Source organism: Emys orbicularis, chromosome 8 (assembly GCF_028017835.1).
Source record: "Emys orbicularis isolate rEmyOrb1 chromosome 8, rEmyOrb1.hap1, whole genome shotgun sequence".
NCBI lineage: Eukaryota > Metazoa > Chordata > Testudines > Emydidae > Emys > Emys orbicularis.
The window spans coordinates 14,465,969-14,754,326 of record NC_088690.1 but is presented as its reverse complement, the minus strand read 5'-3'; the positions used below and the strand labels follow the sequence as shown (position 1 = coordinate 14,754,326).

At 41.5% G+C, this 288,358-nt stretch overlaps 1 protein-coding gene across 3 annotated transcripts; it reads left to right on the top strand.

Moving 5' to 3' along the window:
* Positions 1-93,243: 93,243 nt before the first annotated feature.
* Positions 93,244-261,402, top strand: DAB1 (DAB adaptor protein 1). 3 transcript variants are annotated; one of them, XM_065409673.1, is made up of 14 exons: positions 93,250-93,316; positions 175,797-175,936; positions 177,997-178,095; positions 214,004-214,135; positions 214,758-214,877; positions 215,565-215,603; positions 216,900-216,965; positions 223,027-223,086; positions 247,120-247,176; positions 250,951-251,013; positions 252,851-252,959; positions 255,699-256,247; positions 260,188-260,315; positions 261,319-261,402. In XM_065409673.1, the coding sequence occupies exons 1-14, from the start codon at positions 93,250-93,252 to the stop codon at positions 261,400-261,402; spliced, it is 1,713 nt and encodes a 570-aa protein (XP_065265745.1). The 3 variants fall into 3 exon arrangements, with proteins under 3 accessions (XP_065265747.1, XP_065265745.1, XP_065265746.1); XM_065409675.1 differs by lacking the exon at positions 247,120-247,176 and having other exon boundaries at positions 93,244-93,316; XM_065409674.1 differs by lacking the exon at positions 247,120-247,176 and having other exon boundaries at positions 223,027-223,080.
* Positions 261,403-288,358: the final 26,956 nt, after the last annotated feature.

The window sequence follows — 288,358 nt, the reverse complement described above, 5'->3', positions numbered from 1 at the left end:
AAAATGCCATGGAATCTTTTTGTATGCCTATCAGAAGTAACAGCAGATGCTTGGTCTCATTCAAAAGCTGGCACCTCCATTATCAGTGGTCCTAACACCATCCTGGGGGCATTTACTCAGTTCTAGTCTGAGGTTAGAGTGCCACCTATTGAAAAACCAGTGCCACTTACTTCAGGACTTGGGTTTTCCTTGGAGGCCTCCTCTCTGATTACTGACCAGATCCAACCATGTTAAGCTTATGAGATGTGACAAGAACAGAGCCCCAGGTAGACTGGCCACTTAAACATTTATTTATGTCACTGACATGTTTAAAACTGTCTATCCAGTCTAAATATTGCAAGGAGAATATAAAGGGGGGAAAATTGAATATGACCTAAGAGGAAACCAAAAATAATACATTATTAGCTTACTAGTTACTGTCTGTGATTGGAATGGTCATGATTTTGGCAGAAATGGTGTGCTGGATGTTACCCTAAATATGATATTTATTTGTGACAATGATTTTTACTGTGGCATGATGGTCTTGTGCTGTCAAGATTGCAGAACATCACACCAAGAGAGGTCTTTTAGAATCTCCAGGATTTAAATAGTCGATTGAAAAGCAAAAAGCAAGATATATATATATTGCAGAAACTAGAAAATGTTTAGTGGATCTGAAATGCAAAGATCCACTAAACAAAAAATGTTTAGTGGATCTGAAATGCAAAGAATATATTTACTGGCTGCCAAAGCAGATGATTACTTAATAATAAGCTAGAGGAGTGAAAAGTAAAGTTGTACAATTTTATAGATTGAGCAAGGAATAAAAAGAAATACTGCACACTTAGTTAAACAGGTTTGCTAACTGTCAGATGAGCAAGACCTAACTAATATGTTACATAGCAGCTTCAACATGAAAATTGTGCAAAGTAATGCTTAGTTATTATTCAATGCTGCTTCAGTCTTTCAAAAGCTTTTTAACAATTACACAAATATCTGCATGAATGCAAACACATAATGTAAGTAAATGGATTTGCCTGAAAATTTTGTAGATGCCGTTTTAGAGGTCTGCTGAAACTGTGTCCACCTGTGTTCATTTCTTAAGTGGCCAGGATGTTCATATTGAAACTCTAGTGTACATTTTCTTCTTTAAAACGTTGTCTGTTGTCTCCCTGGAGAAATGATTGTATTTTGTCAAGGCTAGTAAATAGTGTACTATAGGCCAGACTTTGTCCATCAAATCTTCCATGGTTGTCAAAAGAAGCCTTTTTTTCTCATTGCAGTGTTGGATACAAGGTTAGTCTGAGGAACATTGGCACTTGGGCATAGATGGGACTCTCTGCGGATGGAAGTAAAGATTCTTCTACCTCCATAGAACTCTCCTCAACCCTCTCCTTTCGATGCTGTGGAGGGTGTGGTGTGATTTTGGGTTTGTGATGAGGGTGGATTTAGAGACCAGGTGGGTCAGCAGAAGGAATGGGCAGGCTGTGAGGGTAGTGTGTGGGTCGGGGTAGGAAAAAATACACACACGTGCGCTCTGCAGAGCTTAATCAGAAAAGAGAACACAGCTCTCCTCTGCATTGACTTTAGTGTGGATCACCCAGCAGGAGTTCTGGGGAGCTCATGGCCCCAGAATCATGGCTGCAATGGCCCTTGTGCTCCGGGGGCCACAGCCAGTACAGAGGCATGGCACCAGGGCAGAAGCACTGAGCCTCCACATGGATGGCCATGGCCTCCTGTGGGTCCTCCAGCATTGAGGGTTTAGGTCATGAAATAGCCCCACTGGGGAGGGCAGAACTGACCCAATGGAACGATAGGGTAGATACTCTGCTTGGGGATCCTCAGGGAGATTTCCTCCCTCCTGTGTGCTCTCCTGAGGATTTCACTGTGGGAAGGGATGATCTGGACCCTCTGAGTAGGGCCTGGAAGAAGAGCGCAGCATGACTTGGTGAGTTATAGCAATAGTTATTACCCATCCTTTTTCTGTTTGTTTACCTGTGTTCTGTTTATTGTAAGTACTCCCCCCAAAATAATGCAGAACACGGGAAGTTCTGCAAATAAGAGTGTCAGTTATGTGCTCAGAGTATAAAATCTTGATCCAGTGACGTTTACTAGAAAGAGAGGATATTGAATGTACAGCTTCTTTCCTGTGTGGAACATCACAGCTAGCTGTGGGTTGCCAACTATCAAAGATGAGTTTAAACATGGTAGCAAGAAGTGTTTATTACATACCAGATCATCCTCAGGAACCTGTTCTCTGTTGGAAGCTGATCGTGAAGTTGCCCATCTTAAATCAGTTTGCAGTTAATTGGCAGCGAGTGGAAATGTGCCTTGCCAAAGAGGGTTTCAAATATGAAACCATTTGGATTTCTGAAGAAGCTGGTGTTTTGCATGAAGAATTACAGGCTCTTTGATGGGCATGTGTGAAACAATGTGGTTTGTAATCCCTAGTGCTTTTACAAATTCCAGTGCTTGCAAAAACCCTCCTTGGCAAGGTGCACTTCCCTCCCCTGCCAGCTAGCTGGAAACCGATTTGAGACTGGCAACTTCAGACTGTAAAGTGGAGCTATCCAAGTAGATTTGTTTGCATCTGAGGAAACAGCCCTCACCATGTGTGTGTTTATTAATGTCTTTAAATGGTTAATGGCGGCTAACGGAAATGAGCATAGTCAATTATAAGATCCTGTTTGAAATCCCTGGAGGAAAAACAGAATATCAATAGCAGCACATATTAGTAACACTTAGTGCCTGTGTAGCACCTTCTACCAAAGATTCACAAAGATTGAGTGAGCCTCATAATACCCCTGTGAGAGAGGTATAAAAAAAAATAAAATAAAATAAAAAATACCACCTGTGTGGTACAGGTGGGGAAACAGGGGCTCAGAGTGGCTTACCCAAGGTCACACAGCTGGTTAACTGACAGATCTGGGACTTAAATCAAGCCGGCGACTCCCTACCCCATGGCCTAACCACAAGATATCACTGTCTTCACGGAGGTGAATGAAGGGACCAATGAACAGCTGTGACTGTGCAAATGAAACAAGTCATTCTATACATCATAGAAGAGGTGTGCAGTACCATCCTCTGGATCGTATTGAGGATTCAAAAGCACTTCGGGTTTTGAAAGGAACTTGCAGGTCTCAATTTCATTTTCAGTGGGTTCCAACATGTGCCTGCATGCTTTCTTGATAACCCGTCTGTTTTTCACCAGATAGCACTGTATGCTCAGTGCTTGCCATCCCCTTCTTCTAGTTGTGTCGCTGCCAGAAGGCTACAGAGTCAGACTCATCATTTTAGTAGGAAGAGCACCATGGGTTTTTTTTTTTTTTGTGGGTTTTTTTTTTTCTTCTTCAGAGACCCTCATCATTTGAGATGACAAGGATGCCATGTTAGTCCAGCCATGTACCCTTTTTGTCACTGACAGACCAACATCTGTGAGCTTGTCTCCTAAGGACCTTTCCAAGAATGCTCATATCTGATAACATGAGTTCTCTAGTGAAGTTTTAGTGAAGCGAGAGATGGTAGACAAGATTGAAATGGAAGATATAATTTCTTTCCAGTTGAGAAAAGCACTGGATACAGTACCACATCACTATTAATATTACCAATGAATGGCGAAGGAGCTAATTAGGTGACTGAGGAGAGACTGCAGTGGTAAAAGATAATGGATAAGGGAGGAAATGGCAAGTGAGCTACTATAGCTACTGATAATGGAGAAGATAGGGGAGTTTTTCCCCACTCAGTACCTAACTGACTTAGAGGAGCCTATTAAACGTGAGACATCATCGTGTGTGGGGCTATTCATGTACAGCCTCTCCAGAGTGATCAAGATGATCCTGCTGTGGGCTATAATATCAGCAAATGTGGAGAGTGGTTCTTTGAGGAAGCTGAAGCCTGAGTTGGCTAAGGATATTCTATGCATTGTTCTAGGTTAGTAAGATCTTAACAGCAGAGATAACGGCTGATTCCCTGTTTAAATATTTGAATGCCAGCTCTGAAATCATCCTTGCATCAGGTAAAATGCAATAAATGTGTCTCTCTCGTTTTTAGAATCCTTTTGGGTTCTTTGGAAGTGGCGCACAGAAATCCTTCTCAAACATTTCTCAGATTCTCTCTCTAATATTGCTCAGTATCTCTTTATTACTACCACTGCCCCAGATGTATCAAATAGTTTAATGAAAATGAGAGATTTTCCTCCTTGAGGGGTATCTAATTTCCATTAATATTAATGGACATTCTTTGTGCGCAGTAAGAGTATCCCTGTGTTTTATTGCTTAGTGATTTAAAAGCTTACCATTTACACAGGCTGAAGTTAGACTAGCTCCTAATTATAGTGGTGTGGTAGCACCACTATAGTAAAGATTGCATCACGACTTCTGTTTAAAGATCAACCATTTTAAGTCCTCTAAAATCGAGATGCTTAGTTGGATTCCTTTGAAATTTGGTGTGCCTCAGAAGGGTTCAGGGTAGGGTTAGTGACCCAAATTTGGGGCCATTTGAACTCAAAGTTGTGGAGATATAAGCCCTCCTCCCAGCAATTTTTCAAAAAGTTTCAAGGTAGGATGGGTTTTTTGTTTTTGTTTTGTTTGCTCAGATATCGAACTATTGATGTGATGCAGGTCAAAACGGTCTCAATGTGTCAATTTTTACCTAAGGCACCCACTAAGTCTTTGGAGGACCTAAATTGTGAATGGTATTTAAGAACATGTTCGCTTGCGTCAATGTGCAATCTGGAAGGATTACAGTGCACATGCACCAATAAAGGAGAGGGGAAACTGTGAGAGGGTTTCTATGCAGCAACTGGCTGCTTGCTTGGATCGTTTGAGGGAATGTGCCAATGCCATTGCCCTCGTGAACACCCCGCCACTGGTGTTTCTAGTTTGAGCCCTTGTACACCTGTGCATTAAAGAGTTAATAACTCATGTTACTTAGTACAAGTTGTGTCTGTTACATTATAACATGTTTTTTTATTTTATGGCGAGGTTTACTGTGAACACAGCAGAATAGTCAGCAGTTGGTGTCTGACCAACAGTTTTGTTATACTGGGTGGGGAAAAGACAGAGGACTTTGTGGGTACTGGAGGGACAGGGAGAGGGGTTGTGACTGCCAAGAGGCCGGGCACTGAGGATGGGTGGTAAGAAAGCCTTGGATTGGTTATTTGAGGAATATCTGCATTTGACTAGCCTTTGGACGCTATACTGGCCATTGGCACTATAAGATTCAGGAGATTCCAGATCCTGGCATACACTCTCACACTTAGCCAGCTCCCCAGAAAGAACACCACTGGTGCACAATTTAAGAACCACTTCACAGACTTTTACAAGTCCCTTATCCTTACTTTCACACTTTCACTTAACCATGATTAAAGCATTAGAATCCTGTCATATTCCACCTCACTGCTGACAATATCTTTCATAATAAAAGCCTGTGCCCTGCTACTGACATAACCTATACATTTCTGCATTCAAATGGTGCATTCCGGATCCTTAAGGTACACATGCACCTCTTCCCTTTGCTCACACACATTGGAGGGTGCAAAACATAGATCTCCCCATATCATCATCACAGTTGTCATCCACCTGAAAGCAGTCCTCATATGTCCTCATATCACAAACACACCTTTACCAGGCAGTCCTAACTGACTGCAGCTCGAATGTATGTAAGTAATTCCTATTAGCTACTGCCAGCTCCAGGGGACCAGAGGGAAGGTGGTGTGGGCAATCTTGTTTGGTTTTTTTTCGTTTTTGTTTCTTAATAGTGTTAGATGGAATCCTGTAGATGAGAGTGAATGAGTTGTAAAAGAAGGTGAAGAGTCTGTATATTTCAGCAACTGTGGGGTTGGCAGAGCAAAGATATGTATGTTAACGGAGTGTATTGGGGCACTGCTGAAAGAGGGCAGAGTTAAGGGTACATGAGCAACCTTAGTGTGTGTATATATATATATCTCCTCAATATATGTTTCACTCTATATGCATCCGAAGAAGTGGGTTGTAGCCCACGAAAGCTTATGCTCTAATAAATTTGTTAGTCTCTAAGGTGCCACAAGTACTCCTGTTATTTTTGCGGATACAGACTAACACGGCTGCTACTCTGAAACCTTAGTTATGTATTTCCTGGCTTTCACAAGTTTGAGTTTTGCTCAGCTCAGTATTCTGCAAGAGGATGACATACCAGCAAGCAACCTTACCTCTGCAGCAGGTCTAAGGGTCTGTACAGATGGACAGAAAGTCAGCAGAGGCCTAGGGTTAAGTAAGAGAAAACCCTCTCTGGAGTTTCAGGTTTCTTAATACTTTTTTTTAATATATAACCAAAATATGCCCAGACTAGAAAGGTCTCTAGCTAATCCTTTGATGTAGCTGGGCTCTAAAAGAAACAAGCAGAGTAGTTGTTGGCTTTCCAGAGCTCCCTTTCCTGTCTTTCAGGCAAATGGTCCTCATTTGTTTCACTCTGAAAGGAAACCAGCTCCTTTCTCAGGCTCCATGCCTAAATAAGATCAGCTTCAGATGATTAATTTATGTGTGAGATGGAAGCTGAGTGTTTCTCAGGGAATCAGAAAACTTGATCCAGAACTCTTGCTGTGATTTAACTCCTTAATGCCGACATCTATAATGAGTTCCCTTAAAGAAACTGTAGACCTGTTGTAAGATGCATAACTGAACTTAAACCGGCCAAATCCGTTAGATTATTTAGAGACAAGTGGGTGGGTGTGAGTAGTACAGCTTTTGATTTTAGTGGTGTTATGATCAGATTATTTCATTATGAAACACAGGTTGAGTCTGATTTTTCCTAAAGAAACTGCTAAAGTCTATGTGACCCCCGTTAAAAGTTACTTTTAGAAACAAATAATTTTTCATTTACTATGCATCTAGGCCCTGATCCTGCAAACACTCAGGCATGTTCTTAACTTTACTAGCCTGAGAAGTCCAAATCCTTGTAGCAGTAAAGTCAAGAACATGTGTAAGTGTTTGCAGGATTGGGGCCATACTTTTAAAATCTGTGGGAAGGATACCTGAGAGAGAGAGTGTGTGTGTGTGTATATATATATTAGCTGCTGGTATAATATATATACCGGCAGCTAATAACATGGAGTTGTATGTGAGAGATGTCCATTTTATTAGTCACCACAGAAAAGCTGCATTGATAAATTAACGGAAGTTGAGTGGGAGAAGGATTGTGCAATGAGGAGTAAGAAGCAGTTGCCAGACTGATTAATAAACAATTGGTACCTTCACATTATAAATATCCCAGCCAAGATAATGCTGAGGAGAGGACATGGCTCAGGAGAGCAAAACACACTCTGCATTCTTGAAGATTCCGATAATTGTATGGTTATAGAGAAAATAGGAAATAGAATGACCAATTTAGAGCTGGCTAGGAAACAGCATTTCTGTCCCACAAAAAATGTGTTTAAAAAAAAAAATCCATCCCAAATCAGGATGTATGAAAAGGCAAAAACTGAATTTTTTTTTCCCTGCTGGACTGAAATTCCAAAATATTTTGTTTTTCAAATACTGACGCATTCCCTTACCTCGGGCTCCACTTCTGTCCTCCACTTCTGCTTGCAAAACAGGCAGCCAGGCTCCTCAGCTCTCCATCTGTTCTGCTGGCAAGCTGCCAGGCTCCCTCTGCTCACCTGGTGGGCTGCCCCAACTTCTGGGCTACTAGGAATGCCCAGATCCTCATCTACCCATGTGGTGAGCTTCTGGGCTTCCCTGCTCCCCCAGCTCCCTGGCTGGGGGCTGCCCACATCCCCCTCTGCCCAGCTGGCAGGCTGTCCCACCCCTTGGACTGCCTGCCTCTAGTCCTACGCTACCAGTCTGCACTGCTTCCTGGGCCCCTGGTGTGCCTAATGAGCTGCCAGTCTGTCTAGCTCCTCATGCAGTCTGGGTCCCGTGGGCAGTGGACAAAGGGGGTGCCGGGGTGTCCGGCAGCCCATGAGGCAGACAGCCTGGGGAACTGAGCAGCCCGGAAATCAGGCAGGTTGGCCAGTGGATCAGCCTACCCGCTTTGCATCAAAGGTTTCAATGGAATTGACACGTTCCCATGGCATGGTTTTAGTTTTGTCTAATCAGCATTTTCTGACAAAACTCTTAGATCTTTCACATCTTTTTCTATTAGGAAATGTTTTTAATGAAATAAGTTGTATCTACTCAAATTTACACTAGTTTTGAAAAAGCCACCTTTGACTTTAAAAATCGTACTTGCATCAGAAAACTTTCCCATACCACAGAGTTACATGTTAACACCTAAATTTGTTATAACTTTAATGAGAAAAAGGAATGTCTGTTCTACTTTCTCAGTTTGTGTACTATGTTCCTTTGATAGCTATTTGTGTATAATCAGTTTCAGTGTTTTCCCTTGTTAAATCAGTGTACCCCTTCACCCTCAGAGAGCCCCACTGATGTCTGGTCTATTATAGAAAAATCCACACCCCTGAGCGGTGTAGTTAAGCTGACCTAACCCGCAGTTTAGACAGCAGTAAGCTGACGGAAGAATTCTTCCATCGACCTAGCTACTGCCTCTCAAGGAGGTGGATCACGTATGCCAATGGGAGAACCCCATGTGTGTAGTGGAGTTTCTTGTTTTGGTAAGTTATTTGTTTTTAATATACAAGTTGCTATGTGGTGTTAGAGAAGCAAAGTCAAAGAAATTGCCTCTTGCACGTGGAGCAGAAGATGGTGAGGTTTGAGATGGTCCTTAGTGCATTCCACAGTTTTTGACTGGACACTGCACAAACGAGCTTTACCCTTATTGTTTTGAGTTCCATTGTGCCAGGGGAGGGGAGTTGTGACCACAGTTTTCATCTCAGAGCTTTAGGTGCCCTTTTAATGTGTCTATGCTGGAGCTGGAGGTGTAATTTCTAGCTCGAGTAGACATACCTCTGACTAGTTCTGATTGAGTGTAGCCATGGTGGTACAAATTATGGGATGGGCTAGGTATGTACCATCATTAATGAATGCAAAGCAAATGCACATTGGAAAACATATCCCAACTAAACTATACATATAAAATAAGGTCTAAATTAGCTGTTCCCACTCAAGAAAGAGATCTTGGAGTCATTGTGGATAGTTTTCCGAAAACATCCACTCAATGTGCAGCAGCAGTCAAAAAAGCAAACAGAATGTTGGGAATCATTAGGAAAGGGATAGATAAGAAGACAGAAAATACCATATTCCCTCTATATAAATCCATGGTACACCTACATGCAGATGTGGTTGCCCCATCTCAAAAAAGATCTATTGGAATTGGAAAAGGTACAGAAAAGGGCAACAAAAATGATTACGGGTGTGGAACAGCATCCATATGAGGAGAGATTAATAAGACTGGGACTTTTCAGTTTGGAAGAGAGATGACTAAGGGGGGATATGATAGAGGTCTATAAAATCATGACTGGTGTGAGGAAAGTGAATATAGAAGTGTTGTTTACTCCTTCTCATAACACAAGAACTAGGAGTCACCAAATGAAATTAATAGGCAGCAGGAGCAGATTTAAAACAAACAAAAAAGTATTTCTTCACACAATTCACAGTCAACCCGTGGAACTCTTTGTCCGGGGAACACTGTGAAAGCCAAGACTATAAGAGGGTTCAAAAAAGAACTAGATAAGGTCATGGAGGATAGGTCCATCAGTGGCTGTTAGCCACAATGGGCAGGGGTGCAAAACCATGCTCTGAAATGTCCCTAGCCTCTGTTTGCCAGAAACTGGGAATGGGTGATAGGGGGATCACTTGATGATTATCTGTTTTGTTCATTCCCTCTGAGCACCTGGCATTGGCCACTGTCGGAAGACAGGATACTGGGCTAGATGGACCTTTGTTCGGACCCAGTATGGCCGTTCTTATGTTCATATACTCAGACAGCTAGTCCCTCCTGTGAGTGCTGCTGTAACTACTCTTCATTTTTAGCATACTAGCTCCCCCAGAGCTAGCGTGGGTATGTCTACTCGAGCTAGAAATTACACCTTCCAGCTCCTGTGTAGACGTACCCTTAGATATCCTGGGCCCAGGCCATGGAGCACCTTGAAGACAAGGACTGAGACCTTTAGCTTGATTTGAAATTCTATGGGAAATCAGGTAGAGAGCAGAAGACAGGCTGCTGCTGCGTTCTATGCTAGTTGGACTTCATTGGTGGTCTGCAGGAACACTGGATCATGAGGATCGGGACCATTGTTTATTTCCCATGTTGTTTGTATGAGTATTTTGCGCAGCAGCAGGGAAGAGGAAAGCATTATAAAAAATAACCCATAGCTTACCCATGGAGCCCATAACTTACCCATGAACTCCCTTAAGGCTGCAAGAAGCCTTAAATTAAAAGTGACCTGCAAAATAAAAAATTAGATTTCTCCCCATTTTCCTTTCTTTATGCTATATTAAACAGGGCTGAACTTTTATTCTCCTATCCCCTTTCAAAAAGAAAACTGGAGTGGGGGGCAGGGAAGAATTGTGGTTCTACTTATTTTTTACATTAGAAATTCTGGTGGTGTCTGCCCTGGAAGTAATGCTGGTCAAAAATCAGAATTTCTGTCCCTCAGGGTGAAATACTGGAATTTCCTGTTTTTTTTTCTCATCCTGAATCAGAATGAAAAGTTGAAATATCGAAATTTTTCATAAAACTGAAATTTCTTAAAAAGTTAGGTTTGCCTGTGTCAAAACATTTGCTTTGACATTTTCAGTGCATCGTTTCAGGTTCATCCTGGAAGATGTAGTCCTGCTTTAAAGCCTAGCCTGTAGAAGAGAATGAGGGGAATGAGGCACCTGAACAACACCTCCCATGAATTACATCATCAGCTCAGGTGGACATACATTAATGTTGAACTGACCTGAAATGAAACATTTCAACTTGGTTTGACAAACCAGAATGTTTTGATTTGTCTCACCTTGATAGACTATTGACAGAAAATTGAAAATTTTGTGGAAAAATCAAAATTTTCTCATGGAAAATTGGGATTTTGTGGAAACTTTAGTTTCCCTTGAAAAAACTTTTAGAAGGAGAATCCCAACCAGCTCTACAATGACTGGAGAACTAGTGAAATTATGGCATCATAAGATCAGAGTGCAAAAACCAGGGCCGGCTCCAGGGTTTTTGCTGCCCCAAGCGGCGCCAAAAACAAACAAACAAACAAACAAAAGTCGCGATCTGCGGCGGCAATTCGGCAGGAGGTCCTTCGCTCCAAGCGGGAGTGAGGGACAGGCCGCTGAATTGCCGCCGAATAGCTGGACGTGCCGCCCCTCTCCGGAGTGGCCGCCCCAAGCACCTGCTTGGCAAGCTGGTGCCTGGAGCCGGTCCTGGCAAAAACTAAGCATTTTAGAAGGGAAGAGATTTTTAGTCGGACTGTTTACAACTCTGTATTTTTAACACTTTCATAACTTCAGTGACTTAACATTCTGGATAAAAGATGATTTTGTTAAAGTTTCTACATCCTCAACCCCTTCAGTTGAGTGTTAGGGTCTCATCTTGCACCGTTAAAGTTGGTGAGAGTTTTAGTTATAGTAAACATGCTCTAAAACCTCAAGAAACCCTCTAGCAAAAGCAGGGAATATGAAATTTGACATTCTTGGTACTTCTAATGTTTAAGAAAAATAAGCAGATTTTTTCCCCTCCTTTTTGGAAAGTAAAGGAGAGGGCAGGGAGCCTTTCAGAACTTTCTGTGTATCACAAAGAAACAAAAGAGAGCACATGTCTAATTTAAAAAAAAAAATCATTGCCAAGCACCTGTAAGTGACAAGAACATTCCCTTATCTGCCAAATAAGACTGTGTGTTAAGTGCCTTTGGCTTTACCTTAGATCTATCACTCTCTCTACCAGTGCTTATTAGAGAAAAAATGTGCTATGATGGATCCTTACCTCTTCATTTTAAACCTAATAGAACATTGAAAAGGAAGTCCTGCTTGCCTTTTGGTTACTCTATCGATCATTAAGTGCTATAAGAGAAAGAGTACTACACAGAGGACCTGGCACCTTACCTATGACAACCGTTCAGTACATCAAAAGTCTGTTTACAGTATCACCTCATTAGTTTCATATCTTCATATTATGCAATGATAATAGCATTGTCTAGGTTAGGCATTCCTGGTTAGGGTCTCTCAATTCCTCTTACTGGGCATACTCTGCTATGGAATAACCTCTCCTTTGACCTGTATGTATAGATTGTTGTGGGTTTATCCATTAATCTCCGATTTGATTTTTTTTTTTAAGGGGGAACTCTGTGACGGTATAAAGTGTGATTAGAATATAGGATGGAGGAATGTTGAATTTACTTGAGGTTCCTAGAAAAAGATTAACAAGCCCTTTCAGACTCCCTCAAACTGAATTAATTATGTTTTTGTATCTCATGTCTTTGTCACATTGTTCTCTTGGAAAAAAATCTGTGACCATTAAAATGGTCTCATTCGGGTACCTGTGATGCAAAGTTATAAACTAAAAATATTTTACATTAAAACAGAACAGATTGCTTATGGTAACTCTTGCGTAATGCAGGGGTACAATGAAGAATTGCAGTTCAAATTACTTTTCGGGTCTGTTCTATTTTCTTAGTTTTTAAAGTAGACAATTGCAAAGTATAATTACAGCAAGTTCATTTGCATTCATATTACAATCTGGTGAGCAATTACATTCTTTTATATTTAAAAAAATATTGTAAGAAAGTGTGACTTGCATCAATAAATTTCAGCAATGAGAATAGAATTAACTACTCTTATCCAAAGTGTTCTTACTATTGTTACTAAGGCCTGGTCAATGCTACATGGTTCCTTGCGTTGACCTAGCTGTGAGTGTCTTCAGGTTTTTTTGGTTCTTGCTGATGTAAGTGCCTCTCTGCACTGATTTTAGTAACACCACATTCCCGAATGGCGTAGAGTCATGGTTGATGTAATTAGATCAACATAGACACTGTGTTGTTTACGTTGCCTGTTACTGGCTTTCAAGAGCCCTCCCACAATGACCCAAACTGACAATACAATCAATACAAGATGCACGTCCTCACCAGAAACAAGAAGCCAAGTATGCGCGCACACCAGCAATTTAATAACTGCAGTGGCTGTATGTCGATGTAAATTAGGTTGACATAATTTTGTAATGTAGACATGGCCTCAACATGTAGCATCTTTCCTGTGCATAGAAAGACTTGTGACAGGCTGGCTACATGGCAGATACAACTTCCTGATCAGTGTGTAAGGGCAAGCTTCATGTGGGTCATCTTGTTCACTATTGCATTGACTAATCTGAAGCGTGCATTTTGAGGAATCTAGAATCCACAACTGTTTTCTTATATTTCAATACCTTTTATGAAAAATAATCCTAGTCAAATACAGAGGGTGCAATACATGGTCCCAAGAAGTTACCAGAAATGTGACTTTTAGTTGCTGTCTTTGGACTGTTTATGCATTTCTTCTGAAGGCGAAATCCTCACTGAAGGGAAGACTTATTGCTACTAGATACCATCACAGACAAAGGTCTGCAGGTATATGCTCCCTGAGGCTCCATCGATAGTCCCAGCTGTAATTTCTCCAGTAAATGGAACTGGAAAGTAGCTTTGCGGTAAAAGTAGATTGTAAGAATACAAGTTTTTGGATGGAAACTCTGACAACTGGGATTTGGCTTTTGAAAAGTATTATAATTATCAAATACATTACAAGGGTTATTGGACTATTATAACAGTTATTTTAAAAATATAACAGACTGGATACTGCAGTGATGGGTGCTATAGAAAAAAATATATATATATCAGCCATAATGCAAGAGGTTTGAAATAGTGGGTTTCACATAATTTAATATAGGGGGCCAACATGAGCCTGAGAAGGAGCCAGAATTTACCAATGTACATTGCCAAAGAGCCACAGTAATATATCAGCAGCCCCCATCAGCTCTCCTCCCAGCACCTCCCACCTACCGGCAGCCCTGCCGATCAGTGCCTCTCCCTCCCTCTCCACACCTCCCGATCAGCTGTTTCGTGGCATGCAGGAGGCTCTGGGGTGTAGGGGGGGAGGAGCGAGGGCATGGCAGTTGTCATATTTGCCTCAGAAAAGACTATTTTACTAGTGGGAGAAGTATACATGTTTTCCCTATGTGTATTTTTGATGATGTTTGCTAATTTGGTGGTGTGTTATAGGATCTTTTACGATGAAAGGGGCTATAAAAGTAAGATATTGTTTATAATTTTGAATCTGATTAGTTATTCTGTTAGGGGAATTTCCCCATTGACTTCAATGGAAGAAAGATCCAAACCTTTGTGACTCAGAATTGTTTTTCCTTTTGCAATTTATCTGGTTAGCTGTGGTCGATCTCCTTTTTTTGTATTGATTGGAGATAAATCTGGTAAAGGAACTAACCTCTGGAATGTACTTCTCCTCTGTATGTAAATCTTTTCAGGAAGTGCATGACAGCCTCTGTTTTGTATGGTTCTACGTTTGTACAGAAGCTGTTATCATAGAATAAGTTTAATGGGTCGTGAATTGTGTGTTGAAAGGAGAGTCTCTCTAGGACTCCTGATCTGCTTGCAATAGACCTATGGGCTCGGCAGCAAGTGCATTAGGCTAAATATGCTTACCCCATTGACTCTGAAGGTAACAGCCCTCAATGCCTCATTAAATTTTCATGGGTGACTGAGAGAAGCCAGGAGGAAAAAAACACCCCATTAGCAGTAGCTATTATGGGGTCTTCTGAAAAGCAGGCCCTGTGGCGGCAGCAACACCACACAGCTTTCCAAGAAACCTGTTTCTTGTCGGACGTTTGCAAGGCGAGGCCCTACATTGGCTGTTTGGTTCAGATTTAGCCTCCCCCCAAACCGAGTGGTGAGAAATGGCTGCTGCACTGGGAAGAAGCATGCAAAAAGCTCCCCCTTGTTGGTAGGGTGACTAGACAGCAAGTGTGAAAAATCGGGGCGGGGTGTGTGTGTGGGGGGGTGTAATAGGAGCCTGTATAAGAAAGACCCAAAAATCGGGACTGTCCCTATAAAATCGGGACATCTGGTCCCCCTCCTTGTTGCTGAATGCTTAGGGCCCCTAAGGGGCGTGGGGGGCAGTGGGGGAGTATCCTGCGCTGGCCCAGGGCTGGACTAGCTGCCCTGCTTGGGCTCTTGCATCGCTTAGCCCTGTCCTGGCCGTGCAGTGCCCACTGTATGGACAACAGACAGCTGGTGGCTACCCCCTTGGCCCCTGGCACCGCCCTGCATCCCCGCCCGGATGGGAGCGCTTGGGACGCGGGTGGCAAGACGAGAGGCAGGTGTGGCTGGGAGCCACCTGCGCGTGGGGTAGGGCCCAGTGTGGCTGTGCGAGGGGCTGGAGGGAAATGTCCGCGCTCCTGGAGGGGGCAGGTCCTGCCGCGTGTCCTCTTGGCCCCGGGCTGGTGCCTTACCCGCTATGCACCGGCCCGGGGGACGCGGGAGAGCACAAGGGGCGGGGGGAGGAGGATGAGACAGTCTGTGAGCAGCGATGCTTCCCTCCCCGCCGGGGAGACTGAGAGGGGTGGGGAGGGAGCCGCTCTGCGCACCCCCCCCCCCCGCCTCTGGAGAGGAGGCGGCGACCCGGGATCATCTCCTCTCCAGCCCCCTGCTCCTGCCTCTGGGCTCGGCTGCGCGCGGACCGGGGTCTGGGGGGGCAGGCACCCGGGGAAGCGGCTCTCCCGGGGTGGCCGCGCCACGTGCGCGGTAAGGAGCCACAGAGCCGCTGCCGCGCGCGCCATGGGGAGCAGAGGGACGCCGGGCGCCGAGGTTTGCCGCGGCAGGTTAGTGCTGCGAGAGTCTCTCTCCCCAGGCAAACGGGGGCTGGCGGCGGCGGTTGTTTTGGGGGCGGGATTGGATGAGACGCTTGTGCGCGCAGTCTGTGTGTGTTCCCGGAGAAGTGCACAGCAGCTGGGGCTTCTCCTGGGTGGCAACGAGAAGTGCAGCGTCTTCTCTGCGGGAATAACAACTCCGGGCTCTCCCTGTCTATTGCAGTGGTCTCTCCGTCTGGGGACGGGGGTGGGACGTTGGGAACGGGATGGACGGGGGGGGGGGGGAGAGAGAGAGAAGGGGTTGCCCGGATATTGCCATGCTGGAGTCGGGTGGCAGCTGCCACGTGCAGTTGTGGTGGAGAGAGGGGGGCAAGGAGGGGGGGTGCCTTCTTGTTGCTCCCCTGAAGAGTTGGCTGGTTGCCCCCGTGGAAGGAGGGCGGGCGGCCCCAGGCATTGCCTCCTTGGTGAGTGGGGAGGTCAGGTCGCCGCTGCGTGCAGGAGAAGGGATGTGGGACAGAGGGCACCCTATAGCTGCTGGAGAGGGTGGTGGGGTGGGCAGGAGTGCCTTTCTAGCGCCCCACTTCCCCCCCCCATTACAGAGCAACTAGCAATTCCTCCTTCTCCAGCCTTTGGCAGCAGTTTTTACCCATTCGCAACTGCACATTGCAACCCCCCTTTGCTCCCTCCCCTCCCCGTCCGCATCAGAACAAGCGGAATTTTCTGTCCCGGCTTTTAAGCGATCCGTGGAAACCCCCAAGATTCGGTCTGAAATCTCGTGTCCCCGAGGTGCCCGGCCCCAACCAAACCCACAGCAACGCCAGCCTCACCCCAGAACACACCAGCCCCTGGAGTCCAAGCAGAGAGGAAAGCCAACAACAAACGTGACCTGGTTGAGTGATTATTATTTTTTGCCTTGAGGATCCCCGGGCTCCTGACGAAGCGCTGCGGATGGGGGGAAGCTGAGTGTGTGACCGAGCCATCATTCCCATGGTTCAATTAGATCTCCACGCACAGCCATGTTATTGTGACAGCCCCGCACCAAGACGCCCCTTGTCTTGCGTTTGCTGTTACGCACCGTTATGTTGTTGGCGTTTGGGGGTTCCCGGGGGCTGTTGGTGAGGGAATTGCCAATCCCACGTTTAGAGCTTTGTTTCTGATTTTGAATAGCGCTTTTGCAAACATCCCCACTCTCCCACCCTCCAGAAACCCTAAAAGTACACATTGAAGTGAGCCGCATTGTTAGTGTCTGCTCCAGTTCCACGGGGCTTGCAGCCCGTCTATACACTGATGGCTGGTCGGAGATGATCTTACACCTGCAATCTGTCTTTTTGATGATGCGCCTCCTGAATGTATTGCTGCTGTCTACAGTAGTTTTAAATAAGGAGCGCGTTAGCTGAGGGCGCATTTTAAAAGCACTCATCTGTGTATTTGTTTTCTTTCTCGGAAGATGTATTGTGAGTTGAAAACCAACCGCAAACGGGATTGTCTGATGGAAATTTATTGTGGAAATATTTAGAACCTAAGGGAGGAGAAGTAGAAATGCCGACTTCACTGAATTGCTTAAATATCGATGGTTCTGTGTAATAGGGCTATCCCCCGGAGCCTGGATCCCCTGGCAGTCCATAACATTATGGTTAAAACTAAGCTCCCTGATTTAAAGCTAGCCCTCTCCTAAGGGCCTGATTCTGCAATTGGACTGTACACCTGTGTAAAAGTTACTCGCGAGTAAGGGGTCAAAATGTTCATGTTGAAAGTTTGCACACTTACTGATGGCTCTCTGCTAATGCATAACATTGCAAACCTCCCCTATTCTCATTATTAGTGTCCTTTTTAAAAATTACAGACAAGATGAGGGATTCCAGATTCCTTGCAGTTCCAACAATGCACAGTCGAGGAGCTGGGTTTAAAAAAAAAAAGTGAAAATTGGCTTTAATAGAGATGTTCCTTAAATGGAATTGGATAAAAATTTTCATAGTAAGACCTAATAAGAACTGTGGGAGGAAGGCCATTTGGTCTTCAGAGAGGTTTTAATATATGCCCTTAAGTGAATTCGTGTTCAAAATACTGTGATCGCAAGCTCTTAACTACAGTAGGGTGTTCCTATTGTCTTGATTCAAGTTTGGAATGCATTAGGTTGTGAAAGAAATCACAATGTGAATGTTTGGGGAGCATCTCAGGGAGATTCATTGGAACATTTCTGAGAGTGTTCAGTCTTTGGGGCAGGAGTAATTGTTTTTTGATCTGTTTGTAGACCACCTAGCACAATGGAGTCCTGATCCATGACTGGAGCCCCTAAGCCCCACCACAATATTAATAATAATAATAATAAAATTATGGGAGAGGGTAGTGAACAATCAAGTACAAGAATGTTTTGTTTTATTGTTTTTTATTAATCCTGACACTTGTAGATCACTGTTTAGCTTTAGTTTCACTGTAAAGTTGTGTTCTGTTCATTTCAACACAATAAACTAAACTTTAGATTCTTTACCAAAATAGTTTTAAAAGCCAAATTCTTGATTTTTCTTCCGCTTGCTTAAATTTTGAATACTCAACTAAAACGCTTAATCACCTTTATTGTTTTCAACTACTCACACAGAAAAAACCTTATTGTTGATGAGACTCATCTCTGAAGCTGTTTCACAGTATGTTTCCATTGCAAGACACACAATTATATGAAATGATTGAAGAAAATATTGTATCGCTTATTGTTTTTCTTTTTCTTGCTGCTATACTCACTTAAGCAAAAAGGAAATTATTGCTAAACATTGGATTGATATTCATTCAGATATGTACATTTTTTTTGAAGAGGCCCTTATGAATTTTTTTGTTGTTGAGTGGTCTAAATGCAGTTGATATCTAAAATAGAAATTAAAACCGAGAGCTGAAAGGCACATTTTCAGACTTCTGAAGTCAAACTGCAGGTGAAATTAGACTCTAGTTTACACAGTTGTCATTAATTTCTCTAATTACATGCATTACACATTTGCCTTAAATATACTGGATTTCCCCCCCCCCCCCCCAACTATTCTTTTTTTCTCACAGTGCATTTAATCACCATGGCATATGAGTTCAAAACTTATTGTCCCCAGTGGTATAGAAATAATTTAGTCTGTGGACTATACATTGGCACTGATCTCCCTTTAACAGCCCTTCAAGATATGGATGGAAGACAGCCACCCTCATGTCTCCTGGTAGGATCTGCCTTCTGGACATTAGTGCTTGCACACATCAGTGGTTTCATCTTACGAGGATTGAAATTGATTTTCTTTTTTTAGCTCAGCCTGTGAAAGATCCAGTGTGTGCCCCTTGACCTGTGGCCCCACATGATGAAGTGATACCAACAGTCAAGGATGTTGACTTGAGGCAGCTACAGCGCATCAAAAGTAGTAGCATCAGATTGAGCAGGTTGTGCTGAGGCAGTTAGGGCTAGAGCCACAAAGGGGATTTGGGCTTTGTATTGCAGCACCTAACTGTAGGTGCCCTGCTGCCTAGTGGATTTCCCAGCCCTGAGTTAGAAGCCCAGGCACCCTCTTCAATGCTAGGGGAGAGTTAGGTGTCTGAAAATGGGATTTGCAAAAGCCAGCACGCTGAGCAGGGAGCTGTCTAAACTAGCCAATCGGAAATGCTGAGAAGAGGGCTGTAGCCTAAGCCCCACCCCTCCAAAGAAATTAGCGGCCTAATTCTGGACTGGACGGATGCCTAGCCAGGAACACCCTGCTGGAGTTAAACACCTAAACCCAGTCAACCCTTTCTCAAGAAAACCAGTGGTTGTGCCCCCATTATATCCGAGAGCCATGTGGTTAGACCATTCACCTGGGATGTGGGAGATTCGGGTTCAAATTCCCACCCTGTCTGATTCAGAGCAGGGACTTGGACCCCAGCCTCCCACCTCCCTGCCCTACCTACTGGATGATAGGGTATTCTGCGGGGGTGGGGAGAGGAAGCTGGGTGTTTGTCAATCTCTGGGGTTGAAGCTTTGTATGAAATATTTAAATAGTCATTGGGCCATAGAGTGAGTGAATGACTCTTACCTCATGGTTACAGCAGTCTCTTGGGAGCCCCAGGTCTCAGTCTCTGTGCCAGTGAATACGGGTAGGTAAATGTGTAGTTTGAGGATTCTGCTGGAGGATTTAGGAGGCTTTGTGCATGACCACCAAAAGAAATTAGGTGCTTTAGGAAATGCAGGCCCCTAGGGTATTTAGGTGTCCGCAAGGTTAGGTGGCAGCTGAGCAGGGGTTCTGAGGATCAAAATTTTGGATTTAGGCACTTAAAGTTAAGCATTTAAATCCCATTGTGGATTTCACTATCTGTCTACTTAACACTGTGAGCAAGCCACAATGCAGGTACAGTCAAGAAGGTACAGGAGGCAGATTCTTTAGGGTCAAGGGCCAGCAGTTATGGAATACTCTGGCCTTTCTTGTTCATTAGAACACATCCTTGGCAACTTTTGATTAGATTTCCCTAGGCCTCTCCTGAACTTACTTGGGCAAACTGTTCATTTAAAAGTACATCAGCTTTAGTTGTTCTTTTAAGCTGCCAAGAGGTCATTGGACACGTGTCTAAATAACCATTTATTTATAACATGCTTTTTACTGTCCACCAAGCACTTGCTGATGCTGTTTTTAGACTATCATCAGGTCCAGTCCCATAATCTCACTCATGCAAAACACATGACAACCATATTGCCATCCTTAGGAGATCAAAAATCATGAGCTGGATTCCCTCTCCCACTCTCTCCCTCCCAAAAAATCAAGATTTAAAAAAAAAATCGTATTGCGTTTTTGGTTTCTTTTGTTTTTTGAACTCTGCCCATCCCCTGCATATGACAATTGGTGTTTACCACTCTGCCAGATTTATTAAGTAAGGTGATTCTGGCCCCCATTACAGGAGCTCTCATCCCCACATCTGCCCATCCCCTGCTCAGCAATTAATTTTGTCACCCTGTCTCTCCATGAGTTCTGTCCCTTTCTGGTGGCCCCCTCAGTTCAGCTCACTCACCCCATTCACCCCCATGCCCTTCAGTTCAATTTCCTGCAAACTCCACCATCAGTTCAGCCCCTCCTCAGTTCAGTGACACCCCCCCCCCAGCCTCACCTCTGCTCCTCCTGAGCTTTTCACCCCCCTCTCCCAGACCTGGGGGTGGGGGCTGCAACAGGGTTTCCTCTGCCTCTTCCCAGCCCAGGTGATGGAGGGAGGAGGAGCAGATGTGCTATCCTTCCCCTCCCCTCCCCCTCCAGGAGGGCAGTGGGGAGGAGGTAAAGGAGTTGCACTGAACTGCTGGGCTCTTTGCTCCCTCCTTCCCCTTCCCATCCTGTGATAGCAGTGGGGAGAGATACAGCTGGCTTCTGGCAGGGCTGATGCTCGTGACAGTGCAAGATGAACTCCTTAACCCTCTGAAATCCCATCACTTGTGAAAATATCACTATAGTTGGCAGTACTTTGATGACTTCAGCTAACTTGATAGGTCTGCCAACCCATCTTATCCCATCCCAGCCCCAGAGGCTAAGTGAATCTCTTTCTGTCTATCTGTCTTTCTGACTCTTTGGGTTTCAAGTATTGCAAGGTTTTGGTCTGTCAGAAAAGTCTCTTGGTTTCTGTTTGATGAAATATGCTAACTAACTGCAGCCAACCTGCCCTGCTAATATGGGATTGTCCTGAAGATGAAGATATGCCAACAGCAGTTAAATATTGTTTACTGGAACCTATATAATTTTATGTTTAGGAAAGTGGATGGTTCCAGGGAATAGTAACAACGATTTTTTTTTTAAAAAATGGTTGGCTAAAGTCTTAGTCACATAAGTAAGTGGCCTGATTTTCAAAAGTGCTGCTTACTTGGCCATGCTTACTGACGTTAAGAGGGATTGCTGGATATGCAGAACTTTTGACAATCCAGCCGGTTATTTAGGGATATAGAGCGTGTCACTTCTCAATCACACATTCATGTCCTGTGCAGGTAAGTAGTGACCAAAAATTGTTCTGTCTACCTTAGCTACTTATATGGCTCTATTACTATAGTACTTGAGCGCCTCACACTCTTTAATGTATTTATCCTCACAGCATCCTTGTGAGGTAAGGAAGTTATATCCCCATTTTACACATTGCAAACTCAGGCACAGACAGATTTGCCCAACATCACACAGGAAGTCTGTGTGTGGAGCAGGGAATTGAACTCATTCCTCTTAAATTCCAGGCTTGCATCCTAACCAGTGGACCATCCTTCCTCTTACTTCTGTGTGAAAGGCAGATTGTATAAAAGATTGTCTGGTTGCCTGTGCAATTTGTTCAGTGGCCTATGTGAAATGAGTTGGTGGTCCAAACCTCTTTCCTCCCTGTCAGGTGTCTGTATTGCAAAAATGCTATAATTGACAGTTTGGCTGGCAGTAACATCAAAGAGGACAAGGACTGAATGAGCATGGAGACTGAACTACCATCTCACCTTAGCCCTTTTGGTACAAGGTTGAGGCATGTTAGTACGATAGGGCGGAGTGAATAAGACTTTACTGTTGTTCCTTTTCTGGGGATAAACTTCACTTTTCTGGACTGTCAAGTCTTTTCCACTAGCATTAAGTTAATTCAATGTTGTGTAAAAGGGACCTTAGCCTCTCAGTCTGGCCTTTCTTTATACCTATAAATCAGCTATGTGCATATTTTTTTTGCGCATTACCACTTGAAAATGCATGTATTCTATTAAACACGTATAAAAAGCCAGATATTCAGTAGGATTTCATCAATCTAAACCTCAAGTGCCATTTGGCAAAATACCTTCTTCCTTTGTATGGCAGTTCTCTATTTCAACAATAATACAAGACTTGCTGATGAATATTGATTAACTATATGAACATTTCACTAACCATTTTAAATAAAAACATTTAACCCTCTCACCAATAATTAAATGGATTAAAAAGTATGAAATTGAAACAGTTTTAAAAGGTGGAACACAGACCTAAACTCCATACTTTGCCAATAATACAAGGATTTTGCCCAGGCTAGCTTAAATAAAATTACATTTCATGGCCTTGGCTTAATAATTTCATCCATAAATCAATTCTACTTAAAAGAAGTAGAATTGTTATTGCCCCATCCTTCGTAAACTAAAAAGGCCAGCATAGTGGGATGCAGAAAAGCGGTCATATTATTTCATGCAATGTCATCTGTGTATCTAATCTCACACAGTCAACCATCATAATGTTCAGATGCTAAAGGTGTAAGCAGTGTTCAGACATGTAATGCATAAAATTGCTGTTCTTCTGTTTGAGTATTTTTTTTTTTATTGTGGCGTTAGCAGATGTTATGAGAATCCACTTAAAAGTAGTTTGTATAAATAACGACTGTATATTTTTCATTTGCCATGCATACAGTCATAGGCCCTAGTCCTAGCACAGACCCCTCCGTGGGACTCCACATGGACTTAGGGTACCAACTGCAAAGCTATAACTGCATGTGGATCTGTCGTGAATAAAGCATGTAGCTGTGCTGCCCCAAGTGGAGACCCTTCTGACTCTGTCACTATTGCCTTGTTGCCCCACCCCTTGTTTTTGGGAGGGTCTGAGTTACTTACTTCACCCCTTTCTCTGGAGCGGATTACTCCCATGTGCGTTAGTTAGCATCTCAGTTTGACAGGTGCTGGGGATAGAATCAGGATTCTTCCCAATTTCCACCCCCTTCCCAGAGTCTCAGGGCCAGGGCCGGCTCCAGGGTTTTGGCCGCCCCAAGCAGCCAAAAAAACCCCCCCAAAACCCGCGATCGCGATCTGCGGCGGCAGGTCCTTCGCTCTGAGCCGGAGTGAGGGACCGTCCGCCGAATTGCCGCCGAATAGCTGGACGTGCCGCCCCTCTCCGGAGTGGCCGCCCCAAGCACCTGCTTGACAAGCTGGTGCCTGGAGCCAGCCCTGCTCAGGGCAGCACCTGCCCTTCCCATCATCCCATTGCAGTTAGCTTAGTGGAGAGCAAAAGGAGTCTTACCCTTCTCAGGAGGTCCATCGTATCAGAAGTAGGATAGTCTGATACCCGAGGCTACAAACATACCCACTTATTGGTTCATTTCAACTATTAAATATGTACTGATGTATGAGCTGCTCTCTTTACTGTACAGAGATGTCTGTGAACGGCTGATTTGCTCTCTGTTCTCCAGATAGTGTCAAGCAGCAATGTGTATTTTTTTTCAGCAAATGCTGATTACCCTTGCAGGTAGGGAAACAGCAGTTTCTTGAGAGTCTTGTGATTTCCCCTAACCCAAAGGCAAATGAATAGAAATTTAGTGGACCTAGAGCTCTCCAAAGAGGAGTCTGACCTAATTTTGTAGTGAAGCAAATAATCCTACCACGCAGGTACAGGACCGGATTAACTTTTTGTGGGCCCCAATGCTTGGACCATGGCTCCACCTCTCTGCTCTGCCTGCAGTCCGCCCTGAGGCCCTGCCCCCTGCTCGGCCTCTTACTCCCAAGGCCCCACCCGCCGCTCACACATGGGGAGGGGGGGGAGAGGGTGGAGAGGAGCGAGTGGTGGGCAGGGGGAGAGGGGGATGAAGAGGAGTGAGCAGGAGGGAAAGGGGAGAGAGGGGGCTGCAATTTAAGCCATTGCTTCTTCTCCTATCCTCAGTGGCTAAGAAGAACAATTTTTCTCTATCCTCCTTGTAACAACCTTTTATGTACTTGAAAACTGTTACCATGTCCCCTCTCGATCTTCCCTTTTCCAGACTAAACATACTCAGTTTTTTCAGTCTTCCCTCATAGGTCATGTTTTCTAGACCTTTAATCATTTTTGTTGCTCTTCTCTGGACTCTCTCCAGTTTGTCCACATCCTTCCTGAAAAGTGGCGCCCAGAACTGGACACAATACTCCAGGTGAGGCCTAATCAGCATGCAGTAGAGCGGAAGAATTACTTCTCCTGTTTTGCTTACAACACTCCTGCTAATACATCCCAGAATGATGTTTGCTTTTTTTGCAACATTGTTATATTGACTCATTTAGTTTGTGGTCCACTATGACCCCCAGATCCCTTTCTGCAGTACTCCTTCCTAGGCAGTCATTTCCCATTTTGTATGTGTGCAACTGACTGTTCCTTCCTAAGTGGAGTACTTTGCATTTGTCCTTATTGAATTTCATCCTATTTACTTCAGACCATTTCTCCAGTTTGTCCAGATCATTTTGAATTTTAATCCTATCCTCCAAAGCACTTGCAACCCCTCTTAGCTTGGTATCTTCCGTAAACTTTGTAAGTGTACTCTCTATGCCATTATCTAAATCACTGATGAAGATATTGAACAGAACCAGACCCAGAACTGATTCCTGTGGGACCTGACTCATTATGCCCTTCCAGCATGACTGTGAACCACTGATAACTACTCTCTGGAAATGGTTTTCCAATCAGTTTTGCACCCACAATATAGTAGCTCCATCTAGGTTGCATTTCCCTAGTTTGTTTATGAGAAGGTCATGCAACACCGTATTGAAAGCTTTACTAAAGTCAAGATATACCATGTCTACGACTTTCCCCCCTATCCACAAGGCTTGTTACCCTCTCAAAGAAAGCTTTCAGGTTGGTTTGACATGATTTGTCTTTGACAAATCCATGCTGACTGTTACTTATCACCTTATTATCTTCTAGATGTTTGCAAATTATTTGCTCCATTATCTTTCCAGGTACAGAAGATAAGCTGACTGGTCTGTAATTCCTTGGGTTGTCCCTGTTTTCCTTTTTATAGATTGGCACTATATTTGCCCTTTTCCAGTCTTCTGGAATCTCTCCCATCTTCCATGACTTTTCAAAAATAATCGCTAATGGCTCAGATATCTCCTCAGTCAGCTCCTTGAGTATTCTATGATGCATTTCATCAGGCCCTGGTGACTTGAACACATCTAACTTGTCTAAGTATTTTTAACTTGTTCTTTCTCTATTTTAGCCTCTGATCCTACCTCATTTTCACTGGCATTCACTATGTTAGACGTCTAATCACAGCCAACCTTCTTGGTGAAAACTGAAACAAAGAAGTCATTAAGCACCTCTGCCATTTCCACATTTTCTGTTGTCCTTTCATTGAATAACGGGCCTACCCTGTCCTTGGTCTTCCTCTTGCTTCTAATGTATTTGTAGAATGTTTTCTTGTTACCCTGTATGTCTCTAGCTAGTTAGATCACATTTTTTGCCTTGGTCTTTCTAATTTTGTCCCTACATACTTGGTGTTATTTGTTTATATTCATCCTTTGTAATCTGACCTAGTTTCCACTTTTTGTAGGACTCTTTTATTTTTTATTTTTTAGATCATTGAAGATCTCCTGGTCAAGCCAGGGTGGCCTATTGCCATACTTCCTATCTTTTCTATGCAGTCGGATAGTTTGCTCTTGTGCCCTTAATAATGTCTCTTTGAAAAACTGCCAACTGTCTTCAATTGTTTTTCCCCTTAGACTTGCTTCCCATGTGTGCTTGCTATTATGTTTTTAGCAGGCATGCTACTGATTTTGCAGAACTTTAGATTTAGATATTCTCAGAAAATGACCCTATAGTTGCAAGATGTGCATTACCTTAATGAGCAGTCAGTGGAAATCTGTGTAAAAATAGATTTGGAGGATATTTTTCAGAAAACAGATGATAAAAAAAATAACATCAAGCCCACTGGAGTTGCTTGTAATAGAATTGTATAAATATAGAGCTGGAAGGAATCTCAAGAGGTCATCAAGTCCAGCCCCCATACTGAAACAGGACCAAGTAAACCTAGAACATCTCTGACAGGTGTTTATCTAACCAGTTCTTAAAAACCTACAGTGATGGGGATTTCACAACCAAACTCCATTGGAAGCCTACTACAGAGCTTAGCTACCCTTACGGTTGGAAAGTTTGTACTGTTATCTAACCTAAGTCTCATTTGCGGCAGATTAAGCCAATTACTACTTGTCCTACCTTCAGTGGATATGGAGAACAATTGATCACCATCCTCTTTATAACAGCCTTTAATGTATTTGAAGACTATTATCAGGTCCCCCCCCTCAGTCTTCCTTTCTCAAGACTAACATACCTAGTAATTTTAACCTTTCCTCATAGGTCAGGTCAGCCTCCATCTGAAGCAAGGGGGGAAGATTCATAGGAAGGGTTGCAGACTAAGATGGATGAGCAAGCATCTCAGGTGGTTAAGAGAAGGCAGAAAGCCTACAAGGAAGGGAACATCGGAGGGATCAGCAAGGAAAGCTGCTTCTTGGAGGTCAGAAAGTGTAGGGATAAAATGAGAATTGCCAAAAGCCAAGCAGAGCTGGACCTTGCAAAGGGAATTAAAATCAATAGTAAAAGGTTCTATAGCCATATAAATAAGAAGAAAACAAGGAAAGAAGAAGTGGGATCACTAAGCACTGAGGATGGGATGAAGATTAAAGAAAATTCAGGCATGGCCCAACACCTAAACAGATACTTTGCCTGAGTTTTTAATGAGGCTAGTGAAGAGCTTAGGGGTAGTGGTAGGGTGACTAATGGGAACAAGGATAGGCAGGTAGAAATTAGGAAGTCCAACTCAAACAGTTTAATGGGACTAAATCGAGGAGGCCTGGATAATCTCCATCCAAGAATATTAAAGGAACTGGCACATGAAATTGCAAGCCCAATAGAAAAGATTTTTAATGAATCTCTAAACTCTGGGGTCATACCCTATGACTAGAAAATTGCTAATATAGTTCCTATTTTTAAGAAAGGGGGGAAAAAAAGTGATCCAGGAAACTACAAGCCTGTTAATTTGACCTCAAAAGGTCTTGGAACAAATTTTGAGAGAGAAAATAATTAAGGACATAGAGGTTAATGGTAATTGGGATAAAAAACAACATGGTTTTCCAAAAAGTAGATTGTGCCAGACCAACCTTGGGTTATTAGTAGAGTTGTTCAGGGATTGGTTTTGGGATCGGTCTTGGGACCGATCTTATTTTAACATTACTGACCTTGGCACAAAAAGTGAGAGTGTACTAATAAAATTTGTGGATGACACAAAATTGGGAGGTATAGCCAATTTGGAGGAGGAATTTCATACAAGAAGATCTGGATGACCTTGTAAGCTGGAATAGTAGAAATGGGATGAAATTTAATAGTGCAAAATGCAAGATCATAAATTTAGGGACTAACTACAAGAATTTTTGCTATAAGCTGGGGATGTATCAGTTGGAAGTGACAGAGGAGGAAAAAGAGGTGGGTGTATTGGTTGATCACAATGTGATGTGACCGTGAAAAAGACTAATGCAGTTCTAGGATGCATCAGGCGAGGTATTTCCAGTAGAGACAGGGAAGTGTTACTACCATTGTACAAGGCACTGGTGAGACCTCATCTGGAATACTGTGTGCAATTTTTGTCTTCCATGTTTAAGAAAAATGAATTCAAACTGGAACAGGTGCAGAGAAGGGCTACGAGGATGATCTGAGGAATGGAAAACCTACTTTGAGAGGTGACTCAAAGAGCTTGGCTTGTTTAGCCTAACCAAAAGAAGGCTGAGGGCAGATGTGATTGTTCTCTATAAATACATCAGAGGGATAAATACCAGGGAGGGAGAGGATATAATGGATATAAACTGGCCATCAACAAGTTTAGGCTTGAAATTAGGCGAAGGTTTCTAACCATCAGAGGAGTGAAGTTCTGGAACAGCCTTCCAAGGGGAGCATTGGGAGCAAAAACCTAACTGGCTTCAAGATTGAGCTTGATATGTTTATTGTGGGGATGCTGTGAGACTACAGAGAATTCTTTGCCAGGTGTCTGGCTGGTGGGTCTTGCCCACGTGATCAGGGTCTAATTGAGCACCATATTTGGATTGGGAAGGAATTTCCCCCCAGGTCAGATTGGCAGAGACCCTGGGGCTTTTTCGCCTTCCTCTGCAGCATGGGGTACAGGTTACTTGCAGGTTTAAACTAGTGTAAATTGTGGATTCTCTGTAACTTGAAGTCTTTAAACCATGATTTGAGGACTTCAGTAACTTAGCCAGAGGTTAGGGGGTCTATTACAGGAGTGAGTGGATGAGGCTTTGTGACCTGCAATGTGCAGGAGGTTAGACTAGATTATCATGATGGTCCCTTCTGACCTTAGTGTCTATAAGCCTCTGAGGTTTTCTAAGCTTTTTATCATTTTTGTTGCTCTCCTCTGGACTCACTAGTTTGTCCACATCTTTCCTAAAATGTGGTACTGACAACTGAACACAGTACCCCAGCGGAGGCCTCACAGTTCCAAGTAAAGTGGGACAGTTACTTCCTGTGTCTTACATATGACGCTCCTGTTAATACCACCCACAATTATATTTGTTGTTTTTGGCAACTACATCACATTGTTGGCTCACATTAAGTTTGTGATTCGCTATAACCCTCCATCTTTTTCAGCAGTATTACCACGTAGCCAGTTATTCCCCATTTTGTAGTTGTGCTTTTGATTTTTTTTAAGAGAAGTATTTTTAACTTGTCTCTACTAAATGTCACGTTGTTGATTTCAGACCAAATCTCTAATTTGCCAAGGTCATTTTGAATTCTAATCCTGTCCTCTAAAGTGCTTGCAATCCCTCCCAGTTTGGTGTCGTCTGCAAATTTTATATGCATACTCACCACTCCATTATCCAAGTCATTAATGACAATATTAATGACAATATTGAATTGTATCTGAATGTGGGTAATATCTTTGTTAGGGAATCTGCTTGCTATCAAGACCAAAGTTATTAAGGGCATTGCTTGTTTTTTGTGGTTATGTTGATGATATAAAGAAGGAATACAGCGTCTCATAAAAGTGCTTTTTGTAGCACAAAGCTACTTTATTTCTCAATAGCATACTAGGGACACTATCATAATGGACTTTGGATGATTGCTATAGCATTGGTTGAGTCCCTTCTTGTGAATGTTCACCAGTCTGTAGTGTTGGACCCAGCCTTCGAATCCCACAGACTTCCAAGCTCACTGGGTCTGAGCAGCATCCAGACCCTCTCCCTAGCTCTGGCCTCTTAGGGTGTGTCTACATAGCAACTAGACACCCACCGCTGGCCCGTGCCAGATGACTTTTGCTTATGGGGCTTGGGCTGTAGGGCCGTTTCACTGTGGTGTAGATGTCTGGGCTTGGGCTGGAACCTTGGCTGTAGGTCCTTGTGAGGTGGGCGGCTCCCAGAGCTTGGGCTGTAGCCTCTCAGTCCGAGCCCCTTGAGCCCAGTCAGCTGGCATGGGCCAGTTGTGGCTTTTTCTTTGCTGTTTAAACATACCATCAGGCACACTCCCAGAGTGCAGCCTCTCTAACTGGGACTCTTTCCTGGGATGTGGGGCCCTGAGACCAAGTCTCCCTAGCAGCTTATGCTCACTGTCCCCAGTTCCACCTCACTCCAGTTTACAGTTTTAACGCTTTGGGGACAGGTAAAGCAAGGAACGCAGGCTTTGTAGAGTAACAACGTAAACATCACACATTACTCTGAGGCTATGTACACAGTACAGCATACACTGGTATAAATAATGTTGCTCCGTGGTGTGAATAAGCCATCCCCTGAGCGATGTAAGTTACACCAACCTAAGCACCGGTGTGGACAGCACTGTGTTGGCAGGTGAGTTTGTCTTGCTCGTGGGTGCTGGAGTAATTAAATCGATGGGAGAGCTCTCTCTCCTGTTGGCTTAGAGCATCTGCACTAGCTGCTCTATAGCGGCGCAGCTGCGCTCCTGTAAGCCCTGTAGTGTAGCCGTAGCCGTAGAAAGCAGATGAGAGTTACAGATCTCTGGAAAACCAGCAAACACCCAAACTCAATCCCCTCTCTCCAGTGTTCTTGCCACTCCTAAGTGACTTTTGGGTTCTGGTCAGTATCCTTCAGGGAAGTCAGGGCCATACTGCTCAGACTTCTGGCGATGGTCTGTCCCTTGCTAGAGAGAGTGTCTCTTTTTAAAAGCACGCTTTGTCCTTCTATCTTCCCATTGTGGATTTTCCATTCTCCAGCACCGCTAGCCCTTGTGAGCTGGTGGGCATAGAAGCTTACTAAAGCAGATAAGAGTAATTAGCAAGTCAGTAGTTTTGGCAGCCAGCAGATGACTCTTTTTTTTGTTAGGTCTCCATAAGGCGAGAAACATGCCTTCCTTTTCTGGGCTTACTATGCAGCGCATGAGGCTACAAAAATACTGGTTCAAATAGCTTCTCAACATAAGGGTCGTACAGAAAAGGGAAGTTCTAATCTGCAGGTTTACAATCATAAAAGATGCTCACAGAACTAAATAAGATTCATAAATTGATGCAGATATATTCCCTAAAATGGTCACAATGGTACAATAAACTATTCCTTTTCAGGCTATCAGTAAGATTAATAACACGCTTGATTTGGGGGGGGGGCAGGACTCACAACCTGTAAGAGATCATTTATAGGAAACCCCAAAAATTTTGAAAAGGAAGATGTAGAATACAGAGATAATAGATCTTAAGAAAAATAAAACTTTTTATATTTTTGGAAAATTGTAAATAAGTACAGCATTATTTAAACTTAATAGGTTTCTACATGCATCAGGTATTACCAAGTTGCCATTGATTTGCAGTATCACTATATTCTGGGCATCTAGAGTATTTTTTTTTATTGCTCAAATCTATTTTTCTTTTATCATATCTTATAGGGATGTCTCTACAATTATGCCTGCTGTAATACTTACTGTTGTTGACTGAAGACAGTCTGCAGTCAGCTTGTTTAGTGTGCATTATAAAATTTAACAGCTTTGTAAACCCACAACTGTCTTAATTAAACCTATTATGTAGAGCTACCAAGAACATTTTTTTCCAGTTAATTTAAATATATTGTTTTGGACTAATAAATAAGAATATCGGCCTGTAGCTTCATGTTTAGAATTTGGAGATGCAGAGACTTTAAATATGCACATTTGAAGACCGAATTTGAACGACTGTGGAATTGAATGAATGTCATAAATGTTGTTTGCCTTTTACTGTACAAAGTTGTCATGAAATGTTAAAATATAAACAAGATTGGTTACTGCAGAAATAACAGAAAACATATTGGCTACTTTTCAACCCAAAGAATTATACTTTGCTTTAGTGTTCACTGTAGGGACTGTAGAAAAAATGAGAGAAAGCGTGTAACTACATTAAAAGGAAAAGAGTCACTTCTGATCCACAGTCACCTTAGTGGCAACTCCCACTGAATCGAATGGGAGTTGCATTTGTATATCTGAAGGCACAGTTAGGCCTACTAAAACAATCATGAAATAGGGCAGATTCTAACTTGAACTATAAACTTGAACTTCAGTGGGATTCTTTGGGTGCTTACGTACTTTTCTGGATCGGGTCCAGAATGCTCAGCAACCTACAGGATTGAGCCCCCACTCAGAAGTGGACAATGTGTTTGTAATTTTACCAGTTTCCAGTATTTTTGCCCAAAGGGTGGCCTTGACAGCTGACTCATATGGCATGTGATTTTTGGCAAGTTAACATAGGATATGTTGCTTGGACTCTGCATTATATTTATACCACTCCTTTAATCCTCATAAGCACTGACCAGTATCCAAGTGTGTGTGTGTGTGGGAGAATCAGCACTGCATTTAGAAGGATGCAAATATTTTTAATCAGTTATGGTTTATATCTTCAATTTTATTCTCTTTTGACTTCCTTGTGTAAACCTTAAACTCAGACAGTTTAAAAATACTGTATTTCGCTTGAGGCTTTGGAGATGTTTGCTTTCTCTTAATCTTTGTTCAGTGCCAAAGTTAACTTTGGTGGGCTGCTAGTGTTCCGATAGTTTGCACCTCAGGGCATTGCTCCATTAGGGAATTCAGGAAGTGGGATTTTGGGAGTTATGAATGTGATTAAGCCAAGCATAAAGATAATTATGAAAACGGAAAACTACTTTTAAACTTTAATGCGATCCAGCTGATCTTCATAAAACCATACTGCTATTTAGTTAAGCAACAGTCAATGCAGCAAATATTTTATTAATATTTCAGTTTTACAGTTCACTCCTTTATGTAATAAAATACGCTGTTAAGTGATTTCCTTTCTTATTGCCTTTTATGCCAAATGTTCTTCAGACTCTCGGATATAAAGTATATCAACAAATTAATATTTCTTTATTGCAAGATGAGATTGACCAGATAGATGTAAGTTCATCTTGTGTCCTAACTGTACATTTACCAAACCACAAAAGTAGGGATCTTTCCTTAATCTATATTTCCCCCTCTTCATCATGGCAAAGGTGGTGTGTGGGAATTCCTTCCTGTGATAATGTTGCTCCCTGTATATTAGTTGGTTCTAAGCTAGTCAGTGACTGTTGCACAGTCCCGTTGGCAATTTCACACCAGGATCCTAGTCTTCTATACCTCATTAGAAAGCTTAGATGTTAATTTTTTAAATTAAATCTTAGCAGCAAACAAATCAACGGGCAATGCTCCTCCACACAGTGTGTAGTCAGCCTGCAGGAATATAAATACTGTTGCTGAATTTAAGAGGGATCATTTTATGACCAATAACACTGGTAGTTGTGCCTGCTGGATAAGGTAATCAAATGTCACAAGGATGATTGCAGAAGGGTCGGAAATACTCTCTTCTCCGCCATTGCCATGTACCATTTCACAATTGGTCGATCCATGATTTTGCCTTTTGATGAAGTTTGTGTTGAGTAGTGCTGGAGGGAGGAGATCAAATGTAATGGATCATTTGACTGATCCAGTCTGACAAATCAGGTGGTCCTTAGATTCTCAATCAGAGAGAGAGATCCTCTCAAAAAGGTTGGGTGAGATTTGCAGTTGATGTAATTTGGTGCAGCTTCTTTGAAGTCAATAGAACTCCGCTGATTTACATCAGCTAAGGATCGGGCCCATTATTGCTATGTAACATTTATAGCAAATGGTGATAGGTTTGGGTACATGTTGCTTTTCAGATAAAAGTGAGAATTGCCATCGAGCAAATCCCCCTGTGCCAAGCTTGAGTTGCTGGATTTACTGCAAGATGATTCTGTGGAAGATGTGGAATCCTCCTCAAGACACAACCTGTGGAACAACGCTAATAACTGCTCCACAACCACTAAAACAGTCTCAGGACTCTTATGGGTGGATGGAAATAGCAGGTGGATCTTTGCAATTGGGATCCATTGGCCCAGCCCCTATGTCTCTGGCACTTCTGGCCCTGATCCAGCAAAGTACGTTAGTTTGGGAGTAGTCCTATTGACTTCATTGGGAACTACTTACAAGCGTAAAGTTATGTGTATACCTAAATAATTTGCTATATCGGAGTCTTAGATCCAGTAAGGGTTTTAGGCATTGTAATGCATAACCCAAGGGCACCCTGCCACCTAGTGGAATTCTCAGCCCTGAGTTAGGGGCCCTAGCTCCCCATTCAAAGAATGGGCAATTTAGGTGTCTAAGAAAGGGATTTTGAGACGCCAGCAAGTTGAGCAGCGAGCTGCCTAAATGAAATGCTGAGGAAAGGTATTTAGGCACCTAATTCCCATTAATCTGGGCCTCTAGGTGTCTAATTGATGAGCCAGAGAAAGGCACCTTCCTCCACTTGGGGATCTCCGCTATGAACCCTCTCCTGGAGGCAGGAGAATAAGTCAGGTCAGCTGCTGAGGTAACCCATACCCTAGCATCTGAAATCCAGACCTTTTTTGTAGAAAAACTCCACCCCTTTATAGCCAATAGCCTGGGCACTCACCTAGGACACAGGAGATTTGAATTCATGTCCCTACTTAGCACAGGGACTTGAACTTGGGTCTCCTACATCTCAAGTAAGTGCCCTAACACTAGACTATAGAGTCAATCTCTGTTTTTCTCTGGCTCAGTTATAGAATCATAGAAATGTAGGGCTGGAAGGACTTTGAGATGTCATCTAGGCCAGCCCCTATGCTGAGGCAAGACTAAGTATACCTAGATAACTGACAGGTGGTTGTCCAACCTGTTCTTAAAAAATCCAGTGACGGAGATACCAAAACATCCCTATTCCAGGGGTTACTTGTCCTTTTAATTAGAACGTTTTTTTCCTGATATCTAACCTAAATCTCCCTTGTTGCAGATTAAGCCAATTGCTTCTTGTCTTTTGTTCAGTGGGCATGGAGAATGATTGATCACCATCCTCTCTGTAACAGTCCTTAACATATTTGAAGACTCTTATCACTTCCCCCCCCCCCCGCCTTTTGTCAAGAATATACCCCATTTTTTTAAATCTTTCCTCATAGGTCAGGTTTTCTAAATCTTGTATCATTTTTGTTGCTCTCCTCTGGACTCTCTCCAGCTTATTTACATCTTGCCTAAAGTATGGTGCCCAAAACTGGATACAGTATGCCAGTTGACGCCTCACCAGTGCTGAGCAGAGTGAGGCAATTACCTCCCATATCTTACGTCTGACATTCCTGTTAATATCCCCAGAATATTTGCCTTTTCTGCAACTTCATTGCATGTTGACTCATATTTAATGTCAGCCGCTATAACCCCCGATCCTTTTCAGCAGTATTACCACCTAGCCATTTATTCCCCATTTTGTAATTATGCATTTGATTTTTAATTCCTAAGTGTAGATTTTTGCATCTGGGCTTTATTGAATTTCATCTTGTTCATTTCAGACCAGTTCTTGATTTTGTCAAGGTCATTTTAAATTCTAATCTTGTCCTCCAAAATGCTGGCAATGCTTCCCAGTTTACTGCCACCCAAAATGTTATAAGCATACTGTCTACTCCATTATCCAAGCCGTTAATGAAAATATTGAATAGTACCAAACCCAGGACAGACCCCGGCAGGACCCAACTAGATATATCCCCCCAGGTTGACTGCAAACTATTGATAACTACTCTTTGAATATTTAATTATACGAAGTAGAACTGCTTCAATAGGAGAGGTTAAGGGTATGTTTACACTTGGAGCTGGACGTGTGATTCTCAGCTCATGTAGACGTACTCACACAAGCTCTCTGAGCTAGGGTGCTAAAAGTAGTAGTGTAGCCGGGGTAGCATAGGGAGCAGCAGCATGGGCTAGCTGTGTGGTGTACATGAGGTTGAGGTGGGTTTGTACTCAGTACAGCTAGCCTGTGTCACTGCTTGGTGCTGCTCTGTCTATGCAACTTTTCTTAGTGCAAGTATATCTGTGCAACATGGGAATCACACCCCTAGCTCATAGTGTAGACATAGTCTGAGAGAGATCTACCCTAGACTACCCTGTAGCCTGGTGGTTTGGGTCCTCACCTGGAATGTGAGAGAACTCTGTTCAACTCCCTACTCTAAATCAAGCAGAGCAGGGATTTGAAACTGGTCTCCCACATCTCAGGTGGGTTATTGGCTATTTTGGGGACACGTATATATTCTTTATACAGTTCATATTATTTTGCTCTCCTTTTTCTGGATTGTGCTAGATTCTCTTCTGCTGCTCCACAGTGATTTTTAAAATCTGATATTTCTATGCTGGATGATGCAGGATGTATTTTGCTAGTCAACAGAAACAGACCTGTCAATCTTTTCCTATGATATCTTGGTGTTTCCCAAGGTAACTTGGAAAACTGGTTTGTTTAGCAGGAGAAATGGGTCTAAGGGAATCAGTAAAAATTGTGTTGCCCTCTATGAAATTAATTTTGGGTCACATTTGACATCACTGTCTGAGACTGAATATGTCCCATTTCATTATTACAGAGTACAATACATGAATTGTCGTATGTCTGGATCAGCGCAGACAGTGCTCTGGGAACTGTAGTTTCTAGGCTTTATCTGCATATTAAAGGTGATTGTAGTCTTACGCCATGGTGTTTGCACTGTTTTGAGGTAGCTAAGGTATAGCAAAGCAGGAGAACCTTTAGAGGTAGTTTAGAGACTACCATGTATTTCAGAACTTTGTCTGAAATCCTCATCAGTGATGAATTGCCTCATTAAAAGCTGCCTAGGTGAAAGGTGTTATGTAAATGGAAAATAGTAGTAGTATTTGGTGCTCAAGATTCTGAGATGGACCTGGACCAACCTCCTATATTAAGTCGTCATCTACATAAAAGTAAAGCAAGTCCTTACTTTATCAGAGAACTCATTGGGAATGCAGCTGATATTAGTTTCGGAGTGTGGTTTCCTGCAATAATGGCTTGGAGAGAGAGCACAATCTCAATGAATCCCAAATTTCCTGCTATCCAAACCAAGGTGATGCTCCCCTGATATCTACAGGTTCCCTCTTCCTCCCCCAACATTCAGAAAATTTAATTTGTACTGTAAAATGCAGAGGGTTGACTTGTTGAGTCACCATAAAAATAGCAATACTGGATCAGACCAATGGTACATCTTGCCCAGTATCCTGTCTCTGACCAGTGGCCAGTGCCAGATGCTTCAGAGAGAATGAACAGAACAGGACAATTTTGAGTGAACCATCCCTATCATCCAGTCCCAGCTTTTGGCAATCAGAGGTTTAGGGATACCCAGAGTCATTGATGGACCTATGCTCCAAGAACTTATCTAATTCTTTTTTGAACCCAGTTATACTTTTGCCCTTCACAACGTTCCATGACAACGAGTTCCACATGTTGACTATGCATTGTGTGAAGAAGTACTTCCTTATGTTTTTCTTAAACCGTCTGCCTATTAATTATATTAGGTGACCCCTAGTTCTTGTGTTATGTGAAGGGGTAAATTACACTTCCTTATTCGCTTTCTGCACACCATTCCTACTTTCATTGACCTGTATCATATTCCCCCTTAGTCATCTCTTTTGTAAGCTGAACAATTCCAGTCTTTTAATCTCTCTTTATATGGAAGCTGCTCCATACCCCATTTTTGTTGCCCCTCTCTGCACTTTATTCAGAGTTTTGCAGAAAACCTCACATCATCCCCTTCAGCTCCAATCACGAATGCTCAGTCCATCAAGACAAGAAGGAATGTCAGTCTATTTTACAGTTTCCTAGAAAACAGGGATTTTGGACTAACTCTAGTTTTGATGCTAGTAAACCATTCTGTCAGGGCTGAAAGGTTCACCAGCTAGTTGCAGAGGTCTGTGATACTGCACAAAGCAGACTTGTGTACTTCAGGCTTGAAGGAGGCAAAATCATTTCCATTAGATTGTCTCATTAAGAATTTAAGGCTTGCTGCCTGAGATAACTGTTTATACACAATGCTGCCTTTGTGTCTTTATCTTTGGGTCTCTGCTGGGGTCATAATGATTCCCACGGTCACTCCCCATAAGAAGATAGGCTGTTGTGGATAAAGCAGAACATATGGTTGAATGGGATGCATTGTGCATTAAGATGTACTGTTGGCTTGTAAATATGAAAGAACAGAGAAAGTGGAGAAAGTCTTCTCCACCCACTCTAAGAGGATGACATTAGTATCTGGGGAGCATATTTTCAGTGGTTTACAGTTAATAATAGCATTCTTAGATGCTGCTGTTAGCAAAAGACTAGCACACAGTGGGCAATGTAGAAAAGGCTGTGTAGAAAAATATCTTAGAACCTTCAGTGCAGTTTTTAACGTGGTGTGAACAAATAGTGCTAATGAATTTTTAAAAGTTTAAGAATTATATGGATATGGGAGTAAAATTCTTACCTTCTCTTTCCCTTCCTTACATACTTGTTATTTGTTAATTTTCTTTCTTTCTCTGTGCTTATGATCTTGTTTATCTTTATCTCATGTCTTATAGAATATAAGTAGTAATAAAAGACACATAATATTAATATTATGTGTATGTCCCTTCTCATAATAAAAATATGATAAGGAAGAAGTAAGAGGCAGCTGGAATTCCTTAGAACTTAGACTGACGCCAGTTCAAGAAATATTTCCTTTTCCTTTTTTATATTTTACATACATACATACATAATTTTCTTAGTCAAAATAAAGTGTTGAAATTGCTGGCATCATCTGTTGGTGAAAGTGTAGAACTACAAATTTTTAACACTGTACATCCACGTTTCTCAAAGTGTGGGACTTGCCCCCTTGAAGGACTTCTCATGGGTCGGATGTCTTAATTGTTCTTCAGCATCTCAGTAAGTCTCCAGTGTTTGTGGTTGCAGGGAAAGACTTCAAAATGTGCCTCAGACACAAATGATGTGGCAGTGTCTACCTGAATTTGTAGAGAGCCTGAAACAATAGCTCCAATGTGTGAATTGCCCCATTCATTTTAATGGCCATTAACTCAACTGCCAGTAATAATCCTTTAAATGTAAATATTGTTAACCATTTCATTGTTCCCAAAGCATGTAAGAAAAGAGAGAAAGTATCATATTATGAAGGTCTATACCAGAATTTGCCAAAGTATGGGGTGTGTCCCTCCAGTATGTGAACAATCGCTGGAGCAGGATGTATGGAAAATGTCTGCATTAAGATGGTTAGCCTTTCAACACCACACAATGAGGTTAAAAGGGGAGTGTGATTGGTTTCAATGTCTTGTAGGGAAGTTTGCTAAATGTGGTTGTATGCTATACTAAGCAAATTATTTTTACTTTTCTACTAAAAACTTGTTAAATGTAGGGCTTGTCTACACTGGCACTTTACAGCACTGCAACTTTCTCGCTCAGGGGTATGAAAAAACACCCCCCTGAGCGTTGCAAGTTTCAGCGCTGTAACGTGCCAGTATATGCAGTGCACCAGCTCTGGAAGCTACTACACAAGCCACATTAAAGTGCTGCGTGGCAGCGCTTTAACATTGCCAGTGAAGACATGCCCATAATTACATAGGAATGACCATAGCAGGTGAGACTAATGGTCCATCTAGCCCAGTATTTTGTCTTTCAACAGTGGCTGGTGCCAGATGCTTCAATGGAAATGAACAGAACAGGGTAATTGTTGAGTGATGTTTTCTTGTCATCCAGTCCCAGCTTCTGGCAGTCAGAGGTTTAGGGACATCCACAGCATGGGGTTGAATCCCAGACCATCTTGGCTAATAGCCATTGATGGACCTATCCTCCAGAAACGTATCTAATTCTTTTTTGAACCCAGTTATACTTTTGACCTTCACTATAACCCCTGGCAACGCGTTGCACAGGTTGACTGTGTGTTGTGGGAAGGAGTACCTCCTTATGTTTATTTTAAGCCTGCTGCCTATTAATTTCATTGGGTGACCCCTGGTTCTTGTGGTATGTGAAGGGGTAAACAACACTTACTCATTCACTTTCTCATTCACTTTCTCTGCACACACCCCTCAGTCATCTCTTTTCTTAGCTGAACAGTCCGTCTTTTTAATCTCTCCTCATAAGGAAGGTGTTCCATAGCCCTAATAATTTTTGTTGCCTTTCTCTGCACATTTTCCTATTCTAATATATCTTTTTTTTGAGATGGGGTGACCAGAACAGCACACAGTTTTCAAAGTGTGGGCATACTATGGATTTATATAGTGGCATTATGGTATTTTCAATCTTATTGTCTACCCCTTTACTATAGTTCCTAACATTCTGTTATCTTTTTTTCACGGTCACTGCACGTTGGGCGGACGATTTCAGAGAACGATGCACGATGACTCCAAGATCTCTTTTTTGAGTGGAAACTGCTAATTTAGACCCCACCATTTTGTCTGTATAGTTGAGGTTATGTTTTCCAATGTGCCTTACTTTGCACTGATCAACCTAGAAAATTGTTCTACTGTTGTGGTTATAAATATTTCAAGTGAAGAATATTTATCTAGTCTCATGTCAGATACGGTTATTTAAGAATAGTTTGGAGATAAATGTATTCACTATGGACCAGATGGCGCCATGTGGATTCACATCCGGAGATGAGAATCTTTGTCTGCCCTTGCAGAAGAGGAAGTCAGCTGACTGATGTATCACTCTTTTTTCCTCCAGAGAGATCTGTGAATGTGTGAGAGAGTGAAAGGTCCCGGGAAAGGTACACCCATCACCTTACCCTTATGAAGAATCCACTTGGAAATTAATGCAGCCCCCGCCCCCCTCCCCCCCCCCGAGTTCTGCATGGCCTTTGGAGGGACCCATAGAATATAGTGGCCAAATCTACCCATATGGCAGAACTATAGGAGACTCTCTGAGAGAAACCTCAGTGTTTCTTGATTTGTGTCTGGGTTTTTCCATGTAGGAGAGTTACTTGATCCTGTAAAAATAGTTACCAGAGTGTGTAAATCAATGGATAAAAGGTGATGGCTTTGAATGTGAAAGGAGTCACATTAAGCTTCAGCATAGAGTAAAAGTGCAGATTGGTAATGTGCTTACCTGTGGAACGCTGAGTTAGATATAGGGCTCAGGAACTGTGTACTTTTGACTCTTGAGAGTTTGGTGGTTATTGTAAATAATGGCTGCCTGAAAGTGATTCTTTTTTTTTTTTTTTTAAAGAGCCTCAATGAAAAGTTTTTGCTCATATACTATTTCTGTGTTATACCAGGAAGGACTCATGAGGTCTGATTTATGGGTTCATAACAATATACAACATTTACAAAGAAATATCCTGTTTTGGGCATCCAGAAAAAGGGTTTTCAAAAGAAATAAAATTAACTATTTAAAATAAATGGAGCCTATTTTTTTATTTCTTACCATTTTTATCTCTTAAGACCTCCAATCGTCAGGATGTCACAACCCATTTCAAAAGTATAACGTGGAAGAAAATCTAGAAAAAACAGCCCACGATATAGGAGAGTGAAGAGTAAAAGATGATGTCCACCCTAAGTATGGTGTGCTATTAACATACAGTATTTTGTTAATCAGAACAACTTTCAAACTGGAATTATTGATAATTAAATGTTCCCACCCATCCACTTTCTGTTGGGTGCAAAATGCAGCTTTTATAACTGCTAACTCACATGCACAACAATTTAACAGCGTGCTAATCAATTGAATGGGCTAAATCTTTTAAACATTAGGGTTGGGATTTTCAAACACACTGGATTTTGTGACATTTCAACCCCATACATGATTTGCTGGAGTATTAATATAACCTGTAGACAAACTAATAGTGAATTTTGTACAAACAAATCACAGAGGTTCTGAAAGATAAATACTAGAGGCCATTCGCACCCTTGCTGTCCACCACAAACTTTTTTTTAAAGAATTGGTTGTGAGATTGTGCAGTGCGGCAGGGGAGACTATTCACTGTAATGGAGACTTTAGGCAATATAATTCATTTATATCTGGTGAAAGCTTTTCCATGCTTTTCTTCCTTGCATTTTGTTAGGATGTGATTATCTAACACCTATTCATGCATAGAGGATCACTTGCACATCCAAATTCAAAACTTTGGGTATTAGATGACTCCTGTCAGTGAGATTGGCTTTTCCCTGCCATTAGGTAATCCTAATATATTAATGTTGTTGATTATGACGAATAAATGAATGATATTTTACTCTCAAAGTTACTCGCCCCAGGTGACTGATTAAATAGAATTTGATGAGGCTGCTTTACCATACCAATTTTATGCTTCAGTACAACATAGGCTTTTTATGCCTGAGTGTAATGCTTGAAACTTCAGAAGACCATTGTTGTGCAACTGCAGATCTTTCTTCCCTATAGACAGCTGGGTTTGTGTGACCTGGGAGGTAGCTTTTCAGCACACTCATTTGACCTGTAAAAAGCTCTAGTTCTCCATGGAGTCCTTCAGGGCTGTAAGTCATCCATTTTCTTATGTACGACCTGTGTGATTTCATGTGTCTTGTGTGAGAGCAGCAAGCTTTGGATGAGACCCTTAGGAAAAGTAGCAGGCTACCGGGTGGTTTGCTGTGGACCTTCATAGGTTTTTTGCTTATGCATTTGGGTCCCTCCCATCCTTGATTGTGGGATTAAATCTTAATAAACCATAATATTAAAACTGACTGATCTATAAAACTAATGAAAATGAGGCAGGTAAGAAAAATGCATCTGTCTCTGAGGCTAAGTTCTGACCCCTAGGAAAAAATCTTCCAATCAAATAGCGTGTGGAGAAGATTCAGAACGAAGTCTTCCTTGGGTGGTAGAACATGGCGCTATCTCAGGCTACATCTACACTACGGGGGGGAGGATCGATTTCAGATACGCAAATTCAGCTACGGGAATAGCGTAGCTGAATTCGACGTATCTGATCCGACTTACCCCGCTGTGAGGACGGCGGCAAATCGACCGCCGCGGCTCCTGCGTCGACGGCGCTTACTCCTACCTGGGCTGGTGGAGTACGCGCGTCGATTCGGGGATCGATTATCGTGTCCCGACGAGACGCGATAAATCGATCCCCGAGAGATCGATATCTACCCGCCGATCCGGGCGGGTAGTGAAGACAAGCCCTCAGGATTACCTAACACTTTTTCCTGTGGACTTTTCTCCAGTTGAAGCTTCTCCAGCATCAGGCTCTGAACAGTTGTAACCAGAAAATGTATAATTAATAGAGGGTTGTCCCTTGCAGAAAAAAAATAGTATAATAATCATGTAATTATGTGCATGTATTAAGATACAGTCTCTAAGGGGTCTGGCAATTCTTAACTTTTTTGAGTACTTGACTTTGCAATCTTAATGTATTTCAACATAGTTTTTATGTGCAATTCCCTCAGTTTTTTTTAAAAAAGCAAACTGAAAAACCAGACATTCCATCATGTGGTGTCATATTGACACCTTTATGGGTCAACAACAAGGTTGGAACTTTAAAATCTATTATGCAGACCTCTGCTACTAGAGCTGACAGAGTAACTGACAGCAATAATAATATCTAGCACTAACCTGGCATTTTTATTAGTAGATTTCAAAGCACTTTACAAAGAAAGATGAATAACAATATTCCCATTTTACAAAAGGGGAAACTGAATCACAGGGAGGTGAAGTCATTTGCCCAGGATCACCCAGTAGGCTTGTGGAAGCCCCAGGAATAGAAACCGGATCTCCTGAGTCCCTGTCCAATGGCCTATCCACTACACCATACTGTCTCTTAGAGTAGGTTGTTAGCCTCTATGTGGACCAGAAATACAGGGGGATGAGATGCACATTCCCCCACACTGATTCTTAGTCCCCGTCTCCTTGTCCAGCCAATCCCAGTCTCCTCCGACCTGGCTCCAAGGCTCCTTATCCAAACAATCCCCGCCCTCTCCCAATCTCCTTGACCCATCAATCCCAGTCTCTGCCTCTCCGCTCTCCGTCTCAGTCTTCTTGATGATCCAGTCCCAGTCTCACCATCCTTCTCGGCACTGCCTGCGTGATAGCAAAGAGGTCATTGAAAGCATCCCTGATTTCAGTTGGTGTGCCCAAACCCATCCCAGTCTGGAGCAGGCCTGGAGAAGTACAGCTTCACCCCTGTAGTGCTCAGTTGCTTTGTGGGGGCCAAACACACTAGGAGGGGTGTGTGGGGTGTGTGTGTGTGGGGGGGGGTGGAGCATGCTCTATTACTTGTGGGATTGTGCATATGCAGTCTGGCAGGACTAGGAACTGAGAGAGACTCAAGGGTGCTCAGTGAGCATGGAATCTTCAGAGATTTTAGCTGATAAAACTGTGTGTGTCTGAACTATGACTTTTCAAACTCTTATAACTTGGCCAAATTTGGGTGGATTTTCATTGAGGATGGCAAAGGCACACTCCTGACACAGAGGCCAGCCCCCTGCATCCAAAGCATGGGCATGCAATAGCTGTCCAAAGAAACTGTTGCCAGAATTTTTTTTAACATGGTCAGAACAGTGTGTTTTTTCTCTTTCCTCATTATCAGAAATGGCTGACCTGTTCAAAAACAAACAAAGAGATAAATAAAATAATTTTAGCCCGAGACAGACACCCTGCATGTAAAAATTCATCCCAAACTTTTAGTTTGCAAAGGTGATAAGCAATTTAAAACAGAGTCTTCTAATGGGAAGGGTCAGTCAACCTTAATAGGCAGCAGTACTAGCCTCATTTATATACATAGACATATACACACCATTTAATATGTGATTTATTTAATGTGGATTACCTAGTAATGGTGATGTTCTAAGCAGTGTTCTGTGTTTTCATTAAAAAGGCATTGGTAACTCAACCATGAAAATTGCTCTGAAACTTGTCAACAAAAGATCAAGGATTTGAGGATGTTTTTTCAACAGTTTGAAAAAGTTTTTATTACTTGTTTTTATGTTAAGGGCCAAATTCTGCTTTCTGATAAGTACACCCTACTCCCACTGATTTCCGTTGTAGAGCTGAAGAAAGACCTGCCCCTCACACATGGTTGATGGCCTGCGTGGAGAGTACTGAGAGTGGAGTGTGTGGAGTCCCTCTGTAGGGACCTGAGCACAGGGTGGATTGTATCTCGGGGTGCTGCTCCCCACTTCTGCGTGGTTAGAGGTGAGTTCTGTGTGCACTCAATGAAAACAGATGAAAAAGAGCACCATCTATGGGGGCACAATTCTAAGTCTTTTTAAAATCCTGAACAGGTTTTTAATTTATACTTCCTGGATATAGTTTTCAAAAATGGCCATGTAGCTTAGGAGCCTAAGGCCCAATGACTTTCAATGGGACTTCGGCCCCTACAGTACATCTGCACTGCAAAACAAACCAACAAAAAACCCACTGCGTCAGCAAGTCTCCGAGCCTGGGTCAGCTGACTCGGGCTCGCTGGGCTTCTGCAACAAGGCAAAAATAAATAAATACATAAATAAAAGGAGTAAAGACATTCAGGCTGAGGCTGGAGCCGGGGCTCTGAAACCCAGTGATGGGGGTAGCATGTTAGAGTTCAGGCTGTAGCCCACATGGGAATGTGTGGCTATTTTTAGCCCTGTGCTGCCAGCTTGAGTCAATGGACCTGGGCTCTGAGACTTGCTGCCCTGGAGTGTGTTTTTGTTTTTCTGCAGTGTAGACATGTCTTCTAATGGCTTGTTTGTGTCGTTTTCCTTATAGTTAGGGCCCTGCCAAATTCATGGCCATTAAAAATGCGTCACGGACCGTGAAATCTGGTCTCCCCCTGTGAAATCTGGTCTTTTGTGTGCTTTTACCCTATACTATACAGATTTCACAAGGGAGACCAGCATTTTCACAAATTGGGGGTCCTGACCCAAAAGGGAGTTGTAGGGGGGTTGCAAGGTTACTTTAGGGGGGTTGTGGTATTGCCACCCTTACTTCTGCACTGCCTTCAGAGCTGGGCGGCCGGAGAGTGGCAGCGGCTGACTGAGAGCCCAGCTCTGCAGGCAGCAGCGCAGAAATAAGGGTGGCATGGTATGGTATTGCCATCCTTACTTCTGCGCTGCTGCTGGCAGCTCTGCTTTCAGAGCTGGGCTCCTGGCCGACAGCTGCCACTCTCCAACTGCCCATCTCTGAAGCCAGCGCCGCCGCCAGCAGCAGCGCAGGATTTAGGGTAGCAGTACCGCAACTCCCCCCTACAATAGCATTGCAACCCTCCAGAACTCCTTTTTGGGTCAGGACCCCTACAATTACAACACCATGAAATTTCAGATTTATATAACTGAAATCATGAAATTTGTGATTTTAAAAATCCTATGACCATGACATTGACCAAAGTGGACCCTGAATTTGGTAGGGCCCTAATTATAGTTTTTGTGAGGGTCTATCTTTTCTTTTTTTCCCCCCTTTCTTCTTTTCCTTTCCCCCCCCCCTTTTCCCTTTTCTCCCTTCTCTTCTCACAAAAACAATACCTTCAAGTAATGAGCAATCTGAGGTAATTCAAGACTGATTTTAGATCAGAGGGGTAAGTTTTACTCTTGATATAGATACACACATAGTTTCACTTAGCTTTCATGGGAGCTCTACATACGTGCGAACACATGTACACTGAGAACACAACACAATCCTACAAGCAAGGCCTCAGACCTATGTAATTATGCATCCGCCTATACTGCTGTATAATTTCCCTGTTTTTCAGATACAGCATAATTCCACCATTTTGCTGTCACAGTTTCTCCTTTTGCCATTCCGCGTGCTTTTGTAGGGATCAATAACTCCACAGAGCAGAAAGCCAAGGGAGGATGCGTAGTTCAGGGATTCTGTGCTCCTGAGTGGTACGGTCAGTGGCTTAAGAAACGGAAGAATATGCAAGGAGCATAGAAGATTTTTCATTAGAAGGTGCCTGCTTAGAACTCTGTTGGGTGGGCCTTTTCTCCAGGTTGTAGAAAATCCTGTAGGTGACTTAAACTTGAAAAAGGGGTGCAGTGGATCAGGGAGCCAGTGAGGAGCAGAAGGGGCTGAGGAAGGCATTATATCAGCTTTTCATCAAGGAGCCATTATAATGAAAAATGGGGTGGTCTTCTTCATATAAAACGCAAAGAACCTGATCCAGAGATCACTGAAGTCAATGGATATACTCTCATTGATTTTGTGGGAATCTGAAACACGTGTGAAGCACCCTGAAGACAGTGGGACAGAAATTCACCCATGTAATTTTCTCCAGAGTCAGGACTCAGTGATGAGGAGAGGATTTGAGGTGAGATGGGGGAGACATAAAAACTAATCCAGCCTGACAGGTGGGAGCTCTTGTTAAAACTGGATTGGTTTCCACATCAAGAACTTTAAGTGAATAAAGGCCATGCGCCTTTGCCTGCCATGCATGTGGCTACAATGCTTAGGCAGCAACGGGATGAGATAAAGCTGGAATGTCAGACTTAATTTCCTTGCTTTTGTTGTTTGTGTCAAAATCTTAATGTTACTTAAATACGTATTGTGCAGTAATTTAAACATGATTTACCAAAGGTTTTCATAGCAGGTGGTGCATTATTAATGAGAACATAATGGGAATAGCTTCTGCTATTTACTAGCAATATCAGGTGTTGTCCTCAATTCTAAGAATTAATGGCATATAAAAGGGACTCCCATCCTTTTCTCTCATGATCCTCCAGACTATAAGACCTTTTTAACTCATAGGTTTTGTTTTAGTATGAACCACGTTCCCCAAGAAAGACAGATTGGGGAGGGTGGTTACAAGTAAATAAAACATAGTTCTGTTGTTTATCAGACATTGTTAGAACCTGTGATATGCAACCACAAAGCCAGATGACTAGGGAGTCACCTTTTGCAGTGGGCAAGGGGTCGGGGTGCTAGGGCTGTGACAGAAATCTGTGCTTAGGGGCAGCTAAGTTACCAAGAAGGTTTGTAGTTCCTAGAATTATATGTACGAGCCTTGTGGTATCCTTAGGTTGTTCTTTATGTCCTACAGAATATTCATACCTGGAGAGGTCTGGAGTAAGTCTAGAAAAATCTTAACAGATCTTTATTTATTCCTCACATACATTCAAATTGTATTATCAATGCACTTAAATCTCCCTCCCCTCCCCCCCCGTTCTCCAACTGTTCTTTTGTATCTTTTTAGGGACTTGATGATTATGTTCCGGAAATATCTTGGTCTTGTTACTGGTTTAGACTCACCGGTTTAGACAGATTTATTCTGCTTGTTCCAGGGAGTAAGCCAGAAAAATGCATTTCTCCCTTTCTAGTTAATAGATCCAGGAAGTAATTTGCAAATGTGGAAACAATGGGTCTTATATAATAGAACAAACTGAATAGGTAATTCATGAGGAAGATAAACCTGTATTGTTAAGATTTTCTTATTTGTAAGCTGTATATTGCTCTCCTGTGCTTTCCACCATTAAGTACTAATGGTATTGCATTAGTAAAAAGCACCAGTATCTTGACTGGCTCTGCAAAAATTTACACAGAGGCAAATAACCTATTTTACGGTGTTACGGTATTATTTGTTTATAACTGTTCACTTAGCTTGTCACTCTGGGTGCTATATATCGTTAAAATTTAATCACCGCTCTGCATTACTGGGGTTATGGAGGCTGGACTGAGGGAGAAAAGAGAGAGAGCAAAATGACTGGCAGTTAGGTACTTAAATCAGTCAACATACTGATTTATTTGTTTTAAGGAACACAAGGGGACAGGAACATAAGGGGAAAAGAGGTTAGCTGTTTTTGTAACTATGATGCACAGATCAGTCATTGGCTGTAACGGTCATAGATGCAAATCGAAATAGTTTTTGAGAATGATAGCATACTCGAAAATGACTTACTGTCCACACTGTATATAGTCATTCTGAAACTTATATGATATCAGGGTTCTGTTAAGGTTACACAAAGAATAAGGTGAAAATCAGAGGAAGGGCATTGCGAGTTCTTTATCAGCAGGCTGTGTTGTACATATAGCTTGAAATATTTTAATCCATAAACAGGACCCTTATATGTTGCTTTCTAGTACATGTAAATTGGAATATTGGCTGCCAGACAAATGGGTCACAATCTTACCTACATGCCAGAACAGGAGGCCTGAGTCTCTTCATATTTAGTGTATTTGGAAATGATAGCAGTGTGGTTCTTAGCTAAAGTACAAATCATAGAGAAACCACTGGCACAGTTTTATATGACCACTTCATAAGTATTCATTTGCATGCCTAATATTTATTTGTGATATTTTTTGGGGGGAGGGTCAGGCAGTAAATACTGGTTTTCACTGCCAACATCAGGAGATTTCACAAGGGATAAAACTGCATTTCTCCTAATTTTTTTGAGGGTTAACTCTGTCCATTTAGTAACTATAGCCAATTTTTTTTTGTCTTTATCAGTTTTTTACCTGTGGAAACTGCCTCTCCTCCCCCCACGCACTGAAAACAGTGGACACTGATGATTGTGTGATATTTGTATGAAACTGTAACTTCATATGCAGTTTCTCCAGTGGAGATAATTATTTATTTATTTTCACAATCCTAAATGGCTCCTGAAAGTGGTGTGAAGTCTTCAGGAAGCAAACAGATCCTTCTCAAATTAGATTAGGCCCTCCTGGTGTTTTAAACCTCCAGAGGACACTAAAAATCTTTGCTCAACAATGGTCACCATTGACAGATGCAATCTGTCTCTCAGGATTGGTTTACCTGGGCAAGCCTACTAAGGTCTGGCCTATTTTATGTTCATGTAACTTCAGGATTGAAGTTGTTACAGTAGTTGTATACAATTAAACACGGCTGGAACGCAGCCACCTGTGAAAAACAGAAATACATTAGAGGATCTTTCCATAAAATACATTGATTAGAGTGGGGTCTTTTTCAGTGTCTCACAGATGACTCTTTGGCTGACAGGGTCCAATCTAGAGCTCAGACAAGGAGAATGTTCTTCTCTCGAATTTAGGATAGTAGAGGCACACACAGGTGAATACGAATTCATATTTATTTTGATGAGCACCAGGGTTGCTGAGACCTAACCCTCTCCTACTTTTCAGATGTGCAAGTGTGCTCTCTCCCAGACCAAGAGGCTGTAGGAACAGTGGCAGGCTGGGTGGTCATATACTGGGGATCATGAGGGAAGTGGGGGGGGAAGGAAGAGAGGGAAGAGATGCTGGACAGGTAGCTGGGGATAACAGGGAATACGAAGCTCATTTCAAAGAGCTCTTTTCCTGGTCTCCTTTCTTCTGGACTGCCCCACAACTCCCCAGCGCAGAGAGTTGTTTTAAAACATGTTAGTGTGTTGTGTTACTTGGCCCACTGTAGCAAGCCAGCCTGTCTTCTGTGTAGGTGGAACTGCTGCTGAGTTATTATCAGTGACCTTACTGGGCTTGGCCATAGATATTTTATGTGAATCAGCTCATTGTAGATATTCATGTGCATTTATTAGATGACATTTAACTAGCTAAATAAAATATACATTCGCAGTTATTTATCTAGCTGTTTAAATAGCACATATTAAATGTACATGGATATCTACAACGGCCTACAATGATTTCTTTCTATGGCTCACTCCTGGAGGGATTCTTAGACCTGGGGGGTGGAAAGGACAGGGGGAGGGGAATGTGGGAGTGAGGGGAGGGGGATGGGGAAGAAAAGAGGTTAGGGGAATCGCGGGGTAAGCAGGAGCCCAGCATGCGGCATCCCCTCAGCAGCAGCTGGGGCTTCCCCATTAAGCAGGTCCATCGAACCTTCACCCTGACAAGCCCTACCCTCCCTACACCTGGACCCCTTCGCTGAGCCCCCCAGACCCCCACCCCATCAAGCCCTACTCCCCCAGCACCTGGACCCCCTGCCAAGCCCCATCTCCCCACACCCAGACCCCCTCCCCTGCTGAGCCCCAACCACCTTCACCTGGCTCCCCTGCAGAGTTCCATTGCCCCTGCACCCAGAATCCCCCAGTGAGCTCCTCTGCATCCAGATCTCACATTGAGCCGCCCACACCCAGATTGCCCCACACAGAAACCTCTCACCCCATACCTGGATCCCACACTTGGATCCTGCCTACCCACACCTGGTGCGCCTGGCATTAGAGAGGCAGGGCCCTGGGGTGTTTCTGGGGCAGGCCCAGCCCTTGCACTGTGTCAGGGTCAGGTGCAGCCTCACCACCGAGTCCCTGTCCCGGGGAAGGTGGGGCCTTCAGGGTGATCTCCCATCTCAGTGCAGCCAGTGGCCTGTGCTCCCAATTGCCATGCTGGAGCCACATTTATTTATTGACAAATAAAATTTGCAGAATTTTGCAGTATTGTGTGCATCATTTTTATTTTTTTGGTGCAGAATTGCCACAGGAGTAATGGCTAAAAATGAATCTCTAGGCGTTTTACATGTGATCTATACCGGAACCTATGTTAAAATGTGTTGTAGTCCAAACCCCCTCTTTCACGCCGGTTCACACCCACACATTTTGAATGCTATCTTCCCTGAATAAATAGCTGAATATTCAGCCGCTCACTGGGTGAAATGATCTGCAGCAGTTGGCAAATGCTGAGAGATGTGAATGCCAAGGGAAAAGTAAAAATAGGTCCCTAGAAGATTACGAGTAAGGATTACTGAAAAGAGAGGATTTGTTGTATGTATAGTGTGTTTTCTCGACACGTGTTGTTCTACAATGAATGGAAATAGAGATTCAATTTTTAGGCCATTTTCTATTTTATCATCATTTCTGGAATGGAGATTAGATTTGAGATTTGTAGGATGAAATCAGGTTGAAATGATTCTTAACAATGTCTTGAACATGTCTGCAAGGTTTTAGACGCTGGTGTTAGAAGGCAGATGTGTCACAAACAAATATTTGTTTGTTTGTTTGTATTTTTGTAACACCTAGGAGCCCCAGTCATGGATCAGAACTACATTGTGCTAGGTGCAATACAAAGACTGAACAAAAATCCTTGCACCAGAGAGCTTAAAATCTCGTATAAGATAAGAGACAGCAGATGGATACAGACAGATGGGGGAGAAGAAGGAAACAATGAGACCGCATTGGTCAGTATGCTAGGCAGTAGTCTCAGCACACCAGTGGCTTAACCACTGTCACGTTTTTTGTAGGCATTATGGCAAAGGAAAGGTTTGAGGAGGGATTTGAAGGATGATAATGAGGTAGCTTTGTGGATGCTTATAAGGTGTGAGGGACAGCAAGAGAGAAAGCACAAAGGTGCTTTCTCAAATATGTCACAAGTGAGCTGGCATCAGTGGCCAGTGGGAGGTGAGAATCGACATTTCGATAGTGAATGATAGGTGTAGGGTTGGCATAGGCCATGAAAGGCCTTGAAAGTGAAGACAAGCATCTTATGCTTGACCAGTAGAGAAGGAAGGGCAGTGGAGGGATTCAAAGAGAGGGAGTGAGATGGTCAAAGCAACTGGCTAGGACAGTGTTCTTTGCAGCAGCATTCTGAATGGATATGGGTGTGGCAAGATTGCAGTTGTCAAGGCCAGAGGATGTTGCAATACTCGAGATGTGAGATGAGAGCCTGGATCAGAGTTTTAGCAGTGAGGATGGATTGGAAAAGGTGTATTTTAGAGATAATGTGCAAAAACAATCTGCAAGGTTTAGACAGCCTGCATGTAAGTACCTAGAGAGAAGACCAAGTCAAAGCTATACCCAGGTTACGGGCCCGAGTGTCAGGCAGGATGGTGGGGTTGTCCACAGTGATCAAGAAAGGAAGTGGCAGGGAAAGGCTTAGGGTAAAGACAGGGCCGGCTCTAGTTTTTTTGCTGCCCCAAGCAGCAAAAAAAAGCACCGCCCCCCGAACCCCCCCCGCCGAGCGCCGCCGGAACCCCCCCCAGAGCGCCGCCCCCCTGCCGAGCGCCACGCGCCAGAGCCCGCCCCCCCGAGCGCCGAGCCCCGTGCCGCCCCCCCCGCCGAGCGCCGCGCCGCCGGAGCCCGCCCCCGCCCCCTGCCGAGCGCTGCGGGAACCCCCCCCCCGAGCGCAGAGCCCCGCGCTGCCCCCCCCCCCGCTGAGCGCCGCGCCGCCGGAGCGCCCCCCCCCCCGCGGAATGCTGCGCCGCGCTCCCCCCGCCGCCCCTTACCAGTTGCCGCCCCAAGCATGTGCTTGGGTGCCTGGTGCCTGGTGCCGGCCCTGGGTAAAGATTAGGAGCTCTATTTTAGCTATATTGAGCTTGAGCAGGTGGCCAGACATCCATAGAGAGATGTCAGAGAGACCGGCTGACATTTTAGCTGATGTAAACAGTTCTTCTTTCTAGGTGGCCAGCATATCCTACTATAGCTGTGTTTCCCCCCCTACCTTCCCTTCTAAGACCTCAGTCCTGTAATGAGCTCTGTGGGTCTCCTGTGCCCAACTGGAGCTTCCTGTTTCACTTGCAGTGGGACTCAGTGTGGGCAAAAGAGATTGCCCACATTGAGTCATTGCAGGACCAAGGCCAGATACTGCAAATTATCTGTTGATTTTTTCCTTAATGGAAAAACAATTACGTTTTAACATGATAATCAGTTAAAAAAAAAAAGATTTACAAGTTAGCACATAAAAGGCTTTTTAATAGTTAATAATTCTGAAACATCTACCTATAAAAGTCTATGCTTTCATAAATTACTGTTTTTCGTAAGAAATTAACACAGCCAAGAACCAAACCAAGACACAGACATGCCCAAATAACCATTTAAAGAGTATCTGCTGACCACAAGGTGAAATAAATATTACCAAAAACATTTGTTGGGGTTTGGAGACAAGCGGCAATCATATCCAAGTGGTAAAGTTTCTCCTTAATTTATATATGCTTTTTAATTCATGTGCATCCATTTGCTGTGTGAATATTGTTGCAATATTTTTAAATTAGATGTCTAGTAAAATAATTTTTTGCCTCCATTTTAAGATTAAATTGATTCCAGTTAGTTATTTGAAATAAACGGCTTTATTTTATTAATTGTTTCTAACTTGAAACTTGAAAAAAATGCCTAGTGTCTTTTCATGTTTCCAAAAGAGGGCAAGACCTTAAAGGCATTAATTATATACATGCATAGAGTGTTTTAAATGTATGTTACTTGTGATTTAAGGTGGAAATTTCAGCTTAAATTACTGGTAATAGTTTATTTGCATGCATTAGTAAATGGCTGATCTTTGGTTATCTCCCTACCTATTTTGATTTTTAGACACTGACTCTGTAGTGAGATCCACTCAGACAGATCCCTATACTACACGGCGCCCTGCTGAAGTCAGCAGGACTCCATGGGCACACAAGCATCGGTCAGCCCAGATCTTATCGCAGGATTATGGTCTTCTGTTGATGTCCTTCATCACAGTATTGGAATGCCTCCCAGATTAATGAATTTATTCTTACAACTCTTGTTTGCAGTAGGGAAATATTGTTCCATTTTACAGATGGAGAACTGAGGCACCAAGAGATTAAATGATTTGCCCAAGGTCATAGAGGGAGCTGGAAATTGAATCCAGACCTTTTAAATCACAAAATCATCCTTCTCTTCTCTAAATGGAACATAGTTTGCATTAGTACTCCATGTACTGACTCAAAATTAGACCCTACCAATGGTTACTGTGAATTTACATACACACACTCTAAATCAGCAAGGCAACCCTTTTTTTTTATTTTGAGAAGTATGGCTTTGGTCTCACTACATTGGGTACTGAAAGCAGTTTTGTGTAGTTAGGCTATGAGTGTGCTTTCTTTTTGAAGAACTCTGTCCTTGCATTTCTCAGAGTTGCATAGAGCGTGTAAACAAGTTCTGAATAAGGATTTCTGTTAGATTGTATTCTTCTTGATATCCCCCAACGGCAGCCAGGTCAAACTTTCTGAGGTACTTTCAACATAGCTGTCTAGAAGCATGACTGCAGCAGAAGGATGTGTGTGTGTGGGGGGGGGAGAGGCATGTATTTTGCTTAATTTCAGCTGAAATGCTGTTCTGTGTATAGAGCATCTTATTTCAGTGGTGTATATGCAAACAGGAAATGATCGTTACGCTGCCCTGGAATGTCTTTTACTCTCTTCTCCCTAAAGATTCAAATATACATGCTTTTAACTGTAAGGCAGCAAGATCTGATACATTTTTTTGTGTGTGCCCTAGGACTTGCTATGCTAATAGCAGAAAGGACTGATGAAGGAACATGCCTATAAAAACGTTCTTTCCTTGGTAACATGATGAATTGTGGAAGCCCTGATTGAAAATTCTAATCACAGCCTTGCAGTCCTTCAGATCACAACCGTTGACAGTTGATTCACTTCTTTTCATGCCTGCTGCCTCTCACTGCTTATGGTGCCTCTTATGCATGAGTCTATCATTAGCACACAAAGCATGATGGATTGGTTGGGGTACCTCTATCCTTAGAACCTGGGAAATGCTTCTTTTTCAGAATCACAGTGCCTGGGTGTGACATCGTCATGAATGAGAGAAGAAAGTAATACAGTATTGGATGTGCCTGTTTGCTGCCACTGTTTAGAGAGAAAATGATGCATTATGGGGAATGTAAGTATACGGCCTGTTTTTCCCTCACTAGCAACTGATGCAGAAAATCACTGATCACAATCAATGCATAAACTGAGTCTGGCCAATGCATGAAGGATGTAATGCCCTTTCAAAATAAAAAAAGTAAACAATTTTCCAAAATTGCATCTAAAATTAACCAGTGTAGGAAGTCTTTTGACTTTCAGCTTGAGCTAAGGATCAAAAGGATTAAAGCTAATTGATTTTGATCTCAGATGTGGGTTCTCATCACTCCTAAAACTGTACTTCTCTTTCCTTAGACGAGAAACTACAGACATTAAACTGGTAAATGATTTTATTTGTCTACATGGCTTCTAGTTGGCATTTAATGTTTCAGTGAACAAATCAGTAAAGTTTTGGGTCTGGTGAAGAATTGATGGGACCAATTTTCAAATGTGGAATCAAAACGAAGTGAAAATATGTCATGTTCAGATAAAAGGCAGAGCTCTGCATCATATGGTCTCATAATAAATGAATTCTCACTACAGAATCGACCAGAGATTTGCAGGAACATATTTTTAAATTTATGATGATTCATTTTTAAGATGAACCACAATAAGAAAAATATATTGGAGACAGAGAGAAAGGAAGCAGTTTCTTGGCATAGAAGACAAACAGATAATGTTAAGGCTGCCTTTGCTTTTACATTGTGCTTTCTAAAATCTGTGCAGTGAGTAAATTGATATTCATAAAAAGGTGTTGCTGCAACTGGTAATAACAAACCAGCAAGTAGAACATCTAGTAGGAGTTTGCAGTATTTGCACTGCTGCTTTTTATGGGTTATCTAAGAAGTGCTGATGCTCTCACTGACACTATGAGGAGGAACACAAAGCAGAGTTGAAGATTTTTCTCCCAAGACTGGTAACTTTTTTACAGAGCACTGAAATAAACCAGTGGTGCGGCTAGTGTACATACAGAAGTAGTGCTGTATTTCAGGGAAAGAAAAATAAACTTTTCTGAAGCTCAACATATTCTTCTATCTTTACTGCTTAACATGTTGAGTTTTATTTTGAATTATATTGTTCCAGTATAAAACTGAGAAGAAATATTGCCTAGGATGAAATTCGTAGAACAGCAGCTAGTTTATTCAAACACTAGAACTTCAGATGGTGTTTTGGTAGAAGCATGACTTACTACTATTTTTATTTAGCCAGAGATCAAGCATACACATCAAATGCATAACTTTTTTTTTTAACAGTTGAATTACTTGCTTCATATCTTTCTATTTCACTGTGTTGGTGTGAATGTCCTGGTAATCAAAAGGCGCAGAATAGCTTTATGCACACATTGGAGCTATGTAATTGCTGACAAACATGATTTAACAGAGTGAATGAAGGAATTATACACATGGGACAGATCTTCAGCTGAAGTCAATGGAGCTATGCCAGTTTATGTACTCCAGCTAAAGATCCAGCCCCTTTTCCAGTTGGCATAAAGGGGCTCTTTGAGTTGCACTTGATTCAGTAGGAATTGCAGGCTTCTCTGTCCACTCTCCTCCTCTTCAGGCAGTGAGCTTATTAGTGAGCTTCCCTTATCTTTGCTGAAGATCCACTTTGATGGATCTAATTGTGGGTGTGAGGGTTTGTCTGATATTAACAGTAATCAGTTATTTGTATCTGGTAGTGCCTGTGGACTTCAGTCATGGATCAGGGCCCCTTTCTGGTTGAATCTGCACAAATACATTACAAAGAGATGGTCCCTGCCCCAAAGACCTTACCGACCTAAGATGAGAGACAATAGTTGGATGCAACAAACAGATGAGGAGAAAACGGAAATGATGAGACTACATAAAACAAATATAGCTTATATGGTTTTGTATAATATTTATGGCTATGCACAGTATATAAATGCTTGTTCCTTCTTATCTGCCTTGTACTGGCATTCAAATGCAAAACAGGTCATTTGGTCCTTTCTTTACCTCCAATAGCACCGACCTTCTTATTCACTGTGAATAGCATTCCCCAATGAATAATCCATGTTATGCTGATACTGTACAGTTTCAGTGGCTAATCTGAGAAGTTACATTACTAGTCAGAGAATCTTAGATAAGGATTTGAGATGCATGTCACATTTGCAAAGTAGAGCAATATCATATAAATTAGAATAATTTCCCAGGCTCATTTTTCCAGTAATGTGATTGAAGATAAGTTATTGAGGCTCTGGCGTTTCAACACACCTTTGGTTATTCTTCAGATAATGCTGTCCACCACTAGTAAAATGGTTGGTGCTATTGCAAGTAAATGTTGGTCTTCATAATAACACGAGAAAGGCAACACTCACATTTCATTTGAGAGAGAAATGTTAAAGCATACACTTTAGGTGCACGGTAAGGAAACACACACATTGATAACAGCCCTAACAACTTCCCTAGATAGATTGAGGGCTTGTCTTCACTACCGGGGAGATCGACGCTGCTGCAATTGATGCAGCAGGTGTCAATTTAGCGGGTCTAGTAAGACCCGCTAAATCGACTGCAGAGCACTCTCCGGTCAACTCAGGTATTCCACCTCCCCGAGAAGAGTAAGGTAAATCTCCTATCAAAGCAGCGCAGTGAAGACACTGTGTTAAGTCGACCTGACCTACGTCGACTCCAGCTACGTTATTCACATAGCTGGAGTAGTGTAACTTAGGTCAATTTACCCTGGTAGTGAAGACAAGCCCTTAGAGTAAAAAAAGCTATTTTAATCATCCTATTGAAATGTAATTATTTAGTGTTGGGAATGTTTTAGATTGGGTGAATTAAAGATAAATAAATTACTTTCCACATTTCGGAGCCCTAAGGGCCTTCTTCCAACGAATGTAATATCTACACATTTTAAAAAAATGAATGAATTCATTGCACATATTTGCAGCTGTGGGTGTTATCCCTAATGAGAGAGTGTGATACCCATGTGGGGTGCTTGTTTAGAGTATGTATTTCGTCAAGGACACAGTGAACACTTTTAAGAGAAGTCTCTTTGATCATATTGAAACACCCTTTTATCAATACATGGATAATTTAAGTGTATAGCAGAGATCAGAATTAATTATTACCTCAAAATTCACATGATAATTTAAGAATACAACACTAAAGCATGCGGTACAGCAGATTATGTAATTGTGTTGGAAAATCCCATGCCACATGTATTGTATCAAAACCCCAACCGTACAAGTTGAGAAGTGCAAGCAATGCAAGCAATTTAGCCCTGCATTTTCTACTAGTGAATTTTAATGGAAGATGTGTAACTAACTCCTCTACACTACTTTGAAAGTCTCAAACACAGTACCTAAATAAGTATATGTTGAAGAGTATGTACTGTCTGCTATTGAATAAATGGGTGTGATTTAGGAGTATAGGTACAGCACATATTTAAAATACATCCAGTACTGCATATTGAAATTCAGAACCTCTACCTTATATGATGACTTGCAGGAACCTGTTTGTCTAGGTAAGTGGGTGGGTCAGTTCTTCTTCGAGTGGTGGCCCTATGGATGCTTCACTGTAGGTGCGCTTGCACTGCTGATTGGAGAACTTTGGTAGCAGTGTCCATTTGGCCCACACACGTGCTGTCTGCCCTCGTACCCCACCATGAGGCTAACCAGCGTGCGCAGGCTAACCCTCCCCAGTTCCTTCTAAACTGCCCCTGGCTAGAGATGGAGCCATTAGCAGTCCATTTGTGATCGTTAGTTTTTCTCTATTTTTTTTAGCATTTTTAGTAGCTAGTTAGCCCCTTCAGACTGAGTTGTAGTTTTTTCCTTATTTTCTCTTCAAAAAACAAACAAAAAAAACCCTTTTATTTTCCCCCCTTTTATCGGGGACCCCTTCCCACAATGGGGTATGCCCAGCTCACTGGGCATCAAGAAGTGCCTCTCTTGTAAGGAGTCCATCCCTGTGGCAGATAAACACTCCCACTGCATTCACTGCCTCGGGGGAGGCCATATTCTGCAGAAGTGTGGTCTCTGTCAGCAACTTAAACCCAGGTCTCAAACGACAGGAAATTGAGGCAGAAGATCATCATGATGGAGGCAGCCCTTCAGCTTTCCCTGGATCTGTGCCAAGACTCACCCAGAAAGCACGAATCTTACCCACAGCTGTCAACATCCAGGGACTATGGTTTGAAGAAATAAGCTGCAGGCCCCTCTTGTAAGACATCTGAAAAGAGAGCTGTGAGCCCTGAGCTAGCTGTAAAAGATAGCCAGCACACTTGGTATCATCCATACCACTGATAGCGAGACAGTCCAAGCACAGTAACATAGCTTATGAGGGTCTGGAGCAGCAGGTACTGTTGATGCACCTAAAGACCTGATGGGCACAGGCACCGAGCCAAAGGTATTGGTGAGCAAAGACAGGAGTAGGGAGCACAGTGTTAAGAAGATGCTGCTGGTACACGTTGTACCTTAGGCACCGTCAACTGTGACTCATCCAGCACCAGAGCATTGGGTGCAGGTGAAATCCCCGACTCCCTTCACATCACCAGGGGCACGGGGTTGGTCGGCACCACAGACGTTCCGGTACTTGAGAGAAATCAGAGTATCTGATATACAAGAGTCTCCCCTTTGGTACCACATCTTCTCCAAACATGGGAAACTTCTTCAGTACCCTGCCATGCATCTCCACTTTCTAGTGGTGACGCAGACAGTGAGTGAGAGGAGGTCATCTCTTACCACTCCTCCCATGCTCCCTATGTTGCCCGTTATCAACGGGCTCCTCAGACATATCCTCAACTTGCTGTGCTACCACAATGGTATGGCCAGCCATGGGCACCACCATCAAGCTCTATCCACCATCCCATTGGCCCTATTGGGATCCCTGGGTGGCATATTGAACCTGCACTTGTCAGGCTTCTAGCCTGACTCATCGTGAGCCTGTGAGATGTTCTCCCTCTGCCATGGCATCCAGAGCCTCTGAAACTCAAGAGGAAATCATGGAGGAACAGAGTAGAGGAAGAAGTTGCACCGAGAACTAACATATCTTCCTCCTCTCCAGACGAGGCAGTGATGTCTGGCTCTTCCAGGACTTGGCAAAAAGGGTAGCAAACATACCGCAGATACTCATCGCAAACTCCTCAACATCCTACACTCTTTCTCGTGCTCCAGAATAGTCCTCCCTATCAATGAGGCTCTTCTGGATTCAGCCAAGGCTATATGGCAAACTCCAGGATCTGTGACACCTACGTCTAAATGGGATGATAAAAAATATTATGTCCTAGCTAGGGAGATGGAATTCATTTTTCCCACCCTTCCCCTAATTCTGTCGGCATAGCTGCTGTAAACTCCTGGGGCCACCAGCACCAAATGAGATCCACCCCCTATGATAGGGATTGGAAATGCCTGGACCTCTTCAGGAGAAATTTAGAACTGCAAATTATTAAGTGTTAAAGGTGAAATATGAGTGTCAGTTATTCGAAGTTCAACACTTTTATTGAACAACTCCCAGAGTCACACTGTGCCCAGTTCTGAGCTATTATCCAGAAGGGACAACTAGTAGCCAACACAAGGCTCCAGTCAGCCCTTGATGCAGGCAGCAGAGCAGCCTGGTCCATCTCCACTGAAGTGGTTATGTGGTGAGCGACGGCGTTACACCTGTCTGGCTTCCCTAAGGAAGTGCAGATGACTGTAGAAGACCTTCCCTTTGAAGGCACCAAGTTACTTGCTGAAAAGATTGACATATCCCTCCATACTCTTAATGATTCCACTCATTAGGGATCTATACTCCTGGACAAAAGAGAAAATTTAGTCTGCAGTTTCAGTCTAAATCCCATACTTCACAATTCCCAACTCAACGCTTCTACAAACCTCAAAGAAAGAGAGCCAGATTCTCTACACGCAAACCATCAGGCCCACAGCCTTCCACTTCACAACCATCCACCTCAGAACATCAGTTTTGATGTGTTGGTCGAAATGACCACTCTCCTCAACCGCTGCAGCTGACCAACCTGTCCCACCCATTTGCTTACCGGCTTGCCCTGTTCTGCAGCACCTGGGAACATATAATATCAGACCGACGGGTTCTGCAAATCATTTGCAATGGGTACTCCACCCACTTTACCTCTCTCTCACCTCCACAATGCCCTTCCCTGTCTCTCTTCAGGGACCCTTCTCACGAGAGTTTACGATGACAAAAAATAGATCTCCTTCTCCGGATAGGAGCCATAGAACCAGTACCTCACCATCTACAAGACAAAGGTTTTTACTCTAGCTATTTCCTGATACCCAAGAAGAAGGGAGGTTGCAGACCCGTACTAGACCTCAGATTACTCAATAAATTCATCAAGGTTCAAAAATTCAAGATGATCACTCTAGTGGCCATTATTCCAGCATTGGAACAGGGAGACCGGTTTTCAGTCCTCGACCTTCAGGATGCTTATTTCCATATTTCAATCCTACCGTCCCACAGACGGTTCCTCAGATTTACCCTAGGACAAGACTACTACCAGTACAGAGTACTCCCCTTCGGACTAGCATCAGCTCCTAGAATATTCTCCAAGGTCCTCTCAGAAGTGGCTGCTCACCTACACTCCCAAGGGGTCATGATCTCCCCCTACCTGGATGATTGTCTCCTCAGAGTCCGCTCCTTCAACGAGGCCTGCCAGATTACCAGAACTGCAGTAGACTTGTTCACGGAACTGGATCTACAGATCAATGTCCAAAAATCAACCTTAACCCTTATACAGCGCCTAGAGTTCATAGGGGCCAACCTCAACTTGAGACAGGCCAAAGCGCTCCTGCCTCAACACAGGTTCCTCATCTTGGCCTGGCTCATAGAGACAGTACAAAACAGCCCTCAAATTTCAGCCAGACACTGTCTCCAACTCCTGGGGCATAGGGCGGCAGGCACAGTGATGCTACCTCATGCCAGATTTCTCATGCGGTGTCTCCAGATATGGTTAATCTCAGTCTACAGACCAAACAGAGACAGATTAGACAAACCTCTGTCACTACCCCAAAAACTCCCTGGACTGGTGGAAAAATGGGATCCCTTTTTCCTAAACTTCCCTGTCATTACTTCTCATCATCGATGCATCCCTTATAGGATGGGACGCGCATCTAAACGTCCTTACAACACAAAGCAAATGGTCACCCATGGAGATGTCCCTCCACATCAACCTCCTCGAACTCGGGGTGATCAGGAAAGCCTGCACCCATTTCCTTCCACTGATCAAGGGAATACACACAAGAGCCCTAATAGACAACATAGCCTGTATGTACTACATAAATTGGCAGGGAGGAGCCAGCTTTACCTCCCTTTCTGCAGAAGCATTCCACACTGTCACACTATCATCAGCCTACCTTCCTGGAGTCCAAACTCAATAGTCTTGGTTGCAAGTTCCCTCACAACCACAAATTGGAGATAAACCCAGCAGTGCTTCACAACCACTTCAAGCGGTGGGGGACACCAACTACAGACCTGTTCGCCACTTACCTGAAGAAGAAACGTCCACTCTATTGCTCCAGAACAGGGATAGGACAGCACTCTCTGGGTGACGCCTTCCTTCTTCCGTGGCACAAGGACCTTCTCTGTGCCTTTCCCTTGTTTCCCCTTCTGTCAAAAGTCCTTTTAAAAATAAAAAGAGAAGCAGCACGTCATAGTGATTGCTCCCACCTGGCCAAAACAGACCTGGTTCCCTTACTTGTCACAACTGGTGCCAATATCCCTCCAATCCACTCCATACCTCCTATTGCAGAACAAAGGATGCACTCTACATCCCAACCTGGGGATACTCTGCCTCAAGGCTTGGCTCCTTCATAGTTCCAGCGCATAGCACGCTCCTGCTAGGAGGAGGTACAGGAAGTGTTGCTGCCCAGTAGAAAATCCACTACATGTTGCACTTACCTGCAAAAGTGGCCCAAGTTTTAGATTTGGTGCAATTCCCAACAAATTTCCCCGACATCCGCTATTCTCCCAAGGGTCCTAGACTATGTACTGACTCCCAAAAGATCAGGACTATCAGCTCACTCAGCGTTTACCTAGTGGCTATAGCAGCCTTCCGTTGACAAGTAGAGGGGTACTTAATGCTCTCACACCCAACCACAAAAGGATTGCTCAGTAAACCTTTCCCCCCAGCCACGACATCCCTCCTGTACATGGCACCTAAGCCTAGTGTTGAAAAGCCTGACTAGACTCTCTCTTTGAACCCATGGCTACTTGTTCGCTCACACACCTGTCAGTGAAAACACCCTTCCTGGTGGCAATCACCTCGCCGAGGAGAATAGGGGAAATAGCCCTACTGATGGCACATCCTCTCCATACCATATTCTTTCGGGACAAGGTCACACTCAGCCCGCCCCTGAAGTTCATCCCCAAGGTGACCTCTCCTTTTCATATAAACCAACTGATTCACCTCCTGACCTTTTACCCCAAGCCTCACCGTGATAACAGGGAGACTATACTTAACACACTAGACAAGAGAGTCCTGGCCTTTTACCTGGATAGGACAAAGGCTTTTAGAAAGTCATCTAAGCTTTTCCTTTCTATTGCGGAGAGAACCAGGGGCTCAGCAATGTCAGCCCAGACTCTCTCCAAATGGGTCTCGAACTGTATTAAACAATGTTATCAGGTTTGCAACAGGACACCTCCAGCTGGTAGTTGCACTCACTCCAAGAAGGTGGTCTCCTCTTCTGTTGCCTTCCTCAAGAATGTCCTTATCTCACAATCTGTAGAATGGCGACCTGGGCGTCAGTCCATACCTTCGCAGAACATTATGCGATTACTGGGGATTCCACCTCTGATGCCATCTTTGGCTCCATAGTATTGTCATTTGTAACTGATTTGACTCCAAAGCACCAAAGCACTGCTTCAGAGTCACCTACAGTGGAGCACCCATAGGGACACTACAGTGGAGCACCAATAGGGATATGCATCTCAAAGCACTATCATTACTGCGCGAGGTGAGTAACTTCTTCCCATGCCCATTTAATACATTGTCCTCTCTTCTAAAATTGCCAGTTAATTTTCTGATGTGGACACTAATTCATTAGGAATGGGAGTGAGACCACAAACTCATTTCAGGCTTTAAGCAGCGCTTGGGGGTAACAACTTCCAGTCCCTGCTGAACTTGGGGGAATGAAACTGTTGAGCTATAGGTGAAAGGGTCGGTATCCCATTACCTATCCACTGGCCATTCAGTCCCGTTGAAATCTGCAGTTTTTAAAATGTTCATATCTTTTATTATGCTATTTCTAGGTTGATTTAAAAAATAAAAATAAAAGGACATACATACACTTTCATTATATAGACAGATGAGTTACATTACAGTATTGACAAACAGTGGGATGGAATTCAAAGCTTCCTAACAGCTGAGCACATAAGTATAAATATTCATGTACATATGACACATCTCATGTGAATTTAAGAGTTGTTTGGTGATTCTAAGGGTCTGTTAGCAACAGAGTGACTGTACAGTGACCAAAAAGATATGACCTTTTCTTTGAATATTTATGTAAATTATACATGTTTTGCAGTAATATTTCCAAGCTTAACTGTCAAGTATTCTGTCTGTATCCTAACATCTAAACTGATACATTCTTTCCAGTTTTGCAAGATAATTTTGAGAGGAATCTGCATTTTGAAATGTATTTATCACTAAAGTGACAAGGCAAAAATAGGTGGGCTGAAACATACATATATAATAAGGCACACGGCTTCAAAAATCACATTTGTCTGAAATTTTTATACCTCTTGTAATTAGGAGTTAAACCTATGATAACAATAACTAAAAACATTAAGCAAAACAACAACAAACCACTATTTTCTTAGTTCTGCTTTTAACAGCACTTGGTGTATAGTCAGTTTCACTGTTCCCAGGCAGGACTTAAATTGAGCTGGAGTCCACCGGAGCAGAGCAGCCCATGCCTCCCCCATGGGACTAAAGCTCCAAGTCCTGGCGCCTCTCCCCCATGGGGCTTAAGCCCTGAGACCTGCCGCCCCATAGCCGAAGCCTGGAGCCCCAAATGCAGGGTGTGGGATGGGGGGCTCTGGGAAATATTATCTGAGAATTTAAGCCCTTTCCCCATGTAATAGGCAGGTTCCAAACATGCCATGAACTCTGAGTGGCTGGTTCCCTGTTCCAGCTCATCTAAGTCAATGAGGCTTTATTTGGTTGCACAGTTGTGCCCATTTGAAGCAGCTTGCAGGATAAGTGTCATTGTTAGTTTAAACTTACTGAAAATATCTATGTAAATGTCAGCAAGGGATCAGAGAATAAAATTGTTTTAATAGAATTTAAGAACATTCTATCAGAAACTGGACATTTTAAAACTTTTTGAAAAAAAATCACATTGTTGACATCCCTTAAATATTTAATAAAACGATTATGTTCTAGTTAGCATAGCTTTTGTACGGTATTATAGCTATAATATACATTAAGGCTCTGGTCCTGCAATTTGTCTCTTCATTGGCAGGCCTATACTGCCGTTGAGTACACTGTAGCTTTTCACAATGTAAGGGTCTGCCTGGACAAAGGCAGCTGCAAGATTGAGCTCACTTTAGGAAAATGTGATAAAGTTTAATGCATTATATCCATATATTGCACTGAATATTGCATGTGGATATTTATTTTCTAATATATAAAAAAATGTAAATAGTGAGTACATAAATGCAGTTTCCTAATGAGCAGGGTTCCTAAACAAACGTAAAAGGGATTGTTTTGAAAAATCAGTTCTGAGTGATTATTTATGATCTACATAAAGCAAATGTAATTTTCAGCACAAGGCAGAAGATCTTTGTAAACCTAAGGTAACACTTGAATCTAATCAGAACTGTCTATATTAGAAAAGTGCCTGAGTGATAAACCTAGATAGTAATGTCCCGAGCTCTGAACATAGGTCCATATGCAAAATTCAGATTTTTCTTTTTATAATGTGCTAGTTCTGACACCTCCCAGCCCAAGGTGTGTGAAATCTGAATCTGAATTTTGCTGCTTGAGTCCATCTGTACATGTGAAAAAATTAACAACTTTATAAATTCACATTGAACACTTTACTATAAATACTATTTATACGTCAACAGAAGTTTATTCCCATCTGTGATGCATGTTGTCACTATTGAAAAATAATTCTGATTAAAGGGAGCTTTTGCTTGGGGGCCCAGATTCAAAGCCCACTGAAGTCAATCGAAAGGCTCCCGCTGAAGTCATTTGGCCTTGGATTGGGCCCTCAGTGATTTTTTTTTTTAAGTATGAAGCACACAAAGCTGTGCTCAAACAGGGGCATTATCTTGCTCCTTTTGAAGTAGATGTCAACAATTCCACTGATCTCAGTGACAGAGAATCAGAGCTGTAATAGAAGGCTGAAATTAGACCACAAAAGCAGAGTGCAAGACCACTCTTGCATCTGAAGAAGTGAGGTTCTTACCCACGAAAGCTTATGCTCCCAATACTTCTGTTAGTCTTAAAGGTGCCACAGGACCCTCTGTTGCTAAAAGCAGAGTGGAGGCTGGAAACTCTAAACTTGATCCAGCCCATGGTCCCTACTTATTATAGCATACATGGTACATAAAACTGCGATTGTGAAATCTGCTCCACGTGGACCATATTTCGGGATCAGGGCTTAAGGTTCATTTGGCACTCCAACATTTACCTGGGCAGAATCAGTCAAATTCTCAATGGAGCTTTTATTTAGCCTCAGAAATTGCAAACAATTTTATGCACCCAAAGTTTGGCACATACTGTTTTTTTCACAACAGTGTTTTTGATTGTTTACAAATTGATTTTGTGTGCAAATCAGGTATGGCAGGCTCTTAAGTATCCTATTTGAATGTGTATAAATGGCAGTTTGTGTGCTGGAATTCTGTTGTGAAATTTTGCATACCTAGAAGTTTGGCCATGTATTTAGAGGCAACTTTTGGAAAAGGTCATTCAACCATATAGCTCTAAATTTCAGTGCTTTCTCACTACTGCTTAAGGGAAAATATATATACAGTTAATACAGTGTCTGAGCTTCCTTTTGAATTTATATCTTGTCAAATATCTTATTTGGTCTGTCCAGGGCTGGCCTTAGGGAAAATTAATGCCCTGGGCAAACTTGTGTTTTGGCGCCTCTGGCTCCAGTGGGTGCCCCCCACTGCCCCTGGCACTCGTGGGCTTCCCAGACACCACCCCCCGTTTGCCTCTAACCCCTGTAACCCCCTCCTGCGCCCACGTGGGGAAACTGATCTGGATGCATGGAGCAGGTGGCATTGCTGCTCGTTGCCCTCTTCGAACGCTGCTCCTCATTTGTGCACCCCTAGGAAGCTGTGAGCAGGGGGAGTGAGGAGTGACATCAGGGCACTTTCCCCACCTGGGCTGTGTTAAGGGGAGTGCAGGAGAGCAGCAGCTCCGGATGCTCGCCTCACATAGCACAGCACAGCTGGGGAAAGTGACCTGGATGCCGGGAGCACTTCGCTCTTTGCTTCCCCACATCCCCCTGGAACTTTGGGGTGGGCGAGCAGTATCTGTGCAGCACTGCTCGGGGTCTCCCCCATGTTCCTCTGCCAGGAGGAAGCAGGGAGAAATCTAGATGACCTGTTCCCCCACGCAGCGCTCCACTGCCAGCCAGGAGCAGTTTTTGACACCACACTGGCAGCGTACACTGCTGCACGGCGCCCACTTGACTGCCGGCGCCCTGGGCGATCGCCCGGGTGGCCTACCCCTAAGGTAAGCCCTAGATCTGTCTGTGTGTCTACCTATCAGATTATATGTTGCAATTAAGCCAAGATCTATATGTTATTTAGGAAAAACATAAACATCCTTACTGGGCTCAGAGCATGTGGAGAATTTTACAGCTCAATGCCAGTATTAACAGATTTTATAACCCCCTAAAAATGTGGTTTGTAATAAAAATGCCCACAAGCCTCTAATTATAATGCTGTGAGATACTTTATTAATATAATTACATTCTAAGAAGCATAAATGCTAAACTAGATGACTTGTCTGAAGTGGCCTAGATGTGACTTCCATTTTAACAGCTAGTGACAAAGTACAAAGACTGTTGTACAAACATACAGTGGTTTAATTAATGGGGGTAATATTAGGCTTTGAATCTCCTTTAGAGCTTCTGCCTCCGTTGGAGCATTCCATGTAGTGTGAATCTTCCCTAACAGTTAAAGCAAATGAACTAAAATAGCCTTTGGGCTATTTTGTAGCACTGTGTGGTTGGAAAAATTAATCCTGTGCCATTTTACATTTACTGTCTGTGAATCAAACTGTGAAAGCTAATTTAAAAACTTTCACACTTGGCTTGAATGAGGACTGTCAGTGCTTGGAGAATGTTCAATTGTACACAATTAGCTCAAGGAGTGCTGGCTTGGATAGACCCATCAGCCTCAAAGTGCCAAAGCTTAATGATTGCTCTGACAAACTAACACAAAGGTTACAAGAGAGAGTTTAAGGGTACAAAATTGCTACTAAAAACCTACGCTGTATAAAACTGAATTAGTGTACAACAGAGAAAGAGAGCGCACTGTAGATAGGTAGCAAGGCCTATAGAAAGCAGAGACATGAAGGCAGGGCTGACGGGGGGGGGGGGGGGAAGCCGGTACAAATGACTGGTGCCCGGTGGTCCAGAAGGGGGCCCGGGGTCCGGTTTCCCTGGCTGTTTAGCCGGTCCGCCCTTGCCAGCGGGCCTGAAAAATTTTTTTCACCGGGGCCCAAACCCACTCTCGGCGGCCCTGCATGAAGGGGGCTGAATTATGCGTTTGTGGAGAGGGAAGCTAAATATATGGAGAAACAATTGCTGTTACTGTGTTTTTAGAGACAAATCCGGTAATTACTCTGAAATATGATGATAGTTTAGATCAGGGATGGGGAACCTTTTTTTCTATCATGGACCATTGACCCACATTAAAAAATCAATCACGGGCCACACACAAGTAAAATGCAACTTAATTTAGTTTCTTTTTTTTTTTTTTAAAGAGAGATAAATATAAAACGTTCAACTCACCCACTTTTTTTAGTGTGATGGCTGAGGTTGCAAATTTAAGTCCGATAGCAGTTTTTCACACTACAACCCTTGCAGCCCGAACACCACCGTAGGCGCCCGGGGCTCAGGGACGCTAATGGTTGTTCCACACTAGAGCGCCGGAAGCATGTGTGGCCGATGATGAGGCATGCATTGCCGGGCTCCAGCACCGGCCGTTGTGAGGTCATAACGCGCTAGAGTGTCTGGCGGCTCCGCCTTGCCTCAGCGTTTCTGTTACAGCCGCTGCCTGCAGCTCTCCTCCCTCCTCGTCCCCACCCTGTCTCTGTCCCCAATAGGCTACTGTCATAGGGCTATATTTTTAGAAATACTTGCCGCGGGCCGGATGAAATTAAGCAAGGGACCGGATCTGGTCTGCGGGCCGTAGGTTCCCCACTCCTGATTTAGATGATCAGTTATGTCCTGTGGCGCTGGTGACTAGCATGGCTCTCAAAGAAAGGCAGCTGCCATGTATAGCTGTGGTGCAGTAAGGTGCTGAGCATGTTCTGAGAGGTAGCAAGAGCCAGATTTTCAAAAGCATTCGAGCACCTAAAGCTGCAGATAGGCACCAAGTGGGATTTTTCCAAGTTCTGAAACTGCCTAGGTGTTTAATTTCCATTGAAATCAATTGAAGTTAATGAGATTTAGGCACCTAGAGTGCTTTAGGTGCCTTTACAAACCTCATTAGGCTCCTAGCTGCATCTTTATGTGCAGGGCTGTAATGAAAACCTTTGAACATCTGGCCCCATGTGCCCCCAATGCCTGTTGAAGCAAATGGGGGCTGCCGATGCTCAGCACCTTTGAAAACGAAGGAGCTGATTTTCAGAAAATCTGAGCAATCCCACTAACTTCAGTGGGAGTTGCTATGCACAGAACCCCTGAAAATCGGGCCATTACTTTTTGTTTTTCCATAAAACTAATATATGTACAGTATTGTACAGATTGAGATTGCAGAATAATTATCCAGACTGTAAAATTAATGGCCTTGTGTAGATGGGCATTTTGTTAATATTTTCCTATCAATCATGTGTTAGCAATACCTGCAAACCATAGGAGTGGAAAAAACTGAAAAGTCAGGAAAAGAGGATTATTCACTGTTTGCTTTTTGTCTTTCATCATAAATGGCAGTGGCTCTTAGCATAGAAGTAAATAAGGAGTTTATAATATTTTCCAAAAGAAAATTACTACATACAGAAGTGATTCCAAATCTGTTTTGTTTGGAGTCACCCTTTTGCAACAGACCATTCCTCCCACTTTCCCACCACAATGACCCCCACATGTCACACAGTTGCTGTGTTCCTGTGTTTCTCCAGTCAGCAGCAGAGAGCTGCTTGGGTGAGGAAGCTTGCAGAGCTTAAAAGTGCCAGAGGTACAGAGAGGTGGCAGGTGAGTCCTGCAGAGCTCAGGCATTCCACAGGGGTGTGGCCAGTATAAGCTGAAAATTGTTTTCACTGCAGAAGTAACTGTAGATCAGAGAGGCAAAGTGAGAATACAACACAATGAAAATGAACAGGTTTTGAGTTTGATTTGTATTTCAGTTGCTGTTTCCCGTGCTCTGCCCATATACTGCCTGTATTCATTGGAGCATAGGGAAAGTCACGTACATTGCTTTTCTGTAGGGCTTTAGAGGGAACACATGTATTATAGTTAGAGATGAGAGCTACAGCTATTTGCTCCACTGTGAGACTACAAGCTTTTATTATCATAATTCCATGGGGGAAACTACTTCCCCATATGGGACAGTCTGGCTGCTCAAAAAATGATGAGATGCTCAGAGGAGATATTCTCCTTGATCCATTTAGTTATGCGTGATTAATGTATGGCGATCAATGGCATTTTGAAGAATGGGTTGGCTTCACATGTTCAGGTAGTTCTAAAGACTGGGTTAGAAAAATGCATGCCGGTCCTATCAAACAGAAGTTCTATAGCCTGTCATACTAATAACAAAATCTGGATGACAAGCTGATTGGGAGAAACTTCTGTGTTAAATTAAAATCAGGACTTAGGTGTATTCTTATGTTTGCCACAGTCATGTTTTATTATATGTGGTTTTCAAGGCACAAAATATTACAGAAAATGTTCCAATTAGTATCAGAAGCCTTTTAGGATAAGGGAAATATAATAAATAGATCTTTCTTATAGGCTGTGATGCTTTAATCATTTGCATAGTGCTATCAGCCCCTTCTAGTTATGCAATCAACACACAGCTTTTATTGCACCATAACACACTATCAGTTTCCCCCCTGTTTTCAGTTTGTTGCTTTCATCCACATTTGCTACATTGCAGTGATATATACAAGGGAATTGCTTTGTTTGTAATGTAATGTCATGTTATGTCCTCCCATCTTTCCTTCTCTCCTCTCCTCTCCCACCACCTTATATTCTACGATGAGCATTTTTGAAAAAAAAAAAGTGTGTTTTTACAGTTGTTTAAGTCACTGTGGTCTTGTTTCTCCTCTCCCCCCTACCTTACGTGGGAGTAAAGGAGCCAAACCCACCTGTACCCACGTGGAGGCGGAGTTATAGTTGCAACTCTGCTGTTCTCACAAGAGCCTGCAGTAACTCATCTGCAGGTTCAAACTGGGATCAGGGCTCTGCAAGTTAGAAGGGGAGAAGCGCTAAGAACAGCTGAAGCCTCTGACATCCCTGGGGGACTTAATGGATTTCTTAGTGGAAATAGATTCGCAAAATTAATTCCTGCTTACTGGAGGGATTAGGGTTAAAGTACAGGGGTAGGGCATATAACTAACAATATAGATCCTGAGGAAGGAGCATTGCACCCAGTTTGGAGAGAGCAGACTAAAACTTCATTTATCACACAGATTAAAACATAAATCAGAATAAGGATGTGTCTACCTTAGATCCTGAACCCTGTGTTTCTTTCAAAGTCATCAGTTTGCAGAAAATAGAATGGAAAACAAAACAGTCCAGAGCCTTCCCCAGCTAATCAGGCCAGAGTCCTTATTGCAGGCCCACTGAAGCCCCTTGCTGGGCAGCAGAACTAGCCTTTGTTGGACTCTTTGTGTACCCCAGGAGGGATGGACACAACTTGTGGCCTAGCCAGAGGGCTGAGTCACAGAAGGGGGCAGACTGATGCTGGGCTGGAGCAGCTGGGCTGGAGCAGCTATCACCAGGGGACCAAGACAGAAGCGCTCCTGCCATGCCCACCTGACCACTAAGTGGTGCCTGTGGGGAGCAGATCCCTTCACACCCCTCCATCACCTTGCCCGGGAAAGTGACAGGATTATATGCCTCCTGCTGGGATAATAGGGCTCAGAAGCAAGCCCAGCTTCTTAGCCCCAGCTGGTCCTGGATACATCCCCGTGGTAGAGACAGGGGGAAGTGAGATTTCCAGTGACCAGTTTAGGGACTTTGGCCCAAATGGATTCCCCCGTAGAAGCCCAAAGGGCCAGTGCACCCTATCACACATCTGCCCCCTCAGAGTGATGACCAGACCCTGTTCTCCTGGAGGTGGTTGTAGCACTAGCAAAGCACCATGTGATACAGGGTTTAGTGTCTTTTGTGGTGTGTACAGCAGAGAGTGGTCCAGGATCAAAATACAAAAGCAACTCTAGGAGGCATTACCACTGAACAGCTCACTGTGAGAGACACTACCTCCACCACTGAATATCACCTTTCCCAGGGAAAGAGTTTTTAGAAACGGCAAGAGTGTCTTCCCCCTTAATGTTTGTGATAATACAGACGCCAATTTGATATCCAAGGCCTCAATGCAAGCAACATTTTCCCCAATTTCCTTGACTCAAACTGACCCCACGGTTAGAGCATGTTGGGCCTTGCGTTTTCTCTTTCTCTTATTTTGGCCTTGTTCCTCCAAACCATAGGCTGTTGACATAATGTGTCACTCTGATGGCACATTCCTGCCTAGGTCTCTTAGCAATGCTGATCAGTGAATTCTTCAGTACGTGGCATTGAATGAGTGGCACAGTTCACAGGCCTAACTCCCAAACCCACTATGATATATATAAGATGCACCCACATTGCAGCGCCTTTATTATTAGGGATCTATCAAATTTGTGGCCATAAAAAACGTGTCACGGTCCGTGAAATCTGGTCTCCCCCATGAAATCTGGTCTTTTGTTTACTTTTATGCTATACTATAGGGTAAAAGTATACAAAAGTACAGTGTTTCTCAAACTGGGGGGTCGCAAAGGAGTCAAAAGGGGGTCACAAATGGGGAACCGCGGCCAATGGGAGCTGCGGGGGGCAGTGCCTGCAGGCAAGGGCAGCACATGGAGCCCTCTGCCCCCCTCTCCTCCTTAGGGGCCACAGGGATGTGGTGCCGGCCGCTTCTGGGAGCGGTGCAGGGCCAGGGTAGGCAGGGAGCCTGCCTTAGCCCCGCTGCGTCATGGGGCTGGCAATCCCACGGGCTGGATTGAAAGCCCTGATGGGCCGGATCCGGCCCGCGGGCCATAGTTTGCCATTCCCTGCCCTAGCTCCTCATGCAATCACAAACTTGCTCCCTCTCCTTGCTTACTCCCCTCTCTTACTTCCATTTCCCACACTTGCTCCCAGACTTAGTCTCCTTACATAGCCAGTCACAGCCTCCCTTCTTGCTTCCCTGTGTCCCTGTCCCAATCCCAGTCTCCTTGACCAGCCAGTCACAGCCTAGCCTACCGCGGCTCCCAGCCCTCTCTTTCTTCCACCCACCCAAATCCCAATACTGGTTCCCCACACCCCGGTATCCAGTGCCAATCTTCTTGCCCACTCAGTGCTAGTTTCTCCCTATTCATCCCGTTGCACCCAATCCCTGACACCTCCTCACACACACTTCAGTCCAGCATCACTATGCTTCATGCCCCAGTCTACTTCTTTCCTTCCCCTAGAAAAAGTAGAAGCTGTGAGGGGATGGACTCTTTGGAGACGTTAGCTACTAAACTCTAAGTAGTCTCACTGCGTATGTGCAAATTGAGATTTTTTCAAAGACTTAAAGATGGCAAAAAGCATGTCCCTGAGGTAAAGGCCACCACCATGCCAAATTTCAGGTCCCTGCTACAAAATGGAAATGCTCAAGCTTCCCAAAACAAAAGTTGCCATAATTCTTTTAACATCACAAAACAATGTATTTTTCCCTAGTGTCATCCTCAGAAACAACTAACCTGTTTTGGCTGCAACTTTCTAGTAAAAATCAGCCTAAGGCAGACAACCAGCGTGGAAAATTTCAGCCCAAACGGTTAAAATTTGGCAAAGGTATAAGCCACTTAAAATAGAGTCTTATAATGGTGTCCTTCAACCTTAATAAGTGATGCTACCAGCCTCACGTATAATAATAATAAAAATTCCTCTGTGGTAATGATCAAAAACACTGCAATAAAACTCTTGTAAAATACAGCGTTTTTGACCAAAAATACTGCCGTGTTTGTGGAGCAACTAGCGTAGAATACTTGCTGTCAATTGCTTGAATTACTAAATCTGGTGCTTATTATTTATATGGCCTACTAACCTGTCTGTAAATACTATTGAGTCGGAAGTATAAAATGTTAAATTAACACTTCCCAGCTTACTATTAATGAATTTGGAAATAAAGCCAGAAATGGGCACTTGCTTTAGAGAATTTAAAAGAAACAATATTTCTGCATGGGTTGATGAACATAATCTTTTCTATTTTAACCTAATGTAATGCCATCAATTATTTAGGATTTGTTATTGATTACAGTGCTATACATCATGTTATATTATTAGATTTTCCTCTATCCAGAAGATTTAGTGATGAGCAACCTGCCATGCTCTCAGCATTTCAGCAATAGTGCTCTGAAGATGAAATCTTACACAGATGTGTTTTAAAGAAATATTGGAGATCATCCTAGAATTAATGAATGTGATGCATATTAGCTTTCTTAAATCTAAACATAATGAAGAACTGAACTGTTGATGACACTGGAAAGGTTTTAAAAGAGGAGGATAATCAAGTCCGGGATAATTAGACTTGCTATTTAAATATGCAAAAGGCATATCTGAAAAGGCAGAATGAAGTTATAGTGGCAGAAGACTAAGGTAAAAAAGAATGATAAGCAATAAAATCATATCTCCTTGACTTTATAAGTGTAAAATAATAAGCAGTATGGAATCACGGAGATTCAAACCCTAAGTAACCCATGTTACAAACCAACCGTAGTGCTTTTAGTACAGAGCAGTGTAGCAAAATTTGGATCAGGGTTTCAGTCTGCCCCAAAGTTTGAGGATATTAAATCTGGGGCTTTGGTTCAGCTCATAGTTGAGCAAGATCAGCCATGAAGTTAGGATCCAGATTCAAATACTGAACCCTTTGCTCCAAAGTTTGAAACTGGGAGTTTTGGTGCAGCAGAATGTGTAGCATATAGTGAGTTTTTTGTAACAAACCTAACTGTTTATGTGAGTGTGATTGCTGTTTCGGTGTATCATGGTTTTTAAAATTGGACTCTACTCTACATCTGTAATTTGTGGACGCATACAGTGTCAGCTGAACATGCTTCCAGTAGTCATCCATTTGGACATCCAAGTGATCTTAATTGTGCCTCTAGCTTATTGGGAGTTCAAAAACAAGTTTGTGATTGTGTGTCCACCAAACTGGGGGCACAACAAAGTGGCTGGCTGAAAATATGGGCCAAAATATTTAAACTTGAGTTCCTAAATGTAGACACCTACCTACATGGCCTGCATTTTTTCAGAAAAACGGAGCACCTGTAGCTTAAAATGAAAACCAGACAACTTATTCAGGTGCCTTGCATATTTAATAAATTGTGTATTTAAGAGACATAGTTCATTCAAAAGCATCTGAGTCATTAAGGCATTTTGAAAATCCACCCAGAAATTGCCTAGAAGAAGCCAGAGACACCCTTTTAATGGTATGACTGTATAAACCAAAACAAATAAAGAAATATGGATCTAGATACCTAATTGTGGGTACTCATGTTTGAAAATGTTGGCTTTGGTTCTTATTCTATCTCTCCAATCTGGACTTCCTAGCAATTTCTTTAACAAATATGACACAGATCAGCATAAGCTGTTAGCATTTTATGAGGAATAAACAATTTATATAGACGTAGTTGGAAAATTGAGTATTTTTCCATAGAAAATTTCAACTTTATATTGAAAACCAAAACATTTTCAGCCAAAAACTACAAACGCTTAACATGAAAATTTTCATTTACTTGACTATCCAGTTTTCTGTCAAAATATTTTGATGGAAAAATTTTGGTCAGCCCTAAGTGGTATAAGTTTTTTACAGTTTAGTTTTTGTTAAATATGTGTGCAGGACAGCAAATTAGGTATAAAATGGAAGCAATAAAAACTAATGAAATTTTGGGTTGTGTATGCAGACATCTTATCACAGGCGTTGGGGATGTTGTCCCTGCCTGATACTGGTGATATGGCACTTAGAATACCAAGCAGTTCTGAGTATCTCAGTATCAGAAAGCTGTCCTCAAATTGGGGAGTTAAAACAAGAATTGAAGTGATTTGAGAATGCAGAGAGTGACTAAATGCTTATAGCAGTCATTTGGCTAAGGGTTTGTCTACACTGCTAATAAAAGATGTGTTCAGAACTTGGGTTAACTAACCCATATTAATTAACTCAGATTAAAATAGCAGTGAAGACACAGCAACGTGGCTTTTAACTCAGGATAGCAGCTCAAGTTCACCCCCAGGCTCCCCTATAGGTAGGGCTCTACCAAATTCAGGGTCCATTGTGGTCAATTTCATGGTCCTAGGATTTTAAAAATTGTACATTTCATCATTTCAGCTATTTAAACCTGAAATTTCATGGTGGTGTAATTGTAGGGGTCCTGATCCGAAAAGGAGTTATGGGCGGGTTGCGGTACTGCTACCCGTACTTCTGCGCTGTTGCTGGCAGCGGTGCTGCCTTCAGAGCTGGGCAGCTGGAGAGCGGTGGCTGCTGGTCGGAAGCCCAGCTCTGAAGGCAGAGCCGCTGGCAGCAGCAGCGCAGAAGTAAGGGTGGCATGGTATGGTGTTGCCACCCTTGCTTCTATGCTGCTACTGGCGGGGCGCTGCCTTCAGAGCTGGGCGCCTGGCCAACAGTGGCTGCCCTCTGGCTGCCCAGCTCTGAAGGCAGCGCAGAAATAAGGGTAGCAATACCGTGGCCCTCCTAAAATAACCTTGCGACCCCCTGCAACTCCCTTTTGGGTTAGGACCCCCAATTTGAGACACGCTGGTCTCTCCCCGTGAAATCTGCATAGTATAGGGTAAAAGCACTCAAAAGACTAGATTTCGTGGTCCGTGACATGTTTTTCACAGCCATGAATTTGGTAGGGCCCTACCTATAGGCTTTAATTTGAGCTGCTAACCTGAGTTAAAAGCTGAGTTGTCTTCACTGCTATTTTAACCTGAGTTAGCAAATGTGGATTAGCTAACCCAAGGTAGCAACACCTCTTTTTGCAGTGTAGACATACCTTTTGTGAACGATACAAGCATTTGAAGGGTGTGAACAGTAAAGAGAGAGGGGATTTGTTCGAGATGTTTCCTAGCTGAAATTTGAGGAAGGGTGATTCATGCTATATTAAGGGGGGGGAAAGTCCTACCAGTGATGTCTATTTGAATGTGTAATAGTCCCCAGAGGGAAGAGATGGAAGTCCTATTTCTTGAATCACCTAAAAGTGCACTGGATGAAGAGTATGTCAAGAACAACTCTGCATTGGTAGGAACATGAGTTAAGATGGTCTTCAAGGTCTTTCTCATCTCTGATTTCTATAATTCTGTCAATATTTTTCCTAATTAACTTAAGCGGGTAACATAAACATTGCATATCTTCCATAGCCAACATTAATACTACCTGCTGTTAATTTTATGGGATTAAAATCAGTCCGTCATAGGAGACCATTTTATTGCATGCTTCTTTATCTGACATGGTTTAATTGGAAAACGAATGCAGCCTTACCATACTGTGCTACGGTCCTGTCAGATTTCATGAGCTAAGGAGGGTCAGGCCTGATTAATACTGTACATGGCTAGGTAGCTTCCAAGGAACACCTTCGTGCGTAGGAAATGTGTTGGTAACTCAGGAGTTGGCATTCTTCATTATGAGTTAGCTAGAGGGCACTCTGCTGCCAAAGTGCTGTATTGCAAATGAGAAATAAAATCGAGGTCTTGACCACGAGTAGTCATTAGAGTTCCCATGACAAAAGAGTAGGGGTGTTTAACTCAGTTGTCCTGTCTAAATTCCAAATGGGGTAATTAAATTCTGCATTGCCAAATTCCCTCTGGCTTTAACTGGATTAGGTACTTTTCACCTTCAGACTTGAAACTCTGTTGTTAAACAACTACAGTTTTTCACCCAATGGATGTCTCCATTTCAGAGTGAGTGATGTGATTCCTATATGTAGTCTGCGTCAGTTTAAGCTTGCCAGATGCTGTGGGAGATCCTTCATGGTACATAAATACAAGGTAGTTTATTTACTCATTTGTAATTGATTGTCTGTGTCAGACTGAGTTTGGGGTTACCTTTGGCTGCTCTCTCTGCTTGAAAGCCTATGTTGAAAGTGTCAGCAAGAGCAGCTGTTATCTTTGCCAGATCCAGAAAATCCTCCCAGTTCGGTCAGGTGTTGACCTCCCTATAGTCATACACATCTTTCTCACCTCCAAGCTAGGCTGTGGTAATGCGATCCGAATCAGATTGCCTTTCAGTTTGATCTAGTCTGCTCCGTTTCAGAATGCGACCAGTTACTTGCTCCTTAAGGGCCTGGTCCTGCAAGGTGCTGAGCGCCCTGGCTCTGATCCAGCAAAGCACTCAACCACATAACTTTAAGCAAGTGAGTTATTATCCCATTGGAATCAGGTAGGCTACTCATGAGCTTAAAGTTAAGCAAGTGCTCGGCTAGATTAGGGCCAGAATGCTGAGCACGTTGCAGGATCAAGCCTTTAAGGAGCAAGGAAATCTATTACACCTCCAAATGTATGCTGGCTGCCAGTGTGCCCATAAACTCAATTCAGGGCATTTGTTTATAAAGATCTTCATAATGTGTCCAGCTGTTTGTTTTATTTGTTTTTGGATTTATAACGTGAACCTTGCCCCCCCCCATACACAGTGTACTACTGCAGAGATTTTAATCCATGAATTGAGATTTCCAGAAGGTTTAAATGGTGGCGAGAGCTTAGTGCCCGGTGTGAATCTGACCCTAGTTCATACAGAGAAGTTAATTTCTGGAAAATACAAACGCTTTCATGTGGATGTGTAATTTAGATTAGCTCACTTCATGGTTCACCTAGCCCTAATGATAGCTAAAGTTAGAACACATGAGCATCACTGGCCTGTTAATCTAAAATGTTTTACTCTGCATAAAAATGGAATGTATTAATTGGTTCACGTTAACTAAGTCTCAGTGCTATGTATGCTTGGATTTAGTTGCATTTTTCTGATGACAGAGCTCTATCTGGCTTTTTTTTCTGACCCCGACATGTGTATCTTATTTATTCCTCTTAATCATGTCTGTGTTATCCTCACTGTACTCCTCTAAAAGAAAATCCAAAAATATATAACCCCATATTGGACTTCAGGGATGCCTTTGTTGTACTTAAAAATATTTTAAATATGGGCCTTTGGACTTCTTTTTCTAGACTGAGTTAAAGAACAACATAGTATAATACATGGGCTTTGGGAAACTTGTCTTGCCATAGCCTCAGCAAAGATGTTTGAAAGAAGAACTATTTGGGAAGCGAAGACATCCTTAAGTTAATTTCCTATCATTCTTATTAGAAACTGATACCCCTTCCATCTTATAGAATTTAATGCAGAATTATATTCCTGTTTAAAAATTCCATAGGATTGTTAAAAATATAGAAATAATTCTATTCCCTATTAAATTCTATACATTTTAAAGCAATTTCTGTAGCATCCTATTTTGTCTTCTATAGTAAATTTTCTAGGACATTTCTGTATCTTGACAAAAAACCTATTTACTGTGGGCTTGATTGTCTTGAGGGTGCAAGAGGAGCTCCCCTCTCTCCTCCTCCCATTGCACCCGCACAGGGGTTGGGCACAATCACAACACAAGGATTGTGTGCGTCTAGTGCTGCTGCTGGGACGAGGCTCCCCAGAGAGCAAGGGCCAGAAAGGACCAGTGGTGGGCAACCTGCGGCCTGTCTGGGTAAACCGCTGGCAGGCTGCAAGACAGTGTTTACATTGACTGTCTGCAGGCACGGCCGCCCGCAGCTCCCAGTGGCTGCGGTTCGCCGTTCCCAGCCAAAGGCTCCTCATTGCAGACTATGTGGGTGATTTTTAAATGTTTAGAAAGTAAGAGTGTGTTTCGGTGACACTATCAACCTGGCCAGGTCTATCAGCTTGCTGGACTGTCTTGCTGTTTAACATTTCTCCCCTATAATAATCCAGGGACTCTCTTTTGAGGTTTTAGTGTGGCAATATGTTTGTTTTATGAGTTCTTTCCATATGTCCCTAAGCTTGTCATTTAGGCCCTGATTGTGCAAATACGTGGTCTGAAGTGGACCTTTCAAGCTACATGGCGATTTCAATCGGATTTTTTCATGGACATAGAATCTGCATCTTTTTGCAGATTCAAAGGCCATAATCAATATGTTTTCACTGTGAATGATATAAGTGAGAAAATGATAAATAAAATTATTTCAAAACAAAATAACCCACGCAAAAACTTCCACTGGTTTAAGATTTGATCCATCTTTTTGTACTGCGTAGAATTTGAGACAAGGGCTATCTTTCTCTGTTTGGAAAACACCTGGTTAATTTTCAGCACTACTGTACGTAAATAATAACAGTAATGTGCAACTGCTTAGAATCGGAGGTTTTAATGAAGGGATTTTGCACTTTTACTACAAATTGGATTTCCACTGATGTCAAAAAGTGACATAATGAGTGTTTAATGCACTCAGAAATAATTTGCTTATGAATTTCAACTCTGTTAAAATACTCTCTGTGAGCAGATAACAGTTCTCTTAATTATTTATTATTTGAAATTATTAACCCATTTCTTTAGTAACTCATTTTTGGTCTGAAAGGCATTCTTGAACAGCTGTTTGGGGGAAAATATTTGAAATGTGTGCAGTGTTTGTTAGTTTCATAAATCACTTGGCATTGTTTCTGTTTTTGACTGGCTGATTTATGTAACTAAGCCGCACAGCACAATGTGTGATATTCTTTGGTAACTGGAAAATTGCTTTTGGTGAATGTTTGAGCATAAAGTAAACTTTTCTCAAGTATTTGTGTGAGTAGATTTCAGTTGCTGGAATATTCAAAATACATATATTTATGCTGCAAAGAATGAGCACAAACAGTCAGAATAAATTCCATGAACAAATATACATAGAAAACCTTTTATATCTTACCCCTTGCTCTGTTAATCTGTGAACCAGTGTAAGAAATAAGTGCTTGGGTTTGTGGTAATCAATCATCAATCTGTTTACAGCGAGACAAAGTACTCTGATTAGTTTTCCTGATACTTGGCTGAATGGGAACAATGGTCACATAGAGAAAAGTAGTGGTGCATAAACAGCATCGCATGATTTTTCACTGTTGACATTAAGAAAGTTTGTTTTCTTTGCTGGAAGGAAATGAAATATTCAGCAATGCTAAGGGCACATTTTATAAGCCTAATTTTAGGACCATCTGAGCAAAACTAAAATGCGGCTTGGGAAAATTAGTGTGAAATTCACCTCTCTGCTGAGACATCATGTTAAATCCTATTTCAAAATAGGGCTGAAGTGAGACTTTGCACAGGCATTGTGCTGGCCTTCTTCGTAGGGCTGCATTTCACCCAAAGCGAATGAGAAACAGATCTTTAGTTCAGTCTCACTGGTAACATTGAGAAAATGATCTTGAAATAATATATATGTAGAGGCAGCTGCACTTAGATATTATTCAGAGGGTAGGAAGTTAATACATTCACATTTGCTTCAGCTTACTTGGCCACTTCAAAATGTGGGAAGGCTGTCCAGGTCTTGTGACATGAGACTTTAAATTTTTAAACTCTCTAAGCCAATTAGAAGGCTGATTTTAAGAGTATTTATGTAAGTAAAAAAGGTAGTGTCCCTCTGACATTGCTTTTACCTTCTCCCTGGAGATGCTGCTGACTGGCTACTTAGCACTTCCCTCTAGCATGATGATTACACCATCTCGCTTTAGTAATCATTTAACAGCTCTAATTACAGTATGCCGTGATCCCGGCTGTGTACTTTGTTCTTTGTCCCTTCTTAGTCTTTATCTCCCTTCCTTTTCTTCATGGTGTTGAGAGGTTGCCAAATGAATATTTCTTCTTCAGCGTTGCAAAAAATAAATCCCAAAGACATAACTTTGGTAATGTACAAATTTGCTTTTTGTGTTGCTTTAGAATTACAGTATTGTAAACTAGAGTTACGGGGCTTTTCTTCTGATCTCGCCTACACGAGTGTAACTCCTCTGACAGTCATGGAGTTGCACCAAGTTTATACTGATGTGCCTCCATTAAAATCAATGAAGTCACCCTATTATAGGCTGATGTAACTCCATGTTTTTATATTCGTGACTGTATTAGCCTTTAATGAGTTACACTAGTATAAAACTATTGTAAGTGAGATCCGATTCAGGTCCTATATTTGTGAAATGTATGTCTTGGTGGTATTTGTGTGTGTTTCTTGGTTTGGTTTTCTTATACTGAAAACAGAAATTAGCATTTTTCCAGTGCTGTATAGATATATTAAAGTCTAGATATATTGCGGTCTTGCAGTAATACAAGTGACATGAAAAAGACATTCCGTTAATTGAGTTTCATTCCTAAAATAGTAGAATCCTACCCAAATCTGTGGGATTTCCGGTGCTGTTTGGGCACATACCCTTTTTGTCCTCTCTATTCTAATGAAAAGGGACGATGTTGAGTTTTTAAGTGTATTTCTTTTTGTGCCCTAATCTTCGTTATTTGTAATACCCTTTTAAAAGCTTTGAAAAAAACCCCAAACATGCCTGGATGTGACTGCTGATTTCTAAGCTCTTGGTGACAGAACATTAGATTACAAAAACAATATGTACTTTATTTAGGTCCCTTTTGCAGAACAACCCCCATAGGAGGGGAAAAATTACTGTAAAGACTCACCTCATAGGGTATGTTTACACTGCAAATGAAGGTGTTGATTGTAGCCTGGGTAGGCACACCCATGCTAGCTTTGATCTAGGTAGCATGAATAACAATAATAGTGTAGGTGTTCAGCACAGGCCGGCAACCCAAGTACGTACCAGGCTCCCCAGTGAGCATGTACTTAGGTGGCTAGCCTGTGCTGAACCCTGTGATACAATGATTCAAGCCCATTGGGGAGCCTGGGTATGCACTTGCATTGCTAGCCTGTGCTGCCACAGTTATACTACCGTTGTTACCTGTGCTAGCTAGATTAAAGCAATGGTATGGCTTACCATGCTACAGTCGCATCCACACTCACCGTGTAGACACACCCAGAGTTGGAGCTGCATTTTTCACTTCCAAGGGCAGAGACCTGAGACCACAAGTTGTTACAGCTGCCTATAAAACTCTGCTAGAGGGAGTGCAAAGCACAAGCCCACACTCCTCTCTCTACCTCCCTAGGGTTTCCTACCCCATGAGCGCAAGGTTATTTCCTCAGGGGGGTTGCACGCTCTCATAGAAGTACAGAATGGAGTTAGTACTGCTTTTAGTAGTATTAGCCCCATGCAGATTTCCAAGCTCGAGTATGCCATAGAGAGTGGCTTCTTCCTTATTCCACTCCCTCTTGCCCTGCAATGCCACTCAGCCTTGTGATATGTCAGATATTGGAAGCAGTGGGGCTACTCATGGTAGTTTCCCCCCCCAAACAGCAGGATTCAAAAAGGGATTGGACATTTATAAAGATAACAAGAATATCCAGAGTTGTTATGATTCATAACAACAGTTTTGGAAGGGATGTTAAACCTCATGTTTCAAGATCTAAGCCTATCTCTAGCTATTAGAGAGTAGGATGAGACCTAATGTGGGGGACAGATTGCCTTACATTTGCCTTCTTGTAGGGTCTTACAACTTTATCTGAAGCATCTCGTGTTGGCCATAATTGGAGAGCGAATGCTAGACAAAGAGGACCTGGGGTCTGGTCCAGTCTGGCAATTCCTGTGTTCTGAGTATTGGAATTTTAAAGTATTCTTTATTGAAATTATGTTGGAGGTTTATGTTTTTTAGTGTTTTTCAGTTGTATTGCAAATCCTTCTAGGGAAATGGTTACTCTGTATGTCAGCCTTTGAGTGAATTCCTTAAATCTAGAGCTGATAAAAAATCAGAACTTCTGTCCTGGGGCAAATTCTCAGATTTCAAAATATGGCTTTGTCTTGATTTGGGATGGAAAGCCGAAATCTTAGAATTTTCTTGCAAAATGAAAATATTTTATTTTTACCTTATTGAAATGTTTAATTGTATTGGAAATGATAAATTCAAAATGAAGCACTTCTACCTTATTGAAATGAAACATTTTGATAATTTCCTGTTGAAAATTTTGATGAAATTGATATGTTATGAATCAGCATTTTCTAACAGAAATGTTTTCAGCCAGTTTATTTAAATCTAACCATTTCCACAGAAAAATTAGTGAAGAAATATGTGAAGTTTTATATTGTGAAGAGCGACCTCCAGGAGGAATTTTGGAAATTATTGTGGCAGTCATTGGAATAGTAATAAACATCTTACTATTGGGATGCTTTATAGATCCTGGCTTCATAAAGCAACATTTTGGCCAGATCCTCCATGACTTTACATCTGGATTACATGCCTGCAAATTTGCCTTGGTATTAGGATAATGTGGCAGATTATAATCCACAATAAATTTAATAAAATTTGTTACTAGGCTCAGCTATATGAACCTTCTTGTAGCTGTTCTTTTAAATAAATAAATCTTCATATAGCAGGTGAATCTAGAATACGTAGAATCCCAAAGGAGTACGTGAATTGGATTATTTTTTATGACTCCTGATTGCTAAGAAAGTAATTCCCTGATATTGGAAGACTAAGAATGATCCATCTGTGAAAGATAATTATGTCTTATTACAGACATGGTAACGAAAGCATAATACAAATGCATTTTCTTTAGATCAGAGGATGGGGCAGAAGATTTTTGGGGCGGAGTATAGGAATCATGTAAAAAATTTTATAGGAAAAATAACCACTTAAATAAGAAAAACAAATCAATAAATAATAACACTAAATAAGGGATGTCATAAATTGCCACGGTGTATGAAAATTGAGGGAGGAAATAAGACAAAGAAGTAATCTGCAACTAGTCAGAGGCGTGTTTTCTGTACAAAGTATATATTTTACTTCCTAAGACTCTGGCTTTTGTGTGTTTGTCTTGTGAAGGGAAGAAATTTGTTTATAGGATTTCCAATTGTAACATCACATATCAAGTTTTCCTTTAACTATATGTGCTATATCTTTTAAGCATCAGTAAAGAAATAATGTTTAAATAAAATAATTTAAATACTGAAATGCCACAACAGCATCGTTTGACTATCTCATTGCTGTCTAGAATTAGGCAAATGACAAAACTGGAAAAAAAGAGGCTAAACACATGCTACAGTTCAACCCCGATCATTGTCTTTTGCAGACAAGCCAACGTCTTTGCTTTTTTTATATAACAATTACAACATTTATTTCTTGAACGCAGGCCCCTCCATATTCAGTCCTTTTTTCTTCCTCTGTCATCTTTTTCTTCCATCACCTCATTGTCTCCATTTGCCTTCTGTCTGAGTCTCAAGGTTTCACCTTTCCATGTCTTCCTCCTTTTCTAGCTCTTGGTTAAAGTTAATGGAAAGACTCTCATTGACTTCAGTGGGCTTTGGATCAGGCCCTAAATTTTCACTTCTGGGCTAGTATAGTGCATCTTCTACAAGATTGGTGCTTTTATATGCACCTACTCCAGCAAGCTCCTCACCAAACTGGAGGACCATCTGTGGAAGTGGGCTGGGCGGGGTTCAATAGGGCATCTTCTGGTCAACAGCTGCTAAGGGACTCCACAAGACTCTGTCCCAGAAAAGAGCTCCGGGGCATCTCTCAGGAGTGTGAGGGGATTTTGGAAGAGTGAAGAGCATGTGCCATTTGCGCCACAAACTGTGGCTCCAGTGACCACCAGATGTGCATGAGTTTTTATAGTAGTTCTATGCTTTAATAGCATAAGATTTGTCCCTGTCTAGCAAGGCTTTTTCTCCTATCTTGTGAGTATTTACTGCATAATTGTTCTGTCGTTTTTTCCTCTTTATTTTTTTATCCTTCTCCAATCGCACTTCGTTTAAGACCACTAGAATTGGTTGTATAGCCGTTACCTTGTGGGCACCAACTGATTTCTAACCATGAGGGAGCTGAAGGTAGTAGCTTGAGTATTTGGTCAAAGCAAGGTGGGGAGCTGGGCTTCTCCTCCCTAGAAGACGCTCAGAGGAAGCTACCATACACCAGTTTGGGTATGGGGAGAACCAAAAGACCTGGGTGAAGACAACCTTAGTTACAAATCCTTTCAAGGGCTTTTTTTTTTTTTTTTTGCTTTCATCTTAATAGACATGAAACAGCTTTTGTGCAGGTGGGGAAATTCTTTACATTTTGAATTGTGAATCCCTGAAGAAAATTCATAGATCTTAAACCCAGGAAGGACCATTCTGACCATCTTGTCTGACCTCCTGCATAACACAAGCCAGAGAAATCACCTAATAATTCCCGCACTGAGCCCAATAGCTTGTGGGTGAAAGTAAAAAATGATTTGAAGGAGAGCATTTTAATTTTTGTAAGTGCAGAAAGAAAACCCAGGATGATGCATTTAATCAATTTTACAGTATAGAAAATGTGCAACTTCTACTACTCTTTCAACTGTAAAGTAGAGTTCAAAAAATTCCTTCATTAAAGCTTTAGGTATTATGCTGTTGTAAGAACAATACAGGATACAGGCTCAGTACTTCTCTCAGAATTAGAAGCCAATTAATTCCAAAATTTCTTGATTGTAGTACTGCTGCATGCACTTAATGAGGGAATGGTAATTGTCAGTATTTTGTTAAAGTGAAGACACATGACTCTTCTTTAGCAAAATCTGAAGCATGCATATAACATCTTAATAACTGCAGCAGTGGGAAGGCACAACCAGGAAATTGTTAGTCGGTAAATGTAAGATGGTGGGATTTAAAAAAAACCAAGGATAACAAAATTGTATGTCTTTAACTAGAGAGAGCACTGGAAGAGCTGCGTAGAGGAAATAGCATCTCATTGATGAAACACATGGCGCAGTACTTCCCACAGTTGGAAGACTATGGTATTTATTAACAGTGACCTAGATTGGAGGAGACAATAAAAGCTGCTGCTGCGAAGAACAGATTGACTGACTGCCATTCTGATCTGGATAATAAACAGCTGAAATATGGACAGTGTATGAAAGTTTACTAACACAGCTTTACACAAAGACCTACAGTTTGAGCGAGAAGGAGGCATTACTGCAGGGAACTCATTTTGAACTATACTTTAGTCTGCAATTTACAGATGTTTACATTCAGCCATTTGATTTTACATAGACATCTATTGTTTTATTTGAGCGTGTATCAAATCAGGAAGATATGGCCTGACTATATTTTTAAGTAAATTAATATGTAAACCTGTCCAAAAATAGATGTTTGTTTATTTAAAATGTTGCTCACTGGGATAGCCTCATGAGGTACACATCTTTTTTCCATTAAAGTTCTGGTAGGAAATGGTCCTATACTGTTACTTTTACAGTAGAACCTTAGAGTTACGAACACCTCGGGAATGGAAGTGGTTCGTAACTCTGAAATGTTTGTAACTCTGAACAAAACATTATGGTTGTTCTTTCAAAAGTTTACAACTCAACATTGACTTAATACAGCTCTGCAACTTTACTATGCAGAAGAAAAATGCTGCTTTCCCTTTATTTTTTTTAAATAGTTTACGATTAACACAGTACTGTACAGTATTTGCTTTTTTCTTTTTTTTTTGGTCTCTGCTGCTGCCTGATTGCATATTTCTGGTTCCAAATGAGGTTTGTGGTTGACTGGTCAGTTTGTAACTTTATTGTTTGTAACTCTGAGGTTCTACTGTAGCTTACTTCACTGCAGTCCAAACAGTACCATTTGGGCCACTCCATCTAAAATAGATGACACATCTGTTGTTCATTAGCATGGATTTTTATGGGATTAAAACTTGCTTAATTCCTAACAATGTGGGTTCTCTCTGGTCTTCTGTGAAGTTTTCTTTGTTTTGAGGGCTACTATTATGGGTAGGACCCTACCAAATTCATGGCTATGAAACTTGCGTCACGGACCATGAAATCTGGTCTCCCCCCATAAAATCTGGTCTTTTGTGTGCTTTTACCCGATACTATATAGATTTCTCTGGGAGGAGACCAGCGTTTCTCAAATTGGGGGTCCTAACCCAAAAGGGAGTTGCAGGAGGGTCACAAGATTATTTTAGGGGGTTTGCAGTATTGCCACTCTTACATCTGCGCTGCCTTCAGAGCTGGGCAGCTGGAGAGCGCCGGCTGTTGGCCGGGCACCAAGCTCTGAAGGCAGCGCCCCACCAGCAGCAGTGCAGAAGTAAGGGGGCAATATCATACCATGTCACCCTTACTTCTGTGCTGCTCTCTGCCTTCAGAGCTGGGATCCCAGCCAGCAGCCTCTGTTCTTCAGCAGCTCAGCTCAGAAGGCAGTGCCACCGCCAGCAGCAGCACAGACGTAAGGGTAGCAGTACCGCAACCCCCCCTACAATAACCTTATAACCCCCCACAGCTCCTTTTTGGGTCAGGACCCCGACAATTACAACATCGTGAAATTTCAGATTTAAATAGCTGAAATCATGAAATTTACAATTTTTAAAAACCTATGACTGTGAAATTGACCAAAATGGACCTTGAATTTGGTAGGGCCCTAATTACGGGTTAATCGTTCGTCATTTGTCTAGTAAAGTAGCTCTTAGTGCATCTTGCAGGATGTATTATATTCTTTTAACTTTTAGATAAAATATATAAACCCAAATCCTTGGGGGGGGCGGGGGGTAAAGCCAGGCACTCTGACAATTGGTTTCATTATCCTTATCGCTTTAAGTGCTGTTGAACTGAAAATATTAAGGAAACAATGTGAAAATATTAAATGAAAATATCCCCTCCACTTGTGTTAGTGGAATGGAACTGGTGAAAAATTCTATTCCAAGAATGACCTGTCATCCAATCAGCCATTCGCTTATTTTCATCTCTTCTTTTTGCTTTCCCTTAACTAGGAAAGGTCAATTAAAGTTCCTTTGGGCTTCAAAGTTTTCTGAGGATGTTGTTTTAACAGGCATCATGACTTTGTAGAGATTCTTTTTTGTTTGCATGTTTTACTTACTCATTAGAGTTTCGAGGGGAGGAGCAAGGAACTTTATATTTTTAAATCAGTTTGGCAGACTTTGAACAGCTATCCTTGCATGTTATATAATTCTCATACAGATTTGAAGAGCTCATTAAAGAAAAAAACCCTGACACACTTCAGGAATATTAAATCACTTCAGATAGTGCATAGAATGTAATGTTATTGAAGCATTTCAAAATGTTAAAAGAGCTTAGATTTAAAAGTGCAAGTGGCTTCAGAGCCTTTGCTGTGAAAAGTGATTTAAACTGTCAAATTTATTCCAAGTTTTGAAGAGCTTTAATCTCCTAAATTGCAAAGAACTGAATTTCTTCATAATTACAAGTTTGTTTGCACTGCGTACTCAGAACTCTGGACTAGATGCTTCTTTCTGCTATGCAAAGGGGAGCGAACACACACCATTCATGAAGTATCAGGGGGTAGCCATGTTAGTCTGTATCCACAAAAACAACAAGGAGTCTGGTGGCACCTTAAAGACTAACAGATTTATTTGGGCCTAAGCGTTCGTGGGTAAAACAGTCTTTAAGGTGCCACCAGACTCCTTACCATTCATGAAGAAATGTGTCCGAGGAACTCATAAGAAGGAAAAGGAAAGTATGGAGCCTCTTGCCAGGTAACCACTGGCAGCCTTCTTCTGTGGTGACAACCTGGGAAAGTGACCAGCCAGGAGGGCGAGGTAGTGCTATGGAGTAGTCACTCTTCACAGCATGCTCACATAATAACCAGCCATAACTTAGGCAGCAAATCGCTGGTGTTCATTGCTGCCCCTCTGCAGCTTTACTCCACCAGAAAAGTGCAGGGAGTCAACAGCAGCATAGTGACTGAGAAAGATGGACATCCTGCTAAGGGGACATGTAGAACCTGATTAGGAGAGCAGTGGGGGCAGATATTCCAAGGGGGAGGAGACATTCCACTGGAGATCTGTTTTATGAGGAGCCAGGATTCCAAATGGCTCTTTGCATTCTTCATGGCTCAGTAGCTAAGCTACCCGTTCCTTCTTTGCATTCATTAATGCCCCACCCACACCATCTGGACCACCTTTTGCAGTAACTTCTCCAATAAGATGTATTTTTGCATAAGTAGAGGAGTAAGCATAACATTTTAAAAACTAAAGGTGTATTCTGTTTATGCTTCTAAACTGTTTAAAACTTAAATGATAGGTTGCTCTGTTTTCTTTTTAGCAGGCATTGCATTACAGAAATTCCAAAACTGTGTCCTGTATAAAGTTTTTGGGGGGAGAAGGGGAAGTCGTATTTAGAGAGGAAGGAATGTCTACGCTGCAGTTAGAAAACCTGCGTCTGGCTCTAGGACCCCAGGCTCCAGCCCGAGCTTGAACGTCTACACCACAATTAAACAGCTCCTTAGTCTGAGCCCTTTGAGCTCTAGTCAGCTGGTACAAGCCAGCCACAGGTGTCTATCTGCAGTGCAGACATACCTGAAGGACTGTCTTGTCATTAAGACACTGGACAGAGACTGGTTTCAAATCTTGGCTTTGCAACAGACTTCCTGTGTGGCCTTGGACAAGTTGCTCATCTCTCTGTGCCTCAGTTCCCCATCTGTAACATAGCACAATAATTCTTCCTGTCTGCCAGCCTTTATTTGTCATGTCTATTCAGACTATAAACTCTTCAGAGCAGGGACTGTCTCGTTATGTGTTGGTACAACACAATGGAACACCTAGCAGAAATGAGACCCTGGTCATGGATGGGGCCTACAGATACTGTTGTAATACAAATGCTGAATAATGTTACAAATTGTTTAATGCAACAAATAAACTGACAGTTTATCCAAGGAGTATGTGACTATATGCAATAGTGCTTGTAATGTTACAGAAATACAGATCGTTACGTTTTCTAAAAAACTATCATAATTCTATACATATAGTAATTAAGACCCTGATGTTTATTTTCTGGCCTTTGATTTATGAAAACTTTCTGATATTAAAAGTTAATGGAGGTGGGCACAAACTGCAAGGTTCAGTTACAGAAGTGGAGTCAAATTTTCCCCAAGGTTTGGGTATGATCTGAACCAGGGTTTAGCTTCAGTCTCATCTCTAAAAGTTTAATCTCGAACTATTGAATTGTCAGTCCCATCTCAGGGCCAGGTTATGCCAACTTTATTCCAGTTGAATTGTTCCTTAATCCATCAGTAGCTCTGCTGAAGAAAATTGGGTCATTGACAAAGTGAGGTACTACTCAGTCTGAGGATGGGTGGCACAATATAGCCCATATTTTTCACCTGATTATGTCTACATTAACAGAATCCTTAAGGCTTGTTTGAAAGAAAAGGTATATAGAAAATTCATATGGAATCTTCCATGTATGTTGAGAACATACTTTATTACAAACATTTACTAAGGTACTGTGAATGGGAATGTATTTTGTTTTATGGTAATGTTATTCCCTTTACGTGCATAGCCCCTTTTAGTTTTCTATGACTTTTCCAATCCAAACCAGTCCTCAGTATCCCCTGCCCATTCATTCTGGGGAACCAATAGTTTCTCTCAACTGCTGCTGCTTCTCAGATTGCCACAATTGTTGTTTCTCCTTCTCCAGCTAGGGAAAGCAGTCCAGCAGCTGCTGTAAAATAGCCTGCAGAAAACACTTACTTAGCTAGCTAGCAAATGTTGCTCAACCTTTGGACCCTATTTGTGTCCCTCCATGACCCACTTAAATTCCACCAACTCAGTCAGTCACCTCACAGCTGCTGCCAAGACACTGATCTAGCCTGCTGATCAACCCGGTCACATTGTCGACTGAATACCATAATATGTACACATTTTAGCGAGGCAGCGCGGTCTAATGCAGGGTCCTCAATCAGGGGGTTGTGATGAACAGTTCCAGCAGGGTCACAACCACCCTCCCTTTCTCTATGGCTAAAAGGGCATGGGGTCCTGAAACTCTTTTCTCTTGCAGTGTGGTATCATAGTGTGAAAAAGGTTGAGAATGGCAGAGCTAGTGGGCTAAGAGACCGCTGGTGGGAGGAATCTGAGCTCAGGTCCCCCTTAATCACCAGCCACATTAGCTGGTCAGGTGCAAGTGGTGAATAAGGGACTCCATGAAAAGAGGTGAAGTAATTTACTCCTTCCCCAGGACAAGGGAGGAGCAGAGGAGGAGTTGTGAATCTGAGTCTCATGATTCATTCTCTGGGTTGCTCCTGGAGCAGCTGAATTACACACCACGCCTAACTGAGAGCAGGTTGTATTCCCTCTGCCCCATCTGAGATAATATTATCTCATTTGAATTATTAGGGTTAATAATTAGTTAGTGATTGCAAAGTGCTTTGAAGGGAAAATTGCTATCTGAGTTCTAAGAATTATCATGATTTTCTTTTAAATAAAACTTCGAAAAACAGATTCTGCTACACTGGGTAGCACCTTATTTGAAAAGTCTCAGCGGGACTATCAGTGGAATAAGATACTACTCAACATGAGTAAGTGTATAAGAATCTGGCCCATCAGGTTTATTTTTCTGTATATGCTCAAGAAAATAAGGGCATAGGTAGGGACCTCACAAAAAGATAAAACTCAAAACTTAGTATTTATACACTCAATCAAGTAATACATTTTATTTTGGAAACATGAAATTTTAAAACTAACATTCATGTGGGTTAGTTAGCTGTGACTTCTCCCCATATCTCCCGGATCCTACTGTCCTCCTATAGACCCAGAAAGCATTTTAGATTCCTTTGACAACTTTTTTCTCTTTTTTAACTCAGAAAATGACGGTTAGTGTTTGTTTGTTTGTTTGCAGCACTCAAAAGGAGTGAATGAGATGAGCTATCTGGGTTATAGTATCTGAAGGGCTAAGTTATTCTCTTGGAGAGCCATTCTAAATGAGCCTGACCGAGACACTGGATCTGTGTGAAGAAGACTAAGGATATAATAGGATGTCAACTGAGACAGAACTTCCAGTGGCTGTTAAAACCAGCGCAAAGAAAGACTCCAAAAAGAAAGGTAGTAAGTCCGATTCTCTTTATATTTAATGAAACACTGGTTTTCTTTTACACTTTAATGTATCATAAGCATGCCCAATCCTGTGCTCCTTGTGCAGGTCAAACTGGTGTTAACTTCAATAGAGTTTTGTTTGCTTAGGAAGCATCAGATCTGGTTCTTTCTGTATTCAAAAAAATATCACTTTTAAAACAAATAAGATGCAGAAACACCCTAAGTTACTGCATTATGCTTTATTAGTTTTCTACTTTATAAGCGTGTTGTATTTTGTTTTGTTGTGCAAAATAGATAATCTAAATTCTTTACTTCAAAAGTATTGATTTAGCCACTTTTAGCAAAAACTGTTTTTATTTTGTTAGATATTTTTTTGTTGGCAAATAATTCTACTAAATGTTTTGTTTGTGTCATCTTGAACTGAACAAAAGAGGTTAAATGCCCTACTCAGCCTCATAGTTTGAATCTTATGCAAGGAACTGCATAAAAGACAACAGGATTCTTAATGGAGACTTACTCCACTAAGCCTTCTTTTGGGGTAGACTTCCTACTACTGGGACCTGACCCTCAAAATCCCAGCTAGATTTGGAAGTCCATTAAGCACCTTTAATTATATGCTTAGGAAGAGAAAAGATAAATTAGAAACTTTTTGTTATGAGAACTCTTGAGCTATTGGTCTAAATGTATGAAACGAGATTATTAATTTAACAGACAAACATTAAACATCGTGGTTTAGCTTTGGACAGATAATATTGGAGCTTTGTGGTAGCTGAGAAGGCATTATGTAGATCAGAGGTTCCCAAACTTTTATTTGCTATGCCTGCCTTTGGAGAGTCATATCCCATGTGTGCCTCCCCTGCCCCCCAGCCCTGTCTCCAAGCCCTCTGCTTGGCTCCCTCCAGCTTCCTTGCTCTCACTCTGCCAGCTGACTGCTCCCTCAAGTAGCCCTAGCCAGCTCCTTTCTCCCCGGCCGCACCGCGATCCCTACCAGGCAGCACCCCGCTGACTCTACTCACTGGCTCCAGCTGCTTCCTCCATGCTGCTGTTGCCTGGACCCTGCTCCCTGTGCCGCTGCCTGTTGCCACTGGCCCAGAGTCTGGGACACGTGCAGACAGGGGTGGGGTCCTGGCGGTAACAGACACTGTGGGAGCTGGCTTGCTCTCCAGTCCCCCCTCTGGGGCCTCCCCTTGTGTGCCGGCTGCTGGACCACTGTGCACAACCCACTGCTGGAAACCTATGGTGTCAATGTAAAGAGGTCCCCTCCTTTGCCAAGATGTACAGCTGAAAGTAGAGCCGGTCAAATTATTCATAACCAACAATACTTATTTTCTCTTGGCAATTAATTCCACATCTCCTAATCTCTTTGTTTAATATTCACCAAATATGGTTCAGGCAAACACAAATTTCGGCAGATTGGTTGTTTACACACTGTGATTACTCTGTGTGGTTTGTGATTGGTAATTTAAGTCACATGGCATTGCGTCTGCTCCATGAATGAATTGGTGAAACTTTTGAAAATAACAAATAATTCGCTTAGGGATTGAGTTTTATATGAGTAATTTGTGCTAAAATTCATGCAACTTTCCAGATTCACAAACATCATCACAAATCTTCAGGAGCTGAATACTTTGTAGACTTATCCCCACGAATGCAAATGAACAGGACTCACTGCCATTACTGATGAGAATATTCACAAAATATGTTGTATATTATGTGACCAGCTCTAGCAGGAGTCTCCCTTCTCTCCGTCATGGAGAAGTGGCTGAAAAGTGATCAGTGTACAGCAGTAAAACATCTCCAGAATTAATCATTTTCTGTACTGAATGTATAAGTCTGACTGCTTTGAATAACAGCCAACAAGCTGCCGGGGTCACAGTAGAATAGGTTTTTTGGACAGGCTATGTATAAAATTCAGGTAATGTATTACCTGTTCAAATCCTAGGTCGTGAAAGTGAGAAGAAACTTGATTTGTTCATTACTTTTCATTGGTTCATGTCACACCATGTATATCTCAGCTAATGAGCCCTAACCTAGAACAGTGTGATATGATGGACATTTGGAAACATTTGTGTTTTTCAGGTTCATTAACTGACATCAGAGGGGAAGTAGCAAGTGCACAACCTGAAGTTATGTTTGTAGACACTAAGTTCAGTTATCCAATGGAAATGACTATTCCCAAGAAATAAGTCTTTGCTTTATAAAGACTCCAGTGAGTCTGTGTTTATTGTTTTATGACAGCTGCTTCCATTTAAAAGCAGAGATGTGCGTCTTTCACAATATAATCTAATATTCTAATGCATACAAGACAACCTACAGTATTGTGTTGAGCAAATATGTACCTGTAAACTCCAGATCTTTACAGGACAGACTTTCCATAGGTGTGTTGCGCATTTAAAATCTATATTGACTGAAAGAGAATAAGCATGGGTTTGGAAATAGGGCATAGGGGCTAAGTTGTCTTTCCAGTTGTACCATAGGTTATCTCTGTGTTTTTAGCTACAGCACTGAATCTATCTTTGGCTCAGTCTCCCAATCTCTATAAAAGTGATAATATTTCTGGATTTCAAAGGAGTATTGTGAAGCATAATTCATTAATGTTTGTAAGACACATGGAGATCCTCAGGTGGAAAGTGCTACAGCAGTGCAAAATATTGTCATTAAGGAGGTGGAAAAAAATGAAAACATGGTTATTAAGTTGATATTGCCAACCCATTTGGGGTGTTGCATAGCTGTTTTCTGCAAATTGATTGAATAACATGAATTCCAAAATTAGAATTTGAATAGCAATTTTTTGTATATTATATATATTTTAATCAGATGAGGTACATGCTGACCACCTAAATCAGAGTGCCTCCTTAGCACTTTTTGAGTTTCTCAGAAATGTGGATGTTTCAGAACTAGGTTTTTTTTTTATGATTTCCAGTAGGGAAAAAACATAAATAAAACTGAGTATGGATTTAAATCAGGGATCTCAAACTCAAATGACCATGAAGGCTACATGAGGACTGGTACATTGGCCCGATGGCCGCATCACTGACCACCCCCCCCGCCGCCCCCCGGCCCCGCCCCTGCCTCGCCTCTTCCCATCCCTTCCCCGCCCCCATTCCAACCCCTTCCCCAAAGTCCCCACCCCAACTCTGCCCCCTCCCTGCCCCTATTCCAACACTTTCCCCAAATCCCCGCCCCTGCTACGCCTCTTCTCTGCCTCCTCCCCTGAGCGTGTGGCTCCCCGCTCCTTCCCCCTTCCTCCTGGAAAGTGCTGGAGCTAGGCAGAGGAGCGGGGACGCGGTACGCTGGGGGGTGAGGGGGCGGCGGGTGAGGGGAGCTTGGCGGCCGCAGGAAATAACTCGGGGCGAGGGGGGACACGGGGAGCTTGGCGGGCTGCAGCAAATAACTCCGCGGGCCCGTGTGTTTGAGACCCCTGATTTAAATGCTCTGACTGTGATTGATACTGGTAATGACTTGAATGGCGATAAGTTGACAGCTTAGTTTTTAATTTGACTTACATACTGGACAAAAAAGTTACTATAAATAGCTGGTATTAGCAGTAGTCTGATTATGCCAATACAAGAGATTCTACAAAGTTATTCTGATGTATAGAGCTAGTTGAAATTTTTCGACTAAACAATTTTCATGCTGAAAAATGAGTTTAATCAAAAAACGAAATGAGAATGTCATTTAAAATTAAACTTGTTTATGAAAAAGTTTGAAATGAAACATAATGAAAATTTGAGGAATCTCTAACAAATTACTTTTTTTGCCTTATTGCCTCATACAAGGTGATCCTGGACAAAGGGTGTTAGTGATTTGTAAAGAGGCATATAAAATGCAAGTACAATTTATTGTCTCGGGCTTGCAGTACAGTTTATCATGGGCTTACTCGTTTGCAGGAGTTCATGGTGCCCACATTCTGCAATGCATCGACGGCCTATTCCATGTATGCACTTACGGTGCTATAAAAAGAATTTATTAATAATAGTATTGAAAGGTTTTAAATAACATAGGACCAGTCTAGCTCAGGAACTGCCTGCTGCCCTCTGTTTATATCACGGCAACTGAGATCTGTAGGATTGGCCATGTTGATTCTCCCTGAATATACTGGGAGGGCTCAGTTGTGGGCCCACATTTGAGCAAAAGCACAGGAGTGGTACCCTGCAGGGCTAAGTTAAGCCTTTTGTGTTACTTTTTGCATAGTGCCCCTCAGATTTTAGCAGTGGCCCTGGTTTCTGCCATAACTTTGAATTCAGTGATTGTTGTTGCTCTTAATATTATGTATTAGCTGTATTACAGTAGTGCCAGGAAGCCAAACCCTCTTCTTTCTAGTACTGTATGCACCCATAGTGACAAATAGTCCATACGTAAAGAGCTGACAATCAAAACAGTCTAGACAGCCAGACATGCTGACACCACTTTCATTTGTTCCTTTACAAACAAAAAATCCTTTAATTTTTATGGATATTTTAGCTTTGAATATCAACAGGATTTGATGTTAGTTTAGTCAGGTGGCTGATAGAGATGTGTGGTTTAAATTTGTGACACTTGTTATTGTGCTGAATCTGCAGCTGCGGATCATGTTAGGGATATTGCTGCAAAGAAGTCTTAAGATTAGTTAATGGTTGGAAAAGGTTTCTGAGTGCCGTTCACTGTTGAGATCTCTTAACCTTTCTTTAATGCCTTCAGATATATCTCCAAGTGTTTTTTCATTTGAATAATCTGCCTTAGATATAAAACAAAGTGCCGCTTTGCATCTCTACAGGGCCTTTTAGGTTTTATTTGTCTGCTTCTGGTTATTAAAGCGATATAGGCACTGTTAGGTCAAATTTATATTCCGTGGCTCTGGCTGGTGAGTAGAAAAAGGCAAATCATTAGGAAGAAAAGATCCAGTGTACACCCTCAACTACACTCTGTACATAGAGACCATGACAATGGTCCTGCTGCTAAGGTCACTGAAGTCCATTTGAAGGGTCCTATTGACTTCTGTGGGGTAGGCAGTAGGTCAGATGCGTCTAAATTTTGCTATTGGGACACTCTCCTCAGAGTATTAGCCAGAACTGTAAGCCACAGTGTTACCTCTCTGCCTCAGCAAGAAATAACTTTATTGGAGCTTAAATCTCATGTCTGCTCCCTGCCACACCAGTCTGGTCACCTCACCAGCAAAGTCCTCAAGACTCTGCCAGTCTTAACCTTGCCTTGCAAGTAACAATCAGTGAACTCTAGTTCCTGAGTTCCCCAGAGATATTTCTGGGCTGTGTCCAGTCCCCCTCACTGGACACGCCCAGAAATTATTAAGTTTGCAGCCTCCAAAGAGACAGAGTACACACATCAGCCTGATAGGTTAGGTAAGGACTCAGTCTTAACTTCAATTTAGCAGCACTGAGATGGCGTATCATAAAACTAAGTATAAGATTATTGATAAAGAACATAGATTTAAATGAAACTAAGCAAGAAGACACCAAAAATGGTCACAAACGAAACAAAATAAAACACGCTTTCTAGTGTCCAAGACTTAACTTTAGCAGGATGCAATCTGTGTTTTCTCACTTACATCAAGCCAACAGCCTCTCCAGCTCTTCCAGTAGGAGGATCCAATGTTCACAGAGTCAAAGAGTGCCGTCCCCTTTATTCCCTAAGTGATGTCTTTTTGCTCCTTTTATATTTCCCCAAGTCCATAGTTTTTGTCTCAAGAACCATAAAGGTCTCTTGGGGATGTGTCCCCCTGGTGTGTCCCCCTGGTATGCTCACTAGGATATTCCCTCCATTACTTGTTAGCTAGATTTCTTTGTTTACCTTAGATGTAAATGTATTTTCATTGTCCTCTGCCTGTAATCAAGCCAGGCAGACAGATGAATCCACATTCCTTTGTCTAGGGCAGGCTTGTTTATTCACTGCCTCCAAAAAATATGTTAACATATTTCCAGCACACAATCCTTGCATACATCGCACAGTGATATTCATGACCAGTGTCTCACCAGTTTTTATATGATATTTTACTTGATTCACTTTTATAGTGCAATAATATTGTATACAGTCAGTTGATTCAGTTGTGGTTCTGACCCACTGTTTTTCCCGTGGGGTGTTTGGACCTTGATTGTTACAGTTACAGGGATTTCTTAATAAATACAGCTTCTAAATTGATCTTTTTTTTACCTTGCTGGGAGATGGGGAGTGGAAGGTTGCGATCTGCAGGGCTTAGGTGGAGAAAGATATAGGCAGGTGTCATAGATAGCCACAGGAAACAGGATTCCCAAGGTGGGGAGGAGGAGTTCTACAACAGCTGAGCCAAATGACAAATACTGTTCCTGCAAAATCACAGAATTTATGAGACCCTGTTTATGTATCTGGAACAGCTGTCGTTTTGTGTGGTACTATAGTCATTCAAACTCATTCCCTTACAGGAAAGGTATATTGAAATATCCTCATTAAGCATCATTGTGACAATGTTTCTCTTGCTATAAACTTTTCAGTCATTCTCATATCTTTTTGCTCTCTTTCCATTATCGCTAGAGTTGATTTGTAAAACGATTTCTGTCCAACAGTGAGCGATTATTATTAAGATACGATATATAGAATCCTCCCAGAGGCTGATGTGAAGGTTCTGCTTATTTAGGATAACACATGCTATACACCACAGCTGCAAAACTGTACAGTAACATGAATGGTAGTTGGATTTCCTACATCAACACTGTCACCTTGATGAATTCAGAAAATTAGACCATTAAAAATGTGAAGTACTAATTTTGCCTTGTATTCAATCAATAGTGATAATATTTGTCTATTTATATTATAAGCCTCCGGGGTTTGATGGGCTGTAGTAGTGCTACCTGTATATATTCCCAGCCACAAGTGTATGTCAGGGATTTTAACTGACTTCATTTAGGATGGGGGTATACAAACTCTGATGAGCATAGCATTTGTCAACGTAATTGGTCTGTTGCTCTTTACTACATATCTTGTCATGAGTCTAAGCAACCAGGGACCTTCATTTCAATTTGACCTCATCAATCCTCCCCCCTTGATCTCACTCTGTCACATGAGCTGACAGTGCACCATATGTCGTTAGAAAGGATTATACTTCTGCCATTCCCCACCACCAGCCCTAATCTCAATGCCTTTGTTGGTTGCGATCCACTCGTCGTATTTTAAGTGATTCCCGTGCTTCAACTACCTAGAGAGACCTTGCTGGAATTTTAAAAGGCATCCTGAAGAAATTTCACATAGCTAATTAAAAGTGTCCTGTAGGTCACTTACCCACAAATTGGACATTCCATAGCAAGAGTGTGGTCATTTGTTAATGATTCAGACTACACTACTTAGAAACTGGCTGTTCTTCTCGGTGCATCGTTTGATTGACTTGGTTTGCTGAGTAGTGAATAAGCCTCGGGTGTTAGTGGCCTTGGGGTAGGGAATTGTAAGTTTTTTATTAGTCATCCTTGATAAAAATGTGAACCACTTGTGGTCTTGTAGTACATGGAGAAATCCCACTGTGTAAATATTTATGGACCATGAATCAAATATGAAATATTTACTTCAGTCTCTTGGAATTACAAATGACTTAATCCCTTTTGGGAACTGGTTTGCCTTGGTTAAGGATCCATGTTAATACTGTACATGGAAAATCTCCTTGTGGAATTTAACTTACACAGTGGCATGTAAATGAAAAGTTTAATGGAGGTGAACCAAACTATCAAATTTGGATGCAGATTCTGAATCCACCAGTTTTTGCCCATATCAGTTTTAATTAAGAAACTTCATTTGACAGTTACCACACTCATTTCTGTATTTGACATTTTTTAGATGGTTTTTGCTAGTTAAACTGCTGACCATCACATTTCTTAACTCTCTTTTTCAAAAGTGACTTAAGCATTTAGGAGCCTAAAGACAAGTCTACCCTACAAAATTAAGTCGACCTAAGTTACATCGGTATTCAGCCACCACAGTAATTACATTGCTTTTGCACGTCCACACTCCTTGTGTTGGCGGTGCACATCCTCACCAGGAGCGCTTACACTGATTTAGCTGTCAGTGTGGGGCATTGTGGGATGGCTTCTGAAAGCAGCAACAGTCGATGTAAGCAATGCAGTGTCTACACCGACACTGCGTCGATGTAACTACATTAACAAATGCTACCCTCTCATGGCTGTGGATTATTAAGTCGGGTTAGTGGGCGAGTGACATCGGTGGGAGCTAAATTTAAGTGTAGACACTTAGAGTTAGATTGACGTAAGCCATCTTACATCAACCTAACTCTATAATGTAGACCAGGGCTTAGACTTAATGAGAGGTAGGCTCCTCAGCCACTTTGGTGCTTTTGAAAACTCTACCCTAGGTCATGCTCAAATTGAAGCTTACTTGTGAGGCTGCATGAGATGTTCCAGTAGTTAAGTCTGTCTCAGGTAGCCTCTAGTCAGATGGGCATTTATCAGACCCATGAGGCCCAGGCTTTGCATTGATTATTTTGGATCATAAAACTAGCCTTTTTATTTGTTTATTTTGGCAAAAAGTTGCCTTTCCATCTAGTTTGGATTTTATTTGGGTCCAAACATGAATATATCCCTAGATTCATTTCTCCAAATTAAGGACTATTTGTATTCAGGCAGGAATAAATATAAATCAGAACCCTGATAAAGAAAAGAATTGAGTGCTAAGCAGTCCCACCATTCTCTTTTTGGAGGGAACATAGGAGAAAAGATCTGAAAAAAGAAAGGGAGAAGACACCTAACTTACCTTTTCTTTTCTCTGATCTTTTTCTTTCTTAAATACCTGATCCTTTCTTCTTTGTTTTTGTCTACTGGCTCAAATTCTCTGGCCCACCAGTATTATTTTTCCACCTATGGGCATTTTTCTGCCTACAACTGTTATCTGTATTGAATTCCCACTTTCAGAACCAACGCATCCTTTCAGGAGCTGACAGGTGCTGATGCCTTATGAAGGTCCTAAATTTCGTGCAGAAGGAGACCGGAGGTCGTATAATGGCCAGCCATGTTTACACTTGTTCATGGGACCAATAAGCTGTTACACTGTGCTGGATCTTTTCATTTAGAGTCATGCTTGACACTTCAGAGTTTCACCAGCCCACACACTTCAATGAAAGGTGCTCTAGAAATATAATGTATCATTGAAATCTTTTAGAATTTCCAGTTGCTTATTCTGACTTCAAATGCAGTTATCAAAAAGTGACTGTAAAATGACACCTTCTTACTCAATAGAGATATCTGCTCCCGGGGTATAACCAGAGTCACATCTGCTGACTGTAATGAAGAATAGATTCTTACTGTGTTTTTTTTTTCCTGATAATTTTTCACAACTTCCTTATGCGAATGTGAGCTGAGTTCTATTCTGTCTTGAGATTCTTCAATATAATTATTAATTAACTTCCACTTCCAGAATCACCATTGCTGGTAATGCGCAAGCTGGGGGGAAGAAAGAGCTTGACTTTCAGATGACCAGTTAAAATTGTGCTACTGGCAGTTAGGAAAACTGCAAATAGAGCAGATTTCAGATGGAAGTCATAGAGACGCAATTCACATGCAACTCCATGGTGCGTTTTTTACAGCTTCATATCCATAGACTAGAACTGCAGCTTAAAGTAATATTTCTTTTTATGATTTGAATATTTTTATGAGACAGTAACTGTATTTTATCAAATTTATTTTTAGTCTTTTAAAATACGAAACGTCCAGAGTCAACAGTAATACAGTGCCATGAGTAGCACAGTAATAGCCTATGTTAAGTTGAGTCTAGTTTTTAGACATTACAAATTATGGGTATTGTAAACAATGAAAAACACGTGAATTTGCTCACATTATGATCTGGTAACAAAGCAATTGAAGTGCCATCACTGTAGTGAGATAGTCCCAAGTTTTCATAATGTGCTTTATTTTGATTTATTTTTCTGTTTAGTTTGTAGAAGGCTGTGATGCATGCTGGTATCCGGAAAAACAAATGTAGATTTTATTTAATGAGAAATCAAAGAGAATCACTGTCAGGAGCTTATTTTGTTGATGGGGAGTAGACTTATTTATGTTTCCCCACAGTAAGTACATGAGTTTTTCAATAATTTATGGATCAAGTACAACAAAATTAATTGATATACTAATTGAGGTCAGATGCTTTGCTATAACAAACCTCTTGTGTGAAATAGTTACTGACAGCATTAACTGGAGATCTTTTGAGTGTTGGTATAAGTTCTGAATTCATTCTCAAGTGGAAATAGAATGGGAAAATCATTAATCTTGGCATTGTATAGATATAATCCAGAAGAAATGGCTATCAAATAATTACTGTTGCAAATTCAGCGTGAGCGGGTCCTGTTTTAAATATCCTGTCTAGACAAAATGGGTTACACCGTTGTGCTGATTAAACAATTTTAGTTGAGGGAGTGACATCCTGCTTAAAACTACATTTACAATTGCATTGAATTGAGACACACCTCTATGTAAGTTGGGGAGAGATCCCTTTCTTTTTTGTTGTTTGGCCAAAGGAGCTGAGAGTCTGATCAGTGTGGGATTAACTTTCTTAAGTCTTTCTTATGTTACCATTTCTTCGTATTGTAAAAATAGACAAAACATTGCACCTGAAACTAATAATTAGGAGCCTACTGCAGTGTATGTCCCAAATGAGGATTTGACCTCATAACCCATTCAGATGAAGGTGAAAATGCAGGAATGTAATACTGACTATAAGACTGTGTCTGCACTAGGAAATGTACCTGTTGCTGACAGTGAATGTCAGCAATGGGTCCAGCTGACCCAGTGCTGCAAATGGTTTTACTGTACATATAGATGAGGCCAGAAAAAATGGTTGAGCCCGACTTGGAGCATCTCACAAAGAAGGGTGGTGTGTGGGTAGAGCTATCAGACAGGCCAGCAAATTAAATTTTCAGGCAAATGTGCTTGATCTAACGCCATTTGAAATCTGTAGAAAGACTCCCAACAGGCTTGGTATCAAGACTTCAGTGTGTGTCAGGGAAATTCTGTTCAGAGGATTCTAGAAGGAGAAAATCCACCCCGAAAATACTAGACTGTCGTGTAATGAATGTAACTGAGCAGGAATTACTGTATTCATCCAGATTAGTAGCTAAAATGCATCTAGAGGGCTGGATTAGTGACTAGATCCTTGTGTGTCTGAGAAAGCAATATCCCACAGGGACAGACATGTTGATAATGATAACACTTTTATGCCATCTTTAATCCAAAGTTTTCAACTTTGCTTAATAAAAATATTAATGAATGATATTCCTAGTAAGCTAGTTGCATTGGGTGCACGTTAACATTTCTATTGTTTTGAAAGATTGTGCTGTTTCCAGCCATATATGGGGAATTCTGCTAGGAATGGTAGAATCTTTCACAGTGGTACCTGCTCTAAGTATAGTATAAACACCCCCATTGTAAGCATAATCGTTTCCACTTTGCAGATGGGAAAGTTTAGGCTTAGACAGGTGTAGGGCCCTATTCTGTCCCCAAATACATTGATGGTATTGAAAGCCTTGCCAGTTTTACCTGAAATAAAGAGGTATTGTTATATTCATGTCTGCAATGGTGTGCTGTACATTCCTGGGCTTATTATAGGAAATAACTTGAAAATTGTCAATGCAAAGGTCAGCTAGCTGCAAATCTTATTTAGTTATTATTTATGGAAATTAACAAGCTTCCATGTATTTCACTGTACATGGGTGAAACTTACACAGCGGCAACTATCTTTGCAGTCAATTTATCTGAAGGCAGAATTGATCCCTTACTGACTTATCCAAGATCACGGAGCAAAGACGTGGCAGAGCTGGGTACATAACCTAAGGCTGCCAATTCCCAGTCATATGCTCTAACTATCTCAGTAACAGTGTATTGGTCAATCCATTGATCAACTTCTAGCAAAACAAATGCAAAGCAAAGTATGACTAGAAAAGTGTATTGGTTTCAGTTATCATATCCAAGAAGCCAGACACCTAAGTACGCATCTAGTTAATATCTTAATACATTCACAGTCGTTAAAAAAAATCACAAAAATCTTCACCTTTAAAGCTCTAGACTTTTTGAATACAACAGTAACTTATTCATAAGTATACGTTGCCCTTTTGAGATATGCTGTAACTGAATTTGTGAGCCCTTCATGCATTTCATATGACTTGTTCCTATCCTAGGAGTTCAAAGAGCTGTAGAGTGAACCTGACTAGATAACAGGCTCAGCCTCACAACGATGTATGTGTCAGGCACTGACATTCATTTTATTCCTTAGGAATAAAAAAAATATGTGGTTGTGATTCTTGTAGATTATGTGCTTTGGGTAAATAATCAGTGGTCCTATTATGGGCCACACTCAGTAAATGTAATACGATATGTACCAGTTTGGTCCTATGTAATATATTTGAGTTATCTGAAGGCAGAATGGCTGAAAGCTTAAACATACTACACATATTGTAATTGCAAGTGACAATATATACTGGGGAAAAAATCACATGGTTTTTAATTTTTAACCTACTATTGTTATAGGTAATAGCTAAGTTTGGTGTAAAGACATTAGAAAAACATGTTCCTATGTTTTTTTCAGTTTGTTGACTTTGCCCATTTGACAGCACTGTGTGTTTAGTTTCACTGCTTCCCACTTCATTTGTTTCCTTTTTTGTGTGTAGGCCTTTCACGTGGCAACAGAGTGAAAATTAAAACAAACACACAAACTAAAAACAAGAAAATGTGATTGTAAAACCAGAACAATTGGGAGAGAACTCAGGGGTAGGTGCAGGACCTGAAACTGCTTTTAACTCCTTTCAAAAAAAGAAAAAAAAAAAGTCTAAATTTCAAGTTGACAAAGTCCCTTTAAACATGTTTTAAATCGTGCTTGATTTTTCATGCAATTGGATATGTACCTTTTTAAAGTACCAAAGAACCCCAAGCAGATATGGTAAATATGCAAAATAAACAAGATTTCCATAGGTATAAACAATGTGAGATACAGGGCTTGTCTACACTTGCAGCGGCACAGCTGCACTGTTGTAATACTTAGTGAAGACACTACCTACTTCGATGGGAGAGCGTCTCCCATCAGTGTCGGTACTCCACCTCCACAAGAGATGGTAGTTATGGCGACAGGAGAAGCCCTCCTGTCAACATAGCACTGTCTAGGCTGGGAGTTCAGTCGGTATGCCTGAGTAGTTATACTGATGTAGTTATACTGACATCAGGCTGTAGTGTAGACAAGGGCTAAGGCCTGAGAGAAAATTCCTTAAGAAACTTGGGAGCAGTCCCAGTGCAGAGGGGACACTGTAGAAGTTTTCTCATTTTCATGTGCAAGGGAGGGTCAGACCACTCTGCAGCAGTCTTCCCAACATTCCCTGTACCTCCCCAGAAGGATCTATGCAAGTTTTGGGGTCCTTATGTGGAGCATGTCCACAGGAAATACGCCAAAACAAATATTGCAACCCTGCTGTAGTAGTCTTTTCACATAGGATCACTGAGCAGTGGCAGATGGAGGAAGAACTATTGGAGCTGCACAGGAGCCCATTATGAGGCAGTCTCTCCTCTGTGTGGATGGCCTGTGCCCGCAGTGAACTCTTGGGAGAGCTGCAGGTTCTGAAGGCCTGTTCTGTGTAGGGCGCGGGGGGATGGTGGTGACTGGCCAACCCCTCTGGATCAATCTAGGAAAAGTTTTGTGAGGGGAACCTTTGAGTAATTTTTCTCCTCCTATTCCCATCCCAATGAGTATTTCCATGGGAGGGTTGATTTGTACCTAGAGGTGTAAGATAGATCTAGTTTGCTAGTATAAAAGGTCTTAAAAACTTGGTAATGACTGGTCAGTTCTCTCCAAGCTTGCTGGATCATTTTAAAATGCAGCCATTTTTTTAAAATGAAAGTTCCAAGCTTAAAACATAGACCACTGTGGTAAGACCCGTACTTATTTTGCAGTTCAGTGAAGATGTTGCAGTATTTCAGACATATAAAGAAACTAGCAATTGTATTTTCCCCAGACACATAATAGCTCTGCTGTCTATCACCAGTTGTTCACTAAAAATCTCTATCTTGGAAGGGCCAGATACTAATAAACATCATTCATCTTGGAGAATGACTTATTTCACATATAGTAACTAGCTAACTGATAGATCTCAAAAACTAATTGCAAATGATAACTCATCATCCAATGAGGGCATTTCTGATGGGTTCCACAGGGATTTATTCTTGACCAAATATTAGTTAATATTGTTATCTGTGATTTAGAAGAAAACATAAATTTATTGCTGGTAAAGTTTGCAGAAGACACAAAAATTGGCGTAGTGGTAAAATAATGACAGGACGGTGTACAGAGCAACCTGCATTGCGTGGTAAGATTGCACTTGAGCAACATGCATTTTAATACACCTAAATGCAAGGTCATGTATCTAGGAACTAGCAGTGTAGGTCAGTGCTTCTCAAAGCTGGTCCGCCGCTTGTGCAGGGAAAGGCCCTGGCGGGCCGGGCCGGTTTGTTTACCTGCCGCTTCCGCAGGTTCGGCCGATCGCGGCTCCCACTGGCCGCGGTTCGCCGCTCCAGGCCAATGTGGGCTGCAGGAAGCGGCGCGGGCTGAGGTATGTGCTGGCCGCCGCTTCCTGCAGCCACCATTGGCCTGGAGCGGCAAACCGTGGCCAGTGGGAGCCATGATCGGCCGAACCTGCGGATGCGGCAGGTAAACAAACCGGCCCGGACTGCCAGGGGCTTTCCCTGCACAAGCGGCGGACCGGCTTTGAGAAGCACTGGTGTAGGTCACACGTGAGAATTACTTGGTGAGATTCTGTGGCCTGTGTTATGCAGGAATTGAGACTAGATTAGTGGTGGGCAACCTGCTGGACTAGATGATCATATTGGTCCCTTCTGGCCTTAAAATCAGTAAATCTGTGAATAGTCCCAGTGACTTCAGTGGGACTGTTGGCAAGTAAAATGCTAGTTAATGCAAATAAGGACATCAGAATTGAGTTTAGTTTTAGAATCCCTTTTTTTGTATCTGAATTGTCACCATCTTTTGAAGATTGGTCTCAAAAAAGACTAGATTGAAAGTGTGGCATGTCTTCAGTGCAGAGTTCTCTGGCTCAGATCAAAACAAATTATATTTTTCTTTGTATTCTTGATTCCTGCAAAGTTAATGACTGCTAATTAGATATATGGTCCGGTGTACCTTCTGGCCCTGATCTGAAATTACAACCTCACTTCTTTCAAAAATTGGAGATGCTTTGAAAAATTACAGAGTAGAAAAGTGGAAAAAAAATTCCCAAACCCTAGACATTGTTCATTCTATTGCGTTAGTGGGAAAGAAAGAAAAATAAATAAATAAAGAGGAAATCGGGGAGAGACATCATTAAAACCCCAAATTTTGATTTTTTTTTAAATCAGTTAAAAAAACAGTAATGAAGCAAAAATTTAAATGAAAAACTAAATGAAAATGTTCCGTTCATTTAGCGTTTCCCATTGATAAACTGAACATTTCCATAGAAAATGACTTTTTCCTGCGTTTTCCTTCCTGTTTTTTGGTGGGAAGATTTTTTTCAGCCAAAAAACCATCACCAGCTGTTATGAATATTATTATTAATAATAAACACAAGTGGCTCTAGAAAAAAAGAGGGAGAGACATCTCAAAGAATATTTTTAAATTGGCCATTAGACTGAGGCCTGAGCTGCAGAGCAGATAGCCCATGCTCACCTATTTGAGGGACTCCACAACCAAGAAAACAATATTGTGTGGATATTAGCCCAAATGCTTCCCTCTTATTGAAAAGTTCAAGGGAACAAAAATGTTCCGAGCCTGCATATCTCCCCCTTCTTGATCAACGGGATGTAGATGCATGTAGCGAATAGGGATGGAACCCAAAAAGGCAGAGGAGTTTGGGTACACAAGATTCCAGCTTCATAGGCCCCAGCCAACTTGCAGCATGGCAGGATCAGAAGCTGGGGGGGGCACTGGCTGAAAATCCCTGCTTGCCTCTCTTCTTCTGCAAAGACAAATCAGAAAGAACACAATGGGAGTTCATGCTGCTTCAGAAGGCATTAACTCCTTAACATTGCCTGCAGAACAGTTGCACTTTGGGAGGGTGTGTATGGAGGCAGGGGGGGGGAGGGAAGACCATGTCAGCATGTTGCTTATTGCAGTTCCTGTCTAGTTCCTGCTCCCTTCCTGGCTTTGCCCACCCAGATATTTTTCAGTGGGGGAAAGTGGGTAAGCAACGGTGTATGTGTGCATTTGTCAGGAGAGCATCCAGCTCAGGCGTTTGTTCGCTCCCTCCCTCCCTAGGCCTCCATGCAGTCTTTTCTCCCCTCTGCACTGCAAGCAGGTGGGAGTATATGGGCCATTGTTTACAGTCTGTTCTGTGTTGATGCTGGCCTCCTCTCCCTGAATGCAGATCCCTGTTCTATAGGGTTCTTCTCTTTCACATAAAGGCAAAAGTTGTTATCCCAGAGTAGTGGGATGGAGAGGCACAAGAGGAAGCATTAAACACCTTTGGCTCTTTGTAGAAGCTGCCTTGAAATTATATTGTGAGATTATAAGCAGGCTATTACTATTTCAAAAGGGTATTGACACAGGGCTAAGAGGTTTTACTGTAGTTCTTATGGATATGGAGACAGTCAGCACATTAACCTTTTATATAAATAGCTTTGGTGACCTCCTTGCGGGTTATGAGTATGACCTACATACTGATAAACACAGTTCTAACACATTACTACGACAACAGTGCATTTACTTCAGTCTCCATGGAGATGTACAAGAATGATATTTCAAGCCCAGGTATTGATTGGAGACCAAGGTTTTTAGACGTTCAGTAACTGGTAGAATAACATAATCAAATAATGGGGTATATAAAATATCTTTACAATAAATAAAAGAATCCGTTGGGCATCCTTAAGAACGAAGACAGAGCAGAGTGCTAAATAATATCTGAGTTTCTTAGAGCAAATGGTCTTTGCATATCTTTTTAGACATCTGTTCATGGTGGACTTGTTCCCGTTCCCATCGACATCAGTCAGGATTGAGCCTGCCCCTTTTGCTGCTGAGACCCCTGGTCTCCTCTAGCTGTACTCTCAGAGGAAGTAGTCTGAAGGGCAGCATCCCTCAGCATCTGCCTTCAATAAGGAAATGAAGGCAGGCTCTGAAAATGAGAAATGCTGCGCAAAACCAATGATTTTAAAAACGACTAGATTGGCATTTAACTACAAAGGCGCACCATCAGAGCTTCAGAAAAGGTGAAACACTGGTATGACCATTCTTTAAGGCTAGTGAGCAACAGATTCCAGCAGGGGAGGTGATGCTTAACTAAGCTGCTGGAGTTCTTTGAAGCTATTACTGCCTTAATAGATAAAGGAAATACAGTGGTTGTAGTTTGATTTTTCAACAAGCACTTGACAAGATTTCCACAGTTTCACAGTAGAGATTAAATACGAAGGTAAAGTTAAAGAATAGGAAGTAAAATAAGGTTCAGGACCAAAAAAAACCAGACTAAAGAGCAGGAGACAGACTGGTCAAATATGGGAATTTTTCCACTTCAGAAGGGATTACAAACCCGGGATCCTGATCCCATGAAGTCTCTTTGAGGTCACTGGGAGTTGAAGGTGCAGACTGCTTCAGAGGAGGTGCTTATGCCTTGCAGCGTTAGGCTTTGAATACCTAAGATGTCCTTTTTAAAATATCTGGATTTCTTACTGGGCCTAACTTTCAGAAGTTTAGGAATGAATTAGAGTGCATGTTTTGCATATACTCCTAATCTTCTGAAAATCACGCCTAATCAGTATCAGATATTTTGATGTATGTATTGAAAATGATCATCCAGACCCTGAACTGCGTTCAAGAAGTGTAGGGAGTGTTACGGGTTAGATCACAGAAACTCCCTTGGAAGCTGCCACCTGATGTGCCAAGACTACTTCTGCCCCTGCTTTCCCTGCCAGCTCGGGACCCCAGCACCCTGTCTTGCTGAGCCAGACACACCCGTCTGCTCCAACAAAGACCCAGGGTCTGAATTACTTGCCCCAAAGCTGCAGACTTAACTGAAAGCAGCTTACAGAAGTGTTCTTGTCTTTAACACTCAGATGCCCAATTCCCACTGGGGACTAAACCCAAATAAATCCGTTTTACCCTGTATAAAGATTATACAGGGTAAACTCATAAATTGTTCGCCCTCTATAACACTGATAGAGAGAGATGCACAGCTGTTTGCCCACCCAGGTATTAACACATACTCTGGGTTAATTAATAAGTAAAAAGTGATTTTATTAAATACAGACAGTAGGATTTAAGTGGTTCCAAGTAGTAACAGACAGAACAAAGTACGTCACCAAGCAAAATAAAACAAAACACACAAATCTATGTCTAATCAAACTGAATACAGATAATCTCACCCTTAGAGATGCTTCAGTAAGTTTTTTCCTCAGACTGGACACCTTCCAGGCCTGGGCACAATTCTTTCCCCTGGTACAGCTCTTGTTCCAGCTCAGGTGGTAGGAAATTCCTCATGATGGCTCTCCCCTTTGTTCTGTTCCACCCATTTATATATCTTTTGCATAAGACGGGAATCCTTTGTCCCTCTCTGGGTTCCCACCCCGTCCTTCTCAATCGAAAGACACCAGGTTAAAGATGGATTCCAGTTCAGGTGACATGATCACATGTCATTGTAATACTTCATTACCCATTTGCCAGCACACAGGTATACAGGAAGACTTACAGGTAAAACAGAGCCACCTGCAGTCAATTGTCCTGGTTAATGGGAGTCATCAAGATTCAAACCACCATTAATGGCCCACACTTTGCATAATTACAATAGGCCCTCAGAGTTATATTTCATATTTCTAGTTTCCGATACAAGAGTGGTACATTTATACAAATAGAATGATCACACTCAGTAGATTATAAGCTTTGTAATGATACCTTACAAGAGACCTTTTGCATGAAGCATATTCCAGTTACATTAGCATATTTTCATAAAATCATATAGAGTGCAACGTCACAGGGAGGATGGTGTAAAGGTGACTGACTTCAGGCCACTTTCGTGCTGCCTGATCCTGGACCAGTCTGCACCAGGCTGATTGCCTGATACAACCTAGGCCAGCCTGGATATTCTCTAAATTCTGCTGACTCCTAAAAGGTCCATTATGGTGGTCAGGGTTTATTGAAGCAGCTTGTGCCCCTAAACTGTCTGCAGTCAGCACAAGCAGTCAAGAAGCCTGGATCCTTCTGGCGCCAGTTACCCAGGTTTTAAGGCTGCGTTGCTGTAGGGGAGCAGTGCAAGGCTGTCTAAATGCCCCCAAGGATCTGCCCCTGAGTTTACAAATATTAATATTTCATAGTAGTCTCTTCTGCAAATGGAAGGAAAGCTCTCTCTGGAGTCAACTTGTTTTCCGTGGGTAGTAGCAGTTTAACAACCAGCAAATGTTGAGCAGCTAATGTGTGTTCTCTAATTACACCTCAGATTCTTTCAGTTTAGTTTGAGGAGAGATTATATAGTGAAAAGAATGATTCAGGGAGTGAAAAGTAATTAAACATAATAAGTCTTTGGAGGTTAGTTATTAATTTCATTTTTAACTGTAAAATTGCCATCAAAGTAATAGGGAGATAATACTCAGCCATCACCATATTGTAGACTATCATTCTGAAAATATTAAAGTGCAGGCAAAACCATCTGTAATATTTTACTGATGGAACAGAATTAATACTCCACTTTTGCTTTGTGCTGCCAGTGTCAGATATTCACATAAGTTGTAGGTTGAAGTGAAATGTACAGAATCACATGTAATTAACTAAATATTTCAGAGAAACAATCTGGCACACTATCCGTTTTGGTTAGTAGTTATATGTTTATAAGGCGTTTATATAGGGTTACCATATTTCCACAATCAAAAAAGAGGACACTGGGGGGTGGGGGAGGAGCCCCGCCCTAGCCCCGCCCCCATCCACTCCCTCCCACTTCCCACCCCCTGACTGCCCCCCTCAGAACTCCCAACCCCCCCCCCCCGCTTCTTGTCCCCTGACTGCCCCCTCCTGAGAACCCCGCACCCTAACTGCCCCCGTAGGACCCTACCTGTCCCCTGACTGCCCACAGGTGGCAGGTTTGGTGGTGCCCAGAACCTGCCCCTCCACCTGCCTAAGGCTCTGGGAGGAGGTTGGGTGGGGGGAGGAGGTCTGGGGTGCAGGTCCTGGGCTGGGGATTAGGGTGCAGGAGGGGTGCAGGGTGCAGGCTCTGGGATAGAGTTTGGGTGCTGGTGCAGGCTCCGGGCTGGGGCAGAGGGTGGGTGTGCAGGAGGGGGTGAGGGGTGCAGGCTCTGGGATGGAGTTTGGGGGTGGGAGGCGGTGCAGGCTTTGGGAGGGAGTTTGAGGGCAGGAGGGGGTGTGTGAGAAGGGGGAGGGGGTTTGGGACGGAGTTTGGGGATAGGAGGGGGTGCAGGGGTGAGGGCTGTGGGTCTGAGGATGAGGGGTTCATGATGCAGGAAGGGGGCTCAGGGCTGGAGCAGAGGATTAGGGTGCAGGGGGATGAAGGTTGGGGCTGAGGATGAGGGGTTCATGATGCAGGAGGGGGATCAGGGCTGGGGCAGAGGATTAGGGTGTGGGGGGATGAGGGCTGGGGCTGAGGATGAGGGGTTTGGGGTGTTGGAGAGGCTCAGGGCTAGGGTGGAAGGGCAGGGTAAGGGCAGCCTGCCTTGCCATTAGGGGATGGGGGGCACTAGGACCATGAGGCAGCAGACAGCAGTTGCTGCCGGGAGCAGGCAGCACAAGCAGGCAGGGGAGAGGGGCACGCTGCTTTCGGCCAGGGACGGGGGGGGGGACCCATGGGGGGAGGACGCGCGGAGGGGGGGTGGCAGGTGGAGGCCGGGGCCTGCTCCAGGCAGGGCCGGGGGAGAGACCCAGATCCAAATATTACTGGAGCAGGGCCCCCGGCCCTGGATATTGCTGGAGCTCGGGCACCACAAAAGAATATAACCCGCCCCCCCCACCCCATATTCACACCCCCACCCCAGACAGGCCCATCCAACCCTCCCCCTGCTCCCTGACTGCCCCCCGGGACTCCCTTTACCATGCCCATGCCGGTCAGATGCTGGCTCCACGTGTAGGCAAAACACGCTGCCGGTGGGGCTGTTTGTGTCGTTACACCGGGCTGCAGGCAGCAGGGGGGCAGCAGGGGAGGGGCTATGGCTGCTGGAGGCCAATGGGAGCGGCTGAATCAGGCCCAGCCGCCCAATCACCACGCCGCACTCTGCATGGAAGGGAGGGGAGGGGGGAAAATCCCGGACCTTTTAACCTTGTTACCAATTCCTCCCGGGCGGCTATTTAAAGACGCAAAAGCCGGACATGTCCGGGGAAATACGGACGGATGGTAACCCTAGTTTATATGCAATATCTGCTAAATGGATATTCTGTAGGAGTGTTTATGGATGTTTCAGGAATACCATTTTTTAATAAATTCAGTGGTTTTGAAGTCTCTCTTCAAGATGTGATGGGCTATCAACTCCTTTAAGGAGAATTGGATGTTGAGGAAGAGAGTCTAGAATACATTTTAAAATGTCAAAAATATGAAATTCTAAAGAAGCATTGAAGATCAAAACTGAAAACTACATGCAGAGTCTCTGTCTTGCTTGCTTTCCTTCTCTTTGTAATATCTTTAACTAGATCCAAAAATAATACATTAAAAGATTGTTAAGGTTGCAAAGTCAAGCATTCAAAGGTTAGGAAAAGCCAGAATTAAAGTTGTCTGTGCAACCTTAAATCAGCACCCTTGTGTAAATGCATGTCTTTAATTACATGATCACATACTTTTTTTCCACAGGACCCCTACGTAATTCAGTGTACAGGATAAACAGTGCTAACTGAATGGGTAGCTATTCAGTATTTCTTTTTATCTTCATCATTCATTGTGTGGCCTCATGCATTATTTACTGCACACATCCAAACCCTGCACTGAATACAAAATTATTGATTTTTCTCCTGGGCTTTTTTATGATGCCCTCATCATAATGTCTTGGTGCTGTACAAACATTAATGAACTGATCTTCACAACACCACTGTGTTCATGAATAATACTTAGGAAACAAGTCTAGTTGTCCTTTTTTTTTTTTTTAAAGAAAACATTTGAATGAAATGAGGATGGTAGCTTGGTAAACAGGAATAGGGAAAGTTCAAGCCCTAGGAGATGTGGAAGAGACATGGAGATGTTTGTGTGAGAGACTATATGGGTGTCAACGGTGACATTGCTGGTTGAGCGAAGTGGATTGATATCGGTGCAAAATGGAGACCAGGTTGGAGATATAGGTGGGAGATGTGTGATGTAGGGCAGTGGCTCTCAGCCTTTCCAGACTACTGCACCCCTTTCACGAGTCTGATTTGTCTTGTGTATCCCCAAGTTTCACCTCACTTAAAAACTACTTGCTTACAAAATCAGACATCAAAATACAAAAGTGTCACAGCACACTCTTACTGAAAAATTGCTTGTGTTCTCATTTTTACCATATAATTATAAAATAAACCAATTGGAATATAAATTGTGCTTACATTTCAGTGTATAGTATACAGAGCAGTATAAACAAGTCATTGCCTGTATGAAATTTTAGTTTGTACTGACTTTGCTAGTGCTTTTTATGTAGCCTGTTGTAAAACTAGGCAAATATCTAGATGAGTATCCCCAGGGGTCCGTGTACTCCTTGGTTGAGAACTACTGATGTAGGGCATTGAAAACAGGAACAACATTTAATATCCAGAGTGAGGGGGAGATGGTGCAAGGAAGAATCAGAGGGACATAGCCACAGAAGCATGCAAGAAAGATTATTATGGCAGCATATTTGGAAGAGGGCAACCTGTAGATATCAAGAAGGACAGAGAGGAGGTCACCATAATCAAGGCAGGAGTTGATTAAGGTATGGACAAATAATTTAACTGTAGGGTTGGAGTGGAGAGGAATGGATGAACTTGTGAGGTCTTAAGAAGGAGTGACTTCAGGCATGATTAGAAATCCAAATAATAGTTAAATGACTATACTTTGTGGGTGAGGTATATGTGCATGCTTTGATGATGCCCTCAGAAGGGTAATATTTATCTGTGTTCTTTTCAGGCCAAATCCTGCTCACCTGACTAATGTGGGCATACCCGCTGACTTTATTGAGACTACTTGCTTGTGTCAGGCAGGCAGGATTTGGCTCTTCAAGAGGACCTTCTAACACACGTTGGAATGTACTGTTACCCATGATAGTCCCACTGTAATGCCAATGTGCATTTCACTTTTGATGCAGACTCATTAATTTTTAGGTTTAGTGATAAAATGGGCTTATTTGACCCAGCAGCAAGGATTCCAGGTAGTTCTCATGAGAACAATTAAATTGCTTTGAATTTACAAACCTTTAGAAAGTCAGGTGATTTCATTATTCATTCACTTTAAATAATCTCACAGCTGTTTTCAAGATCATGGTCACTTCAGCAAATTAAGATGAGCCAATTCCTATATATTTAAAAACCTAGAAAATTATGTACATTAATTACTGAATTAAGTAATTCCTCATATTATTTTTTATACATAAACTATCAACATGCTAAAGAGATTAAAATCATAGAGGAGAGTTTGCATTTGCTGATGAAACCAATTGCTTGAGACTAGATATCCCTAAAGTGAATTGAATATGATTAAAGATATATATTTAATTTTTTTTTTACTCTGTGTTCCAGTTCTGAAAGAAAATAATGTCTTTTTAAAAGAGATTTTGATTTGAGGGTGGGAAAAATTAATCATGGCCATGACATCAGTCAAAAGATATACAGAAGATGTGGTAGGAATTTCTACAAACACACCAAAACCCACCAGAATCTGGGATTCCCTGTTGTCTGATAATCAGATGCAAGCTAGACAAATATAAAGATATCACTGGTAACAAGTAATCCGACTTGATGGCACTTTTATTGCTACAATCCAATTTTATAAAGGAATTTTTATACTGGAGCAAATTTGAAACCAGTTTAAAATTTGCAAGATCAAATTTGAGGGACTGATTCTTGCACTCTTTACTTAGGCAAAACTCCCAGGGGGTGTGAAATCAACATTGATTTAATCTTGATTTAAAAAAATATATATCATGTTTGCTAATGACAAAACCCATCTGTGTTGAAACAAATTCACAGCTCCATCTTCTATTGATACTGTAGAGGAGTGATAAACATTTAATTTTTGTGATATCCCTATCTATATCACTATTCCAGCCTGATGCCATTCCAAGAGAAACAGGGATGGGGGAAGGGGAGTGGTATTGGCACCAGGTTGCCAGACTTTGACATTTTGAAAACACACAATAAAACATGGCACCTACCCCAAAGAGTTTGCAGTCTAAGGTGCTAAATCCACAAAGTATTGCTGATGTATGTAAAACTAAGCAAATGTATAAGTCTTTGAATGACCAGTGCTTAAAAGATACAAAAGCACATGAGAAAGTGATATAGCATAAAAGTAAATGATGGAGGTAGAGATTGGTACAGGTCTTGCTAGTTAAATATTTTTATTTGTACTTTACTAAGGGGCAGAGGTGGGATGAAGGTGTAAGGAAGGAGGGGGAGCAAGGGAAGAGGAAAACCAAAAATATTGGGGAAGGGAATGTATGGTAGTGAGAGGACCAAATGACGGAAGGATAGTGTGGAACATGGGGAGTAGAATGAAGGTGGTGGCCCAAACTTCCATACCCCCACCCTTTCTTTCTATTCCCCTCTCATGGTGGGCAACACCTCCTTTTGGAAAATAAATGCACAGATGACCTCACCAGGCTTTGGAAAACTACTCTGCTGCTGCTCCCGGCCATCCTCCTTTGGTGGGGTAGCTCTTGTAGGCTGGTCTGAGAAGGCTTCTGCCTCATGAGTCTCTGAGGCCTTGGTTATTCAGAGTTCAGGTCCTGGCTGGGCGAATTTCTTCCTCCACATCATGCGGTCATGGTGCTCCTAGATCTCTTCTTGCTGGGTAAGCAATTCGTAAAGAATTCTTGAGAAAATAAGGTTTCAGTGGTACTATAAGTGGGATTTTTACCAATTGTTAAAATCCTTTTTTAAATATATAAGGCATACTGTAGCCGAATTTCCTTTTAAGTCTTCTGAGCTGCTAAGTAGCAGGAGTACTGTGCTAGTGAATTATCCTGAAGAGATAAAGACAAGGAAAGACACTGAGGGCAGATTAGTTGGCGTGTTGCTTTCAGAAATGTGGAGAAATCCAGAGATAAAATTTTAAACTTGTCATGTGAATTTATTGACCATCAAATACACTTACATCTACAGAGGTCAAGATTATGCATTCTTTGGTGACTTCAGAGTATACACTATAGTAAGTTTCCAGCTGATGACGTTAAATCATTATAATAATGTCTTTTACAAACTGCCCTATAACATCTGCAGGCCAAATTTTGTCACTTCTGTTACTACACTCATTATATCCAAACACAGGCTGAATTTTTCAAAGCAGTTGATGTTTGGGAGAGATTGAATTCTCTAACGTCCTTGATGAAATTTCCATTTCAAGTAACCTAGTTCAAAGGGGAAAAATTCCCCTTTAGGTTTAAACCAGAGTTTCTAAAAGCCTGAAATCTGAAAATAAAGAGGCAGTAGCTATAAGCACCTTTCAAATTATGTCTCTTTAGACTTGCTTAAAAGTGTGGTTAAGCTTCTTACTTGCTGCTTTAAAATATTGAAGGTTATTTGCCTGCATTAAACTCTAAACCCTTTAAATACCTCCTTTGTAACAAAGTTATTCAGGGTTGACAACTTGAAACATTTAGATATGATGGTCTGTAAGAAGCAGTCTATGTAAAAGATGGAACTATGTATTTCCTTCCTAAATATTCTATAAACCTTAATATTTCAAAAGTTTTTATGAACCGTTTTGATTGACGATGGTACCAATGTAACATAATGAATTCTCTGTTGTCACTAGTGCTCACGTAAGCTAAAAACCTTGGGAATATGTTTTTAGACAGCTAGATTTTTAATATTGAAGAAACATTAATATACTTAAGATGACATGACCAAGGCAACATTCAGATGACATGACATTACTATTCAGCAGTACCTTTTGTCAGCATTTAAACTAGGATTTGTGTTAACCTATTGTGCATGACAAGCTTTGAAATCTCGGAATTCATAGCAGATGAGTTTTCATTCATTCAAAATCACATGTATTTAAAAAAAAATGTTTTAAGTAAAATTATTAATGTATGTCCCTGAAAACATAATGGGAGTGTTAAGTGTTAACTTGTCCCAATTTACTAGAAAATGCAGATTTTTCATAAATTCCAAGTCCTAAATCTGGAATTCTTAAAACCAAGGGCAGAATTGGGCATGTAGCTAGCTGGACTTTACCCAATATATTCTGTGATTAGATTTTTTGTACCATGATAACAGTAAAATCCTTGCCAATTATAATAATAGGATCTCTCCAAGTTACATTGCATTTCCTGATATGGAAAGATTGCTTGGTGCTAGTATGAAGCAATTGGTTGAACCGCACCAGCTCATATTTTGCTATAGAGCAGGGGTGCCCAACCTACAGCCTGCAGGCTGTACATGGCCCACCAGATATTTCATAAGGCCTGCGGCCTCCTTCAACACAATATGCTAACAGCTGATTCATTAGCATTTTGTCATGTTTACATCATTTTAGTTTACACAAGTATGTGCATAGACATAACTGTACATAGACACAACCTATCTAAATACATACGAAACAAGCTGAACTTAAAATATAAATCCATACAAATGACTTTAAATGTTATTAAAATATGTAGAATCTATTTGGCTCACACAAGGTTGTGCTTAGGTTTATGTGGCCCTCCCGTGTAATAAGGTTGGGCACCAGAGCATGTTTGTTTCATGATACAACACAAATAATTTGTGTTTTATCTTCACATTTTCAAACATTGTGCAAAGTTTTAGCCTTGCAGTTGCCGTTAAAGAAGATGGCCGGGGCATGACAAAAAGCCTTGTGCAACACTTTCGCTGTACCAAATCTTCGTATCCTAAGGGGTTTTTTTTCTTGTCAGGAAGGGGTGTGGCTAAAGCCTCAAGTACAGTATCTCTGAGTGCCTTAGTAGGAAAGACATTTTTATTTGTGTAGCTGACAACAATGAAAGTGGATTGCAACAGTGTACCTTGGTGAAACTCCAAAAATTGCTGCAATCACAGTATTAACCTACTTCAGTGCCTTCAGGACTCTAAGAATCATTATTAGCTCACCGATACATATGGAGACTAACTGTTGCTCTTATTACTTCTGTCTGTAGAAGGCTGAAACTGAAATATCCTGTCTGTCTCATATTTAGGGCCCTACCAAATTCACGGTGCATTTTGGTCAATTTCACAATCATAGGATTTTTAAAATAATACATTTCATGATTTCAGCTATTTAAAACTAAAATTTCATGGTGTTATAATTATAGGGGTCCTGACCCAAACAGGAGTTGTGGGGGCGGTTGCAAGGTTATTGTAGGTGTGATTGCGGTACTTCTACCCTTACTTCTGCACTGCTGCTGGCAGTGGCTCTGCCTTCAGAATTATGTTTCTGTGCTACTCTGTATAGGTACCAAGTTTTGCCCAGCTCCGTGTACTAATTGTCATGTTCCAAAACAATTTTCATATAACCATAAATTTGACCTTAAAAAAATTGCATGGATTTAATGCTGGTGAAGGCATCAGCCTGTTTGATAGCCCTGGTGAATGACACCTTCTGTTTTCCAACAGGTCAGCAACTGGTCAAGCTAGATACAAAACACACTGCCTTGTCAGCATGCCTCACCCCCGATCTGGGGGCGGATAACGTCCTATAGGAGTAACGGTGCTAGTGAGAGTCCAGTGGAAGTCTGGGAGTCATGGAGAGTGTGGGATATGAGGCAGCCTCGTGCAGTTTTCCCCACCCCTTATCAGCCTCTCCCATTCTATCCAAATCCCTTTTCAGCCCCTGTCCCCCATTCTGTACCTTTTCAGACCCCTGCCCTCTTCTTGGAATCCCCTTTTTAACTTCATTCTCATCCTCCTTTCTCCCCATTCAGAACCAGCAGCCCTTATTAACTACTGCTGCCGCCGCTGCTTCCTTTCCAGGTTTTGGCACCCTGTGCAAATACAGCATCTAGTTGCTGCAGGAGGACTGCAGCTACTGCCTGCACCTCAGCCAAAAATGCACGAGATTCAGGCTGAGCTGCAGGTTGGCATAAATAGGCTGCCATAGTGCATGAGTGTCACATGAGCAGCCCTGACTCTGTAACAGAGCATGGTGGCCCAGTTTAGATCTGAGTTTGTAGGAGTAAGCAGGTGCCAATCATGTAGGGGACCCAAGTTTGGATTCTAGCTCCCAGGCAAACAACTGCTGTGATTGGACATGCTCGGCTCTTCAGGGAAGGGTCTTATTTTCTGGTCGGCACAAGAAATGGTCAAAAAGAGACCGATTCCACCCCCCCCATTTACCTGGAGTAGGATCTCATTCTGTAAGAAGTCCTGTTGCAGTCAGTGACGTTACTCGCCGAAGGACGTACTACTCCATGTGAGCGAGGCTGGCAGAAAGAATTAGCCTCCAACTGTATCCAGACCTCTTTCATTAGGAAGGATGATTACCTCAACATCTGGCCTTCAAGGGAGGAGGATTACAAAAGGGAAAAATAGGGGAACTGGGTTGTTCCGAGCAGCTCTGACACTCTGGAGGGGGAAAAGGCTCTTTACCGGAATATGTTGAACAAAATATGTTAGTCCTTAGAAATGTGCTCCTGGCTTATTTATCATTTCAGGGTAACCTTTTGTGTTCTGTGTATGATTTATCAGTCATATTAGCAAAGATATTAGCACTGGTTTGTATAGCCAGGATATCAGAATTTCAATTAATCAGGACCCGAGAAAGAGGGAAGCTGCAGGGAGCGGGGAGGGAATGTTCAGTGGCTGCCAGGAGAGCAGGTGGTGCAGCCCAATTCAAAACAGTGTGTCCTGTGGCTTTGAAGTCCTGTGTCCTGGGTTGGGATAGCAGTTCCCAGCATAGCCACCCTCACATTTAAAAACCATGACTTATACACCTCAACATTCATGAGATTTTCTAAAATAATAAATATGTAGGGATTCTTTTTTTTTTTTTTTTTTTTGCCTTTTGATCTTTTGAAGCTACTGCGGCGACACCACTGTTTATGCTCACGCTCGCTCTCATCGAGCTACCACGAGAACATGTACGCAATCAGGGGAATCACACCTCTAGCTCGTAGTGGACATATCCTAAGAGACAAAAGGCAGCCTTCAATACAAATGCAAAAATGCGTCCTTTCCATTGGGAATCCCCTCCTCTTACCCTCCATTACCCACAGGGTGGGGAGGTTGTAATTCTGTCCTCCATATCTCACCCCCATCTGTCTCTTTCTGCACCACTTCAGTCTCCCTCCTGCTCCTTACATTACCCTATTCTCCTTAATCTCCTACGTTCCCTGCAGCCTCTGTCCTGCCCTCATGTTCCCCTGCATAGCCCCTCCCCTCTTTCTCCAAAAGCATAGAGTGGCTGCTATTGTGTCTGTGGGTTTCGCTTCAGTCTTATTGAAAAGAATGGAAGGTGGCAACCATCTTTATAAGGGGCAGCCTGGAACAGGGAAATGGTAACCAACTTGCTGGTCTGAAGTAAATAGCATTTGTCCTTATTGAATTTCATCCTAAGTACTCCACTTAGGAAGGAACAATCAGTTGCACACATACAAAATGGGAAATGACCGCCTAGGAAGGCGTGAGAGAGACAAGCAGTCGATCCACACAGAGCTCTTCTTAACAACTGGGAAAAGTACTCGGAGGGTATGTCTACACAGCAAAGAAAAACCTGCAGCTGGCCTGTGCCAGTCAACTCGGGCTCACAGGGCTGTGTAGACTTCCGGGCTGGGGCTGGAGCCCAGGCTGTAGGACCCTGCGAGGAGGGAGGGTCCCAGAGCTCGGGCTTCTGCCTCAGCTAGAAAATCTACACAGTAATAAAACAGCTCCACAGCCCGAGGTGATCAGTGCATTTCTTGTCTGTTGGGTTCCATTTTTGAAGCTGATTGTGGTGTCCAGGAAGTTGATACTGGTGAGAGTGTTCCAGAGAGTTTAATAAATGGATTGTGGTGGTGCTTAAGGTTGTGGTGGAAATCTATGAGGGAGTTTAGGTCATCCGGCCAGAGGATGAAAATATCATTGATGTACCTCAGGTATATCATTGGTTTCTTGAAGCATTTGTCCAGGAATTTTTCCTCAAGGTGGCCCGTGAAGAGGTTGACATATTGCAGAGCCATCCTAGTATCTATGGTTGTTCCTATGGTTTGGGCAAAGTCTTTGTTGTTGAATGTAAAATTGTTATGGGTGAAGATGAAATGAGTGAGTTTGGCAACGAGTTTGGCTTGGATATTTGAGTGTTGTCCGTTGTCTTATAGATATTTGTGGCAGACAGCGATGCTGTCATTGTGAGGGATGTTGGTGTATAGGGAGATGACATTCATGGTGGCAAGAATGGGGTTCAGAGGGAGGTTGTTAATGTTGCGGACTTTGTGGAGGAAGTCAGTTGTGTCCTGGAGGAAGCTGTCCCTTTGTGGGGTGAGTGGCTTGAGGATGGTTTCTGAGAGTCCCAATATTCCTAAGAGTTCCCGGGTCAGATATGATGGGTCTGCTTGGGTTCCCTTGTTTGTGTGTCTTGGAAAGCATGTATTAGGTCCAAGGGGTGGGTTTGTGGGGGATGAGATTGTAGAGTTTCTCTTGGGGTTGTTTGGGGAAGGATTTGCTGTTATCATTAAAATCCTGAGTAAATAGTAGAGTGAGGTGGTCTTTGAGATTTTTAATCGGAGATGGCAGCTATTTTGAACAAGGGAATAATAAGGAGTTGGCAGCTAGAGCTGATTTATATGGAACCATTAATTTAAATCATAACTTTCCACAAGAACATGTATATTTTGAGAAAATTTATTTTAGAAGAAAGATGGGGAAAAAAGCATATTTTTGTTTTTAAATGACTTTTTGTTCTGAAATTTATTTTATATTATAAATTATAATATACAATTTTAAAATGTTGAAATCAGAATAAAAGTTTCAAGTTGATTAAAATTGAACTTTTCAATTGAAATGATACGTTCATTTCACAAGAAATTTACTTAGTTAGTTGTCTGTTGTTTTTCATACTGATTTGAAACAAAAACACATTTAGGAATGCCAGAATTTCTCATGGAATGGAAATTCCAAGTGTCAGTCAGCTCTGTTGGCAGTCTTTCATTGTTTTTATGAGACAGGTTAAAAAAGCCTGTATGTGATAAAATTGCAAAAGTCGGCAACAATTCCAAAATCTAGAACTGAGGGCAGCTATGCTCTGAGCCTCCCTGCCAATCTACTCTTTAGGACCCATCATCACCCACATTTTCCCAAGTTTAGCACCTCCTTCTGGACTCCAGACACTTTCAGAGCAACCGAGGCCCTGATTCTGCAAGGTGCTGTGTGCATGCAGCCAGACCCATTTACCTACAGGAAGCCCCATTAAAACCAATGAGGCTCTGCAATGGTGCACAGGTACAGAAGTGCCCAGCTACTATTTATTCACCTGCTTTAGGTCAAAAGTTAAAATAGCTAAATAGGGAAAACAGGAAAAGCTTGTCTTTCTAGTAAGCAAAACTTTAAAAAGACGAGAGTTACAAAATACGTAGAAAATTTGGCAAGTTTTAAAATAATAAAAAACTAGCAAATGGCAAGAGATACTAATGAACATGTTAAAAGCAGAAGTGAAGCTAATAAGATGTGTGACAAACAGAAGCGCTAGTTAAGAGCAGAAAGCTGGTTAGGGTGTTAGCTTGGGATTTAGGACACCTGAGTTCCATTCCTTGTTTTGCCACAAATGTCCTGCGTGACCCTGACCAAGTCACTTGGACTGTGTGTGCCTCAGTTTCCCAGCTGTAAAGCAGGGATAATAGCACTTTCCTTTCTCACAGGAGTATTGTGAGGTGCTCAGATACTATGGTAATAGGCCCATATAAATATCTTAGATAGATAGGTCCCAGTCACAAGTCCTGGAACAGGGCTGTTAAAGTTACTCCTGTCATGTAACAGAGATCTGTAACCAGTGACTGCTATTACAGTACCTGAACACTTTGTATGTAATGTTGTATGCCAGTTCCCTGACTTTGTAGTGTGTTAACACTACCATACAGAGAAGCTAGGTTTAGATTGGCCTTATGCAATTAAAGCATGTCATAGAAGTGAAACACTTTGTCTACTGTTAGAAGTCATCTAATCACACTATTTTTTTAACTTAACAAGTACTGTATGAACAGTGACACCTCATATGGATTACTAGAAGGTGAGTGCAATAATAACAGTGGAAAAACAGCTTGAACTTTGTTCTTAGTAGCTGGAACATATGCACTGAAAAACAATTGTAGCTTCCTCTGGGAATAAAAGTTCCTTGCCAATATAGTAGCATAGATCAGCGGGAAAGGGGCATATTGACATGTCGTTCAAACAGCTATTCTTGACAGGTTCCATTTGTTTTGCCAGTTAAGTGGAAAATATAACCTGCAAATTGGAAACATTTAGTGAGATGGTGAAAAGGATGCATCCTAAGTAAAAACTGCCTAAATAACAAGCATCTTCACTCTTGATTTTTCTCTGTGAAGTTAGTGCTAAGAGAGCAAAGATTTCTTTTGTTAGCTAAATCCTACCACCGTAGATCAAAATGATGCAGCTAAATCACACTCCAAATTGATTTGTTAGTATATTTATCAGAATGTGTTCTGCTGTGTGTAGCATACCTAGGTCCCATCTGAAATGCTGGTCAGAATGTTCTGAATGCCGGCAGCTGATGTTTCTTTGGTGGGGTTGCATATTAACAAAACAATTACCAGTAATTGCTTAAAGTCGTTTACAAAACTAAGAAGATGGAACTAAATACTGAGTTCAGTAGTACTGCAGCGGAACTAACACATACAAAATGTGCAGCTAGATTCATTGACTAAGTCCAGTGGGCCAAATTCTCTCATTTACACTGAAGTAAATTTGAAGTAATTCCACTGAAGTCAGGGCAGATGCTATTTCCAGAAATAACAAAACCAATAAAAGACGTTATTGTAAATTATCTTTCATGTTAGGTACTAAATATTTTCATAGAACGTGCATGCTTGAGAAAGACACTGTTTTATTGTGTATTTTTAAAACACCTCAATGACATTTCCCCATTGCAGAAGAATTTTTTAAATGTACTCTCTTTTCTATATCTTCATTTGAATGCCCATTGTTCTTTCCCATGCAAAGTATATATAGCTATTATAGTACAGATAGCAAAATTACAACCATGATTGTTTATAATAATACTGCCCAGTTCAGTAAAATGTGATTTTTACATGGGCATTCATAGATAGTGTTGGGATTCTTGCTTTTGGACTTCATTCCCATTTGACGAGAAGGTTTAACTTTTTAATGTTACTTGGAGATACCATATTACATTTGCTCAGGATGACTTCTTAATAGTTTCAGTGCAAATTTCTAAGCCTGGCTTCAGGGGACGATGGCATGAATAGCGTCGTTGATACAAAATAATCCCACAAACTGCAGCAATATCATGAAACTGTTGGAGGAGAAAAACATTCTTAAATTTCTAGGGTTAATGTAATTGATAGGGATGCAAAATATGTGATAGAAGAGGTGGAATGGGCTGAATTCTAGGTGGGTATATGATGAACAATAAGGAGATTGGGATTCAAATCTAAAAAATTATAATTTTGTGATCACGTGTGAGGGAAAGAATTACGATAATGGGAATAGACTAACTGAATTTGGTGATCACTGGCCCAACATCATGAAGTAATATGTATGCATACATGGAATTAATGTATTGGAGTCATTAAAAGCCCAATCGAACATGTGCCTGTAAAAAGGAAGCCCTACATCACAATGTTTTGGAAGAGAAGATGTATAGCAATTTATATTTGGTGGTGACTAAGCACATATGGACCTAATGGAGTACTAGTAAAGAAGACATACAGAATATGCAATGCAAATGGGTTGTGAAACCAGAAATTCCAAAGAGAGAGGATGGGATTGCTGGGTGGATGGTTCTGTCAGAATTTGTCGATATTTGTGCTGTTGAAATTCGGCTTTTCCTATGCCACCATAAATATTTTACTACCATATATTCATGCTCATTCTCAATTGGTGTAAATTAAACCATTATATGCATTCTTTCCTTAATCCAATATTTGTCTCAGTCCCTGTTAAAGAGACGCAATCATCCTGAAAATGTTGTACCTATTATTGTTACAGGTAATACCCTGAGATTATGGAATTGAAATAGATTAGAAAAACAAACGTGTTCTCATTTTTTTAGTAATTTGTTTTCTTTGTCCATGTGGTAGCACTTCACCTCTAGTTGTTTGCACTCTTTTCCCAACATGAATTTCTGTGTGGATCCAGCTGTGGGACTGGAACCTTAGCTAGTCTTATTTTCCCTGTTATTTGTGTTAATTATTCAACACAACACCAGGGGAGAGAAAAAACTTCATGAAAATTAGGGAAATGTGATGGTAAAACCCAGGAAAATGGCAGGGGGACTCAGGGACAATTGTAGCACTTGAATTGCTTTTAATCCATTTTTTAAAATTGATTAGATTTGAAGTTGTCAGTGTCTCCTCAAAATATAACTGCTGGGCTGTGTGTAATTACCCACTCATCTGCTATGTGTAATGGACATTTGCAAAATTTGAACTATAATAATGTCAGCTGAACCAAACCAGATTAAGAGCAAATTTAGGATGAACTTCAGCCACTTCTATAACAAAATTTCTGTAAAAAACAAGCAAAAAAAAAAATCACTTCAGCTGAAATTCCTGAGGTAGTTTTTTCTTTTCTTCTTCAGATATGTGGCAGATTTAGGGTATACCATAGAGTTGGGTTTTAATAAACTTCTGACAGTTTCATATTGATGACTTGCTTTGCCTCGAGAAAACTTGTTATGCTGAATTTAAAATCAGACATACTAGCTCATCTGTAATTTCTGGTATGTCCCTAAACTATTTAGAAATATACTTGCAGCATCAAGTATATCAAACACTTCTTAATACTATACTTTTCCAGAGTTGAGAGTGATCATTTTACCTATGTAAAGTTATATATTGTCAGTTTTTGCTTACATCTCCAGTACTCTCGGATACATTGCATCTGAACACAGCCACTTAAGTATGGGAATTTGTTCATCAGAACTGAAGGCTTGCTTGTCAAGGGAGCAGCAGCATTTCCTGCTGCCCTTCCATCTGCTCAATGTGAATGTAAGAAGAAATGGGACATGCTCACTTGGGGTAAGTCTTCACCTCTGTGGGCCATATTCTTAGCAAGTGTAAACCATAGAAGTGAGTGGAGATACTCTCCTCAGCTGGGGACCTGGCCTTATGTCCCCAGTGGAATGGGTGATCTAGTGTCTGCTAGAGAATGGGGCATCAGTGAGGTCTGGTGGACTGAAGTTCCATTTGGTATAACAGATGTCGATAGGTTGGAGGAAGCAGCCATCAGAATTAGAAAGGAGAGGCCTGACTTGACTCAAGCCCATTCGACTTGAGCCTGAGAGAATCAAGTTGTTTTCCGACCTGACCCAACACCAACCTTTCCCCCTAAACCTGAGTCGCCACCGCTGCTGCCTCCTGACCCTAGGTTCAGCATTCCTCCTACTGCTCTTGGGGTTGGCGCAACAGCAATGCGAGCCCCCCGCTGCACTGCGTGTGTGCTGCCTGCAGAGTGAAAGGCGATTTCACTCCTCGGCAGGCACACTCGCTCTGGACTGCAGCATGCACAGCACAGCAAGGTGGCAGTGGCCCGCAGGAGCAGGTCATGCAGCCACTCCTGTACCAACCCCACGGGCAGGAGGAGGAGAACTGATCCAAGCCGACCCTAACCCGAGAGGGTCTGATTGTCTCCCACCCAACTGGCCTGGACCTGGTGCTTGTAATCGGGTCCTGTCGGGTTCAGGTCATATTGCAGGACTCTGTTGGGAAGTGTTTTATTGATACCTCTGACTGAAGGAGTGCATCTACCAGGTGTCATTAAGATTTGCAGCTTAGGTCTTGCCTAGACCCAAACCGTTTCTTGATGTGCAAGCCAAGAAGGCAGTTTTCCATCTGCGTTTTTGTGTGGTGAGTGAATTGTTTCAGTTGTATGCAGACATATCCTTGGCTTTGTCCTCCACACTTATTCTTGGTTTTGCCCTCTCTGAAAAATAGGCTACTGTAATGTGCTGTGGATAGGGCTGCGTCTTGAGACTCACTGGAAACTGAACTTGGTGCTGAAGACGCCAGCCCATTTATTGAGTAAAGTTGAATGTCAGGAGTGTTGGTGTTTTGGGAGCTGCACAGGTTAGCTGTCAGTTTCTGGGTGGAATTGGAATATTTTAACCGTTAAAGTAGGGCTTGTCAAGAAAAGGGAATTATTTTTCCATGAAAAAATTTCAAATGAAACTGTGGGGTTTTTTTTTTTGTTGTTGTTAAAAAAATTTCATTTTCATCCAACTTTTTCACTGAATTTTCCAATCTAATTTTCAACAACATTCAAAAATAAAAAGTTTATTTTGAATCACTTCTCAATGAAAAAAATTCTTTTCAGCTGGAATCAAATGGAATGAAAAAGAAATCTTTTTCAGCACTCAGGTTATTATTCCCCCTTGGCCCTATTGCTCCAAAGACAAAAAAGCAAGTAATTCTGACCGAAACAAAGAATTTTAGTTTTGATTTGTTTTGTTAGAAAATTACAAATGCTATGATTTTGGGTGGGATGACCGACATTTTTGTATCAATCCACAAGCCCACAAAAAATCTTTGTGATGACATTTTTTTTATAATCTCTATGTAAATGTCCTCAATGGTTTCAAACGTAGGTATCCATATATCTCTGTATTACACTGCTGCTTGTGTCATACCATTGCTGTTAAAGATAGAAGAGGTCCTCAGACCTTGCACCAAACAGGTGGGAGAAGCTGGCATGGTGTTCTCTGTGCAGGCAGCTTGAGTCTGCAACTCACTGTTTTTTTTTTTTACTTTCCTGTCATGCTGCAAATCCTACCTTTTCTACAAGGCATCTGAGAGGTGTGTGGCTTAAGGCGGGGAGTATGTCTTTACAGATTGAATTTTTATCCTGGGTTTAGCTATAAATTTATTTTTGATGGAGTGAGGAGTCTGTTAGATGACGGGGAATGACTTCATATTGTTAATTTTTTGTCAGGGCAACCAGAGCATTGGATGGGTACCTGCTAGATGGGATAACCTCTTTTTTAAAAAAAATATGACTCTAAAGAATAAATAAACATGAATGGTAGGAGCTTTAATAGTCCTTTCTCTAGGGGCTTCCTCATTTAAGTCTACATCTACTGTTCCTGAAAAACCTCATCAGTAGTTTTGGGATTTAGGAATCTTCTTCTTTGCAAATTCACAGGCAAAGGAATTGTCCAATACAGGGGTTGTTAAATCTTCATGGTTTTGCCTTTGCAAGTAGATAACATAAGTAAGTCTTCCTCCCTTGGTAAGAATTAAAAGTGATGGTCGCTCCCGTGGTGAAGTGACCTGAAATAAAGCATCCCGAGTTAGTTGTCTCTCATTATTTCTTATTGTTCACCCAGTTTAATTGATTTGGCTTATTTAATTTGTCGCCCTTTGGCATCAGATTTGTATCTCATCTCAGCTGCTCTCTCTGTATATTTGTGATGCTTCTGGAATGCAGTTCACTGTCTTTTCAGGGGGCTAGAGGTACATAGCAATAGCAATGGCTTGGAATAGAAAATGAGGATGTGTGAGCAACAGGGCCGGCTCTAGGCACCAGTGTCCCAAGCATGTGCTTGGGGCAGCACTTTTCAAGGGGCGGCATTCCGGCCCTTTGGGGCAGCACTCCGGCCCTTTTTTTGTTTTGTTTTGTTTCGGCAGCGGCGCCACTCCGCTTTTTTTTTTTTTTTTTGCTTGGGGCGGCAAAAAACCTGGAGGCGGCCCTGGTGAGCAACCCCACAGTAGTTCAAGGCAGCAGTTAATGTGGCTCAGCACTCATGTGAAAAAGAGCCAACGCCAGTTTGAGATTATTGGAAGAAGCATTTTGTAATTACAAGAAAAATATCGTATGTGATTATTGAGTTCAGGACTTAAATACTGCAGGCCAAACACAGCAGTATATTATTTTCAGGAACAGCAATATATTACTTTAATTAAGGGATATGTACTACAGTGAATTGTCTGTAACAGCTGCCTTGATTTCCTCTCTCCTAATTTTTTCTTGGATCTCCTACAGTTTGTATTTTCCCCACCAACTCTACCAAAACTGCTTTATCAAGATCATCAGTGAGCTATTGCTGGCCACGTTCAAGGGCTACTTTTCTCTTCTTATTCTCCTTTTGCCTCTGGCTCACTTTCAGTCCTTATCCTCTCTTTGCTTCCCTGGGTTTCTGTGGGTCTTTTGTGTCTCTGATTGTCCTTTCGGTGCTTCCTATGGTGGCATCCTGCTCCTGCTCACGTTGATTTAAGTGGTTCAGGATCCTGTCTTGAGTCAGCTTTTCTCAAAAGAATCTGGATAGATGATTCTGTCTCTCATCATCTTCACTTTTCCCTCAATGCTTTGGCCTTGGCTGCCCTCATCTGTTCTCATGGCTTCAAGTTCAATCAACATACCTCTATGTTGATGACTACCTTCCCCTGTCAAATTGCTGTCAAATATATCTCACCCTTTCTATTCAATCTTGTGTTTCTTTCTGTCTGTCTTTCCATTATCTGTTCCTGAATGTTCCAATTCTGCCCAAATTCAGTTTGACTATATATTCTCTCCTATTATTATCTCATGTCCATGTGGCCACCAACTCCTGTCATTGCATTCTCTACATCATCTGAAATCTCCATCCTTTTCATTCTAGTGCTAAAATGCCTTCCCATGTGTTGATTGTCCCACAACTTGACTATTGCTATCTGATCTTGCTGTCCTTCCTGGCTCCCTAAAACCATCTTCCCACCCCCCTACCTCTGTTAGTCCGATCTTTGAATCTCTCCACCAACTTCCCCTCCCTCCCGTATTCAGCTCAAGATTGTCATCCTCACTGTAGTCTAAAGGCCCTGCATAACTCTGTCTCTGCCTAAATCTCTTCTGTTATCCCATTCTTGCTCCCTTCATTCCACTCAAGTCCTCCCAGCTAACCACTCCCTTTGTATTTTCCTTCCAGGCCTTCTTCCTTAGTGACAACTAGCCTGAAACTCACTGCCTTGGCATGAGTTCTTGGTTCAAATTCTTCTTAACACACATGCTCTCCATCAAGCCTAGCAGTATTAACCCACTGATTTTAAATCAAGCAAACAAACTCTTCAATGCCCTTTTATAAGTTCCATTTGGTCATCCAGGGATACTGTTTCTCTTGTGTAGAATTTCCAGTTAGACTGTAGGGTCCTGTGAGAAAAGTCTGTGTCTTCCTCTATGTTCTGTCCAGTTCCGGTTGCATTGTCAGCTATTAACAAATGCTAAATACTACTATATCCCTAATAAAAAAAATAACTGTTCTTGGTAACAAGGACCCAATAAGATATTGGAGAATTGGAAGTAACTGAGCAGAACACATCCTTCTGATGATTTCTCCTATTGAGTTCATGAGGGGAATAATTTTAGGACTCTCTGTGGTAGCAACAGCTATGCTTTAACACCATTGTAAACTGAGTCACAGTTTACCCATAAAAAGCAACAGAGAGTCCTGTGGCACCTTTAAGACCAACAGAAGTATTGGGAGCATAAGCTTTCGTGGGTAAGAACCTCATTTAGTGAGGTTCTTACCCACGAAAGCTTATGCTTCCAATACTTCTGATGGTCTTAAAGGTGCCACAGGACCCTCTGTTGCTTTTTACAGATTCAGACTAACACGGCTACCCCTCTGACAGTTTACCCATAGCCATTCATCACCTTTGAACATTGTGTCTAATGGTAGGAAATTGAACTGAAATAAGAGGTGAACATTTAAAAAAAGTTATAATTAGCAACACATTATTCCTATTTCCCGTCCGAATGCATCTGTGACGGGTTGCCCCCCTTCAGGGTGCCACCTGTTGTACTGAGATATCACTGAGCCCTCCTGTTCCGCCAGCCTGGACCCCCTTTACCCTGTCTTGCTGAGCCAAGCTCTTCAGCCTCCTCTAGTGCACACGCAGGCAGGGCCACAGCCAGCTGCAGAAAGACACAGACACTGAGCTCAGCTCTGGGAAGGCTCAGCTTAAGGGACTTGCGCCAGCACTCAGGTGCCCACCTCCCTTGGAGTGCAGACCCAAAGGTGTATTGTCTTGTGCTGTATACAAAAATCCGCACAACGCAAGCTCATAAAAATTCGCCCTCTCCCTCAATGTGAAGAGAGATATGCACAACTTCTTGCCCCCCCTAGTTAGAAATTGCACAAACTGGGTTTAATGATAAACAAAACAAATGCATTAACTGTAAAAGGCAGATTATAAGTGGTTATAAGAGATAGCAAACAGAACAAAACAGATTACCTTTGTAAATAAACAAAAAACGCAAACTGAGCTTAACACAATAGATAGGTAAGATATAAATTAGCAAATTCTCACCCTGAGTGATAAACAGGCTGGCAGATTCTTAAGGCACAAGTTGCCTTGGCTTTCCCAAGTTTTCATACACAGGCTAAAAATCCTTCTAGCCTGAGACCATCACTTCCCACAGTTCAGTCTTTGTTCCTCAGGTGTTTCCAGGTGTGCTGTTGTAGGGAGAGTGAGGACCCCCCATAATGTCATTTCCCCCCTTTCATATCTTCTCCCCACTTGCTGGAAAGCTCTTTTGCTGTGTCCTGGGTCAAACAGTTCCCATTGTGTAGTGCTGTCTCTGAGAGGTTTCTATTGTACACAGATCCTGAGGTAATCCTTGTGCTTGTGTGCATTTCCTCAATAAGCCCTTAACATTGTTTGGCCTTTTTACTGTCGTACCTGAAAGGCTGCTGGTGGGTGTTTTCAACCTCAGGACATGTTTCAGCGACACATACATAGCCAAACTTCATAACTTCACACACAATGATAGCACATACAATCCAACAATATATTACTGTCTAGCAGATCAAGACATGTAGAATGACACCTCACAAGGCATACTTTGTATAAGACATATCCTAATTACATGACAGTGGCGAATATTGGGGTTTCAGAGTGTAACAGCATCTATCACTATAATATTTAGGCTCCATATATAAGAACTAGTAGATGAGACCTGTTATGGTATCATTAGGATTGCAGTCTCAGGCCCTCGGAGTATGTTTTGAGTGAGGCTGTGTTTCACTTGATGCTCTCTCCTGATCTTGTTAATGTTGACCTGGAAAATACATTTTGTTTCCTTTGTTCTGGTATTAGAGATGTTGCCATGCAGAGTAGTACTAGGAAGCCACTATATAAATTATAACCTGTCCAAGGCATAGAAAATTGAGGAAGACTTGTGCTAGATCTAGCTAGATCATTTCTACAAGCAATAAGCTTTATATTGACAAAAGGCAGTAACAGTTCAAGTCTCTGGGAATAGAGAAGATGAAAGACAAGGAACAAAGGGAGTTGGAACAATCAAGGGTGTGTGTGTTGATGGCACCGTGGAGATCTGTAAAATAAAATGTTATATTGTAGGTTCAGTAAGGTGATTGGTCGTATTCATTCATCATAGCTGAGTTTTTGGTTGGAGTGCTACATTCTATTTTAATTCTCATTCTTTAAATAAATGGTAAACTAGAGAGAATTCAAAGAAGGCAACAACGTGACAGTCTTTTTAGAAAGCTTTAAAGTATGCAGAAAAGATAAGATAAGTTAATTTGAAGAAATGAGAGAGAATGTATCATAGGGGGTAACATAGGAGGTTTGACCTATAAATACAAAGGAGTAGGAGAGGAATTTATTTTCAGTTGCCAGTATGGAACTCCACAAATAAAATCTTTGTTTTTTCATCAGCAGCAGCTTGGTAAGGGTGGAGTACGCTGATATACTGGGAGCCTTCATATTTTTGCAGACCTGAATCCGGTGGAATATACTGGAGTGCTGATGTAGATTTCTGAATTCCCCGTTACTGGAAGAATTCACGGCAGACCAAAATTGAGAATTAATAGAGATGCTGTACAAAATCTCACACAGTGATGCTTGGGAATGGACTAGAGAATAACTTACTTCTGTCTCTTGGATCCTGTGACCCAAAGTGCTTTACACATAGATTCACAATGTACTGTCTAGAAATTATCTATGTATGCTGCCTATTGTAAGCAGTATATATTTTATTTAAAGCTATGTTTCAAATATGTAAATGCCCCTAAAGGCATGAGTGATGGGCGTATGTTTAGCAAATACAAATATAATGAAGCAATCAGCTACCAGTGGAATGCTGCTACCTCAAGAAATGACAATAGCTATTTAACAGTGCACAGCAAAGCAATACAGTATCTTTCATAATTTTAATATTTGATTTGAGAAGCCCTTGTTTCCTTCTAGTACTGTATTTATGGCGGATATAAACCTTCTAAACCCGGAGAATGTCAAATTGTGGGTAGTGTGGCCAGATTTAGGCTTTCATGGTTATCACTTACCTTAGAGCATTAGAGTTATAAAGAAAAAGTAAGATCCATTTAGATGAGTTTTCTCAGACAAGATGTCTCTAGGTAGTTTCTGCTGATTGTATGTTGCCACGTTCCATATTCTTATGAGTAAGTCAGTGAAGGGTAGATACACAACATCAATGTTACAGAATCATAGTTCTAGCAAAATGCTATACCACTTTATTAAATGTTACCAATGGAACCTCTATTGCTTTTAAATCATTTTATCCTCAATAGAGGCATCCCTCTCTATTTTTATGTGTTGTGTTACCTGCTTAAAGTGTTTTGTTAGTTGAGAAGTTGAAGCTGTTTTTATGGGAAGATTCATCACCAAATGGCCTAAACAAACTATGAATGTTTTCATTGACTTTCTGTTCTACCATCTTGAGTTAAAAGCTGCATTTTACTTAGCTGTCACTCAGTTTCACTTTTGTGAAAAATGTAAAGATGTATAAGCCCCTCAGGTGGCAGTTCCAGCATGATGCTGTCACTCTGAGATATGTCATATTGAATTCTGTCACTGAACAGAGTCCAAATGAAATGCACTGATGTGTAAAATTTCACTTCTTGTTCTTTTTTAAATCAATTTAATATCAAAGCATTAATAACTATTATTTTGAAATAAATATATTTTTAAGCATCTTTAACTGACACAACACTAGTGATTAAATGTGATACCCAACTTAGTTTAAATTCTGCATTATAGTAATACCTATAAAATATCTGATGTTTTACTTTCATCTGAAACTGCTTTGGGATGATTTAAAAATAATAATCTGTTGATCAGGAATTATAACACAAAACAGTTCAAAATTAAGAATGAACTCTATTTTACAACTAATACTAATGAACCACATTTATATGGGATTTCCTTTACTCTTTTATTGATAATACTGTATGCATCAAAATTATATGCTTCATCTTCATTTTAGAATTATTTTGCCAGACCATATTTATTACCTTTCATAAAGAGCTGGGGCTTCTGTAGCTAATAATAATCTAAATACAATTTTTATTATAGACTAGGCATTACAATATTTTGTTTGGTCTACATTTCCACTGAAAGATGAAGTTCAGGCATGGATTAAGATCACATAGAAAGTTAGCCGTCAGATACACTCAGACTTCTGATGGAAGATGCAAATTATACCATGCTATGGCCCTCTTAGTTAGTTGATCTATGGAGTAGAATTGAAACTGACTACAAAGGCAGTTGTTCATCTTTCTTCTTGATGGAGGAAAAGGTGCTACTGACAGCAAACGACAAATGAAGTAGAGGGAAAAGCCTCAAGAGTGGGGTAGATCATTGATGTTGCTGACATCCTTTAGAAACTGTTAAGTGATCGAGGCACTAGGTTCCTACCCTTGTGGTTCTGCAAGGCGAAGGATTTTATTTTTGAAAAGTGAAGATAAAAAAAGGATTTGGTCAAAGCCCCGGGATGGAGAGCGGGGAAATTAATAAAGACCACTTTGATTATGACATTTCCTGTGACATGAGCTACATTTTAACTGACTCTTTAAGTTACATTGAAATGCACTTAAAAAATACATGTAAAACTGATTGAGAAACCAAATCATTGACAAATGTATGTATGTTCTTAAAAATTACTAGTTAATGTTATTTTAAAATCATGTTGTTTAAGATCAGTTTTGTGCTAAGACCTCAGTCTCTCAGGTTGTGTATGTCCATCCCTGCTATCGGTGATGACAATATCAACACCTTTAGTAGTATGAAGACTGCAAAGTATGCACCTTTTTAGGACTAGTAATGTCAGTGGTGACAGGAGAAAAATTGAAACCTAAGATCCTCAACTCAGGCCTTGTCAAGGAAAAAGCCTCTGTGGCTTACCTGTAAAAGATGGTCTTAAAGATCCCTAGGTAAAGGGGCCCTTGCACTTTGCAAACAATTCTCACCTCAGGCCTGACAAACCCACTGCACCAAACACATGTCTGACAGGATATTTGTCCACAAAGAGTAACATCTAAGGTATCTATAGAAAGTTCATAACTTGTCAAGACTCGTAATCATTGCGAGATGTGTACACAGATAATGCTTAAGGAATAATTTATTTATACTGAAAATATGCGTTATAGACTTGGAGTAAAAATTAGTCACCCGGGGTAATGTGTCTCAGTGGTGACCCATTTCAGCAAGGCAGAGTTGTCACCTCTCCCTAGTCAGCAAGTGAGGTAATGCAAGGATATGTTGTCTGACCTTGCCACATCCCAGAACAGTTCATGGAAAACCATCAAAGACAGTTGCAAAGGATTGCAACCACTTGAAGTGGAAAAGGAACAGGAGGGGGCAGGAGATCGCCTTGACTCTGAATAAAGACAAAAGATTGTTTCGTTGTAACAGAGTATATTCAAGTATCAGAGGGGTAGCCGTGTTAGTCTGAATCTGTAAAAAGCAACAGAGGGTCCTGTGGCACCTTTAAGACTAACAGAAGTATTGGGAGCATAAGCTTTCGTGGGTAAGAACCTCACTTCTTCAGATGCAAGTAATGGAAATCTCCAGAGGCAGGTATAAATCAGTGTGGAGATAACGAGGTTAGTTCAATCAGGGAGGGTGAGGTGCTCTGCTAGCAGTAGAGGTGTGAACACCAAGGGAGGAGAAACTGCTTCTGTAGTTGGATAGCCATTCACAGTCTTTGTTTAATCCTGATCTGATGGTGTCAAATTTGCAAATGAACTGGAGCTCAGCAGTTTCTCTTTGGAGTCTGGTCCTACAAAAACCTGTAGGAGAACACTTTAACCTCCCTGGCCACACAATAGCAGATGTTAAGGTAGCCATCTTACAGCAAAAAAACTTCAGGACCAGACTCCAAAGAGAAACTGCTGAGCTCCAGTTCATTTGCAAATTTGACACCATCAGATCAGGATTAAACAAAGACTGTGAATGGCTATCCAACTACAGAAGCAGTTTCTCCTCCCTTGGTGTTCACACCTCTACTGCTAGCAGAGCACCTCACCCTCCCTGATTGAACTAACCTCGTTATCTCCACACTGATTTATACCTGCCTCTGGAGATTTCCATTACTTGCATCTGAAGAAGTGAGGTTCTTACCCACGAAAGCTTATGCTCCCAATACTTCTGTTAGTCTTAAAGGTGCCACAGGACCCTCTGTTGCTTTTTACAGAGTATATTCATTCACTGGAAACCTCTTAAGAACTGCGGGAGCTTCATGACTATTTGGATCCTGTTTTTTGTGAAACCAGCCAGCTCTGGAACAGACTGAACTTTAGGGGGAAAACCTACTTTATAATATAGAAAAGGCAACTATTGATAACTGTGGACCCAGGTTTTGTATTGTAACCACTTACGTCCATCACTTTCTCTCATTTCTAATTAAATCTTTATTCTTTCTTAAATATAAACCTACTTCTGTTTTTTCAGAAGTGCTCACAAGTACTGTGCATTTTATGGGAGTGGTGGTTTAAGGTCCAACTGGTAAATTGGGGTACGTTGCACATTTGGGTGCAGAGGATCTGGAATTTCTGTGATTAGCCAGTGTCTGGGGCTAGATATCACAGGGGAACAGTTCAGTGGGGTTTGGGGATTGAAGTGCACCTATTGTTAAACTTTGCCTTGCAAAGGTTAAGGCTGGCATAGCCAAAAGGAAAGAGCTTGAGTGGCTGAAAGGCTGCTGGTGGTTGGGAGCTGACCCCCCAGCTATCATAAGAGAGATTCCCTCTTGCTGGAGGCAGGGGATAACAAGGTGACTCTTAGTCCAGAGTGCCCTGAGAACTGTCCCAGATGGGATCAGCTCTCTCAGAAGTTTTCAGTTATTGCACTTGGCTACAAGTATTTTTGTAAGTGGCACTTCAGACTGGACAGAGACGTGTTTACAGATAAGAGAAGATTTTGTTAGCCTGGTCTTGCAATTTATACATGCCAAATAGTCCTTGTGATCTTGTATTAGAGAATAACTGTTGATCCATTGTACCTTGTAATGGCTCAATTCTCCATTGTAGATGAGACTGAAAAATCTTGTCCTGAGTCTGCTGAATTATGTGATGTGAGATATCTATGGTAATTGACGGTATACCATTTATTTTAAATATATTTTATTATTCAGAAACATGTTTATTTTTAAACATATTTATTTATATACATGCAGAAGGAACAGGGATGTGATCCTGTGGCGGATATTAAAATGTTGCCCTTGTTAATGGGTTAAATGCGTCCCAGGGTTTATGCTGAGGAGACATGTCCAAAGCAATGGAGGGCATTCCCTGCCTGATGGGAGTTCTGCCATGCAGCTGAGTGAGGGGGTCAAGGGAAAGCTATGTGAATGATGCTGTGCCTATTTGGCAATGCAGATGTTCAAGGCGAAAAAGGAAGTGAGTAAATGGTTGACTCCTAACCACTTTCCTGCTGTCTTCCCTCCACACTGCATTAGCTCTCAGTCACATTCCCCACACAGCTTCAGAACTACCTCTCTGCCTTCCTTCTGTCACTCCTTCCCCACCGGAGTTTAGGTCCAGCACAGCTCATGAACCCCTGCTTAACTTCATTTTCTCCTCCTTTCCCCAACCATTACTAATGCTCCACTTCCTCACTCTCCCTCTGTTTTGTAAGCATATGCTCATATCTCAGCAAACAGTCAGATGTTGTCTTGAGTTTCCTGGCCTTCAGTCAAGCACTCCTGAACATGTGAACATTAGGTATGGAATTAGGAGAATACAGTGACCATTGCCTAGGCTGCTTTCCATTGCCCTGCTGTGGTATGTAGGCAGTTCCTCCACGGAGTAGCATTTAGCTCTTACACTTTACCAGAGCTTGAAAGAGTTGCTCGTTTTGCCTGCTTCCATCTATTGCTCAGAGTCCATAAGTGAGAACAAAAGAAGATAAAAGGCTACACAGAGGTGAGAGATGATTGTGAGTAAGAAAAACCGCCAACGCCTGCAACAAAATCCCTTACCCCTTTAGGCAGGCAATATAATAGGAATGAGGAAAGATATTGGTGGTTGATGATGCATGGTAATAGCTGTATGTTTTCCTGTGCAAGAGCATAGCAAAGGTCTTAGGTTAAAACACAAGCCACAGTGCCATTATTTAAAGATACGCTAGGGAACCTTCCTATACATAGGGCTAAATATATAACTGTATATTTACTGATAAATTTATACCAGTGCCTCAACTGGAAAAATTATGGTGAGTAATTGCTATAGTGAAAACTAAGTCAAAGAGTAGATTTTTGTGAGGAAATTGAAATATATGCCCCTCTTGTTAATGATAGTGTGACATATTACTTTTTCCTTTAACTTTATTTTTCTTTTATTTTATCCTATGGAAAAACTAAGGAGAGTGACTTTCATTGAGACTTGGGAGCAGAAAGGCTGAGAGAACTGGGATTGTTTAGTCTGCAGAAGAGAAGAGTGAGGGGGGATTTGATAGCAGCCTTCAATTACCTGAAGGGGGGTTCCAAACAAGATGAAGCTAGGCTGTTCTCAGTGGTGGCAGATGACAGAACAAGGAGCAATGGTCTCAAGTTGCAGTGGGGGAGGTCTAGGTTGGATATTAGGAAAAACTTTTTCACTAGGAGGATGGTGAAGCACTGGAATGGGTAACCTAGGGAGGTGGTGGAATCTCCATCCTTAGAGGTTTTTAAGGCCTGGCTTGACAAAGCCTTGGCTGGGATGATTTAGTTGGTGTTGGCCCTGCTTTGAGCACAGGATTGGACTAGATGCCCTCCTGAGATCTCTTCCAACCCTAATCTTCTATGATTCTATGATTCTAAGGGTATGTTTTAAATTAATGACACCAAAGAACAATTTGAGAAGGTGGGCAGTGAGAAGCACCACTAACTTTGTGACCCAATAAGAGAACATTATTCTTGCAGCCTTAAAATACAGACCCCTTTAGTCTGTGAACACTTCCAGGATCTTGGATGTTAAACTTCCTGGCAACAGGGAGGGAAGTGCTTGGTAAGAACAAATGCATATGCTTCTGTAAAAACTTCACATAATTCTGTATGTTTAAATAAACCTATGAAGATACCACGCAGGGGTTTATATCACACAAACAAAATGTTAGGATGCTGGCAGAATGGGATAGAAAATAATACTGTGAGAATATTATAGTGCCATTATATAAGTGGAAGGTATGGCTTCACCTAAAATATTATGTTTAGTTCTAGTCACTTGAAAACTATGAATCATCTTCTCATAAAAAAAAAAAATTGGCAGAAATTGAAGGGCTCCGAAGAGGAGCCTCTAAAATGACTATAGAAAATGAAACACTGCCATAGGAAGAGAAACTGAAAAAGATTAGGACTGTTTTGTTTAGAGAGGAGATGCAGGGAAATTGGATATTCCCATTTACCCTTCCTCATAGGTCATGAACCAAGAAACTAAAGATCAATAAAATTAAAGTTGATAAAAATAACTACTTTTTTAACACAACATATAGTTAACCCATGGAACTCACTGCCGGAAGATATAATTGAGGCTAAGAGCTGTGTAGAATTCAGAAAAGCACCAGACTTTTCAAAGTTGATTGCTAAATCACAGGTGCCTAAATAAGACGGGCCTGAATTTGCCAGGGTGTTGATCACCACCTGGTCACACTGAGAGAAGAGTCCCCGTGGTGCATTTTATAAACTTGTTGAATAAATCAAAGGACAAAAGCCTTATTGTGTTAGTGAACAAATGAGATGAGATGAGACCTACAGCGCCTCATTTTTAAATGTTAAATATTGCAGCCCCCAAATTAGTCAATATGAGACTTCTTATACTCGGGGAAACTGGTACACTGAACGAGCAGACACAAAACACAAATGCAGCCAGCAAGGGTTTAATTAAAAGGATAATGTTCATAAACACAAATCAAAACGAGTTAACACAAGTGTAAAAAGAGTAACAGAAACTTCTTTCCATGGGTGCTTTAACTAGGGGTGCTGAAGTAGTAGTAATCCAAATACGTGGTTTCTGCCTTCAGCACCACCCCTGTAAACATTGTTCCAGCACCACTGCCTCTCTCCCTAAGCCTGGGTTTCAGTAGAGTTCTCTGACCTGGGGTGGGGAGTCCTCTCTTCCCATAGGCTCTCTTCCGGCACAGTCTCCCAGTTTATGGCCCTCCCCACGAGCATTTGTGCAAGGGGGGAGGAAGCTGAAGCTAATGCTTTATTCATTAGTATCGCATACTCCCTCCATCCTGTCACGCACTCTGTTTTAAATCCGAATGTGACAATAAATTGCCCAGACGTACTATAGTTGAAAAAGAAGTCATCAGACCTTTGTTTATTTACAAAACAACGGAGTAGTGCACCTCAGTGCCATTTAGATGCCTCTGTCCCATAAAAAGCATTGTATGATTTTTCCAGTTGTCTTTTTCTCACCTCATTTTTTCCACCTTGACCCTCACTAGACTGCATTATTGGAGGGCAGCTCTCAAATACCTGGGTCTGCTCCCTCCTGTCAGCACTCTGCTTTGCTTCCCAATTTGCACAGGTCATATGCACAGCCCTCATCAGAAGGAGTGGAGAGCATAAAAAGGGGCTTTCAGATCACCAGTAAGATCATGTGTCATAAGGAGGAGCTTAGGGAGACCCAACAATGAGATACCACTTCAAGACAATAGGACATAGTGTTAAAAAATCTGGTGGAATCTTAGACGTCCTATGAAATATAGGGCAGCTGAGAGTTATGGCTTTCAACAGCTACCATCTTTACTGATTTTTGGATATCTCAACTAATCAGCATACAGAATCATTACTAGTTTATTAGCCTATAAATCTACATGTCAGTAGAGATGTGCCTTATAAGAAATCTAGTATATTTACAGCTTTTATTGTTGGGTAAAGCAATTTCTCTTGCAGTTGTGTGGCTCATGCTGATTACCCGCTTAAGGGTGGATAGTAAGCTATTTGAATGTAACTATAGACAATAAAATTTTGACATTCATCTTTAGGGTCTGACCACAGATTTTTGTGGTATTATACAAATCTAATCTTGCAGTTGATAGTAACTGATACATCTAGCGTGGCTGTGAGCAAATCCATCCTTTGTATAAATTACTGCACCATTCCACTGCCTTGTTTAAGTCTGAAGCACATTGAAGTGGCAACACTAATACAAACAGTGGTAAGAAATGACCTAATTCATCTGTAGTGGTGGTAAATTTAAGTTCAGGTTGTTGTTTTAATTAGAGATGTGCTGAGGAGACGGTGACTGGAACCAAATTGCATTGAGATGCAGCGGCGCTGCTGTAAGCTCTCTAATGTAGCTGCTCTAAACAGATGGGACAGAGTTCCCACACGAGCAGCAGAAGCTCTCCTGCCAACACAGCACTGTCCACACCAGTGCTTATGTTGGCGTAACTTATGTCACTTTGGAGGGGTGATTTATTCACCCCCCTGAGAACAATCAATTATGCTGACATAAGTTGTAATGTAGACATAGCCTTTAGACCAGTGGTCTCCAAACTTTTTTGATCGCGCACCCCTATCAGTAAAAACATTTTGAGCATGCACCCCCAATATATGTATATTTATTTATGTATAAATTATATACATGTACTACTATACTAATATATTATATACATTATAAAACATACAAAAATAGAAATTAAAAAAGGATGAGCTAAAGATGAAACAAACAATATTTTTAAAAAATTATATTGTATTTTATTTATTAACGGTACAAAAAACCTTTTTGCTCTCACAAAAAAAATTATTATTAATAATATTTTTTAGTGAGAGCAATGTGATTGAATATGCTTCATTATTTCTGAAAATCTTGGTTTAACACTTTGTGATACAGCGATTCGAAGGTCTGGATTAGGGTTAGGGTGTGGGAGGGGGCTCAGGGTGGGGTGCGGGTCTGGGAGGGAGTTAGGGTGTGGGAGGGCACTCAGGGTGGGGTGCGGGGTCTGGGAGGGAGTTAGGGTGCGGGAGGGGGCTCAGGGTGGGGTGCAGGTCTGGGAGGGAGTTAGGGTGCGGGAGGGCACTCAGGGTGAGGGTGCGGGAGGACGCTCAGGGCTGGGGCAGGCAGGAGGTGCAGAGCACTTACCTGGGGCAGCTCCTGTTTTGTGCAGGGGGTGTGCAGGTGGCTCTGCGCAGCGCGGCACCGCCCCCATGGCCACGATTCTGGGAGCTGCCCCCTCCAAACCCCCACAGGGCCACCCAGAACGCAGGGGCTTTAGGGGCTGCAGGGCCCAGGGCTAAGGGGGCCCCGGGGCCCTGGCCTGCAGCTCTAAAGCCCCTTTTGGAATGCGGCCCTGCGAGCACAGACCGGAGGACTCAGGAGGAGCAGGGGCAGCCGCGCAGCCAGCCGCCAGAGAGAAGCGGCGCTTTCCCCTTCAAAGCGCCGCTTCTCTCCAGCCGGCTTTGAAGGGGAAAGCGCTGCTTCTCTCCGGCCGCTGGCTGTGCGGCTGCCCCTGCTCCTCCACGGGCCGGAGGACTCAGGGCCGCATTCCGAAAGGGCCTTTAGAGCTGCAGGCCAGGGTCCCGGGGCCCCCTTAGCCCAGGGCCCTGCAGCCCCTAAAGCCCCTGCATTCCGGGTGGCCCTGCCTGCCGGGGTGGGGGCAGCTTCCCTGCTCGCTCGTTCCCTCCCTCCTCCCGCCGCCCTTCCCCCCCACTCCGGCGGTGCTCCTCCTCCCGCGCTCCCCAAGGGATCGTCTTGCACACCCCACTTTGGAGACCACTGCTTTAGACTATGGTTTGGAGTTCAGGTTTAAGGTGGAACAGGGCAAGGGTTTAGGATCCATGGTGCTGAAATCTCACAAGCTGTTTTACCCCAAATGGCAGAAAATTTCATGTGATCAGCTTATCTGTAGAGATTTCCACCATCCTGGTTCTCATACAAGCCACAAATAGAAAACAAAACCCCCAAACTGCTTGTTCCAGGCCATGTTAGTAGAAACAGATAGCAGTATGAGACAAGGAACCACAATCCCAACATCTGAACATTCCAAATTTGGGGAAGTGTAGGGTTTAGATGCAAAGTGTAAAGTGAGGATTTAATTGCTGCTGTGAAGCTTTCTAAATAGATAATACAGGTATTTGTATGTGCCCTCAAATGATGTGTATGTAGTTCAGCCAGTCTGTAAGGAGTATTTTTTACAACTTGATTGTCCTGCAGATAACAGGGAGACGTCCATCCTCTACAGAGGTTTTCCTTTTTATTTGCTGAAAACAAGGGCTGGTCTACACTGGGGGGGTGGGGATCGATCTAAGATACGCAATTTCAGCTACGTGAATAGCGTAGCTGAAGTCGAAGTATCTTAGATCGATTTACCTCGGTTCCTCACGGCACAGGATTGACGGCCGCGGCTCCCCTGTCGACTCCACTACCGCCTCTCGCTCTGGTGGAGTTCCAGAGTCGACGGGGAACGCGTTCGGGGATCGATTTATCGCGTCTAGACGAGACGCGATAAATCGATCCCCAATAGATCGATTACTACCCGCCGATCCGGCGGGTAGTGAAGACATACCCTAAGGTGCCAATCCTGCAAGGTTCTGAGCAACTCCTAGGAGGTGCTAAGTGAGTGGGAGTTGAAGGAATTAGCGCCTTGCATTCAGCGGAGCTCTGCGGATTTATACCAGCCTTTAATGTGCAAGGAATTCAGGGTTCTCATTCTTTGCTGCCCTGAAGGCAGTGCACACTGTGAGGAAAAGACTGCTGTCTGCCTGTAGATAGGCAACATGGGAAACAACTTGAAGGGAGTTTAATTTAAACTTAATCAGGCAGAGAGTCCTTGAGTTGAAGGGCCAGATTCTGCCCTCTGATATCTTCGTATAACGTCCATTGCCTTCAGTGGGATTTGTGATAATGTTACTGAGAGAAGGATATGATCATAAATCTTTTTCCCTTCTCTTTTCCCCCTTTCTCTTTCTTTCCCCAAACTTCAATCTTTTTATAATATCATCCTTTCACTTTTCTCCTTGAAGAATTTCTCACAGAATTTAACATTCACTGAACGTGAGTTTGTCTATCTCAACTAAGCCTTACTCCAAATATGGATATAATTATGTCTCCTGCTCCCTTCTTCATATTTATCTAGGAGGACATAATCTTATTATTTGTTATCTATAAAATATTAGCACTGGACCATTTTTCTTGTGCAGAGTGACAGAGTATTTTCATGAAGGAAAAAAAAGGATGAATTTCCTGAGTTTAAAATATGCTTGACTTTCTTTCAATAAGTCTACAACCAATTCTGTGAGTAAAAAGAGAACCCATGTTGTTTGATCCTTCTATATGTATTGGTCGTGAGATATTAAAACACATCAGTGAGGAATTAGTGAGACCAGAGAGAGTCCCCTGCTGTTCCCATACCCAAAATAACAGGGAGACAGCTTTTAGTATATAGTGCCCTCTTCCCATCTAGAACAATTAGTGTCAATGTAGTAGATGATAATTGTTTCTATAAATTAGTCTTAATTAATTATTTATGCAAGAAGCTACTTAAGGATCTGATTCCAACAGTTCGGTGTATGGGGGGAAAACAGTCAGTGAGAGGGGAAAAACCCACCCATCTCTTTTATGTGCTGGTTATTTTCCTGTGTTTAAAATATTAATTGAGAGTATCCAGGCTTCTTGGAATTTTGATTTAGCTGATTTATATAGAGCACAAAGTGTCTTGAAAAGAATTAGAATTACCTATTTTATAGCTAGATAGATTCCTTTCCAAAGTCATTCTGTAATTACTAACTCTTAATTTTCCTCTGGTATAATCCAGCTTTACAAGGCTTCTGTGCCAGCAGTAATGTGCACCTATTGTCATTTCACTCTCAACAGTTTAAGCAAAGGTGACAAAGTGCCCTTCTCTCTCAGATGTTTAAGTTTTCATTTGAGTCAGATATCAGAGTGTCTGTTTTACAATCTTATGTATTTAGCTCTGAACTATCCCTACTGAGTTACAGTGTTACAATAGGAAAAGTCTCTATTAGTTAATTGAAAAGCTTCTGGATAACCATTTGTTATACTGTTTCTTATATTGTCTTATGAACAGAGAAAATATTTTAATCTGTAAGATCTCCTACCTCGTTTGATGTCATTTAAGATGTTTTGAAGGGTCATTTGAAACAATGTGAGGCGGAGGAAAGTAGCTGAGTTTACTGTGCTTTTTAGTTAGCTGCCATTGTCCTGCTTTGGACTTTGTTCACACTGTAAGTCTGAGCTTGCTGTCTGCTAGAACCCTTGCCTGTCCTGTTTCATCATTGCACTTTATGGTGTGCATATAGGATAGAGAGCGCTATTTGTAATACATAATTGGCATACTTTGCCATAGGCTGCATAATGTAAAATGCACATTTTCATTTAGTTGTGGTTTGTGTTTATTGCATGCACTATATTCTCATTATTTTATGTGCATAGTGTATTTATTGAGAGACTCCAGGAGTCAGAGGTCTTTTATGTTTCACTTTTAGCATCACTGGTACTGTTTTCCTAACTCATTGGCATAAAATCATGGTTTAAATTAATTCACTTAATTATTTTGCAAAGTATTTTCTATCAGTTGAATTCCGTCCTGTAGTTTTAAAAAACACCAATCTGTTCAAAACTTCTCTTTTAGAAGCTTTTTTTTTTTATCCTGTTGGTGTTGCTGAAACTGATCAGACCCAATTCTGATAGTCTTACTCATGTTAAATAGCACCTTACTCCACAAATATTCCATTGAAACTAATAGTGGAGTAAGGGTATCAGAATCTCACTCTTTATGTGCATTTTGGTGAAGGTGATTTTACAATATGTTCATGTTTAATGTGTGTAAAGTGTGCATAATTGTCCTTGGTCTTATTTTAGATCTCCTTGAAAGCAAGGTCTAGAATCTCATTAGAAGTGGTTTACTGTGATTTGTTTAAACAATATAAAAATCAACCAATATTGCTAGGATTTGTACTGATTAAATGAGATTGGCCAGCATATTTCTTTAGTGATTTACATAAAGTCAGAATTTGCTTTTGTGATTATATGATGGGTTTTTTTAAGCATAGCAGTCCTGAACTTAATGAAAGTAACTAGATATCAAAAGTAGATAAAATTAGCCTAATCAGATTTTTTTATTGTCTGGCTTAGTGTCAGGGTAAGACCTACAATCATTAAAATAGTTGCATAATACTAACAAGCCATTATTATTCAAGCCAATGCGTCCATGGGTTATCACTACCTACAGGGTTGTTTTTTTTTCTCCCCAGAGACATAAATGGTGAATAGAAATATTTACAGTGATATTCAGATCTGGCATGTATGAGACCAAATTGCTGGAGTTCAGTGATTTGACATTTTGGGAATAGTAGGGATAAACAGAGTGGTGTTTATTGTAGGCCTCCCTATTTTGGCACTTCAAGAAGAGTTTGTGGGATAAATTACTATTTCTTCAAGGATAGTAATTTAGGGCACACTTCATCAAGAGTCTTGCAGCTTTACAGAAAATTCTGTACACTCTGTTGTAGTTGAATGAAGCAAGATCGGGGCCAAGATCTCTGCAGTGACGTTCCCCAAGTGTCTGTTCCTTTTATGTCCAGTTATGAAGAGACCGTGCATGCAATGGACAACCTGGAAAGTGAAACTCCACTGCTTGGAGTTGATAACTTATTGGGGCTGATCACATTGGTGCAAGCCTCATACTACATCAGTACAATGTATCTACACTAGGGATTTGCACTGATATAGCTACATCGGTATAGTTACACTGGTTCAAATGTCCCTAATTTAATTTAATTGTTACTCCCCATACATTCCTGTTGAGGTCAGTGGGTTTTCATGGGGCATAAATCAGGGTATTGTCTCTCAAGATCAGCTGGTCATATCTGTGGGTGTCTGTTTAAGCACCAGTCTATGTATTTCAATAAGATTTTCATCTTTCTGGTTTCAGAAGCACTTGCACCATTTTTTTTATCAAGTATATGGTACTATCACAGCCTTCCTTGGTTCTCAGGGTTGAGCAAAAGTGGACGAGGTAGGCGTACAGTCCAGGGGTCTGATAGAATAGGTTGCCTGATGGTCAGAATGTACATTTTTATCAAAATGTATTGAACAAGGCACAGATAGATGTTTCTTTTAATCAAGGTTGATTAAATTGCTATCAGAAAGATGTCTCTGCTCCCTCAGGCACATTGCAACCTTGTTATCCTCTCAAATTCTTCCAGCCTTCCAACAGGGTTTTATTAGCTCTTCCTAATCCCCAAATAATTACTCTAGACAAAGAGCTATTTGTAGAGAACATCTTGTTTGAAGAAAAGGGATTCACAAGAAATTGCAAGCCCTAATAAATTCTCTAGTGCTCTGTAACTCTAGTTACCCTGGGTGTCCTTGATCCTAAATCACAACTGGGTCATGCTGCTAAATAGCAGCAAGGGGAATGGAACTTCTGTCAACAGTGATACCTCAATGTCAGGGACAATTAGGCTGAAGTTCACCCTTCGGTACTTAAGCACCGTATTTGAAAGAGAGCAAGAACTTTTTGAGCTGTGAAGAAGAGACTGTTTCTTCATAAGTGCTTGCTGCCAAGTGTGTTTGCATAGCTTGAAAAAGCAGTGCTGCCAGCCACATATAACAAGGTGTGCAGAAATGTGTCCTCAGTGGAGCATAAATTCAATAAATAAATTCACCTAGGTTTGAATGCTTAATCTCTCCGACTCTTTACATTGGCCCTGTGAAAAGTGGGAGGTGGGTGAACGGCTAGTGAAGTCGTAAAGAGGTCAAAATTAATCAGTGTCACTTTGTGACAGACTTTTAGCCTAATTGTGCGGAAAGCTCTCAGAACTTTCCATTGTTCACCTGAAGACCACCTGGTGGATTTGCGAAGGAGACTGGTGATAGATGCATAAATAATCAAATCCGTTAGGGTCGCTAGCCCTGAGAGGCGCTCAGCACCTCCAATAGTGTGTTGAGTGCCTTCAACTTCAGTTGAAGTGAATGAGCATTGAAGGTGCTTAGCAACTTGCAGGATTGGGCCCTTCATCAATAAAATCTGGTGGATTGACAGAATGATGAGTCAGTGCAAAAACTTGCTCAGAGTGTTGGTGCTATAATTTGAGGTGTTGAAGCAAGATTAGGTAAGAATTATGGAAGGAATAATGTGGGCCCGTCTGCTTAAAGAGTGCTGGACTAGATGTTCCATGAAGACCTTTCCAACTCTATCAAATATGAATTTTCATCTTGCACAAAAAACAATTGAGTTGTCTCAGCCTCTACAAATTAGCAGCAACTGAGCTCGGAGGTCTTATTTATCATGTAGTCTCTTTCTTCCTCCTTTGTGACATTTTATCACCCTGTCTTGTATGCAAAGTGGTTTAGGAAACCAAAGTATCATATGACAGGAAAAGAAAAGGAATCATTGTATTCTTTTAAAATGTAATATTAGTGTCGGACCAAGCCTATCATTTTCTCAGCACAGCTCTTTCTGAGACCACATTTTGGAGCTTGTAGTTCCTCTGAAACCTGCAGTATTTTCGTGGGCTTTGTGAAAGTTGAAAGACTAGGTAAATTTATTTATGTCTAAGTGGTTTATTTACTTGCTAGTAGAATGCCTGCTAAAAACTGGCAGGCTACTAACACCTATTCCTATTACTACTGCAAACAGAGAAATACATCATAACTGATGTGTTCTCCAGCACATACTCCTGGGGTGCTAGAGGGGGGTGTTGATGAAATTTTTTCAAATAAGGAAGTTTAAATTACTTAGGGGACTGCTTAACTGCCACTGGTGGAATTAGATTAGTGAAGAAAGGTTTTTGATTTATTCCTGAAGATTGTATATTTTTCTGAGTCAGTAATTCCTTTTTAGAGAAACCTTAAATCTTTTTTTTTTTTTTTTTTTTAAGAAATCCAAATGTATTGTTAAGTGCATGGCTCACCATTTGAGTTTCTCTTCAGTATTCTTCTGCTTTCCTCCCCCTCTTTTTTGGGGGAGCGGCATACATATCATAGCATGTAGGATTAGGAAACAAATTAGTGAATAAATGATTAAACCTGTGCTGAGGAGGGCCCACACAAGTCTTTCTGAACCACTGAAGCCCCACAGCAGACTACATGGGAGGAATACAGGAGGATTGACTCCACACAGAGAACTGTAATGCACCCCTTAAGTGCCATCAGAAGTCTGTGTTGGCCTACTTAGGGCAATGGAAAGCCATGCTGAGAGTAGGCCAACAGAGGGGGGTCACAGGATTAGCATTTCTGAGGATCCAGTGACCCCAACACTCTCTGCAACCAGCATGGAAGCACTACAGCACGGGCTGAAATAGCAGCCATGTAGCAGACCTACTCACTGGTCACTGAGGAAGATGGATTTTACTTCACCAACCCCTCCATACTTACCCCTCCAGATAGTTGACATGTACCTTATGCAGGTGGAATGGATTTCACTTATCAGCATGACACATCTGTTTTATATTTGATAGAGAAACCAGTGCTCTAACTTTGTCCAATCACTAAAGACATGTTTTTTTGGTCAAGTGGATTTCAAACTCTAGTGTTTTTGAGGGCTCTACTTGGAGCTGGTTGAGATAATGAAACCCTCACCATGTACATTATGACGAAGTTATACGTATCTGTTGTTTAACAAAATTGTCTCCCCTCCCCCAATTAGGCATATAGTATAATGAACTTCCTTCACCGTAGTTAAAATAACCTTTTAAATTTAGTTTTCAGAAACTAAAACAATGAAATCCAGCACACGCACAGCAAACTGTAAATCAGTTTGTTGCGTCTGCTGGATTCTGCTGCCATTTATGCGCTTCTAAGATAAACAATATCTGAGTTTACAGCCAGGTAATCAATTGTTCTATATTTGCCACATTATTTTATATATAGTGTAATTGGAAAACAAAACAAGTCTCCTAAAATATTTAGTGTTCTAGTGACCCTTCTCCACCCACTTGTAATGAACAACAATAAGCATTTTTCTGCCATGTCTTAGGTTTTGGTACATGGGTACATAGCCATTATGTATGAACCTGTTTGTTCACAGTACAAAAAATAACTATGCCGTTGTGGAGTTTTAGGTTTCTTGTGGTATTCAGAAGAGTTTTTCTCATTGCAGATGATGTTAGCAGAATTTCTGTTTTGATTTATGGATTAGATATTTAATCAAGGTCCATGCATTATTATACAATTTCCTTCTCATTGTTTTCTCCTTAAAATTGAAATAATAAAACTTGAATCCCATTGTAAATGAGTGGACACCTATAAAATAAAATTCCGTGTTACACAGATGTACAAGATGCAACATCATGTAAGGCTAAAAGAAGATGCAGTGTATCTACTGGAAGTATGTGGAAGTGTTTTCTTGTAAGCTGGTGGAATTTTCATAACCTAGTGAAAATATAGAGTCTTTCTACAGTCTCTAATTCATCTCTCTGGCCATTGTTACTGTGAACGTTTCATTGAATCCCAGATGTTGGTTTGAAACGACCTGTTTTGGCTATCTTCTTTTTTTCTCCTTTCTGAGTTTGGAACATTCTGTAGCACAGTTTAGACTAGAACAGGGGTTGGCAACCTACGGCACGCGTGCCAAACACGGCACCCGAGTCGATTTTGAGTGGCACGCAGCTCCCTGCCGCGGTCCCGGCCCCCAGCCCCACTCAGCCCCCCCCGCCCACCGCTCTCCCCTGCGGGGGCAGGAGGCAGAAGCTTGGTTCTGTGGCAGCCAAGCTTCCCCCTCCCCCGCTTCTTCCCCCAGCGTGGTGCTTTCCTGCCCCTCCTCCTCTCTGTCCCTGGCCAATCAGCTGATGGCCCTAGCAAAGGGGAGGGGGAAGAGCGGGAGCGTGCACACAGCTCCGTAGAGGAGGCAGAGAGAGGTAGGGACAGAGCCTGGGGGAAGGGGGTGGAACAGGGCATATCCCTTCCAGCCCCCTGCCATGAGCCGCACAGGGCAGGGGGCTGGGAGCACCCCCACGAGCCGAGCACCCCAGCCCTCTGCCCTGACCCCCACACACACACTCAGCCCTCTGCCCTGAACCCAACACACACCCAGCCTTCTGCCCTGCACCCTCACAGCGCCATCCCTCTGCCCTGATCCCCCCACACACACTCAGCCTTCTGCCCTGCACCCCATACCCCCAGCCCTCTGCCCTGAACCCCCCACACCCCAACACACCCCCGGCCTTCTGCCCTGCACCCCCACAGCCCCATCCCTCTGCCCTGAACCCCCCACACCCCAACACACACCCAGCCTTCTGCCCTACACCCCCCCCACACCCCAGCCTTCTGCCCTGCACCCCCTCCCCCAGCCCTCTGCCCTGACCCCTGAAACACCCACCCCCAGGTCTGGGGTCCCGGACGCAGGCCCTACTCAGCCCGCTGCCGGCCTAGGTAAACAGAACCCCAGGCGGCAGCGAGCTGAGCAGGCTGGTGGCGCAAGATCAGCATTTTAATTTAATTTTAAATGACGCTTCTTAAACATTTTGAAAACCTTGTTTACTTTACATACAATAGTTTAGTTATATAATATAGACTTATAGAAAGAGACCTTCTAAAAATGTTAAAATGTATTACCGGCATGCAAAACCTTAAATTAGAGTGAATAAATGAAGACTCGGCACACCACTTCTGAAAGGTTGCCTACCCCTGGACTAGAAGATGCTTGGAAGCCCAAGCTAGGACTGTCATGGTTCCAAGGGCTAGCTGCACCTTTGATCCCTCTCCCATCTCTCTGAGTGCATCCAAAGAGATGCTAAGCCCTGCACCTTCACTTCTCTCAGGGTGGAAGCCAAGATTCTTCTACTCATAGATCTCATAGACCAGGCTACTGCACCCTGATTTCCAACTGTGATTGCGCAGCAGGTGTGACTGAGTTAAAGTACCTGTGGTTCTTCCCTTTGGGAGCTGTGACCAGTAGTGAATACAGTGCCCCAAGACAGGCTTTTCAAAACAAAACAAACTTGTTTTGAAGGGGAGGGGAGCATCAGGGGTGGTTGGGGTGTCTGTCTCGCCAAGGGTAGCTGCTTCTGGCCCCCGCTCAATCATCCTGAATCCTACCTGCTCCCCAACCTGATCCTGGGCACTGCGTCAGCCCCTCCAGGCCCTGTTCTTGCCTCTGCTCCTAGCAGTCGCAGAGCCCTGTGCAGCACGGTTTATGCCCTGACATGCATGAGGGTGGAAACACAGAGTGGGACGCACAATATTATCATTGCAGGGGTGCTATTATTTACTCCCCCCTGTGAAGTTGCACTCCATATGATCTTTGTTTCAGTTTTTCACATCTGGATTCCCCCTCCTGTGGTTACAAGCCAAACTGTACAACTCTGGCGGGGTCAGAGGTAAACCTTCAAAAGTGAACGCCACCTTCATTGTCCTTTAAGTACTAGTCAATGAGCTGTTTGAATCTGTTGCCCCTTTCCTGCATACCTACCAGTAACCCCTGCCTAAATTACTCTTTATTCACATCAGGTAAATCACATATTGACAATCAGACAAACAGATGGAACATATAGTATTCGTAAAATACCTACAGGCATTCCATATCCTTCACAAGGACTTAGTAGCAGTATCTGTTTCTTCCAAACATGATGGTGTCCAACTTTCCTCCAAAACTGCTTTTAGTAGTTGCTAGTGGTAACAAGGTCTGTCAACTCCTGAGTGCCCCCTCATGGCTGAGGGTGGCTCTGCAATGCCCTGCCTCAGTTTCCCCTCTCAGGTAACCCAATAACTTCACTTCGGGCTCCCCTCTCTCAATAGTACCCGCTCCTAAAACTTCAGACAAAATAGTTCATAACAAAAGTCCCAACATAAAATCCGTCTATCACCCCCAGTGCAATTAGTCATTAAGGTCATCCAATATCTTGTCCTTCCATGTCCCACATACAGCACACAAGACCCTTAGGTGATGTCTGGACTCTGTCCTCTTCTTCCCTGTTCCCCTGGACAGCCACCCCAGTCCTTCCATCTGGAGGGCAGCCTCGCTCTTCTATGAGAACCCTCTAAGCCTCCCTGCTAGGAGCATCCCTCACTTTCCCTGGTCTTCTTACAGTCCCAGTGGATCTGGTGTCTGGCCTGTGCGAAGTCAGTTGGTAAAATCTTCCGCTGCTCCCTTGCCTTCAGCCTTCTCCAGCCCGTGGCTCTGACTATCCCCCCGATGAGCCTGCAGGCAACTTCCTCTGTTGCTCCTCCCACCTTCAGCCCTCTGCAGCCCTGGCTCTTGGCCTGAGGATGCCAGCAAGAAAATCCCTCTTGCTGCTCGCCTGCCTTCAGCTTTCTCCGAGGACCCACATACAGTCTCTGCCAGCTCTCATCTTCTCCTTCCATGCAGCCCTGACTCACCAGGGATCTCCTCACCTAGGACCCAGGGGCCTTCTTTTAAGCCCAGTTCATTTGACACATTGGAATGTACTGATAAGGCACAGGTGCACTGGCCCTGCTTTCTCTTCCAGGGCCGGTGACACCAAGGTGTATTTCTAAACATGGAAATTGTTTAAATAGCATGAGGAGGATTAATCTTTGTACTTTGCTCATTTCTTGCCAAAACTCCCTCCTTTTAAAGCATTATAATAATAATAATAATTAATGGAGATATCCCATCTCCTAGAACTGGAAGGGACCTTGAAAGGTCATCGAGTCCAGCCCCCTGCCTTCACTAGCAGGACCAAGTACTGATTTTGCCCCAGATCCCCAAGTGGCCCCCCTCAAGGACTGAACTCCCAACCCTGGGTTTAGTAGGCCAATGCTCAAACCACTGAGCTATCCGTCCCCCCGAACATTGCTAATGTTCGTTGTAGTCTGGAAACTGCATCTTATAACCACAGGAAAATGGGTAGTTATTGTAACCTTTCCCAAATCTGGTTTTGTCTACTGCTGTCGATTTCCACGAGTGGAGAGCACTATACTTGTTATACTGTTTATTTGTGTGGTGGCGGTGCCCAAAGACCCAAAATGGCACCAAAGCCCCATTGTACTAGGTTCTGTACAAATATCTCGGAAAATATAGTGGATGCCTTAAAAACGTACAATCTAAACAGACAAAGGGAGAGTGAAAAGGCTGACACATACTGCACCCTTTAAAAATGACTAAGGGCAGGTCTCAGCTGTCCAAGTTGTTTCAGGCATCCTGCAGACTTGGGAAGGCATCAGTGCACTTTCAGTTCTCACTAAAAGAAACAAGTATTTTACTGGCTCATATGGCAAAATCCACAAAACATACTTAATATTCAAGTCATATAGAGCTGGGTGTCCAGAACACAATTACCATGTCAGTATCTGGGTAGATTTACAGCATATGCAAAAAATGGAAATGCCACATTTTGGACTTTCCATTCTTAAAATTTATTTTAAAAAAGTTGTTTGTGATGTTTTTGAACTGCTAGTTGGCAGTCTATGGTCCTGAGGATCAAGTCTGCCATGTCTTGTATCGTATGTTTCCGTTTTTTCTTGATTTATATTCAAGTTGTTAGTTTTTAAAAAAAAAACCTTTCCTACAAATTGATAGGTTTCAGAGTAGCAGCCGTGTTAGTCTGTATCCGCAAAAAGAACAGGAGTACTTGTGGCACCTTAGAGACTAACAAATTTATTAGAGCATAAGCTTTCGTGGGCTACAGCCCACTTCTTCGGATGCATATAGAGTGAAACATATTGAGGAGATATATATACACACATACAGAGAGCATGAACAGGTGGGAGTTGTCTTACCAACTCTGAGAGGCCAATTAAGTAAGAGAAAAAAACTTTTGAAGTGATAATCAAGATAGCTCAGTACAGACAGTTTGATAAGAAGTGTGAGAATACTTACAAGGGGAGATAGATTCAATGTTTGTAATGGCTCAGCCATTCCCAGTCCTCGCTTACAGACAACCCCCCAACCTAAAGCAAATACTCACCAGCAACCACACATCACTGAACAAAAACACTGACCAAGGAACCAATCCATGTAACAAAGCCCGATGCCAACTCTGTCCACATATCTATTCAAGTGACATCATCACAGGGCCTAATCACATCAGCCATACCATCAGGGGCTCGTTCACCTGCACATCTACCAATGTGATATATGCCATCATGTGCCAGCAATGCCCCTCTGCCATGTACATTGGCCAAACTGGACAGTCTCTACGCAAAAGAATTAATGGACACAAATCTGACATCAGGAATCATAATACTCAAAAACCAGTGGGAGAACACTTTAACCTGTCTGGTCATTCAATGACAGACCTGCGGGTGGCTATCTTACAACAGAAAAACTTCAAAAACAGACTCCAACGAGAGACTGCTGAGCTGGAATTGATATGCAAACTAGATACGATCAACTCAGGATTGAATAAGGACTGGGAATGGCTGAGCCATTACAAACATTGAATCTATCTCCCCTTGTAAGTATTCTCACACTTCTTATCAAACTGTCTGTACTGAGCTATCTTGATTATCACTTCAAAAGTTTTTTTCTCTTACTTAATTGGCCTCTCAGAGTTGGTAAGACAACTCCCACCTGTTCATGCTCTCTGTATGTGTGTATATATATCTCCTCAATATGTTTCACTCTATATGCATCCAAAGAAGTGGGCTGTAGCCCACGAAAGCTTATGCTCTAATAAATTTGTTAGTCTCTAAGGTGCCACAAGTACTCCTGTTCTTTTCACAAATTGATAATGGTTTAACACTAAAATCCATACATAGAAAACAACAGAAATATTTCAGCCTCTAAATTAGTGGCCTGAGCTGCTGGTTCAGGCTAAACCATTGATATGGTTCATACTGAATAGCTCTTTGTCTTCACGCTGACATGAAAGTAGCTGGCTTTGGGAAAGGATTGGCATTTAATTTTAAAATAATTATATTTAAGTAGTAGTTCTGACCTTACCCTTGTTAGCCACTGTTGTGAATGTTCTTTTAAACCAATGCAGTAGGCAGTTAAATAATTACTATAGACATAATCAACAGTCAGATAACATTGAATGCCTACAGACAGTAGCATAAAGGTCTAAGGAAGGCTATTAACGATGAAACAAAACATACCATTTAAATCCTAGCATGAGAACTAACCAGACAAAAAGGATACAGATTTCAATTTGATTACCCCAGCAAAAGAAAATTTAGAAAGTTAATATTAGGAGAGTGGTAATTGAAAATATTTAAAAATAATAATGCCCTCTTTGATTAAAAAGGTCGTTGGCAAGAAAGAAAAAGGCTGTATGCATACCTGGCTACTAGAGCAAATGTAGGGACAATGCACATTTCTCTGTTCATCTCTTGTTGATGTCAGAGAATTGAACTTTCAAGGGTAGTATATGGCCCCTTATGTTCTATGGATCCCAGAAACATGGCTTCGTATTTAAAACCTCACAATAGAAGAGCTTGAGGCTAAATATATTATGGAGACTCATCCATTAATGATTTTTCAGACCTAGAGCCTTTTTGCCTTAGTGGCTGGGGCATCTGAAGATATCTCAACTTACAGGAGTGAATTTGGTCTATTTTAGGACCTGGGAAGGGGCTTTGAATCACCTTTATGCTTTCTGTATTCTGGAACCATGCAGGGTACTGCCAGGTCCCGCGGACAATAGTAACTTAAGTCCTGCTTCCCTTGCCCCCCACATGGGCCCTTGGAAGCAGAGAATACCATAGTACAGTACACTCCAGCCATGTCCTTGATCCTGTCTTTATAGTGGGGGCTTAGTAGGGCCTGTGTAGAGAGCCCTTATGTAAATTCCACACCAGCTCAGGGGTCATCCTCAGGAAGGCTTCTGACCATTTCCAAGTCTTTCTATGCTAGTAGAATGGTGTAAGAATCTGACCCATAATTTTTATTAGCAGGAATCTCTATAGTGCTGTACATTTCTCTGTTGCAGCTGTTGGCAAGAAATTAGAAGATTAAATGTAGGCAGCATTTTCCCTGGAGAGAAATATCCAAAGCTATTTATTCTACAAGCCCTAAAGTTTGTAGGGCATTTTGCTGGGGTGCTGTTGATCACAAATGCAATCCTTTAAGTGGGCCTCAAGAACTCCAGAAAGCAAGTTAACGCCACACGCAACCTGAATACTGCAGAATGGTACAAAGAATGAATAAACGTGTGAACCTGTAGAAGCTTACTGCTTATGAAGTAATTTAGAGCACCTTGAGTCTTGGTTCCTATATTTATATGATCTATTAATCTGATAGATTAGACGGGATAGCAGGCCTTTCCCATCTCCCAGCTGACGCAGGCCTGTTCCTTGCAGTATATTTTCTGTCCAGGCTAGTAGTCCTGATTATTGCACAGGAAATCATTCTAACTGGTTAAGCCTGTATGTCATTTCCCCCACTGCTCCTCTTATATTCTTCTCACTTTTGGAAATAATAATAATAATTAATAAATAATAAATATTAAAGCAGATAAGAGTAAAAGAAAACAGCTCTGCTATTACAGAGCACATGGTTATGGGAAGAAAATGATTAATCTTTCTGGGTCAGTAACCATAACCTGGTCATTTGCAACCGTAATTTAGATTTCATTGTTTTTTACAGGAATATGACTTATGTTGAAGTATGTTGAATTAGGAAACTCATGAATAAATACTTGGACATAATCAGAATTATATGGCTAGAAACTGACCTACTTTGCAGGAAAGATGCCTGAGAATCCCCTAGCTAATAGCATACTAACCTAGCATAGCAATATCCTGTTTTATAGCACACTAATCCGCATGCAAACATTGAATTATTAGACTGTTTTCTCACAAAAGATTAGACGTGGTCAGTTTTGTTTGAAAATGAGTAGGTATGTATGAACTAGTGAAAATACACGGGGATGTGATGAATCTATGCTGGTGGCTCCGGTAGGGCTTCCAGAAAGGAAATCATAGCATTTTGAACACTGTAATATTGTCTCTTGAAAAAGTATTGATGGCAGTAATAGCATGGAAAGCACAGTGGCACAAGTGACAAAGTAGCAAAATAACTGGGTTATGCTATGAAGCATCCAATTTTTGTTTTCTTGAAAAGCTCAGCAATTTTTCACAAAATACAATATAAAAAAACCTGTCTCTTAATATTGATATCCTGCAGTAATACAAATAGGTTCTATTTTTTCCCCTTGAGGTTATACTGTAACTCTGCTTGCTCTTGTTGATTTCAGCAGTCTGGTTTTATCTGCATTCCTTTGAAGTAATGTAATGACAAGCATTTTATATGATGCAGACAACAGTAAGGGACATCTCTGACCTCAGATTAGAAAACTCTTTGGCTGCCTAAGAGTTCATATGTAAAGCTTTTGGAATTAACCTGTTTTATTTTTAAGGAATATTGTATATTTGATATTTTCATATAGCTTTTATTACCGTAAGACAGCCTCAAAAGTTGTGTATATATAGTAATGGAAAATAACATCTCATCTTCCTAATCTTAAATATCTGGATCTTGGGCCAGACCTTTAGCTCCACTCCACCTGCCTTCCCTTACTCTTACAGCACAAAACATCCTTAACTAGGATTCCTCTTATTCCATGCTCTCCTGGCCCCTGAAACAGGGGGTCATAACAGGGGGGTCCATATACCCTCCTTGTTTCTGACTGCCAGAAGGACTGTAGGTAGGTGGTGTAAGTTAGATCAGCTCCCACAGGCAGGTCGGCTCCCAGCACTGAGCCCAGCTTGGCTCGAGTTTAGAAGCTGCCCCTTATCTTTCACCTCCCTCTTGACGGCTTTGCACTGTTTACTACTGTACTGTTCATTATTGTTAGCACTATGTTCTGTGTTTTAACCTGCCTTTGTGTTAAGACTTCAGTGGGGCCATGCTGACTTGAAACAGCTGAGGATCTGACCGTAAGTTTTTTGCACTAGCAAAATGCATTTGTGCACACACGTGCTGTAACTAAAACACTTACAAATCCAGTTTGTGAGCACAAATACAAGCTTTGGCACACACAGGACCTTAGATGTGGAAATTTGTGCACATAATTTTAGAGTGGGCCCAAGTGAGGATGTACTTATTCATTGTAGACAGCTTTCACATTTTTGTTTTTATTGGTGCGTCTTTCTTTAAAAATATCAATAAATAAAGAAGAAAACAGAATTCATAGTACCCATTAGAAGCAGAATCTATCACAGACAGAGTGCCCCACCATTTACCAACTCAAAAATGGAAGACCTGCTGGCACTCAGCAAAATGTAAACAGTTTCTAAATAGATTTCATAATGTCAGTATGATGTCCCACAAGTACACAGAAGAGAACCACCCCCACTATTGCTGTGTCCCCCCGATCCCTAGAGTAGTGCCTTCACTAATTGCTGCATTCTCACATGCAGAGAAGAAAAGGAACACTTTATTCCTGCCTTGATCAGCTTTAAATTGCTCATCTTCCTTTATAAAAAAAATAAAAATAAAACAACATTGCTTCTAGAGGGAAAGATACACTGGAAGAACTTTGCCCTTGTTCATGCCTGCCTTCCAGTAGGCCATACCCACTTTTTATCACTGTGTTGTGTGCATCGCTCCATGTTCAAGATGGCAGTGTTGTGGTGTATAATTTGTGCAATCAAATCCTGCTCTTGGTTATACCCCTGCAGGTCAAATGACTTATCTCGGGTTGCATGATACAAGTGAAGGCAGAATTTGTCTTGCTCTGTCTCATATATGGTGAGTGTATGGTGGGATGATATGGCTCTTGGTCTCCTAAAAGGTGTCATCCTCAATCCCAGGAAAATAAAAGGCTTGTTGGTGGGTACAACTTGGTGGTATGAAGAGGCTCTCTCCTCTTCCTCCCATCTCCACTGTGCTGTTATTGATGGGAATTGTTCCGAGGTAGTAAGGTTAGCTTTTCCATGGGAAGTCATGTACTGGAAGTGGTTTGAAAGTGTTGGTTTCTAGTTGTGCAGGCAATATTCTGTAAAGACCTCACAACAGTACCAAAACCAATTGTGACTACTTGGTTGGATTATCATAATTATGTTTTTCAGAGCTTGTACATTATTTGGAGCTGGTTCAGAGTGCAGTAGCCCATAAGCTTACTGGTTTGGTCAACCATAATCAGATTATGCCTTCCCAGCATTATTTATCTTGGATGCCTCTGAAATACTGGACTGATTTTGAGTTGGCAGTGCTAGTTCTTAAAATCTTTAACTGTGTATATTCTAGTAACATAAGAGAACTTGACTTTGGTCCTAATCCGAGCAGGTATCTTCACTTGTACAGCAACCTTCTGTTAGGGTTCTGCTTTCATACCTTAGCATGGTTGGCAATTGAATGAGTTTGCTGTATATTGCTAAACTCATTCCCCCAATATCCGAGTCACTCTAAGAAAAAAAAAAAAAAACAGTACCTCAACCTTTCTTTCCCCCAGTGGTTTCCTTTTAGTAATTTCACTTCCTTTCTTTCCCTTCTCCTGGACCGGACATTTGTGTTTATTTTTGCGTTTTATTATTTTTATAACAATGTATTTTTTGCATGGTAAATGTTTTTAAACATGTGTATTGCACCCCCAGCACTTTGATTGGGCAGAGGGTGAGTGGATGTAGCTCTAAAAAATAAAACAATTTTTGTGATGTTATGATTCTCTGTGGTGCCATATACAAGAGGTGCACAAGCCCCATTTTCTGGCCTCTGGAATTCTTTTTGATGTAGGGGTGTTTTTCTTCTTATTAATGTTTTGCCCAAGGGCGAGTGGCGGTAGTAGTCTTTTCATTTCTGCCTCCTGCCGCTGCTTTGACAATAGCAACAGCAGCGGGAGGCAAAAATGAAAGGAACAAATTGAAAGAAGCACTTTGCCACTGTTGTAATTTTGAAATTGACAGCATTTTTTTTGCCCAAGTCTCAAGAAAAAGCTGCTTTCCTCTTTGCCTCCTATTGCTTCTCCAGCAGGGAGAGACATTCTGTGATGCTGGAGAGGCAGTGGGAGGCCAACATGAAAATAATTTTCTTCCTGAAACACTGGATTGCAAAACATGAACAATTTCCAAAGGAAAGCAGTGCTACGGGGTTTTTTTTTTATTGCCCGTAGGGGCAGAAATGGAAAGAAACCTGCTGCCACAGCTCCCCAAATGGGCACCCTCCAGAGGGCCACTGGAGTGCTCCTCTCAGTGGCATTGTGGTAAACATTAGTAGGAGATGAGGTGGAGTGAGCGCAGAAGCAGGCAAAGGACCTGCATGCTGCCTTTGACAGTGGTTTAAACTGAGTTACAGAAGCTCCCTTCCCCAGTCCAGCCATTCCCTGAAAGAAACAAAACCCCAGTGATTTTTCATTTTTTATTAGGATTAGCTAATCCAGTCAGAGAATAGAAACAACACTACATGATTTACTTGGTCCAAAACAGATCACAAATACTCACAGTTCACAATCAGGCCATAAGATAGAAAGCTTCTTGTCACACAGGATGCTTCAAACAAATTTGTAGCTCTTGCAACTTGTTTGGGGATGATTCACACACAGAAAAAAAGGGCTAAATTCACCAAACAAAAAATCACTTGCAGTTTTTTTCAACCAGTTTGTTTTACAATCCCATTTGCCATGATTGTGCAAATCACTGATGCTGCTAGCTATTGCCCAAAGAGGGGGAAAATGTAAATCCTGCCAGTGGGCAGTGTCTTCGTGTTACAGCTGTTTGGGCTATTTCTTGTTTTCTTGGCCATTTAATTTACGCTTTTTAGATATTTTCAAAGGAAATATATATTTTTCTCTTTGAACGTTTATGAGAGATTTGTCGACTCTAAACAGAACCCCTTCTTAACTTACTCTTCCTGCTGCCTTGGGGAATTAGCACATACCTTAAGGGAACACGAGAATGTAGTATTGGGGTTGGGGTTGGTCCTGCTTTGAGCAGGGGGTTGGACTAGATGACTTCCTGAGGCCTTTATTTTTACCTGTCATATCAGAAATGCACAGTTGGCATTCAGGTCCTGGCAGGTAAGTGAGAAAGGAACTGACTTACCCCTCTCTTTTTAATACTACTGTATTTATTTTTCATTTGTTATCTATTTGTTATTTTTAAAGTATTTTCACTTATCTTTAAATGGTAAGAGAAGACATAAACTATTCTTTTGTTGAACTCCATTATGATTTTGAAGAGCAAAGTCTGCAGAAATCCCCTGTATTGTACATAAGGCATCATTTTTTATTAATAAGCTCTGACAGTGAAAGATTACATCAATTTTAAAATGAATTTTTGACCAGTTTAGCTTCCTGTAATTCCCGAGGGCATATTAAATAAACCTAATGAGCCAAACTTACTTCTTATTTAAACCCTAAGGAACTCTTCTGACTTCAGTAGAAGTCCCTGCAGAATATGGGGTGCTAAATTGTTTTCTGTATCAGAGAAGACTTCATATGCCATGCACACCCTGACAAAACAGCTTTCCAAGATTTATGAAGACTTGCATGGTACAGAACCAGAAAGGAAGTTTAATTACACCTGGCTTCTGGTCATTTCTCCATTTTAGGATGTGACCATATGCTCTGCCCTTAAAAGTCTATCTCAGAAAATAAAATGAATCAGTAAGCCTTTTAACTAAAATTACAGTGAATGATTTGTCGTCTATTCTTGCATCCATTACCCGAGGAATGTAAGTGTTTAGTCATTGTCACTTCTGATGTGCTTACCCTAACCTTGCTATCACTGAGATTTATCTAAAAGTTTAATCAAATGTAATTTTATACTAAGGCCTTCTCAGTAAATAATTGAGTTGTCCTCTCATCTTAGTCACAAATACTTCTTTGTACTGGTAAGAAATAGTTTAATCAGTTACTAGTCTATGCAGCCTTCCTGCCTTGAAGACATAAGACAGGATGAAATGTACCTCTCATTTTGTACTAGCACATGAACAGAGTACAAAATGTTAATTTCTAAAAAAAAATATTTGACTTAAACAATTTGAGTTCACCTTGAAAGTCACATCTTCTATTCAGGGAAGCTCTGGTAAGATGGCAGACTGCAAACAAATGTGGAAACGACTGCTTGCTTATATATTTATTATATCCTTTGTTCCAGAAATTGGGATGTCCATATACATTTTAATACAATAATTCCATTCAAGTACTAATAATCCAAAATGCCATAAAGCTAGAGTAGAGTTTACAGTGAATGACAATGATAAACAAGTGGAAAGTACTACTGAGAGGATTGTCTAAATAACTTTATAGATATCCTTGTATTTCTGCTTAAATTTACAGGTAATATTTTAAATCTAATCGTAATGGAAGTTCAGTGAGAGTGCAAAATTTCTTTTTATCTCTTTAAATATTTCTCACATTGTGCACAATTCTGTTTCCACTGAAGTCAGGGGAGTTTTTTTCCCCACTGGAATCAGGATGGAAGGTGTTGCGTGTGTCTCCCTGTGGTTCTCTTTGTTAAAAAGTGTTGGAACCCTACACGGAGTTGCAAGTTCATTCCTGTTGACAAGCTGGGGCAGGTATGGCTTGTTAGAGTTCACCATAACTGTAAAGCAGGTGGGAGCAGCCCTCAAGCAGAATGGGATTGGGCCTGGGGAAGACTCTGAGGGAAGAAGCTGCCAAGGTTGAGGCTTTGTGTAGCATTACCTTCGGAATATTTGTTTGTTAATGAAGCAGCTCGCAGTAGGGGTGACTTTTTAACTCTACCGCAAGCAGGTAGCTTTTGCTTGGAGCTGAATGGTGACTGTTAGAAGATCCGTGTTGGGAGTGGAAGGGAAACATTTTGCACCGGTAGGGTTCTAGTAACACTCACATTCCGTGGTAGGGAGTGTAGTATAAGAGCATAGAGAGATGGTAGATGTTGGGTTTTTTTAATCCTGTCATGCCTTTAAAATTTATCAACCTTTTGGGGGACTTGGATTACATTTCACTATATGAATAGTTATTTCAGTTGCTTGAAAACTACCTTTCAAAATGTAGTTTAAATTCAAGTTTTTCATTTCATTTTCATTTCAAAGTACATCTTCATTTAGAGGATAACAATGATTCATGTTGTTATTATATGCAGATCTTGGACATGCAAGGCTAGGCCCACCCAAAACTAAAGGCCCGCCCCTTCAGCTAATGGGGAAGAGCCGGTAAGCCAGGGCCACAAGTGAGTACGTGGGGCAACAAATGAAAAGCAGGAATGGTAGTGAAGTCAAAGGTTGAAAATCAGGGAACCAGAGGGGGACACCAAGCATAGAAACCTGGACAGTGCCCACTGCTCCTCCAGGCATCTAAGGAGTCAGTGGACACTGCCCAGAGGAACTCTGCCTGGAGATGTGATCGGACAAGGGAACGGAAATAGGCCCCACAATCACAGAGCCCACACATCCCATCCAGCTTCCTCCAACTGGTATGATGGGTGGCCATCTTGGCCAGCACCACGAGGAGGTTGACAAAGAGGTCCCGCGACTGTGTGGGCCCACAAATGGGGTGTGTGTTTATCAGGAGGTGCAGGGAAAAGTGCAGCAGGAACCTCAGTAAGAGGTTCTGGAGGAGCTGGAAGAGGGGCTGCAACCGGACACACCCTACATAAATGTGCGCCAGGATCTCCCTCTCACGGCAGAAGGGACACGTGCAGGGGGAGTTTGTGAACCGTTCCAGGTACATGCCCACACTCATGGCTCCATGGAGGAGCTGCCAACTAATATGCCCGGTGGGCCATGGAACCGGAGTGGAGTACAGGCTGGCCCACTGGGGTTCCTTGCCCTCCTCCTGTGGCAGCCTTCTTGGTGTCAGGGTGGGATGTGAGGGTGAGGAAGTGGATAGCATGAAACAAGAGCATGTACAGATGTTTTCTGGACATAGTGCAGAGGTGAACTGGCTGCACATTGTGGCGTATTGGGGGCAGCCAGGGAGGCTCGCAGGATGGCGGCCTGATGACGACTTCTGGAGGACCATGGGTGAGAGGTTGGTGGGGAGCAACCTCCTGCAGGAGACGCTAGAAGAAAGCAAGAGAAGCAAATGGCAAGGCTTCCCTCGCCTCCTGAAGCACATGGCAGGGGACATGCAGGGTGGACAGCCCTGTGCTCTGCCCATGAGGTCCACCCAGTACTAAGCTTATTTGTCTGGTGTGTAAAATAAAAGCTATATTATACTCTCCTGAGATGCTGTGGACTGTAGAAATTAAATGCTAACCAAGCCCGTAATAATGAACAGCAAATTCTGTGGGAAGCCTTTTGAATACATTTTAGAGAAGAATTACACTGATGATATAGGAAATTAAACTATATGCACATATGGTGCAAGACATTTCTGCTTTATTGTCTAGCTTTGTGCAGGAGATACTGAGAAAATTTATCTGCTGTCTTTCAAATATTAATATAATAACATATTTCCACTTTGCTGCAGTAATAAAACTAAAACAAACCCAATATGTTCAGAGAAAAAACAGTTTTCTGTATCTCCATGGCTTTGAATAATATTGCTATTTAGAAATACCACTATGGCATCTAGCAATCCTGTTCCCAATTAATTTAGTGAGGATGCAGAATCTAGATATTTAGAAATTCCTCTTCCAGAAATGCACAAGTTCACTAGAGGGGGAAACGAGGAAATTTGATAACAGCTTCAGCACATTTCCTGTTTGTTGTTGTTTTTCTGTTTTTGTTTTGTGTGGGTTTTTAAAAGTTGTTTAAGCTCCCTGTACCAGACTGTCTTTCGCATACCAAAAAGAAACTGGAAAGTAATTTGGACTGTGGTTTCTGAGATATTACAGTCTCAACAAACATTTTGTGCTGCTTGCTTCTTCTGGATCCAATTCCCATGAAATCAATGGGAAAACTTGCCTGACTGCAGGACAGATTCCTGTTAGAGTAAAAGTTTTATTTGAGCTGCTAGTGTAATATTGTGTATATATAAAACAAAAAGAAAATAAAACGTATAGAGCATATAGCTACACGTGAATATTGAATTTTATGCTCAGTTGAACTTTAAAATGCATGATTATGTTAAAAAATGGTGGGCCAAGTCTTCAGCAGGTTTCAATTGAAGTAAACTTCCTTTAATATAGTTACACCAGTCTACACCAGCTGAAGATCTGTGATGTGTATATGTGTGTGTACCTCTATAGATAGGGGCATACATGCACACACTGAATGGGAAACCTCTTTTACTTGGCATTTAACTCTCTTACCCATGGTGTCCAGTATGCACTGCCTTAGATGTCATTCTGAACTGCAGTGTTTGTATTCTTCACTGCCTCGGTGCTATAGAAATCCTAATTGTCTCCATGAAAATGTAGACTGTTTACAGTTGTGTGCCATTGGTTTAGATCCCTGTGAAATCTAAAAATAAAAATGTCATTTCAGTTTATAATTTGAAAGTATGGTGGATACAACTTTGACAGTTTATTAGTATAAAAGATAGTGGTGTGTCATTCTTCAGAGAATTGACTCCTGGAGGCATGTTATTGACTTTGCTGATAACATCACTATATATTTTATACACTTAAAAATCAAGAAATTTACATTATGCCCTAAGGGGGGCGGGTACATATTTAAATAAAGAATATAGCCATTTCCAGCGTTATCAGTTTAGATTACTGGATGCTGTTAAAACTGCTTAGTGCGGTATATTAGCATAAAGAAAAGGCAACAATAAAACTTCTTTCTTCTACGATGGTTTGTTATTTTTATTCCTTCTTATGAAATATACTCATTTGCAAAGTCTCCAGGTGAATGTACGGAATTTAACACAAAGTTACCACGTCAATACAACATTAACATGGAGCTCTGTTAGACCAGGAGTCAAGGTCAGGTGGGACTTCAAATTCATGCCCACAACTGAGTGTGAGTTCTACTGATACATACAGTCAACTGATGTGAAGTGGCTGGAGGATAAACCTCGGATGACCATTTTGTCAATCTCTAATTTGCAAAATTCGGTGTATTAGCTGGAGTCTGATAGTCAAAAAATGTGTACATTAATTCAAGTATCTTTATACTACCTGCTGTCATCATATTTCTGGAGTAAGTCTTCAAATCAAAGTGTGTGTTCAACTGCAGTTATTATGCTGTTCTAATCGTACCCCTGTTCGGTCCTATCCACGCTGGCAGAATCCTAAAGCAAGTTAAAATAACTACTTCTTGGGTAGGAATCTTGGAAGTATCTCAACTGCCTGCTGTCATGTTAATATGTTTAAAATCGGATTGGCTACAATAACTTATTTTTCATTTGATCTTATAACAGTTTATAGAGAACATGTGTAGCAGTAACCTCATGGAATTGAGAGTCAGGACCTTGGGTTTTGTTTTTGGCTCTGCCACTGTTTGTTTTGTGATTTTTAGCAAGTTCTTAACCTCTGTTCCACCCATTCCCCAGTAGTAAAATGAGGGGTGTTGCTGTATTTACCTTACAGGGGTGGGGCGAGTCTTAATTTAATTACTGTAAAATACAGTACCTTGAATAAAATGCACTAGACATGTGCAAACTATTTACTTTTATTGTTGATTTATGGACCTAGATAAAATAGTCTAAAATCCTGTCCGGGATAACAAAGATGTCTCTACTTTTGGATGCAGACTCAGAAACACAGTTATGTTGAAAGGCTCTGGGGATTTATCAGTTGAGTGAAAAGGGTAAAGAGGTTTAGGTGTAATGTTCTAACTCAACAGCAAAGGTCACACCATTCAAGGTCACAGGGGAACAGTGGTGGATCCAACTGGAACATGTAGTTTGGCTTAAAGGAGAACTGCAGCGTATATGGGGATAGACTTGATCATTACCAGTGCATTTACGTATTGAAGGGCCACTGTGAATTTAAAATGCATATGCTACAGACAAAACATTTTTGCCTATCTTAACACTGAAACCTTTAGAAATAGAAAGTGAATGACTTTTTAAAATCAGATTTGTGTGGCACTTAATGTTCTTTTTCCATTTTGTATTTTTCTGAGCCTGGGTTATAAAAATCGATCCAATTTTAGTTTACATTTTTGGATTTTTGGTTCTACTGTGTTGGAATACAGATGTTTGCTTATAAACAGCTGTTTACAGTGGGATTTTAGAACAAAAGCTTGAAAAATGTCTTTTGGACTTAGGGGTTGTAAAAGTTTGTTCTTGTCATTTAAATTCTGAAGCCATTTAACAGCCTATAAAACAAAATAATTGTCAAGGCTTCAATCTGGCAATGAGCTCTGGACGGACCCCTATATCTGCAGGATTGAAGCCTAAATTAGCAACCTACCCTCCATGATGTTCAGGCATCTGTAGTATTAGTTGTAGCAGGAGAATTGCAGAATCCTGTACTCAGATCTCAGCAGATGTGTGATATAGAAAGAAATGTTCTCTTGTTAAAGCTGTATTTAATTTGAACAGTATAGTCTGGCAACATTCTGAGATCTGAAACAGGCTTCAATTTGCTTTAAAAGCTTTATTGTTTATTTGGGAACTTCCACCCTTTTAAGATAACTTGCATTTTTCTGGAAAGCGTAGCTGGGAGTGAAAAACTACAGGCTGAAGCTTCTCTACGTAGTTTCTCATAGTCCACATGAGCAATAAAATGGAGAGACATGAAACAGATGGGGGAGCTTGGGCCCGAGAAGAAGCAGGAGAAAACAAATGGGAAGGGAGTGGTACTGTGGAAGATTTGAGGTGAATGAGTGCAAGAAGGGATGGGAATTGGGGGGCTGAGGAGGAGCAAAAGAAAGAGATTGGGGGTGGGTGAGGAGGAGTATAAGGCTGGAACTGTTTGTTGTACAGAATAAAATACAGAGCAGTAATTCCATGTTGGAATTCTGGTAACTATACAACTATGGAGGTTTTGTTCTCCAGGTTAATGGGGTTGCTAGGCGTCTGGTTTTCGACCAGAATGTCTGGTCAAAAAGGGACCCCGGCGGCTTCGGTCAGCACTGCTGAACGGGCTGTTAAAAGTCCAGTTGGCGGCACAGCAGGGCTAAGGCAGGCTCCCTGCCTGCCCTGGCTCCGCGCAGCTCCTGGAAGCAGCTGGCATGTCGGGCTTCTAGGCACAGGGGTGACCACGGGGGCTCTTCATGCTGCCCCCACCCTGAGCGCCAGCTCCGCAGCTCCCATTGACCAGGAACCGCCTCCCACTGGCCATGAACAGAATTACCACCCCATACTTCAGGTATACGCTATTTATGCTGTTTCTAAAACATAGAGGGCCTTGCTTAAGGACTTTAATTAAAAAGTTCCCTTTTAATGGTGGCATATTGAATGAGAGTCTGGACTGTCTGCTGCATAAGTGCCCATCATACAAATGAGACATTCCTTTACCTTAAATCTAAAGTCCTATCTATGCTATAAAGTCAGCTGCATTGGGGAACTTGGTTACAACAGGATAATACTGTTATATCTTGAACAAGGTGTACAAGGTTACATCTTGTAGTGCAGCTGCCTTCACCAGGAGCTGGGAAAACAGTAAAAATAGAGACCAGTCATGTCCACACTGCAGGAAAGAAACATGTTTGTAACTGTGCTGGGAGACTACCAGGACTTCAGGTACTATATTGATGGACACCGGTGTAAGAACTTGGGATCGATAGATACCATGTCATAACTAGGTCCCCCAACATGGTTGGTTTTGTAATTTAGACACGATCTACATTTTCTAGCGTACTTCCCAAGTCTATAGGTTTTTTTTATTCGTGAATTTGTAATCTTTGCTCATTTTTCATTTCCAGCACACTTTACAATTCCTACATCATTCTTAACTTGCTGACCATCCCCCATCATATATCAAAAAAGCACTTCATTCTGTTTAATCCACTTCTTAATAAATGCTGAATGTACATAAATGAAATGGGTGTTGCCTGTAAGCATACAGAGCCATAAAACGGACGTTAATGAGACTATTAATGTTGTGAATTAGGGTACATTCAGAAAAAATGATCATAGGCTCGAGTAGAAATTTGCAAATCTCTGAATTGGGTACAAGTTAATGATCATGATGCAGATACAGAAAGCATTCTAGATCACTTATGAGCATAGAGTGATGGCAATATTAATATTAATTAACAGCTGCTTTTTGCTATAATGAAGATATAAGATTGGAAACTGTGGGTGAGAATGCTTTTTGAATTGGATTTTATTTACTGCAACATAAAATTGACTAGACATGTTGTTTACACATGTGACAGACATGCAGCAAAGCCCACTGATCTGGCTGTGCATTGTTGTGTATCCAGATGTTTTTTCAGGGCTTAGTGTAGCAAATGTTCTTTCATTGCTTTAGCTGTCGATACTGACATCTGCCTCAGCATTTCCCTAAGCCATAATTTTAACATTACTTGCAGTTTCTGACTCATCGTCTATCTGCCATTAGTCTTTTATAAAATATCATTTAAAAGCATGAAGATTCAATCCCCTATTTAATCCCTTTTGGGAATGCAGAGGGGAAACCTAATTGAGGGAGGGAGATAGATGGCAAGGATTGCTTGTCATTGCCCTTATTTTTTAGTAGGTTATAATTCAGCCATAAAATATTTGCCATGAGCTAATATTTGCCATGAAATTTTGCAGGTCACTTGTTCATAATGTGAACTGTAGTGCTTGTGAGTACTCTGGGTGAAGAGGAACTCAAATGAGTCCTTCATTTGTAAATGTTCTTTCTTGTTAATGTTCGCTACATATTTTCCCCGATGAAAATGTTAGAAGGATTTTAATCATGTAAATTTAGAGAATCATAGATTGAGGGAAGAAGTCTAATCAGCTTGGTATATATGTAAATGTAGTTGAGTTGATAGTTATTAATTGCTTTTAAAAAGAAGTCTCTAAATTCTACACATTAGCAGCCAATAGCACAGAAGCAGCTATTAGTTTTTCTTTGCTACTGTAAGAGTCAATGTTTAAAGTGCTTAAATGCAAGTTTTAAAATAGAAATTAGAGCTGGAAGAGACAGAGGCTACATTTTTTCAACCATGGGTGCCTAACATTAGTTACTTAGATTGTTAGTCATTTGGGGCCAGGGATCATCCTTTTATTCTGTGTTAGTACAGCATCTAGCACAATGAGGTTTTGGTCCATGTCTGGGCCTTCTAGGTGTTACCACAATATAAATAATAATAATAATAATAATAATAATAATAATATAAATCCACAGGTGGGCACTTAAACAAGTAACCTGATTTTCAAAAACAACAAGGAGTCTGGTGGTACCTTAAAGACTAACAGATTTATTTGGGCATAAGCTTTCGTGGGTAAAAACCTCACTTCTTCAGATGCATAGAGTGAAAGTTACAGATGCAGGCATTATATACTGAGACATGGAGAGCAGGGAGTTACTTTACCCACGAAAGCTTATGCCCAAATAAATCTGTTAGTTTTTAAGGTGCCACCAGACTCCTTGTTGTTTTTGTAGATATAGACTAACACGGCTACCCCCGATACCTGATTTTCAAAGGTTCTAAGCATATACTTCTGCCACTGAAGTGCTCAGCATTTCTAATTTTTATATAGTCCTTTTAATCTTTCTTTCTCAGTAGAGCTGGTCAGAAAATGGGATTTTTTTTTTCTGCAGAAAATTTTGACTTCTCAAAAAAAACTAAAAAAATTTCATCTGAAAACTGGAAGTTTTCAGGTTCTGGGTTTTGGATTTCTCATTGAAAATCTGGACCCTTTTTCTGATCAGTTTTTACCTCGCAGATCTTTTAGATATTTCAGTTGTCGCTCGTGAGGACATACTGGACTTACCTTATCCGTTGCTTTCTTTTCCAGGAGCAGGTTCAATTACTGCATGCTAAAGATTGTGCCTGAATCAAAACCTCACATCCAAACACTTCTGAACTTTGTGGAGATTTGGATTCAGATTTGGATCTGAAGACTGTCACTTGGTCCTGTCACTATTTCACTATGGGTTTTCATTTTTCCTATCCTCTTCTCTCCCGCCCCCATATTCTTGCCTTTCTTTATCTGTGTTACATTACTGTGTTGCTTTTAGTTTGTACCTTGTAGTGATGCCTCCTCATGTGGTCCACCTGATTCAATTTCTCAGAGTCTCTCCTGCTTCTGCAAAATGGAAAGCAGCATGTGAATAGGTTAACCTCCTAATTCTCACAGAAGAATGGGAGCATAGCACTTCTTTTTTGCGTTAGTAGCTATTTTGTGTGTAGTTAATGCAGCTTGCTTTTAGTAATGCCCGCTTCTCTTATTGGAACCGGTCAGTGTCTAGACTCTCAACTCTTTCTTCTTGTTTGAACTTTCTTCAGGAACTCACCTTTTCATAAGTCACTAGGTTTGTTGGACTCCTGCTATTATATTCTCTAATTTGCAATTGCAATCACTCACAAACAAAAAGCTGTATTACCATTCCCAATCAAGAAATTCAAGGTTCTTGATTAAGGTCTTCAACCAGCTCTCAAAAAGACTGATTCCCAAATCAGTCTATTTTCCCCAACCACTCAAGGTAAAGAATCTACTCTTGCTTCTGTAAATGCTCAGGAATAACCCATTTGGGAGCTCATCTGTTTGCTGTCTTTCTAAGAAAGTTCTCCTTCTCATGGTTTGTTATAGGGTTTTTGATTCTCAGCTTTGCTCTGTCACTTGTTTCTGTTTGCCCTCTCAACACCTAACTGTCTCACTCAAGGCAAATTCCTTTTTAATAAGAATCACCCTGTTTCCTCCTCTAGGCTCTGAGTGACTCTGTGTGAATTCCTATTGACATTTATGTTGTTACTATGTATTGAGAAACAAAAATAATAGTACCAGGAAGCAGTAGTTGCCATGACTTTTGAGCAACAAAGTTGCATAGACAGATGATGTTTTTTTTTTTTTAATTTTGTGAAATGGAAATGATAAAATACAAATCCTGACATTACAAATATTACTAGTACAATTGGACAAGTTGGAGTACAGAGAGGCAGTATCATATCGCTATTAGAGGTGGACTCAAGATGCAAAATTCTGATCTGGAGTGAGATTTCCAACACCCTGCACTGATCAGAAGTGTTCAGGTGCATGGGGTTTGATTCAGGCTCATCTCTTACTTCTGGAAACCGACATAGCTTGCAAATTTCATGCAGAAGATTTCATACACTTGCAATCCCACTGTATACACATTTGAGGAATATAGGTTTTATTTCACTTGTAAATTTCTCCTAACTTTATGCAGATACTCACATGTGCAGGTACTGAGGCATGAACATAAATTTAACCTTAAACTTACTTGTGAGCGTTTATTTATTTTTTCCTTTTTGGTCACGTGATTTTCAGATTTTCACTTCTGTCTTTTCAGGTCAGGATCGCAGTGAAGCCACTTTAATAAAGAGGTTTAAAGGTGATGGTGTCCGATACAAAGCAAAACTGATTGGGATAGATGAGGTTTCTGCAGCGCGAGGAGACAAGTTATGCCAAGATTCCATGATGAAACTCAAGGTGCAGTGTGACTTTTAATGTTTAAGTGTTACAGAATAAAGTGGGGAGAATTTCAGATTGAACTCTAAGTCGTTCTACTTTCATGGCGTTGGGTCAAATTCCCCTTCACTTAGACCACTGTACACACAGGCGTCATAGAATAGAATTTGGCTAGTTCTGTACAAGGTCCTGACTCTGACATTGATAAGTTGGGGCTTCACCAGGGAGTTGCTTCACATTCTGATGTTAGGAATCCAAGATGGCTCTAGCAGTGATTTTGGTTTAATCTAGGCCTTTAATCTAACTTCCTCTTTTCCTCCCGTGTTGTTCCTACCCTCACCCATACCCCACCTAAAATATGGAGGCTTGGATTTGAGGTGTTGGCCCATCTCTAGTTTCTATAGGCAGAAAAACACAATAAATAGTGTCCTTAATGTGCTCCCTGAGGAGCTCTACAATCTAGGTAGATAACAGACAAGCTGAAGGAAAGGGGCAGGAGGTGACATAAAGCAGCTTGAATGAGTAGTGAAGTGCGGCAACACACATCTTGTGGGTCACCAATTTTGTAAATGTTTCCTTACAAGTAAATTGAAAAAGAGCTCTGAGCATTTTGTAATGGTGGGGGAGGGTCTGTTTTAAAGGAGGGCCCTTCATTTCTCAAAACAGCATCTGCCACGAGACTCTAATCTGATTCATGTGCGTGTAGGCCCTTTTCCATTCATTGCTTTGTTCCATCTGCCAACAAGCTGTGTGGGAGACCTGTGGCCATTAGGACACCGGGCTAGCCTTTTTTGATCTTTCTCCCATAGGAATGCCATTTCCAAGTCTCCAAGGTGCTTGATTCCTGTAAGCGTAATGGACAGACTTGCCTAAGTAACGTGAGGCGATTAGATCCATACAGAGCAGGTGGTCTCACAAATTCATATGCTTGTCTTTTGAGCTAGAGCTCCTAGATCTTACCATGTAACATGAGGGAATCATTCCTCTTCATTTTAATATTCATGCCCTTCTGCCTAAGTGTTATGTTACCTTTGACATTCTGGTCAAGCTCCAGTAAAGCCACCCTGGTCTAGTGGTCTGAGTGGGGAACTTGGGAACCAGCGACACCTGAGTTTTAGCACTGGCTCTGGCATTAAGTGGCTGTATGGCCTTGGGCAAGTCACTTAACCTTTCTGTGTCTCAGTTTCCTCATCTGTAAAATGGGGATAATAATACTGATTTCATACCAGCGTAGTCAGGATTAATTAGTTAATGTTTGTAAAGTATTTTGAAGCTGCAAAGCATTAGGCTAAGTATTTTTATTTATTCACAAATGTAATTTGTGACACTGAATCCTAGGCTGGTAGCATTGGTAACTGATAGAAGTAGGACTCTGAAGATAGAAAGAGAAGTTGCTATGTGAGTGCCAGGTTATGTTTCAGCTGTAATAATATGCAGAATGCACAAATAGCAAGTCCACCCACTCGACAGAAGAGTCCAATAATAGGGTAAGTCCACTAGACAAAAGGAGAATAAACAGAAAAGGCACCCCATTTTTTCAGTCAAGGCTATTGTTAACTTGCAAAGAAGATCTTTCTTTAAAAGTGAAAGGTCAGTTGGCTCATTCTGTTCCATGAACGAGAGAGCCTTTTTCCTCTTGCCTTATTAAAAAACTAAGCAAGAAAAAATAAAATTTGCAGAGCGAAAAAGCCTTTTAGAAATCACAGGTTATCTTCAGCTCAATAAGAACAAATTCCAAGGAGGACTGGATGGCTCAGGGAATTGGTAAGAGTTTCTGTGTGGATCATGCATCAAACGGGCTGTGAGGAACATGAAGAAATTTAGTATCGGGGGGAAAAGGGTGGAAGACAATGGTGGGGGGGAGGCGCAACCTGGATTGGCCTTTAAATTGTGGCTGCATATAGTAAGGAAGAGCTTGTGCTTGATTTTGAGAAGTGCTGAGCATGCCTAGAAGCCAGAAAGAAGCATCAAGTGCTCAACTCCTCTGAAGTGATGCCCCCGCTTTTTATTGTGTGTGGGCATCTACCAGAAAATAAAACAAAAAATAGTGAAATCAACCCAACCATTCTTTGTCTCAACAGGGAATTGTTGCTGCGACTCGTTCGAAAGGAGAACATAAACAGAAAATATTTTTAACTGTCTCCTTTGGAGGAATCAAAATCTTTGATGAAAAGACAGGAGTAAGTAAAATAATCACATGATGGAACAAACTTGAAACTCGTGATGGATGTATCCGTAAAAGCGTTTCCTAGGTGGGCAGTAATATCACACTGACATAGGAACACATAAACAACAAGGAGTTCGTCTTAAGGTGCCACCGGACTCCTTGTTGTTTTTGTGGATACAGACTAACACGGCTACCCCCTGATATACGAACACATAAAGCATCTGACAAACTTGATAAAGCTTTATCATATATCAAAGCAAGCCGTTAGTTTACTCAGGTGCAAGGGAATTACACTAGAGTTTGTTATAGAGCCTGATCCTGAGTACCTCATGTGCCTACATGTTCTCTGGGTTGGGCCCATAAGGTATTGTGGATGGAGGTGTCAAATAACTGTTCTACATTCAGATCATGTTGGTTTAGTCTGAAGAGTTGAGGGTGAATATACTTGTATTTTGGCAGGATTGGTGTAGTACATACTAAAGAGCTCCTGTGATAAGTTGTTTGCAATTCACATTTAACCTGCTTTAAAATTGTTAAGATATAATGGAAGAAAATACCATCAATTTGCTTGGGAGGAAAATGCAGCTGCGTGTTGTAGTTCTAGCAAAAATAATGGTTCATGTTCCTCCTTATTGTTTGATACTATTTGATGTTATCAATAATTATATTCCCTATTTTCACAAAGCAGAAGTAAAGGTTCTTACAGCAAAGAAATGTGAATATAAAGAACCTGCTTTTAAAGACAATTGGCCACAAACAGAAAAGATTGACCATTGTCAGAGAATTATCTCTGTGTAGAAGTTATCAAAGCAAATAGAATTATGCTCGCAAATAAGAATGTGGGTAGTTATGGAAATATTAGGTAAATAAGAACCAATGATATGCTTTGGATCCTACAGTCATCGCAAAGGGATACGTTCTATGCCCTGCGCATAGCTAGAGGAGCTGGATGAGGACTGGGCAAGGATGAGGAAGGAATTCTCCTTCCCCTATAAGGCCACCAACGATACAGCTACACTCTAGCTTGGGAACATTCTTCCCAATTTGGGTACCCCAACATGCGCTTGCTCTCCACAAGCTAGCCCACTAAAAATAACAGTGTAGCAGCTTGGATTAACTGCCAGATTTACGTACCCAGGGGGGCTGGGTAGGCTTTGACTCAGGTGGCTAGTCCAAGCCACCGCCCGTGCTAGCCTTTGCTATGCTGGTATTTGTAGCATGTTGGCTCAAGCAGAGCTAGTGTGTGTCTGTCTACCTGAGCTAGGAAACACACTGCCATCTGCAGTGTAGACATACTTAGTGTGTCTGTAGACTGGCAGCCCCGTAGCTGCAATCCATAATACGGACCACCTATGGTGGGAGGATAGAAGGATCTGTGAATTCCCTGTGCACCCTGCTCCCAAATCTACTTGTTCTCTGCATACAACCATACAGTTGGTGCACACAGAGCTAATAACTGCATCCCCCTTTGCATTGCTCTCCAGAATCTGGTTTCATCCTTATGCAATCAAGCCATAGTGATTCCAGTGCCATAAGGAGGCTCTAGGACTGCAGAGGCAAGGATGGGATGTGCCTAAAACATCTCTGTTTTGTTCCTAACAGCAGCTGTCAGATCCATACATTCAGAAGGGGAAAAATCATGATCACTGTCTCACACAGTGCTCCTGTTGACAACAGTGAGGGTGTCCCATTCACTGTAATGACAGGAAAGTAATCATGATTTCATCAAGCAAACAATTGCCACAAAATTCAGAACTTTTATAGCGATACATAATCATTAGCAGAAGAGGTTTCTGTCATGTGTATTGGAATGTGGGGTGTGTGTAGTAAATAGAGATTTAAAAGTATAAGTTTGACTGTTCAGATTTCAAAAAGCAGACTAAAGGCTGGTCCACGAGCGTCTGGTATAGTAAGTCACAAGAGATTTCGTCGCTTTGTGCTATTTCTGCCCTGGCATGCTCACGTATGATTTTTTTTCCCCCACTGCATTAAAAGAAATCTAAGCAAAACATGATTCCACCTAGAAAATAATGACACAACATTCTGGCAAACTGATTTTGATCCTAATTAAGAAGATCTTTACAGTAGTTGAAGCCCTGTCTTGAATTTTAAAAGGTTTTTTATTTAATTTATTAACTATTTAACTATGTAATGTGATGCCAGAAATAAAACCGAGCTGGTGATAGATGGAATTAACTTTGATCATACAAATTAAGTAGCATATAATCATTGTCATTGACCTCATTAGTACATAATATGCATAGTTTATGATATGGTCATCTGGACAGTATTCTGTGTGGACACAAATGCAATACATATACTGTATTACACACAAAAAATGATGTTACAAGGACATAAATAAGGTTGCAAAGCAGAGGTGATGCATGGGGGGGAGCACGACTCAAGCTGTTGGGGGAAGGAGACGAACCTTTAAATTGTGCTCCCCAATATCAGCAGGTATCAGTCATCTGTGTTGCAAAGTCAAGCACTAAAAAAGTTAGGAAATGCCAGAATTAAGATTGCCTTAATTCAGCTACCTTGTTTGTAGGTATTATGACAGTCTTTTGTTACATGAACAACAAGGAGTCTGGTGGCACCTTAAAGACTAACAGATTTATTTGGGCATAAGCTTTCGTGGGTAAAAACCTCACTTCTTCGGATGCATAGAGTGAAAGTTACAGATGCAGGCATTATATACTGACACATGGAGAGCAGGGAGTTACTTCGCAAGTGGAGAACCAGTGTTGACAGGGCCAATTCAATCAGGGTGGATGTAGTCCACTCCCAATAATAGATGAGGAGGTGTCAATTCCAGGAGAGGAAAAGCTGCTTCTGTAATGAGCCAGCCACTCCCAGTCCCTATTCAAGCCCAGATTAGTGGTGTTAAATTTGCAAATGAATTTTAGTTCTGCTGTTTCTCTTTGAAGTCTGTTTCTGAAGTTTTTTTGTTCAATGATAGTGACTTTTAAATCTGTAATAGAATGACCAGGGAGATTGAAGTGTTCACTTACTGGCTTATGTATGTTACCATTCCTGATGTCCGATTTGTGTCCATTTATTCTTTTGCGGAGGGACTGTCCGGTTTGGCCAATGTACATGGCAGAGGGGCATTGCTGGCACATGATGGCATATATAACATTAGTGGATGTGCAGGTGAATGAGCCCTTGATGGTGTGGCTGATGTGGTTGGGTCCTCTGATGGTGTCGCCAGAGTAGATATGGGGACAGAGTAGGCAACGAGGTTTGCTACAGGGATTGGTTCCTGGGTTGGTGTTTCTGTGGTGTGGTGTGTAGTTGCTGGTGAGTATTTGCTTCAGGTTGGGGGGTTGTCTGTAAGCGAGGACTGGCCTGCCTCCCAAGGTCTGTGAGAGTGAGGGATCATTTTCCAGGATAGGTTGTAGATCGTGGATAATGCGCTGGAGAGGTTTTAGCTGGGGGCTGTATGTGATGGCCAGTGGTGTTCTGTTATTGTCCTTGTTGGGCCTGTCCTGTAGTAGGTGCTTTCTGGGTACCCGTCTTGCTCTGTCAATCTGTTTCCTCACTTCCCCAGGTTGGATATTGTAGTTTTATGAATGCTTGATAAAGTTCTTGTAGGTGTTTGTCTCTGTCTGAGGGGTTGGAGCAAATTTTGTTACATGATCACATGTTTTTTTCAGAGGATCCCTCCCTCACTTAGTGCACAAGAGGAACAATGCTCACATAATGAGCAGCTATTCAATATGTTCTTTTCTCCTCATTGTTCAGTATGTGGCCCCATGCCTTATTTACCACACACTGTTGAAACTTAACTGTGGGGCTCATCAATATATTATCTGAGTGCTTCACAAATATTAATGCACTTATTTTCACAACATGCTTGTGAGGTGAGGTGATATTATTGTGACCAAAAAAGCACCCCTGTATTCACACCACACACACTGTAGTAATAACTCACTTATCAATAATATCATGGTGAAATACATGTAGCAACATTATATGAAAAGTTATGAATTCCCCCTATATAATGATACTAGCACATGTTCAATGCCAAACAGCCCTGCCTAGGCAAAAGTAGTTAAAAAGGTCTGTCCTAAACAGAGGAAAGTTTCTTTATCTCAGTTTCTATATAAGTAGTAAACAGAGTCGTCAAGACAGCAGGGGAAGGAGATGGCAGGAAACAGAACAATTTGCATTTTAGTAAACGCAAGTGGGGGAAGAAAGAGCAGGGAGCCTCCTTCACCAGCTGACTCCATGTTGCCTTCCTCATGGTTTGGATAAACATTGTTTTGAGGGGTAACCTTCAGAAAATCCACTTCAAAGGTTCATTGGACTATAAAGGAAAGAGACAGAAAACCCCAAGTTCTCTGTCTTTCACCTAAGAAGACAAAGGCACCAGCACTTTTGGGCCTCTGGGAGAGATCCTGACTGAGAAGAGGGTCAGTCACCATCTTGCTGGAAGACTGTGGGTGAGAATGGCCAACTTAAACAAAGCCTTGAACCAAAATTTTCTAGATTGTTAAACTTTTAGATGCTTTTTCACTTTTATTTGCTTGTAACCATTACTAACTTTATTTCTTGTACTTGGTGGGGGAGGGATAGCTCAGTGGCTTGAGCATTGGCTTGCTAAACCCAGGGTTGTGAGTTCAATGCTTGAGGGGACCACTTAGAGATCTGGGGCAAAATCAGTACTTGGTCCTGCTAGTGAAGGCAGGGGGCTGGACTTGATGACCTTTCAAGGTCCCTTCCAGTTCTAGGAAATAGGATATCTCCATGAATTTATTTATTGAATTCACTTAAAATCCTATCTTTTTGTTAATAAACTTGTTTTATTTTTAATCTAAACCCATCCAGTGCTATGTTTAAACTGAGTTGTTTGTTAACTCCACTTGAAGTAACAAACTGTTGAACATTGACTCCTTAAAAGGGCAACAAACCTCAAGATCTGAACGGTTCAAGAGAGGGCTGGAGTGTGTTGGGGTCACCCTGAAAGTAGTAACCAAGGCTGGTGGAAGCCAGAGTGGGGCTATAGACAGGCTGCTGGGGTCAGAGATGCTGACGCAGGGCTATCTTGCAGACAGACACTCAGGGTGTGACTGGCATACTGGTAGACTGGTTGTGAGCAGCCCAGGTTGGGAGTTACAACTGCAAAGCATTACAAGGCACCCAGGGTTACAGGACAGGCAGTGACACAATGTGACTCCTCATGAGTCTGGATTGCATCCCAGAATGTGACAATTATTATCCCCATTTTAAAGATGGGAAACTGAGACACAATATGATTAAGATCAACAGTATCTACTAATTTTGGGTGCCCAATTAGAGACACCTAGGACCTGATTTTTCAGCATACTTAGCATTATATAGTATTTGATATGTTCAAAGCATAGCTCCCATTGACTTCAGTCAGAACAGTGAGTGCTCGGTACTTCTGTAAATCAGACTCCAGAGTATCAAGGCAGGTACCCAGAAAATGAACACACAGTTAGTAGCATCTTGATTTAAGTCACTTGCCCAGCATCACACAGAAACTTTGCCATAAGCAGGGCTAGAATCCAGTTCTTCAGAGCAACATTCATGTGCCTCAGCTCTGAGATCACCTTTTCTCTTCCTGCAGTCTCCTGCATCATTCACTACACACTATAAGTTCTGCAACAAATGAAGCAGGGGTCCTACTTCACTACACAGGATTCATCACCAGAGCAGGTCCATCCTGTGCACTGAATAAGCTGGGGTCTTGTGGAAAAAGTAGTATTTGATCACATTATTAAAGACTACATTGTAAGGTATATGCACAAGAGGGTTGAATTTAATTCAGGCATTTCCTAAATTATGAGTGCTTGACTATGCAACATTAATGTTTTTTTAATACACGTTGTGTGTGTGTTTGATTTCCTAGTTTTTAAAGAGCAAACTGAAAAAAACAAAAATTCCATCATATGGCATCATCTTGACACTCACATGGGTCATCAGCAGTGGCGGAACCTTTAGAATCCGCCACACAGACGTCTGCAAGTTGAGTTAGTGGAGTAGATTACCATCCTTTATATGGGCCAGCACTAGAGGGGATATAGGATACTTTTGCCAGGGGGTTCACAGGTATTTGCTTACAGTGGAGGAATGCTGAGACTCAGGAACCTTGGGTGCCATTCCAGGCTCTGGAAGTGTGGGGTGCTCTAGTGGACACACTCTTCTATCCATTCCCCCGTCTGCTCCATTCCTTTCAACTTGTCCTTGTCCCAGTCTTGTTTCTTTCCCACCCTTTGCTCCTCATTCTGAGTCCCATTCTCTTCACTTCGTCCCAGCCTTCAGGCTTCTCATTCCAGTCCCAGTGTCCTTGCACAAGTCCTGGTCTCACCTCTTTGCACACCACCCCAGTCTTCCCCTCATTCCCAGTCCTAGTCTCCTTGCCTAGTTACTCCTAGTCCCTCCCACTCCTGGCTCCTCATCTGATCTCTGTCTCCTGCAGTCTGGCCTCTGGTTGCCCCATCCACATTCACTGTCCCCACTGGCTGCCGGTGCCAATCTCCGGCCCTGAGCTCCTTATCCAATCTCAGTGTCCTCCCCACACCCTAGCTCCTTGTCCCAGTCTCTCTTTTCCTGGCCAGTCCCAGTTCTCCCCTTCGCCCTGAGACCTTGTTAGACCTATCTCCCCTCCCTGCTTCCCCCCCCCCGCACTGATTCTCAGTCCCAGTCTCTTCACTCAAGCAAGTTGCAGTCTCTCCCACCAGCTCCCAGTCCTTCAACCCAGCTCTGTTTCCTGCTCTCTGCCTGCCAGCCTCCAGTCCCAGTTTCCATTTCACAGCAGGATCAGTGGCGCTGGAACCGGGGTGGCCAGGGGGGGCCACAGCTCTCCCACTTTTTGAAAGTGGATGGGCCTGGCCCATCCACATTTCACCAGGGTGGACCCCTCCTCTTTTCCCCCAGGCCCCACCCCCTGGCTGCGCCCAGCCAAGGAGCCGGGCAGTTGTGGGAGATGTGGACCCTCCACCTGCCCGCGGTACAGGGGGCCTGAGAGCAGTCCCCGGCAACTCCGCACCAGCTCACCACAGCTTCCTGCTCAGCTTTGTCCCCAACCTGGCTCCGGCTGGCGGGGGGCCCTCAGAGCCGCAGCCCAGCCATGGTAAGAGTCATGGACTTTCCACCTGCCCATGGTGTGGGGTGCCTGGGGAGCGGGGACATGGTCCAGAGGCTGCTCTCAGTCCCCACCCCTTCCCCCTGCAGGGGGGGCAGGCTTCCCAGCCCCGCTCCAGCTTCCGGCTTGGCCGGGGGCAAGGTCTCCAGGGGAAGAGGTAGGGCGGGTTAGGCCCTTGGGGGGAAGGGGAGGGGCCCTAGGGGAAGGGGTTTGGGGGGGAAGAGGAGACCGGGGCAGCCCCCCCCCACTTTTGGGAAGGCTCCAACGCCCTTGAGCAGGATCCTTGTCACAAACCTGCACCCCATCCCCAGGTCCAGCTCTGATCCCCTCTGCATTGGAATCAGGATTCATCCTCCATGCTGCCTGTGCCCAGCAGAGAGTCATTGAAAGCAAAGAAGAAACAGGCTGCCTGGTTTCATTTCAGGTGCCTGGATCCAATGCAGCCTGCAGCAGCCCAGACCTGCAATTGCAGGGAACATGGTGCCCAGCCCTGGCTGGAGCACGACCAGTGTGGATGGAATCTTCAGATAATTTAACTGCTTAATGCAAGTCTCTATGCAGTGTGAGCCAACTGCTATTTTTCCAAAGCTCATCACTTGGCCAAGAGTGGGTGGATTTCCACAGAGATGGCCAAAGACACATCCATGGCACAAAGGCCCCACTTTCCAAATTTCAAATCCCTGCTCCGAAACGTAGGGGGTCACACACTGTTTTGCACATGTTGAAAAATTATGGATTTTCCCCATGGCTTTTTCTCAGAAACAGCTGGACAAATTTGGCTGTGGTTTTCCCCAGATAATCAGACTGAGGCAGACACTCAGCATGGGAAATTATAACCCAAATGGTTAACCTTTGGCCAGGTTATAAGCAACTGAAAACAGGGTCTTATAATGGTAAGTGTTGGACAACCTTAATAATAGGTCATGCTTCCAACCCCACCTATAATAACTAGGGCTGTCAAGCGATTAAAACAATTAATCCTGATTAATCGTGCGATTAATCACACTGTTAAACAATAATAGAACACAATATAATTTAAATATTTTTGGATGTTTTCTACATTTTCAAATATATTGATTTCAGTTATAACACAGAATACAAAGTGTACAGTCCTCACTTTATATTTTTTGTATTACAAATATTTTCATTGTAAAAAACACAAGCAATAGTATTTTTCAATTCACCTAATACAAGTACTGTAGTGCAATCTCTTTATCATGAAAGTTGAACTCACAAATGTAGAATTATGTACAAAAAACCCTATATTCAAAAATAAAACAATGGTAAAACTTTAGAGCCTACAAATCCACTCAGTCCTATTTCTTGTTCAGCCAATCGCTTAGACAAACAAGTTTGTTTACATTTGCAGGAGATAATGCTAACCGCTTCTTGTTTACAGTGTCATCTGAAAGTGAGAACAGGCATTCGCATGGCACTGCTGTAGATGGCGTCGCAAGATATTTACATGCCAGATGCGCTAAAGATTCATATGTCCCTTCATGCTTCAATCACCATTTCAGAGGACATGCGTCCATGCTGATGATGGGTTCTGCTTGATAACAACCCAGAGCAGTGCGGACCGACGCACGTTCATTTTCATCATCTGAGTCAGATGCCACCAGCAGAAGGTTGATTTTCTTTTTTGGTGGTTTGGGTTCTGTAGATTCTGCATCGGAGTGTTGTTCTTTTAAGACTTCTGAAAGCATGCTCCACACCTCATCCTTCTCAGATTTTGGAACGTACTTCAGATTCTTAAACCTTGGGTCAAGTGCTGTAGCTATCTTTAGAAATCTCACATTGGTACCTTCTTTGTGTTTTGTCAAATCTGTTCTTAAAATGAATAATATGAGCTGAGTCATCATCCAAGACTACTAAAACGTGAAATATATGGCAGAATGCGGGTAAAACAGAGCCGGAGACATACAGTTTTCCCGCAAAGAGTTCAGTCACAAATTTAATTAACGCATTATTTTTTTAATGAGCATCATCAGCATGGAAGCATGTCCTCTGGAATGGTGGCCGAAGCATGAAGGGGCATACGAATGTTTAGTATATCTGGCATGTAGATACCTTGCAACGCCGGCTACAAAAGTTCTATGCGAATTCCTTTTCTCACTTTCTGGTGACATTGTAAATAAGAAGTGGGCAGCATTACCTCCTATAAATGTAAACAAACTTGTTTGTCTTAACGATTGGCTGAACAACAAGTAGGACTGACTGGACTTGTAGGCTCTAAGTTTTGAATTGTTTTGATTTTGAGTGCAGTTATGTACCAAGAAAATCTACATTTGTAAGTTGCACTTTCACAATAAAGAGATTGTACTACAGTATTTGTATGAAGTGAATTGAAAAATACTAGTTCTTTTGTTTATCATTTTTACAGTGCAAATATTTGTAAACAAAATTATACTATAAATTGAGCACTGTACACTTTGTATTCTGTGTTGTAATTGAAATCCATATATTTGAAAATGTAGAAAAACATCCAAAAATATATAATAAATTTCAATTGGTATTCTATTGTTTAACAGTGTGATTAAAACTGCGATTAATTTTGTTGAGTTAATCGCGTGAGTTAACTGCGATTAATTGACAGCCCTAATAATAACAATTCTCCCTATGTACTGGTTCAGTTTGGTGATTTGTCTCCATGATGCTTTCGGTACCACAGGAGACAAGGATTTAAGAGTGACCTAGTGTTTTTCTTACGTGGCCTCATGCATAGTGCGGAGGATAGAGAAAGGGTGGACACAGATTGATTTTGGCAGTTGTGCTCGGAGAGCTGTATAATCGACGTTTAATGGTCGGAGAGCTAAATTCAGCTCTGAATAGTGCTGGATTCTGCTGCCATAACACGGGGTGCTAGGCCCCTGATAGTGAAAAATCTGCTCAGGGGGGAAATTTGGTTGAAGCAAGACTCTCACAACTCCTTTCATGGGGGATCCTGTGAGCCTAAGCCGCCACAGCTGGGGAAACTGTAGTTGCTTGGCTGTAACTGATCTGCACTGCCATGTGGATGGGAAGGAAGAGCCAATGCAGAGAGTGATTACATGCAGATTGCACAGGCATCTGTTGCCTGAGGCAGATTCCCCTGCCATCCATGTGGAACTCAGAGATCTGTGGAGCTTAGGGACAGAACTTCCTGTTCATTCCACAGGGGAGAAAACAGTCTGGGCAAAGTTTCTTTTTCCCAGGCCCTCTCCTCCAGGTATTCCCTGGGAGAGGATGCGTTGAGCCTCCCTAATTACATTCATTACCTTGGGCCCCGTTGCTCATTTGTTTGGAAAGGTTATTTAGTTCTCCAAAATGTCGTCCTTGGCTCTTGTCATTAGCTTGTGTTGCTCTTGCATGAGCTGTGGTGGCAGCTGATCAGATCTCAGACAAAAAGGAGAAAACAGTCAGGAAAAATGTTTGCTTCTGTATGGTTAGTATCTTACTGGCTAATATTGGATTTTAATTTATCAGAGTAAAATATCAATTTGAAGCTCAAAACTAGCACTTTTTTTTAAATTGGCACTATCAGTGCCAACTCCATATAGATGATTTAGAGGAACTGCTCCATAATTCATTATAGATGAAAAGCTGTATTTGGATTCCTACTGGAAATGTTGCATATAATTGTCTGTGCATTATAACTGACTTCAGTATGGTCCTGACCTAATGTTCATCAAAGAATATTGATATTAATAACATAGAATTCCAGCTATCTGGATTTTCTCCATCCAAGTAATCTTATTCAAGGAGGGGGTTGAGGTAGGATATCATTTGGGAAGAATTTCTCTCACCAAAGAAAAATAAGAGAAGAATTTGTAAGGAGTTTGCGATGTAAATATGGGATAATTTAGTGCATCTATAGTATTACAAAAAGAATGAGGAGTCTTTGTGGCACCTTAGAGACTAACAAATTTATTTGGGCATAAGCTTTCGTGGGCTAAAACTGACTTCATCAGATGCATGGAGTGGAAAATACAGTAGGAAGATATATATATACAGAGAACATGAAAAGATGGGGGTTGCCATACCAACTCTAACGAGACAAATCAATGAAGGTGGGCTATTATCAGCAGGAGAAAAAAACTTTTATAGTGATAATCAGGATGGCCCATTTCAAACAGTTGACAAGAAGTGTGAGTAACAGTAGGGGGAAAAATTAGCATGGGGAAATAGTTTTTAGTTTGTGTAATGACGCATCCACTTCCAGTCTTTATTCAAGCCTAATTCGATGGTGTCCAGTTTGCAAATTAATTCCGGTTCTGCAGTTTCTCGTTGGAGTCTGTTTTTGAAGTTTTTTTGTTGAAGAATTGCCACTTTTAGGTCTGTAATTGAGTGTCATGGGCGGTTGACGTGTTCCCCGACTGGTTTTTTAATGTTATAATTCTTGATGTCTGATTTATGTCCATTTATTCTTTTGCGCAGAGACTGTCTGGTTTGGCCAATGTACATGGCAGAGGGGCATTGCTGGCACATGATGGCATATATCACATTGGTAGATGTGCAGTTGAACGAGCCCCTGATGATGTGGCTGATGTGATTAGGTCCTATGATGGTGTCCCTTGAATAGATATGTGGACAGAGTTGGCAATGGGGTTTGTTGCAAGGATAAGTTCCTGGGTTAGTGTTTTTCTTGTGTGGTGTGTGGTTGACGGTGAGTATTTGCTTCAGGGCTGTCTGTAAGTGAGGACTGGCCTGTCTCCCAAGGTCTGTGAGAGTGGGGGATCATCCTTCAGGATAGGTTGTAGATCCTTGATGATGCGCTGGATAGGTTTTAGTTGGGGGCTGAAGGTGATAGCTAGTGGTGTTCTGTTACTTGAATACAGACTGGCAGTGGATGGGTCATTACACAAACTAAAAACTATTTCCCCATACTAATTTTCCCACTACTGTTACTCACACCTTCTTATCAACTGTTTGAAATGGGCCATCCTGATTATCACTCCAAAAGTTTTTTTTCTCCTGCTGATTATAGCCCACCTTAATTGATTTGTCTCGTTAGAGTTGGTATGGCAACCCCCATCTTTTCATGTTCTCCGTATATATATGTATATCTTCCTACTGTATTTTCCACTCCATGCATCTGATGAGAAGTGGGTTTTAGCCCACAAAAGCTTATGCCCAAATAAATTTGTTAGTCCCTAAGGTGCCACAAGTACTCCTCGTTCTTTTTGCTGATACAGATTAACATGGCTACCACTCTGAAACCTATAGTATTACAGAAGAAGTTCTATAATAACACTAATAACACCTCTCTGCTATGCCTCTCCTATTTATATTCCCTTGGACCAACCTAAACAGATTCTTTCCCACCTTGAAGCTCATACTTTTCAAATATTTGTCAATGGTTATCATGTTTCTCCCTGTAAGACTGTGTCCTGTGCTGGGATACTCACAGCATCTCATCTCCTTTAAGAGCCTGCAATCAAGCATGCCACTAGTCTACACTGCAATGTAAGCCCGGGGTTAGTGGGACTCGAGTCAGCTGAGCCATGGTAGGGAACCTGGGGCTTGAGCGTCTACATTGTATTTTAAACGTACATTAAGACTTTTCTAAACCATGCTCAAACCTAGTGCTCCGGCATCCACACTGGAGTGCACAGACCCGAGTCAAAGTATCCAGATCCCAGAGTCCTTAGCACGCCCCGCCCCCTGAAATGTGGCCACTCTAGCCCTAGGGCCCTGGTGCACTGTGGGAAGACTTTATTGCCTGCCCTGCACACTACCAGGAAGCAACTTTGCAAAAGGCTTGATAGGTTTGCTCTCCATTGACAGTGTGCTTGCAGTTCAGTGATCAGAAAAGAATGGGGTAATGCTGACCTGAGCTGCCATTCACAAATTGGGGGGGCAGGTGGCTTCCATTTTCAGTCGAGGGAATTGCAGATCGTTGGGACAGACAGGACTAAGGAAGTTGTCCTGTGGAATTGTGGGATACTTCCGGCTGGCTCCCAGGGCCCAAGTCAAGTGGGGCTGTGTCTACACTGCAGAGCAATAGGACTCGCACCCTAGGTCCCAGTTTAACTCAAACTCAGGCCCTCCAGCCCTGCAGGGTATTGGGACTCTGGGGCGATGCCCTGGGTTAGTACAATTGCAGTGTAAATGCCAGGGGGGTTGGGCTTGAGCCTGGGCTGAAGGATGGTCTTCCGTTGCAGTGTAGACATACCCTTCAGTGGAACATTGGAATATGCTCCCTGTGCTTCTGAAAAAGAGAATCATGCAATAAAATAATTAAATGAATTCACAAATGAAAAATTCAATAACATAATCCTTGTGGGACAGATTCTGTCTGGTCCTTACCCCAGTACTCAGCGGGGGAAGAGTAATCAGGATAGCATCCCCTGTAGGCAGATTGTTCCACCATCATGGTTCCAGCATCTTCATTCTGCACCATAACCCAGGGCTCAATTTCGCACAGACTTTAATGGTAACTAGTAAACTACTCCTCTGTTGTGACTGCCTTAAAACTCTCTGTGAGAGGTGATTTTTAATACTTCCTGTCTTTGCCTCTGTTTTTCTTAAAAATTTACCCTTTTCCTTTTCTTTTGTGTTGAACCACCTTCCCATCCTCCTACCCCAGGTTGTTATTTAGACAAAGGAGTGGCTTTCTTATTATAATTTTTGTTGTTGTTGTTGTTGTTATTTTAAAGCTATTTTGACTTTGTCCAATACCCAAAGTGCCTTGATGGTGGGTGAGGCATGCTCCTTAAAAGTTATGTTATTAATGATTATTTTAAAATACTGTAATGTAGTCGCTACTGCATTTCATTTAATTAGAGGTAATCGGAATGTGCTACTTAGTGCTAAAATATCTCTTCCAATTTCTTTAAACTCTAACACTTCTTATTAAAAAAATACTGCTTATTTTTCAATTAGGCTTTCATCATTAGCTCCGGAGATTGATTGATTTATAGCTACTTTTAGCACTGAATAAAAGATGTAGACCAGATGCTCAGCTGATGTAAATTGGTAGAGCTCCTCTGTTTACATCACATAGGGATCTGGCCCTCTATTTATATACAACAGTCTATATGGCACCTTGATTTTTATAAGACTACTTGAAAAATCATTCTCTGTGATCATTTGAGGAACAGTAATCTTTATTTATACAGTTTGTTTTATTTGGCATGTCATGGTTTATCCAGCTGGTTTAATTGGCATGTCCTTGCCTTCTCCTATTTGTATATCACCAACTACCCAAAGAAGGAGTATAATATCCTTTAAAATAATGTAGGACTATGCAGTCAAAATTACTACTGAAGCACAGACCTGTTGTTCAGTCCTACTCTGTAAGTTCTATGGCTGTATGCTATATGTTCAGACATGATAATTGTCCACTATACCCCAACTATCCAACACAGGGGGTTGAACTAAAGACGTTCAAAACTCTGCCACGTAAGCTAAAGGAAAGTCTCCATTCATTGGCTTTACAAGTAGGGCTTTTATCTTCTTACAAGGATAATCACTAAAAGGCATTTATTGCAAGTGCAAATACATACCTTACGTTCCTGCCCCTTTAAAATTCCTCCTGTTCTGCAGGGTGAAATCTACTGAATCATGAGTTTCTTAAAAACAAGCCCACACATAAAAAAGGACACCCCTTTTTAGCAGGATAAGAAATTTTAAAGAGCCAGCACCATTCGTTCCATGTTTATGGTTGTCTAAACTGAATGATTAACAATCTTACTGTAATAACTTAGTCATGCATCATTAGATGTGCATTACTAAAATGGGATCCATAAACTGAACATCATCTTGTCTCATTGTTTATTCGTATATCAATAATCTTGGTTTATTGCATGTTATTATCCAAAAATTGTATTTAGTACATAATAAATTAATGCTCTAACAGCACTTTGGAAACATTTTTCTCCTAGATACATACAGTGAAAGATATTTTTGTCACAGTTCAGGGCAACTGCACCTTAGTCCACCAATGGCCCCCTCTCTCATGCTTCCAGCTCCCTAGCCTTTTCCTCTCTAGGGCAGAGACCCATGTCTTTCTCCCTTCTCACTGGGTTTTTTCCAGGCTGTACAGTTCCCTGCCTACACTGAGTTATTCCAAGCAAGCCAGACAGCCTAACAGACAGCGTCTGCGCTTTGCTTTCTCCTCGGAGGCTATAAACAGCGTAATTGCCCAGAATTATAAATTACACCTCTACCCCGATATAACGCGACCCGATATAACACGAATTCTGATATAACGCGGTAAAGCAGTGCTCCGGGGGGGCGGGGCTGCGCACTCCGGCGGATCAAAGCAAGTTCGATATAACGCAGTTTCACCTATAACGCGGTAAGATTTTTTGGCTCCCAAGGACAGCGTTATATCGAGGTAGAGGTGTACCACACAGCTCTTTTTAAGCAAGCACATTTATTTTAAGGTGAAACCTTTAAAGAGAAAGCATAAACAATAATAGAACCTACACACGTGCTAATAACCTCACTAGAGATCAGACCCTACTTCAGCAAGGGCTCTGGTAGGTGATCAGTCCTTCAGACCCCACACAGGGGTTTTCCTGTGGTTACAAGTTCATAACCGCTTTTGCTCAGATAAGCACAACATGAAAAGGTCAGTCTCTCCTTTATACAGCGTGGGCCTTAGATCTTTAGAATCAGGGAATAGGTAATCAGCAGGCAATGATTCTCTCCTCTGGGTGTAGCTTCAAAAGATTGAGTCCGAAGGTTGCAATTTGCATTCACCTCCTCTCAGGTATTAATGGACTCCAGAGATACTAATTCAGTAAGGATTTTATTGCAGGATATTGCAGGAAATTGCTCTTTGTCAACAATTTCTATGTTTTTTTTTTTTCTTGCATGTGCAGTGTTTTCATAGATATGAATGGAAAATCCTTGCAAATTGGGGAGAAAAGTATACTGAGATCAAAATCCACTGTTTGGTTTTGAGGAGAGAATTTTACCCGTAAACTCCCTGAGATCCAGACATGCAAATCACTGCAAATTGCTTAAATAATCTGTGATATATAATTCTGGTTCTATCAGCTGCTGTCGGGCAAAAACATTTTTTTATTTGGATTTTGCCATCCTCTGAAAGGTGTGATAGGCTAAATATCTATATCTAATTTATTGTGAGAAATCCCCCCCAATGGGGCACAGGTTGACTCAACGTACGAAGGTTTAGCCCATTTCACCAATTTTTCTTATTCTTTCATCTAACACATGCATCTCAAAGCAAATTCTGAGAGTATTATTTTTTCCATGCACTTGCTGGAATAATTAGCCCTCCTGAGCCTCCTCAAATGTGCATCTCTGAGATCCAGATGCAAAATCTAGCACTTGGGAACAGGCTGTGGATTTGTAACATTTCCGGGAATACTTGGGGACTATAAACTCATGAATGGGTTTCAATGATACATGAATACAGTATTTTCATTTCTGTCAGAGTATTTTTCATGTTTCGTCAAGGAAATCTGTCACCATTTTGTTCAGTCTAGCTGTCTGAAAGTTAGGAGGGGAAAGTAACTGCTCTACATAAACTGTTAACTATCTATTCTCACTCCCCCAATTTATTCTTTATCAAAGCTTCTGTCTCCTCTAGGAAAGATAATCATAAAGGCTTATTATCTCCAGTACCCAACTCTGGCATCTCTTTCTCATATTGAATAGTATCTTGCTACACAAGTTGTCTATTGAAAGGTATCATTCAGTGTAAGTGCAACAGAATCAGGCCCCTCAGTAGTATTTCTGTCCTATAACATTTAGCACAAAATAATTCCATTCATTTTTTCGTGCTGGCCACACCACAGAGTATAAGGTGTAATATACTGATAAATAAAAGTGAACGGTCATTCCTACTGTAACCTTTGAATACATCTGAATACATATGCCTGTCAATCTGGGGACACTCTAACCTGGTTTACCTTTGACCTGTCAGTTCTGATTAGGTTATATTCTAATCCTGATATGGCCAATTCTAATGTTCTGTCCGTCTGTAGAGGTTTTTATACTGTGCCCATCACCATGGCATCTGAGCTCTGTTGACCACAGGTTGCCCCGTCTTGTACAAACTCAGCAAAGTTTATGTTCTGTGCCTGCTGCAAAACATTATACAGTACAACCTGAGATACAATTTATGTTGATGACCCTGATATTTACTTGGCTTTTCATGTAGATTTGAATGATGGCATAATTATGCTGGTAAACTGCCAAAGGATAGCTGAAAGTGGCTGAAACAAAATTCTAGCAAAATGAAAGTTCTTGTTCTTGGCACAAGACACCTCTTGTCTAATGTCCCCCGGGTGCCTCTTACCTTTCCTGGAAATCTGGTGGTTCTAGCATCTTTGGCCAGAAATGTAGGTATCAGTATGGAACTTCATTTATCCTTTGAGATTTACATGCCAGAGATGGTGATGTCTGTCTGTCAGCTGAAGAATAGCTAAATGGAATAAATGAGTTTTTCATGTAGTTCTGAAAGTGGCAATGTCTGTGTTCATTCTTATAGCCTGTGAGAGTGAGCTCCGCACTGGTAAAGGGTCTGTCTCCCACACATATGAACGTTCCCCTACTAGTTGTGAGTTTCATTGTTCCTTTCTTTCTACCTCTTGATAAAATAGTTAGGCACAAACATTTCCAGGTTACAAATGAACTAAATGTATCTAATTAGTATGTGTAGAATAGGTGCCTTAAAAACTTTGCATTTACTGTCATATGGTATTTACAGTATTTGACGTACCCCCTACACTTAAAATAGAAAACAATAACGCATTTAGCAAATAGTATTTAAACTTTTTTTATTGGTCAATGGCAAGATTTTAAGGAAACCCTCTGTACTAGTTATATCCGTATTGACCATTGTAACACATTTGAGGTTAGCCTTTTAAAATCTAGACTATGCATTAAAGAGTTTAGATACTTGAGAAGGGCTTATGATAGGCACAAAGCCAGAGTGATGTGTTTCACTAGTTCTCGGTGCTACATATGGATTTCATAATGAGAATGTTGTGTAATTCAGTCACATAGTGAAGAAAGAGAGATGCCCCCAAAATGAAAAATTCAGATTCCGTTTTCAAAACTCCTCCAAAATTTGGATGTATTTGGATCCAGAGTTTTTGGTTGAATCCATAAAGTTCCTTGTTTTTCAAAATTCACATGCAGATCTAGGTTTGGTTTTCAACTGCGCCAACACTTGTGGACATGTTCTCATCTGGACTTGAAGGTTGGGCCTTTCTGTAATGAATTTAGAATATTTCTGCTACAGCTTTACCTGCAATTTCTGTAATATATGATGCTTAATTTTTTCTTAAAATCCATTGTTTATTTTATGAAGAAAAAGTCTCTCAAGAGTTTCCATATGTTTTCAATGGGCTTATTTGCCAATTATCTTTAAGGGTGGGATTTTCAGAAAAGCCTCTAAGGCAGTTAAACATGCGGCTCCCAGTGGATTTCAATGGAGTGTTGATTTCTAGACCCCTTTGAGAATTCCAGACCAAATTGCTTATGATTAATCCTCCTTGCCTTACTAATGTGAACAGTCCCATTGATTTCATGGATTCAGTGAGACCTTATGGCTTCAATGAGACATCAATGACACCTAACTTTTGTGATTCAAGTATCACACTGCACCTTCTACATTTACTCTTTAATTAATTACTGTGGTAATAATAAAAGAGGGTGTCATAACAGTGGTTATTCCAATTCCCTCTAATTCCTCAGTATGTATCCAATAAATTCCAGCTATAAATTTAGTGCAGCTGATTTTCTAAATACATCATTGTCATAGGAAAATAGATGAGTAGCTAATGAAATGGCTCACAGTTATCCATTCAAATTTTGGTTAGGCCAGAGCATTTAAAGAGTGATTGCTAAAACAAGGTAAGTTGGTTAGTATGTGTAGGAACTACCTTATACAGTTTCTCACAGGACTAATTGACATGGGGATAAAACACTGATATCTCAGTTTTGATATTTTATAAATACTGTAAACTCATTTTTTTTATTGTCAAGTTGTAAGATCTTAATCCTGCAATGAGCTCCATTCCAGCAGACCTGTATGGCATGTATACTGCACGTATTGCTAAAAGAAATGTGGTGTTTTAACAGTATGCTAAAGATATCAGTGTAATTGAAGCCTAGAAGATTAAAAACACTGAGTGTAAAAGAGAACATGTTTGCTCTTCATAAATGTATTTGAATTGAATTTCAGACACTTTATTTGCTTTGCTAGCAGCATTGCAAAACATAAGGTACAACTTCACAGCATGTTCTAGCCCAGTACTCCTGCAACACTTTCACAGTTCCCACATCGGACTGGGTCTGGATCTTTCTCCCATTGATGTCAATGGCAAAACTCTCATTAGCTTCAGTAGATTCAGAATTGAGCTTGGGAAGTTGAGAAGTGTGTGTGTGTGTGTGTGTGTGTGTGTGTGTGTGTGTGTGTGTGTGTGTGTGTGTGTGTGGTGTCCCCACTGGTTAGTGTGTGTTATATGCCCCCCTCTGTGCCCAGTCCAGGGAGGATGTGAGTATAGCCAGTCAAAAAAATGTAGACAGAGCAGTTTTCCATTAAATGATGCAGTTTTTTCAAAATCTAAACATTTCTCAGGAACGTGTCCTTTTCGACAAAATTTTTCATTGAAGAAAAGGACTCAATGAATGGTTACAATAGTATTAAAATGTTGCTTTTTGATTAATTTCATTTTGACTTGTATACTACAGTATTAAATTTAATATTATATTCTATTTCATTGATATTTAATGTTGTAAAACATTTTTTAAAATGAATCACAACTAAATGAAATTTATCAATAGTTCTGAAGAAGAAATTTTCAGATTTTTTTTGTTTTGTAGGAAATCTCAAAATTTCAGCTTTTTATGCAGAATTGGATTTCTTTTTTAATGCCAGTATTTCCTGCAGAAAGGAAATTCTGGTTCTGTTACAGCTCCAGCTGCAGAGATGGGCTATAGCAGCTTGCTCTTTTAACTCGGGCTGTCCTTGGTTCAATCCTTGGTCTATCAGCGAAGATGGTGTCCATCACGTGGACTTTGATTAATGTAGTACGGTACGAAGAGTTTCCGGGGTTGTGGATCTTAGCTTTAGAGAACAAAAGAAAGAGGTGGCAGAAGCAATTTGCAGAGACAGACAATAAGGAACAGAAAAGCAACCGCAGAGAGGAGGAGGGAGAGAGGGAAAGGAACAGCCAAAATGGAGTCCTTTGAAGAATGAGCAAAGAGGGAAAAACACGGAGACTAAGGAAGTCATCAGCTCACCCTTCATCTTTTTTCCCTTGAGAGACTCTAAAGGTCTCCAGAAACCTCTGTATTTTGAGGTGTGGATTTTTGGAATTTTATCTTGGGTGTAAGGGGATTCTCATTTTTTCCCCTGTTTCTCTGTGGAAGCACCGCACTAGTTCTTAGATACAAGGCCAAAAGGTTGGAATGAGGAAGATGCCTTGTTAGGACTGGGAATTACTTGTATTTTCATGGTTGTCAAACTAAAAAATTACTGATGGGTATCTTGGTGTAGTACAGAGCAAGTGTATTTTAAACAAATATATTTCTTCTCTAAAACAGAAATATTGTAGTATAGGCTCTAATATAAAATATCCTTAGGAAGCAAATTTTTCTGCAGGGGAAATGTTAGCAGTTAAAAGTAATAGGATGAAGGGATAATATGGGACATTTTTAACTGGCTTAACTTTGGTGTCTCAGTGCTGACAGCCAGATCCTCATTTGGCATGAATTGGCGTGGCTCCATTGAACTCCACAGGGCTGTGGCAGTTTACACCAGGTAAGGATCTGGTCCTAAGTGAAACATATGAGATGGAATCCTGTTGCTCTCACTCATGAAAGCTGTCTCATTGGCTACTAGGATTTGGCTTTGTTCTCCCCTCCATGGTTACCCCAAATTGAACTCTTATTGTAATAAAAGTCTATGTGTAATGCATAGAACCAGCATAATACAAATACTGTGCCAACACTATAGCAGCATTCAGACATTGATAACTAGCACCTTTTCAACAAAAAATTGGTACACATTTTATTAAGTGCTCCACTGATTACCTGATTTATACTAGCTTTCCTCAGAATCAAAAGCTGTTAACCCAGTTAAAACACCTAAACTACACAGCTGTCTTTTTCCCTGACTGTAGCCAATAACCTCCTTCAAACAAGGTTAGCATTTTACACACAGTAAAAAAATTGGCATGCCAGTTTCCAAAAGAGAGAGAATTGTAATGGATGAATTCCAAAGCACTCAGAAAAGGATTTAGTTGCACAAGTGCTGACATGCTAATACAGCAGACCATTTGAGAACCTCTGAAACTTTCCCCCAGAACGGTGGGAAACATTCTGCAAGCGTCATAACAAAGAGCTGTGTCCCTCTTTGAAATCCTCAGTCACTACTTCTTCTAGAAGTGTGTGAAGCACTGCTCCCCAGGTGTGCCAATGATTTTCCTTTCTATTCAGTGCATTTTATTCGGTAGGTTGCTCTGCAATTTTCTGTTTGCTCAGGTGATAGCAAGACTAACGGCAGCACTTCTGACTTCTTGTATTAACTTGTAGGCTTTCGAACCTCTCCTGTTGCTAGTGTCAAATGCAGGAGAGAGAGATGACCTCAGACATTAGTATAATGGGTTGGGAAGAATACAAGAAGGTATATTTTTAAAGTTACCTGAAGTCTGTTTGATGATAGGTCTGGCTTCTGGCTAGTGAAGGCAGGGGGCTGGACTCGAAGACCTTTTGGGGTCCCTTCCAGTTCTATGAGATAGGTATATGTCCATATATTAAGTTCTGCCTTCAGGCACACATCTGAAATTCCGAGAGTCAGTGTGAGCTGTGTGGAATCTGATGGCAGAATCTGGCCCAGTGATTATAGTGAATATCTTTCAGAAGTGGATAAATTCAGTTTATTATTATATTGAATCAATTTCCCGGTGGAAAATGGGGAGAAAGGACAGCTGCTGGTGTTAAATGTCAGTATTTGTCTACAACTGTCAGACTCCTGGCATACATTTTTTTTCTACTCCTACTTAGAATAAGAAACAACTGTCTCAGATGCCAATAAATACATCAATGCCGAATGTGTATGTAACTGTCAATAAATGTTAACTTTTTAATGGTGACCACTGCAATCTGAACCTTTCCATCTAATTCATCCATAATGCCCTCATCAGTGTTTAAGGGCTACATCCTTCACCTTTACTTATGCTGACCAGTACCTGGTGCTATTTGCAGAGTAAGGTGCTAGTGAACATGAGGTAACAGAATCTGGTCCTACACTGTCTAAGCAGGAGTGATGTTTAGTAAACACGAGGCCCCTTTATTTCTTTGTCCTAATTAGTGCCTACCACCCTTCACTACCATGCATCATCCTTCTCTCATCAAAGTCATCATCAGCATACCCATTGACTTTAATGAGAGCAGCATAAAAAGAGACGAGTCTGAACTAAAATTTTATTTCTGCATACCTCTCAGTTTGGGGGAAAGAGGGGTTTTGGCATTTTGCAAACGTTTCCTGGCCCCAGATCAGAACATCTCTGAACTTTGGAGAGTTCGAAACATGGATCCAGATCCAGATTTTATTTGAGAAAGTCTCTAGGCCTAACAGCTTTATGATGTACGTGATTAGCCAAAATCTCTGCCTTCGATCCTGAGATTGATGCTGTAGGATACTGAAAGCATCTTGAAGTACATAGCATGTGTGAGGCCTGTTATTGAACTGTGCTGAGATTGAATTAATTAGGTGGTTTAGTTTTGACTAAGAGGACAAACCATATGCTGTGCACACAAGTTATAAAAGGGGGAAAAAAGTAAAGTGACAGGTATTAAGAAATAGAAGTAAGCATTGCTGCATCAAAGCCATAAAAGCCTCTGTTGCTTGCATTTAAGTAAGAGGTGAGGGCAGCACAGTGTGACAGACATTCTGAAAGGCAGACCTTGTGTGACACCCATTGATTATAAAACAGAAAAGCTAGAGAATGGAGAGGAAAGCAACACAGAAGATCCATGTCTTGTTTTGGGCCAAGTCTGCATACAGACTGTTTAATTGGAGTTTGGCTTTTGAGATTTAAATTAGAGGCTGAAAAGTGGAAGTGAGCATTAAATCTGATTTAAATGAGAAGGGGGAAAAACAACTTTGGGCATTTAAATGTGTGAGTGGAAGCCTTAGATCTCTTGTCTTGTGAATAGTGGTGTGGCAGAACTTTTAAAATTGGCTGTATTGATTTAATTGAAATATAGATTTGTAATAACAGACAATGACAAGCAACTGCTGAGTGAGACTACCGAAATTCCCTCCTCTGGATAAGGCAGAAGAAAACTCTGAAAAAAGGGGCATTTGAAAGCTATTTGTTGTTTTTCAGAGTTTCTTTGAGGTTTCCCTTTAAAAGTGTATTTTATTTTTTAGCTTTAAGGCTCAGCTAAAACACAGGCGAAAACACACACAGGTTTTGCCTCAGATGTACTATGCACCAGTTAAGGTATTTGTTGTGGAAACAATACAAAGTGTAACAGTGATAAATTTCAGGGTATGAATGAGATTATCTGAGGTAATTTAATACTTACAATCATAAATCACAGGAATTTATCCTGTTTTCTAGTAGATGGGCTGACTATAAATTGACATGAAGAATTTGTAGGTATTTCTTATTAACAAAGTGTCAGCACTCACTGTTCTGTGTATTCTGAAAGCCGCAGGTTCCTATGCCGAATGTATTATATGCAAACTACTCCTTTTAGAGTTAATGCTCATGTAAAGTCTATCACTAACACTCAGGCATACTGAACCCATTGATTGTTTAATATTCAGTATGTCCTAAGGCAAAGGGACTGTTGTATTGTCCTATGGGTGTAGATTACCAGTTGTGGAATTATCTAGGATCCTGCAAGAGATTGTTTCTTATCTTTGTCAAGGACCATGCCATAGGCTTACAGACAATTCCTTTATTTGGAACAATATATTGTGCCGCATAGAGCTCTGTTGAGTACTAGAAGAATGTCTTTTGGTATTATAGTTTTGCATCAGTGAAGTCATGGTATAACAATCCATGAGCAAGTACATACATACCACATGTTCTGCAGCGAACCATATATGGGTAGCATGGAAAAAAGAACTCGCAACTTTCTGCTATTAAGCTAAAGGGAAATCTCATTTAGCTGTTAGTAGCAGATGTGCTTGTTCTGTATCCTTTTGAGGCCTGATGCTAGAAGGCTAAACCATTGGAGATCGATGAAGAGTTGAACATGTCTTACACATTCCATACTATAGAGAACAGTACACTGCTCCCAAGGAGTAATTTATGATGCTCTGGTCTCTTCAGAAATATGTTTCGTTTTGTTTTTCCTTTGTAATGAATAAAGTCACTTTCCACATGTGGGAAGAGTAAAACTAGTTTTCTTCTGAATCTCCCCACCTTTTGGACTTCACCTTAATGGATTCAGAACATAAGATAGTAGTTTGTACACAGAGAAATGAGGTTTTTATGAGTAAATAGTGCCTTTCTAGCCTCCCTCCTTCCCCCCCCCCCCCACCCCCCCGGTGTATAAGCCTCACCCACACACACTTTTTTAAAGTCAAATTGAACCAGTACAAACCCATGGCCTACAAATATGGCAGCTACATCTTTTCCCTTTCATCTGTTTTTGCTTTTCTGCAGTCTCCTGCAGATTACTTTCCAACATTATAGACTTGGATCTTATGACTAAAGAGGGTTACTGCTTGCTGACCTCCCAGTGCACCCTGAATTTTAACACTGTCGATCCAAGCATCTTTTTATGTTCTTTATAAGCTCTGAGGCTTAAAGTTTGTGTGCCAGATCAACAGAGTCTGAGACTGCCTTTCAGTGATGTGCTTTTCGAATAACAAGCTCCAGGAGGGGATGTGTATCATGTATTAAATCTATAGGCATTTAAAAAAAAACACCTCCTAAGTGTTGTATGAAGGAATTCATTGTGATTTGTGTAAATGAAATACCATTTAATGAGATGAAGAATGTTTTTGTTCTAAAGGTAAAAAAAAGGCTTCCTAAGAGTAATGGCTTCTTGAAAACCACTCACAGCCCAGGATGATATATCCAGATAGGTTGATACTGTAATGAACCTGCTGGCTCATTACTGGGTACCATGTTATCCCCCGCAAATTCAACATCCAGTCAGTAGAGGGCTCCATAATCCCTAGAGTACATCAAAGGAAAATATAACCTGAGATCAGAGGGACCAGGCTCAGAGGCTCTTTCACAACAGATAGGGAGTCAGGGCTGGCATATTCGGGGCTATGGTGGTCCAATGATCAGTGTACATGATAGGAGGGGAGAGTGCAGCAGTCATGAGCTGTGGCAGCCCTGAGGCTGCTGTGGCAGTCTTGGGGCATGATTTTCCCCAGGTCCCTGCAGACCTCAACAGCCTTTCATAGAAATGAGGATTTGCCCCTTATCCTCCCCCCCCCCACCCCCAGCCAATAAAAAACTTTTACAAGTGAACATTGTATTTCATATTATCCAGTGCATAGACAAGGCAATATAAGATGTCAGTATAATATTTAATAATATCTAATATCTTGAACAAGAACCCCAGAATTGAACAGCCCTAAACTTTAGAAGTGTTCAAAATGCAAATCCGTATTTCAGGAATGGGCCTTATTTTTATAAAGGGATGAACTGTCTACCTTCAAACTTTGGGGTGTATCAAAATCAGGATGAATTTTCCAGGCACTCGGTGCCCCTCTTCAAAACTTGATAGAGGTGGGGGCTTCTTGGCTCTAGCCAGGAGTCCCATGAAGAAGTAACATGCAGGGTTGTAGTAAAGTAGGAGTGTTTCTTGGGGTTCCAGACTCTTTAGAACTCAAACTTCTAAACAAGGGTTGATTGTCATTTTCTACAAACAGACCCTGTAGATTTACACAGCCCAGTCAGCTCCACTACAAATACAACCCCACCCACTGAGTCCAGGATCATTAATTATACTATCATATATACATACCACTTGCAGTAAAGGAGAATCTCTATTAGCTGTCAGAAGTATTAGAGCCTTTATGTTCTGGAGACAAAAACATTAGTATTTTTATTATTATTATGGACTTTCTCCAAAAGTCCTCTTGCCCATGGAAGGCCTTGTGCAAAGCCAGGATCCACAGTTTTCCAGGGCCCATACATAATTTTTAATTATTCTGTGTCATGTAACCCTTTACTCATCATTCATCATCTCTTTCATAATGTAGCCCTTCTATTATAATCAGTGATGTAAACAACAGATTGAAACTGGCGCAGAAATGACAGAAAAATAATACAATCGATCACAGGAAATCCAGCAATATAACTTCTGTGTAGTATATTTGGTTTTCCAAAGCACTACAAAAAGACACTTTGCTTTCTGTGCTTTAGGATTTCTTTTTGTTCCTGAACAATATTTGCAAGTACATATTTTAAATGTAACTTGGAATTAATACTAATTGGCAAAACCTTTTTACATTTAGCCAGCTAGTTCCTACCCCCAATACACTCAACATCTTTAAAACTTTTGCAGAGATGTTATGAAATTGGCCATGTATGCATTTCAGTTTTGTTTTGTTCTTTTCATAAGTTCATATATCTAATAAATGGATCTACTGCATGAGCAATTTAGCATTTGCTTTCCAAGCCATGGTACCATAACTAAATGTGCATCTGGTCTTTGTCAGACATTATTACAAATTATGAGAGCAAGACAGAAATATATTATCATAAGAGTGTTCTTTTTTCTCAAATTACGTTCCTGGAATTTCCAGCTACATCAGCCAGACCTATTCATCACAATTAGGCTGTGTGCTTGCAAAGTAAGGCCTCGCTGACTTCATTGACTAACTATGGGCATGTCTACACAGCAAAGAAAAGCCTGTGGCTGGCCTGGGCCAGCTGACTCCGGCTTGTGGGGCTCGGGCTGCTTCATTGCCGTGTAGACTTCTGAGCTCGGGCTGGAGCCTGCGCTGTAGGACCCTGCAGAGTGGGAAGGTCCCAGAGCTCGGGTTCCAGCCTGAGCCCAGAAATCTACTCAGCAGTGAAGCTGTGGACCCACTGTGGGTTTTTCTTTGCTGTGTAGATATATCCAAAATGACCTTTGTTTCAGGCCCTAACACAGTAGTACTCAGAGGCCCCAATCAGATTCACAGCCCCAATGTGCTTAGCACTATACAAACTCAAATAAAGGCAATAGTTCCTGCCCTGGAGAACTTCTCAGTTTTCCACCTGTAAAACTGGGGTAATACGGTACTTCCCTACCTAACCGAGGGGGTTAGTTCAACAGAGGATTAATTCAAGACATTGAGCCACTGTGAATGTACATATTGGGTTCAATCCAGCAACGCGTGAAGGACATGCTTTAAACAGGTGATTAGGTCCACTGACTTTTGAGTCTCCTCTTGGCTCTACCACAGACTTTCGGTGTGAGCTTGGACAAGTGATGTAGCATTTTTGTGCTTGTCATCTGGAAAAAGAGACTGACTTTCCTGGGGCTACTCACATGCTTAAAGTTAAGCAGGTGCTGAAGTGCTTTGCTGGGTCAGGGTTATGGTGCTCAGCAGCTTGCAGGGTTGAGCCCATTGTGACAGCTGATAATTTTTTAATGATGCCAAATACTTGTACATGCTCATTTATGGTACAGATACAATTCTTTAATGTAGGTATAATTTGAAAGTGTGCAACATCGGGTATGATTTTTGTGTTTATGAAGAATATCCACTGAAATTCCTTTTAGAAGGATTTACAAAAGCCTTTCCTCAAGTTATTGTGGGTAAAATCTGTCCTTACTAAAGAGGCTCAGGGATTAGACAGATTTATTTTCCTTTCATTGTGAAGCCATGTTTTAAAGGCCAGCCATCTGAAGAGAACTCCATTCATGCTTGGAGAACATTCCAAAGGTTACAACTTCCTTTTTTTCTCCTATGCTTGTTTTCCACAAGGGAGCTATTCTGTTACCTATTGTCCGCTAAGACTGAATGAATGGCTTAGGGTCAAACAGCTTCAATGGCAGACTATTCATTTTCAGCCACATAGAGCTTTGCAAATGTTCGGCAGAACAGACAGTCTCTTTCAGTGAGAGGGTGCAATCATATTCATGCTCAAAACTCCTGCTTCCAAGCCCATTCTGCGGTACATGCTGCAATCAAACTGCAAATTGTCATGTTGCTCTTTGTTCACTTTTCTTGCTCTGTGCTACCAGGTTCAATTTGTACTCTTTTATTTGTTTCTGAGCTGTGTAATCCGTGGTGTCTCAGCCAGGATGTGGAACATACCATATTATATCAGGACCACAAGAGAGGCGCCCATTTGGGTTTGCTTATTTGACTGTTAAAATATGAGATGCTTCTTTCAGAAGGTTGAATTGAAAAGATACCTTGTCCAAAAAATTTTCAATAGAAGTTTAATATGTTGATCATTTGCTAACCATGAACTATATCCCACATCATTCACAATCAAGCTAGGTTCCACACACGCAGTTATTTGTATTCACCTATTGATTTTTAATATTATCACATCAAAGAGCTAGATAATCGTATCTAATAAAATGTGCTTTTTATTTTATTTAGTACTGTGTATTTGTGTTTTATGGGGCTCATTACAGGTATCCATGGCATTGACCAGCATTACAGCATATAAATGGCAAAATACACTTAGCTGAACAGTTGGGATGTGATCTTATATAGGAAGGATGGCATGGAATTGTGGTTAAGGCAGAGGGCTGGGTGACAGGAGGACTGGGTTCTAATTCTGGCTCTGCCCCAGATTTCTTGTGTGGCCTTAGACAAGGCATGTAATCTCTTTATGCCTTAGTTTCCCCACCTGTTGAGAGCATCAAATAGAAGATATACTATAAGTGCAGGGTATGAAACAATGAGACCACAAGTACCTAGTGCTATATTTTTAATCACAAATATATGCACAGTTTTACAGTGCACCATTGTTACACACACACACACACACATATATATATATATGTATTCACAACATATAGCAGAATTGGGTATTTGGGGAGAATTATTATATTTGCATAGGTATTCAGGAGTTTTTTATTCAGTATATAAATAAGAGACTGACATTTTCCTAGATATATGGCAATTTGTGCTTATTGTTTGCTTCTCAAGTGTTACAATTATGCTCATGGTGAGATTAAAGCATTTTAATTTAAACTCTGATCTGTCCCACATCTCATATTTTGTTTAGCCACATTTCTCTAGGCCTTTCCTCTTGTGAGTTGTAATGTGTTGCTGGTAATATTCCAAATAAATAACTCCTTTTGTTACTTTGAAGATTTGGGGGAACACCTCCCAGATCATAAAAGTTGGAAATTTAATCAAAGTTTATTTTTCAGGTTTGCTTAAAGCTTAAGTGTAACTAACCAAATTTTTTAGATCTGGAAAAAATGTGTTTTGAGTGTTCTGTTTACTTACACCCGTTCCTACTTGGGCTTCAAACACAATCCAGGAAACTTTTGTGTAACTATTAGAAAAATTAGCAGAAATTATAAGAGACATTTAATCAAAAGAAAATATGAGCGAAAAACTGTGCCTAACCCTGGGAAAAAGGAGAAGAGCAACTTGCCACCAATTTAAAAATCAACAGCAATGACAAATTCACATAGGGAATAATATTCCAAATACACTGTGGGCAGGTCTACACTTACTTCCTGGTCCGGCCGTAAGCAATCGATCTTCTGGGATCGATCCCGGAAGTGCTCTCCGTCGACGCCGGTACTCCAGCTCGGCGAGAGGAGTACGCGGCATCGACAGGGGAGCCTCCCTGCCGTGTCTGGACCCGCGGTAAGTTCGAACTAAGGTACTTCGAATTCAGCTACGTTATTAACGTAGCTGAATTTGCATACCTTAGTTCGAAGTGGGGGGTTAGTGTGGACCAGGCCTGTGACGCCTTCCCTGTTTAGACTGTAGCTATCTCTGTTAGAGACCAGATGATTCTATCTCTGCTTTTACACTTTTGTTGACATAACAAATGTTGCCAGAGTGTTCTTGAATTGAACTGAGTGCGCCAATAAACTATCAGAAAGAGATGGAGAGAGAAATACCAAGGATGAATCCAGTGCAGGAGGCACAAAAGCAGTTGGCTCTCCCAGTGAAGGAACTCTGGCACTACCTCTGCTCATGTTTGCTTTGTGATTTTTAAACTGTTTAACTACAGCTCTGAAATACACCAAGCTGAATCCTCTTTACTACTTCATATTAAATTGAGAATTTCTGCAGCCGGTGCGCGGTGCATTTCCCCCATCTGCTCGCTCACCACATAGCTCCATAGGCAAATTCTTTGCCACTCCATCTGCCACCCCAAATGCTAAATTCTAGAAAATCAACACTGAAAAGTTCAAGCTGCAAACTGATTTGCAGATTTCTTTTCCATTTCACCAACATTTGAGCTCTGATATAGAAGCTGTTATATTTTCCCCCGAAACCGTATACATATAGTACCACTGAAATGCAGGCACCCCTAGGGTGGAAGGTAAGCAAAAGGTGGACATCATCTTCACAGCCCTCTGGTCCGCCCTAATGGAGGTCACCAGAGAAAATCCCTACCAATGGGATCTGAAATGTCCATAGAGAACCTACAGAAACTACCTACATACAATAAACTGCATGACATGCAGTCTCTCCATCACTGAAAGGTGTAAAGCTAGACTCACCTGGCTAATAATTGAACCTGCAATTCTAGAGAATCTAGGTATTTCAAATCTGCTGCTTAAGCCACTAGCCCATCCTACACTAGAAACGGATGTTTTGAAGTACTGTTCCATTTAAACCTGCAAATCCAAAAGGTGTCTCATTAGACTGACTGCTAGAAAGACAGAAATGAAAAGTGTTTAGGGAAAATGATTGTGTGTGTGTGTGTGTGTGTGTGTGTGTGTGTGTGTGTGTGTGTGCGCGCGCACCAAGCAGCATGAATATTTGTAACAAAGTCTCACATCTAAAAGAGAAACTAGCCAAACTTCTGTACCTCCCTTGTCTTCAATGGAGACAAGACCTAATCTCAGAATCACTGCAGTGCCACATTGTGTTAATTTAACATGTTGCCGTAAATTGTGGTAAAACGTTTCCAGCTCACCAAGCCTGTTACTAAGGTGATACAATAATTTTACTCCATGAGTTCAAATTCTGGGATTCTTATTTAGTAAGCGCCCTAGACATTTATGGCTAGATTTTCTGAAGTGCTAAGCACTCACAACTTGAGTCAAAATTTATGGCAGCTGCAGGTTCTGAGCATTTCTGAAACTGTGGCCCTTAAAGTACTTTTTAATATTGTATATATGTTGTAATTAGAATGTATAGATAGATCACTATAAACAGAAAACTATAATAAAGCCTAAGTGGTGCAGAGGACCTCATTATATCTGTCTTCCATGCACAAGTGAATTTCACCCAGCATGCAGAAGTAGTTCTTGCAAAGCCTTAAAAGATTGTTGGCTCAAATAGAGTAGGAAATGCTCTTGATAGATATCAAATAGGAATAGAAATATAGAGAATGGGTGGACAAGGTCTGTCACTCCTCTCACAAAGCTAATAGTGGCAGTAGTGGCACATAAATTTGAGTCAGTTGATACCACTGATCTGAAAGCAGGCTCATGGGGTAAATTAATTAATATGAAAGGTTCTTTATATGAAATCCCTGTGGAGCTTGTCCATATAAATATAACATTGTTTTATTTGTGATTTCTGCTATTGACTGGGCACCATTTACAAGATGCTTTGCTGCTTTCCCTGCAGGATAATTCTCACTGGGGGTCTTACTACTGTGCCCCGGGCCTCAATAAATAGGCTGCCTCATTAAAAAGGGAATAGTGATAGTATGGCTGTGACTTTGTAACACCACCTAACTCTCATATTTGACATGATTGCTGGCCTCTCTAAGTGCTTAATTGATTCAGGAGAACTGGAGGCCAGAGCATGGAAATCCAAGGGGCAAGATGAGGATCAAGGGTGAACAAATTTATGACAGGCTCTAAGCAGCCTGAGGGAAATTAGAAATGCTACCGATCTCTGAGGTAGCTCAATCAATTCAATGTGTGTGTGTGGGGGGGGGGGAGGCAACATGGGAGAGCGGCAGAAGCAGAGGACAGACTGGAAAAAGGAGAGAAAATAATGACTAGGTAGGTACGGAGGCCAAAAGTGCCAGTGGAAGGGGAGCGCAGGGTCAGTGGACGTTACAGCGACCCTTAAATTGCAGTAGCAAAGACAAAACAGGCCCATTGCTACACTATAGTTTGTGAGGATTCCGCCCACCACTCCACCTGCCAAACATTTTCAGAGACCCCCTGTGCAAAGCCTGTTTACTTGATCTTTGTGCATAGGTCAGGGTTAGGCCTGCTTTGTATGGTGGCAGTGACTGAGCTCTCTGGCTTTTTAAAGTACTATTTGCCACTTTATCTCCTAAACTTCAAATTCAAAAAATCCATCCAAAAATGTAAGTAAAACAAAAGAGCTCTACGAATGAGGTCCCATTCCCCTTAGCCTCGCGAGACAGCAAGTACTGTGAACAGTTATAGTACTGAGCAGACGTGTATACCACTCTTTGTTATCCTGTGTGTCACAGCTTATTCATGCTTTTATCATATTTTTGAATCCTGTATATTTTGTACTGCGGATAGTGTTGCATACAGACTCGAACAATAATATGGACGGTATGTATAATGGATTTTTTTTAAACTACTAAAGCTTAAATGGTAAAGCAAATTACTTTCTAATCTATGCAGTATTTAATTGACTGTATTGAACCATAATACAAATTAAGCCGTCGCTGTAATTTGTTCTGTCATACTGCAGCCCTCCAAACAATTTGATACTTCATTTATAAATTGGTAAATGGCTCATAGAAGCACTCAGCAAAGATATTGTAAAATTGTCAAATAATAGCTGAAGGAATGTATCAGGGAGAATAACAAAAGGGGGTCTCAGGAACACCCCTTGAGTGAGTTATGAAATACTTATTTCATATGCCCATCTTCCTCTAGAGGCAAGACTATGTCATAATAAAAGTCCTGAGGATAAAAGAGAAGGAGAGAGAGAGAAAATTAGAATGTGAACATGAGTACTTGAGTGTGGAACAACAGTTTTGTTTCATTTCCATTTGGGGCTATGGAACAGTGTTTTAAGAGTAGTAACTGAATGCAAGCAGTGTTGTAAAACTGATTGGATAAAGAAGGCATTTGCACTGATCAGTCATATTTTAAAGGCCAGATTAAATTAGCATATGGTGGATTCTCATAAATTAATCACAATCTATAAAGGTCGTGTATTTGTAGACTGTTCTTTTGTTTAGCTGGCCATTTCTAATTTCTGCTTGAGAAGGGAGAGACATCTGGCCATATTCTCCCTCACTTCACACCTTTACACCAGTGCAAAGTGGGGGTTAAATGCTACCATATCTGATTAGCTACAGGACATGATTCTGATCTCCAGTTTTACACAGATTTTACTCCATTGACTGCAATGGGGTTACTTCCAATTTACTACAACAGTGTAAGTGTGTGGTAGAGAAGAATCAGGCACATACTTATTAAGTCAAAACTTTAGATTAAGTTAGTTGAAAATTAAAAAAATATATATCAAGCAACTCCTAGACTCACCTAAGTCTGCAAAAGAATAATTTCAAATGATTATGTACATCTGCATTTCAGTACAACTGTATGGACAATATTTCATTTTATGTATGTGTTCCAAGGCTGGAGAAAATTATGACACTTGTGCTCAGAATCTCTGACTAATGAAAACTTCTTGAGAGCAATCTTTCTAAACACTCCATAAAGTAAAATATGCAAAAGGATAATGCTGCAGACACCTTTACTTATTTTGATGCTCAATATTGCCTTGCAAATGGTATCATCAGCAATTACAAATGTAATGATTTTAGAACCATTAATAAGGGTTCCCAAATAAATTAAAATGTCTCCATCTGGTGTCTTGCATTGTAGATGATATTTTTCCACCTCAGAATAATCTTCAAATCTAATTCTACCAGGAAGGAGTTTAATTTCAGTGCAAAATGCTGTATGGCAATCAATAAAAAACTTTTATTTAACAGGAGCCTGAGATAACATTCTCTATAATATACAGCATTTAGAGAAAGGAGAACATTTAATTTCACTATTACAGAGAGCATGCAACTTGAGCTGAGAATAAACAAATAAATCAGTGTCCCTATATTATATTATATAAATGCGATCCCATCATCAATTTTACATCATTAACACATTGGGAAAGCGGCATCTCTCATGAACAATAGCCATCTAAAACCCAGCCTTGTTCAAATTGCAGTCAGTGGCAATACACCCGTAGGCCTGAATATGAGCCATCTTGAACCCCAAAAGTTGTGTGACACTTACTAACAAAATGAAAAAATATCCAGTCTTTTGTCTTATAAGCAGTCATCTCTCGTCTTTGTGTTACATTTCCATTTTCATTTCATCCCCCATTTCTACAGCATTCTCATCACGGGCACCCCTCTCACACACACACACACACACTCGCTCTGTTTTCACACATTTAAAAAAATGTAAAAATAACCGATGGTTTAGAGCTCAGGGTACCATGCTGATTGTCCATATGTGTTTTTCTCAAAAAGGACAGGAATGTGATCCTCTAGTAGTGCCCTTTCTGAGGTTCTGTCTGCACTTGAGAATGGTATTCTTTTTAGACTGTGAAGAGCAAGAGACATGTAGGAAGTAAGAAATTCAGACGAGTAGATCATTTTAGGTAAATAGTTCGAGGACAGACCTATAAAGTTGTCGTCTGCACTCAGGGTAGCCCGGACTCAATAATTGGTGTAGACAGGGATGTAGTAGAGGGGTTGATTCAGTTGGTGCAAACCTTGGCTTTCCCTTGGTTACGCTTAAGGGGTCATCACTTGTGCTACTCTTCTGTACTTTTAGCTCCTCCATGGCATCCCTCTCTATGTGGTCCAAAAGATGGGCTTGGCGCTTGCATGGACAAGGGGACTGCTGCTTATATATTTGCCTCTGTAGCTCCTATATTGTCTCTGGACCTGAGGTAGACTATGAGGTCTCATACCCTTTTATAGAAGGCTTTAAAGCCTTTTTATTTCAGAAGGACTTTGAAAGTGGATGCTAGTTTTGTTTACTGCATTAAATACAGCTGTATGGAAATGTTCACAATTAAAATGAAAAGCCATACATTTGGGTGCTTTCACATTTTCTTGTGACATCAAAAACAGGCCTTTCACACACAGTTTTGCAACAACATTTGCAAATTTTTCAGACAAAAATGGGCCATTGTCAGCTAAAAACCAATCCCTTTTCAAACCAAGAAGGGGGGGGGAAATTACGAGTTTTCGAGAAAAGTAAAATTTTGCAGCTCTGATGTTGCCCTAAATACAATTCTAAAAATACAATTTGTAGTCGGATCCTTATCCCTTTGTGGTCAATGGGAATTTTGCCATTGATTCCGTAGGGAGTAAGATCAAGGCTTAGGCCCCAGGCCTGCAGTCAGTGGGGCTCTGTGCTGCCATAGAAGTCCTCCCACATGGATCCAGTAAGAGGCTTGGAGCTAGAATCCTGATAATCAGATAGGTGCTTCTTGTTATTTTATACATTTTAATCATCAAATTAATTGCTAAGGTGCCTAGAATACTTTATTGAATTATCTCTCACCATAAGGTATTGGAAGAAACGTTTATGCAAAACATGAATAGAGTGCTTAAATTGGTCAAAACACTTGTTTAGAGATCGCCTGATTGCACTGTCCAAACATTGCTATTCATTTTGACGCAATGGCTTTTTAAAATTTGGTAGACATACGAAGACCCAGGTAAAATGTATGTCTTGAGAATTAAATTATAGCTTGAATGGAATGTTTTTATAGATGTGTTTTGGTTTGCTTTTTTAATAGCTACTACAGCACCATCATGCAGTTCATGAAATTTCGTACATTGCAAAGGATATCACAGACCACCGAGCCTTTGGATATGTGTGTGGAAAGGAAGGAAATCATAGATTTGTGGCAATAAAAACAGCCCAGGCAGTAAGTATCAAATCTTTGTCATTTTCTATAGTTTAACTCAATTTGAAAGTTATATCTTTAATGTTGCTATTCAAAAGGGCATGCTAGCTTGTTTGTTCAATATATGTGCTGTCAGATGTGTCTGCATAGACGTTCTTAGATGGTGGATTAGCTATACCCAGTCTGAGAAAAAGGGAATGTATTTCACCCTTCTTAATTTTTCTTGATGTATTCCTTCTAATTAGCAATTATTTTCCTTTCTAATTAAACTAGATACATTGACGGAATACAAATATGTTTACGTATGTTCGTAGACTCATTTAAACAGAAAACGATAGAAAACAAATAGCTACTTTGCATAAAATCTGCCCTAATTTCATTGTATTAGAAACCACTAATAAATATAAGCAATACTTTCAATACTCATAAGTATAATTATCATTAATCTGCAAATATAATTAGTTTTATAGAAATGAACCTTAGCCTAGATGCAATTTTCTAAACTAATATAAACAAGGTAGAAATTAATTCAGTGTGAAGTTCCTTCTCTTGAAAGGTAGATATCACTGTTCTACCAACAGGACCAGGGGGGAAAAGTCTTCTTTCCTTTATTAAAACCTACTTACTGTTTTTGCTTCAATAGGCTGAGCCTGTAATTCTGGACTTGCGAGACCTGTTTCAGCTCATTTATGAATTGAAACAAAGGGAAGAAATGGAAAAAAAGGCACAAAAGGACAAGCAGTGTGAACAAGCAGTATACCAGGTATCTGTGTGTGCTTAGCTTCTAGCCAGTCAGAGGATAGGGGTAGGGGTTTCAGGATCATGCTCCACATGGACAAATAGAAAGGTAACAGCTCTTACTCTGTCAAAGTAGGCTTAAGTATCAGAGGGGTAGCCGTGTTAGTCTGGATCTGTAAAAAGCAACAGAGAGTCCTGTGGCACCTTTAAGACTAACAGATGTATTGGAGCATAAGCTTTCGCGGGTGAATGCCCACTTCGTCGGATGCATGTAATGGAAATTTCCAGGGGCTTATGGAAATTTAAGTAGGCTTAAACAGTGATGGAAATTGTAACACTGGGTAAGATGAAAATCTTAGAAACATGAAATGATCTACTCATTTCGTATAGAGAGTGTTCCTTTGAATTAGAGAGACAACTTTTAGTGGAAGCCAGCACGTTGGGTAGATCTGTTTTAAGAGTGTTTGGTAATTGTAGCAGAGTTTGAATTTTGCTTCAGAATGTGTCGTCTTAAATAAAGTCAGACAAGGTGCAGCTTTGATTAAAAGTTACCTTGTGCAATAACACAACAGTTATCTGTAAACTCAAAAAGAAATATCTATTTTTAACGTACAATGAGCTCATTTCTTTGCTGTCCTTTAATTTCCGAACACAGTCTTGTTTCTCTGCTGTTTATGTTCTTTGCTTTTACCGCCTGTCCTCTTTGCTGTAGACAATTTTGGAAGAAGATGTAGAAGATCCTGTGTACCAGGTAATTTCTGAAGCTGTACAGATTAGGTTTCAGAAATAGTTAGATATACATTATCCTATTTTCAGACACAGGCTAGTCTTGTAACAAAGTACTGCAAAAGTTTACTGAGATACATTTTAAGTAGAGGGAGAACAATCTCAACATAAAGCAGAATATTTACTAAGTTCTAGATAATAATACTAATATGTAATATTACAATATAGGATGGAAACCTTAAATATTTGCTTAGAATATCATTTAGAAACTGAAGTGAAAGTTTTCTCTCCAAAAATAATGACACATCTTTGTGGGGAAACGTAACAAAAACATAAACTATTTTGAAAACAACAATGAGGGTGAAATCCTGGCCCCATGGAAGTCAATGGGAGTTTTGCCATTGACTTCCCTGGGGCCAGAATTTCTCCCAGAGCATCACTACTGGTACCAGGGGAAAAAATGGAATTGACTACTGTAACCAGCTGATTTGGTATGTTGGCAGTTTGGGTCTTATTAAATAAGCTGTTGTGCATACTCACTCTAACATTTTGCTGGAAATGTAGGATCCTAATAAAATGCTACTTCATTTGAGGCTAAGATTTTCAAAAGTAATTAGAGACGTCAGGTGCCTCTATTTTTGCATGCCAGCTTAATACACCTGAAAGGAGCCTGGTTTCTGGAGGGTGACTATTCAGTGAAAATCAGGTCCCTTTGAGATGCCCCATAGGAGGCATCCAAAATGGAGACACCCTTAATCTTATTCGCTTTTGAAAAACTTGGCTAAAAGTTTTATTTTGAAAACCCTAAACAGTAAGGACTGTAAAGCCATAACCTAAAAAAAGTAAAGCAAAGTAGCAAAGTATTACTATGAAACTGGTTACATAAGCACCAAACTGTTCTCTGAGTTTTGGTTTAGCTTTCTTATTCACTACTAATATGGGGAGTTGGGGCGGGATGATGATTATTCAGCCCAGAGGCCTGTTCCTGCTTCCACTGAAGTCCATGTCAAAATTCCCATTGACTTCAATGGGAGCAGAAATGGGCTTCAGAATGTATCCTTAGTGAGAGAGCAGCAGGAAGTTGATCTAATGATCATTAAAGAAGAGCCAGGTCTGTTTTATTGCTCTTTCATTAAAAAGAAAACAATATAACTCTGTGTTTTCCAGCAAACTGATTATCCTTGTGCCAACCTATACTTTGAACCTGTTTCCTTAATACCTGCCAAAGTTTAGGTGTTTTTTTTAATCTGGAATTCCAAATTGCCTTTTTTCCCCTTCTGTTTCATCTTTGACCTTTCCTCTTTGGCGGCTGATGTAATAGTACATTGTGTTTGAGGCTGGACATGAGCCAATCCGTGAGCCTGAAACAGAAGAAAACATATATCAGGTATAAAATGGCTACATCTGTGTTACTACTGCACCCAATGCAAACATTTAGCAAAGCACATTTCATAGACTAAAGTTCACTTAGTTTTCATTCATCATGACATTTCATCCTCATTCAAGTTACATAAATAATTTTCACAGTCTCAGTATGCTTTCCTTATTTATTTGTTTCTTTTTTCAACCTTTTCAAAATGTATCCACTTTATCTTTGGTAACTGATGTAGGGTCATAAACATTGTGTACTCTGTATAGTATGACAAATAGTGGATTCCTTTCTTTCCTTTTAATCTGCAACATTTTTTATAACTGCATCCAGTTTTACAACGCGCGCACACACACACACACACACACACACACACACACACACACACACACACACACACACACACACACACACACACACACACACACACACACACACACACACACACCCTGCATTCTGTACTCTGACAAATCTCCCATTGATGCTAATGTAAAATACCCCTTTTGTCATTCAGTCCATCCTCCAGGGGTCAGTGCAGGACTTATCAAAAGATTATTTAATTCAGTTTAAATCACAAACAAGAGCAAATCTGGAGACAGAGAGATCTCTGTTCTATTAAAAGACATTACAACAGGAAAATCAAGATTTCAATAAATCCTTCATAGGGTGGAGGGTTATAAAGGGCCCCAGCATTTTGTTGGGATGTAGTTTAGGTTGATCTGGTTGTAACGCAGACCTTTAAAAACAGACAAGTTGGGATGGAATGGAGGAGGACGGGAGGGAAATTTAAAAAAGACGGTAATGAAAGAAAGAATGAAGAAAAGAGTAGAAGAACAAAGGGACAGAATGGGATTTAGGCCAGAAGAGAGAGGAGTAAGAAGGTGGAACATAAGTAAATGAGTGGGATTTAGGGCATTCTGTTATTTGATCATTAGCTCATTAAGTTCATATGTACATTTAAGCCTACAAAGCTGTGTTGTTCTCCCATCACTAACTAAAATATCCTATGTAGCCAGTGCGTTAAAGCCACTAGGGGTGAATGTATTTTCCTGCACACACAGTGTGTTAAGTTTGGAGATAAGCTAGGACAGGAGTCCTCAACCTTTTTCTTTCTGAGGGCCCCCCAACATGCTATAGCTATGGCTCACCTGTGCCACAAGAACTGCTTTGCTGCATATCCAGCAGATTAAAAGCCAGGGCCGGTGTTAGGGGGTAGCAAGCAGGGCAGTTGCCATCGGCCCCATGCCACAAAGCTAAGTTGCTCGGGCTTCGGCTTCAGCCCCGGGTGATGGGGCTCAGGCTTCGGCTTTCTTGTTTATTTTGGCAGACTCCTGAAATCTGCTCACATCCCCTCAGGGGGCCCTGGACCCCGGTTGAGAACTGCTGAGCTAGGACACATGGTTTGAAGTGTAGTTGCTGTCTGAAAAGTGACCTTATTTAAAATTCTCTCTCCAAGTGTCATACTCCTGCTCGCCCCATAATTTTCATATCAAATGCATGCAATCAGCTTAAGATACTTTAACTGGTGGTGACCAAAATGCAGAGCTATTGAAGAAGTATCTGTGAAGCCAGGGAAGGAAGGTGAAGGGGATCTCTAAGAAGTGTTATAGGTGGCTAAGAGGGGAGTCATGGTCAATGTATCAGACAAGGAAGTGAGGTTGAGAAGAATGAGAGAGAGGAGCCCATTCATACAAAGGGCAGTTGCTTTTCCAGGAGCGATGGAAGCCAGACCAGACTCAATCAAAACCATTTGTTTTGAGGGACCTAGAGAATGTGAATGAATAACGATAGTGTTTCCAAGGTTTTGCTAAAATGGAAAGAAAGGATGGTAGACAAGAGAGGAGATCTGTACTGTTCTGGAAGTGCTGCCTCTGCCCTCTGAGTCACCAGTGAATTGTTCAAGGCTTCATTTGATGGACTCTGGACATGGTGAAAGGTTTCTTTTCTAAGTGGTGGCAATGAAAATCATGCCAGTTTTGCCTGTGATCCCTTGTACTTCTCTACATTTACTATAGGCAATACATTGAATATGGTAAACACTGAAATTAGCTAACCACAAATCTTAGTTAGTTATCTATTGCAATTGACAAACAAACACTGAAGTATCGCCACAGTAGAGTTTCCCATGGGACTCTAGTCTCAATGTAACTTATGATTTCCCTAGCTGCTGTAAATCTAGGTGCTTCCTATTACACTTACATCATTGAAAAGGCTGTTTCTTTTACCGGTCTTGACTAACTCAGAACCAGTCAGTTTAGTATCATTAGTAAGATTCCTCTGAACTAGATTCTTCCTTGTTGCCTAATTCTTTCTGTCTCCTACAAGTTACTGTTTCTGTCCATACTTAACTATGGGAAACTTGCAAGCTCCTCATTGACCTGTAACCTAAGCACTCTGAAATTACACATCCTCATTACCTGTAATAAGCAGTGCACAAGACAGACAGGCCACAGCGATGTTTTGACTCAAGGCAGTTTCTCTCTGTTGTGACTGGCTCCACAGGAACAAGTGTCCTCCGTCTCACACATCGTGTTCTGTCTTATTCACACCTTCTTTTTGTGGTGCCATCCTGCTTTTCCTACCTAAGGCCGGTGTACAAAGAGTTCATTTCCCCCAAGTACAAAAGGTCCCTGAGTGGTAGTTAGTTAAATAAAAAACAAACATTAAATCTCACTATTGTGATAACATTCCACTATTTAATATCACTGAGTTGCATTTTCTCTTATTAGGCATGGTTTTTCTATTCATTTCTTTCTTTGACTCATTACCCCAAAATGTGTGCGTGTGTGTATGTGCATGCTTTTTCTGTGTATTTAATCTAATCTACCCATGTATTTCTAATGCACTAGTTACTGTGGGATTTGACCACCAAACATGCAGCAGTCCTTTCTGTACCGGAGTTTTCATCACATTTCCTTACCTGACAGCTGGTTTTATGTTAGTGCCACCATTTTTATGGACCGGGGCCTTTATTAATTAATTTTACATTATTTATATAGTATCACTGGTTTTTATGATACTTTACAGCCAAAGGCGAAGGCAAGGTCTGTACTCCAAGGAGCCTGCAGTGTAAGGGCTTATCTACACTTACTGGAGGATTGACACTGCGGCGGTCGATGCATCAGCAGTCGATTTAGCGGGTCTAGTGAAGACCCGCTAAATCGACCACCGATCACTCTCCCGTCAACTCCTGTATTTCACCTGCTCGAGAAGAGTAAGAGGAGTCGACGGGAGAGCGTTTCCCATCGATGTCACGTAATGTGGACCCCGCGGTAAGTAGATCTAAGCTGCATGGATTTGAGTTACGCTATTCATGTAATTCAAATTGCGTAGCTTAGATCGACTTTTCCAGTTAGTGTAGACAAGGCATAAGCTGAGCTGTAGGCTAGTGCAGTTCAATCAGAATAGAGCAAGTCTGAACTTTGATGCCGAAGGAGACATGGCCTTCACTTTTATAGAAGGCAAAAGACTGTAAGCTTCAGGGTTATGGCTAGGAGGAGAAGGTGAGTAAGGGAGGGCAGAAAGGAGGAGGCAGTAGTACTTGTGGCAACAAACAAGATGTGGATCATTCTTTTGGCAGTAGGGGGAGAGAGGAGAGGACGAATTGTAGAGAAGTTCTGAAGGGAAGAGTCACAAAACTTAACGAGAGCTTGGACGTGGGATAAGATAGATACTGAAGAGTCTAAATGTGACCCCATGGTTGTGAACCTCATTAAAAGGTAGGGTAATGCCGCTCTCAAGTGTGAGATAGAAAGGGGGGAAGCAAGAAGGTCTGATTTAATCTTCTACAGTCCTGCAGTAGGATCCGCTGTGGTTTGCTAAAACATATAACTTCCAGGGGTGCCTCACTCAGTAGGATGTGGCCACAAAGTTATATCATGTTCTTTTTCATTGAAATATATTATGATTAGGAGCCTTCTGGCTAGGTGTCAAAGACTCTTAATGATTCCTGGGTGGGTGTATTTAAATGGAATCACCTTGTTCCAGAAGAAAGGAAAATAAGAGTGTGTGATGGGCAGCACTGGTTTACATTAAATAAAAATATTCTAGTAAAGATACAGCAGTTTCTCAGGTACTGTTTGTACCTCTCTCAAGGAATAACAGAACTCCAAGCAACTTGTTAAATAAAAATTCTTGGTTCCTGATCTTACAGTGCAACATAGCAGTCTGCCAGTGGGTAGACGGTTGATTCACTTAAATTGAATTTTTCCACTATTACTAACTTCACACATCTAATGTGATGGATTTTTTAGTGGAATAGAGGGCACTGTAAGAGCACTATGGGAAATTCTTATCACTGGTCATTCTTGAAATAGGAATAGGAGAATTCTTGAAATAGGAATAAAAAGCACCTGAAAGGTTTAGGAGAACATGTCCCATTCTCTTTCAATGGGACTTTGCTCTTAAATCTCTTGGGTATTTTTGATTATTTCCTCTATATTTTCTTAATTAAAATGCATAGTGTTCCTTGAAAAATGAGACTGTCATAATAAAATGTGAGCCTTGTGAAAGTATGAATGGTTGGGACTGACATCCTCTTGGACTAATTTGGAGGTTATGCCATATATCACTGGATAGGTAACTTCTGATAAATTTATGGTAAGATTGTAGACTTGACCTACTGTATAATCTCTGTCATGCTTATATGGGCAAAAATAGATTTATTTAAAGATTTACAAGATGTTTTATTACATTTGCGAGGATTAGTTTAACTGGTAAAGCTCATTGACTTCTAAAATGTAACCTTCTTCCAAAGAACTAGGATAGTCAATATAAAGGTGATACTGGTATATTATATGTACCGGACATTTGTTTAACTATTAAGCTTGGTATTTCCCATTTACAACAGGCTTTCAATGTTTTTTAGCAGGAAAAAACAATCTCAAATTTAAAAAATCCTAACTGATCATAAAAATCATAACTCTCTTGGATTTACTTTATAAGTGGGTAGCACCCGATCCCCTTATCACTCATACTGTAGGTGAACTCCATCAAGCCTAGGATGAGAGTTGGGCCCAAACTTACTAAAGTACAACAGCCTGTGCCCACGAGAAGGGCTGATGACTTCAATTCCCTCGTTATGCTTCTGTAGATGCTGCCCCAGACTCTGAAAGGACATTTCCCCCCTTATCAAGAGTTGCAGAATGCTAGGTCAGACATTATATAGCGGCCTGTGATTAGCCCCACCCCAGAAATATGCGTGTTTACTAGGCTTGGCAAAATTTGATTTTTTTTTTATTTTATTTTGACAGATAATATCCATGTTGGTTTTTAAACATTTTTTTCTATTTAAATTTTCAGTTTCAGGAAATTGTGTGAGGGTCGGACAATAATTATTTAATGACAGTTAGACACGGAGATTCAAAAACTTAAAGCTTTATCACCATTAAAACACAAATTGTCAACAACACGTCAAAATATAAAAAGTAAATATCCTTAAGTCAAATGCCAATAAGTTCTCAAGCAGCATTTTTCTTACTTTGCCTATTTGTAAATTTCAATCATCAATGGAAATATTTTTTCCTTGGGTCATGTGTGTATGATGAAAACAGCCTTTACTGATCAAAATTTAACCCTTCCAAGACTAGTTGTTGTTTGTTCTGATTAACAATAATTAATTAGGTGAGGCAAGGAAATTAATATTGCTGCTGGCCAAACTGATAGCTTCATTAAAGGAGCTCATCTGAGGAGAAAATGGAGCCATGGCCCAAACATGACTCCCATTTTACCTTCCCCCCCAACCCCTCCTAGAAAAAAGCAAACACTTATGTAGAAGAGGGATGCAAAAGCATCTTAACTTTATGGAAGTTCATACCCAGACACAATTTTAACTCTATAATGAGCTGAATGAAACCCCCAGATCTGAACGACCACTTTGGTGTTCGAAACCAGATCCAAGTTTTGCCACTCATGGTCATCTCCACTGAAAGACATTCCCTATATTAAAAGGGGTCATTCTTGATTTCAGTCACATAGAATGACTTAATTCTTTTGTAAAATACAGTGTACTTAGCTACAACTTTCAAATTTTCCAGACTCCTACCTCGATGATGATTGTGCGTTTGATTTACTGTCACAGGTTCCGACGAGCCAAAAGAAGGAAGGTGTTTATGATGTGCCAAAAAGTCAACCTGTAAGTGTAAGTATCTTCCCTGTTTATACACAGTAGAGGTGGTATGTGGTACAGCTGCTTTGACTCTCATAATTCTCTGGAGTGTATGGTTCCTTCTAGCATGATGATTTTCAATGTTGTGCGATACTAGTACTGGTTCAATCCCACTGGGGAACCTGGCTGAACCATTCAGTTAGGGCCCCTTAATATGTACGTATTTATTGATGTCCATCCCACTCAGATACCTACAACCTCCTCCTTCCTGACCTCTTTTATTCACGCTCCCCCTTCTAACCACTTGTAATGTGAAATCTTTCAGTAAATGTCAGTAATGGGAATTGAACCTGACCTCTGGATCTTAATGTATAAACCTCTGCAGCTTGAGCTGAAAGAGCTAGTTCTGGTAGGCTCATCAATCTCTGTATCTGACCCAACCCCCACTAGAGGGGGACAGAGCACCACACTGAGGCTACGTCTACACTATGGGGGGGATCAATTTCAGATATGCAAATTCAGCTACGGGAATAGCGTAGCTGAATTCGACGTATCTGATCCGACTTACCCTGCTGTGAGGACGGTGGCAAATCAACTGCCGTGGCTCCCCCGTCAACGGCACTTACTCCTACCTGGGCTGGTGGAGTATGCGCGTCGATTCGGGGATCGATTATCCCGTCCCGACGAGACGCAATAAATCGATCCCCGAGAGATCGATTTCTACCCGACGATCCGGGCAGGTAGTGAAGACAAGCCCTGAGTGGATGTGGGTTGTATTTCCTTCCCCCATACTTAAAATAAAACTGTACATTGTATAAAGGTTTATTAAATTAGTTAAGGACAACTGTGAACGTAGGGGCCAGCTGGGTTGGAAGTGAGGAGAGGAGTATTAGAAACAGACAGAAGGAGTCAGAATTCTTGGGGGCTTGCTGCAACATCTGAAGCCTCTCAGAACCACCCCCAGGCAAATACAATATGCTGATGTGGAAAGAGTGCATAAGAAGCTTCAAATTAGACAGTGATCAAACATCAGGAACTTGCATAAAAATTACAGTTCTGTAAACTGAAAAAAGCTATATAAAAATCCCACTTAACACGTGGCACAGGAAAGCAATCATTTTTAATAAATCCAGCTTCTTTAGTAACATCATATTGTAACTTCTGTAGAATTGCAATGCAGAGATATAGGTAATTGCCATAGGTCTGAACAACAGTGAGCAGCTCCAGAAGGAAATAGTCCAAGCTCAGGTGACTGGAAAAAGGGACCTCGTTCAACAAATCTCCCAATTGACAGAATCTTTGCTGTATTTGGCATGTTGCTTTCGTGGTCATTACAAGTCATAATCAGCACAGGGAGGTTTTCCTCCCACCGTTACTATGTGTAATTTCCACCATGTAGTAAGTGTATAGCATGTTACAGACTAATAAAGACTGCTGGGTCGACCCTCCTTTGCCTTGTTCCTTGTGAGGGTTTTTGCACTTGTGTAAAGTGTGTGTCAATTGCTACCCGATCAGACTGTTACCATTTTGCTTTCACTCTCCATAGATGCACACAGTGCAAGGCAGTGGAGAATTGACCCCATAGCCTTACCCTAATATAAAAAGGGCTAGTGACAAACAGTAAGGGGAGTGGAAGGACAGGGGCTTTAGTGATGGCATTATGCACTGGCTGAGGTTAGTGAGGCATGCATCTTGAGGGTTGCACAGGTTTGGGCTGGTTTTGTGTTTTATGCATAAAGGTAAGTTGAGAGGCAATTTAGACTAGTAGGCTTCATGGGGAAAGTGTGTTTTGAGGAAGGATTTGCAGAAGAGTGCAGAGGAACAAAGATGAAAGGTCAGGAAAGGGATTCTAAGGGTAAGCATGGAAAAATGTCCAGGGGCAAGAGAGTGCAGTACAAAAATGTACACGGTACAGCTTGGGCTGACCACAAAGAGCAAGATGGGAAGCGAAGAGAATGGAGGGAGCTAGGTTGTCACACACAATCAAACAAAGAAATAAAGCCCTCTCTAAATAGTTTGTAATAATCCACTACGGGAGAACCTCATGTTGCTAGGCTAATTATAGTAAAACAATTCTTGTTGCATACTTAATTAAGATCATTGTGGGCATGGAATAGTTATAAACGCCTCAGAGTCCAGTGTTAGAATTTTCTGTGTAAGTTTCTAATTAGAAAAAAAAATGTTTTGGCGTTTTTGTGATTGGGGGGGGGCTTGATGACATTTCAGACTGACTTTGTATATTGGACTCTGCTTAGGGTTCATGCAGTATGAAAGACGGTACAGTATTCTCGCTAAAGTGTTTGCAAAAGCTTGTACAGTAAGACCGCCCTGGTAAAGAGGATGATTTTGTTAAGATGTTGGGCTCCAATGTCAGCCCATAATGACATATTGCAGCTCTCAACTCCATGAAGTTTGTTATTAACTTTCATTTTGGCCCCTTCTCAGCAAAATTCAAAATAATTGGACCTGAAAAACACAGTGTCAGTATGCTCTTTAATATAAAATGGAAAAGAAAAAGAAAATGGAGACATTAACTAAGAAATAAGTGTTTCACCTTGGTTTATAAAATAAAAAACCGAAGCAGCTATTAAAATCTGTGTAATATTCCCCTACACATCTGGTTTTATTACTCATCCTTCTGCATGCAAGACACTTTGTCATTGAGATGCTTGCCATGATTTTGTCAATTTATAGCTGTCCCTATTACATAAAATTCAATTTGTGCTCAAATTACCCAGCTACCTCTGCCTGATTTAGACATACAAGGACACTTTCTTTATTAGTATATCTTGCTTCAGTTAATTTCTTAAAGGCTGAACTAAGGGGAAAGCTTTCTCTACTTTCTAATAGCTATTTGGGATTGTGAATTCCCTCTTCTTGTATAAACAGTCTTCCATAAAAATGCAGCAGATTTCACCTGAGCTCAAATGGATGGACTGGGCAATATAGACAAGAGTTCATTTCCAAACCCAAGTATTTTTGTCTCATGTGGTTATTGATCCGGAAGGCAACAATTGTTGGAACAGGGGATTGAGAATCAAAGCCCTAGTTTTGTTCACAACTTTGCCTCAGGGAACAATGTGTGACCTTATTCAAGTTACTTAAGGTAACACTAAGCGATTTAGAAGCCTAATCCAGTTTTCAAAAGTGATGTCAATACATATGTAACACAGACAGACCCCCGTCGTTGGTGGGCGGGATCGAACTTAGGACTTCTGGAGCTTAGTGCATGAGCCTCTATTGCATGAGCTAAAAGCCATATGCCTGTTAGCTAAGGCTGTAAAGCAGACTCATTAATCTCTCTTTCTCTCTCGTCACCACTAGATGGGACAGAACACCACACCCAGGAGGTTACACATAGAAGCCTATACTGTCTTTCAGTGAGACTTGGCTCCCAAGTCTTTTTTGGAAATGGGACGTAGGCTCCTAAGTCACTTGGACATTTTTGAAAAAAATTGCCCTTACCCCCTCTGTATTATCTGTCTTCCCATCAGTAGGAGGATTGTGATGACATCTACTCTCCTTCACAGTTGTGTTATAAAACTTAATTCATTAGGTTGTATGTATAGGCTTTGAGACAAGAATATTATAATGCTTTGTGCTTGTGTAGTGTCTTTACAACGTTAAGTCTTGTGGCATGCATGTGAGGTAAGTATCATTATCCCCAATTTACGGATGATGAAAGTAAGGCACAGAGATGTGAGGTGACTTGCCCAAGCTCACGCAGTAAGTCAGAAGGAATGCCTTGCTGTTAACCGAATGCAGATCTCCTTGTACCCAGCTCTGTGCAGTGGTCAATAGACAAGTCTCCCTCTGACATCCTGAGCAGAGATTTCTTTATAAATGCAAAGCACTGGGATTAGGTTTCCTGTGCTCTCTCTCCAGTTCTTTGCTGCTTTCCCTTTCCAGCAGCTCCTGCCCCCCCGATAGATCCCTATTCCCAGACATGTCTCTTACCTCTTTAAACATTCCTTTCACGGCTTTCAACTTCCTCCCTAAGACCCCTGTGACCTCGCCCCCGTGTTGTGGTGCGTGTTGTGGTATTCCCTGTTCTCTCCCTGCTTCCTTCTCCAGACAAACCTATTGAGAATGGACGTCAGGCAAACCAGGCTTTCCCCGAATGGTATGTTTTTTTAAGTTTGGTGTACGCCACTCAGAAATTGTGGCTCAGCATTTGAAATTAGCCAATCTAAAAGTACTAGCTGTTTAATGAGCTCCTTTTGTCATAATTTTCCCATTTTCCCAAGTCCCAAGTCTTCCCATTATACATACATGTCAGGTTTTACCTGTCATGGTGTTTTTAGTAACAAGAGTCAAACTGTAAATACCCTTCACTAAGCCTGTCAGTCAAGTCACAATAAAACCTACTTTTCTCATCAACGTGTCTAAACTATCTGCTTACAATTTTATGAAGGCTTTCAAACAACTCGTCTTACTGCCATATCAAGATTCAGAGCCTGATTTCCAACTGCCTCACATACTGGGTATGAAACATTTTTGGTGGATGGGAATTTTTTTAAAGAAAGAAATGGATGCATACTATGAAATTCTATGGATTAGAAATTCTGTCAGTGGTTGCTATAGACTGATGTACTTTTGTGCAGTGTGGGCAGTATGCATTGACAGCATGCGCTTGCTGTGAATTTACTGCCTTTAGGTCTAACGGTAATACTGGTGTGTAATGGAAGCTCTAAACCCGGTATAGTTTCAGCACTGAAGGTGAGATGTAGCTGTCAGGTGTCTTCAGTGGTGAGACTCACACTGTAGCAAAAGGCCATTATTGTAACAGCCTCTCCACACTAGAGTGATTTGTTTCCAGTCAACACGTGAATACCATCCCCTTTGTGACCTATGTCATCAGCCTTGTGTCATACTGTACATGTTTCCTTGCAGTGTTGCTAGGTGACCTCTAGCAATGTGTATCTTACCATATGCTACTTGCATTTGATGGGTTGCACTGCACTGTCATGTCTTTAGTCTACTTACATTTGTTTTTCCTGTACTTTGGATTCAGAAGTAGACAGATAGCATCCTAGAAAGCATCTGCGCTCATTGTAGTCTGGCACTGTGTGCAGCTGATTGAAATGAGGCAAAAATCTTGTCCTTGTTTGGCACAATTATTTCGTCATGCCATTGGAGGTCACCTTTATTTTGCTAGGGCTGTGTGTTAGGTCCATTGGATGGCTTTTACAAATCAGAGATGTTATCCATGATTAAAGTACTTCCACATTGTGGGAATCCCACAGAAAATTTAGCTAGATTTTAAGTGGTTTTTTTCATTCATCTTATTGAGGCCCACAGGCCTGATTTCCATGGCCTCACACATGGTTCATTCACTTACACCTTTGCAAAAGGAAGGGAGAAGGTCTGACGTGGTGGTCTTTTGCACTCCCTTTGCACTGGTGTAAATACCATATAACATGTGAAGCAGCGGAGAACTCGTCCCCATTGTGTTCTGACATTTTTCTTAATGATACCTACAAGTCAGATCATGACTGTGCTTTTCCTGTAGCTACATAGGACTAACATTGCTATCATTAACTATGCAGATCCTATAGGAAAGTCCTGTAAATTTTAATGGGGTTTAAACCAATCAGATTCTATAGAAATTACCCTCAAAACCTGTTGAATTTAATAGAGTGATGTCCTATTTTATTGCCTTTTTGAACCATTGTGTAGATTTCTGTAGCAGGGATGTAATTCTCTATAAAATTCTATAGTGTGATTGTAAAAAATATTCCCTATTACATTCTGTATGACTTTTCCACAAGGCACCAATGGGAGCTTTGTATGGTAAAAGAGCAGAATTTTACCCCCTTAAACCATGGGGCAGAAACTCATGGTCATCATAAAGGTCATCTTCCTAAATAGGACCCAGGATTTGAAACAGAGGACCAGATCTGGATATCATTGATGTCAATGGCCAAGCCCCCATCAAGATTTTGCCCTTAGCTAGTAGCATTTGAAAGGAAAGGGAGAGATGTTAATACAGTACATACATTATTTCAGAAGTAAACAGAACAGCTTATGGGTTTCCTGCAGCTTATGAAGTTCTACTCAATAAAAGATATTCGTAATGAATTAAGAATAATTAGTTAATATTTGTAATTGCTTTGAAGATTAGAAGTACCATGAAAATACTAAATATTGTGTTTACAATATGGCCCTTAAGTACGAAGGCACAGTTTACATGGGTCCCAATATCTGGTGATCCAACTGGATCCAAGGGGAAATTTAAATAAGACTCTTTGTCACTGAGACACTTGCCATCAGTTTTGTAATTTATGGCTGTGCTTATTACATAAATCTCTAGAATTCTTTGTGCCAAAATTACCTTTACCTCTAAAATTCATTATATACCAGAAGACCCAGGTGACTTGTGTCTGATTTAGGCACACAAGGACACTTTATTTAGTGGTAGAACTTGCCTCTATTAATTTGCTAAAGGCTAAAACATAAAGAACATAAGGAGCTCGGGAAGGCTTTGCTCCTGAAAGTCCTTTTGGGAATTGAGTGTTCCCTTTCCTTTTCAGTCTAATGAAACAGAACACTTTCCCCTTGCAGGAGGAATGGACGGGACAGCAATCAAAGGCAATCTCTTTCCAAATGCATATCATTTTTCTGTCAAGAGCAGATGTAGCACACATGGGATTTGTAGTCTCTGTGGCCTCTACCTCCATATTAGAGTTAAGAGCAGCTGTCATGCTCTTGGTTTCATTCTTACAACTCTTGCGCTCCTAGTAAGCTGACCGTAGTGCCATAGTTAGGGAAACTTTGGATGCACCTCGTACTGTATATGTGATGTGTACTAGGTCTCCAGAGACTGGATTTGGGGAGTTAAGACTTGGAGCTCTGCATCCCTCCCAGTTTAGACTTCCCCAAACAAACAAGGGTCTTCCTTCACCCTTTTTGCCTCTATATTTTCCTTCCCAAGAAAGTTGGAACACTCTGGATCTACAGGTGATAGACTGAGAACTAGATGCAACAGAAGTTGGATCACATTAGGAAATAGATGCCCCTAAAAGGAGGGAGGTGGGACCTAATCCACTGACAAGTCCAAACTTGCTATGTCTCCTAGTATCCAGAAGCCTTTCTGCCCACAGCAAAACCTAATAAATTAGCAGGTCCACAAGTGCTAGCTACCAGGGAAATAGCCCATATACCAAGAGTTGATATAAAAGTTACTTTGGTTGACAAATAGACTTTACCTTAAACCAGTAGATCTTACCTTAGCAAGCGTGGTCCTCAAAGTGCTCACTGAATAAATTGAGTTCTATGACTCTCTGTAACAAAGAGGTTGGTATTTTCTTTTAAAGTCTTTTATTTTTGTGGATTTTACATAATGGCAGGGTTAAAAGAGGAGTGTTTTTTTAAACATACGCCTACCAGTTTGAAAATCCATTTTTTAGTGTAAGTCAAGATAAGACATACTAATTAAGGAATAATCAGGGGAATTAAAATCAGCTTTTTTGCCCCCATTTTATCTGGAATAGAATAAAAATTATAAATCTTGGCAGAATCTTCAGTGGGAGGAAACATAAAGTGCCAAACTTTATAAAATGCTACCCATCTTCTCAATTTGAATATATGACAAATTGATAAACTGAAAACTTAACCTTGTTCAAGTTGTTTTGATTTTTGGAAGAAGTAAGAGAAAAATCACAAATGATTACCATTTATAAAAGCAGCATTTACTATTGGCTCTAATTTTCAAAATAATAATTGCAATTTCTTTACAAACTGTGCATTAAGACAGATTTATTATTACTTCTAGCATTTTTGTTTGGAGAGACACAGCACATGTACATTGGCCGTTTGCAGTCAGTTTGATTTAGTGTTTTCCCCTTTCCTGCTGTCGCCATTGTCTACACCCATACACTTATCTACACTTCCCTCCCAGGGACAGTTTTCCAGTGTGAGCTATGTTTAGTTTCTCAAAGGTGCTATAATCGGTGCAGTCAGTTTATATCCTATTGTGAGAGCAGTAACTGAGTGGGAAGTCTTTCAATAAACATTCTGTAATGTTGTTACAATATGATGATTAGGGTATAAAATAGATGTTAGTAGTACTTTGGACAATCGTTCTAATTTTGTTTTGTTTTTTAATGGCATATGAATTTCTGTTCACAGTCCAATTGGTTGAAGTTTTTTATCTTAAAAACTTGACTGAGATAGTGTATAATTGGATTACATCTATTCTGAACATTTGTCGGGAATTGATTAAGCATTGTACCATAAGGAAATTATAATCGTCATTGACAAAGTTAGCATAGATGTCATACAAGATAAAATTACTGCTACACAATGGAAGAGGGAAAGATTTCAAAGTCCAGTTTACTCTGAAAATGTAGATTACTGGGAAGATTTCACTTGCCTTATTTTAGGAAGGTCTTTAGCTAGACCAGGGCTCAGGCCCGAAACTCTGTTTCTGGACTCAGATCCTGATTTCCTGCAACCTGAAAGTGAGGGTATTTCGATCAGCCCATTATAAATCCAAATTATGGATCATTGACAAATTGTGAACAAAGGTTCATATCCCCCAGTTTGGGAGTATTCAGATGTAGTTTTATTTTTGGCACATCTTTAGTTTTATACCTAAAATTGTGTTTTAATGTTTCTTATGGAAACAGTGACACGACGTAAGTAGCAATGGCATGAATTAACTGCTATAAGGAGCCACTCTAGGCATAGGCAAATTAGTCAGTTGCCTAAGGCAGCAGATTCATGGCAAGCTGAGGTGTGATCTACATACGCTAGCCTGTAATGGCGTGTACCAACTGTCCACACGTACCCTAACGTGCATTAACAGTTTCTTCATCTAGCCCTCTTTAAAAAAAGGGCTAGATCAAAGCTATGTACGTCAGCAACGTGCAGCTGGTGTGCACCCTGATGGCCCAGCCGCCAGTGGCCTCTCCCTGGAAGAGCCTGAGAATGAGGCATGCCTGGGGTGGGCAACCAGGTAGGTGGCACCTCCTGTCCCCCATCTGGCCCCTGGCCTAGTCCTTCGGGCCCTCACCAATCGCTATGCCCCACTCCAATTCCATCAGCCCTTGCCCACCCCATGGTCCTGCCCTCATCTCCCCATGTGTCCTAATGCTCCCACCCTAGCCTTTCTGCCCCCCATTTCTCCTGTGTTTTAGCCTACCTCCCGCTTCATCTTCCCCCTTCCCCAATCCTCCTATCCCCCAGGGTTCTGCCCCCCCATGCCACTGGCCCCCGTCTTGAGTGTCCTGCCCCTTGTTTCCTATCCCCCACCCTATCTTTCCCATTATCTGCTCCCTGCCCCTTTTTTTTAACCCCCACTCATCTGCTCCCATATCCTCATCCTCCTACCCCTTCTGTCCAGACTCCAGTCTGTGTCCTGGTCTCCATCCCCACCCCATGTCCAGACTCCAGTCCCTCTGTATTATCCCCCCATTGTTTCACCCATGTATTGCATGCCCCTCTTCCCCCCAGCCTTATGTCAGGGACTCCCCTGACCTGATGCATATTCCTGTACACCCTAGCATGCACTTTGGATTGACACCCAGAGGGGTTCACATGGGATGGCGGGGCATGTGGAGCCCCATGCCACGAGTCCCAGCACATGGTCCTCATGGGGATAGATCCCTAGTGTGGGGCTGGGCAGGGCTGCTGGCCTCTTAGGGTGGAGGACCCCAATGGAAGTCTTCCTGGAGAAGCTTGTTTACAAAGGAGCACACTGCTGTACATGCTATTCTCTCATCCCAAAAGGGGAACTGACGTAGGTGGCAGGGTCAGAATATCACAGGGAGTCACTCCTGTCTGCATGGGCATCCCCTTTGACATGTGGGTGCAGTTTTACAGGAGTCACTTAGGTCCCATAAACCTTTATACCGGATCCCAAGAAGATGGGGGAGGGCACTTCCCTGCCCAGTCAGGTTTACCATGTGGACCAGACTTTCTCTGGGGGGGGGGGGTGTTTTATTTTCAATATTTTCCTCCTACTTTCACTCTGCAGACTGTCAAGTGTAGGGGGCTTTGTTCCTTTTACTCCTGCTGGAAGCTTCGCCTCCTGACCACTGGGCCCTACCTGGCCCCTATGTAAAGGAACTATTAATGCACACAGGGTTCATGCTGTGTGGTAGGAGAGAGAGGGCACGCTGATGTTCTGCCTAGGATGGCAGATTGTCTTGAGCAGCCTCTGACTGCTATATTTATGTTATCTACAGAGAACCCCATCCTGCATATCTTTACTCGTACGAGTAATCCCGTTGGTGCCAATCGGACAGCACAATTAAGTTTGCAAGATCAGACCCTGAATATGTCCATAAGTCATAAATTCCCCATCTCCAACATTCATTCTCAAAATCCTGTAACCGATAGCATATTTTAGTAATCTTTCTCTGTTTCCCTATTCATGTCGAGTATATGTTCTGGAGATGTGTGATAAAGTTTTGGGTAGAAAAAGCATCATTATAAATGATGCTGTTTTCTTATCTCACTGTTCAGAAACCTGCTTTACTGGACAATGTTAGTTATTGAGGTCAAAGAAAGAGCTCTTAGAAGTTTGTTCAATTACAAGGTTATTTCACAAGATACTTTTCCTGACTTTTCCAGCCTTCAAAATTATATATGGCTATGTATAAAATTCATAGTTGTACAGTTGAATGAATTTTAAAGTAGTGACAGTAAAAAAAAAAAAAAAGTTTTGGCCATAAAAAATGAGCTAAAATAAAGTAATTTCAGAATTTCAAATGTGTCCTAGAGAAACAGTTAAAACAAAACCAAAGAACACTGGCATTTCTTTTAGAGGATTTAAGGTAAAGTTTTGAGTATATGGATCAGCTATTTTCTAAGAAACACAGTTTTTACTTTCAGAGATAAGTACCATTACAAAGCAATATTATTACTGATCTTGCCTGAAGACCCTAATCAGGCCTGGGTAGTGCCAGGCACATAGAAGGTCACAGCCCCTGTCCTGTAGAGTTTACTATCTAATTTAGAGTTTAGAATACGTAAGTCATATACCCTATATTCTGGGATAACCTACTTACCCCAGAACACAAGATTGAAAGATTACATTGACATTGTAGATTTTGACATTTCAATATGTTTGAGCTCTTTGCTTATATTTATTCTTTGCTAAAGCTAGATCCTTCCTCAGCCTACCCAGACCTTGTAAAAATTATTTTCGTTCTAAAACATTTTCCCACTTCTGCACTTGTCTAGTCACGTGCCTCACCTTGAATATGCTGTGAAGTAAACACATGTATTGAATAGTGCACCAAGAGGCACTAAAATAAGTGTGTTGATAAATATAAATGTCACGGTGATTCCCAGTCACAGGATTATAATCAAAGGTCTGTCAACATTTCTATACCTACTCTTTACATTCACAGATCCTTAACTACAGCAGACTAATGAGCACCACTGATAATCTACATAGACACTTGCAGTCATATTCACTCTTGGTTCTCTAATCTGGCTTCTCTAGATAAATCAGGTTACAGCTCCTCTCTCTCGGCTTTAGTCCTATGATTTTCTAACGATACTTACTAAAGATTTCAGAAGGTTGCTGTAAAGATTCATCCCTTCCTTGCACCAAATGTGGTTGAGCACTCATTCTTTGAAACCTGTCTTGAAGTTACCTGGGAGTAGTGTTGGACAAATATTGCAAAAGATGTACCCTTAAAATCTGCAAATGAATTTCCTTTGGCTATGCTTGTGCCCTAATTTGTGTTCGCTTTCTATAAACCTCCAAGCAAGTGCAATTTACCTCTCAGAATTGTAAATTTAATTTCACCAAATCAAATATATTTCTGCCAAAAGTGGTATATTTAACACAATGGAGGAACAGTGAGGCAGGCAGAGATCTGACTGCATCCTCCATAATTAGGACCACACAGCACTAGCATTAAGATGGTGGTCTCATATTGTGCTCTTTGTTACCAAGTTTTATTTCCTAGCTTAGTGCTTTCAGTGACTTTCAATTTAGGCATTCAGCATGGGGATACTACTCATACACCTTCAAGTGTGTCCCAGCAGCACTCCCTTTGATCAGTCTCGGTGCCTGCATTGCTTGTAGCACATGTACAGCAGGGAACCAACAAGCAAACAGAGAGCACAGAGACTGATCTGGTGATGTGGAAATAGCCTGAAAGGAAGGAAGGGCTGATTTTGGACTTATATTTGCACTGCATTTCACTGTCACTGGGCTTGCCTAGCTTTGTTCTTTAACATGGAATTTTGCAGGATGTGTGCCCAAAAGAGAGATTAGTTCCCCTTGATACAACGGGCCTGATTCTAATTTCATGCTATTTCCATTGACTTCTATGGAGTTGGTTTGGATTAATTGTGATTTACATTGGTATAGATGAGATGAGAATCATTGACTTTTTCATTTTTAATTGAATGGCTAAGTTGTTCATGCTTTAAAAAATTCTCCCCATATAGTAACCGTTTCTGATGAACATAGTTTACCAGCCATACCCCTATTAACATCCTAATGGCAACATATAACAGATGGCCATTATAGATCATGCCAGGTCCTTTAGTGGTGATCATGGCAAAAGTTAATAATAAAGTATTATATGATGTGGTGATTCTATGGAATCACTATCACTTTTCTTCATGTATTTAAACTGGACAATAAGAATGTTAGACAAATTGGAGGGTATGACATTGGATGATCTAGAGTTAAGCTCCTTAGTTTATGCAAGTGATGTCATACAACTGGCAGACAATGTTTGAATTAATGCTTATACACTTTGCAACCTTGGCAAATTGAACTTATACCACTTTGTCTCCTTAGAGTTTATTGTATCTTGGAAAAGAGACAATAGATAATGTGCTGAAATGCAGCAGCAGCAGTGAAGTAGTAGAACAAGTAGAACCTTATTTACCTAGGAAGCCTGATCAGTGCCATCGGTTCCATCAAGCAGAGCCGTCCCTAGAGGAGTGCAGGACCCAGACAAATCAGCCCCCGCCGGTTTGGGAGCCCTGCTCTGCATTGGCAGCTGGGCTAGCGGGACGGATCCAGCCTGATGCTGGGCTGCTGGCAGTTGCCAGCACCTACCGCGAGGCTATGGTTGGTCATAGCACCACGGCGGCTCAGGGCTCCGGGCCAGGCGGGGGACTCGCTGCACCAATATGCGGGCAGCTGAGCCGGGCGCTGTTTCTGCTAACTGCCAACAAGATGGCGGGCTCTGCGGAAGTGACGGATTTGTCTTCCGACAGTGGCGCTGAAACATTTTTAAGGGTGGCAGCTGGGACCCCGGGGGTGCTGCAGCACTGCCTGCACCCCTAGTTTCTGCACCTATGTCTCCTGGGACCGACCGCGACAGCCAATTGCACCGGCCAGCGGGGCCCGGAGCGGTCGCCCCGATTTGCCCTATCCAAAGGATGGCTCTGCCATCAAGGATGAGGTTAAAAGGAGATGTGCCTTAGCTACAACTGCTGCACAGAAAGTGAAGAAATTATGGACTGATTAAAAACATGTTTGGTACCAAAATGAAAATGTATCAAACCAGGGTACTGACACTCTGAGGGCTGGAAGCAGCTGCATTAAATGAAAGTGACATCAGAAGGGTGGAGGCAGTAGAGATGAGAGTTCTTCAAAAGATGGCAGCTGTCAAGTGGAATGATTTTGAAACAAATGAAGTTAGAAGGAGAATAGCAAGTGAAATCAGGGTAGAGGATTGGCTACAATCAGAAAGATTATAATAGTGGAGATACCGTAGATGATGATAGGATGCCAAAGAAAATAAAGTGAACACAACCAAGGTTCGTTTGACCTAGAGGCTGATCACTGACTATGTGATAGGACATTGTATGCCAGGACATGACCCGGCTGGGCTTAATGGAGGAACTAGCCATGGACAGGAGTGAATGGCGACCCTGTAGTGCTCTCTGTGTTTGTACAGATGCTCCAGGATTAAATGATGACAATGTCTGATGCATTGTAATGTCTATGCATTCAGATAACTTTAAAGGCAGATTCACAAACGTCCATCCAGTTTCTGCATTACGGAAGCTGGATGGAATTTTCACTGCATTAGTCTCTGAAAAAACTCCAATACAAAGAAACATAAAATTAGAGGTAGAAGTTTACCTGGCATTGTTTTCCTAGGTATTGTTATATTTTCTTACTTTATGCAGTAAACTTTAAGCTGTATCATTCTCTGTGACTTTAAGAAATAATATAGAAAATAACTTTGTCAAAGAGTAACATTCTTCTGCTACTACATGAATGTCAATGTGACTATGAGGCAGTGGAGTGTTGCTTATCTGTGATCAGTGCATAATATGAAGATGAGAGGCAAAGGTGGTATTACTCCATTTTTGCGCTTCCCCAGTCCTGGATGCTGATTCAACCCCTTGGCTTAAATTAGAGCTGCTTAAGAAAGCCATTCTGGCAGGATTTCCAGGATTCAGTGCACTCCTGACTTGCCCCCTGCATTCCCTAGAATTACCCCTTATGCTAGGTGAAGTGGGAGCCCAGGAATGGGTTGTGTAGAGCCAGCTATATCACCTTTAAACTCTCTGGGGATGGTCCTGGAAAAGGAAGTCACCAGCTGGCTGTCACCGTTACTGAGCTGACTGCATCTCTGACCCCTCCTAGTGTCTTTGAGTGCATCTCCTCCCTAATCCGTTGTCCGGCCTTGAGCCATCACCTCTCTTGGTGTGGAATCACTCAAGTCTCCCATTCTCAGGCTGGCCTTGGGCTGCAGTTGCCTGGTATTGACCATAATTACCTCAGCAGATCTGAGTTAGGTTTAGCACCTGCAATTCTGAAGCTATGACCACTGGCATTCGATGACGCGACAGGCTTCTTTAAGCCAAGTATTGTTTATTTGGAGCTAATGCTTTTCTGAGGAAACTATCTTAAACCAGACTATATTTACATTTACCAGATGTCTACCCATCTTCCACCTGGGGATCCTAGTAGATAAAAACTGCCTACAGGCACCCCAAGACCCATAGGGCATTGTTTTAAATCATGCCCCTGCAGTGGCAGCCGCGCGGTTGTAAAGTGCACAGTGTAGCCACTCTGTCACTCGGAGCTCTCCCGGTGACAAAATAAAACCACTCCCAACAAGAGGCGGTAACTTAGTCGACGGAAGAGCGACTCCCACCATCTCAGTGCTGTCCACACCAGCACTTTTCATCGATAAAACTTTTGTCATTTGGTCAGTGTTTTTTTTCACACCCTGAGCGACAAAAGTTTTAACGATGAAAGTGCAGTGTAGACACGGCCTAACTGTTTATATCCCTTTGGTCTGTTTGTTTGCACCATTGGCCAAACAAGTCTTGCAACTTCCTTGGGGACAAGATGCAGGGTCCTCAAAGCTAATAGCTTTCCCATTGTCTTTTCAAGTATGTGCTAGGCTGTTCTTTCTTATCTTTCTTATCTTCCTGGTAAGAACAGCCATTGAATTAAAGCAATATAGGTGCATAATAAACATTCCACTAACCCAATGTAGGTATACAGTCCATCTCAACAGGTACGTCTCATATAGTATTCATAAATTATTAAGGCAGGTCCACATCTATTACACATTGCATGGTAAATGGTATTAGAGTACAGTTTGAGTTACACATATTTTATTGCATTACTATTTAGTGATGAAGCCATTAGAGACTTGTGCAGGTCATCCCATACAAGTTCCAATACAACCGTTATACCACACTATTATGAATAGACATATGTGGAGCCTCAATTTTTTATCATATATGATTACACATGCATGGACTTCAGGGTTTGGAAAGTATCACCCCAATGCAGCATTCAACATTGCAGGTATAAATAAAGGACTTGATTCTCAAGCCTGGTTATAGCTCCAGTACTGCTAACCCCTAGAGTTCAAAAACGATGAGTGGCTTAAAAATAATTGTGTTTTTAAAAAGAATCAATTTTGGGTTATTTTTTATTTGCCTCTGGTTTGGGGGGAGGGTGTGGGGGGAGATTGAGTCTTTAGGGTACTAGATTCATTTAATGTTTCCAGACTTTTCTCTGCAACCACACAGGCTTGTCATGGTATTCACAATACAGTCACAAGAACTGACACTGTGGCCCCTTTATGCCATACAGGTGCCATAAACATGCTATCGTCCAGCCAAGAATTCCCCTTGCATCGGGAAATACTCTTGTGGTGCTTGTGCTGCGTCCTGGCCCTTCACCTGTTTTCCATTCCCAGCTTAGGGGGAGGGAAGATGTCCGAGCTCTGCTCCACTGGCATAGAGACTATTAAGGGGACTGTAACTCTAAATGGAATTAGAGCTGAGGCTGAGGTTAGCCCTGAGACACTCAAGCAGCCAGAATCAGCTCCATTACACTCTCTCCCCCTCCCGCTCCCTTCCTATGCTGAACAGAAATCTGGTGCAGGCCAGAATCTGCCACAGTATATACCAAAACATTGGACCTCATTTGTTTGTTGGCATTTAAATTCTGTCATATATGCGCGCGCACACACTCTCGTACACATCCACCAGTGTAGCAACAGTATATAAATCTACAACTAAAAAGGGGCTGTTCTATAGTAAGTGGTAAGAAATATTGTATTTTAAATTCTCTTTGTATTCCAGTGGCTGCGTACAGTGAAAGTGAACTCTCCGGGGTGTTGTTAGCACAGTACTTAAAGAAGAAGGACACTCATTTTTCTAGAGTGTGAATATCAACCCCTGTTAGTACATATTAAATATAAATTTCAGTGGCAAGCAGGCTGTGTCAACTCTCAAAGCCATGAATAATGTGGTGACATTTAGTTTAACTGCTTAAGTGGCATTTCTGGGCTTGCCAAGTTGTTTTTTTTAAATATTTGTGATGTGACTACTCATTCTAAATGAAAAATGGATTCTTCTGATAATACAAAAAGGGGAGGAAGAAACTGATTTTAGCAGTTTAAAACGCTAAATATTGAGGTTCACTGATGCATCCTATTTGTGTGGTTTTTGTTTTGCTCAGGATACAAGAAAAACTATGTGGTGACCACAGGTAATACCTGTTAACATGGGCTTTCTTTAATGTCAGATCTCTTCAGGTTTAACCTGCTTCATTTTTAATACACTTTCTAAATTCATAAGCCACTCCCAATACAGGGGTGTTCAGATTTGAGGAGTTGTTTAGCCCATTATGAATATGCTATAAGGTATTCAGATTTAAGCCCCAAATTCAAATGAGGTTTTGGTCTCAGTCCTGTTTGTAATAATAATTACAGTAGTGTTCAAATGCCAGTCACAGTGCCATTGGGCCAGTCACTGTACAAACAAAGGGAAAAAAGTCTGCTTCAAAGCGTTAAAAAAGAAAATTGGAGAAGGGGTAATGATACAAAATAGCCAGGGTTATTTTAGGCACATGTCTTGTTAGTTCCATTTGTATTTTCTAACAGGTAAATAAAATAATTGTTTCAGACTAGTTCTGTGTGGGAAGATCTCTGTGTAGAATAGCTTAAAAGGGAATTTTTAAAGAATAGAGAGTAAAATTTAAAAACAAAGGAGAAGTTGTTAGGCACTGTATATAATAGTCACCACTTTAGGTTCTTGACTGACTAGAGTCTATCAGAGGTAAACACCTAGAAAGAATCTTTCAAATTGCATTTCCATCAAGAATAAACACTAAGGCACAGAGGGAATTCAGAATTAACTCAGCTTTGAATCGAATGGAATAAAATAAGCCTAAAGGAATCAATACACATATTTTGATTATCTGAGGAAGCCTACTTTGTATGAAATACTAACAAATGAGAGGATAATTATACTCAAACATTTCTTAAATAACCCACCAACTGTGTCAATTACTCTTAAACTTACCCCATACCTCATTTATTGCTATACCATTTACTTCCAAAAGCATTTTTAACCACCATTTAAAAATAGCAATCCGCAGTGAACTAACAAAAGGGCAGAGGAGGCAGGAACAGAGCGACTGGCTGAGGGTACATCTGCACTGCAGCTGGAGGTTTAATTTCACATACACACACATGAGCGCTGGTGAAGTTAGCATGTTTAATCTAATTCTGTCGCTGTGCTGGCATGGGCTGGCCGCCCAAGTACTTACCTAGGGTCTCCGATGGATTAGCACTCAGATGGCTAGCCCAGCCCATCACCTGCACTGACATAGCTACACTGCTATTGTTAATAGGATAGCTTGATCAAAGCTAGTACATGTACATCTATCCCGCTGCAGTGTAGACATGCTCTAAGATCAGGGCCGGCTCTAGGCACCAGCAAAACAAGCTGGTGCTTGGGGCGGCACATTTTTAGGGGCGGCATGTTCGGCGCCAGAATGCCGCCCCTAAAAATGTGCCCCGGCCGCCCTAGCTCTCCTCCGCGGCTGCTGGCGTGCGAAACAGCTGTTCCGCGGCCACTCGGAGTCTCCCCCTCCCTCCCAGGCTCTCAAACCTGGGAGGGAGGGGGAGATCCCGAGCGGCCGTTTCGCGTGCCGCTGCTCCCCCTCCCTCCCAGACTTGAGAGCCTGGGAGGGAGGGGGAGAAGCGGCGCCCGCGCCGCAGCCACTCGGCGTCTCCCCCTCCCTCCCAGGCTCTCAAACCTGGGAGGGAGGGGGAGATCCCGAGCGGCCGCGGTGCGCGAAACAGCCGTTTCGCGTGCCGCTGCTCCCCCTCCCTCCCAGGCTTGAGAGCCTGGGGGGAGGAGGCAGGGCTGGGGATTTAGGGAAGCGGGGGAGTTAATGCGGGGGTGGGGGTGGGGTAATTAAAAAACGGGGGGGGGCAGCCAAAATTGTTTTTGCTTTGGGCGGCAAAAATCCTAGAGCCGGCCCTGTCTAAGATGGAGATTCAAGCCAAAGCTAACTTAGCTGAATACATCTTACATCATGACCTGAATCTTGCCAAGCTCAAGCTAGGGTTTACTGCCCCAGTGAGAGATGTCCAAAGGAAGCACTCCTCAAGTGGGAGAACCTTCCTTTGGACATTAAAGAGAGTTTTGTCCCATGGGACCACAACAAGAGACTGTAGCAGAAAGGGTTTAAGGAGAGAAGCAAACTCTCAGGAACTAAGTCAACTAAAGATAAACATCAGCACTCTCTGAAAGTGATCAGAGAGCTAGTGCAGTTACTTTTGGCCAGATTCTCATATGGTTTAAATCGATGGAGCTCAGTTGGAGTCAGTGGAGGTAAGCCAACCTATGCCAGTTGAAGATCTGGTCCTAAGTGCTTATAGCAACCTGTTCCACTAAGGTTAGCAACTGCATTCTGCACCGGCAGAGTAGGTCAGATTCTGCCCTCAGTTACGCTCGTGTAAATCCGGAGTAACAACAATATGCTATGTGGAATTACTCCACTGTAACTGGTACATGGAGTGCTCTTCAAGATATGGCAGTCTTTACCTATGTATGAATTCACTAGAGATGAGCCTGGACCAAAATCCCAGATCCAAACATTCCTGTACTTTGGGGAAGTTCAGACCCAACTTCAAGCATGGCTCAGCTTTTTATAATGGGTTATAAATAATAAATAAACTCCCAGATGTGCAAACACTTTAAGTTTTGAGAAAGTTTGGAGCCTGACTCATGCATTGTGGCTCATGCCCATCTCTGAAATATAAATGGGGGTGCTTAAAGAATTTATTTTGCTTTTACAGATGTTAGTCTCAAAAGTAACTCACCATTTAAGGAAACATCTGTGTATATAACGTTGAAAATTCTGAAAGCTTAAAATATTTAACATGCATTTGATTTGAAATATATTTAACAAAATATAAATACTTCATAAAGATACAAACTGAGGGACTTGCCATATGAACTTTAGTAACTAGCTAACTTCTGAATGTGAATAGTTCCATTCCTTGCCAGGGCATTTTCAGGAGAGCATCTTTTTAACTGGGGCACTGAGAATCTTATCCTGTCTTACAAAAATTGGTCCTCTATGTATTGCCTTTTTGGTCTCCATTTTGCTTTTCTTCTAGTGCCCTGCTGGCTTTCTTGCATCACTCCGTTCAGTCTCCTGAACTTTATATACCAAGTTTGCTGAAACACAGTCAAGCAACCTCAGTTCAATGTCAGAGCTACTTTAAATTATTTACTCCAAACCAGAGGGTCTGTTCCTTATCACAACTTGTACAGAGAGACGCCTTCAGACTCAACATCCACCCTTGCAAACAAGTAGCTGTATCAAGCATCTCTCCTCTTATCAAGAACACATGCTAGACCTAAATTAGCTGACTGATATTCTGCTCTTTGGAGTCCTCATGACATTCTCAAGAGCCCGCTAAGAGGAAAGGAGAAAGAAATAAAAAGTTAATTACTTTCCTTACTGGTTAATTACCGTACTTACTACAGTACTTTATTCTGTCATTTTAACCCACTGAGCTCTATATTAGAGAATAAGGCTACATCTACACTACAGGGGGGGGGTCGATTTAAGATACGCAAATTCAGCTACGCGAATAGCGTAGCTGAATTCGACGTATCAGATCCGACTTACCCTGTTGTGAGGACAGGGGCAAAATCGACTGCCGCGGCTCCCAGTCGACGGCGCTTACTCCCACCTCCGCTGGTGGAGTAAGCGCGTCGATTCGGGGATCGATTGTCGCGTCCTGACGAGACGCGATAAGTCGATCCCCAAGAGATCGATTTCTACCCGCCGATTCAGGCGGGTAGTGTAGACCTAGCCTCAGATGAGGCTGCCATGCACTTTTCATCCTTTTTGACCACTTCCTCTCCTTTCATCCTCTGAAGTTTCTATACCACGATTTCTGAGTCATCACTGTTCCTGTCTCTTTCATAATCAAAGTACAGAAATATTCAGTTAGGTCCTCAGCAGTTGTAAATCAGCATATGTCCATTGAATTCAGTGGAGCTATGCTGATTAACAGTTGAGTATCTGGCTTGTTATTTCTATAGCAAGGTTTGCAAGGTGTTTTACCGCCCTCTGAATACAGGGGTCCCTGCAGAATTCTTCTGCTGTAAATCTCTATCTTTGCAATAATTCAAGAAACACAACAAAGTACTTTTCCAACCCCTATTGGATCAACAGATAAAGTGTAGAAGTGACTTTCTTGTATTTAGGTATATGAAAGCTACCGCTTGCATAACTCTATAGTCAAAGTCTGTAGGCTTTTCTCAAATATGTTCCAACTCCAGAATAATACACCTTCCGCTCTCGTTTCCACTGAATAGTGAAAAATGTCACAAGAAGTTTCATTGCCAGCTGGAGTGGTTTAAAGCCTGCTTTAAGAAGCCAGATTTAAATATTTAATGTTTAAAAGACTACAGCATATGTCAGACATCTACATGGGAAGATGCAGCTTTCATTATAAGGTTTAATACCACCAAGATATGAGGATTAATACTATTTCCACTGCCCACCTCGGTGTGGTTACAACTGACTTTTCTGGTCCTTGCTGAATAAGCTGTGGCAGTGTTTTCATGTAAGACGAGATGCATTTTTCCAGTAATTAAAGGCACCTTTTACATCATGACACAGAGAACTCCACAGACAGAGGAATTCTACAGAAAGATCAAGGAACCAAGCATCTTTCCATATTTCTCTTTTTTTATATAGTCTACTGGGAGAGTGGGAGAGGATTGTTTACTTTCATTGATAAGGATAAATCCTTTCGTACTGAAATGTCTAACCAAAGAAAGACTCAATAAGTCAAATTCTGTCCTCAGTTACACTAATGCAACCCCAGAGAAGTTGCTATTGAAAACTATCCCACGCTCTAATAGACACTAAGGGTACGTCTATACTTACCCGCTGGTTCGGCGGCAAGCAATCGATCTTCTGGGATCGATTTATCGCGTCTTGTCTAGACGCGATAAATCGATCCCGGAAGTGCTCGCCGTCGACGCTGGTAATCCTGCTCTGCGAGAGAAGTAGGCGGAGTCGACAGGGGAGCCTGCCTGCTGCGTGTGGACCCACGGTAAGTACCTTTAAGTTCGAACTAAGATACTTCGACTTCAGCTACGTTAATCACGTAGCTGAAGTTGCGTATCTTAGTTCGAACTGGGGGCTTAGTGTGGACCAGCCCTAATATTTCACCTTTTTGAAGTCTCTCCTCAACAGTAAGTGATGCTGAACGTGAACTGATGGAGGACGCAGTCCAAATGCCACAGGATAATTGGGCACTTGGGGATGTGCAGTGACATGATGGGCAAACTGTTTTCTGGGACGTCCCACTGTAGCACAGTCAAGTTATTACTAATGTTATATGCTGCACACGTGTTTCTTCCACGCTATGGTATGGTTACTTTTCAAATGGTTTTGCTAGCTGCAGGAGTATGGCTGAGGGCAGAATCTGACTCTCAATAACCTGTAAAGAATTAGTAGAGATGGCTAGGTGAAGTGATGGTCAAAATCAAGAAAAATAATCTGTTGGCTAAAGCCTGAGGTCCTTATTCAAGGCCTAAGCCTTTCGATTTTTATATCAAGAATGCTTTCTGGATTTATAGTGAGGTTCTGGGGCTAATAGCCTAAGCCTGATTTCATGCTTCCCTTAACTTCAGTGGGAGTTCCTCACATACAGAGTCTACAATATTGGGCCCTGTATATATAATATGTCAGACTTTCTTCATCTGGCATTGCTTTTTGCCAGAATTTTATTATCAGAGACACAGGAGAACCACCCTCTCAGGCTATTTTTAAACTTCCGGTGAATTACTGACTGGTGGGTTTGTCATCAGGTAACAGGGCTGCCACTTCCTGAGCAGTCCCTCATGACCAGAATTCCCTTTGCAGCAGCTGTCCCTGTGTGCTCCCTCTTCAGGGCCCCATACAAACTCCCCACGGCGTCTTAGAAGTTCTACTGCCTTCTACTTGAGGCCGGTTTAATGCCCAGAAACACTTCCAGACTGTCCCACCAATAAAGTCCATCACTGCAGCCCAAAGGTTCACACTTATCTCTGGCTCTTCTGCCATCCACACACAGCCACAGCCTGGTCTTCACAGGGCTGCTTCTCATGGCTGTCTCTCCCTGGAGTTTAGCCTTCTGGCTCTGACCTCCTTCTCTTGCCAGTGTCTGCACTATTTTGAAGGAGAAAGCAGTCTATATACTGCCCTCCTCCAAAGAGCTCCTCCTGATTGGTTGGAAAAGAAGGGAGTCCTGTCCAATCCTACACGATAGGGCTCCTGATCCTAGGCCCTTAAAGGAATAGTGTTCTGGGGTTTCCCCTACATCCAACTCCTAATTCCTCAGGACTGCTTGCTCTCTTCCACTGTCAGCCCATTTCCTGGGCCTTTGTTATTCCAGCTTCCTGGAATGGCATCTTCTGGCCCCTTGCACTCTTAAACGGATCACAGATTAAACTTTAATTCATTTGCTATTGTAGTTCTCGTTATGTTGCAAAAATCATTCTGGTTTGTCCCCTCCCACTTTAAAACAGTTATGTTTATCACACTGAAATTTAGTTCTCTGATGACATTTAAGTCAGGTGATCAGATATTATAGTTATAGCTAACAGTGGGATTTTTAGTGTATTCCATTATATATACATTTACACACAACCCTGTAGATTTAGATTTATCTTGGATTCATTAATACCAGCATTTTAAAAAATATTCTCTTGCAGATTATAGAAAGGGTATTTCTAATCTTAGATGTGCATTTATTAATTTATAAATACACTTTTCAAAAGCCATAGTTTTACCTAGTTAAATAGACATTGTATTTTGCTGCATATTTGCTTTTAGAGCCTTTTCTTACCCCACGTGTATATTATCAAATTATATAGCTGAGAATGCCAACTCCTTTCCCCATTAAAGCCAATAAAGATTCCCATTAACTTCAATGGGCACAGGAGTAGGCACCATAATGAATTTTTATAGCTAAATTTATTAATCCCTTAAAGAGTAACTATTTCTAATGTCTGCACTGATGTAGCCTTATTCACGACAGAACTGGCATTTGTACAAGAGTGTACTACAGGCAAGTGTAGTGTATATTTACACTTGATGTTAGCAGCATTCAAATGCACCATTGTTAAACATGTGATTTGTTATCTTTGAGGTGAGTACAGCAGCTTGCTACAAGACTGAAAGGGTTTTCATTTCCATAGTGAAGTCAATAATTATGGAGGTTATCATTGTCATGCTCAGAACTCATGTCATTTTCATAAATCATTCATTTCATTGTCATAAATCATGCTTTACAGCTGCAGAATGGAAACTTATTGCTGGACATTGATGAAAATCTTGTTACAGTCACTCAGGTAAGGTTATGACACTAAAAATGTGAAAGGGAAATGTCGATGAAATCACCACTAGAATTAGTACAATTTGAAAACGCTCAATTTGGGTTTAGCTACGCCAGAATGTAGCTAATGCCAAGTACGAATAATATAAAAAGCAATGATATAGTTGGCAAATTCATCTGTGTGGTGACCCAGAAAGTGAAACTGTTTAAAACCAATGAAAGGTAAAGATGAGCTGCCAAAATTTCTGCCAATGGCTGAAACTCCATTTATGTGAAAGGAACTGTACTCATTTAGACCAGTAGAGAATTTAGCCCTAGCGAGGGTCCAGAACTAGAACTCCTCATCCAAACAATCCCAGACTTTGAGGGATTTGAAATCCAGATTCAAATGTTGCTGTTCGAGCAAGTATCCTCGAAAGTTATTTTCACACTAAATTAGAATTTACATTTGCTGACATAGCTTTCTAGCATCTGTTGTACACAAAGTTGCGGTCATGCCAAAACTAACTCTACTGTCAATATATTGCTCTTTTTCTGGGGTCGCCATGAAGAAGGGCTTATTAGAATAAACATTAATGGCAACTCAATATTGCTCTATCCAGCAATCCGTTTATATAGTCCCCATCACTGTGATATCAGAGAGGCTCTCGTGAGCACATTGGAGCTTTACCTGAGATGAATTTCCACAGGTGCACACACCTTAAAGCACTTTGAAAACTATCATTATCCCCATTCTACAGAGTGACAGTCACAGAGAGGTTATGTGACTTGCCACTGTTGAACTAAATGCTGAAACCTTGAGTTCAAAAAGATTCATTCTGATAAATTCTCAGTTGTACTTATTCTGCATTAGGCCAGATTAATATGAATTGTGGGACTCATTCTAATATAGATTCATTAATGTAGATTATTCTACATCGGGCTAGATTAATATGAATCGTGGGATAAGGGTTCCATCAAAACTTCTGCCCCTCGCCCACTACTCAGACTCTTCCCCCCAGGCTGACAACCTGGGTAGTGCAGGACACGGTCTCACTACCTGGTACCCCTTGCAGTCACTGGCAGCTCTGCTTCTCACTTTCTCTCCCTTATGGTGGGAGAGGAAGGCTTGGAGGATCCTTCCCTGTGGGCAGGGAAAACCCACATGGTCTCATCTGTGAAGGCACATGTACGGTTTCTTTAGAATGCTAGCAGGAAGTCAGACAAGAGGAGACTGGGGGAGGTTCTAGCCAGAAGCTTTACAATGATGCAGAGACAGAAGTTTTAGGGACAACCTCAAACAAGCAATTTAGAGTTCTTAGAAGGAAGTGACTCTTTGCTATTGTACAACTCCCGCAACCATTGGTGGCACCTGGTTGGCATGAAGTTTCATTTGAAATGATTAAATAGGAGTATCGTTATCATTCAGGTTTTTCTAGACATTGCTAAGATTAAATGGTTAGCAATTTTGTGCACAGTACCAGAGTGATCTGCTTCATCTCTTGAAGAGACTAGTTCTATAGTTCTTCTATTAGTACCAAAGACCTGGGCTACACTAGCGGGGGGGTTCGAACTAAGATTCGCGTAGCTGAAGTCGAAGTATCTTAGTTCGACTTACCTGGCTATCCTCATGGCGGTGAGTCGACCGCCGCAGCTCCCCCGTCGACTCCGCTTACTCCTCCTGCCGAGGTGGAGTACGGGCATCGATTCGGGGATCGATTTATCGCGTCTAGAGCAGTGGTTCCCAAACTTGTTCCACCGCTTGTGCAGGGAAAGCCCCTTGCCGGCCAGGCCGGTTTGTTTACCTGCCCCGTCCGCAGGTTCGGCCGGTCGCGGCTCCCACTGGCCGTGGTTCGCTGCTCCAGGCCAATGGGAGCTGCTGGAAGTGGCGGCCAGTATGTCCCTCGGCCCGCCAGTACATCCAGCAGCTCCCATTGGCCTGGAGCAGCGAACTGCGGCCACTGGGAGCCGCGATCGGCCGAACCTGCGGACGGGGCAGGTAAACAAACCAACCCGACCCGCCAGGGGCTTTCCCTGCACAAGCAGCGGAACAAGTTTGGGAACCACTGGTCTAGAGATTAATTTAAAATGAAACTGTAAAGATTTTACCCTGATATTTTTCAGAGGTTGGGTGAAAGGGGGGCTATCCCTGGTCTAAATTATAAGGTTGATGGGGGAAGGCAGTTTGACTCCAGAATCTTGACCAGTAATTAATTGTTAAAGCTAGTCAGAAAATGGTGAGTATTTTCCATGGAAAAAAATTAAAGAAACAAAAATTCCCCCTGCCTTTTTTTGGTACACCTCTACCCCGATATAGCGCTGTCCTCGGGAGCCAAAAAATCTTACCGTGTTATAGGTGAAACTGCGTTATATCGAACTTGCTTTGATCCACCGGAGTGCGCAGCCCTGCCCCCCCAGAGCACTGCTTTACCACGTTATATTCAAATTCGTGTTATATCGGGTCGCGTTATATCGGGGTAGAGGTGTAATTTTCACAGGAATTTTCCAATTTTACAATGGAAAAAAAATCAAATACCACATATTTTTTGTTTGGGAAGGTTCATGTTTTTATCACAAAGAAAGAAACAAAAATTTTCATTTCCAGCAAATTTATTTCACAAAAAGAAAAAAGTATCCCACCTAAACAATTTCAACCAGCTCTATTAATTGTGTTTGAATTTCACTACTCTGAATACTCATCGATTTACCATGTCATCTTGTTTTCCCAGACTGTTTCATAATGGGACAATAATTCATACTGCACAGATACCGGAATAATCTGACTTTGTGCAACACAACAGGAAATTTGATAAGTCCCTTTAAAAATTAAATATACAAAGAATTTTGGGAGGATAGTACTCCAACAACTGATCCCACTTATGATCAGTGCCTAAATACCTTTAAGCAGCTCTTTTTGAGCAAAATACTTAAATTATACTTTCTTAGGAGTTTAGTGCAGGAGGAATCATTAATATTATATGGCAGATGTAAATACTTGATCACTATGAACCTGTTTCACACTATTTTGGCTTCTGTACCATAGAAGACACAGTCAAAGCAAGGCTTCTTCAGAATTGCTTCGGTTTCCATGTCACTAGTGGCTCTGTCCAGTCTAAATTCATCTCTGTGAGTGCTGAGTCTGAGCTTCGGCCAATACTTTGCTCATGCAGCCACTGAGACTGCTCTATGTTATGAAAGGGTTTTCCCCCTTTTGGTCCAAGTAAGAGAGACCTCTTTGGTTGATCTATTTCAAAACCAAAACCAAAATGGAGTCCCTGGTAAAACATTTCTAGCATGAAATTAATTTAGAGCTATCCAATCGTAATGGCCTAATCATGTCTCCCCTCAACCCCTAGGGCGCATGCAGGCCACACTCATCCCATGGGGAACGGTGGTCTCAGCCAACTCCATAGCAACATCCGCCCCTCTTCCCCTGAACCCCACAGAGGTTGTAGTCTGGGGCATGAGAGATCAGAGATGGGGCCACAGTGGAAGGGTTGGGTGGCAATGGGACATACACATATCCCCTGTGCCCAGTGAAGCTAAGAGTGGAAAGATAATATGCCCCATTGTGGATGCTTTCTCTGTGCCTTATCCCCTTCTGTGGTGGATCCCCCATAAAAGAGTTTCCCAGGGGCAGATGTTTGAGCCTCCTCTGGGTTTGTGAGCCAACCCCATGGCCTAGTCCATCCCAGCGGAGGGGACAATCAAGGTATAAATAGCTTTAGTTTGGATAGGTGATATGAGTTCATTACTTGTTTACAGTCTAATGCACCCTCTTCCTTGATTCTCTCAATTCTTCTCTTTGCAGGCTGTTACCCAACTAGAGCTTTTTGGGGACATGTCCACTCCTCCTGATGTAACCTCTCCCCCAGTAAGTACCCAGGGGAAATTGCCCTGTCTTTTTCTACCTTGCTGGTAAAAAGCAGGTTTACTGTAGCCATGTGTAGAAATGCAGGATGGTGAATAGCATGCACTCCAATATGAAGGATTTCAAAGTGTTTTTTCAAACAGTGGTGAAATAAAGGAGAACTAGGAAGCAAACATATTCAAAAAGGGAAAAATCCTTTTCTCCAATCACTGCTTGTCACGGGGTGCTCTAGTCACCGCTGGCGCATCTCCTTCTGACCACATCTGGGGATTAACTCTGCCAGGCTGACGCCTCTTCCTGCGGTTGCACTCCATCACTCTGTCTTGCTCTCTCAGGACTCAACTGCTCCCACTTCATGGCTTGGTCCTCCAGTCAGGTCACTGTGGTTTTCCCCTGCCGGGGAAATCACATGCATCAACGTCTCTCAGGACCCGCTGTCCCTCGCAGTCTTCTCTTTCACTGCCCCTAATGGTGCCACTTCCCCCATGGCTGGTAGGGGAACTCAGGCCTGCCCTCTACACAGGGTTCCAGCCCAGGGACTCTACAACAAGTAATCAAGTCCTGTCCCTTACCTGTGTCTCTGGGCTATTTCCTACCTTGCCATCTGTCACCCTAACAGTGACTGCAGCCTCTCTCTCTCTCTGCAGCCCCCTTCTGCTCTCCGCTACTGGGCTTTTTACAGGCCCCTCCTGTTCCTGTGCAGCTGAGCTTCCTTTTTAATTAATCCTCATTGTTCCCTTGCTCCTCCTCCAGATACAGCCAATGCAGTTAATTGACCTACTCAGCCACCATAACCCCTTCGGGCCTTGTGTGGCATGGACACCCCATCACGCTGCTGTTTGTGATGTGCAAAGATGGCCTCAAACTTTTTTTTTTTTTTTTAAATAGAGATCTGAATGGTGATGTCATAAAGGGCTGTAACCTGAGCTGCAGCTCCCATCACTTCCGTTTAGCAGAGGCATCTGCTGTGTGGGACTCTGTCAAAAACTCAGTTGTTCGGGAAGGAGAGCATCAGATGTGGTTACAGCTTTGAATGACATGGCTCTTCGGAACCTCCAAAGATCATATCCAAGTCCTTCAGCTAAGAGAGGGAAGAAGGATCTAAAAACAAGTAAAAAACAAAAATGTGTATGTTATTTTAAGGAGATGGAAGCCTTTGAAACAAGCTGTCTTCATTATAAAGTAGAAATAGAGAATTTTTCCAGTTCATTTTTAAGCCTCAAAACAGATTGTGACATAGGGGAATATAAATATTCTCCTTTTCCAGATGGGGAAACCGAGGCACTGAGCAGTTAAGGTAACAAAGGAATTTTGTGGCACATCTAGGAAAAGAGTTCAGATCTCCCATCTCCCAATCCTTATCTTTAACAATGGGACCAGGCTTCTTCTAACATGCAGGACTTTGGCTCTAGGCCTATTGATGAACTGGAGCAATATTTAATCATTCTTCTGTAATACAGTAATTTCACCCTGTTTTAAAATCCTTTCTATGTTATTTTCTGTCTATTGTTTACATCAATCCTCAGTTAATTAAGCCTCAGAATCACAGACTTATTTCTTAAGAAACAGGTGCTGTCAGAAATTTGCACGTGATATATGATTGTGCACGTTATATTGTTCTTTTTCTTCATGGTCCAAGAGCTCTGTATTTTTTCTCTCTTTTCCTGTTGTCTTCAGTCTTATGGTGCTGCTGATCTTTTTCCTGCTGCTTCTTTACATCTGCATCTCTCTTTTTTTGGAGATAAAGGGGATGTGGCACCTCAGTGCATACCAATTCCCGATGGCAGAAACAGTAGCTGATATGTCACCATTGTATTTTATTCCTGTCTCATTTTTGTAGACTCCTGCAACTCCAGGTGATGCCTTTATCCCATCTTCATGCCAGTCACTTCCTGCTATTACAGACACATTTGGTTCTGTACCTTTTAGCACTGCTGCTGTACCCTCAGGTAAGAACCCAATAGGGTTATTTAAAGACTAATTTTAGGGTTGGTCATTTTGAAAATATTAGCTCAACTGAACTGTGGAACTCAGGTATCTGTTCTGTTTTATGTCTCAACATCCAAAACATAAGGGTTAAAAAGTTTTCCACTATAGAAATGTGAAAATATAGTCTGTCTTACAGTAATGTACTTACTTACAGTAATGTCTTACAATTAATGTACTTCAGGAAAAAGAAAATCCAAATCAGTACCAAGTTGAACCTTCAGTATATTGAGTTTGCTAATACCCAATGAAGTAAAAAAAGAACTGGGACTAAAAAGTCTCTGGAAGTTCAAGTATATAGTTTACATACCTATAAGCTATTGTAATAGGAGAGGGAAAGTTATTTAGCTTTGAATTTCCAGTAATAACAGTGGACATTCTGAACTATATACAGTAAATGATGGCACAGCAAGAAACGTGAAGAATTTGTGACCATTTTTAAAGCTATTCCATGTAGCCAGAGTGTGACATTTCAGCTAGGCTTTTCTATGTTCCTCAAAGTGCTCAAAATTCAGAGTTTATGTAATATTCTGCACTAACATGCAGGAGATGTGGGTTTGACTTCTGGTCTTGCTCTCTGGGCTGCCAGGGGCTGGGAGCATTGCAAAAACAGCTCATTCAGTCCCATTTGGGAAGGAGAAAAAGGAGTGCCTTGAATCATTCAACAGTAGTTTTCTAGATGGTTAACACCTTCAGTGCTATAATGTACTGCATCATCTGTCCTGGAATGTAACACAGCGGTAATCTTTTGCTGTACCGATGTTCCATTATTATGTTGGCACTTGAAAGTAACATACCTGATACATGGAATAGAACCAGATAAGCACTTTGATCCTGTTTGTCAACTGGTTATGGAAAACTCTGATGTACTTCTTCCAAAGAAGTACCCTCCAGTGTCCCTTAGTCAGTAAGGTCATAACTACAATGCAGTGTTTTGGGGTTATGGCATGGGAAATTGCTCTGACAAAGTTGTGGAGGGTCCTACTTCACATTCCCCATCATAACCATTTGCTGAAATACATATTTAGCTGTGTTATTGTTATCCTTAGCTAAATGATTCCAAGATCTATTGCTTATGATTTTTGTTTTGCTGTCTTACTCCTTTACAGTTTGAATTACAATAAACCCAGAAATAAACCAAAAATAAAAGGTAAAAGCAGGGTAAGGAAAACTTATCGGTCAAGGAAAAGGTTTCTTTTCTACTGCTATACCAGTACAAAGAAGAGGAAAGAGATTCCACATTGTAAAATATTAACAATAAATTAAAATTATTAATGTAGCGTTTGGGTCTCGTATTAATATAACATCATTTTGTATTAGTAAAACGTAAGCGTGTCACCTAGTTTCTTCTTTAATAAAGGTTTTCAGGGTAGAGTTTCAGAAATCCTTTTATATTAAACACAGTTGAAAACTCTGTTGGATTCATCTTTTTTTTTTCTTTTCAATTGTAAATGACAAACAAAAGGTCTAGTCATACAGTCCATTCTCAGCCAAGATTCCCATTAGTTTGACAAGGAAGTTTTGTCTGAGCAGGGTCAAATCAAAATTAGAATGTTTTAATGACTCCAGTTTTTAATCTTCAATGCTTTCCCCTAGCTAGAGGGTTTTCATTATAAGCTATTACCCAGTGCAGATTTTTGGCATCTATTATACAGTACTATATACCTCTAATTTTTCAAGTATGTTTTTATAATTCCTAGTATGCATGCTTAGTGGCTTCTGGGTGTTGAAGTAGCCAAGCGTGCTTTTTCATCTGCATTTGGCAAGATTATGCCTTTATCTTTTATAGACCTTGCCTCAGTTATCTATACTTTTGTAACCTTCAGATAGGATTATTGCAAAGTGCTCTACTTAGGGCCAAGCCTGAAGACCACTAAGAAACATGAACTATTTGAAATTTAGCCATTCCTTTGCTTAGGGTTGCTTCTCAGAAGGAGCCCATGTGTCCATTTCTGGGTGTGATTTAAAATGTTGGTTTTCCTCTACAAATCCCTTAACGGTTTGAGTCCTGCCCCCATCACAGAAAACCTCTATTATCATGAGATACAGGAGCAGTTGCAATCCAAGCAGGTCCCTGAGCTAACCGTCGCCTGGCTTGAACTGGAACGGTAAATTTGATGGCTCCCATCTGGGCCGACATATTGGGGATTGAACCAGGGACCTCCAGAGCAAAAAGCATGAGCTGCTATAGCATGAGCTAACAAGCTAGAGTTCTTTAGTGGGGCTGTAACAGACTCCTGTTCTCTGTGGAGTTGGTGTAGAAGTGGTGTAGAGTTACACAACGTACCATTTTTTGTGAGGAGTCCTCTGCTCCAGAACTCACTTTGCTCTTTGGTCTACCAAAACCCAGGTTAGCTGATTTTCAAGGTAAACTGCACTCCAACATGGTACCTTTTCTCTCTAGATTATGGGAAGGGGTAGGATTCATGTGATTTGAGGAGGAGGGGAATAATTTTTTTGTACTAATGAGTGGGGATGGTGATTATTATTAAAGTCAGTCCAGTTATGCTTTATTTATTGAACTGTTTGTACACATGCCAAGAGCATAGGATTGACACATTTTAAGAAAGTGATATAAATTGGTAAAGGTCCCTGTGACTTCTAACACAGTCTGTGTATTTCTGACTAACAGTGTTTCCTGTACCACATCCTCTTGCTGTTCATATCCATGCGCTAAAACAACCCTGTTGTTATTCTTTAAGGTTATGTTGCAATGGGAGCTGTCCTGCCCTCCTTCTGGGGACAGCAACCACTCGTTCAACAACAATTGGCCATGAGTACTCAGCCTCCAGTTGCTCAGGTGATGCAGGGAGGACAGCCAATAGCATGGGGCCAACCTGGTATTTTTTCTCCTACCCAGCAACCATGGCCATCTGTAGCTGGTCAGTTCCAACCAACTGCCTTCATGCCAACACAAACTGTTATGCCTTTACAAGCAGCCATGTTTCAAGGTACCATTGCTCCCATAGCTACTGTTCCACCCACAAGCGATTCCACCAGATCAAGTCCACAGACAGACAGGCCCAGACAGAAAATGGGAAAAGAAATGTTCAAAGATTTCCAGATGGCTCAGCCTCCGCCAGTGCCATCACGAAAACCAGACCAGCCTTCCCTCAGTTGTACCTCAGAGGCCTTCTCCAGCTATTTTAACAAAGTCGGGATGGCACAGGATGCAGATGATTGTGATGACTTTGACATCTCTCAATTAAATTTGACTCCTGTGACTTCTACAACGCCATCTACAAATTCACGTAAGTACCCAAATCCTTCCAATTGCAGTCTCTTCCTCAAATGTCACCGTCTCCTCAAAGCTTTTCCCTTTTCTCTGGTGTACTATGTTGGAATACCCATGACCTTAGTATCTTCATGCATGATCAAGCTTGTTAGTGGCATCCTGGAGCTAGGGAAACATGATTTAGGTTACAAATTACAGAGGCGATTGAAATCAACAACTTCAAAGGTTGCAAGATAAAATTTAATTTTTAATAAAACAGTAATAGGTCTGCTCTTCAAAATGTGCCTAAACTAAGCACATTTAAACTGGCTTGGAAAATATTTAAACTATTGATGAGAAAATATTCACGCAGTAGAGGTGAAATTCATACCTACAGGGAGCCATTTTAAGTCCCACTCCAGCCATATTTTTGGAGACTTCAGTGGGACTTACGTGGTGAATAGGTCTTCTTCTGGCCCTCTGTACTGGAGTGAATTTCGCTCTAGGTGCATAAATGTGCTTATACTGTGGGGTTGCAAAAAATTGTTTATAAACAGATTCCATTATACGAGTGCTAACACTGGTATAGATCCAACTCCCATGGAAGCCAACAGAAGTCTATTGAGTTTCATAGAAGCTAGATTGAACCTAATAACATTACTTATAGAAGATTAGGGTTGGAAGAGACTTCAGGAGGTCATCTAGTCCAACCCCCTGCCCAAAGCAGAACCAACCCCAACTAAATCATCCCAACCAGGGCTTTGTCAAGCCGGGCCTTAAAAACCTCTTAAGGATAGAGATTCCACCACTTCCCTAGGTAACCCATTCCAGTGCTTCACTACCCTCCTAGTGAAATAGTTTTTCCTAATATCCAACCTAGACCTCCCCCACTGCAACTTGAGACCATTGCTCCTTGGTCTGTCATCTGCCACCACTGAGAACAGCCCAGCAAGCCATCCCAATGTGCAGAAAGAACAGCAAATATGGCAGGCGACCAGCTTGGCTTAACAGCAAAATCTTCAGTGAGCTTAAACACAAAAAGGAAGCTTACAAGAAGTGGAAACTTGGACAAATGACTGGGAGGAGTATAAAAATAGTGCTCAATCATGCAGGGGTGTAATCAGGAAGGCCGAAGCACAATTGGAGTTGCAGCTAGCAAGGGATATGAAGGGTAACAAGAAAGGGTTCTACAGGTATGTTAGCAACAAGAAGGAGGTCAGGGAAAGTGTGGGACCCTTACTGAATGGAGAGGCAACCTAGTGACAGATGATGTGGAAAAAGCTGAAGTACTCAATGCTTTTTTTGCCTTGGTCTTCACAGACAAGGTCAGCTCCCAGATTGTTGCACCGAGCAGCACAGTATGGGGAGGAGGTGAGCAGCCCTCAGTGGTGAAAGAACAGGTTAAGGACTATTTAGAAAAGCTGGACATGCACAAGTCCATGGGTCCGGATCTAATGCATCTGAGGGTGCTGAGGGAGTTGGCTGATGTGATTGCAGACCCATTGGCCATTATCTTTGAAAACTTGTGGTGATCGGGGGAGGTACCGGACGATTGGAAAAAGGCAAATATAGTGCCCATCTTTAAAAAAGGGAAGAAGGAGAATCTGGGGAACTACAGACCGGTCAGCCTCACCTCAGTCCCTGGAAAAATCATGGAGCGGGTCCTCAAGGAATCCATTTTGAAGCACTTGGAAGAGAGGAAGGTAATCAGGAACAGTCAACATGGATTCATCCAGGGCAAGTCATGCCTTGGTCATGATTGCCTTTTATGTTGAGAGAACTGGCTCTGTGGATATGGGGAAAGCGGTGGATGTTATATAGCTTGACTTTAGCAAAGATTTTGATACATTCCCCACAGTATTCTTGCCAGCAAGTTAAAAAAGTATGGATTGGACGAATGGACTATAAGGTGAATAAAAAGCTGGCTAGATCGTCGGGCTCAACGGGTAGTGATCAACGGCTCGATGTCTAGTTGGCAGCTGGTATCAAGCAGAGTGCCCCAGGAGTCTGTCCTGGGGCCGGTTTTGTTCAACATCTTCATTAATGATCTGGATGATGGGCTGGATTGCACCCTCAGCAAGTTTGCAGATGACACTAAGCTGGGAGGGGAGGTAAGGATAGGGCCCAGAGTGACCTAGACAAATTGGAGGCTTGGGCTAAAATAAATCTGATGAGGTTCAACAAGGACAAGTGCAGAATTCTGCACTTGGGACGGAAGAATCCCATGCACTGCTACAGGGTGGGGACCTACTGGCTAAGGGGCAGTTTGGCAGAAAAGGACCTGGGGGTTACAGTGAACAAGAAGCTGGATATGAGTCAACAGTGTGCCCTTGTTGCCAAGAAGGCTAACGGCATATTGGGCTGCATTAGTAGGAGCGTTGCCAGCAGATCAAAGGAAGTGATTATTCCCCTCTATTCGGCACTTGTGAGTCCACATCTGGAGTATTGCGTCCAGTTTTGTGCCCCCCGCTACAGAAGGGATGTGAACAACTTGGAGAGAGTCCAGCGGAGGGCAACGAAAATGATCAGGGGGCTGGGGTACTTGACTTACAAGGAGAGGCTGAGGGAACTGGGCTTGTTTAGTATGCAGAAGAGAAGAGTGAGGGGGGATTTTATAGCAGCCTTCAACTACCTGAAGGGGGTTCCAAAGAGGATGGAAAATAAGCTGTTCTCAGTGGTGGCAGATGACAGAACAAGGAGCAATGGTCTCAAGTTGCAGTGGGGGAGGTCTAGGTTGGATATTAGGAAAAACTATTTCACTAGGTGGGTGGTGAAGCACTGGAATGGGTTACCTAGGGAGGTGGTGGAATCTCCTTCCTTAGAGGTTTTTATGGCCCGGCTTGGTAAAATCCTGGTTGGGATGATTTAGTTGGGGTTGGTCCTGCTTTGAGCAGGGGGTTGGACTAGATGACCTCCTGAGATCTCTTCCAACCCTAATCTTCTATGATTCTCGTTGTTTCTGGGTGGACCCTGCTGCCATGCACTATAAGTTCTGTAGTGTGCTTTGACCTACTGTTATTTCAGGCCAGAGTCCAGTGTAAATCTACTGGACTCTGGCCTGAAATAGCAGTAGGTCAAAGCACACTACAGAACTTATAGTGCATGGCAGCAGGGTCCACCCAGAAACAAAGAGGCTTTCCATGCACTATGTCTCCATATAGATAAGCCCTGTGTTTTCAGAGTCTATGTAAAGATGCACCATGAAGATCTTTTTCTTGTCATTTGAAATTTCTTATTGGCCAAAATCTCCCCCAACATCCATCTCAGCTAAAAACAAACATCCTAGTTTCTGGTTTCAGAGTAGCAGCCGTGTTAGTCTGTATCCGCAAAAATAACAGGAGTACTTGTGGCACCTTAGAGACTAACAAATTTATTAGAGCATAAGCTTTCGTGGGCTACAACCCACTTCTTCGGATGCATAAAGAGTGAACCATATATTGAGGAGATATATATACACACACATACAGAGAGCATGAACAGGTGGGAGTTGTCTTACCAACTCCCACCTGTTCATGCTCTCTGTATGTGTGTGTATATATATCTCCTCAATATATGGTTCACTCTTTATGCATCCGAAGAAGTGGGTTGTAGCCCACGAAAGCTTATGCTCTAATAAATTTGTTAGTCTCTAAGGTGCCACAAGTACTCCTGTTATCCTAGTTTCTGAAAAGGCTGAAAGAGGAAATAGGCTTTACATTAAATTTATTTCAAATCACAGAATTCATACACTGATTTGTGGAGTGTTCTTATGTTGGGGTTGGTGAATTTGAAGCATGGAATAAAAATAAGGAGTTGGTGACATTTTTGTTATAATTTTCAGACTATAGACTATGATTTTGTTTGCTTAAATCAGAAAACAATCAATTTAGGAATAATAAAATTGGGGGGGTTAAGCATGAATAAATTTTGAATAGTTTGTCTATCTAAACAAATTAATGAATTTATTTCCTATTATTATTGCCATCATCTTTGTTTAGCTCCAACCCCTGCTCCCAGACAGAGTTCTCCATCAAAATCATCAGTCTCTCATACCAGTGACCCTACTGCAGATGACCTCTTCGAAGAGGGGTTTGAAAGCCCAAGCAAAAGTGAAGAGCAGGAGGCTGTGAGTAGCATGACTCCTAATACTAACTAGACTTTTCTAGCTAGAAAATACCAGGGAGTAACTGAAAGTCATCTGGAAATGTCAAATAAATATTTCAATAGGATTGGTGGATTTTTTTAAGGGAAGTTGCAGAGAACTTTCATTTCCAAGTATGGGTTTGATAGCTATCGAACATTAGCATGATATTGACAATAGTATGTATTAATATTAAGGAGCTAAATTCAGAGTTGATATGTAAAGCGGTGTAAGTTATGTACCCTCAAACATCCATCAACCTACTTACACCACTTACGGATGTGTAAGGGATTCCAGGTTGACGTAACATACATGCCGAGGAAGCAGAAGAAGGTGTAAGAGTATATATGTTAAAACAGTATGGCCCACACTGACTTACACATTCTTACATTTTCCTGCTAGTTGTTGTTCTTGTTATATACCTCACTTGTGGGCCTTTAGCGTATGATTTTTCTCCATTAAGGTTCCATTACACTTAGTGAGACTGAGTGGGCCAAAGTCAGAGGTTGGCTAAATGGGGATTGTATGTCATAAAATGCCCTGGTAACTGGGTTTGAGTTGAAGTCAAAGAAAGGCTAAAAGGAGCCCAAGTTGTTGTAACGTACATGCAGAGGGGATAGAAGAGAGCATAAATTACACAAGATTAAACGCTCTCTGATTCACATAGATTTGCTTATGAATTTAGTCCAAGATCTGCTTTCAGGGACTGGGCCTGCCGTCATTTTGGGTCTGACCAATGCCTATTGAAGTCAGGGGCAGCTCTTTTATCAACTTCAACAGGCATTAAATCAGTGCCCTTATGTATGCAACACCCATTTGAAGTCCATGCAAATTTTGAAAGCATATTAATTGTAGGATCTTACCCTTTGTGTTTTAAAACCTACAGTAGCTGCACGTGATAGAATGTGTCCCTAGCATGAAAATAACCTCTTACTGCCTTTTCACTTCCTGTTGTTGAGAAAAAAGGTGTTATGTTCTTGTATTCTAGCCTGATGGATCTCAGGCCTCTTCCAACAGTGATCCATTTGGTGAGCCTACTGGTGATACTATAAGTCCACAGGTCGGTAGCTAGATAGCGCAGGTTGGGGTAGGTATCTGTCCTTTTTTTCTCTCTCCATCTTGAGGTGTTCACTTACTCTTTTACCAATGCCTACCATCACTTCCATGGATGCATCATTTATTTTTCCTTTACTACATCTTTCCCTTTTCCTCTCCACTCCCACCCCCTATTTATTCCTCATCCTCCATGGTTTGCATGGCTTCTGCCATTTGCTAAGTGTTTCCAGTTGTGCACTTGTATGTGTTGCAGCTGCCTACATGGTTTAAACCAGTGATACTCCTCTGCAACTTGTGAGCCGCAAGTGGCTTTTTGATGTGTCTCCTGCGGCTCTTTGCAGCACATGATATTAAAATCGTGTGTGATTTAATTATTAACCCATCTAAGTTATTAACTGATCAGGATGTTTTTACTTTGTTATTTGCCATTTAAGTTATCAACTTGCACCAAGTTATTAACCTATTTGCTGTAAGAAAAAATATACCCATATAAACTAAATATATCCAATCATGCTGTTTAAATATGAATAGTACTATAGTAAATGAAACAATGAATTCACACTGCTGTGGTTCTTTTGGGTAATGTGGATCGCTAATTTGGCTCCTGAACCATGAGGTCTGAGTATCACTGGTTTAAACAAATGTACTGTGACTGCAGAATTGTTTTTAAGTCATGTCAGAATTTTAGGGAGTAAATACAGAAATTTCAGCTATTACTAGTAAACCTCAATATGTTGTGCAGAAGTTTATCTTAGATAAAAATGACACTGGTATTTACACAGATGTAACAGATTAAGTGGAATAACACATCTTGCCCACTTGAAGGAATTTAAAAAAATAAAGATGTGCCAACACGTCCCCCTAAATAAGTGTGGCAGAGCAGTTGCAGAACTCCATTTCTTATTATCTGTATATAAAAAAAATTTAATACTGAAGTTGAAATTTTTGTTGTTTTATCTCCAATGTCAAATTAAAACCATCAGGAAGCGATGGCAATTTTACATATACACATTTTAGGCATGACGATTTTCATTAATTGACCATTACACATAAAACAGTGTTAAATCCAGTTATATGGGGGAGATGATCTTTGCATCTTTTTTCCTTACAGAACACACTGGAAATGTAGCACTTAGTAAAAATTCTAAGACATACTCATCGATATTTTCAGTCCAGTATATATGTTTTGCAAAGAGATAGTGAAGCTACAGTGATTCTGAGTGTTGAGCATTGCCATTCCATCCAAATATGTTTTAATGTTACTATTTGAAGAATATGTTTAATTAGCTGTACTCTTTTGTCATTCATATTTTTAACACTCAAATATGTGACTTACTATAGCTTCTGTTTCTCAGCACGCTGCTGCTGGGACAAATCCCTTACATTGGTAGAATACTTCTCATTTTGTCTAGATACTGCACTATATTCAACATGTATGACTTATGTATCTTAAGCATAAATAAGTTGTCTCTTCTGAAAATTAATAGTTGCTTTAGGGAGCCCACTTGCTTAATACATTAAATCTGGTAAAAGAATTTAAGATAACTTTGCTTTGGTACATTTTGGGGGCATTTCGACTATTTACTAACAATACATAATGCAGTGCAAAAGTATCACACTAATCCTCAGCGGCACAAGGATGAGTGTCAGGGGAAGCAAAAGTGACTCTAAGACATGTTTATGCCTCCCTAAATTCGGGAGCCAAAGATGTTTGAGTGGTGGAATCCACCACGGGTCAAGTCGGAGCACCCAGAGGGCTAATTTAAATGCTGCTCCCCAAGGATCATTCCCCAGCAGGGGTTGGTGGACCACATGGTAATTCAGCGCCACCTTTTTCTGCTCCCTTCGGCCCCAGCCAGCATTGACACAACCCCTATGTTGGGGAATCGGGTACCGCTAGAGGCTGGCATAGCCCACTATGCCAGGTTTGTGCCTTTCCAGGATTCCCCCATTTAATTGGAGGTTGAAGATCTGGCCATTTTCCCCATATTACAATGTGTCTGCAAAGCACATCTATGTATTTATGAACAAATGTTTATTGATTATTATTATTATTAAGTATCAGGGTCAAGATAATTTTCAGAACTATCTGACAATAATGAAGAATTCCTCCTTCTCATTTGTTGACTGATACACAAAGATGGCTCATGCATTTCATACAAGTTTTACTTATCAAGGCTACTGCAGGTTGCTTGTGACAACCATTTAAGTCTATTGTTACATACAATATTAGATTGTACACTCCTTGTGGCGGGGATGGCTTTTTGTGCTCTTTGTACATTGCCAAGCACAATGGAGAGAACTAGGGCTCCTAGACACTACAGTAATACAAATGATAATACACCGCTACCTCGATATAACGCCACCCAATATAACATGAATTCGGATATAACGCGGTAAAGCAGTGCTCCAGAGGGGGCGGGGCTGCACACTCTGGTGGATCAAAGCAAGTTCAATATAACGCGGTTTCACCTATAACGCGGCAAGATTTTTTGACTCCCGAGGACAGCGTTATATCGCGGTAGAGGTGTAATAACTTCTGTAATAACAACATTTCAGTGTTGTCATTCATTTTTGGGCCTAGCCAATAGTACGTGTTTCACAATTCAACCTATTCAAGTTTACGCACATCATCATTACATCATATACCTCGGGGCAATATAAAATATTGTTGCTATTTATTGTTTGTACTGCAGTAATGTCTAGGGGCTCTACTCATAGACCAGGGCCCTATTGTGTTAGACAGTCAGCAAACACAGAACAAAAACACAGTCCCTGCCCCAAAGAGCTTACAATCTAAATACCATAGTGTCTCAATGCAGTACCATTCAACAGCAGACTAGAGGAAATCCACTTGCTAGAATCAGTTCCTCTGACTCAGAAACATTATATCATCAATGAAGGGGGGAGGGGCTAAGTTCAGGAGAGACTCCGTGGAGAATTTTTAATTCAACGCATAAAATAGTCAGGCCAAGCCTTTTTTAGCCTCATTGTAATGAGAAACATACTCTAGTACAAAAGAAGAACTAGGATTACAATCTGCGTAGAGGGTGGTTTTTTACATTAAAAGGTAGATATCACGTGGTCATTTCAGAACCTAGTTCTTTATTGCAAGAATTGCATAATATACAAGTGGGATGAATGGACTTCCCAAGAACGTTTTGTTTGCAGTGTTTTAGCTGTGTTGGTCCCAGGATATTAGCAATACAAGGTGGGTGAGGTAATATCTTTTATTGGAGCAACTTCTGTTGGTGAAAGAGACAAGCTTTTGAGCTACACAGAACTCTTTTTCAAACCAGAAGAATTCTGTGTAGCTCGAAAACTTGTCTCTTTCACCAACAGAAGTTGGTCCAATAAAAGACATTACCTCACCCACTTGTCCTTTCCAATAACATGACATTCTATGATACATTATGAAGGGTTTTCAGAGTTTATCTGTTCCCAGCATCTTCATAATCAGCTCTGCACATATAATATCTTCTATCTTAGTGTATTCAGGTACAGTATAGTCACCAACTGATATTTCTTAATCTGATTTATTTCCTATGTTAGCAGTTTGGTTTCTCAGTTCCTTGCAATCTTAGGTGTTCTCGCTTAGACTACGTTGGCATTTATCAGTTGCTATCTCCATGTCTATATTTCTCCTCTCATCCTCTTGTAGTTTTAAACTGAATCTTTCAAACTTCTTATCACACAGCAGCCCTTATCACAACTAATCTGTTTAGTAAAGGCTGTGGAGTGCTTAGGTAAATCTGACATTTATTGATAAGTTAGATCTTTGCCCCACTGTTGTTTGAGACCAAACGCAGACAGGCCTGACTTCACAGCTCAAGGAAGCTTGAGTATTCGCAGAGCTATTCCTAATAAGAATTCTATCCAGGCATTTTCTCTCTGGTTGAGAAAAGCAAATGTGTGAAGTGATTGTACAGAAAGGAGGAGAAAAACAGTATATAACAAGAATGCTTTCATTAGCTGGGTTTTGATTTATGCTTAGGTGGCACAATCCTATTGCTCTTTCTAGATAACCATAGTGAAAGGGGGAGAAAAAAGAAAATATTTGTTTAGCTAAGATTCTGTAAAATAAGCTTTATATCTTACTTCACAGGTGTCTAGTCAAAGCAGTATTTACAATAGAAAAGGGATTTTCAGTTATTGTGCCTTAGTCCCTATGGATACCATCACCATATATAAAAAGTATGGGCCTGATCCTGAGAAGTGTTGAGTACCTGCAACTCTCACTGATGTGGAAGTTGCTGGTCCTCAGTACATTTCAAGTTCAGCCACTAACTCTGCATCCGCAGTGACTGTAATCTTTATCAGCATACTGATCCATTATCAAGCAACACTGGATAGTTTCAGTGGTGAAAGTCAATGGAAGGAAGAGTGTTAGGCTACTGTGAGAAAGGATGAATGGACCTTTGGCTTTTTGACATCAGTGTATTTGGTTCATCCATGACTGGCATCTCAAGAATATACATGTTAACTGTGGAAGTAATTCTTCTAGGTCATTTGAATCTGAACCCTATTCCCTGATATCCTAGTACCACAAAAATAATACAGTTCTCTGTGGACTATAGGGACTAATTCCTACAGAAGAGTAAGGTCTGACAGTGATCAAGCTCTGAAAGAGTGTAAGGTGTTCTTTGGCACCACGGTTATTTCAACACAAGCTATTTAAAGTCATGGAACAAATACGGATGCAATGATTTGTTACCCAGTGTTCATGTATGTGAAATAGTTGTCTTATAAGTGATTCTCGGCAAATCTTCAAAATATTTGTGGCTAGAGCTGATCACGTTCTCCTGGAGCAATCCTTCCTAGAAAAGCTATGCAACTGCTGTCTGAAGTGTGTGCAGACAACTGTAAGATCTCGAAATAAGTCAAACTCGTGATGCTGTTGTCATCACTGACATATGTCAGTAGTCCAACAATTGGCAGGTTGCCTGCTGGCTTCCATCTCTGGGTGGTAAGAAAACACCATGCATCCTCCTTGACAAGAGTACTTACTAGGTTCATCAGTTCCAGGATGGACTCTTATAAGCCAGTCTTCCTGGGCTTATATCAGAGTTAACAGAGCATCTGCAGATGTTGATCCATGCTAAGCATGAGGATGAACCATAGAGGGTATAATATATTGATGCTGCCCAACCTGCCCTGGCTTTCCATCAACTTCAAGGTTCTGGCATTGTATTAAGAATCCCAGAACGGAATAGATTCTCAACATCTCAGAGACCTTTTTCCAGGATCCATTCGGTAAGCTCAATCAGAGCTAACTAGAGCCTAGATAGAAACTCGTAGGGTTGGTGGTAGCTCCTTCTCTGCAGTTGGCTGTAAACTCTAGAACACTCACTGAAAGGAAATCATGAAGAGTCCCATTTTGCCCTTTGCAGGCCCAGTCACCTCTTCACCATCATATTCTCCAAAGAACCTGAACTGGAAAAAAAATAACAGCAGTACAATTGTAGATAGCAACCCTAAATTACACCAGGACCAAGAGGGAGGGATTGTCTTTCTGGACTGTCTTCACAATTGTATGTACTAAGATACTAAGTGACTTGCCTTTTAAAATTCTAATAGTTAAATAGATGTTGGACATTGGGAAATGCTTCCTGTCTGATATAGTCACTATAACATCCAAAACGCTGAATATCAAATAATATTCACTAAATAGATGATTGGGGTATTCACACAGCTACTGGAATCTAAACACAGTTGAAGTTATTTTTAAAAATATCTTAAGCATCAGTGGAAGACTAGGACAAGCCCTTCCATTACCACTGGGGTGTATACTTTTTGACTGCTGTCAGGTCCCTTAGAGCCTGGTTTATTGAATCTGCGTTTTATACACACAAAGCATGTTGTATCAAAGATACATTACACTCCAGAGTGCAGTTCTCCCAGATTTCCTTAACGTCCCTTCTCTGCTGCAGATTCTCAGCACAGGGTTTTCCTTTTGGTTGGATGATCAGAAAGCCCAGTCTCATTTCCGGAAGTTTATCTGCTGAGATTGTGCTTACTGATTGCCTAGCCAGAAGGAAAACCCTGTGCTGAAAATCTGCATGAGAGGAGAGAGGTTAAAGAAATCTGAGAGGACAGCAACTCTAGAACGTAATGCATCTTTTATACAGCATTCTACATGTACATTGAAATGATCACCCGAGGACTGCAGAAAGTTGCCAATGAACATTGAAGTTGCTCTCACATCACAAGCCCACCCTGATACTGACACTTTTTGATTATGCCCTATGGTAACTGATTTGTTTGAGGAGCACATACTAGTAATACATTAAAAATGGAATCATGTTTATAATGTGTACATCCAGTTAGCTGATACAGTTCTAAGCCCGAGCTGTGAACAGTCACCTAAATGTATGTTGTTTGCTTTTGGCATTGATGATTACAAAAAACACCCCTTAAAAAGAAATATTGAAGTATGAGGTATAACTTCAACAAAAGTATGTAGTTATTTATTGAAAAAAATACTAAGTTCATTGCAATCAAGGGAAAGTAGGCCACACTTTTTCAAACTTGGGGGGATACAGTTATGCTACTAAATAAATGGCCAGATTTTCAGAGGTACTGAATATACACAGTTCCCAGTGAGATCAGCACTCATCGCCTCTAGATACAGGGTACTTCTTTAGTTTCCCCGATATGGATTTAGATGTCTCATTTCAGGCACTTATCTTTGAACATTTTGGACCTACTTCCTAATAGGCCAGGCCCTTTTCTCAAATAATTGACTTGGGTGCCCATATCCTTTTTCACTGATCATTTATAACCACAGTCTTTTGTATTTAACAGTCACTGTCCACAATAAGTAGCCATACACTGGCATCTGAGTAGGGTTGAGCCAAACACTAATTTGATTATTGATTACAATATGGATGGGGAGAGTTACTTTTAATAGAACTACCTCAGCATCCAGCATTTTTCTGATATTGCCATTGGGCCCAACCATCTATTTCATAGAAGGGGAAAACTCTGTGAGGTTCAAGACATCTACATGAACCCTCTGTGTTACTTTCAGGGTCCTATTTTTCCTGACAGGAGCCTCACTCAGGAGTCATTCTCCCATTTGCTCCTTCTGCCATTACCAATATCCTACCATCCCCCATTGGGAGGAAGGTAGAAGGCTTAGAGTAAAGGTTAATGCTGCTATGAGAATCATTAAGTTTGGTTGCCTTTAAGTAGTATTTCCTCTGAGTTTAGATAGGAATTCACTCTGTAAGAAGACCGCTTTTCATTTCTGCTTCCCTCATCCCTCTGGCAGGGACACCCACAGATCCCTACATGTGTGGTGTTTGTGAGGAGGGTGTTTGTGTGTGCTTCTGACTGTAGATAATTTCTTCACCCCTTAACCAAATCATTCAGGGGAAGATTTTTCTTACTGTTCACCAGTTGTCACAGTTTGCTCAGGGGTTGGCATGGGTAGGAGAGGGACAGCTAGAACCTTTGCAACATACAGCTGTTTTGAGGAGTAAAGTGAAGACGGACACAGGGCGACAGATGGGCTTCCACTGAGATGTATGGAAGCAGTTCACACTTTATGGGAAAACCACATCCCACTGCTCTGCAGCCATGGAGAGTTTAACAGTAGGGCAGGATTTTATGAGTTTGTACCAGGAATGTGAAATCCCCATGAGCCATGGAGCCCAGGTGTGTGTGGGATCCCTGCAAATGGGGACACAGCAATGACTGAAAGTGAGAAAAGTGGTTCCACCACTACATGTTTCCACCAGCCATTGTTCCTCCATAGAAGCACAATCAACACCGAGGCTGCTACAGCCCTGAGGCTGTATAGGATCTAGGGAGGAGCTCCACTCCTGCAAATTCACCTGGGAATGAAGGGTTCCTTCTCTTAACTCCAGCAAAACTCCCTAGCACACAGACCAGCAGCTTGGGCATTGAACTGAGGCCAGGATTTGAGTTGTTGATAGTTCACACTTAAGGCTGTAAAAAGAACAGGAGGACTTGTGGCACCTTAGAGACTAACACATTTATTTGAGCATAAGCTTTCGGGGGCTACAGCCCACTTCATCAGATGCATAGAATGGAACATATAGTAAGGAGATAAATATATGTTCCATTCTATGCATCCGATGAAGTGGGCTGTAGCCCACGAAAGCTTATGCTCAAATAAATTTGTTAGTCTCTAAGGTGCCACAAGTACTCCTGTTCTTTTTGTGGATACAGACTAACACGGCGGCTACTCTGAAACTTCAGGCTGTGTGTGTGCAGATTCAGAAAGGCATGTGTTGGTTTACATTCAACAGGTTACCTTTGCAACTATAATGGCTAGAAACTAATGAGTAGCCACCAACTCACCACAATAAACTTTCTTATTCCCCCATCGGCCAGTTGTTCAGTTTGCCAAACCCTATAACTTATTTATTACATGTTAGCTTTTGCTGTCCTCTCTGTAATGTGAATTTGATTCTAACATGGCTAAATTTAACTTCACGCCATTGTATTTGAATATTTATTATAGTGTGGAAAGTTAATGCAATGTGGCATTAATTAGCCTTTCTGCCTGTCTCGTTCTCTTTTTAGGTGTCATTCTCAGTTTAAAAAATTTGTTTCTGAAAATGAAGTAGAGGGCAGTCTTACTATATCTTGCAGCCAGAATGAATATAGTATCAAGAAAACGGTGTCAGATATATGAAATATCACTCTGAAGACATGGCAGTTTTCCTGTTTCTAAGAAATTCATAGTAAAATACCTATTGAGCAAAACAGAATGGTTTCTTCCAATAGTGATATAATTAGACTTATAATCAACCCCTGCAAAATTAACTTTCATGGTTTTTCATATCAGAACTCATAAGATATATAGTAGAAATGTAAAGTTTATTCATCTTAAATCTAACTGCAGTGTCATGAAGTCATCTTACAATAGCAATTTATCTGTTAGCAAACATTTGTTCTATATCAACTGTATAAAAATACCCTGCTATGTTTTGTGCTGTAACGTTTGGGCCAGATCCTTAGCCTGACATCCGTGGAGTTATGGTGGTTTTCACCAGCTGAGGATCTGGCCCATGAACTTCAGAATACCTAGATATATAATTATCACTGAATTTCTTCACACATACATACCCAGCAACACCTCCTGAGAACCAGTGTACAGTGCATATGGTAAAGTTTAATTGAGGTTCAGTATATGTGTGAAACTTCTCTGATGTAATGTTGAATTGCTTTTTCTTAAAAATTCCTTTGGGAAGCCATAATCATTCAACGCATGAAGGCAAGCAAACATTTCCTTAGCTGTTACCTTTGGGTTTTATCTCTAGATGCAATGCTGTTCACAAGCAGATGTTCTAAAAATGTCTTCAGACATCTCTGCTTATTTTTATTTTTATTGTCTTCAGGAAACAGAACCTCTCTACGCCCAGATCAACAGACCTAAGAAATAGCATTATTACAGGCTTGTGGTGCTTCAAGACTCCAGTGAAAATCTACAACCTGACAGGCCTTTTGGCTCTTATGCTTGTTTTTGATTGATCACGTCTGACAAAGGATAGAGGATTGCCCTACCAAACGTACCTGACAGTTTTTGGCAATGAATGGCAAATTTCTATGGCAGCACAAACATAAAAACGAGCCCTGCTTACCATGCCAAGCATCTGAGTTCTGAGCACCCACAGTACGAAATCTTACTCCTCGTTCTTCGTTTAAACTCTTCTTTACATCCCACCTGAACAATGGGCATTTGAAATTGAATAAGTATTAGCCATTGTTTTTCTTTTAAGCAAAAAAAAAGCAGAACCCATATGTAGCAGTGGCATCGTCATTCAACAGCCTTTCAGGCACAAGTCTGCACTTTTTATGTCACGGTGACATGTTTCTCATTGTCATGTATATCAGGCTACTCTTGACATTATATTCCCCTCCCTCACCTCACCTCACCTCCGTCTTGGCATATTTAAAAAAAAAAAAAAGACAGGCTGTGTTATTTTTTTGTATTTCTGATTCTGTTGTTTTGTATGGGTAACAGAAATTAACAGCAAAATGCCTCCTATGGAAATGATTCTTAACTTGAAACTGCAGAATAAAACTGTGTTGATTATCCATCCTGGTTGAAAAACATTGCCAAATGGACCTTTAAGTTATAGCGCATCATGAGGAAGAATTGCTGCTTTTCTGTTTGAATACTCATTCTGTGGGTGGAAAAAGGACATCAAATCCCATTGATGAAAGAGGTGAAAAATATGTTATTTCCTAGGAAACTCATAAAACAAAGTACAGTAAAGGAATATTTTTTATTTCTTCGCTATCTTGCTGCTGTAATGCTATGCAGACAAGTGTTTTCTTCTCTGTGTGCCATTTTTGAAGAAAAAAAAATCATTTGCCAAATAATTCTGGTATAATTCTGGTTTATGGATTTTAGACAAAACAGACTTTATAAATGGGACAATGATGGCATGAATTTTGGAATAACAAACTGATTCTGTGATCAAATTGTTCATCTTTATCACTTTTTGTACATCAGAAAATTCAAATGGGATTTTTATTTTATAACTTGAAAAAAATCTTACCATTAAACTCTTTAAATGTTTAAGGGGAAATGGCTTTAAGGAGTTCAAATGAAAATTGCCAGTTTTTTGTAAATATAAATGTTATGAAAATTCTTTTAATAATGCCATTACACTGTAGAGAAGGTAGCAAATTGCAGTGCTTGGGAGGCGTGGCAAACCCAATTTGTGGTTCTTGCATCACATATGTTTTTTCACATGCTTATTATAATAGGCAGAGGCTGAAGTGCACCTGCCAACAGCAATTAGCTTGTCAGCAACTAGTAAAATTGCTGGGAACACAAGATTTTATGATCTAGCTTTTTCCACACAAGTATACATTCTCCACATTAAAAAAAACAACCCACATTTCATAGACGTTTCTTTGATTCCGAAATCTCTAAATGGAAGTCATCAGACTGTTTACACACAGAACAGAAGAATTTAAAAACTCCTTTTTTTACATTTATGAAACAAAAGTGCAGTGTTTGGGTTCATATGTTAGCACATGATTTTCATAAAGAATCTATATATTTTTGCCCTACAGAGAATTGTTATACAGGTCAAATGTGTTTTCCTGATGTTCCTATGCAGTTACAGTATATTGAATTTAGTGGTTTAACACTAAAAAAAAAATATTAAAGAAATCAAACGATTAATCTGTTTTTAGGGTTATTGTGCAGATTTTGTTTTTAACTTGAAACATTAGGATTTATATTTCTGTCATTGATTTAAATAGGCCTGAAGTTGTAAATCTTTTACTTTCTTTCATCTCTATATAAGCTAAAAAGGGTTTAGAAGACAGCATATTTACTGTAAACATAGAAAGCTGAAAGATGAACTGGTGATTGTTGATATGTACACCCAAATCTCATGATTCCAGTCTGATATTTTGAATTAGGTAAACTAGAGAATTGTGAGTTACAGAAGATATATGAATGACATATTACATATGGCTAGACCTAATGACCATGCAGAGAAGAGATCCTCCGATCCGTCATTGTTTGCTTATTCCATAGGCATGTAGAGACGCTTGTAGCAAAGTCATATTTTCACATCAGAAGAAAGGTGCAAACAGTTTTCTAACTGTAGGAGTTAAATCAAAACCAGATGGATTGTGTGTTTTGGGATTAAAATAAGGAAAAAAATATTTCCACAGGGCATTTCTTTTTTAAGGATATTTTCATAATTTTGATCTCAATAAGTGGTGCTACTTTCTTCCTCAATATGACTTTTTTAGGTTTTGTCTTGCAGTATTGAACCATGAAGACACTAATTTTGATTCCTCATAAACATTCAAAGCGTTGCATAGTCAATACATTTTCAGTTATGCAGTAAAATGTTTAGAGAGAAGGAAATGCAGAGTCAAGTCTCAGTGGATCCATTGACATTACATATATAGAGCTCAGATCGGAAAAGTAGGTACAAACTAAATGAGGTTGGGATTTTAAGATCAGTTTTATGAGAGACCATAGTCCACATTGTCATTGGCCATTTTGTTTTTATTTGTAACCAATATTTTAAAAAAATACATCTATAGCTACCATATCATTATCACTAGACTGCCCTTCCTGGTCATAGTTGAGATGCTGATTTGCAGAGGACTGTGGGGAGTCTGCACTGTACCAGTATTTTAGATAAATAACAGCTCCAGCTTGTGCAATTGTTTAAACTCTCATCCTTCACTAGCACTAAATTTGTCACTTTAAATTTTAAAACCAGGGAATCTCACCCAACATCCTGTTACCATCCCCAGAAGTTTCTTGATCTTTACATGTCATGAAAAATATTTTGATAGATAGTCATCCACGTGTCTGATGAAACCTACTATCATCTAATAATGTACTGGGCACCTTCTTTGCAAAAATGTTTACTCTGTGGTTTTCATTCATTTTTATTTCTGCATTCTGACATATTTTTTTAATAAAGATGAGAAAGATAAAATGACTGTTGCAGTATGTTTCTAGACCTACTTTAACTTTACCTCAGATGATGACCATTTGTTAACATATATGGACACATTATTTTTAACTTTATGTGTAATGCATTCAACAACAAAAACAACAAATTTTTAGAAATTTTCCATTAATTTCTGTAACACACCATGTAATACTGTTACAAATAAAAATGTTTAAAAAAATCATTGTCATTCAAGTTAATTTGTTCCATAGTCTCTGCCCGTTGCAGAAAGCTGCTCACAGAAAGGTGCCAAAGTTTCTCTTGAGTACAATTTGCCATGGACAAGCTTATCTAAGACTAGGGATTTGGGGGGGGATGCCCAACCTGAGCCACCTTAAGCATACCTTGTACCCAGAAGTGTTGAGGACCTGCCCTCTGAAAATTAGTCCCCTTTTGGGGTTTCTTAAGGTAGACACCCAAAAACACTAGTCATTTTTGAAAATAGTGGCCCATATCTCACAACTAATCAAATATATGGTCATATGAGGAAAACCATGGTGTATAAGACCATCTCAAGCAGAAGTTGGTTCATGATTAGAGAAGTTGAGAATTTGAAAGTAGAAGGCAGCTTGGGTGAAAGTGATCATGAAATCATAGAGTTTGCAATTCTAAGGAAGGGTAGAAGGGAGAACAGCAAAATAGAGACAATGGATTTCAGGAAGGCGGATTTTGGTAAGCTCAGAGAGCTGATAGGTAAGGTCCCATGGGAATCAAGACTGAGGGGAAAAACAACTGAGGAGAGTTGGCAGTTTTTCAAAGGGACACTATTAAGGGCCCAAAAGCAAGCTATTCCGCTGGTTAGGAAAGATAGAAAATGTGGCAAAAGACCACCTTGGCTTAACCACGAGATCTTGCATGATCTAAAAAATAAAAAGGAGTCATAAAAAAAATGGAAACTAGGACAGATTACAAAGGATGAATATAGGCAAACAACACAGGAATGCAGGGGCAAGATTAGAAAGGCAAAGGCACAAAATGAGCTCAAACTAGCTACGGGAATAAAGGGAAACTAGAAGACTTTTTATCAATACATTAAAAGCAAGAGGAAGACCAAAGACAGGGTAGGCCCACTGCTTTGTGAAAAGGGAGAAACAGTAATAGGAAACTTGGAAATGGCAGAGATGCTTAATGACTTCTTTGTTTCGGTCTTCACCGAGAAGTCTGAAGGAATGCCTAACATAGTGAATGCTAATGGGAAGGGGGTAGGTTTAGCAGATAAAATAAAAAAAGAACAAGTTAAAAATCACTTAGAAAAGTTAGATGCCTGCAAGTCACCAGGGCCTGATGAAATGCATCCTAGAATACTCAAGGAGCTAATAGAGGAGGTATCTGAGCCTCTAGCTATTATCTTTGGAAAATCATGGGAGACGGGAGAGATTCCAGAAGACTGGAAAAGGGCAAATATAGTGCCCATCTATAAAAAGGGAAATAAAAACAACCCAGGAAACTACAGACCAGTTAGTTTAACTTCTGTGCCAGGGAAGATAATGGAGCAAGTAATTAAGGAAATCATCTGCAAACACTTGGAAGGTGGTAAGGTGATAGGGAACAGCCAGCATGGATTTGTAAAGAACAAATCATGTCAAACCAATCTGATAGCTTTCTTCGATAGGATAACGAGTCTTGTGGATAAGGGAGAAGCTGTGGATGTGGTATACCTAGACTTTAGTAAGGCATTTGATACGGTCTCGCATGATATTCTTATCGATAAACTAGGCAAATACAATTTAGATGGGGCTACTATAAGGTGGGTGCATAACTGGCTGGATAACCGTACTCAGAGAGTTGTTATTAATGGTTCCCAATCCTGCTGGAAAGGCATAACGAGTGGGGTTCCGCAGGGGTCTGTTTTGGGACCGGCTCTGTTCAATATCTTCATTAACGACTTAGATATTGGCATAGAAAGTACGCTTATTAAGTTTGCGGATGATACCAAACTGGGAGGGATTGCAACTGCTTTGGAGGACAGGGTCATAATTCAAAATGATCTGGACAAATTGGAGAAATGGTCTGAGTTAAACAGGATGAAGTTTAACAAAGACAAATGCAAAGTGCTCCACTTAGGAAGGAAAAATCAGTTTCACACATACAGAATGGGAAGAGACTGTCTAGGAAGGAGTACGGCAGAAAGGGATCTAGGGGTTATAGTGGACCACAAGCTAAATATGAGTCAACAGTGTGATGCTGTTGCAAAAAAAGCAAACATGATTCTGGGATGTATTAACAGGTGTGTTGTGAGCAAGACACGAGAAGTCATTCTTCCGCTCTACTCTGCTCTGGTTAGGCCTCAGCTGGAGTATTGTGTCCAGTTTTGGGCACCGCATTTCAAGAAAGATGTGGAGAAATTGGAGAGGGTCCAGAGAAGAGCAACAAGAATGATTAAAGGTCTTGAGAACATGACCTATGAAGGAAGACTGAAAGAATTGGGTTTGTTTAGTTTGGAAAAGAGAAGACTGAGAGGGGACATGATAGCAGTTTTCAGGTATCTAAAAGGGTGTCATAAGGAGGAGGGAGAAAACTTGTTCACCTTAGCCTCTAAGGATAGAACAAGAAGCAATGGGCTTAAACTGCAGCAAGGGAGGTCTAGGTTGGACATTAGGAAAAAGTTCCTAACTGTCAGGGTGGTTAAACACTGGAATAAATTGCCTAGGGAGGTTGTGGAATCTCCATCTCTGGAGATATTTAAGAGTAGGTTAGATAAATGTCTATCAGGGATGGTCTAGACAGTATTTGGTCCTGCCATGCGGGCAGCGGACTGGACTCGATGACCTCTCGAGGTCCCTTCCAGTCCTAGAATCTATGAATCATCCTGCTGAAATTTCACCCTTCTGATAAATCATGTAATCATGACAACTCTTAGGCTAGGCAAAAGCCCTATAATGAAAGTAAAAGTTTGACTTTGTGGCCAACATTTTCAAAAGGAGGTGCCCAAAGGCACTTAAGCATGTGTGTAATTTTAAGCAATTGAGTAGCCTCATTTATTTCAGTGGAACTTTTCACATGCTTAAAGTTATATATACGTCCGGATGCCTTGTTGTATTGAGGCCCCAAATCAACCTGTGGAACTTCTTGCCAGGGGATGTTGTGAAGCCCAAGACTATAACAGGGTAACTAGATAAATTCATGGAGGATAGGTCCATCATTGGCTATTAGCCGGGATGGTGTCCCTAGCCCAGTGTTTCTCAAACTGGGGTCGCCGCTTGTGTAGGGAAAGCCCCTGGCGGGCCGGGCCGGTTTGTTTACCTGCCCCGTCCGCAGGTCCGGCCGATCACGGCTCCCACTGGCTGCGGTTCGCTGCTGCAGGCCAATGGGAGCTGCTGGAAGCGACGGCCAATACGTCCCTCGGCCCGCACCGCTTCCAGCAGCTCCCATTGGCCCAGAGCATCAAACTGCGGCCAGTGGGAGCCGCGATCGGCCGGACCTGCGGACGGGGCAGGTAAACAAACCGGCCTGGCCCGCCAGGGGCTTTCCCTACACAAACGGCGACCCCAGTTTGAGAAAACACTGCCCTAGCCTCTGTTTGCCAGAAGCTGGGAATGGGCGACAGTGGATGGATCACTTGATGATTACTTGTTCTGTTCATTCCCTGTGGGGCACCTGGCATTGGCCACTGTCGGAAGACAGGATATAGGGCTAGATGGATCTTTGGTCTGACCCAGTATGGCCATTCTTATGTTCTTAAGTCCATATTTTTGCAGCAGAATAAAATTGGCCTGATTTTCTTAGCTGCTGAGCACCACAATTGAAGGTAACGGGAGCTGCGTATGGAGAATAACGGACGTGTTTTGTCCAGTGAGTGATGCCAAAATATACAAGATGTGGGAGGGAAATGTAAGCAGAAAAAAAAATCTTGTTTTGATGCAGCCTCCTCTCCTCCAAAAGAGAACAACAACAAAGAAGTGATCCATCTTCCTACAGATTATACTGAGCCATTAATTGCTTACATGGATGCATACTGTTTGATAAGAGTTTAATCCCAACCCATGCTCCTATAGTAAATGCATGCAAACTCTAATCTAATTATAACAGTCAATGTATTTAAATATTAGATAAATATTAGTATTATATTCGTTATATATATTAGTATATATGTTTATAAAAACTTGAGAAATGCAGTAAAATTTAGGTTCTGACAGTTTAAATGCAATAATAAAGATATGTATTGGCTTAATTTTATGTGACTGCCTAACTTTTTACATCAGGGACCAAATTCTTGTCTCACTTATATTCATGAAACTCTGTTTACTTCAGTTGTTTTGCAGAGCTGTAAGTGGGAGCAGAATTCGGTCCAACATTTGCACTTTAAACCTATGACTTCATAGAGTTTTGAGGCCAGAATGGATCGTTTGGATCATCTAGTCTGACCACATGCATAACACAGGTTTATGGCCCTTTTTCATGTGCCAGTCTCAGTCTTCACAGATCAAATAAGGTGATATGCTTCCTTCTTTGCTTAGATTGCAAGATCCTTGGGGCAAGGGATGTCTTTCATTATATGTGTGTGTGTACACTGTGTACCACAATGGAAACCCAATCCTAATCGGAGTCTCTAGGCATCACACAATAAATATCAAATTATAACACCAACAAGCCAATAAAGTCTTAAAATTATTCTTTCAAAGGCTCAAGGACTCCAGAAGTCTAAAGTTAATATGTAGGAGGAGAATTTCCATTTAAAGGGTACAAAAATAAACCACAGGGGAAAGAATCAAAAATAAAACCGGCAAAACCAGAAGTACAGTATAGGAAACAAACCCTCAGAGGTGGAATGAAGAATTTGTTCAGGACTGGAAGAGAGAAATTATGTCACAAAGATAAGCAGGAGAAAGACCTCGGTTGTGCATGTATTATTAGGGGATTTCTAATAGTGATTGGTTGGATTCCTGGCAATCAACACAAAGTCCTCAAGAGAGGAGAAATCTGCTCAGAGATACAGGTACTTGAAAGCATCCTATTGACATAGTTCTGTACAAGATGCAAACACTTAATGGAAGAAGACAAGGACATTTTTAATTATAAAACTCCAATATTGGCTAGGGGTGATGAGCAGTCCTATAGCACGCATCACAAATGGAAAGAGACTCTGTGGTAGCAACGGTGCAGTTACAGTTTTATGGTGAAGTAGAAGACTGAAGAGGTAATCTGCAAAATATAACAACAGTATAAAGGCTTGAAGCAGAGTTCATTAAGAAATAAAATACAATGCACCTTATCACAGCCAGCATGTCAAAGGAAGAACTGATATAAAACTAAGTAACTAGTTATGTTAATATAGTGAGAAATAATATAATTTTTTGCACTTTTCTAGTACCTTAAATTCTAAGGATATCAAAGCCCTTTATGAAGCTGGAAGAGCATGACTCGTATGGCAAGATTACCAAAAAGGGAAAATATCATAAACAAATCTGATTCTTATTGCAGTAACTCAATGCATAATGCTAACATTATAATCTGGGCGAGGTGGAGCACTAACAGAATGTGAGTATAGCCCAAGATATACGTTTGGATATGTTATATAAAATGATAAGGAAATTATATTCATTTGACAGGTGCTAATTAAGGACACGATCCAGGCAGCAGTCAGAGTGTCACTGGCAGAAGGCTTGAGGCTCAGGCAGTAAAATCACATAGGCTCAAGGTTCTGGCAGATTTCTCTTTCCATGTCAATGAATTCTTATAAAGCAATTGATAAGGTAGATTGGAATTCATGGTTTTACCTTTACTGCATTATAATAGCCATGGTGATTTCGTACAATGGAATCTTCACCACCGTAATATGATAACAGTTGCTAAAGATATTTGCTTCTTTTTCCTATGCTATGACATAGCTTCTCATGCAAGTCCTCTTCCTGAACTGTCTTTTTTTTTTTTTTTTGCATGGCTTATGTCGTTTACGAAGTAATTCAATTTCATACGTATTACTTTTCTAGCAAACGACATTAGCAATTAGAAGAACGTCATCAGAAAGGAGCGAGTGAGAATGCCTGCTCTCAAGTAGCCATGGAGCAGATTTGAATCCATGTTGTGTAACTGTTTCTTTCCACCAAAATGCTAAACATGTCAGGGTAAATGAACAAAATAAAAGTCTCTTTGGCTACCAGCAAATGGAATGTTTGGAAGAAATCTCTGGAACGAATCTCTGAGCCTGGGTCATTTGTGACTCTCTGTTCACTGATACTGTTTTTCACAAGTATTTGTATTGAACCTTCTGGCATCACTACGCTACCTGCTCTGCAGAATATTTGGGTTCATCATGGAGATGATGCCCTCATAGAGCCCCATTGAAATCCATGGGGCTCTGCATGAAGCTCAGTGAAGAACTTTGGCTATGGTTTGGTATTCCCTTCTTATACCACCAGTACAGATTTCCTGATTGTAGGGCCAGTCCTACAAACTTTGCCAAGGGTAGACCTTATTTAAGTAGGACTTACTCAAGTACGATTAAGGATTTGCAGGATCAGGCTCTGTATAGAATCATAGAAGTGTAGAACTGGAAGGGACTCGGAGAAGTCTTCTAGTCCAGTCCCCTGCATTCAAGTATAAAGGACTGCAAAAGGAGTAAGTCTCATAAATAACTTACTCCTTTTGCAGTCCTTTACTAGGATAAATAAAAGGCTTGGCTCAGAAGATAAAAAGGTATTTTTTTTCCTTCTTGTGGTTGCTGTCAGAAGGTGTGTGGAAACTGAATTATACATCTCCGCATGTAGCAACCTGACAATGAGAAATATGGGGAGATAGCCTGATACGATTCCCTGATTACTAGTAACAAAACCTATCTCTTTCTGAAATCATCCTACTGGAGACAGGGAATATCAGGTCCATTAGTGAAACGACTGTCCACCTATTAGTTTTTACAGCTCTAAATAGTCTTATCTCAATGGAACTGTTTGCCTTGTGGTTCATCTATCAAGCCTAAAATCTCTTATCAGGGCCTGAGAACTCTCAAAAAGAATAATAGACTTAAAAGGCTCTCTTTAAGTAGTTTTCAGCAAGAGAAGAATTTTTAAAGTATCTTTAAATATCTGATATTATTTGCTATCTTTTCAGTCCCATTTCATAGCCCTCTAGGTACCATCTGTATTTGTCAGAGCACCCCTTACCAGCAAGGCAAGGAAATCACAGCCAATTTAAAGGAAACAATACCAGGTTAAGGAAGGAGGAAATCAGTGTTCATTCAGACTCTGAGACATCCATGAAAGTAAAGGGCAGGAAAAAACTAGGGCTAATTGGCGGGCTTCGTTGATGGCAAGAAAAAAAACCCTTTTCTTAGTATTTGGGCCCACTAAAAAAATCAGAAGCCCGGAGTCTGAGGAACACCTGGGATTCCCGACACTTTAAGATTTTATATGACCCAAGATCTGGCAAACTGAACAACTTTGGGGAATCTTTTTATCCCTTGGACAATAGGCAGACTAAGCAGTGGCCTCAGTCAGAGGCCTGTTCCATAGGCAACTATATGGGAAATGATTCAATTTGGTGGTTTTCTTAAAGCCCCAATTCCTGGAGTCATGAGATTGTGAGACTCTCAGCTTTCTCCCTGTGTGTGCCTGGAGAGAGAGAGAGTTGAACCCATTATCTTTAAAGTATTTATGTTCATATGTGCATCGTAATAGAAGGTAAATCTTGCTGTAAAGAACAAAGACTTGTGACTGATGCACTAGAGTGTGGTTTCCAGTGCTGGAGATAATCAGTGTTGGATTAAAAATAGGGATGAATTTCATCTAATTTCAAACCCATTTGAACATCATGGGTTTGAAAGTTCTCATGGCTCAATCCTAGAGCCACTGAAATCAATGACAAAACTCCCCCATTAATATCAAATATTACTCTGGTTTTTTTTTTATTCTGCTCCTAAAGAAGAGGGTGAAAGGTGTAGTAAAGAGTGGTAATGAGGAACCACAGTATCCATTCCATGGGCTGATTTCAGTTAGTGCCAGCCTGTGGAAGGAAGGCTCTTTTATCCCTAATACATATCACAGCATAAAACATGCCAATTTAAAAAATGGACCCACCTTTGGATAAAATTATGGGTTTAAATTACTCATACTAGTTTTGGGAACTCTACAAACTCAAAGAATTGGTTGCAAGCATCATGAAACCTCAGACGCTGATGTTAATGAAGGCATTGGTGAAGTAAGTGGACAGGAGTGAGTTTCCATTTGTAGATGCACCAAAATCTACATCCATTAACTTACAACTTTGTCAGAGTTAAATGCTCAGAGACTTAAAACACAGATAGGCAGCTAACTGTTGTCTAAATCTTCTGTGGTGCAGAAGGGAACAACACTGCAAAAATAGTACAGTCAGGAAGTGGGAAATGGCTAGAAGGTAACATTCCCACCAACACACTACAAGAAATGGGGTGTCATTTGGGGAGTTGAAATGTAGAGGATCCAGCTCTGAATTTTGCATTTTAGGCCCATCTCTTATTGTATGTGCCTGATGTTGCTTTGAAGTCCACTTTGGAGAACGTGGTGGTGTATGGCGAATGCCAGCACATGGGTACCTCTGTCTCTTTCTGATTAATACCACCCCCTCTATCTGTTAATCCAGTAACTCAAATGTGGTTAACATGCAGATCACTCTGCACTCAATTGTTGGTTTTAAAGTATACATTGCATGCCTTATGTCTGTAATCTTGGCTCTGGTATGGTTATTGCTAAACGGTATACTGCCTTCCCTGACACAGATCCCCACACCGAGAGGTCTTTCCTGTAAATGGGGTTTATCTGTGCACCAATGATTAACAACCAAATCAATCGTGTCAAAGGTTGAGTCAGCTGCATCTGATAGACACAACATTGTTTTATATTGAGACAGCATAATTTGAAGCAGATATAAAACTTTGAACAGCCCAGACCAATCGTTTGTCCTCCATGTATAGAGATGAAAGAGCAGTTAATCATTGTCTCCATGCTCAGTGATATTAGGTTAAAAAGTGGCTAACATAACCACAGATTTTCATGAGCATTTCCCATAAAGCGTCAATTGACATTTTGCTTATTCTGTGTTAAATCATTAACATTAAGTTGCTTTGCTCTAAAGATGCAGAAGCTGATTGCTTCAGATGCACGGCTGAATAATATAATTATAAGTAACTGGAGAACCAAAAGAAAAGGAATAATTCTTGACCAGTCCACTAAACTGAGGCTGTATTTTAGTTTTAACTATGGTTTGTATTGTTAGAATTGATGTGCTTAATTTTTATCGGACACCTTTCATTGACAGACGAGCCAAAGCACTTTACCAATATTATTTAGTATTTGTATGACAATAATGCCTAGAAGCCCAAACCAAGATCAGGGCCCCCCTTGTGCCCTGGGTGTGCCTTATGTGTACATATGCATAGTGAGACACAGTCTGTTTTAAAGAGCTTACAATAGACAATAAGCTCCCATTTAGGCACCAAAATGGGAGCTGAAGTAAGTCTGCCATTAACGTTGATGCTTACACTAGAGCTGTAGAGTGCATATGAAAATCTGGCCCTCTGGGTCTTGTCTCAGGTCTCCCAAGAAGCCTATGGCAGAGCAAGGCATTGAACCGAGTTCCCCATCCAGCACCCGAATCACCAGATCATTCCTCCTTCTTTACCATTTATTGTAGTTTATGCCAGTTTGTCTGAGAGCATGTATAATTCCGTGGGCAAGTTATTGATAGAAAGGTAAGAGGTATCGTGTGATTTGTAATAATCTACAGAATCATAACGTCAATGGTGTCACCCTCTGCAGCATAGTGGGGGGCACTTGCTACCTCATCCCACCCCCAACTGCAGGTCCTCCACTTGGTGGAAATGTTGCCAACACAGTCTCATCAGAAATGGGTCATGTTGAGCCTCATTCAAAAGCCCTTTTTCTCACAAACACAGTGGTACCAAACATGAGACTCCTGGGACAATTATGTAGCTATATATTTGAGAAAATATTTAGAAATCAATGTTTTTAATTATACTTTAACACAGACATGTCAAACATGCAGCCCTCACAAAAGGCTCTCAACTGACAGTACTGTGTTATATCAGTTAATGCGCAGAACAGAATACCTGATACAGATTTCTGTAAATGGAAGGAGTGCTCCCAGTTGATTTGCCATCATCGGCAAAAAAGCGGTTTATTGATTATCATCTTTGTTTATTATGCCAAAATAGCTGTAATGAGGCACCGTTAACACATGAACATCCATCCAGAAATTTACTGGAATCCATCCGCAAGTGGTATGCACACAGGTCCATAACATACATTACATTACATAACATAACTCATTGCAATCCCAAAGTAATTTATTACAAAATCCTTGTTTTCACTTTGGTCTGGATCATTTTTAGACATCAATGGGTAAAGGACTAGTAGTTGAATCTTTGGTGAATACCATCACAGAGGGTCTGGTTAAACACAATGCTTGGTGGCATCTTACATGCTAAAAGAAGTGCATCCATTAGCTGAATTTGGCAAGGTTGGAGAAAACGTAAATCAAGCATCAGAAAAAAGTTGAAGATGTTGAGACAAGTGCGAGACTCGCCTTAGGGTAGGGCTCATGGCATGTGTTTTGAAAAGAACATCTGCTTCTGTGATACGCTGGAAGCCTGAAGGCATGCATCAAGCACAGTTTCAACGTGAGAAGGTGAGAAACTGTATGAAGCAGTCATTCTTAGTGAGAACGTTGCTTGGAAAGTGGGTTTATTGACCCAAAAGTCACCCACGCTTATGACATTGCGTATTATATTGAGTGCTACATCAAAAATATATGTCATATGTTGCGGCAAAAGGTAAAAGTAACAGAAACAAATACAGGTTTTACTACTGAAAACTGTGCAACTCAGCTGGAGTTCATAAATTGCCTCGCAGAGGCTCTAATGGATGGAAAAGTGGTGGTGATGGCTGACGCAAAGGCTAAGTACAGAGAAATGAATGCTTTGAATGGGATTGAAAAGGAACACATGCTTAGCAGAAAGGCTTTTAAAGCACTTGTTGTCAAGGGCCGGACCAGCTAGGACCAGCTGCTGGCCTGCTCCCCGACTAACTTCGCTGCTGGGTAACCAGGGAGCCTACTGGCACTGCCTTGGAACTGACAGAGTAGCCACAGCATCTGATTGGTTGCTGGTTTAGCAGCCCTGCTTCTGAGTCCGCACCCACAGCAGATCAGTGGCAGCTCAATGTGTACCATGCTCGCATCTGTTCTTGCCTGCTCCTGCTTCTAATCCCTGCATCTGCCTTGCTCCAATCTGCTTCCAGTCCATGCTCCTGCCTCATTCCCATCCTTGTTTCCAAACCTGCTCCTACTCCACCTACCTTCCGCTCTGGTGCCAGCCCCTGTTCCTCTCTGGCGTCTGAGTTCTGGATTCAATCGTTTGGCCTATGACTCTGGTTACTCTCTAGCTCCAGCATTCAGCTTCTGTTCCTCCAGTACTGATCCTTGGCTCCACCTCTGGCCCACAACTCTGGTTACCCTCTGACTCTGGCATTCAGTTCCTGTGCCTCCAGTGCTGACCCTTGGCTCATTCATGGACTCTGTCCCCCTGGACCCATCTCTAAGCAGTAGGCCAAACTCATGTTTCAACCACTAGGCCTGACCACCCACGGCCCAGTCAGTCACACATATTGAAAATGAACTGTGGGATATGGATAGTTTTTAGCAATCCTATCTGCAGAAATGAATCACAGCACATATCCTTAAAAGCGGCAAAAGACGTGGCACTATCAAAAGCAGAAGAAAGCGCTGATGTCAACAGCAATATGAAGACTCCATTTGCAGCTGCTAAATTTTTATGGAGAACCATTTTGTCCTGCAGTAGATGGACGTTTCAGGGATCCATAGCTGATACCAAACCTGAAAAAATTGTACTGCATGCGAAGAATTGCTTGAAGAATTTTGGCATCGCCTGGTGTAATGAAGCTGCTGCCTTGCACTGTTCAGTGGAGTTTCTTCATAGTTCCCATGCGGAGGCTTGCACTAAAATTATCTTGTATGCCATCAATGCCACAGAGAGAGAGTTTCTACTGAACTCTGGATTTTTGCACAAGACACAGATGTGCTAGCGCTCTCTGTGAGACGTTACCACAGACTTCCGCAAGATTCCATTTTTGTGACTGCTGCTGGGGAACAGAATCGCTCTATATCCCGCAGAGATGTGTTCTTATCACTTAGACCATTAAAAGTCACCGCATTGCGAAGTTTCCACGTCCTTTCAGGATGTGACACTACTGGAAGGTAGACTGGAAAGATCAAATTATTTTACTGGAAGGCATTTGAGTCCACCTCTGAAGACTCTCTCCTTGCTCTGAAAGTGCTTGGAATGGTTGAGATAGACAATGATTTGGTCATAATTGCACTGGAGGTGTTCCTACACCGAGTTTACCATTTGAAGACCAACATTACGACACTTGCAGAGCTACATTTTCCAAGAAGCAGACAAACTGAGAAAAATTGCCACCGACAAGAAATGCATTTATACCTTCTAGCAAGAGGGTAAATTATGAAGCAATGGAATGGCTCCAGGATGGTCGAGTGCATTCAAAACTACCCTCCCCTGTCAGGTATGGATGGGTCTTGGAGGGTGGACTGATCACACCAGTTACATGTGAAATACCATGCGCTCCTGAATCAGTCCTTCAGGTAATCAAATGCTCATGTGGAAAGACCAGATCCTCAGCAACCTGCAAATATTTGGCTCGCAGCCTGCCTTGTACAGAGATGTGCAAGTGCGGCATGGAGGAAGAAGAGTGTGACAATGTGTCTAGCAGTGGCACCCTGGAAGGAGATGACACTGATGATGACTTGATGAATAAACGTTTTCAGTCCTACACGTGAAGGCTAACTTCTTTAGGATTACCAAAGATCAGTGTCTTTTTTTATGTCAGACATGCATCCCTGTGTTAAAGTATCATTAAAAAAGTTGATTTGTAAATATTTTTTCAAATATATATCTATATAATTGTTCTAGGCGTCTCTTATTTGGTACCATCGTGTCCGTGGGAGAAAGGGCTTTCGAATGATACCCAACTCTTCACCCATTCTGATGGTATATTATCAAAATTTCCACCAACCAGAGGACCTAAAGCTGGTGGCCAGCATTTTCCTCCTTTCATGCCACAGAGGGTAAAACCATTGAAATTATGATTCTGTAGATTTTTACAACTCAAATGACGCCTCCCTTACTTTTCTATCACTAACTTGCCCACCGAATGAGATTTTACTACATTGTACTCCCAGATGAAGTACCAAAGTGTCTATGTAGGCCACTGCAACAGCCGTTTTGCACACAGACGTCGCTCACGTGCCGCCTTAGGAACCAAATCTGCAAGTTATTGAGCACCCTGAACTCTGTTTTGAAATCGGCGCGAATTGAGGGTGTTCAGTACTTCTTAGGTGGAGTTCAGCAGCGCCTAGAAGGATCCATCCCTTCAGCACTGGGATCTATTTTATTAAGAGAGGGGATGTTCACCAGGACCATGGGGCCATTCCCATATTTTCTGAGAATCCCAGGGCATCTTTAAATTCCACCCAGATGGCCACCAAACATGAACAAACAGAACCAGCAATGCTGTCAATTGAGGTGCTATGCAAACACATAAATAAGACCATCCCTGCCCCAGAGAGCCCAGTCTACACAAGAGAGGTGGGAGAGCACGGTAAGAGTAAAAGGAAACCCATTATGCATAATAAATACAATCCCCAGGTCACTTCTTGCCTAGCCATTGTAAAACCTTAGAAATCATGAGGAAAAAGGCAAGTTCCATGTAACCTGACATTTAATACAAGATGATTCATTTAATACCAGATGATTCGGGGGTGGGGGGAGGTTAACTCAGTGGTTTGAGCATTGGCCAGGGTTGTGAGTTCAATCCTTGAGGGGGCCACTTAGGGATCTAGGGCAAAAATCTGTCTGGTGATTGGTCCTGCTTTGAGCAGGGGGGTGGACTAGATGACCTCCTGAGGTCCCTTCCAACCCTGATATCTATTCTATAACTTTTAAGGCTAGAAGGGACCCCATAGTTATCTGAGCCGATCTCCATAGAACTAGAGGCTCTGCTTTAGAAAGCCATGATAATTGGGTCGGATGCTGCAATCCTTACTCACCAAGTGGCCTGGGTGCAAACCTGAAGCAGGGCCAAACACTTCTAACTTCCAGTGAGGTGTCCGCACCTCTCAGGAACTGGCCTGTTGTCTGTGGAATGGAAAGTTTCACTGCAGAATTAAGCAGAAACCTGTCCATGCTTTGTCTCTCTCATTCCTTTGCAACAACAAACAGATAGGTTGGGGTTTTTTAAGTATTTTTCCAATCATCCCTTCTCCTAGTCCCCTGATTTTTAACTCACGTCTCACTTCCCATTGACTGTTTTCTGAGCCAAGATTTAAATATGTGACTTTATTGGTGAAATATTTATTTTTTCAGCAATGCCTTAAGGAAACATAACAAAGCTTATGCTCAAATAAATTTGTTAGTCTCTAAGGTGCCCTACTACTCCTGTTCTTATAACAAATGAAAGGGAAATGTAAATTGCT

Bases quoted from the DNA above. Each gene is read 5' to 3' on its own strand.
- DAB1 (XM_065409673.1), top strand. From the start codon at position 93,250: ATGTCAACTGAGACAGAACTTCCAGTGGCTGTTAAAACCAGCGCAAAG. The intron at 214,878-215,564 runs GTATCTGTGTGT...TCTTTGCTGTAG, and splicing joins GTGAACAAGCAGTATACCAG to ACAATTTTGGAAGAAGATGT. The intron at 216,966-223,026 runs GTATAAAATGGC...TTACTGTCACAG, and splicing joins CAGAAGAAAACATATATCAG to GTTCCGACGAGCCAAAAGAA.